This window comes from Neovison vison, chromosome 10, assembly GCF_020171115.1.
Source record: "Neovison vison isolate M4711 chromosome 10, ASM_NN_V1, whole genome shotgun sequence".
NCBI classification, from domain to species: domain Eukaryota; kingdom Metazoa; phylum Chordata; class Mammalia; order Carnivora; family Mustelidae; genus Neogale; species Neogale vison.
The window spans coordinates 61,234,917-61,458,416 of record NC_058100.1 but is presented as its reverse complement, the minus strand read 5'-3'; the positions used below and the strand labels follow the sequence as shown (position 1 = coordinate 61,458,416).

Genomic DNA, 223,500 nt, shown 5'->3' with positions numbered 1-223,500 from the left:
CGTGATAAAAGACTCAAAATTGGTGACTTTACAGGACAAACTCAGGGCTCTGAAGACATCTGTCTGTGCTGTGGGCTGTACCTCCATGTGGTTTGAGGAATTCCCTGCATCCCTGATAATGAGTGGTGTTCTTACCTCCTGTTGGCTGCTCTGTCCCCACCCTGGGCCTCCCCTCACTCACCCTGCCTGCCTTCTGGTCCCACCCTCGTCTGAAACTTGCCAGAGTCACTTTTATTTCACGGATGCCTAAACGTTTTCTCTCGTGGGAGCGATGCTTGTCCCCTCCCTCTCCCAATGCAATTGTCACTGGGCTTCAGGACGGAGCTCTCTGGGTTTCCCCCTCCTCCCCTCCCTGCCTCTTCTCCGTGTCCTTGAGCCTCATTTTCCCCACCAGCCCTGACGCGAGGCTCAGGTCTTACCCTTTCCTGCTTTCCTCATACATCCACAGTCCTAACTGTCACCAGCATACGGGGCCAAGGTCCACATTTCGGTCTGGTCTGCTCCTCTGGGCTCTAGAACCTCATTGCCAAATGCGGAAGCCGTGGGCCAAGTGTAGCGATGGAATGTGGCCAGAGCAAGTGAGAAGCTGAAGTTGTGATTTTTTATAAATTTGAATTCCAGTATAACTCACACATAGTACTGCATTCGTTTCAGTTGGATTGGACAGTCCCGGGGACCCTGTCCAGTCCCATCCAATGGCCAGCTTGACATCGCCGCACGGCTGCCTCGAAGTGTGGCCGCCACAGCTCATCGGAAAGCAAATGTATGGCCTTTCTCCCCAGTCCAGTCATCTTCCAGTACTTTCTGTCTCTGAGGATGGCACAGGTGCTCGTTCACTCTCTCAAACCAGAGCGCGAGGCATCAAGCTGGCCGTTCTCTCCGTCCCCTCTAACCTGTGCTCAGTCCTCTCTGGTTCCCAAATATATCTTCAGACTCCCGGTGTTTTGTCCCCACAAGTGCCCGTCCAAAGTCCCACACGTGCTAATGGACACCCCTGCTTCAAATCACCTTTACCACCACCCCCACACCCTCTGAGACTCCGCCTCACTGTCTGTGCCCTCTTTGCTCTCCCCAGGACATGCTCCCGCCAAGCCCCAAGGCCCTCCCCTCCGTGCCCCACGCCACCTCCACATGTTCACACTGGCCTGCGTTCCTAGTGATCCTGGTGTTACTCTGCAAACCACAGAGCAGGGACTTCTACCCATCCCTACTTCCCGCTGATTGTTGGCGGCCTACCATGGGGCCCAGGACATGGTAGCCGGGTGCACACGTGAATGAACACGGGAGGGAATTAAATGAACGACTTGTTCCTTTGTCTCTAACGCATGTGGTTCAAGCCAGTGTCTCTGTCAGTTTACGGCCGTACTAAATAGCACAGTCTAGGGGCCCCTGGGGGGCTGAGTTTGTGAAGCAGCTGCCTTCAGCTCAGGTCATGATCCCAGAGTCCTGAGATCCAGTTCCGCGTGGGACTCCCTGCTCAGCGAGGAGTCTGCTTCTCCCTCTGCCTCTGTCCACAACCCCCACCATGCTCTCTTTCTCTCTCTCAAATAAATAAATAAAATCTTTATATATATATATATATATATATATATATATATATATATATATCATAGCTGGGAAGTCTGAGATCAAGGTGCCTGCCCACCCTGTTCCCTGGTGAGGGCTGTTTCCCTCGCTGCAGACTGGCATCTCCGAAGTGTGTCCGCACACGCTGGGGCAGAAAGGAAAGTGAGCTCCCTAGTGTCTCTTCTTACAAAGGATTCATACAGGATCGCAGTATGGGCCCGCCCCTCGTGACCGCACATGAATGTGATTCTCTCAACGGCCCCACCTCCGAATACCACCACATTGAAGGGTAAGGCTTCAGCCTATGAATTTTGGGGGGATACCGCGAGGTCCATGGCACCCAGAGAGTTATCCTATCTTACAGCCTACTTATCACCCCAAAGAGCCGTCCCTTAAATGCCTACAAGAGGCTCAGGTTGAACGAGGGTAAAAGGACCTAGGGAACCCAAACCCATTGCTGATGGTTGGCCCCGGACGTGAGCGTGTGTGAACTGTACAATTCTAGCATAACCTGAAAATAAAGAAAATCTGTTGAATGAGTTGGATTCCAGAAGCCTGAATTGAGGCTTCGCTATGGGCAAGGAAGAGAAGTCTGGCCCAGCAGATCGCGATAGACACTATCAAGTGCCGAAACATCACAAAGGCCACTGGCCGTCATCACGGGCTATCATGCCGTGGCCTCTGTGGTCCCCGGCACAGAAAGGTGTTAATTCCACGGAGAGGAATGTGCACGCCTGCCTTCCAGGTCTCTAGTAACATACTAGGTTGGAATGAATTACGTTCTCGTCGCTTAAAAACCGTCTTAAACCATTTGTAAATGGGCTTTATTCAAATATCTTCAAGTGCCTGTGAACAACACACAGATAAATGTAGATAAATGGCATATGGCTCCTTTGGGGAAAGGACCAGTTCTTGGAGTTCTTGACAGTCCCTTTAACCAGCACACACTTTTACCAGCAGTTAATTATTAAACAAAGGCAATCATGCTGCTACTTTTTTTTTTTAAGATTTTTATTTATTTATTTGACAGAGAGAGATTACAAGTAGGCAGAGAGGCAGGCAGAGAGAGAGGGGGAAGCAGGCTCCCCGCTGAGCAGAAAGCCCGATGTGGGACTTGATCCCAGGACCCTGAGATCATGACCTGAGCCGAAGGCAGCGGCTTAACCCACTGAGCCACCCAGGCGCCCCATGCTGCTACTTTTAAAAATTTTTTTCCCAGTAGCCAAAGATAAACAATTAGAAAGGAAAAAATCTCATCAGAAGGTATCTATACCAACACTTAAACCCCATCACCATCCAGTAACAATTAGGCATGAGCTCACATTCGTTATCCTTCGGCAGGACCGTATCCCGCTGCACCCCTAGCGTTGCCCAATGTAACGGTGGGGAGTCTTTCTAGAAGTCCTGTCTGAGCTCGTGTGCCCTAGTTGAGGCCCAGAGAAATTTTTTAAAAAGGTCCACAGAGAAGGCAAACTTGAAAGAACTACAAAATTTGAAGCAGGAGGGGTGCCTGGGGGGCTCAGTCAGTTGAATGTCTGACTCTTGGTCTCAGCTCAGGTCTTGATCTCAGGGTCGTGTGTTCGAAACCCACATGGGGCCCCCTGCTGGGCATGGAGCCTACTTTTTAAAAAAGGGTGGCAGGGCGCCCAGGTGACTCAGATGATTGGGCAACTGCCTTCAGCTCAGGTCATGATCTCAGGGTTGTGGGATGGAGCTCAGCTGTCAGGCTCCGTGCTCCGTGAAGAGTCTGCTCGTCCCTCTCCCTTCCCTGCTTGCTCGCTCATACTCTCACTCAAATAAATCTTTAAACAAATAAAAAATAAAAAACAAATAAATAAAAATAAAAAATGAACCAACTTCCCTGAAGTTGGGTGTTTTCTATTCCATATACGTGAGGCCTTGATTTACTGGGAGGAAATTTTATTTCATTTAAGCAGTGTTTTATCGAGCGTCTACTACATGCGTAGTGATATGAAGCATATGGGTAAGACGCGATCCGTGCCCTAGATGGCAGACGCTCAACTGACTGAGCCCCCCAGGGCCCCCAAAGTTAGATTTAAATTTTAACATTATTGTTTTTGCAGGTGTGAATACAGTTTTTAACCACATGCCAAAGTGCTTTCCTAGGGAGCCTTGTTCACACTTATCACATGCACAGATTTGTCCCGTGTGCAATTTACAGGTGAAACTATATCCCCCTCTTCTGAATGTCTGATTTTTCTTTTTAAAAGGTCTTTTTATGTGAATCATCTCCCCCCCCCCAAAAAAAAACAGGCCATCTCCCCAAACAAACAAACAAAAAAAACAGGCCTGGGTAGCTTGGGTAGCTCAGCGGTTAATCATCTGCCTTCAGCTCAGGTCATGATCCCAGCTCCTGGGATCAAGCCCCGCATGAGGCTCCCTGCTCAGTGGGGAGCCTGTTTCTCCCTCTCCAGATCCCCTGTGCTTGTGGTCCCTCTCTCGCTATCTCTTTCTCTGTCATAAATAAATAAAGTCTTTTAAAAAAACAGAACAGGTCCTGTGACCAAACTGCCACTTGAGGATAAGTTTCTTTCTCCTCTTCCCACAACTGGCCAGATGTGATCTCTGAAAACCCCACAAAATCACGCAATTCAGGACGTTCTGGTCTTTGTGGTCACTTTGAGGACACTCATGACATCACCCGGGCGGCCGAGGGTATGCACGTCAGAGAACCAGCCAGCCCCGGGAGGTGTCGCTGTGTGAGGTGGCCTGCACCATCCATCCCCACGATGCCGCAGCTGGGACGGGCGTCTGGCCATGGACCCTCCCTCTTCCACAGAACCTCATTTATTTCACGGCTCTGTGCTTTTCCTTTCACGTTTTAAGCTCTTGACCCTGATGTGTCTTTCCATATTTAAATATAGTACATTACCCAGATACGTCCTGGCACAAGAGTAACTCAGAGACATTGAGGAACCAGTACTGGGGATGACTCATGGCAGGTCCACAAGGCCAGTGGCCCCTCTTCTGGGGGGACCAGAGGCACTCCCTGTAGGAAGGAGAGAGCTGGCTGGAAGGGGCCGAGGAAGGCCGTCTGGGAGAAGCGATGCAGTGGGCCAAATTCTGGGAATGACCCCAGTGCCCCCCAGCCTTATGTGACCTCATCCCCCCCCGAGCGTGAGTGGAATGAGTCCACGTGATGGTTTTGCCTTCTCTAACACAAGGGAGTTGTCCCGGTGGGCCCGGGCAAAACACCGAGTCTCCTGCAGCAAGAAACAGACTTGAAATGTGGCCCCACCATCTCACCGAGGTGGTCCTGCTGCTTCTGAAATGGGGTCATGCATGGGGGCCAGGGAGTGGCCTCCAGTAGCTGAGAGCCACCCTCACCGAGACAAGGGACAACAGCAAGGAAGTGAGGTTGGCAGGGAATCCAGATGAGCTGGGGAGCAGAGTGACCCCACAGCCTCCAGGGGAAAGACCCTCAGCGGCCCCCTGGGGCTCCCGCCTGCTCAGCCAGTCTCCTGTGCGGTGTATGGTAACTTGTATGCAGCAGTGGAAGCCTGACACCGGCGACACATGAGCTGCGCCCGGACGGACAGGTAGGCTTTTCAGTTGGTGAGAAGAAGCAAGGGGAGAGCAGGACCACATGGGGGAGTGGGAAGGTCTGGGTGCCAGCAAGGGCAGCTCAAGGGGTCCGGAGAGCCCCCCTGAGCTTCTAACCTCTTCTCAGGGATATCATGGAGACTTTCAAGCACAGGAGTCTGTGCAAAGAGCTGTTCCTTTGAAGGCCACACTGACCATATCATCGTGGTGGGTGGGGAGACAGGATGTGGAGCCAGATGCAGAGGCAGGAAGACAATTAGGAACCTGTCACCACTGCCCAGGGGACAGGCAGGGTCTTTCAGCGCTCACCAGGCCCCGGGCAAGTGCAGGGTCCCGCTCCCTCAGTGACGGGGGACAGAAACACTGAGTAAAGTTCTCTCTTCTGGAGAATCTTCAGGCTTCCTGAAAGGTCCCGGTGGAATGACACTGCATTGTTCAAAGTCGTGTGGACCCTCGGTAATGCTTTTCCTCCTCCGCCGTCCCTCTGACCCCTCCCTGCAGGTCCTTATTGCAGGCTCTGCTTCAGGGAAAATCCACATTGATAATCCAAGCAAAGCACTCCCAAGCCAGGCTGGTGGTGCGGATGAAAGAGGGACACGAACACGCGTGTGCTGCGGAGAGAAGCTTTGGGATGTGAAGGGCAGGGAAGGAAGAGCCCAGGAGTGTGCCAGGGTTCCGCGAGTCATGGCAGGAAGAGGCAAGCATGGGGTGGCAATGTGTAACGTGTGAGGTCCTTGCACCAACATCAACAACATTGTCATCAACACCATCAATAACTTCACATTCTCTGTCCTATACCCATTGTCCTTTGTCATAAAACAGAAGTCAGAAATGCAGGTTGTTACATCTGTAAAGGGGTGGCAGCTGCAGACAAACCCTGTTGCTACCAGCAGCTCCTGAAATGTCACACATCTGCACGTGCCCCATTGGTGGCTTTGCCTGTGGCCATCACACCACCTCAGGGCCTCAGCCCTGTGGGATTCTGCCTGACGGATGTTCCCGGCACCTGACCGTTCACAACCTTCTAGAACCTATGCAACCTTCTAGAACCTACACACAGCTCACCTCCCTGGGCAGAAGGCTGCAAGATCTTGTCTCATGCTCTCCCGCAAACAAACAATAAGAACAAGCAGTGTGTCGATTCTGAGCTTCTAGCAAAGCTGTGGTTTTATAACTTAACCTCAAATATGCGGAAAGAGAAATGACTCCTGGGACCCCAGATGCCAAGAGGACTGAAGAGGGAGCTCTGAGTCTCGTCAGGTGTCTTTCTTCTTAGCTGTCTCAAAAACCAAAGTGACATTTTAGGTCGAATACTGAGGACCGTCTCCTTTTTTGAGTGCTTACAATTTTTTTTTTTGAGTGCTTACAATTTTTGAGCCCTCGAACCACATTATTTTATTAAATTATCGCAACGACTCTGTCTACTAGTTGTTAGAACTTCATTCTGCAGAGGGAAACACCGACCCCTCGACAAGGGACAGCTGTCTGTCCCAGTAACCCGGAGTGTCATTGAAACCCTGGCATCCTCGCTTCCCAACCCCACTTTTCCTATTCATCATCTAGACTCCCTGTGGTCATGCTAGCGGAGGAGTGGCATACCACAAAGGAGAGAACAGGCCGGCATTATCTCCCCTGGGTCAATGACCCTTAACCTCATCCTGTGATCACATGGGGTGTCCCTTGTTTATCTTTCAGAAGAACAGAAGTAAACAGAAAAAACAGAAAAGACCCACAGGGATTTAGCAAAACTTCTGTTTTTTCTAAAACAGAAGTTTTGCTAAATCCCTGTGGGTCGTTACCAATAGGTCAACCCTAACATGAGTGTGCGCAGTATTCCATTTCCCAAGATGATTCACCCTATCTGGTCCTCACCCACGTATCGGCCCACCAGTCACCTGTTCCCCTGAGCTGTGCCTCCTTCCAGCCTCCAGGATGATCCCCAGTGCCCCCTGTGGACTCCCTCCCTGCTGCCTGGGAGGTGATCCCCACCACGTGATTTCTAACGTTCTCTTGGGGAAGACATTCACACATTTGCACAGACCTGCAACAGGGTGGGCCAGAGGTCGTTCAAGGTTAGGGGTTCATCAGGAGATAAAGATTCACAGTGGGAGCCGTGCTCCAGAGAAGCGTCCAGGCCCACACTTCCTGACAGATAAAGACATCGCACATCAGTGGAGGGGCACACGGGTGTGCTGTAGGAGTTAGGGTAGCCTCTAGAATGCTCCATCTGTCTGGCTTGTGCCCTCTTACTGGAGCTGCAGAGAGGGAACAGCCAAAGCTGCTGGAAAGCAGGTCATGTTGATTTCCCAACACAAATAACACATTCGTCAGCGTGGGAAAAATTCAGAGAAGCTTGAAATCCTTCCCAAACTCCTGGTTTAATCAACACTGTGGGCTGAAACAGAATTCCAGTCCTCTAATTCTGGGAAGTGGGACCTGCATCGTCCGGCAGCCAACAGAAATAGCCCTTGACTATGGCTTGTGTTGGCGATACTAAAGCCATTGAAAGATCCAAGTGTCAGAGAGGAGGGGGGTTGGGAAGAACGCATGGGTCCAGGGAGACAATGAAGCCAATAGCATCTATCTCCATCCAAGACCCCGCATGTCCGTGGAGAAGTAGCCTCTGTTGAGAAGGGACTGTTCCTCAGGCTTCCAGAACATGGGACACATGCCCACCGCCATGTTTTCTTGTCTGTGTTCTATGCTCTGGAAACAGCCTTCTGGCACACGATGCCATCACTGAGAGTCCTTCTAGCACGGGTCACAGTAGCTTCCCTCCCACAGGCATAGATCAGAGACTCAGGCATTCTGTCACTGGAAAGGTAAACAAACCCCTCTTACAAATCATTCTGCTGGAATTCTAATGAACATGCATCTGTCCCCATGAGGACAGAGAAAATCCAGGTGCTGGACCAAAAAAATCCAAGGATTGAGCTGAGCCCGGAGCTTAGGGACCCCTCGGTCCCTAAGGTCCCTAAGTGGCAGAGGTGCCACTGGGCTGTGTGTGACCCACTGGATTCCCATCAGTGACAACCCTTGCCCCCCACTAAAAAAAAACCTTTACATATCAGGATGCTTTGAAGTCACAGCTATGTCATAACAAACAGTTTATGAAGGCCTTGCTAAGAAATCATTTTTTTACATTATTTATTTGACAGAGAGCAAGAGAACACAAGCAGGGAGAGCAGCAGCAGGAGAGGGAGAAGCAAACTCCCCACTGAGCAGGGGGCCCAATGTTGGACAAAATCCCAGGACTCCAGGATCATGACCTGAACCAAAGACTCAGGAAATCCAGTCCCTAGGAAATCATTTTTATGTATTTGGCTGCCTACAAAAATAATCTGATTGTTTCCCTCCCGCCCACCATGGACTAGGTACATAACATATACTTACACTGTGTGTATAATGACATGTGCGTATATGACATGTGTGTCCATGATCATTCTGTCCTCCTCCTCCTTTACCACCTTATTTACATATCTCTGCATCACGAGCCAAAATCAGGTGCTCAAAACGTCACCCACAGTCTCGGCCACAACTCCCACCCGCAGGCATAAGTTGCAGACGCGTCTCTGGATGATTCGAGGCAGACCTGATTACCTGGTTCTCCCCTGCTTTCAACCCTTGAGGCAGTGCATGTCCAGCTGTCCCATCCCATCACCTCTCCCTCGTAAGTGACAGTCCTCCTGGCTCGGCTGTGTCCTCCAGCCCGTGGACTCCTCCTGATGCCTTCTGCTCAGCCAGGATGTGGCTCCAACCCCCTCGCCTGCCCCCCTGGAAAGCACCCAGCCAGTTGGTCCTCCTCCCCAGTTGGGCCCTGGTCTGGAGACACAGACAGTGAGGAACCACGAAGCAGGACTGTGTCCCTCCCAGGGGATGACGGCAGAAAGAGACAGCTAAGGAGCACTTCTGGCTGCAAGAACCTTCCGAACAGCCACAGGCGGGGCCAGGAACAGTCTTCCCAGCACATGCCAGATTTGCCTTTCAAGGAATCTAGTGCCTTCAGAAAAAAAAATGTCCTAAGTCCTCTTCTTGGTGATCAAGGTCCTGCGGGGTCTCACCCTACAACGCTATCCACATGGCTGCCTCTTGGTTCCCTCCGCATCGTTGCTAGTGCATGGAGGTGCTCACGATCTCCCACTGGGTCCCAAGCAGCCCCATTTCAGACCCTGGCTCATATGCTGGGACATGAAAGCCCCAACATCCTCCTGTCTCGCAGGCAGGTGGTCACGTCTAGGACCCTGCAACCTTGTCACCTTTTGACACACACACCTGACTGTCTCCTGGTTCACAGTCGTCCTCTTGCTTCCCATTTCTGAAAGTTTTGATTCTCACAGACTTTTCCATCTCAGCTGAGGCTGAAAGACGCCTCCAGCTCCCTCTGACGCCAGGAGCCCCTTCCCCCCCATCCCACATGTCGAAGCCCCCCCCACTACTGGTGCACACACCACTTCCTCCAGGAATGCTTTCAAGCAAGAAGAAGCCCCCACCTGGACCCCACAGCCTTGAATCATCTCCCTGCCACCACCCAAGACATCTGCCACTATAACTTTACAGGTGTCCATGGACTTGGCTTAAAGCCTTTCCACATATGAGAAGTGAAGTCTGCTAGCCTAGGTTTTATTTTAAATTTATCTTTGGGTCCCTCCCAGCCTGGAAGCATGGTCCACTGGCCACAATATTCTTTTTTTTTTTTTTTAAGATTTTATTTATTTATTTGACAGAGAGAGATCACAAGTAGGCAGAGAGGCAGGCAGAGAGAGAGAGAGTGGAGGAAGCAGGCTCCCCGCCGAGCAGAGAGCCCGATGCAGGACTCGATCCCAGGATCCTGAGATCACGACCGGAGCCGAAGGCAGCGGCTCAACCCACTGAGCCACCCAGGCGCCCTGGCCACAATATTCTAAGCATTTTGTGAAATAGATGAATGATCTCACTCCAGAGGTGGTTTCTGAGTCTGAATGTCCTGCTGGTCAGAGAAGGAAGGGCATCCCAGCCATTCAGGGGAGAAGTCCCTGGACCGTCAGCCATTTACTGAGCTCCAATTTTAGGCCTGAAAAAACAAGTGAGGTGAGACTTCAGAATGCTGTTTTGTAGTCTTTCTGGTAATTACGCAAACCAGAATGTTTATCTAGAACTTCCCTTTTAACAGATAGCAGTTGTATCGGTAAACACTCTACAGACCAAGTAAAATGCATCGTTCACATTTTATGGGCGCCTGCCTGGCCCAGTTGGTTGAGTGTCTGATTCTTGATTTTGGCTTAGGTCATGATCTCAGCGTCCTAGGATCGAGCCCCACATAGGGCTCTGTGCTCGGGGTAGAGTCCTCTTGTCTCTCCCTCCCTCTGCCCCTCCCCCTGCTTGCGCATGCACACGTGCTCTTTCTCTCTCAAGTAAACAAGTCCTTAAATATATATATATATATATTACAAAGTGTATATGTTTTTATATTTATATATGCGCTTTATTTAAAAGCACTGAGGATAGCCACAGACATACATTATATAAATACGTATATATTAAAATATATATATTATATATGTATATATATATTTATATATAATGCATGCTAAATGTAGACCTCTTTATGATAAAAATGCTTGGTCAGTAGGTAGAGCATACGACTCTGGTCTCAAGGTTGTGGGTTCAAGTCCCATGTTGGGTGTAGAGATTACTTAAAAAAAATGTTTAAAAACCTTTAAAATTTTTTTTTTGGTCTGACTAATGAACCAGTGGCCCTGGACCAGGCTCAGTGGATACCAGTGTAATCTGCAAAAAGACACTAAAAGTGATTTTTAAAATAAGGTTTGTGTGCAAAGGGCAGAGCGTGGGAGACCCCTACACCACCTCCAAGGCCCCTCCTAGCCTGGAGTCGGGAGGCCAGGGTTGAGCGCTTTTCATGACCGTGACAGTTCCAGGATGGAAGAGCATATCTGATCTCCTTTCTCTCCCACAGCTGCGCCTCCCTTCTGTTCGACGTGGTCACTTCTCATCACAAATATCCTTCTACTGAAAATCATTCATCCCTTTCTGTTTATGTAACAGGTTGATCTGAGATCGCTACTTAGACTTTCACTGAACCCAGAAACAGAAAGAGCAAATCCCTTTCAGTGGGCTCCCTGCTCAGTGGGGAGCCTGCTTCTCCCTCTCCCTCTGCTGTTTCCCCCGCTCATGCTCTCCATCTCTCTCTCAAATAAATCAAAATCTTAAAAAGAAAGAAAGAAAGAAACTGCTCTAATACTAGGTTATGTAGCCTATGATATTCTCTATTTCTTGCATCAGTTGGATGTCAGATAAAAAATTACAAGTACTTCAAGAAACATGGAGAAAGTTCTATATAATCTTAGTGGGAGAAGCTATCCTAAGTATGACACAAAGTCCAGACAGAATTTTTGTTAAAAAGATTTTATAAATGAAATTATATTTAAAATGTTAATTCCACACCACACAGAAATTAATTCAAATAAATTACACACCAATTAGTGGGACATATTCAAAGGACAAAAAGAACTAGAAAGAAATCTTGAACCTTACCTGGTGGGTTAATCTTCAGTAGGTGCAGTGGTATTATAGGGATAAGACTGTTTTGTGTGTGTTGTAAGGAAGCATCCTGAGTAAACTAACCAGTGTTTTGGGAAGAGGGTTTTCTTCAGGAAGAGGACAGTCAGGAAGGTGAGGAAACACTCGTGACATCAGATGTGGATAATAACACAAACTTGTGACACACTGAAGATACACGTGCATGTGTTTTAGTTGCACATTTAATTTTACATCTTAAAAAGTTCTGCAGGAAAATAAGGTGTCCAAACGGCCAACAGGCACATGATAAAGTGTTCAACATCACTTGGCATCAGGGAAATCCAAATCAAAACCACAATGAGATACCACCTCACACCAGTCATAATGACTAAAATTAACCAGTCAGGAAATGACAGATGTTGGCAAAGATGCGGAGAAAGGGGAACCCTCCTACATTGTTGGTGGGAATGCAAGCTGATGCAGCCACTCTGGAAAACAGCATGGAAGTTCCTCAAAAAGTTGAAAATAGAGCTACCCTATGACCCAGCAATTGCACTCCTGGGTATTTATCCTAAAGATACAGATGTAGTAATCTGGAGGGGCACGTGCACCCCAATGTTTATAGCAGCAACATCCACAATAGCCAAACTATGGGAGGAGCCTGGATGTCCATCAACAGATGAATGGATAAAGAATGTGGTATATAGGGGCTCCTGGGTGGCTCAGTGGGCTAAAGCCTCTGCCTTCGGCTCAGGTCATGATCCCAGGGTCCTGGGATCGAGCCCCGCATCGGGCTCTCTGCTCAGCAGGGAGCCTGCTTCCTCCTTCTCTCTCTCTGCCTGCCTCTCAGCCTACTTGTAATCTCTGCCTGTCAAATAAATAAATAAAATCTTTAAAAAAAAAAAAAGAATGTGGTATATATATACAATGGAATATTATGCAGCCATCAAAAAACAAAATCTTGCCATTTGCAATGACGTGGATGGAACTAGAGGGTTTTATGCTCAGTGAAATAAGTCAAACAGAGAAAGACAATTATATGATTCCACTGATATGAGGAATTTGAGAAACAAGACAGAAGATCACGGGGAGGTTTGTGGGGGGAAGGGAGAGGAAAATGAAACAAGATAAAACCAGAGAGGGAGATAAACCATAAGGGTTAATCTCAGGAAACAACCTGAGGGTTGCTGGAGGGAGGAAGGCGGGAGGGAAGGGATGGTTGGGTGATGGACATTGGGGAGGGTATGTGCTATGGAAAGTGCTGTGAATTGTGTAAGATGATGAATCACAGACCTGTACCCCTGAAACAAATAATACACTATATTTTAATTTTTTTATAAGAAAGCTCTATAGGAAAATATAACAGAAAAAAACAAAAAGCAATCGAAAAAACAAAGACAAAAGGCAAGTGAAAAACTGAAGAAAGTATTAATAACACAGAGACTAAGAGCCAATTCCTTTAATATATAAAGAACTCCTATATCAATTGTCTAAACCAATAAAACATAAGGATAAGAATAGATATTTCTCAGAAAAGAAAAGATAGATGGCTTCTTAATTTATCAAAAGGGGCATCTGGCTGGCTCAGTCCATGCAGCATGGGACTCTTGATTTGGGGCTTGTGAGTTCAAGCCCCACATTGGGCATAAGAACTTATTTAAAAAACAAACAAACAAAAAATAAAATGAAAAAATGTTGACCTCTCTTATAATGTTAAACATATAAATTAAAAGCTGTAGGGAAAATCACAAGTAGCTACCAAATTTCAAATTCAGATACTCTGACTCAGCAATTCCTCTTTTAAACATCGATGTTACAGACACGCCCACAAGTGGACGCGAAACCAGGATTTCACCAAGCTGATGCTTGTAGCAACCTGAGTTTGGAAATAACCGGAATGACTACACAAAGCAGGCCATTCACCCAGCGGTGACAGATCCATGCACGAGATGCTATGCACCTGTGACAAGGACACAGAGTATATATCGCAATGTGGAAACCTTTCCAAGGTACCTTGTGAAGATTAAAAACAGGCAAGGTACTAACGTGGTGTGTCTGTGGCTATCCTCAGTGCTTTTAAATAAAGCGCATATATAAATATAAAAATATATACACTTTGTACAATGAACCCATCTGGGAAGTAATAAAAAGTGACTAATAAATGACTAAAAGAAACCAAAACAAAAAAACGAGGCTGCTTTTGGAAAGGAAACTAGGAGACTAGATGGAAGTGGTCACTTTTCATTTGTGCTCTATTGAGCTTTGCACATTTTATTAAGCTACTTAAAAGTATTTAATTTCAAAACAGCTTCTTCACAAGAAAAATGCAACTTAAAACTTTTTTTTTTAAAGGTTTATATATTTTAGAGAAAGAAAGAACACAAGAGGGAGGGCCAGAGGGAGAGGGAGAAGGAGACTCTGCACTGAGCATGGAGCCAGACTCAGGGCTCAATCCCAGAACCCCCGGATCATGACCCTGAGATCACAACCTGAGCCAAAACCAAGAGTCAGATGCTCAACGGACTGTACCACCCAGGCACCCCACAATTTAAAATGTTTAAGTGAAGATTAAAAATTGGGAACACCAGAATGAAAAATATGACATCCAACAAAATATTAAAAATGGATAAAGTTGGGGCTCATTTTTCCCTTGACGAGCTGGGTCATCTTCAGACACGTAAGCACAGGCGGGTCACAATGCAGGGGACGACTGACCCCATCACTAATGGAAGAGATATAGGCTTGGGCAGCACTGAAAAACATGACACTCTCCAAGATGAAAATGGATAAAACTGGAGTTTATGAGATGTTCTGCTCGTTCAGATGGCGTCTGAGCACTTTCCCCAAACAACATTGATGCGCACCTGGCAAGAGACTCTGAGGTTCCCAACCTCAGAGTTGAGGTCCTCAACCTCCCTGCTGTTCGCTCCCCAGCCCCTAGCAGAGAAGGAAGCAAGGGGCACCTGCCGGTGCCAGGGAGAGAGGGGGCACGCAGGGAAGGTTTCAGCTTAGCAAGATTCCAGCACCAGCAATTTATTTTTTATTGGGAGTTAGAGGCTTTTAGGGAAAGTGGAAATCAGGGGCGGGAGGTAATGTGGGGTTTTTTTTTTTTTTTTCTCCTATAAAGCTATCTGGGAATATAACAAGAATTTAAAATCATTCTTGATCCTTCTACTTTGGTGTCAAAAACTCCCGTGGTTCATATAAATGCTATTTATAATAATGGGAATGTGAGAAATAGGTTGAAACTTTATTTTGCTTTCTTTTTTTAACGATTTTATTTATTTGACACAGAGAGAGAGAGAGAGAGAGACATCACCAGTAGGTAGGCAGAGAGAGAGGGGGAAGCAGCTCCCTGCTGAGCAGAGAGCCCAATGCAAGTCTCGATCCCAGGACTCCAAGATCATGACTGGAGCCAAAGGCAAACGCTTAACCCACAGAGCCACTCAGGTGCCCCTTGCCTTCTAAAATATACAGATGGAGAGGGGCACCTGGGTGACTCAGTCGTTAAGCATCTGCCTCAGCTCAGGTCAGGATCCCAGGGTCCTGGGATCAAGTCCCACATCCGGCTCCTTGCTCCGCAAGAAGGCTGCTTCTCCCTCTCCCACTCCCCCTGCTTGTGTTCCCTCTTCACTGTCTCTGTCTCTAATAAATAAATAAAATCTTTAAAAAATAAAATAAAAAATTTCAGGTGAGAAAACACTGAATGAAAAGTAGAATACCCAATAGTAGATGCACACTTGTTACAACTATAGAAAATCTACATGGAGACATTATCTCAAGTAGAAAAGGAATTTGGGGGAGCGGACGTGTTTTGTCATGAAGTGTGCATTGGTCTTTGGGTGATCGGCTGCTCCCTTGTAATGGAAACCTTACAGTGTCCGCCAGGCGCTGTAACAGAGCACGGAGGAGCAGATGGGCACAGTAGCAGGTCAGCACTGGCGGAGGAAAGATCACGGGCAAGAGGATCACTGACGTCCCACCTTGAGGACCCGGAGACCAGCTGGCCTAGCCCTAGACTTGCCCGTGCCAGGTGCTCGCGAGGGAGTTGAGGCCACCTGCTGGCTACGCTGAGAAGTGCAGCCTCAATCCAGGAAGTCAGGGGCGCGAGGACTGGCCAAGACTTGCAGTGACCCCCACTTCTCATCTGTTAGCTTTGCAGGCGCACAAAAGCATCTTCACCGGCTCCTGGTTCATCTCACTGCTTCCTGTGAGACCTGTTCCTCTCGGTCTTGGCCAAGGCTCTCGGTCGTGCCTTCAATCAGCCCCAGGCAACAGAATTATCACCATCTTGCCTCTGAGAATGCCACTTGCAGGGGCGTCAGCATCGCCCGCGGGTGACCACGCTCCAGCGCCTGGAGCCTGGAAGACCGCCCCTGCGCCTCGCCACATCCCCTGCCGCTTTTCCGGGAACACAGCGATGTGTTTGTATTATTAATAAGAAATAAAGGAGTGCTTGATTCACAAACACCCACCATGTCTCACTCTCCCTTTTTTTTTTTTTTTAATGTCTTGTTCATTCCATTATTCAGTCAACTCTTGATTGTCCTTTGGGGGAGTTTGGGGGAGTCAGATCATTCTGTTTCATGTCTGTGTTTGCTAGTGTTTCTAGTAGCACCCTGTGCAGCGGGCCCTGGCTGCCTGAAGGAAGAGCCCCAGGTGACATGTCACTGCAAAGGTGAGAAACATGTCTCCAGAGAGGGCCTGGTGTGCTGACACCTGCCTCCCCTAGCTTCCCTCTGACCAGCTTCCTGCAGGCCTCTGCCTCCCGGTTACTCAGCTGAGCACTGCTCTTTTTTTTTTTTTTTTTTTAAGATTTTATTTATTTATTTGACAGAGAGAGATTACAAGTAGGCAGAGAGGCAGGCAGAGAGAGAGGAGGAAGCAGGCTCCCCACTGAGCAGAGAGCCCGATGCGGGACTCGATCCCAGGACCCTGAGATCATGACCCGAGCCAAAGGCAGCGGCTTAACCCACTGAGACACCCAGGCGCCCCGAGCACTGCTCTTCTATTTGCCATGGCCGTAAGTGGGTCATAGCAGGGCCCAAACTGATGCTCTTCCTTCTAGTGGGTTTAGACCAGCAGACTTGTGTAAAGCCCAGAAGTCTAGAACAGAATGGCAGGGACCGGTCACACCAGACAGGAAGCTGTTAGGTCCATCTCTGGCTTTGAGGAGTCCCAGGATCAGAGTACCCCTCAGCCACCCCAACTACCTTAACATTATGCACTGCATGAGGATCCCCATCCATCCATCAGCCCATCTTCTCCAACCTGGGCCTGTGTGTGCCAGGTCAGGAAATGTTCTAAATTATTTTTCCCAGAACCCACTTGTGGCAGCATGACAATGGCCTGATTTTTCCAGACTCACTGAAAATTAGAAGATGTGCTACCCACCCCCAAAAAACTTGAGAACAGAGACACAAAACACTTAGGAACATGTTTGGCATTTGTCTAAAAGAGGTCTTAACTGGATTCCAAAGTAAGTGTTGTTCTCTGTTCCCTCCATCCTTACTGTGCTCTTCAGGGATCAAAGCACTGGCCAACAGTTACCATCACCAACACTGCCCCGAACGGAGAGCACGAGTTTGTGGAGAGAACGCACCAGGTAGGACACACAATCGCTTCTGCGTTCTTGCCAAACGCGCACAACGTCAATCTAGTCATGAGGAAACATAAACCACAAGCAAAGTGAGTGACGTTCTCCAAATCTACTGACCTCTACTCTGAGAAATGACAAGGTCATGGGAGTCAGCAAAGGCGGAGCTTTTGTTCCAGATTCAAGGACACCGAAGAGTCATTGCAAGGACGCTATTGAGGGAAGAGGCAGAATTTTATATAAGGAGATAATGGGAGATAACAAGATCATGGGAAAGTTAAATTTCCTGGATTTCAGAATTGACCTCGTAGACAAGAGAACGTCCTTGCTCTAGGTGATCATTGCTATAGTATTTTGAAGTAAGGCGGCACAAATAGTTTAGAGGAAAAGTAATATGAATATAGAGAGGAAAGGGAGTGATAAAGCAGATGTGCAAAAGCATGAAAAGTGGGGTCAAAAAATGTGCAGCTTCAGCACGCTATTTCTTTTTTTTTTTTTTTTTAAAGTAGAAATACAGTCATTGTGGGGCTTGAACCCACGACCCCGAGATGAAGAGTCACACACTCCACCGACCGAGCCAGCCGGGTGCCCCTCTGTGCACTATTCCTGTGCCTCTTCTGTAGGTTTGAAATTATTTCTAAAAAAAAAAAAAGAAAGAAAGAAAGAAAGGAAAGAGAGAGCACAAAAATAGAACATTCAAGACTCAGGTCTTCCCCTTCCATGTTTCGTGGGTTTTTCACATAAGTGAGAAAAGAGGCTGAGGCTCTCACAGGAGCTGCACTTTTAAATGGAGTGGTCATACTCGCTGTCGGGATTCGATTCTTTGTCTGTGTGGACCTGGCATGGCTATACTCTTCTGAGAACGAGGCGCAGATGTGCCTCGGGGTTCCCCCAGGTCAGTCCAGGCTCCAGCCCTACAGGCCCAGGGAGGCTTTGCTGGTCTTGCCCCCAGACAACAGCCAATGAGAAGCTGGTGCTTCCATGTAAGGCATCAAGCGAAGACTCAACACCATTACAACACAATTCTTACAACAATCCTAGGAGACACGTGTTGTTGTGACAGCCACAGTTTCACAAATGAAGGAACCGAGATACAGAAGGGAAATTTCATGAGGACTCCAAACTTGTCCATGGCAGGGCTGGGAGCTAAACCTGGGTGCGTCGGGGCCCCTGGCCGGCTCCATCCGTGGAGCGCATGACTCTCGATCTCAGGTTTTGAAGGCGGAGGAAGGGCTGCGAGCCGGGGAGTTCCAACAGCATCGGGAAGCTGGGCAAGGCTCTTCCCAGAAGAGCCTTCCCTGGGAAGGACATGGCCCTGCGGACACCTTGATGGCAGCTCACTTGGCCTTCTGTCGGGCTGCTGGCCCACAGAGCGGTAAGATCATGAACTGGGGTTGTTTGAAGCCACCAAACTTGTGCTAATAGGAATGGGAGATGGGGCCACATTTTGTGAAGCTAAAAAGACTGGACCGGGCGCCTGGGTGGCTTGGTGGGTTGGGCCGCTGCCTTCGGCTCAGGTCATGATCTCGGGGTCCTGGGATCGAGTCCCACATCGGGCTCTCTGCTCGGCGGGGAGCCTGCTTCCCTCTCTCTCTCTCTGCCTGCCTCTCCGTCTACTTGTGATTTCTCTCTGTCAAATAAATAAATAAAATCTTTAAAAAAAAAGACTGGACCCTCTTTCTATTTCCATTTCCTATATTCGCTAACCTTCATGCATCATCCCAGGAGATTCTCAGAAGAGGTCCAAAATCAATAAACCAAAACCTAACAGTTCAAGCATGCTCATTTTATACAGAGGTGAATCTCAGAAGAACCGCCTAACAGAAGTGAGCGTGGGTGCAGTGGGGAGGGAGCCTAAGACGGGGCAGCAGTCCGCAGTTTTTAGTGCTCCTCGTGCTCATTTTTAAATCTAGGGGCAATGGAAGCTTGATGGAACCAAACGCTAAAGCAGGAGGCGCCGGGCTGGCTCAGTTGGTAACACCTGGACACTTGGTCTCAGGGTCGTGAGTTCAAGCCCCATGCTGGGTGTGGAGCCTACTTTAAATAAAAAATTTAAAATGCTGAATGTTAATCAGGTGGCGCCCACCTTCCTCTGCTGTGTCCAGTCTGTCACCACCTCCCAGACACTGGGCTCATCTTCGTGGCTGACGCTCCAACGGATACCCATGCTGCACCTGTTATGGAGGACCCTGCAGGGGAGGCCGGCTGAATGTGAGGATGAAGGTGGGTAAACAGCAGACCCGCTGAGAGGCTCAGTCGGAATTGTTCAGCACCTGGCGGTCACAGCCCAAGGGAGAGAGGAGGGAAGGCTGTTTCCCCAGCTCCTGTGTGTGGGACTGGAGGCCTTGCTGTTCAAACCATCTCATCCAGGGTGTTAGGTATCTGATTCCAGAGGCAAATTCCTTGACATTCATGAAGAATCAATAGACTCACGTCCACGAACATTCGTTGGCTGTTCCAGAACTTTCTCTGCAGCGTCTAAGCGTTTCTCTGCTGGGAGCCATTTGGATTTCACACTTTCGTTTTTTAAAATAGTGGGTTTGGGTTTTTTTTTTTTTTTTTTTTAAAGATTTTATTTATTTATTTGACAGACAGAGGTCACAAGTAGGCAGAGAGGCAGACAGAGAGAGAGAGGAGGAAGCAGGCTCCCTGCTGAGCAGAGAGCCCCATGTGGGACTCGATCCCAGGACCCTGAGATCATGACCTGAGCCGAAGGCAGCGGCTTAACCCACTGAGCCACCCAGGCGCCCGTGGGTTTGGTTTTTAACCTAATTTCGTTTTTGCAAGAATTATGGGAAATCATCTGGGTGCTTGTGCTAAGGGAGAGAGTCCTTGCAGGCTTTCAAAGCCAACTGTTTGCAGTAAGCACAGGAGCCAAGGAACCGAGGCGAGGGGCTTGGGACGAATGAGACCCGACGTGAGGTTTGGCCAAGGCAGGCATCCCATCGCAGCATAGAGCCTCTGACGGTCCATCTCCCAAGGCAACGAGAGCGGCTTCCTTGGCTTTGTTTGCAAAAGCTTGCTGGACGTGTCTTTGAGCAGTGACAAGAAAGTCTACCTCATGTTCTGACTGTTCATCTTACTTTTGGGACAAGACTTTTAGAGCTTGATTTTTTCCTGACCTTCAGTAATGTGCTATACAGAATACAGACTAAGACAAAAGGAGAGAGACATTTCGGCAAATCTAATTTTTAAGGTTTTGACTCCGAAAATACAAAATTATACCGGTCAAGCAAACCCCCATCGGAGAAAAAGCCCTTTGCTCAAGAGATGAAAAAAGTAATATGTGGCAATTACTTTGGAAATCCAAAAGGGAGAGTCTGAGCATCCTATGGGAGAGGCAGACAGCCGGGAGCAAACGGTGGGCCCATCCTCACTGCCCAGAGAGCCCACCCTGCCATCTTTTCCGGTGGGTGTCGAAAAAGAAGTAGGAGGCAAAGGAACAAAGCAGGGGGGCACCTGGGTGGCTCAATGGCCTTCGGCTCAGGTCATGATCTCAGGGTCCTGGGATTGAGCCCCACATCAGGCTCTCTGCTCAGCAAGGAGCCTGTAGCCCCCTCTCTCTCTGCCTACTTGTGATCTCTCTCTCTGTCAAATAAATAAATAAAAATCTTAAAAACAAAAAGGTACAGAGCAGGAAGTTAGGGCTGAGGCAAAACACGGGCAGTGTGCATGTGAAAATTCCACTGCTACTGGATCATTTCTTTAAAGACTCTATTTATTCAACAGAGCGATAGAGAGAGCACAAATAGGCTGAGTGGCAGGCAGAGAGAGAGGGAGAAACCGGCTCTCTGCTGAGCAGGAGCCAGACATGGGGCTCGATCCGGGACACTGGGATCATGACCGGAGCCAAAGGCAGCTGCCCAATTAACTAAGCCACCCAGGCACCCCTACTGGATCATTTTTAAGGGTAACTTCCTTTCTCACTCTTTCCTTTCTCTTTTTTTTTACTTAATTTTTTCAAGGTGAGTCACAAGCCTTTCTTACCAAAAACTCTGCCATGCATCAAAAACTAACAATGTACTATATGTTAACTAACTGAACATTTAAAAAAAAAAACAAACAAACAACACCTCCCCGCAATAGACATGTTTCCCAGGCAGCAGCCCACACCAAGCCTCCCCAGTCCCCCCAGGCCCACACCTTCCTTTCTCACCCCAGGGAGCCCAGCACTGAAAACCATTGTCTAGACAACTCATCACCCAGACAGAAGTCCCATCCTTGCTGCAAAAGCAAGACGGTCTGCCAGTGTACTCTGTGCCTCAGTCTCTTCCTCTGCACCTGCCATCCGCAGTTGGTTTGAAAAGTGTCCTGCAAATGTAGTACGGTTGAGTGGGACAACCTGTAGCCGCCTCCCCGCATAGGAATCCATGTCCCTGTGATCATTTCAGACCAAGAGACACTGCAGATGACCCCTGGGCTTCCCCTCTCCAGAAGCAGCCCCTGGGGACAAACTGCTGAAGCCCAGTCCTGGAGTCCTGGCCTCGCACGATTACAAGACGTTCTTCCCTGAGAGTCTTCAAGAAAACAAAGCCAGTTTCCTGAAACAGGCTCCAAGAGAGGCCATTGCTCCTCACAGTTAGGTAACCTCCGACAGTTTTTTCCAATTGTGTTCTGTTTGTTTTCTAACTCAAGGAAGCTCCCAGGATAAGGCGATTATATATTCAAGTCTGGCCAAAAAAAACATAAGGGACGGACTCCTGTGTGCTCGGATCAAGAGGGACAATCTTCCTGAAATAATATCTGAAAACGAATCTGAGTGAAGGGGATGGAAAGGTTTAGAGGAGCGAGGTCAGCGCTTCTGTTCTGGTCCCCTTTCATCACCAAGCAATTAAGTGTAAGAGCTACAGCCATTTCCAGCCACGGGACTTGTCCTGGCCACGGGTCACCGGTCCCACCATGCGACACCAAACAGTAGCTGACTGCGGTTACGCACTGAACATATTGCCCCTGAGTCTTACTCACCCCGGTAGACTCCTGGCCCTCGCCCGGCCGCCGAGATTGGTGCTCATCTCCTCTTACCTACGGAGAAAGAACGGGAAGCTACCAACGGGGCGAGGCGTAGGGGGTGGAGAGGTTGTTTCCAATGGTCGGATGTGAGAGGCTATTTTGAATTTTGCCCATCACTTCGTAAAAGTGTAGGGTGTGACTCTGTAACCATACCTGCCTCTTCTCTATTCCCCCCCTCCAGCTGTTCTCCTCAGCTGGATTTTAAGGGATGAATAGATTGGTTCTTTGGCCAGAGTGCTCTGTGATTGCAAAGTATCGTGTTATCATCACATGCTTTTCCCCTTAGGTGGTCAGTTAGGAGAAGTATGACCTTCCGGAAGCTCTCTCCAGGTTAGCAGAACCCACCGTCTCTGGAGTCTGACCTCCTGTCTGAGCAGGTGTAATCACAGCGACAAGTGACCTTCAAGCTTATGCCCACGCACTCTCAGATTTCTGATTTGCCCCCCCAAGGAAGACGTCAGGAAGAGTAATACTCGTACTAGCCTTCGGCCTGAGTTCTCTGTCTGCTTGAGTCTGGGGACCTCACTGCCCCTTCGCTGGTGACCTGCCACCCTGAATTCCTGACCCGTTCTTGACCTCTGATAATACCTGCTCCTTAACACAGCTCTACTGGCATAGATCCTTGCCTTCCACCCGATCCATAATTCTGACTCTTGGGCTTCTGGACTAGGCCAGTCCTCACAGTATGGCAAGGGTAGGGACGGTCTTAGATAGAAATGCCCAAGCCCAGGTTTCACGATTAATGAGGACAGACAAATCAAAGACTCGGGGTCCTGAATGAGATCAGGCGACCCCAGGGCACAGAAGGCTGCAGAGGGGACAGGGAGGGTTCCACTTCCCTTCATGCAGCCCAAGTGTGGATTAGCGTCTGAAGGACAGTAGTGGCTCCTCATCACATTGCTCTCAGTCTTCTTCCCCGTAAGGGGGCATGAAACACTTCCTCTTATGTTCTGGTTTAATTGGAATTTGCATTTCAAGTACAGGACATGAGAGTTTGCCCTTGTTGGATTTCCGCTTGTTGATGTTGGAAGAGCCTATAAGAAAAGCGGGAGGCAGAAAGGGATCCCTAGCAGGGCTCCCGAGCCCCTGCCCCACCCCATTAGTAGGGGGTACACTGTCTGGACAAATGCTCTGTTGGAGGGCTGCTGTGTTGTTCTCATGGATATACGGAAGCACTTTGAGCTCAGCCCCTTTCCTAGTGGGAAAATACCACCGAATCCTTCTGTACAGAGTCCAACCAGTCCGAAGAGACCTAAGAACCTAGCTGAAGGGTTGCCACTCCTCCACCTCCATCATTTGGCAAAGCCCATGAACAAGCCCCACCCACACACTCAGAGTCTCCAGACAGCCTCTGAGGGTGACTCTCTTCAATACAAGCAGAAAACAATACATCTAAGACCCACCAGGCAGCCTAGGAAAATCTCCAGCATGAAAAACAGATCATAATAAATACACAGGGAAAAAAAAAAAAGGAAAGAAAACAACTCAAAGAAGACAGAGACTACAGAGATAGTGAGACAGCACAAAACTTAACTAATAACCTCAGAAAGAAGAGAAGACAGTCACTGCATTCAAGAAATAAGAATATTTAGAGACCAGAGCACCTGGCTGGCTTAGTCAGAAGAATGTGCAAATCTTGATCTTCAGGTCGTGAGTTCGAGTCCCATGTTGGGTGTTAGGATTACTTTTTAAAAAGAGAGAGAGAGAAAAAAACTGACAAAAACAAAACAATCCAACTAAAAATTGGGCAGAAGACATGAACAGACTAGACACTTCTCCAAAAAAGACATCCAAATGGCCAACAGATACATGAAAAGATGCTTCACATCACTCGTTATCAGGGAGACACAAATCAAAACTACAATGAGATCCCACCTCACACCCATCAGGATGCCTAAAATCAACAATATAAGAAAGGGCAGGGGTTGGCGAGGATGCAGAGAAAGGGGAATCCTAGAGCACCGTGGGTGGGAATGCAAGCTGGTGCAGCCACTCTGGAAATCAGTATAGAGTTTCCTCAAAAAGTTACAAATAGAACTACCCTAGGACCCAGCAATCTCACTGCTGGGTATTTACCCAAAGAATACAAAAATACTAATTCAAGAAATACACGTACCTGAATGTTTGTAGCAGTCTTATTTACAATAGCCGAGATAGAGGAGCAGCCCAAGTATGCATGGATAGATGAATGAGTAAAGAATATGTAATACACAGGGCGCCTGGGTGGCTCAGTGGGTTAAAGCCTCTGCCTTTGGATCAGGTCATGATCCCAGGGTCCTGGGATCAAGCCCCACGGCTCTCTGCTCAGCAGGGAGCCTGCTTCCTCCTCTCTCTCTGCCTGCCTCTCTGCCTACTTGTGATCTCTGTTAAATAAATAAAATCTTAAAAAAAATAAAAATAAAAAAATTTTAAAAATATGTAATACACACACACATTCACACATATAATATACATAAATGGAATATTATTCAGTCATTAAAAAAGGAGTGAAATCTTGCCATTTGCAGCAACATGAATGGATCTTGAGGGTATATGACTAAGGTATAAAGGTACACTAGGGTATAATACTAAGGGAAATAAGTCCATCAGAGAAAGACAAATACCAAATGACCTCACTCTGGAATTTAAGAAACAAAACGGAGACAAAAACAAAACAAAACAAAACAAAAAAAGAGCCCAGACTCTTAACTCTAGAGAACAAACGGGTGGTTCCACAGGGGAGGTAGGGGGAGTGAGTGAACTAGGAGATGGGGATGGACAGCACACTTAACATGATAAGCCCTGAGTAATGTAGAGAACTGTTGAATCACCAGGACTCAGTTGGTTAAGCATCCAACTCTTGGTTTCAGTGAGGTCCTGATCTCAGTGTCTTGAGATCAAGCCCCAGGTCAGTCTCTATGCTCAGTGGGGAGTCTGCTTGAGGTTCTCTCTCTATCCCCCTCCAACCCTCTCTCCCATTCATGCTCTCTAAATAAATAAATAAAATCTTAAAAAAAAAAGAATTGTTGAATCACTTTATTGTACACCTGAAACTAATATAACACTATGTTAACTACACTACGATTAAAATAGAAAAACTTGGGCACCTGGGTGGCTCAGTGGGTTAAGCTTCTGCCTTCAGCTCAAGTCATGATCCCAGGGTCCCAGAATCGAGCCCCCATCAGGCTCTCTGCTCAGCGGGGAGCCTGCTTCCCTCTCCCCCTCTGCCTGCCTCTCTGCCTATTTGTGATCTCTCTCTCTCTGTCAAATAAATAAATAAAATCTTAAAATAAAATAAAATAGAAAAACTTAAGTGTCTGCTTCCCCTCCCCTCCACGCAATCCCCTTGCCCTGCAATGCAGGCCGAGCCCAGGGCCTTACTTGTGACCCACAGAGTAAAGCAAGGTGGGGGACTGTCCCTGCACGATTAGGTGCAGACTGACGTCAGGCACCCACAGGGAGCTCAGGCTTCGGGCACCTAAGGGCACAGGCCAGTGGGTCGCCCCCCTTCTGAGCAAGTGGCTCCACATCTGGGGAATTCTCACTACCTCTCAGGTTTAATCATTCCCTAGAGTGACTCACAGAACTACGGAAAGTACACACAATTACTGTTTCACTGTAACAGATACAGATCAGGACAGCACAAAGCTGGAGCGGGTCCCAGAGGCAGGCTTCCCGCACCCTTTCCCTGGGGAATCAGGACAACTAGACCTGCCGGCACTTGGCTGGGCTCACCAGCCAGGAAGCTCCCCTGAGCTTGTGTCTAGAGTTCTTACTGGGGTTTCCTTGGGTGCGTGGTTGCTCTACCATCAGTTACTGGTGTGGCTGGACTCCATCTCCAGCCTTTCCCTCACAGGAGGTCCTGCTAAAGTCCCAACCTACCCCCCCTCCACCCCCATGTCACATGGTTGGTCTTCCAGACTGGTCACCCTGGGTCACCTCATCAACAGAAATGCAACAGGGTAGAAGGGCCTCCTTGAGTAACAAGACATGCCTGCAGCTCGGGGAAATCTCAGGATTTAGACGTTCTCTCCTGCAAACAGGAGCCAGGACCAGAAGATTCTTCACTGTGCAGTATCAGGGTAGGAGAGAGCGTGGCTTCCGTGTTGCTCTTAGCATGTCTCTCTTGCCAGTTTTGATGAAGCGAATGGCAAGGTGCTGAGGGAGGCCTGGGTCCAACAACCGCTGAAGCAAGGGATCGTGTCAACAGCCATGTAACTTCAACAGCTGACTCCTCCCCAGCTGAGCCTTCAGATAACACCCTTTACTGTACTCTTCTCAGAAATCCTGAAGCAGAGGACTCAGCTAAGCCCTTCCCAGATTCCTGACTCATGGGGAACAACCAACTATGAAATAATATGTGCGCTGTATTAATTTGCTGAATTTAGGGGATAATTTGTTACACAGAAATACACATAATACAGCAATACACTGACTGTACTGGGACTAAAATTCAGGGATGTCCGGAATATAGCAAACCCAGAAGTTGCAATCAAATCAATGGACTTCCTGGAGTTTTGCTAAATAAATGAAAAAAAAAGGGGGGGGGCTGGATTATCAAGCAGCAAACTACCAGGGCAGACAGATCAAGTGACTGACTTTAGCTCAAACAGGAGGTAAGTAACAAAGTGAAGACCTGAACCCCCCAGTGGCCAGACTCCAGAACCTGTGAATTAAAACACTACCTTACACGCCCGCTGGAAAAAACCAAACAGCAAAACCACAGGATAGTTGCCCAAGACCCCTACAATCAAAGACTTCTCCCCTCAAGTTTCTAACTACAATTTATTTATATGCCACTGCTTCTAAAGAGGATATCAGGAATCTCAATAATTCTACACAACAGTGTAATGACAATTACAAATGAAAAGAATATGGGCAGGAGAAACAGCAGGAAGCGGGGCAGGCCTGTTCCTGGGTAGAGACGGAAGCCGTGGGTTCCGAGCTCTGAGTGCAAAAGACTCCAGGACAGAGGCAAGCAGATTTGACCACGGGATGCACGGCGTGTTTCGGGAAGTTGACACAACTCTTCCTGGTGGAGACCAGGGAAAATGTTTTTCTGCAGGTGCTCACAAAGGAAATCCTGTGTAGTCATCAACGTCCCCAGAAACATCTGTAGGGTGCCAAACTTGGTGATTTAGCTTCCTGTTGGTAGCTCAACGCACACACAGAGTCTAAAGGAATAAGAAAGATGGACACAATGCCTAGCTTCTCTCTCTCTCTCTCTCTCAAAATTTTTCCTTCGCAACATTTTCAAATTTTTCCTGCTCTTTGGTATTTCGAGCATTAGCGGAGAAGCTATGAGGTCTTGGGCTGAAAACAGAGACTAAGGGCAAAATCACTATGGCAGTCACCATTGCCATAAAGAGGAGTGGGGGAACAAAAGGAGGATGCCACTCCCTAAATAAATCAACTAGTCCTTCATGTTGACAAACCAACCCCCTTCCATAGACGTGTGCCCCACATTCCGCCATCCCGCAGGTCAAATGTTGAATGTGCCATTAGGACACATAGATTCCAACATTGACATCTCCCGTTGCGGTGACAATACGATAGTTCTTCACATCTCTGCTGTGAGATCCTGGCCCCGTTATGCTACCCTCAGCAGCCCCCCTGGGGATGTCCTGCCTGGAGCAGCTCTTTCCTGCCTCTGCCAGACCTGTCTGATGCTCCCTGTTTCCTGGATCCCGGTGACCTCTGACATGCTGCTCTTTATTATATGATCATGGGCAGAACCATTAAAAATAATGTCAGGAAGCCGAGGGATATAAAAAAGGGTCAGGAGCGACTGCCCTGGGTTGTGTGACTGCTCTGTGCTTGGTGTCCAGAGTAGGCCGAGCACCGGAAACGAGGTGGCATGAGGCACGAGTTACAGGATGTCCTCCCCGGATGTCGCCTAGCAGGTCAGTGCCACTGGCTAGCATCCGACGCCCATGTGCTTGCTAGAACAGGCAGGTGATTGTGGGGAGCAAGGGCTCTCCCCCCCCCACAAGGCGGACCTCTCAGAATCCCGAGACAAGAACAACGGAAGCTGGAATCACACTGTAATGTGATGTTATTTTTTTACATTAGGAAAGAGGAAATGAATATTTTCATTGTAAACACTTCTGAAAGTCATGCTCAACAAGATCTTCCTGGCTGCAGAGAATACAGAGAAGTCGTGAGTCTCACAGTCATGATCAGAAAGTAGGGTCCCAGCCTACATACCTAGTCTGGCAGGACAGGACCCGAGACCGCCCCCCCAACTATCAGAGAGGATGTGCACTTAGCCCGTGGGAAACACTGCCAGACAGTGGACGTGTCGGATTCCTCCTGCTCTCCCCAGCGCTTATGGCTCCATATGCACAGAAACTTCACAGAAAGTTCGCTCCAGGACAGTGCAATGCATGACACTGGTCCCCCGCAACGAGGAATGCATGAGGTGGGGGGCCGAGAAGGGGTCCAGGGAGCCCCTCAGAGTGAGGAAGACGTCCTGCACCTCACCTACAGTGGTGGCTTCGTGGAACTCACCAACCACACCATGTCATACCTGCATGAAGCTGGGGGTTTTGAGTTCATTTAAGTCATCTCTACACCCATCGTGGGACTCGAACTAAACCCCGAGACCAAGAGCCACATGTTCCACTGACTGAGCCAGCCAGGTGCCTCCATAAAACTGGCTTTTAAAGGGAAGTTGAACACATTCAAAGCAAAGCTCGTGATCCCCTCACCTGGACCAGGCTCCTCTGTCTCAGAAAATGTCTGCTCTCTTCCTCCTTTGCTCAGATCCTGCATCACTGACTCCTCTCCGCACCCCACTCTGATGTCTCTCACCGCCTTCCCCTCCTCTGGCTCGCTGCCAGCCACTGTCCTTGCTTGCCTGACGCGGGAGCCTCCGATTGGCCTCCCTGCCCCCATCCTCAGCCACCCTACTATTTTCCCTGGTGTCCCATGACATACATGTGACTCCCTTGCCTGCACAGTATGTCCTCCAGTGTGCTTGCTAGGCCTGCAGGACCCCGAGATCTGCGCCCCCCACCTCCAAGACCTGCCCCCCCCTTCATCCCCCACATTCCCGCATTCTCAAGCACACACCCACCTCAGGACAGTTGAGCTGTTCCTTTGTCTTCAGTGACGGTGACATTCCGGAGACTTCATCAGAGAGGTCATCACTGTATAAACAACATTCCCACTAAACCATTGTGATGCAAATAAAGGCAATGGACTTTTAAATATGAAGAAGTGAAGGAAATGTACTACAGATTCACAAGCATTTGAAACATAAATCTAGTTAATCAATTTCTACCAATGAGGAAATACTGTATATTCCAGTATTAATCACTTTGGCCTTAAAATATGCAAACTCTTTAATTCACTAATATCATTCCTGAAGAACTATTCTAAAAAATTTTTAAGGTAAAGCCTTTATACACAAAATTTTTACTATATCATCTGTGCTATAAACAGAAAATTAGAAACAATCAAAACACCCAGTACTTGGTAAATAGGTAAATTATAGATGTTTAACATTATAATCACCAAACTTGTGGCACACCAAGGAAAAAGTGTTTCTGACATGTTTCGTAAGCAAAAAAGAGGCAGAACCCAACTTTTTGTATTTTTACATTTATAAGTACGTAAAATGTGAGTATAGCTTGTAAGGAACTGCAAAAACATGGAATCCCTATATTCAGACGGCAGGAATAAAGATAGTTTGTTTTGAACTTTAATGTTTTTAAGTTTTTCTTCCTTTTTTTAAAGATTTTATTTATTTGAGAGAGAGAGAGAGCACAAGCAGAGGGAGCGGGAGCAGAGGGAGAGGGAGAAGCTGAGCAGGGAGCCTAATGCAGGGCTCCATCCTAGGACCCTGGGATCATGACCTGAACTGAAGGCAGATGCTTAACTGAGCTCCCCAGGTGACCCTCAGTAAGTTTTTCTAAGAAGATCTGGATACAGAGCAAAATAACATCTACACCCTTGGATCCTGTGGACACTATTTGGCTTCCAAACATTCTGGACCTGAGAAATCTGTCGAGTTCTTGGGTTTTTTGTTGTTGTTGTTTTGGTTAGTTTTGTTTAAATTCAATTAATTAACATACAATGTATTATTAGATTTAGAGGTAGAGAGGGGTTTGAAGTGGCGGAGGGGTGGGAGGTTGGGGTACCAGGTGGTGGGTATTATAGAGGGCACAGCTTGCATGGAGCACTGGGTGTGGTGAAAAAATAATGAATACTGTTTTTCTGAAAATAAATAAATTGGAAAAAAAAAAAAACACACCCAGATTTAGAGGTAGAGATCAGTGATTCATCAGTCTTATAGGACACCTAGCGCTCACTACATCACACGCCCTCCTTAATGTCTGTCTCCCAGTTACCCAACCCTCTACTTGCTCCCCCCAGCAACCCTCTGTCTGTTCCCTATGATTAAGAGTATCTTACAGTCGTCTCCCTCTCTGATTTCATCTTGCTTTATTTCTTCTTTTCTTCCCATATGATCCTGTTTCGTTTCTTAAATTCCACATATGAATGAAATCCTATGATGATTGTCTTTCTCTGATTGACTTATTTCATTTAGCATAATACACTCTAGTTCCACCCATGCTGTTGCAAATGGCAAGATTTCATTTTTTGATGGCTGCATAATAATATTCCATTGTATATCCACCACCTTTTTTAGCCATTCACCTGTCAACAGACACCTGGGCTCTTTTCCCTAGTTTGGCTACTATGGCCATTGCTGCTATAAATGTAGGGTTCACGTGCCCCTTTGGATCACTACATCTCTATCTTTGGGGTAAATTCCTAGCAGTGCAATTGCTGGTTCGTAGGGTAGCTCTATTTTCAACTTCTTGAGGAACGTGGAGTTCTTGTTAATGCCCCATGCCCTCCTCAGGTCCACTGAGTCCACGTCCCCAGAGGAGTTGCCCAGGGAGCTGTATTTTTAAAACTGATGATCAGGAAACCACTAATTTGGGGCAGAGAATAGCATCATTGTGACATAAAAGATTCCAGGGTCGTTTGTGGGCCACTAACTGATTTGTCCCATCCATAAGTACATGTTGCTTACTCTTCCCCAACCCCTCTCATTAAGGAGCCTCAGAGAACCATGTCAACAAGCCTGTTAAGCTACTTGCTCCGTGAGCTCATGAGGCAGCAACGTCTCAGGCCACACATGGTAACAGAAAAGAAACAGGAGGGCTGGCTTGAATCACTCAGTGAATCACAGGTAGAGAGTAGACCAAGGTGTCATTTATGAGATCCAGAGACTGAGGAAAGGAAGCTATGGGACTTTTGGTTTTGTTTTTTAAAGATTTGTTTATTTATTTTGAAGGGATGTGCAGAGGCAGAGAATCTTTCAAGTAGACCCCTGGCTGAGTGAGGAGCCTGATGCAGGACTGGATCCCACAGCCTGTGAGACCAAAACCCCAGCTGAAACCAAGAGTCGGATGCCCAACCGACTGAGCCACCCAAGCACTCTGTTTTGTAGGGTTTGGGGAGGTTTTTTGCCTTGTTCTGTTTTTAAGATATAATGGCTTTTAAGTTTCTGTTTAAATTCCAGTTAGTGATCATACAGTGTAGTATTAGGTTTAGGTGTACAATACAGTGATTCCAGGTTTCCATAAGACACGTGGTGCTCACAACAGGCACACGCCTTTATCCCCATCCCCTCATCCCCCATTCCTCTAGTAGCCATCCAGGTGTTCTCTAGAGTTAAGAATCTGTTTTTTTGCCTTGCCTCTCTGTTTCTTTTTTCCCCTTTTGGTCATTGTTTTGTTTCTTAAATTCCACTTACAAGTGAAATCATTCGGTATTTGTCTCTCTCTAACTGACTGATTTTGCAACAACCATGTTGTTCCTAAGTGGCAAGATTTGCTTCTTTATGGCCAAGTAATATTCCATTGTGTATGTGTGTGTGTATGCTGTATTTTCCCTAGTATGTATGTACACACACACACATATACAACTTCTGTATCTATTCATCTGTCGATGGGACACTTGGGCTGATTGCATATCATTGCAATTGTAGATGATGCTGCCATAAACACTGGGATGAGGAAGGCATGATTTTCAGGAGCATTAGCATGATTTGGATGACAGTTTAGAGGATGATAATGGAAGAAGGAACTGCATAGGAACAGCTTTGTTCCTCAGCTCCCTGCATGTCCTCACCTGGTTATGTTGCCCTCCTGCTACACCTGCTTCCACAACCAATGCCCTAGAACATGCCCCTCCTGTGCCTCCAGGACAATGACTGGGGAGGACAACAGAGATGCTCTAAAGGCCATACGTCATTTCCATACAAAGTTTGCAGGCCTTTCTTCCCTTGAAAGCTGCAGACTCATTCTGACTTGTTTATGGCTTGGGACTCCAAACCAGGGCTCCATGTTCTGAGGAAGCCTGCAGAACTATGAAGCAGTTACTAATGAGTCACATCATCTGCATAATTTCTGCCAGAGACCCTGCAGGCAGGAGTCTCTTACTGATCTTGAACCAGTACCCCAGGTGACCCTGAAACTATGTAGATCAGGATTGGATTTGGAGGACAATTCCCCTCAGACTGTGGACCAGCTATGAATCATAGCACACTGCTGCTGGCCACCCCCACAGAGAAGGGTGATACTGAGCCCTCCATGGTTAAAGAGCTCCATGGCTAAAGAGCTGCCCCCATTCCAATGACAAATAACTATTAACACCCCTCACTCTGCATCATTATCACATAACTGAATCCCTTAGGTACTTGTTAGCATCTACTATGCCAATGCACCATGCTAGGTACTCAAGGCACATGGAGGTAAATGAGACAAGATTTGTCTTGTAAAGAATCACAGATGCAAATTTAGAAAGAAAAAAAAAAAAGAAGTATTTACTCAAAACAAAAAGTTGGATGGCCTATTCCCCAAAAAGCTGTATGAAAATCACAAAAATAGAAGCCAGTGCCTCAAAGTCAGAGGAAAATAAGGAAAAGGAGTTTTAAAATAGTGAACTGAGCAGAAAATCTGAGTTCCAGCGCACCCTGAATTTGAGTCACAGTCACACAGATTGGTGTGGGGGAAGGAACAAATCCAGACAATCAAATCCTATAACATGCCCAAGAAATGGGTGTGGATAAAAACAATAAGATACCTAGGAATAAACCTAGCCAAAGAGGTGAAAGACTTATACATGGAAAACAGAGAAAAGAAATTGAAGAGGACACAAAGAAACGGAAAGACATTCCATGCTCATGGACTGGGAGAATAAATGTTGTTAAAATGTCTCTACCACCCAAACCAATCCATAGATTTAATGAAATCCTTATCAAAATACCAATGGCATTTTCACAGAGCAAGAATAAAAAAAAAAAAAAAACCCTAAATTTGTATGGAAACACAAAAGACCCTGAATAGTCAAAACAACCTTGAAAAGGAAAAGCAAAGCTGAAGGCATCACCATTCTAGACCTCAAATTATACTACAAAGCTGTAGTAATCAAGACAGCATGGTACTGGCACAAAAACAGACACATAGATCGTTAGAACAGAATAGGAAAACCCAGAGATGAACCCAAACTAATGGTTATTTAATCTTTGGCAAAGCAGGAAAGAATATCCAGTGGGGAAAAGACAGTCTTTTCCACGAATGGTGTTGGGAAAATAGGACATCAACATGCCAAAGAATGAAACTGGACCACTTTCTTACACCATACACAAAAATAAACTCAAAATGGATGAGGGACCTAAATGTGAGCCCTGAAACCATAAAAATCCTAGAGGAGAAAACAAACAGTAACCTCTTTGACCTGGCCATAACAATTTCTTTCTAGATATATCTCCTGAGGCAAGGGAAACAAAAGCAAAAATAAACTATTGGGACTTCATCAGAACAAAAAGCTCTGCCCAGTGAAGGAAACCACAAACAAATCTGAAAGGCAGCCTATGAATGGGAGATGTTTGCAAATGACATATCTGACAAAGGATTAGTATCCAAAATATATAAAGAACTTATACAACTCAACACCCAAAAACCAAATCATCCAATTAAAAATGGGCAAAAATGTAAACAGACATTTTTCCAAAAAAGACATACAGATGGTCAATAGACAGATAAATAGACAGATAAAAAGATACTCAGCATCACTCATCATCAGGGAAATGCAAATCGAAACTGCAATGAGATGTCACCTCACACTGTCAGAATGGCTAAAATCAACAACATAAGAAATAACAGGTGTTGGAGAGGATGTGGAGAAAGAGGAGCCCCTGTACACTGTTGGTGGGAATGCAAGCTGGTACAGCCACTGTGGAAAACAGTATGGAGGTCCTTCAGAATATTACAGATAGAACTACCCTATGGTCCAGCAATTACACCAGTGGATATTTACCTAAAGAATACGAAAATACTAATTCAAAGGGATACATGCACCCTGATGTTTATAGCATCATTATCTACAATAGCCAAGATATGGAAGCACCCCAAAGTGACAATTCACACCCCATTGAGTGACGAATGGATAAAGAACATGTGGTATATTGGGGCACCTGGCTTCATCAGTTAAGCGTCCAATCTGGATTTCAGGTCTGGTCATGATCTCAGGGTTGTGAGATTGAGCCCTGTGTTCAGCTCTGTGCTGCGCATGGAGCCTGCTTGGGATGCTCTCTCCCTCTCCCTTTACCTCCCTGAATAAATAAAATAATTAAAAAAGAAGTGTATGTGAATGTAAATATGTAAATGGAACATTACTCAACCATGAAAAAGAATGAAATCTTGCCACTTGCTGCAACAAGGATGGAGCTAGAGAATATAATGAATGCTAAGTGAAATAAGTCAGTCAGAGAAAGACAAATACCATATGTTTTCACTTATATGTGGAATTTAAGAAACAAAACAAATGAACAAAGTCAGGGGGGAGAGAGAAAGACAAACCCAGAAACAGTCTCTTAACTATAGAGAAACAAATTGTTGGTCACCAGAGGGGAGCTGGATGGAGGATGGGTGGAACAGGTGATGGGGATGAAGGGTCGTGTCTGTCCTGATGAGCACTGGGTGATGTAGGGAAGTGTTGAATTGTCATATTGTACACCTCAAACTAATATTACACTGTATGTTAACTAACTAGAATTAAAATTAAAACATAAACAAGCAAGAAAAGAAATCAGTGTGGAGTATACTGACAATAAAGATTATTTCAGAAGCAAATAAATGCTTTTGATCTGGTAGATCTTGTGTAGGGTCTAGGAACTATCATTTTTATCCAAAGCTCCAGATTTTTCGGAGCCAGGATTCTGATCAGTTGGGAGACATGCTGACCCATTGACAGGTGCCAAGGCAGGCCATGCCTAGTTGTCCCAAGATTTACCTGGAATGTTGAGATTCAAATATCCAGCTTCCCTTCTGTCCACCCATCCTCCCCCATCCCCCTTCACTAGAAGCTTCTCTGAATGTGAGAGAAGCAGCAAGTGAAGTCTGAGGTTTGAGCTTTCCGGTAAGCCCACTGTGTGAGGAAGTGAACCACGGGAGTGCCTAGGCGAGGGATTTTGAAGACAGAGAGAATGACCATGAGAGGTGAGTACTGGCTCCCTGATGGTGGGGGGAGGCCAGAGTGACAGAAGCCCAAGAAGAACAGTGACGTCAGAGCTGTCATGCCCCGTTGCGAGGACTCTGGCTTTCCTGAGTGGGATGGAAATCATCCTGCAGCGGGATGCGGTCTGCCTTGGGACGTTGCTGTGGCTGCTGGTTAGAACATTCTGAAGAGGTGCCACAGAGGGCACAGGGACCCCAGCAAAGAAGCTGTCATGACAACCCAAACAAGAGGTGATGGGGCTTGGGTGCTCACCGGAGGTGGTGAGAGGTGGAATATTCAGAATGATCGAAGGCAGAGTCCTGATGGATTCCAGGTGGGCCTTGAGAGCAGAGTCAAGAATGGCCTCCGTGAAAGGTACAGGGTCTCTTTTTGGGGTGACGAAGTGCTCTGAATTGACTGGTGTCAGTGGCACAACTCTGCGAATACACTAAAAGTCACTGAGTTGTATACTTTAAGTGGGTGATTTGTATGATATTCAAATTATATCTCAATAAAATTGTTATTATTTTTAATGAATGACTTCAAGTTTTGGGGCCTGAGCAATGGGAAGGGTGAAGTCTTCCAGAGATGAGGAAGTCTGTGGAAAGAGCAGGTCTGACGGGGCTCAGCTGGAAATATGGCGATGTGGGGACTCACTAAGTTTGAGATGCATGTCCAGATAGAGACATTCCTTAGGCTGTTGGATATTTGAATCTCAGACTCACAATGTGGACTGGGCTGGAGATACTTTGATTTTAAAGGCGCTGGGTGAGAACAATGAGTGTAGACCATAAAGAGAGGAAGTCCAAGGATCAAGCTCTGAGGACTCCAACGTTAAGGAGTCAGGGCAGGAACTAGTGGGTAGACAGGACACCTGGGCAGCAGGACACCTGAAGATAGGTGCACAGAGTGTCCTCAAGAGGGTAAAGCAATCAGTGTGTGAAATGCTCCTGACAAGTCAAATAAGATGAGAACTGAAAATTGACCATTCGACTTGGCGATGCATCGCCCCAGAGACCTTAGTAAGAGCAATTTTGGAAGTGTGTGGTCGGAGTAAAAGCCTATTAGAATAAGATCAAGAGAGAACATGAGAAGTTAAGGGCAGAATCATAGCCAACTCTTTCAAGAAGTTTTGCAGGGAGGGGAAGGAGGGATGGAACAGTGGCTGGAAGGGCAGCTGAGGTGGAAAGATTCTTTTCTTTTTTTTTTAATAATTTTTTTATTATGTTATGTTAGTCACCATACAGTATGTCATTAGCTTTTGATGTAGTTTCCATGATTCATTGTTTGCATATAACACCCAGTGCTCCATGCAATGCCTGCCCTCCTTAATACCCAACCCCAGGCTCACCCATTCCCAACCCCCTCTTCTAAAACCCTCAGTTTGTTTCCCGGAGTCCATAATCTCTAATGATTTGCCTCTCCCTCCAATCCCCTTTTAATTTCCCCCTTTCTTCTACTCGTGTCCTCCATGCTATTCCTTACGTTCCACAAATAAGTGAAACCATATAATTGTCTTTCTCTGCTTATTTTACTCAGCATAATCTCCTCCTGTTCTGTCCATGTTGATACAAATATTAGGTATTCATCCTTTCTGATAGCTGAGTAATATTCCGTTGTGCATATGGACCATATCTTCTTTATCCATACGTCCGTTAAAGGACATCTCAGCTCCTTCCACAGTTTGGCGATTGTGGCCATTGCTGCTATGAACATTGGGGTACTTATGGCCCTTCTTTTCACTACATCTGTATCATTGGGTAAATACCCAGTAGTACGATTGCTGGGTCACAAGGTAGCTCTATTTTTATTTTTTTGAGGAACCTCTACACTGTTTATTTTGGGTTTTGCTTTTTTTTTTTAGATTTTATTTTTTATTTGACAGAGAGAGAAATCACAAGAAGGCAAAAAGGCAGGCGGGGGCAAGGGAGGAGACTCCCTGCTGAGCAGAAAGCCCTGAGATCATGACCTGAGCCGAAGGCAGAGGCTTAACCCACTGAACCACCCGGGGAACCCCTGTTTTGTTTTGTTTTTTTTTTAAGATTTTATTTATTAATTTGACAGACAGAGACACAGCAAAAGAGGAAACACAAGCAAGGGGAGAGGGAGAGGGAGAAGCAGGCTTCCCACTGAGCAGGGAGCCCCATGCGGGGCACCATTCCAGGACCCTGGGATCACAGCCTGAGCTAACGGCAGACACTTAACGACTGAACCACCCAGGTGCCCCTCCACACTGTTTTTCAAAGTGGCTGTACCAACTTGCATTCCCACTAACAGTGTAAAAGGGTTTCCCTTTCAGGTGGAGAGATTCTTCTTCCAAGATGGGAAACCAGTGGTGTGGGTGTACCCGAACAGAAATGTCAGGTAAAGAGAGATATTGTAAAAGCGAGAAAGGAGGATTGCGGGAAGGAGTCCTGGAGCAGCAGAGAGAAGGTGGGAGGTGGCCTGTGGGAGGTGACCCCAGGGAAGGTCAGCCAGGCTGGGAGCTAGCCAAGTGCGTCAAAAGAACAAAGGAGAAGGCGGAGCATCTGGGCAGGCAGCAGTCTGCTCATCAGGAACTGGTGGAGGTTCTCCTGACTCCGTCTGGTTTGTCAATGATGTAAGAAGCCAGGTCACCATTGAATGGAGTCGGGAGCTGGGTAAGAAGTACGGCAGATCTGAGCACAGAAGGGAGGGTATGAAACAATCACTTACGAAAATGGCGGGCGGCGTGAACTGGGGAAACGTACAATGACTGCAGAGCAGCAGTGAGGCTCACTTGGGGGAGGTGACTGTGAGGTTAAAGGGATAATGGTCAGCACAGGTACATATCCACAGGCAGCCACGCTCAGCCCACTAGTGCAGGCAGGGGTGAGCAGAGTGTGTGCTAACCACGTCAGAGCTAGAAGGATGACAAAGCAAAGAGGCTCCCCTGCCTGGAGAAGGGGTAACAAGTCCACGAGGCTCGAAGCATCAGGCAGGAAGGTGCCATGAGCCAGACTAGGGGCAGTAAACAAGCCAGTGGGAGCAACGGGGGCAGGTGCGGGGTTCAGAGGACGATTAGCATGAAGGTGAGAGAATGAAGCACAAAGACAGGAGGCCAGAGTCAGATGCTTGGAACACTGCGAAGAAGATACAGAAAGTTGCGGCCACAGAAAGTGACCATGGGTGTGAGCAGCTAAGACTGAAACGAGAGGATCCTGGAGAGCAGGGGACATGAGGTCATGTGCTCTGTTTCTAGATTTATGATGCTTTGGTGTCAGGGGCTACTCTGATCTGGGGGAGAGGCTGCCCCTCAAGCATTCCTTAGGGTCAGCGCATTCCTAGAGAGAGCAAATAACCTGCCTTTGAACTCATCCTTGAGATGCAGACCAACCCATCCAGACTCCACCCCCTCCTTTTATCAGCCTCTGGCAGTTTGGAAGACTGTCCCCTGTCTCTAAATCACTCCAGGGCCCGGTACTGGAGAACTAGACCCTCCTGTAACGCAGGCCACCAAAATTATTCAAACTAGGCACCCCTACATTTGGTCAGCTTGCCCATCCTGCTTCACCTGTTCCTCCCTGTGAAAGTCTCATGAAGGCTCTGGGCCAAACTTCCCGTTCCCCCTGCTCCCCCACATGGCCTGAGCTCGGGGACTACAGAAGGAAAAAGCTTCTTTCAAGGGGCTGTCTCTGTGTCTGTTGTCTTTCCCGATTAACACAAAATCCTGGGTGCATTTAAAAACAGAGGATAAGGAGAGATTCAGGGAATCATAGTAACCATTTGATAAATTCGAGCTAGGGTTATCATTCCCTGGACTCATTTTACCTCTCCTCCCATCCCAACCTGAGCCTCTTCCCGTCACCCTTGCCTCCCTCCATGGCATATCAGGCATCCTGATGTGAGAAATAAAGGCAAAAGAAAAAATTAAATTTTCTTACTGCTTCCAGCCCACGGACAAGTCCCTGAAACAGGCAGAGTGACCTTCCTCTGGGAACTCAACTACCTTGATTAATACTTGGCAAAGGCCAAGAGGTAATCTTACCCCAACTCCCCACCCCACCCCACCCCCACCCAAGATCCTGTAAGTCTACTTTAACATATAAAAATTCCTTTGGAAACGTCCTTTATCTCGACCCCCCCCCAAGATACATGTTGGCAATCATCCTCCAAGCATATGGCCCACACTATGTGTCTCATGAGTAGGGTTTTACCAGGCAGTAATAACAACAGCTAGCCCCACAAGATCCTGGAAACCTTGCTTTCAAATTCCTTAGAGACGTGCGGTCTCCCTAACCCTCTCCCAGTTTGAAAATATAGAATCACCCACAAGGCAGAACCACAGACCAGCTCTTTCTGCCCACCGGTCCCATCCCATGCTTTAATTTAATAAAAAGACCTTTTTGCACCAAAAACATCTCAAGAATTATTTCTTGGCTGATAGCTCTGGACTCCAACAATTTCCTACAACAATCCTATTGCTGAATTTGTAGGACAGTGTTTTCTTTAACTTCTCCAGCACCATATTTCTAGCACCTGGTCATTAAGTACTGTTACAGACCTATCCATTTTAACAATTTTTAACTCTGTGTGTATTTCTTTTCCACTCTAAAAGTCACTGCTCTGTTTCAAATCCAAAGTCTTCTTTGTCCTTGACCATCCTCCTAACTGGCTTCCCTCCACACCAACTTTCTGCCTTCCAGTCCAGTCTCCTTATCACCAGAATTACCCCCCAAACACACAACCGACCCCATCTCTCCTCTACCTCCACACGGCTTCCAACTGCTCACAGCAAAGGCTGTTCAATGTTTGCAGACTGTTTTAGAGAAGCTGCCTCAGGGAACAAGAGGGAGATCAGATGGGCGAGTCTCTACCGTCCCCCCACCCCCCACCTCCCCAGGCTTTACCAGAAAAGGTCTGTATTAGGGTTCTTAAAAGATTTTTCATGGTAAAAACTTCACTACTATTATCAGCCAGAGTCCAATAAAGAGAGAAACCAGACAGTAATTGAACAGGGAGAGTTTAATATCATTTGGTGGAAGGGAGTGTAGGTGGGAAAAGATCTCCAGTGGCCAAAGGAGCCATAAGACAGAAACCAAAGGCCAACAAGTCCAGCTTGACCAGAAATGGCTTATTAAAGGGCCTTAGGGAAGAAGTGAGTCTTGGGCGGCCACCAGTTAAGGTCTCCAAACCCCAGCTCCCTCAGGACCTGCTTTCACAGCCCTAGAAGCTGGGACAACTGGGACAGACCCTTAACAATCAGTGTATGTCACAGTCAGACCTCCCAGCAGGTCAGGGATTGTGCCTCAAGGGCATAGGGAGGGGAAGAATGCGGTGGGGGCTGCCCTTTGGAAGGTTTCTGGTCAGAGGGGCCACTATGGGGGATTTGTTCAAGATGGGGGCAGTTCGGTTCACACCCAAGCTTTCATAACCCTAGCAGGGGATGAGAACGAGATACTGGCTAGTAAGCTGGAAGGACTCCAATGCAGGCACGGCAAACAGGGGAGCAGCCACAGGCTCCTTGGGAGCTGAGACACACAGCCTCCACGGTAGAGGACCCAGACTTGTTGGGAGGGCACAGCAGGGGCTGGGAGGAGGGCGGAGCATCGCTGTGCAGCGGTGCTGATAGGACAGGATGGGAATCTGCCTCTGGGGTGGGGGGGTGAGAGGGGGAGCTGGTGGCCACTGGGTGCCACTGACCACCCAGCATCACGGGAGTTGGTGCCCCAAGGAACCCATGAGCAACTCCTTACTGTTGCAGGGTCCATGCTACTTGCTATTACTGTTCCTTTTCTTTGAGATGCCCTCTCTTCCTCCTCAGCTTGTTCATGAAGAAAGCCTCCAGAAGGACCCCAACACGACCATCCTTCTAGGCCAGGCTGACCTGTAACCTCTACTGTGACGAGTAACCTCTACGAGTGACCTGTAACCTCTATCTGACACTTGTATTTGGAAGTAATGACTCCTACTTAGATGTTTGCTTCAGTTTGGTTTGCAGACTTTGCAAACGATGGGAGGGCACAGCTCGCTGAATCACTTGGTCTGAAGATCAGTCCAGGAAATTCAGTTTACCTTCCCAAATGTGCACCTCTAGGAAGAGTGTGTACAGGAAATGCGGAGGGACCCAGCCAGCCTGCCAGGTCAGTGGAGTCAGATCAGCGAGTCCCTGGGACGACCAATACTGTGGCCAAATCCCCATCCTTTTGAGGGTGGTAAACACTGTTATCTTGTTGTCTTCCCAGCACCCTATCTGGTTAGCAACCAATCAACATGTGCTGAGTTGAAGGTTAATGGGCTATATTCCATAGAGTCAAAGCTTTAAACTAAAAAGAACGCATCTAATGATAGCATTTCAGGCATTGGCCATGACGGGGAACTTCTCATCTGGTCACAGGGATGGGTCTTTAAAAAGATAATTAAAAAAAAAAAATTAAAAAAAAAAGATAATTAAAGAAGAATGAAGTTGGAGGCCTCATGCTTCTCGATTTCAAAATGTATTACAAGGGCGCCTGGGTGGCTCAGTGGGTTAAGCCGCTGCCTTCGGCTCAGGTCATGATCTCAGGGTCCTGGGATCGAGTCCCACATCGGGCTCTCTGCTCAGCAGGGAGCCTGCTTCCTCCTCTCTCTCTGCCTGCCTCTCTGCCTACTTGTGATCTCTCTGTCAAATAAATAAATAAAATCTAAAAAAAAAAAAATGTATTACAAAACTATACTAATCAAAACATTGTGGACTGTGGTCCTAGTGCAAGAACAGACCATACAGGTGCCTGGGTGGCTCAGTCAGTTAAGTCTCTGCCTTTGGTTCAGGTCATATCAAGGTCCTGGGATCGAGTCCCTCGTTGGGCTCCCCACTCAGCAGGAAGTAAGTCTGCTTCTCCCTCTCCTTCTGCCCCTTGCCCCGCTCACATGCTCTCTAGTAAATTTTTTTTTTAAATTTTAATCTTAAAAAAAAAAAAAAAAAAGGACAGACAGACCAAAGGAATAGAGTAGAGTGCCCAGAAATTAACTCTCAACTACATGGTCAAATGATTTCTGCCAAGGTCACCAAGACCAATCAATGGGGAAAGGTGCCTGCCCTCCAACAAACAGCGCTGGGAAAACTGGGCAAACGCATGTGGACAACTAAAGTAGGACCCCCGTCTCACTTCATATACAAAAATTAACTCACAATGGATCAAAAACCTAAATGAAAGACCTAAAACTATAACTCTCCTTAAAAAAAAATAATAGAGAAAAGCTTTTATGACACTGGATTTGGCAACGATTTCTTGCATATGAGCCCAGAGTACAGGAGACAAAATAGACAAATGGGACATCTGTGATGAAAACTTAAAAACTTCTATTTTCAAGATCTTCTGTGCATCTAAGGACACAATCAGCAGAACACAAAGACGACCTATAGAATGAGAGAAACTACTTGTAAATCATGTATCTGATAAGGGGTTAATATCCAGAATATATAAAGAAGTCAGACAACTCAACAACAACAAAACAAATACCCCAGTTAAAAACTGGGCAGGGGTGCCTGGGTGGCTCAATCGGTTAAACGTTAGACTCTTGGTTTCGGCTCAGGCTGTGACATGGCTATTGAAGGATCGAGTCCCACCTTGGGCTCTATGCTCAGCAGGAAGTCTGCTTGAGATTCTCTCTCCCTCTCAAATCAATAAAATTATTTTTAAAAGCTGGGCAAAGGACTTGAACAGACATTTTTAAAGAGATGACACAGATGAACAACAAACACATGAGAAAATGCTCAACATCACTAACAATCTGGAAAATGCAAATCAAAACTGATGTGGAGAACAAAGGTAAAAGTAATATAGGAAAAAAAATTAAATCTCCTTGCAACTTACAATCCACTGATAAATCCTTGAGACAGGCAGTGACCTTCCTCTGGGAGCTCAGCTGCCTCGATGCTGATACTTGGCTAAGGGCAAGGAGGCAATCTTAGCCTGACCCCCAGGATCCTAGGAGTCTACTTTAACATATAAAAATTCGTTTGGAGACTCCCTTTATCTCTGCCCCACAAAGTACATGTTAGTATTCATCCCCAAGCCCATGATCCACCAATACAGATCTGTGAAGGGTCTCATGACTGAGGTTTTACTAAACAGTAACAAATGACTTTTTTCCTAACAGCTAGCCCCTCAAGGTCCTGGAAACCTTGCTTCCAGATTCCTTAGAGACTTTCGCTATCTCTAACCCTCTCCCAATTTGAAAGTATATAATCAGTCATTCTTCATAACCACAGAGCAGCTGTTTCTACCCATGGGTCCCGTCTCTGTGCTTTAATAAAACCACCTTTCTGCACCAAAGATGTCTTGAGAATTCTTTGTTTTTAAGATTTTATTTATTTATTTGACAGAGATCATAAGTAGGCAGAGAGGCGGGCAGAGAGGGGGAAGCAGGCTCCCTGCTGAGCAGAGAGCCCGATGTGGGGCTTGATCCCAGATCCCTGAGATCATGACCTAAGTCGAAGGCAGAGACTTTAACCCACTGAGCCACCCAGGCACCACTCAAGAATTCTTTCTTGATCATTTGCTCTGAACCCCAACATTTTCACATTAACAACCACAGGCTACTCTCCAAAAACCAGAAAATTATAAGTGTTGTCAAAAGACGACAGATGGACAGAAATTGGAACTCCCACACAGTTGGTGGGAGTATAAAACTAGTGTAGGTGCTCTGGGAAACAGTATGGCAGTTCCTCAAAAAATTAAAAATAGTACCACCGTATGATCCAGGAATCCCACTGCTGTACATGGCTCCAGCGGAATATTATACAGCCCTTAAAAGGAAGGAGAGGCTGACACACACTACAACTCGGATGAACCTGGAAGACATTATGCTCAGTGAAATAAGCCAGTCACCAAAACCCCCCCAAATATAGTTAAGATTTAGATGAGTATCTAGAGTAGTCGAATCTGTAGCAACAGAAAGTAGAAATGTGGCTGCCAAGGGTGGGGGGTGCGGCAGACAATGGGGGGTTGGTTTAATGGGTGTAGAGTTTCAGTTTTGCAAGACGAAAGAGTTCTGAACTGGTTGCACAACAGTGTGAATATACTTAATACTATTGAGTTGAATGCTTAGAAATGGTTAAGATGGTAATTTTTTTTTCTAAGATGGTAAATTTTGTTATTTCTTTTACTATCATTAAAAAGAAAAACATAGGGACGCCTGGGTGGCTCAGTTGGTTAAGCAGCTGCCTTCGGCTCAGGTCGTGATCCCTGCGTCCTGGGATCGAGTCCCGCATCGGGCTCCTTGCTCGGCAGGGAGCCTGCTTCTCCCTCTGCCTCTGCCTGCCATTCTGTCTACCTGTGCTTGCTCTCTCTCTGACAAATAAATAAAATCTTAAAAAAAAAAAAAAACATAGCTAGTTCCAATCTGTAGAAACACTCTAATCTTTTTTTTTTTTTTTAAGATTTTATTTATTTGAGAGAGAGAACAAGCAGAGAGGAGGGGCAGCGGGAGAGAGAGAAGCTGACTCCCCACTGAGCAGGGAGCCTCACTCAGGGTTTGATCCCAGGACCCAGAGATCATGACCTGAACAGAAGGCAGACGCTTAACCATTGAGCCACCCAGGTGCCCCCCAAACTTCTTTTTAGTCTATGAGCTCATCCTTCTTTCTCTGTATGTTATAAACCTTCTAACAAATAGGAAAACCAATGTCTGGTTTGGGTTTCCTCTTTTTTTTTTTTTAAAGATTTTATTAATATTTATTTGACAGAGATCACAAGTAGGCAGAGAGGCAGGCAGAGAGAGAGAGAGGAGGAAGCAGGCTCACTGCTGAGCAGAGAGCCTGATGCGGGGCTCGATCCCAGGACCCTGGGATCATGACCTGAGCTGAAGGCAGAGGCTTTAACCCACTGAGCCACCCAGGCGCCCCTGGGTTTCCTCTTTTTCATATACAAAGCTCTTCTTCCTGTAGAGGTGCCATTGCTCAGATCATCCTTCCCTACACCTGACTGCACCCAAGCCAACACACCCTGACCGGGAAGGTTGATGGATAAGGCAGAACAAAATAACATACGTGAGATACAGTGTCCGCTGGTAGTAAATTAATCAGAGGCATTCAAAACTCCACTCAATTGCTGAATCAACTCATCCTCATATTTGGGAGATTTAAGGAGGAAGGTAATGTTGTTCTCTCATGTAAATATGAAACTAGAAATAAAGAGTTCCTGAGATGCATACTTCCATCCTATACTACAATAGGTACTATAAGACAAAGGTCTTATAGTACTTGACTGGTATTTAGAACCCAGAACTCCTGAAAGTTCAAATATTCGTTTTAGTTACAACTATTTGTTTTGATGGAAAGCATCTTCAAAGCAACACTGATTTCAGTAATTGAAAAAAACTATATGCTTTGAAATTTTTTCTATTAAGAAAATGTATAGGGAACATAAGGACACCGGTCCAATATTCATAAACAGAAGATAGTTTGAATGAGCTTACTGGCAGGAAATGGCTTAAGTCATTTCCAAAGTTGTATTCTGTTGTGCAGATCTGTGGTCAGCCTGCCCTAGGTTAACTAGTTGAACACAGATGGAGAGAGAAGGGAGTAGGAAGGCTTTTCACACACCCATTTCAAGAATGACAAAACTGGATGTAATTAGTGGATTTATAGAACAGATAAGTTCAGGAGTGATTAAGTTCGGGAGTGATGATTCACTTTTTCAAAAATTTCCAATGGCTTTTCTTTATTATGAAAGTTGCTGGGATGCCTGGGAGGCTCAGTCAGTTAAGGGACAGCCTTCAGCTCAGATCATGATCCTGGAGTCCCAGGATGGAGTCCCACATCGGGCTCCTTGCCCAGTGGGGAGTCTGCTTCTCCTTCTGACCATCCTTCCTCTCATGCTCTCTCTCTCCCTCTCATTCTGTGTCTCAAATAAATAAATCTTTAAAAAAAAGAGTTGCCATAATGTATTTAAAACATAGTTCCATTTACAGATATCTGATTTCAATTTTGACTATTAAGAAAGTATCAAACTTGGGGGCACCTGGGTGGCTCAGTCGGTTGAGTGTTGGACTCTTCAGTTTTGGCCCAGGTCATGACCTCAGGGTGGTGGGATCAACCCCAGTTACGGGCTCCATGTTCAGTGGGGAGTCTGCTTGAAGATTCTTTCCCTCTACCCCACTCCCCCCAGCTTGCATGCAAGCACACAGTCTCTCAAATAAACAAATAAATCTTAAAAAAAAAAAAAAGGCATCAAACTTGAATAAAATGAAGTTTCACTTCAGCTCAAACTGTAATTGGTTTTATAGAGAGCAATACCTTAAGTAAAAAAGTGAACTTACAATCTACTAGTGTCAATGAAACAAACATTTCATAAATTTTCAAGTGTATCAGGAACATTTAGGCAAAAAGCATTTATGGAATGCTAGACATGCGAGGGGGGAACTAAAGAACTAAAGAAGTAACTTCAAAGGGTTTCTCAGGTGCAACAAGGTAGATGAAGTGACCAGTTGTTTAAGAGCCTGTGAATGGGTAAAGTGTGCCAATCCTTTTTAAAAATTTTTTTATTTAAACTCAGTTAGTTAACTTATAGTGTACTATTCTTTTCAAGGTCAGGATTTAGCGATTCAGCAGTTACATGTAACACCCATTGCTCATTACACCCCATGCCCTCCTTAACGCCTGTCACCAGAAAGTGTGCGCATTCTGGCCAGCACACCCCTACCCCCAGTTAATCTCCTTGTGTTCGTTGCCCCCTTGCCCACAGCCCTTACGCATAGCTTTTCCTGTGGTTTCTGCATCTACATTGCAACCTTCAGATTCCAAACCAGAGTGGCAAAAGAAGGGTCACACTGGAGACTGAGATTAAGACTCAGGACTAAGAAGACAAAGCGTCAAAATTTAGTCACCTGTGCATCCTCACCTTTGTTATAGGAGATTATGAGAATACAAAAATATGGAAATATTAACTATTAACCTTAAAAAAAAAGTTGTTACTTTCCCCACGAAAGTGGATTCAGGAATAACAGAGAATTGCAGTTTGGGACACGCAAGCTGCGGCAAGACCACAGGCAAGTCCAACATACAAAGGAGAGGAACGTGGTTTTGTGGACAAGGAGGAAGTTAGGAGGGTTGTTCTGAAGCAAAATCCACTGGAGAAACACAGGAGTTCAGGGTGGCAGTGGTTTGTCCCCGGCGGCACTGCCAGGGAGCTCACTTCTGTAGGAGATGCAATGTCCACCCTTCCCCGTGGGGGCCTGGAATTTGGGATCTTTCCCTGGGGAGGGTTCTTCTGTTGGGTCTGTGATTGACCTTGAGTGGCGCAGAAGTGGCTCCCCTTCCCCTTCTGCACCCAGAATCCACTCTGGTGGGGTTTCCCTTTACTGATTTTAACAAGCACGACCTTTAAAAAGTTTTTATTTTGAAATAATTACAAGATAGTACAAGGAACTCTTGTATATTCTTCATCCAGATTCACAATTTGTTAACATTTATATTTGCTTTATTAATCTCATTCTCCAATGAACCATTTGAGATCAAATTGAGATCTGCCCCTTGACCTCTAAATACTTCAATGTGTATTTCCTAAGAATAAGGACAAGAGCACAATAAAATTAACCAAATCAAAAAAATGTATTGATTACAATACTATCTAATATATAACCCATATTCAAATTTTGCCTATTGTCACAATGTTCTTTTTAGCTATTTTTCCTAACCCAGGATCCAATTCAAGATCACCTATGAATGTAGCTGTCTTATCTCCTTAGCCTCTTTTAATCTGACACAAATCCTTAGTCTTTGTCTTTCATGACAGTAATGTTTTTGAAGAGCATGGAAACATTAATCAGATCTGCCTGCCTCAAATAAAGGTTATGCTTGCTTTTTTCTTTTTTTCAGGAGTACTATCTTGTGTCACGTTCTTTTCAGGATATCCTATCAGAAGGTACATGATGTTCATCCCTCTCAAAACGCCTGATATTAGTGTTAGTGACTTGATCACGGCAGTTGTCCACCAAACTTCTCTACTGCAAACTTATTTATCTTTGTAATTAACATGTAATTTATGGGGAGTTATTTTGAGACTACCTAAATTTTACGTTCCACGTTATACCTTTACTTTCTCCTTGTACCATTTTTTTATGACTCTTGCCTAAATCAACGTTTATATTGAGATACAATTCACATGGTGTACAACCACTTTAACATACTGGTTTTAGGGTACTCAAAAGTGCACCCACGCTATCTAACCCGGAAGCATCTTCACCCCGGCAGGATGCCTCTCCCTCCACTCTGCAGGTGCCTCCGCCCTAATCACTCCTTCCGCCCTCCGCTTCACCACCCCAGGAGGACCCCAGCCCCAGAACAGGACACCACTCCCTCTTTCCACCCCACCCCCCAGCAGGACTCCTCTCCCTCCCCTCCATCTCCAGCAGGACTCCTCTCCTTGCCCCACCTCCCTCCCCCAGCAGGACCCTGGCCGCCCAGCTCCCCTCCTTACTCTCCACCCCCCAGCAGGACCCTGGGGCCGCAGCAGGACGCCCCTCCCTCCCTCCAGCCCCGGAGCCCAAAAACCGCCCCTCGGCCCTCCGCGCACTTGACGGCTGCAGACGTCCCCAGACCAATGTTGTCCTCTGGGTCTGGCTTCTTTCTTTTAGCAAGAAGTTTTCAAGGTCCCTGTACACGGTGGCTTTAGTCAGTACTTCACTCCTCGTCCTTCACTTAAAAGGATCATTACCTCATTCTCCACAAACGACGATGAGTCCACACCCGCGAGGCAACACTACTCTCCCCGCCCCGTGTCAGGAGGCGCGCCAAGAAAATCGCGCTGGCGGACTGCACTCTAACCGACAGGGCTCCCTCGCCTTCCGGTCCCTGCCGGCCTCGGGTCAGAGGGCCTCCAAAGGCCGCCTTCACGGGAAAGACACCCCCCGGCCGCACCGCCCCGGGGACCAACCGCAACTCAAGCGGATCCCGCCGCCCGCCACCGCGCAGGCTCCACCCCGCCGGGGCCCCGCCCCGCGGCCCGAGGCGGAAGTGACGCACCGGAAGCGCCCTAGTCCCCTTTCAGCGGGGGGGGGGAAGGAATCAAACCCCCAAGATGGCGGCGGCGTCGGAGGAGCGGATGGCTGAGGAAGGAGGCGGCGGCCACGGCGACGGCGGCCCCTCTTCGGCCATCGGCTCTACCCAGCGACTGCCCCCCCCGCCCCCGCCCCCGGCCCCGCAGCCGGGCTCCCAGGCTCCCCCAGCCCAGGCGCTGGCTCCCGACCAGCTGCCTCAAAACAACACGCTGGTGGCGCTGCCCATCGTAGCCATCGAGAACATCCTCAGCTTTATGTCCTACGACGAAATTAGTCAGCTCCGCCTGGTGAGGCCCCCGCGGGACCCCCGCCGCCCCCTCCGCCGGCCGAGGTCTGGGGAGGGGCGGAGAGGGGAGCGCGTCCCCCGGGGAGGGAGCCGCAGCCGGCTCCAGGACGCGGAGTCCCGGCGCCGGGCGGCGGGGTCATCTCCCCTCCCCTTCCTGCCGCGGAGCTAGGGGGCTCGCTGCCCCGGCCCGGAAGCGGGGCGGCGGCGGGAGTTGGGCGTCCCAGCGCCGCCGGGCCCGAGCGCCGGCTCCGCGGCTCGGGTCGCCGCCTTTTGTGCACCAGCGTCCAGCCCCCGGCCGGGCCCAGCCAGGTTTGGTCGGTCCGCAGGAATCACGCACTGTGTCCCCACTTCCCCCCCAACCCCGACCCAGGTTTCCCGGTTGGAGAAGATGAAGTAGGGTCGGGGAGGCCTCCACAAACCCGGTGGGGGCACCGAGGGGCGTGAACGCCATTTGGTGGCCCCAGCTCCCCAGGTGACCAGTAAAGTAGAGCCCACCGAGAGCGCGTCCGGCTCGGCCTCGCCCAGACACTTCCCACCCTCGGGGAGCACCTCGCCCCTGGACAGGGTTGGTTTCTCTTGCAGTTCATTTTCTAACTAGTGACTTACGCCCACCCGCCAGCTTCAAATCACAGTAGTTCAAGTGATTTATAGAAAGGAGGAATTTACCTCGCTCCACACCGTGGACTGAAGGTTTGATGAATGTCTTAGTTCAGTTAAGATCTTTGGCTTCCTGTCGGGGAATTTATCTTTAAGAGGGAAGGAAATTGAAGGAGGTGGACATTTTGAAGGGACTCTGTGCCGACTCTGTGTAGGAGCTCAATCTGTGCTTGGGATTGTTTTTAAGAGGACAAAGACATATTTCTGAATGTAGTGTGTACAGCATTTTCTCGTTCGTGTGCCACATTTTAGGTTTACACCTCCAGTTTAAATTTGATTCTAATTGCGTTTTGGAAGGGAAATCATACTTTTTAAAGAAAGTTTATTAATTTTTATTCAAACTGATGACCAGGTTTCTCTTTTCTAGTCAGCCCAGCAGTTCTACCACGCCAGTCTGCAGAATGGAAGATTCTTCAGTTGAAAAGTCGTTTGTCAAAATTGATTGTCCCTGTATTCCCCAAACATGTCATCCTAGAATTCCGTGTAGAATCTTAAATAGTCCTTCCGATTTTTATGAAGGGTGGTGTTTGCTCAAGATTCATGCTGTATGTTCACAGTGTCTGGAAACTAGGCATAACATTTGATTGAATTGAGCCTCTCAGCCAGACAATGGCTTTGTAAAGCTTGGAATATTCACAGTTCTGTTTTGTAAGTGTTGGGGAACACTGGTTTGTTTGTTCTTTTGTCAGTCGTTTACCTTTTTAAAAATTAGAAACAATTTTTGGGGGGAAAACTAGCTTCTTAGGACATCCCACTGTTTTTTAATGAATGGACATCTCTTTCAAGTGAAATACTCAGTTGCGTTCTTAATTTTAAAGCAGTCATCTCTTCTAGGCTTTTAGGGTACAGATTTGTGGTTTCAAACAGATTTTTCATAAGGAGCCCTTTACCATCCCCTGTGCCCGCCCCCCCAAAGATTTCTGCATTCAATTTTATGTCCCAGAGAGGGTCTTTCCCCTCTGGTTTAGTAATGAGGAACTATTTTCTTATTCTTTTGTTTGCTTAAGGTTAATAGATAATTTGTAGATTAAGTGGATAATCTTTTGTGGGTATTTGGAAATGTCTTTGGTTTCAGATTGATCGGTTTGTGGTCATAAGGTACAATTCAGGTAACATTATAAAAGAAAGATTTTTTTTCTTGCCACTAGATGTCAGCATTAATTTAATTGTGGTCTCTTAATGACATTGGCAGGGTAGAAACAGTGCCTGCTTCGCGCTTTCCTTATATCTAAAGGGCTCTTTGCCAGAAAAAAATCAAGGAACATTAGTATGTATGCTGCTATCTGGAGTACACGTTACTCCAGCTCCTCTCATTTTAACTATTTTTTTTTTTTTTAGTGGGATTAGGCTGGATATGCTTAGAAGAGAGTGATACTAATTAAGAATAGAATTAGTTTCCATAACGCTAAATGTCAGCAGCTCAGTGGTTGATGAACTAGTGTATGTATTGTTTGGATGTTTCAGGGGGTTTTTTTCTCTCCGGTTTACTTGACTTATTAGGGACTCAGTTGTAACTGTGGTTAGCACCTAAATTAGAAGACAGACACATAAGCCATGTACTCATTACTCTGTATTTTCTTTAAAAGATGTGCTCTTGGTTGAGATTGCTAAAATAACATTTTTCAGTTCTTTGTGCAGTTTAGTTGATGACAGTCTTTGCTTCCTGTTGCCATGAATAATTGAAATTTGACTCTCCAGTTCTTTCCAAGGGATTATCCAAATGCCTTATTGAATTGTTGGTTTGTTTGTTCATTTTTCCTGCCATTGATGCTCCAAAAATGTATCCAGAGCCTAGAAATCTTGATTACACAGAAATAGTGCTTTAAATACTTAATTCTTCCAATGTATTTAAAATTATTTGATGGAACACAGCTTTTGAAGTTTTAAAACTTGTACTTTAAGGTTTTTTTTCAGTAAATCAGATAAATTTGTGCTGATACAGCGTTAGACTGTCACCTAGGCCCTCTTGATGGGGTGAGAGTTTTTGAAACATGTGGCAAAGGTTAAGAAGTGAGGTCCTACCCCCAGTTCAGGAGTGTATCTAAGCCAAGTTTGAGCGTTTGACTTTGATTTGTGAGCATAGGGTTCTCACTCACTGAAATATGAATATGGAAGGCTTTTTAAAAGCTGTTTTAGAGGGATCCTATGAAATTTTTTCCTGTATGGTTTGAGCTTCTATAAATTTAATGGAATCCTATTAGTAGTTCAGGACATAAATATGACTAAAGGTTAAATTCAGAAGTCTTGCTCATTATGTGGAATGAAATTTTCTGGTAGGTAACAAAATACCTATATACTTTAATCCTGAGATACTTCTCAGAGCACTATAGCTAGTTAAATCTGTTACCCATTTATAGTTCCTTTTATATCTTTTGTTCAAACATGTTAGAAAATTTTACAGAACGTTGATTGGTAGGAAAATGAGAAACCATTAACTCTTTTTTTAATAGGCATGCTATCTTCCTTACATCTCTTGCTGTGTGCCAGTAGTTTTCAATTTAATTTTTTTTTTAAACCTCGGGACATCGTTATACTCTTAAGTTACTGAAGACCCTAAGAGCTTACCTTATAAAATTCTAGAAGATGCAGGAAGAGACAGTATATTCTTCATTAGTTGCCAGAAAAATGTTGTCATGTGTTGTGTTGCTACTGGAAAAGTCCATTGTATATTATGGAGGAATGAGAGTAGAAGTGGCAAATAACGTCTTCGTATTATGAAACTAGTTTGGCCCCACAGACTCTCAAAAGGATCTTGGGAATCCCAGGGGTCCCTAAACCACACTTTGAGAACCACTGCTCTTTCTTTCTTTTTTTTTTTTTTTATGATTTTATGTATTTATTTGACAGACAGAGATCACAAGCAGGTTCCCCTCAGAGCAGAGAGCCCGATGTGGAGCTCCATCCCAGGACCGTGGGAACATGACCTGAGCTGGAGGCAGAGGCTTAACCCACTGAGCCACCCAGGCGCCCCAAGAACCATAGCTCTTTGCTGCATTGTTATGGAGAATATAGTCTCTGCATTGATGATTTGTGTTTTTTCCCCCACCATCTCCTCATTGGGTTATTTTTACTAACAGGTACTTGAGTACAGGTTGGAGAGTATAATATTTAGGAGATAGTTCATTTTTTCCTGCAGATTCTATCCAAAAATAAGGGGTTCAACCAGTAACCCTGCCCAGTATGTTATGAGGACAGAATGGACACACCTTCCTTGAGCACACTTAGAAAGTACCAGGATAACAAATGCAAAGATAAGAAATACGGGACGGGGGCGCCCGGGTGGCTCAGTGGGTTAAGCCGCTGCCTTCGGCTCAGGTCATGATCTCGGGGTTCTGGGATCGAGTCCTGCATCGAGCTCTCTGCTCAGCAGGGAGCCTGCTTCCCTCTCTCTCTCTCTGCCTGCCTCTCCATCTGCTTGTGATTTCTCTCTGTCAAATAAATAAATAAAATCTTTTAAAAAAAGAAGAAATAAAGGACGGTTGAGGTTAATCAGGAGCATTTAATCAGAGAGACTTCCTCAAGATAATGAGTTTTTATCCAGTTTAGTAAAGGTGAGAGAACATTCCCAGCAGAAAAGAAATGAAGTATACGTAGTGAAGTGATTGGAGCCATGAGGTGATTGCCTGAAGTGTCAGATGTCCTAGATTGGTGCTCAGCTCCCCCCTTTTCCACTTTTTTTTTTTTTTAGTGCTCAGACTGCCCAGGTTTAAGAAACTTTTGAGGACCTACAGCTTTGATACCTTTTGCTGTGGGAAGTAAGTAAGGATGTTAGAAAACAACTTCCACCTCTTTATACCATCATCGCCTCCTAACAAGCCAGAGGCACTTGCATACCCTGGTCAGTAGAGCAGTGGAATGGCCTGTGCTCATGATGTTTGAGACTAGGAGCTAAAGATAGCCCCTAACCGAGGTTTCTCCCAACCACCGAGCATCTTGGACTTAAGCTTGCTGGAAACAGGCATCATCAAGTTGTCGTGTTTCCAGACACGCTAGGCCTCTCACAGCTGGGGCTGCCCCTGCCTGCAGCCTCTTCTTGGTCTCCCTTCCTAGAACCTATCTGTACCTGCAGAATACACCTGAAGTGTCAGGGCCTCAGTAAAGCCTCTGTGACTCTTCCATGAACCTCACCGGGTGGTACTTCTGAGTTCCCAGGCAACGTTGTACTTATGGATTCTACTGGAATTGTCTTTGGAGGGGCCGGTTCCGCGGTGAATTTAGGCTCCTCGTTCCCTTTTATCAGGAATCCCAATGACCTTCCGAAGTCTGTGATTCAATGTGAGTACTCAGCATTCGTTGAGTAAGTGAAGTAGTTCTTTAAAACACTGCACTGGGGGCACCTGGGTGGCTCAGTGGGTTAAAGCCTCTGCCTTCAGCTCAGGTCATGATCCCAGGGTTCTGGGATCGAGCCCTGCATCTGGCTCTCTGCGTAGCGGGGAGCCTGCTTCCCCTCTCTCTCTCTGCCTGCCTCTCTGCCTACTTGTGATCTCTGTCAAATATATAAATAAAATCTTAAAAACAAAAACAAAAAATACCACTTCACTGCTCCAAGTAAAGGATAGAAAATAAATGTCATTGTGAAATAAATGTGTTTTCTGTATATGGAAAATGTGCTGCTTCGTATTTACCTCAAACAGAGGAGAGTAGAATTTTTTTTAAATTTAAGACCATTTTTTTTTTTTTTAAAGATTTTATTTTATTTATTTGAGAGAGAGAGACAGTGAGAGAGAGAATGAGCGAGGAGAAGGTCAGAGAGCGAAGCAGACTCCCCATGGAGCTGGGAGCCTGATGTGGGACTCGATCCCGGGACTCCAGGATCACGCCCTGAGCCAGAGGCAGTCGTTTAACCAACTGCGCCACCCAGGCATCCCTAAATTTAAGACCATTTTAAGAAGCTGGGGTCACTAGAAAAATTCTCATAATGAAAATGAAAATTGATAAGGTGATGGGAAAGTCCTGTGGAATTAGTAAGTAGCGATTTGCATTAATGTGTCAGGCTGCATTGTTGTGTTTTGTTTTAATTTTATTTACGTATTTGACAGAGAAAGAGATCACAAGTAGAGAGGCAGGCAGAGAGAGAGGGAGAAGCAGGCTCCCCACTGAGCAGAGAGCCTGACGTAGGGCTCGATCCCAGGACCTTGAATTCATGACCTGCCGAAGGCAGAGGCTTAACCCACTGAGCCACCCATGCGTCCTGCATCAGGCTGCGTTGTAAGCAACCCTCCATTCCTGTATTAATGAGGAGAATGACACTGCAGATAGTCAAAACCAGAATAATCAGAAAAGCGGTTCTATTTGGCTTCTAGGCTGTATTGTAGAAATCCTGGAAACAGGCTTTTTTTCCTAATTGTTTTGCTCACACCAATATTAAAATAAATTTTTAGGGACACCTGGGTGGCTCAGTCAGTTAAGGTCTGCTTTTGGGTCAGGTCCTGATCTCAGGGTCCTGGGATCAAGCATCAGTCTGTCTGCTAAGTGACGAGTCTGCTTCTCCCTCTCCCTCTGTGATCTCTCTCACTCTGCCTCTCTCTCAAATAAATAATTAAAAACCTTTAAAAATAAAATAAATTTACATTTTCTTTACAAATGAACATCTAGGGAGGATACCCAGATAACTTAAAATTTGTTGTAATTCTTTTTTTTTTTAATTTTTTAATTTAAATTCTATTGAGTTAACATACTATTAGTTTCAGGAGTAGAATTTAGTGATTGATCAGTTTGCATATAACACCCAGTGCTCATTCCATAAAGTGACTTCCTTAATTCCATCACCCAGTTACCGCATCCCCCCCACATTCCCTCCCGCAACTCTTGGTTTGTTTTCTATAGTTCAGAGTCCTAAAATTTGTTGTAATTCTACCTACAGATAATTAATTCTGTGGCTCTCTGTATATGGTATTATATATATTAGACAATCCATACCATGTAGACAGAATTTTAAGTGATTTTATCACTCATCATTAACTTTTTGCCACATCTGCTCTGTTTCACTTATTTGCTCATTTTTTCCCTCTCTAAATGTGTGTGTTGTATGTCCGTCACAAAGATTATTTCATTAAACCATTTGAAAATAAAATGCAAATATAATGACATTTTGTCCCTTGTATAATCATGATATTATCACTTGCCAGGGATTTAACATTACATTTTATATTCTCATTTCTCAGTTATTCCCAAAATGTCCTTAGAACTTGTTTTTGGTGGGGGATAAGGCTTTTGAATCTTGTAACACATGTGTCTTTTTAATCTAGAACATTCTCCCTACTTTTTTCATTCTTGACTTTTCGAAGAATCAGGGCAGATGGCTTATAAATGTTCTACAGTGCAGATTTGTCTCATTGCTTCCTCATAATTGACTTCTGATTTTTGAACTTTGGAAGAATTCTAGAAAGATATAGACTAGCACCTTCTCTCTAAACTTAGCAGTGTGATGAGAACACCCCCTAATGTCCTTAAAATCTCATACTGCCTCAGGAAGTCCTACTTGAGACTTGTGCCAACATTTTCTGTAGCAGCAGAGTGTTAGTTGAGACCAATCAGTTGAGAATTGTTAGGGTAATTGTTTCACTCTGTAGAGCTGCAGATCACTAAATTTAAAAAGATACTAATTAGAAGCCTGAATTCTTAATTTCATTTTTGCCACTGCGTAGTTTGACTTTGTACACGTTACATAATTTCTTAAGGCCTCCATGTTCTCACTGTAAAAAGAAAGGAAAGGTTCTGGTGTCTTAAGTTCTTTCCAGTTTGAGGGCTATTGGTAAGTGGCCCAATCTTTGATAATAGCTTCTCGATTAATCGGAGAAAAGCATCAAGTATTCAATTCATTTGAGAACTGTAAAGCACTAAATAAGGACATGAAAAATCCGAACCTATTACAACATTTCCTGGATTCTAAGATACAGTTTCGTGTTTTAGGATTTTTGAAATCAGAATGCATCTTGATCAATTTGTATGTATATTCTGGCAGTGCTTCCCCACCCCTCCGAAGAGCTTTTATTGACTCCTTAAAGTCTCTGCAGCATCTTAAACAAAATCAAAGAAGTCCACCCTTTTATATTTCGTAGCCTGTGAGCCCTCTGAAAAAGAAATGCTGCCAATTATTGTAAGACCATTCCAATGTCAAATGTTAAAATCTGGAAAGATATGGATCTTAGAATCAACCGAGATTTGACACTAAGATTAGGTTTCATAGGAAAATTACAGGTTTCACGAATTTATGGCATATGTGTCTTGCGTTGTTAAGTAGGACCATGGTGGCACAAGAAATCAAAAAAGATTCCTAGACAAGGTGAACAAAATATTTCATTACTACTTAGGTTAGAAAATGATGGAAGAGGATAAACATGGCAGTTTAACTCTTCAAATAATTAAAGAAAAACCACATCTCTTCTAATTAGAACAGCAGTAATGGAGGAGCCCAAACTGAATGTCTCTGCTGGAGACTAGGATTCCGTGAGCTCCCTGCTATGTTGATAAGTATCTATTTGTGCTGATCTCTGAATGCCATGATAGTTTTTGACATAGTCATCATCTTGATATATTAGACTCCAGAATTTTATTTTACTGTCTTGGGTAAATGACCAGATTGCTAGGATTTTTGTTGTATTTTAATAACAAGTAAGGTAAAATTTCTTCCCGTCAGTTTTAGAAAAACAGGAGGTCACAAAGACAGACAAATGAGAACAGAACCACAAAAGCTGAGGTCAAAAATATTTTAAGCATTAATCAATATTGTAAGAAAAGAACAGCATTTAATTTGGTATTCTTTCTTTCCTGGATGTTCAGTAAGCAATGACCAATAGCACAAAAACAACGATAAAGTAAAAGTAGATCATATATATATATATATATATGTATGTATGTATGTATATTTTACCTAAAGTCTCAGTACCAGTACTCGTGACAATGTTCATTTAGGAGTGGGACAGTGGTTCTTAAAGTTTAGTCTTGGGCTCCCAGAGCGGTCCCCAAGGCCCTTTCAGGGAGGGAGTCTGTTAAGATCTGAAGTCTTTTCATTATAGTTTTAAGTTGTTATTTCTGCCTTTCACAAATAGACAGTGGAGCTTTCCAGGAGCTCTGTGACATGTGATGATGTCAGCATACAGATAACTCGTGAAATGTGTGCTTGTGTGCTTTCTCGAACTGTCTAAGGTAATACTTCAGTAGACTGGATACAGAAGCAGATATGGCAGTTTATTTCTGTTCTATAAAACTACATATCAAAGAGATCTGCAAAAATGTAACTCGAAATACTTTTTTTCTGAAGAGTTATTTTTCCTTTAAAAATTATTTATACTGGGACACCTGGCTGGCTCAGGCAGAGGAGTGTGCAACTCTTGGTCTCAGGGTCATGGGTTTGAGCCCCAGGATGGGTGTGGAGATTACTAAAAAACATAAATAAACTTTAACATGTATTTATGTTTATATTTATTAGTTTTATTAATGTCTTTTTTTTAAGATTTATTTATTTATTTGACAGACAGAGATTACAAGTAGGCAGAGAGGCAGGGAGAGAGAGAGGAGGAAGCAGGCTCCCTGCTGAGCAGAGAGCCTGATGCGGGGCTCGATCCCAGGACCCCGGGATCATGACCTGAGCCGAAGGCAGAGGCTTTAACCAACTGAGCCACCTAGGCGCTCCTATTAATGTTATTTTTTAATAGACACTGACCATATGTTGACTGTTGACAGCTGGTTTGGTTTAGTTAGAAATAGATCCCACCATATTCTAAAATATAACTAGGAATTACTCTTAGTTTCATTACTTAAAATTTGTTGTTTTTATTTATTTTCAAATGGAAAAGAAGTGTTTTCCTTAACAGCTTTCATTTAGTGTGCTTTGATTTCGGAACTACATAGTGTTTAATACTCTAGTATTAAAGCTTTCGTTAATAAGTAATAAGTATTACAGCTTTTGTTAGCTTCAATCCAGTTTGCCAGAATTTTTGTCTGTGTATTCTCAGAGAAAACAAACATTTCAATTTCAGCAAGTATTTGTCAAGCATTTGTGCCGGGTGCTATGAGAGAGACCAGCATAGGACAGCACCCGCCTAACCGCCTTGGCCTTGATCTAGATTTATTTCACTGTCTTGCATTTTAAATATCCACACCTATACAGTGGGAACTGACATTCAAGTTGATGCCTCCGAGTCACTGCAAAATCCTCAGGAATCGAAGAAAAAAAGGATTTTGTGCACCAGGTTTTATTAAGATAACAAAGATGCTGCATTTCTCAGAAATACGGCATCTTTGGAACAACATCTTCCAGTTAGTACTAAGTTAAACAATTTAACATAATTTTTACATGGCACTTTAGAGTTTATCAAAGTGATTTTAGTGTGTATTGTTTCATTTAATCCTAATGCTACCTCTCTGAGTTAGGTACTATCCAAGGCTGGCTCCAGCTTTATTGAGCTGACTTGCTCAAGAACACATAAAAGTTACGTTGAAATTCAGGTGTTTTGGACTTCCAATCCTGTGCTTTTACTGTATAAAAACATAGTTTTCCTTAAGGATTCAAAATAGTCGAGGTTCTGCTACATATGTTAAAATATTTGGTATTATGGAAGACAGGACAGTATTTAGTAACTCTCCATAGTTAACCCTGGCTTGTAGAAATAAGTAAGAATTCTCATTCTGGTTATAGCTCACATAAACTTTATGAGCGGCTGGGCTTCAGTTTGGATACACATTTTGAGCTACCAGAGAACTTTCTTTTTTCAAACCATTAAAAACTTTTTGAATATGTTGTTTTATTGATCTTCAGGACTACATTTTCTGACCGTAGTAGTGGGGATACATTCAGAACATGCAACCAGTACCTAAAATAAAAGTAAAATTCCTTGCCTACACATAGTATTAATTTCTTAAAATAATGCCACGAGAGTTATAAAGCAGGAGGGGTTCACCTCACTATACACCACACATGTTACCATGTGTACTGATTTAGAGATTCAGACCGCAAACTGTGGAACAGTACTGGCACAGAGAACTTTCAGCTAACAGGAGTCTAAGTTAATTGTCTGTTATAGATTTGGGTTTTATCTGTTAAAATTCTACCTTTTCTTTCTTTCTCCCTGTAGGTTTGTAAAAGAATGGACTTGGTCTGCCAGAGAATGTTGAATCAGGGATTTCTAAAAGTGGAGAGATACCACAATCTATGTCAGAAACAAGTTAAAGCACAACTTCCAAGGTACGTTGTGCCTAGTGCTGGCAATAATTTACAAGTGGGAATTTTCTTTCCCTTTCTTGGTTGGGGTTTTTTTGGATTTTTGTTTTTAAAGTAATGGCTATACCCGACATGGGGCACCCCTGTTGTTTTTGGGTTTGTTTTTTTTAATTTGGGTAAGTTTACATACTAAATGGTTTCCAAGTTTTTATAGGGAAGGGTACCTAAATCACAGTAAGTGATTTTGACTATGGTTCGCCCACTCTAACCATTTCTGTTGAACATTATACTGGAGGTTCTAGTCAGGGCAGTTAGGCAAGAAAATGAAATTAAAAGCTTCCAGATTGGAGAGGAGGAAGTTGTTTTCTCTCTTCAGAGGTGACAAGATCTCCTATATATGTGATCCTATGCATAAGGAGTCCTGTAATTGTTAGAGCTCATAAAAACTCAGCAGGGATATAGGGTGCAAGATCATTGCGCGAAAAGGAGTTGCATAATTGTATGTGTTAGCAACCAGTGATCCAAAAACAAGTTAACTGCAGGATGCAGGGATCGGCAGGGTGGGTGAATCGGAGTGGAATCTGTGCAGGCTTCCAGTGATGGAATGAAAAAGTCACGGGGATAAAAAGTACAACACAGGATATAGTCCATGGCAGAATAATAGCATTGTCTGCTACACTTGGGATGAGCATGGCATAAGTTAGAGAGATGCTGAAGCACCATGTTGTACCCCCTAAAACTAGTGTAGCACTGTGTGTCAACTAGACTCAGAAAAGAGGGGCAGGGGCCTGGCTGGCTCAGCCACAAGAACATGGAACTCTTGATCACTGGGTTGTTGAACATAGATCTTACTTTAAAAAAAAAAATTCCGGGACGCCTGGGTGGCTCAGTTGGTTGGACGACTGCCTTCCGCTCAGGGCGTGATCCTGGAGTCCCGGGATCGAGTCCCACATCGGGCTCCCAGCTCCATGGGAAGTCTGCTTCGCTCTCTGACCTTCTCCTCGCTCATGCTCTCTCTCACTGTCTCTCTCTCTCAAATAAATAAATAAAAAATAAAAAAAAAATAAAAATAAAAATAAAAATAAAAAAAAAAATTCCATTTACAGTACCATCAAGGAGAATAAGATACTTAGTAATTACTATAACAAAAGAAGACTAGTGCTAAAAACCACAAAACATTGGTAAAATAAATAGAAAGAGACTTAAATGGTGTTGAATGGGAAGACTTTTTGTTCTGAAGGTGGCGGTTCTCCCCAAGTGGTTGTGCACATGCAGTGTAAGCCCTGTCAAAATCCTAGCAGTGGTTTGTGCGGAAAATGACAGGCTCATCCTACAGTTCTGTAGAAATACAGATGTAATCAAACTAGTCTTTTTTTTTTTTTTTTTTTAAGATTTTATTTATTCATTTGACAGAGATAGAGATCACAAGTAGGCAGCGAAGGCCAGCAGATGGAGAGGAGGAAGCAGGCTCCTGACACGGGCCTCTATCCCAGGACCCTGAGATCATGACCTGAGCCTAAGGCAGAGGCTTTAACCCACTGAGCCACCCAGGCGCCCCTAATCAAAACAGTCTTAAAAAAGATCAACAAAGGTGACAGAGTCCTGCACCTTTCCAATATCAAAACTTACTGCAAAGCTGCCGTAATCAAACCAGTGTGGTGCGGGCATAAAGACAGACGGTTACACAGGTGGAGTGGAACCAGGAGGATGCACAAGAAATCCTTACATATGTAGTGAGCTGATTTTCAAGCCAGATGCCAAGACTCAATGGGGGAAAGTATAATGCTTTCCCCAAATGATGCTAGGATAGCTGGGTGTCTGTATGCAAAAGAATGGAGTTGGGCCCCTTCCTCATACCATCTATAAAAACTAACTCCAAGTAGACTATAGTCGAAGTGTGAGTGTCAGGGCTCCACTGTAAACCCTCACGTGGAAACAGTACTGACCTCCACGGACTTGGATTTGGCAGTGGTTTCTTTGCTATGACACCAAAAGCACGAGTAACAAAAGAGTAGGCAGACTGGACCTTCTCAGAATTTAAACTTGTGCCGCAGAGGATGACATCAAGATGGTGAAGGGACAGCCCACACCAGGGGAGAAAATCGTTAACAGCTCAAATAACCCAGTGAGGGACCTTGATCCACATAGTATGCGGAACTCATAGAGCTCAACAATAAAAAAGACACGGAACCCAGTTTAAAAGTGGGCAAAGGATTTGAAGAGACATTTCTCCAAAGAAGAGAAGCTGAAGGCTAAGCATATGCAGGGTGCTCAACATCAGCAGTCCCCAGCCGGTGGCACTGCGGATCAAACCACAGATAGCACACAACACCCACTTGGATGGCCAGAGTAAAGAAGACAAAAAAAATCTTGGAAAGGATGTGGCCAAATCAGAACCATCATAAATTACTTGTGGGATTGTAAAGTGGTTCCGCCCTTTAGAAAACACTTTGTTCCTCGAAAGACTAAACATGGAATTAACAAATGACCCAACGTATATTCTATATACATAGAATATATGTATTTCCAGGGCACCTGAGTGGCTCAGTGGGTTAAAGCCTCTGCCTTTGGCTCAGGTCATGATCCCAGGGTCGTGGGATTGAGCCCCACATCGGGCTCTCTGCTCAGCGGGGAGCCTGCTTCCCCCTATCTCTCTCTCTGCTGCCTCGCTGCCTACTTGTGATCTCTGTCTGTGAAATAAATAAATAAAATCTTTTTTTTTTTTTTTTTAAGATTTTATTTATTTGACAGAGATCACAAGTACGCAGAGAGGCAGGCAGAGAGGCGGGGGGAAGCAGGCTCCTCGCCAAGCAGAGAGCCCGATGTGGGGCTCGATCCCAGGATGCTGGGATCATGACCTGAGCCGAAAGCAGAGGCTTTAACCCACTGAGCCACCCAGGTGCCCCTAAATAAAATCTTTAAAAAAAAAAAAAAAAAAGAATATATGTATTTCCATTTCCGTACATATTTTCATTTCTTTTGCTATATACCTACACTCCTAGGTATATAGCAAAAGAGATGGAAATATAGTCACGCCAAAAACGTACGTGAGTGTTCTGTGTCACATTATTCATAATAGCCAGAGAATGGAAACAGCCCAGAAGTCATCACCTGATGATCAGGTCCTCAGAATGATGCCATGTCTGTATGACAGAACTGTCAGCAGGCCGCGGAGAGGAGTGGAGTCCCGGATATGCACTCCAACATAGATAAGCCCTGAGAGCCGTTCTACGTGACCAAGGACAGACCCGAAATGCCACATATCCTACGACTCCAGTTACCTGCCATGTCCACAACAGGCAGATCCGTAGAAGCAGAAAGTACACCATGGTTGCCAAGGGCTAGGGAATGGGAGTGACTGGTAATAGTTACGGGCTTTCATTTTGTGGTCACGAAACGTTGAGAAATTAAATGGTGGTGGTGGGTGCACAACTCTGAATATACCAGAAATCATGAAGTCACACGCCTCCAAAGTGAATTTTGTATGTGAAGTATTTTTCAGTAACACTTGAAAAGTGTAAGTGAGCTAGGGGTGCCTAGCTCAGTGTGGCTCAGTCAGTAAAGCCACCAGCTCTTGGTTTTGGGTCAGATCGTGATCTCAGGGTCATGAGATCGAGTCACATATTAGGCTCCCCGCTTAGCACAGAGTCTGCTTGAAATTTCTCTCTGCCCCTACCCCCATTCTCTATCTCTCTTTCTCTCTCTAAAATAAATAAACAGTTTTAAAAAAATTTATATAGAAGTTTAAGTGAGCTGATTTTATGGGTAAAAACATATGTCCCTTGTTCACATGTCCCTGTGTAATTCTTCCATTTCTCTGATTTTTTTTTATTCTAATGGCCATTAGGCTTGATACACAAAACACAAAATTAAAAAAAAAAAATGGACTCCCCTCTCCCCTATAATTTATCAGTGAGTACTAGTCCTTGGCAGGGATTTCTGGACATAGCGATTCATTGATGATTTCGGTTAAATCATGACCCAATTGTAGGTATCAAATTCACAGGTAAATGTTAGACTGCTAGAAATCTCAGGAAGGGAGTGCCTGGGTGACCCAGTGAGTTAAGCCTCTGCTTTCCGCTTAGGTCATGATCCCAGGGTCCCGGGATCCAGCCCCACATCAGGCTTTCTGCTCAGTGGGGAGCCTGCTTCCTCCTCTCTCTTTGCCTGCCCCTCCGTCTACTTTTGATCTCTGTCTGTCAAATAAATAAAATCTTTTAAAAAAGAAAAAAGAGGTCCCAGGAAGTCATTTTTTCTGCTTGCCATTTCGTTCACAATATTACTTTCATGCTTGCTTTTTTTTCTTACTCTAGGAGGGAGTCAGAAAGAAGAAACCACTCGTTAGCTCGTCACGCAGACATCCTTGCTGCTGTAGAAACAAGGCTCTCACTGTTAAACATGACTTTCATGAAGTATGTGGATTCCAATCTCTGTTGCTTCATCCCAGGAAAGGTAAAATAGAACTGCTTTCCCAAAACAGCTAGAGTGCACTACTTAAAGTTCTATTATTGTTAAGCGATTGTTTAAATGTCAGAATTGTACCCATCTTTCTGGAATGAGTTTCTGTGAATGGATTTGTTTAGTTTCTGTGCAATAACTGATAATAAGTCCATACCATACATGACTTTCATGTTTAAAAGTCTCATTGTGAAACACACAGTAGATGCTCTGCTGTTCTTTTTAGAAAAGCTTATTAGGAATTCGTCCTCAACTCCAGTTAACAAACTCTTTCCATAAATAGGAAGAGAAAACAGAGTTCCTGCTGAAAAACACATTTGTGGGCTTTTACTCTTTGTTTAAGACCAACAGCAAATAAGTCAGGTACTGTCCCTGCCTTCAGGATTGTTCTAATTTGGATTTGGGGGAGGTGGAGTAGGAGGGACAAGCTGGTTTTTGTTTTGTGTGAGAAGCATTTCATGGAGACAATTTAAATACTTCTAGATTCAGCGAGAATAGACAGTTACTGGATAGCAGCACAGGAGTAGTGCTACTGAACCCAGAAGTCAGTCTGTCGTGGCTTATTTACCATCCCCAAGTTCACAACGTGCTACTTAAGATACTGCCTCAGTGCTTGTGGTATCTTGCTTCCTGAATGGAGAATAAATTCAGATGAAGTCTCTTCGTATCGTATGTGGAAGAGGCAGAGGTGGATTGAAAGGTCCTTTTGGTACTTAGTTGATGTTAGCAAAAGATTCCCTTATGGCCGGAGCTAATCAGTTCCTAGAAAAACTGGAATGTTCTCTTTTGGTTATTTCCGTAGGTACTTAACAATATTCTGTATTTCCTCCATTTTCAGTTTTCTGTGATGTTTATGGAGGGGGATCCTGTTTCTTATTTTATTTGAAATATTCTTCAGTATATCTCACTTGCTTCCTGTTAGCTACAAATTCTTCTATGGAGTACTTAACTTTAAAAATTGATTCTGATTCTTACTTCATATTGCATCCAGATCTCATGTACAGGCCTCATCTCTCAAGTGATCTGAGAAGTTCATGGAACTAGTGTAGGTTGTCCCCTGCTGCCTCGTGGTTTTTGTTGCTTATCTCATTGTTAGGAATGTCAATATTTGAGAAACATCTTAGAGTTTTCATAACCTCAGAAACACTTCAGCCAGTTATTACGAACGAGAGTGGAGTAGGTGTGCTCAGTCCACACGGGCCGCAGAGATGAGATGCCTAGTACTTGACCTTTACAGACGGGACGGGTCTTTCTGGGTGATCAGGATCATGTGATTGGAATGCTGGTCTTGACTGTCTGAACAAATAAATCCAGTTGAGTCCTGCTGTTTTTTTGCAAGTTTCTGTTGACTCTTCACGTTAATTTTAGGATCAAAATAACAAAACCACGGCGCCATGGAGAATATGTTAAGGTGTCAAGGCTCGGCAGTCCTCTCCGGACATCACCTCGGGCCTGCTCCTCACTGCAGCCCTTCCTGGGCCCTCAGCGGCACAGCGGTCAAGAAGGAGTTTTGTGCCCTGGCCCACCTTTAACCCAGACCCTTCCCTCTCCCTCTCCCTCTCCCTCGTCACTGCTCTCATGCTAGATGCGGGAAACACTTCTGTCCTCAGAGCACATTCATGTGCGCGGCCTTTCCTTTCCACACAGCAGTGGAGGGTCTGTCCCTGCACCCTTGGTAAGAACACCAGGGCTCAGCTGGCAGATGGGGTTGACAGAAGGTTCGCGCCAGCCTGCTGATTTCTTCCTGAATAGGACCTGTGTCTTCACAAAAACTCATCCAAAGTTTTCTCCTGTAAACCTGAAAAATCCACCCCCCCCAAAAAAACAAATGATTTCTGTTGGATTCATCTTGAATAACTTTATTTCTTAAAAGTGACATCATCATAGCTTATATTTTACCTAAAACAACAAACACTGTGTATCCTTAGAATATTACTTTTTTTTCTTTTTCTTTTTTTTTTTTAATTAAGTAATCTCTGAGCCCAACATGAGGCTCAGACTCATGACCCCAAGAGCAAGAGTTGTCTGCTTTACCGACGGACCAAGCCAGCCAGGCACCACCCAAAATGTTATTTTTTATTTTCATGTAGCTGGTACTTTTTAGCTTGCTTAGACAAAAACGAAACTGCCAACCTAACACACTTTGTAATTTGGGGTTGTTTTTCTATTTCTCCCCTTTTGCACTTCTCAGCCTAAAAGTCCTCACATTCTGTCTTCAGAACCGAAGGACGTGGCATTTAATCCTCACATGCCTAAATGAGTAAATGCTCTAAAATAGTTCTCGGGGACACTTGGTGGCTCTCTTGGTTATGCATCTGCCTTCAGCTAAGGTCATGACCCCAGGGTCCTGGGATTGAACCTTGCATTCGGCTCCCTGCTGTGCGGGGAGTCTGCTTCACCCTCTCTCTCTGCCTGCTGCTCCCTCTTTCTCTGACAGATAAATAAGATGTTTAAAAAATAATAATTCTTTCTCAGTGTAACCTGTAATTGTGATCTGGTACAAGGTTTCTATATTAGGTTATTCTTGTGTTCCCCCAGATCCTGCTTCTGGATTTTACTTAAAACTTCAGGAACTTTTGGGTTATCTGGGTGTCTCAGTAGGTAAAGCGTCTGCCTTCAGTTCAGGTCATGGCCCTGGGGTGCTGGGATCGAGTCCCGCATTAGGCTCCCTGCTCAGTGGGGAGCCTGCTTCTCTCTCTGCCCGCCCCTCCCCCTGCTTGTGCTCTTTTTCTCTCACTTGCTCTCTGACAAATGGGTAAACCTTTAAAATAAAAACTTTTAAAAATTCAGGAATTTTCGTACTTCATAAAAGAACTCGTTTTCATGTCTGTAGTAAATATTTCATTCACAGATTACTCTTTTACAAGGTACTTAAGTGAACCTGGGTAATATCAACATTATAGTTTAAATTAGAATGCCCAATACATACAGAATTTTGGAATTTTAAACTAACACTTGGGCAAAAAGCATTTTTAAAGTTGTTTTCTGGGGTGCCTGGGTGGCTCAGTCACTTAAGTGACCAACTCTTGATATCAGCTCTGGTCGTGATCTCAGGGTCACGGGATCGAGCCCCACGTCAGGCTCCATTCTCAGCCTAGAGCCTTTTTAAGATTCCCTCCGCCTCTCAGAATTAAATATTCTCTGAAAGAGCAATCAAATTTACTCTTAAAAGCAAATGGTAGGTTAAAGATGACAGATTAAATGCATGTTTACCTCAAATTCCTCCCAGAGCTTGTTCTTACAGTAAAGGAGCTAGTTTTAAAAAGGAAAAAAAGACCGAGACCCATGAGAGTGAAGTCAGGAGAGCAGCAGCAACAAAATTCTGGAAGCTGGAAAGTACATGAGAAGTGGTAGCAGATTCAGCAGAGCTGAGGAGGTTAAAGCCTAGTCGGGCCGTGGGAGAGCTGGGTGGCAGCGTGGTCTGCACAGCTGGCCTCTAGAAAGCTCCAAGTGCGAGTGGGACTAACAAGGGAGGGTGGGTCGCGTCTCTGTATTTAAAAATGATTTAAACCTACAGGTCCCCTCTCCAACTCCAAACAGCTAGGTCACTGCCCTCCTCCTGAGTGAAAAACCAGGTCTTATTCGCGGAAGGGGTTTAAAATGGGGTCTCTGGACAGGGAGACCGTATGGATCGCAAGAGCATTAAAAGAGAGTCACACTGATTGGTAGTTTGCCACTGTCGATCATGGAACGGGATCAGGAAACTCCTTCTATAACGGGCCAGGTAGTAAGCATCTCTGACTTTGCAGGCCACGTGGTCTCTCTCAGCTCCATGAAACAGCCGTGGACAGCATGCAGGAAATAGAGGCATGTACGTGTGTTCCAGTAAAACATTGGAACAGAAACATCTGCAGGTCAGTAGGGCCCCAGCTGCTGACCCTGACCACTGTATTGGTATTTTTCAACTCTTCTGACAGAAGTCACACTGTACAAAAAATTCAGCGTCCTTGTTGGCAGTTCACACGTACTGAAGCACACAAGTGAACAGAGGCCAACTGACCGTTCTGGGAAATAGAATAGTAAAGAAAAACATGGGTAAGATCCTGTTAATTAAGGCCTTACCAGTGGCTCTGCTAACGCTTCTGTGCTCACTGAAACCCAGTGGTTCCCAAAAGTCAGGATGTTCAGTGTGAATGATTATGCAGGGTCACAAGGCAGGATTTCCCTGAACAAACTAAAAATCCGAGAATTGGGTTTTGTTAGTTGGTTTTTCATGTTTGGGCCAGGAGGCGGCGGGAGGACAGCGTTGTGGCATTTTGCAGTCTCTTCTTTTTTTCTGGTAACTACATGTCTTGATGCAATTTCACATTTGCACAGAAATTGCAAGAATAGTACAAGGATCTCCCATACGTCTGTTATCCAGATCCTGCATTATTACCTTCTGTCCCGTTTGCTTTTATTCTCTGTTTTATTTCTTCTGAACCATTTCAAAATAGTGGAGATACCATGACCCTTTATTCTTTTTTTTTTTTTTTAAAGATTTTATTTATTTATTTGAGAGAGAGAGAGACAGTGAGAGAGAGCACGAGCGAGGAGAAGGTCAGAGAGCGAAGCAGACTCCCCATGGAGCTGGGAGCCCGATGCGGGACTCGATCCCGGGACTCCAGGATCACGCCCTGAGCCGAAGGCAGTCGTCCAACCAACTGAGCCACCCAGGCGTCCCTGACCCTTTATTCTTAAATATCCTGATGTTTCCGAGATAAGGGCATTCTCGAACTGAGCTGCAGCACAGTTACCAAATCAGGAAATGCAAGTTTGCTACTACGGCCTCTGTTACTGACAGCCCACATCACATTTCACCGCTGATAGTGATACTCGTCCTAGAGACTTTTTTCTCAGTCCAGAACCCAGTCTGGGTCACGCTGGACTCTATAACCTCCTTAATGTGGAATAGTTCCTGGGCTTCCTTTGCTTTTGAAGAACATGGGTCCCTTATTTTGAGAAATACTCTTTGAGTTTATTGAATGTTTCCAGAATGTTGTGTTTTTTATCTCTTTTAAAATTGATTTTAATATGAAGACATTCTTAGAATCAGTACTGTTTGGGCACATTGCTTCTTTTTACTGTGCTGAAAATATATACAGTCCCTGAACCTTTAAAATGAAAGAAGAAAAATCAATCTGTTCTTGCGTTGACTTTTGTAGCCACCCCCCTTCCCAGTGTCCCCACCCCACCCTCCTTGTCATCAGCCCCCCTGCTCCCCCCTTCCCCTCCCTGCTTTCTTGGCACACTGCCCCTCCCCTCCCCTCCCCTCGTCTCCACCTCTCCCTTCTCCTCTACCCCCCACCCCACCTGCCCTCTGGGTTAAGCACAGGGGTTCTGGTGATCTGTCTGTGTGTTGTTTGGGGTTTTTTTAAATGATTGATTGATTTGACAGAGACACACACACACACACACACACACACACACGCACGCACACACACAGCAAGAGAGGGAACACAAGCGGGGGAGTGGAAGAGGGAGAATCAACCTTCCGAGCAGGCTGAGCAGGAAACCTGATACGGGGCTTGATCCCAGGACTCTGGGATCGTGACCTGAGCCAAAGGCAGATGCTTAACGACTGAGGCACCCAGGCACCCCAGGTGTGCTGGGTTCTTAAATATGAGCAGAGCACAGAGAATCATTAGAGATAGAGTTAAACACGTGCCATATAGAAATAATCAGAAATTTTTTTAAGTGCATTTAAATTTTTTAAATATAGAAAAATCATTTAATTAAATAAAAGGGGTAGAGGGGAAAGTTAAGAAAATTTCAAGTAGAACAAAAAGATGGAATGTGAGAAAAAGTGAGGACATCAAAGTTCTGTTTTCTAGTAGGAACTTTGCTCAACATTAGATTACATAAGATAGAAATTCTCTTAATAGTCCACATACTTCAGTCGTGTTTATGGTATGTCATTTATTATAGTGCTGGTTTTTTGTTGGCTTTTTTTTTAAGATTTTATTTATCTTTGACAGAGATCACAAGTAGGCAGAGAGGCAGGCAGAGAAAGAGGGGGAAGCAGGCTCCCCACTGAGCAGAGAGTCCAATGCGAGGCTCGATCCCAGGATCCAGAGACCATGATCTGAGCCTAAGCTTAAGGCAGAGGCTTAACCCACTGAGCCACCCAGGCACCCCAGTGGTGCCAGTTTTAACATGAGCTTAGAGCATTAGAGAAGCATCATATTTGGTCGGTACCGTACTTTGAAAAATATTATCATCTCAGGTTCAGGAGGGGTTCAGCATGCAGCATATTTGAAAGCTGTAAAAACTTTGAGTGACCAGGGGCTCCCGGCTGGCTCAGTCAGTGGAGTGTGCAATCCCTGGGTTTGAGGCCCATGTTGGGTATAGACATTATTAAAAAGATTGAAGGAATGATCTACTGAGAAGTAGAAAAATCACGAACTGTTAGAAATACTTTAAGTGACCAGCCTAAGGCCCGTGATCTCTTTAGTAGACCTCCAGACTCATCATGCCCTTACATTCTTGCTGCTAAAGTAATTTTCAGAAAGTAATTAAAACCCTTGCAGGGTGAAATAATTTTGAAAATTGGGTCAATACCATGTTTTCCTAACATGTGACATTGTGGCCACCAGTCCCTCTGAATGGTAGAAGCTGTGCAGGTCATCTCCTTCATCTTGTCCTTGGTGCATAACTTTGGGACAGAATTAAGAGAATGGTTTTAATTTTATTGAAAACATGGATTATTCCACTTGACTAACGTAATCTCTCTGTAACATGTTATCTTTCCTAATGGAAGACTTGAGCAAATGGAGAGAGACCTTGCTTTCACACTATTACCTCAAAGACCAAAAACGGTAAAGATAAGGTACAAGTCAGTTTACAGGAGCACAGTGTATCAGTTGTAGGGATTAGAGCTGAGGCAGGTTCAGCTACCATTCCAGCAAGAGGACTAGGAACCAGGGTGGTCAGAGCTTTCTCTCCCCACGTATGTTACACCTGTGTTTCCCATTGCAGTTACCCTTAAAGTGAAAAGGGGCCTCTCACTACCCTTTGCTGATAGTGGGAGAGGGGAATCCGAGGAGACCTCATCCTAGTCCATAGCAGGTCTGAAGAGAAATGAAATCTCCGAGGACAGAGTGCCTGGTCCCAGAGCAAGAAGTCTGTTTGGGTTCCTGGGGCTTCAAGAAACCCTCCGGCTGGAGTGAAGTGGATTTGGGTCAATTCCTCTAGCCCTCTCCGCAGACAGGATTCAGCGTCATAGTTCAGTCCTCCGGTTTCTCTAGCGGCTTGTATGTCCCTCTTCCTACCACTTATTTCCATGTCTGTTGCCCTCTGGTTTCCTTTGGAGCAAGAGCTGTATTTTATTCATCCTGATTCCTTAGCCTCAGCACCTGATGCAGAAAATCTTAATAAATGTGCCTATGAAACACATGAAGGCTTATGACAAGCCCACAGCCATGCGGTACAGACGGCATCGTCCCCTCTCTCCCTGTTGAGCCATTTTCTTTTAAAGACAAAATTGAAAGTGCTAATGAGACCTCCTTATTGTAGGTGATTGATGAGATTTATCGAGTGTTGAGATACGTCAATTCCACCAGAGCCCCTCAGCGAGCTCATGAAGTACTTCAAGAGCTAAGGGACATCTCCTCCATGGCGATGGAGTACTTTGATGAGAAGATCGTGCCCATTCTGAAGAGGAAGTTACCAGGATCAGACGTGTCCGGAAGGCTCATGGGCTCTCCTCCAGGTAGCTCGTGTGGATATGTTCAGTGTAAAGGAACATTCCTACAACAGTTCCTAACTTGCTTCCCCGCACCCACACTTAGTCATATATTGTGACCTTTCCTATGTCTGTGAATAGTGTCTGCAACGTGATTTTTAATGACGTCACTCGTGTAACCGATCCATCGCTGTTGAGCACGTTTGTCTGTCGTTTTGCAGTATTTAAACACACTTTGAAGAACAGTCTAGTGGCTGCATCTTTGTACATATCCGTGACTATTGACATACAATAACTTAGAATTTTGGATAAAAAGCTATATATATGTTTGGGGGGGATTTTTTTGTTTTGTTTTGATGTTTCTGACTAGTTAACATCCATGGTGCTAAAACAGAATGAAATATACCAGATAAAACCCCCAAAATTCTTCACTTAATTATTTCAACCCCTAGAGTGGCCACTGCTTGAAAAGACAGGCCACGTAAGGCTGCTTTGAGCCCTGCCGCTACTTCTTTAGCAGCTCTTTTGCAGAAGTATATCCCTTATCTACTGAAAGACAAAATTGTTCAAAATATCTTCAACTCTCTCAAATCGTTTCAATCAGGAAAATCTTTTTTTAGTAAGACGTCACGTTCTGTTCAGATGAGTTATCTCCCTGGAGTGCTCAGTGGGGTGACTGAGCGGCTGGCTGTAATTGAATCATAATGCCTGTGGCATCTCAGTGTTAATCAGTTATTTATTGAGTACAGCACAGCACTGTACTGTGTCCTGTGGAGACTAAAAGGAAGTGTAATACTTGGTGTCTGCTCTCAAGGATCTTACTATATCAAAAGGTAAGACATATCCAGACTCGAAATTAAATTATCACTGGTAAGAGAAACATTTTAAAGAAGGGTCCATTGAAATGCCAAATGAGTAGCAGAGACAGGATCTTAAGAAGCTAGAACCATTTTTGACTGAGAGTTCACAAGAGGTAGGAATTGATCTAAGCCTTGCTGTATTTGTGGAAATTAGATAAAGGTAAGCAGAGAGAGAAGGAACAATGCATCTGTCTAGGAAGATACTATTTATATATATGTCTTGGCGGGTTTAGGGTAGGAATGGATCCATCCAGTCCTTTCAGAAAACCTTTAAGAGATAACATTTTTTTAAAGGGAGGTTATTTATGATAGTGATTTTTATGTCGATGTTACCTTTGTAGTCCTTGTCCATTTCCCGGCAATCCATACTTTGCCACGTGAACCCAACCATCAGAATTCAAACTCATTTACTGTTAAGACGGGTGTAGATTGCCAAGAGGAAATGACCAGAAGTGATATTATAAGGCTGTTCCATTTCAAAAGAAGTTTAATGAAGTATTACCAGTAGTGGGAGACATTTTAAGTGATTAATTGACCATTTAAAACCATTTCTCTGCAGTTCCAGGACCTTCTGCAGCCCTCACAACCATGCAGCTCTTCTCCAAGCAAAACCCTTCAAGACAAGAGGTTACCAAACTCCAGCAGCAGGTTAAAACAAATGGTGCCGGCGTGACTGTTCTCAGGCGTGAAATTTCTGAGCTTCGCACCAAAGTGCAGGAGCAGCAGAAGCAGCTTCAGGACCAGGACCAGAAGCTGCTAGAGCAGACCCAGATCATAGGCGAACAGAACGCACGCTTGGCGGAGCTGGAGCGCAAACTGCGGGAGGTCATGGAGAGCGCGGTGGGGAACTCCTCAGGGGCCGGGCAGAACGAGGAGTCCCCTCGGAAACGGAAGAAGGCACCAGAAGCCATAGACTCCCTTAGGAAATCGAAGCGTCTTCGGAATAGAAAGTAAAGTTGGGGGTGGGGGGCTTTCAAGCTCCAAAGGAAGACGCGGTTGAGCAGCCGAAGCAGTGATGCCCATCAGGATGCCCCAGAGGCTTCTGGGCTTTCAGACAGAACACAACTTCAACTTGAACTCTCACGGTTGGGACAGTCTTCTCCCGCTTCTCCTGGTTGAACTGATGCACAGAGTCTTTTTACTTTGCAATAGATTTGTACTAACCAGACCTGTCCTATCATGTTTTGAGGAGTTAACTTTTTTCTGTGCAGATAACGTTTAAAAGTAAGTTTATTTGTTTCTGCATATATGCACATTACAGAAGGATCTGAAACAAACCAGTCTGGACAGACTAGAAGTTAAGTTGAATACAGAAAGTGTCCTGTTTCACTTGAAAGAAAAGACCTACTTTTTAAATGGACAGTATCTTGTTCTAAAAAAAAAAAAAAAAAGTTGACTTTTTGTTATAAGTGACCTTTGTCTGGAATGTCTGAAAAGTAGTAAATGCTTTTTGGTATCGAAGTAATGGGTAACTAAAACAGACTTCCATAGTGTTGACTGTAAGAGGGGCCTCTACAGGATTGACCATATATTTTTATAAACTACTGGCAAGGGACTTATCCAGTTGTTCTACACGTTTTCAGTTCTCTTATGGGGCCACGCCCTGCATTTGCATGGATGCATGCCCGCATCGCCTAGTCAGCTCACAGAAAAAGCTCTTGGCACTGGCACCTTGAACTTCTCTACTTCTCCACCTTCTAGAGCAGCGTTAGCTTATTTGAGCGCCTAACACCTTCCACTGCCACAGCAGCTTGCCTCCAGGGAGGAATTAGTCCATTTGTCCTCCAGTTTTAGGAGAACAAGGGAACATTAAAGCCCATCGCTTTCTCTGTTCTCTGTAGGGTTCAGGTACAGTAGCCAAGGCAAGAACCCCAAACTCCAGGCTCTGTCATTGTCGGACCTCTGGGGACTGGTCATGTCCCTTCTTCACCACCGTGTGTGTTCATGGATCAGCACATGATCACCATGGGTGTGAGCAGGGGACCCAACTTGTAGGATGCAGTTTTACCACTGAAAGAAAACTCACTGAAGAAAATCCAACTATGAAAAAGCATTTTGATCATTTCATTTCTGGGGGATGACCTGAGGGAAGCTTTTAAATACTAATTTCAAGCTTTCCTTTTCCTACAACTTTAAACAGAAGCTTTAATTTTGTTTGCACTCCTGTTCTGAGCGTATAACTGGAAAAGCATGTCTTGCACTGTTCACCCTTCTAAGCGGTCACTTTAACAACCTCCAAATTGTGTACAGTGGTTACTTTCCCCAGTTGTATATTTTTGAGACCTTCAGCTATTACTGTCCTCGTTTTATTTTATGTACTAAATTATGTAGTTATTATTTGACTGATAAGTTCTTTTATCAACTCGTAACAGCTGTTGCCGTGGGCTTCAGTTATTTAAAATAGGTTTAGGTGTATTATAGAAAATTACCCCTGTCCAGTGGAAGTTGGACACCTGCAAAAAACCTAAGGTTTGGTAAGTACCTTAGTTGAATAAAAGCACAAGGTTACCACCCTTTCTGCCTGTCCACCATGACACGGTTATGCATCCTTTAATCTCACCAAACGAAGCTTTTTCTTACCCATTTTTAATATTGTCCTTCCATAATACTGTCCTTAGATTTTGATCAATTTTCTGTCTGACTTGGAAACTCCATTTACAATGTAGTATGTTTTCAATGAAGAAAAAAAAAAAAACATCTAACATCCAAGTGTTTTCATGGTTTGTTGGGAAGGTAATTTTAAAATAAACAATTTCCAAAAAACATTTGTCAGCCAAGGTCATCCATAAAAGTCCCCGTCTGGAACTCGTTTTCTCGGCAGGTGTCATTTTTGTAATCCTAGGATTTAGCCATATTGTTCTAACTCTGAAGCAGGCCTGCTGGGATACTCATGGCCATGAATAGTCTGCCTTCCCAGTAAAAGGAAGACTCTTGAGTAACCAGGTAACATGTTTACAGGTTTATAAAGTAGGATCCTTACACATTAAAGGGGTACAACCTCAGATGATTAGCAGTTGTTCTTGAATTATTTCAAGTTTCCTAGGTTTCTTTTTAAACTGCACCTACATACCCTAAATGTATGTAGAGCCTTCTGTTAGTTAGCATGAGTATTTGGCTTTCGTAGGAAGCATCCACACTATCGGAAGGTATTTTCTGTCTCAAAGTCCAAATTTCTACAAGATTCACTTGTAACTGTCCTAAGGCGCGTGAGTTGTACCTGTGAATGCACGAATGTTCATAAGAGTAGGAGAAGAAAGCACTACGGTTCAGTTATCTGTTTAAGTCTTCGATCTTACAGAAGACATCTTGCTTAAAAAAAAGTCAGGCGCTTGCTTTTGGATAGCTCAGTGGCATTGAGGGTTCGACAGATCACAAAGGATTTTCATCAGCTAAAACCGACAGGTCCCAGCAACACCGCAGATGAGCCTCCCGGATGGGAACCATCTTGCCCGGGGTCAGACACCTGTGGCTTCGCGGCATCTGTGAGTGTCATGTTGTGCTGGAGCGAGATGCCATGAGTTATTTGGGTCCTCGTCCTTGGCTGTTTCAGAGGAGACTTCTCTGTGTTAGCGGGTCACTCGCGCTTGTCAGTCGATGATGGCGCAGTGCCCACAACACAGACCCTTGGGAACAGGCGTCAGTCAGTTCCATGGGGACTTGCCCCCACCTCACCCATCCAGAGCCCTCTGCGTCTCTCCCGCACGGACTCGGCTCGGTTTTCCCCTAATCCCAAACACAAAGTCTTTCAAGACCTGAGGTTACTCAGCCTCCTGCTTTTTCAGCTCCTTTCTGGCTCTTCAGAGCCTGGAAATAATGGGGCAGACGCAAACGCAGTCCCCGTAACGAATCACACTGTATTAAAAAACCGTTGGGGTGCCATCTGGTCTAAAGCCACTGGTCTTAGAAGCAGCTTTTTGGGTTGGTTTGGGTTTTTTTGTTTTGGGGTTTGTTTTTTTTTAAACTTTTGGTAAAACGTGTTTTCTGGAGTACTGAACTTTACAGGGGCTTGCCTTAATCTCTATTTAGTAGTTTAAAGGTGTATGCACTATTACTCTACTTGTTAAAATGTTGCAATATTCTATGTAGCCCAGAAGGTGGGTAAAACAGTATGAGTCATGCCTAAATAAATAAGCTAAAGGTGTCATGATAGCTGGATTTTTTTTTGTTTTGTTTTTTAAGAAAAGATGGACATAGGAACAGAGGCTGTGTTTAAGAAGCAGACACCACGGCACCTTGAAATTGCACTATTTTATGCATTGTTTTCTATGCCATTTCGTAGCCTGCACTTTAATCTCCAAAGAAACGATGTGTGATGTCCCACTTCCTGATCAGTAGTGAACTGTTCACTGAGACAGGGCACTTAATTCTGTTTTACTGAAAGTTTCTTGGAGGTGGATCCCTTCCCTGAGTTCTCTATTTCCTTAGCCATAATATTTTCTAGGATCTAGGAACTCCTGGTCTTGTCTGTTCCCGACTGTGAGAATTTTAATTTAATGTAACATAAAATCTCATCCTTGGTGATCAGCACATTCTTACCTCCCGCCCTAGCTGTGAGTACCCATTTGTTAGCACTTATCCAGCCCTCTCAAAATATCATGGAAGTACGATCTCAAGTCAGGAATAGAGGCATTCTGAAAAGCAATCAGCCCGTATGATGCAGCCTCTCTTGGAACCGGCTATTTCTAATACGTAACGCATAAAGTCTGATCTGACAATGCCACCAATTTCTTGAGACATGAGACTCCATAACTAGTAGTCCAGGAAGGTTACGAAGTTAAAACTCCTCGGAAATAACAAGTTTCTATAGCCCACCATCTGAGGTCAATTCTTTTCAAAAAATACTAAAGCAATCTAAAAAAATGAAACCAGCAATCGGTTGACTGCTGCCCACCGTTTTCTTTCTAATAGCACTAAATTGTATTCACGGTAAGTAGAGGCTTAAGTAATGTTGGCCTTTTCCAGCTTCCTGAGAATCTCTGATCCTCAAGATTCCAAAGTTAAATCCAAATTTCTCCTGTTGTGTCTGAAAGAACTGTGGGATTTCGAAGCATATTGGAAATCTATCAGGTCCACTGCCAAAGTATACCGGTCCATATTCAAAGCTATACCAAAAGTTTAGAAGTGTTTAAAATTCCTTTATGTGGTACCATGTCTGTTTACTTATGCTCATGAGCACCAATAAATTACTAGTTTGGCTTCTGGAATTTTAACTGTTACAACCTAATTCAATTACTGGGAGTGAGAAGCACCTCCCGATCACACAACAGGGTACGTGAATAAATGTGTTGTAACCAGTGCTACTTGTTTTCTTTGTATTTCCTGCTCAAAAGATGGCAGAGTCCGCTTCTAACGGGCGCTGTGTTGCTAGTGCCCACCGGGGAAGCACAGCTCTGTGTGTGTTTTCCATGTGTTCTTTCGGTCTTCGCAGCCGCCTGATGAAGCAGGTGCACCCCACTTAGGGAACTTAACCACAGGCTGAGCAGCGTATCTCTAATATTAGACACAAGTGCCTCAGTGGGATTTGAACACAGACCTGCACACCTCCAACTCGGGTGCTTCCTGCTACGCTGTTCCACGTTCTAAACCAGCTAGAAGCTTTGAGACTCTAGATGGCCTTCATTCTAAGCTGAGCAATAACTACAGATGAACATTCCATACATCAAGAAGCAGTCAATGTCATGTAGAACTTAGCACAGAAGGGCAGCGCTTAGAGAAGGCAACTTTTGTCCTCAAGTTTTTTGGCCATGGATTCACCCTAGCAGGCAGATAAAACATTTTTAAGGCTTCTAGGACCTGTAATCCCATATGAGGCAGACCTCACAGACGGGATCCGAGGCCACTAACCCAAGTCTATAACTGCCTTACTATAATGTTTCCAATAATTCAGAGGAGTGGTCACCGCTGGTTCTTTCGCCCTGTCGGGGATGAAAACCAGTTAATTTTCCCAAATACCCTCCAGCTTGAAAACTAGAGGTTGAGAATTTCAGTGGAATTAAAACACCAGTCATTCTCACAAATTGGACTTCATGAAAGTTAAAAGTCTTGTGCCTTGGAAGACATGATCACACAGTTAAAAGGCACCCCACAACAGGGAGTGATTGCAACTCCCGCATCTGATTAGTGCTTAATAGCCACAACGTAGAGATCTCCTAAATCTCAGCCATGAAAAAAAAAAAAAAACCCAGTTTATTTATTTTTTTTAAAAGATTTTATTTATTTATTTGAGAGAGACAGTGAGAGAGAGCATGAGCGAGGAGAAGGTCAGAGAGCGAAGCAGACTCCCCATGGAGCTGGGAGCCTGATGTGGGACTCGATCCCGGGACTCCAGGATCACGCCCTGAGCCGAAGGCAGTCGTCCAACCAACTGCGCCACCCAGGCGTCCCAAAAAACCCAGTTTAAAAATGTGTGAGAACTTAGACATTTCTCCAAAGCGTACAGTCAAATGGCCAGGAAGCACATGTAGGATGTTTACCGGCACCCATCAGGATAATGCAAATCAAAGCTACAACAAGCTACCAGCTCATGTCCATTGTGATGGCTACTATATTTAAAAAACAAAACAAAAAAACCTGAAACTAACAGTATTGGCAAGGATGTAGAGATATCAGAACTATCCTGCCCTGTTGGTGGTCAGCTAAAGTGGTACAGCTGCTGTGGAAAAGAGAGTCCTCAAAAAATTAAAAATTGGAGCTTCTAGGTGGGTGAACCTGTGTCACGCGCATGGAGGGGACACGAAGTTCCAAACCCTTCTCCACTATCTCACCCCATGCATCAATTCCATCTGGCTGTTGATTCCCATCCTTCATCATATCCTTTCATAACACCAAAAAAGTGATAGAATTACCACATGATCCTGCAGTTCCAATTCTGGGTATGTAAAAGGACTGGGCAGCAGGGTCTTGAAGAAAGAAGTGCACGCCATGTTCCCAGAAGCTATTCACCATGGCCCAAATGCAGAAACCACCCGTGTCCACTGACATGAGTGCAGAAGCAAAACGCGGTGTGTTTTGCCTATCACAGAATATACTCAGCCTTCAAAAACAAGGAGACTCTGACCCCAGCTTCAACATGGGTGAACCTCAAGGGCAGCCTACTCAGTAAAATAAGCCAGTCACACAAAGAAAAGTACTGCAACTTCACTTACATGACATTCTTGGATTAGTCATACTCACAGGTGCAGAAGGGAGAATGATGGCTCCCAAGGGCTGGGGTTAGAGGGGTGAGGGGTAGAGAGTTTCAGTTTTGCAAGGGGAAAATGGTTCAGAAAATGGCTGGTGGTGATGGCGGACAGCTACAGATTTCCCTCTAAGTACTGATTGGCTGTGTCCCACCACTTTTGGTGTAGTGTGTTTTCATTTCCATTCATCTCAAAGTATTTTCTGACTTTCTTTGTGACTTTATCTTTGACCCTTTGGTTATTCAGGACTGTGTTGGTCAATTCCTACATATATGTGAGTTTCCCAAATTGCTTTCCATTTTTTACTTCAATTCTCATTCCACTGTGATCAGGAAACATACCTTGTATTATTGCAATCCTTTTTACTTTTCAAAGCTAAGTTTCCATCTGAAAGTATGTTCCATGTGCACCTGAGAGGAATATGTCTTCTGCTGTTTCTGTGTAGAGTGTTCTATACATAGTCTTTAGGTCCACGGGGTTCACAGTGTTTCCAAGTCTTCTATTCTCGGTGGATCACATACAATTGTTCTCTCCATTACTGGAAGTGGGATATTCAAGTCTCCAGCTATGACAGTTGAAATGTCTACTGGTCCCTGCAGTTCGATCAGTTTTTCTATCATCATAAAACGAACCTCATCATCGCTACGTTTCAAGTCTCTTGTGTCCAATACTTGCAAAACCACTCCAGCTTTCTTATCATTGCTGCTTGCATGACATATCTTTTCCCATTATTTTATTTTCAAGTTATTTGCATCTCTGAATATGAAGTGTCTTTCCTGTAGTCCCTATATACAGACAGTCCCCAACTTTACAATGGTTCAACTAAAAATTTTTGAACATTACAATGCTGCGAAAGCAATATGCATTCAGTAGAAACCATACTTCAAATGATTATTTTTTTCCTGTGTGAAACAATACTGTCTTGCGATGCTGGGTGGCAGCAAGTCACAGCATCCTGTCAGCCATGTGATCATGGGGGTAAACAACTGATACAACCATTCTACTTTTCACTTTCATTACAGTATAGCCAATAAACTACATGACCTATTCAACACTTTATTATAAAACAGGCCTTAGGGGACGCCTGGGTGGCTCAGTTGGTTAAAACAGGCCTTGTGTTAAGTGGTTTTGCCCAACTATAGGCCAATGTAAGTGTTCTGAGCACATTTAAAGGACGCATGGCAGAGCTATGATGGTATATAAGTTTGGTGTGTTAAATGTATTTTTTTTAAGATTTTTTATTTTATTTATTTGACAGAGAGAGATCACAAGTAGGCAGAGAGGCAGGCAGAGAGAGAGAGGAGGAAGCAGGCTCCCTGCTGAGCAGAGAGCCCGATGTGCGACTCGATCCCAGGACCCTGAGATCATGACCTGAGCCGAAGGCAGAGGTCTTAACCCACTGAGCCACCCAGGCGCCCTATTTTTTTTTTTTTTTGACAGAGAGAGATCACAAGTAGGCAGAGAGGCAGGCAGAGAGAGAGGAAGGGAAGCAGGCTCCCCACCAAGCAGAGAGCCCGATGCGGGGCTCGATCCCAGGACCCTGAGATCATGACCTGAGCCGAAGGCAGTGGCCCAACCCACTGAGCCACCCAGGCGCCCCTGTTAAATGTATTTTTTTAAGGTTTTTTTGTTTTTGTTTTTGTTTTTTAGTAATCTCTACACACAATGGAGGGCTCGAATTTGCAACCCTGAGATCAAGAGTTGCACACTCCACCAACTGAGCCAGCCAGATGTCCCTAAATGTATTTCAACTTATGGTTCATATTTTTAACTTACCAGGGTTTATCAGGACATAACCCTGTCCAAAGTTAAGGAAGATCTGTATTTAGAGCTTATATTTTTATCTAGTCTGTCAATCTCTGCCTTTTGATTGGATTCCTTAATCCATTTACATTTAATATTATGACAAAGTTGGATTTATCATCGCTATTTTACTTGTTTCTTATATGTCTCAAGTCTTGTTCCCCTTCTATTCCTCTGTGCTGATTTCTTTCATATTTAGTGAATATTTTCTTTTGCAAAATTTTAATTCCTTTAATGATTTTTTGTACTATGTGTTTTTGTTATGTTCACAGTGGTTGCTCTATGTGCTTACCATATACATCTTAACTTATCAGGATATTTCAATTCCAATGACATATAGAAATGTTACACCTACAGGCACCTGGGTGCCTCAGTGGGTTAAGCCTTTGCCTTTGGTTCAGGTCATGATCTCGGGGTCCTGAGATCATGCTCTCTCCTCAGTGAGGAGCCTGCTTCCCCCCTCTCTCTGCCTGCCTCTACTTGTGATCTCTGTCTGTCAAATAAATAACTTTAAAATCTTAAAAAAAAAAAAAAGAAATGTTACATCTATGTAGTTTCATTTCCTTTTCCTCTGCTTTGTGCTATTATCATTAAACATATTATATCTGTGTATGGTACAAATCCCAAATACACTGTTATAATTGTTACTTTATATGACCTTGTGCTTCAGAAAGAAACTGAGGGACTATATATGGAGTTGGTTTTACTCGCCTTATTTACCATTTTCATTTCTCTTAATTTCTTTCTGCAGATTTGAGTTACCATCTGGTATCATTTCCTTGATCTAAGGCAGCTTTGCTCCCATCGCATGTGCCATTATTGTTATTTATATTTGCATATTCTATCAGGCCAGTGATACAATTATATACGTATTGCTTTCTACAGTTGCTTTTTTTTTTCTACAGTTGCTTTTTAAATAAGTAGAAGAAATAAGTGTTTATTCTAGCTGTTATAATTACTTACCTTTGTGGGTGCTCTTTATTTTTTCATGTGGACCAAGTTACATTCTGGGGTCACTTTCTCTCAGCCTGAAGAACTTCCTGTAGTATTTCTTATCAAATGGCTGCTTGAGCAACAAATTCTCTCAGTTTATGTTTATTTGGAAATGCTTACCTTCATATTTGAAAGATAGTTTCTCATGGGGCACCTAGGTGGCTCAGTTGGTTAAGAGTCTGCCTTTGGCTCAGGTCATGATCTCCAGGTCCTGGGATCAAGCCTCATGTTGGGGTCACTCATCAGCACAGAGTCTGGTTCTCCCTCTCCCTCTCCCCCTGCTTGGGCACTCTCCATCTCTCTTTCAGATTAATGAATGAATAAAATCTTAAAAAAAAAAAAGATAGTTTTGCTGGATATAAGATCCTTAGTTGCCAGGATGTTTTCCCCCCAGCACTTGGACTATGCCATCCCTCTGCCTTCTGGTCTCCACTGCTTCCAATGAGGAGTTATTGGAAGTTTATGATGTGGGGTTTCCTTATATGTGATGAGTCATATTTCTCTTGCTCCTTCAAGATTTTCTCCTTGTGTTTCAGCATTTTGTAATGATGTGCCTGGGTGTTGATCTCTCATTTTGTCCATTGAGTCCATGAGCTTGGAGTCCATTGAGTTTCTTGGATGTATAGAAAAATGTTCTTCAATAAATGTGGGTAGTTTTCAACTATTTTTTTCTTTGAAAAATTTGCCTACATTCCCATTACACATATATTGATAATCTTAATGGTGTCTCACATTACTCTGAACTCTCTATTGTTTGCGTACATATATGTATGGTAAAATACACATAAGATAGTTTGCCATTTTAACCATTTTTAAGTGTACAATTAAGTGGCATTCAGTATATTCACAATGTGGTACAGCCACTATCCAATTCCAGAACTTTTTCATCATCCCAAACAGAAACTCTATACCCATTAAACAATAGCTTTCCATTCTCCACTTCCTCCAATCTCTGCTAGTGTCTGTAAATTTTGTCTATGTCTGGCCAACCTTTATACTTTAACCATAGCAACTTCCTTTTTATTGGGCTTTCATGGGAGGGAGGCAATTCTTTGGCTTAAAGGTATAAGTTGAAGAAAATTACTATCTGAGAAAAAATAAAAAATATAACCCAGATGGGGATGGGAATGTGGTGAGTTTCATTTGAAAGGATTTTTTTTAATACAGAGAGAGAGAACACATGTGCACGAGTAGGGGGTAAAGGAGAGAGAATCCCAAACAGGGTCCACACTCTGCATGGAGCCTGATGCAGGGCTCGCTCTTACGACCCTGAGATCATGACCCATGCTGAAATCAAGAGTCAAACGCCTAACTTACTTAGCCACCCAGGTGCTCCCATTTGAAAGGATTTTTTGAGTAGCTCTGGGGTCAGATTGTCCAATATGAAGTTGATATTCAGAGCCTGATAGGAAAAAGGAAACATACATAATGACCAAAAGACACATGAAAAGATGCTCAGTATCACTAATCATCAAAGAAAGGCAGTTGAATCCACAATGAGATATCATGTTATACCTGTTAGAATGGCAATTATTAAAAAGCAATCTTGTTGTTTAACTCTGATACTATCGTTAAAGTGTTTCTGCAAAATGCTTCATCTTCAAAGAGATTCATGGAGGGGCACCTGGGTGGCTCAGTGCGTTAAAGCCACTGCCTTCTGCTCAGGTCATGATCCCGGAGTCCTGGGATCGAGCCTCACATCGGACTCTCTGCTCAGCAGGGAGCCTGCTTCCTCCTCTCTTTCTGCCTGCCTCTCTGCCTACTTGTGATCTCTGTCTATCAAATGAATAAAATAAAATCTTTTTAAAAATTTTTAAAAAAGAGATTCATGGAAAGGACTTTACAAGCACAATTTTTTTGATAACTTTAAAATCATAAACTTAAACGGGGTACAAATTTCCAGAATTAATAGAAAAACTGGATTCAAGCAGAACAAATACTGAGTATATGCAACTGAATGAAATCACAACAATGATTATGACTTTTTATTACTTTTTGTTTGAATTACCACTGTTTCCCTAATGTTTTGTTTTTCCAGACCTGAGGCAATGCCTTCTCTTAAATTATCTATGACTTATAGCAATTTGGTAAAGGGTAGTTTTGTAAACAAAGATGAAATGTTTACCTTTCCTCTGTAATTATTCCCTCCAGAATTCAGAAACTCAAGAGTATTTTCATAAGTTCAATAAGAATCTGTTTTCTTCATAACGGGACACAACTGGAAACACTGCCCATATGACCAAGGGTTTGATTAGAATGTCATGTTTGAGAGAGACGAGCACTGGCTCAGATATGACCACACAGTTTTCAGGAACTGCTTGGATAAATCAGTCTGTAATCTTGCTCATGGGTAAGGAAGGAAGGTCACTTCCTTTTGCTAATTGGGCCAACCTTTCAGATGGCTGGATTTGTTGTCAAAACCCCCTACCCATCCACGATGGTAGAGACCTCTGGTCCTCCCTGTGATCCATCTTTCTTCTATTTCCAACTACTCCCCACTCCGCCTTCGAAGTCATCTAAAGGAATCTGCCTTTCACGGCCAGAGCATCCGTGCCTCATGTTTACCTTTCTCCAATTACAGCTGTACCTGCCCAATCAGACACAAATGCCCATGCAAATCATGGCACGTTCGCACCCCTGTGCTCTTATGATTACAAACCAGATGTGCCCACAATCGCCATCTCACCAGTGGCAGCCGTCCTTGCAGAGCCAAAGTTGTTCCTGATCATAGAATTGCCCTTGAACATCTTGTAGCTGGACAAGGTGTCCGCACTGTGGCCGATGCCACATGCCCCACACTTCCAGGGAAGCTGAAACTCAGCGACATAAAGTCACCAAAGAGGCTACTTGGCTTACAAAAGCAATTACTTCAATAGGGTCTTTCTCTGACTTGATTTTGATCAGTGTAGGTCTTGGGACCATGGCTCCAAAGTGCACCCAGACAGTGGGAATGGTTCTGCTTATAATAAGCAGAGCTGTCTCCCCAGTATACTGTATGCCCTCAAAAGCTTCAGATGCATGTTCACGGCCACTAAGAACCCAGCCCACGAGCTCCCCAGGAATGGAGAGTCAGAAACCGGACTAAGGCAATGACCCTCTAAGCAGCTGTGAGCCTGAAGTCATGACCTCTGCTTACCACAGAGCATCGGCAAACACTGAGACCTTCAGGGACCAAGTAGGGAGGGGCGCCAGGGCCGTACATTTTTCTTTTTAAAATATTTTATTTATTCATCTGACACACACTGAGAGAGAGTGCACAGGTAGGGAGAGCGGGAGAGGGAGAAGCAGGCTCCCCGCTGAGCAGAGACCTGACATGAGGCTCAATCCCAGGACCCTGGGATCATGACCTGAGCTTAAGGCAGAAGCTTCACCTACTGAGTTATTCAGGTGGCGTCCCACCAGGGCCTTAAATTTTGATCTTGTCCTCAGGGGAGCAAAACGTTGGATTAAAAGTGTGAGAATTGTTTAAAAAAAAAAAAAATGACAAGGCCACAGAAGGAATCAATTGTGTTCCGTCCCAGTCAGCAAACTGAGACCTAACACACAACCCAGCTTTGCACTTGGCTGCTCCCAGGTCACCGGACCTTCAGTCCCTGAGTCTGAACTGTTCTGTACCAGCTGGTGGAGGGCGGGAGGGGGCACAGCCCCTGGCATGAGAAGAGATCATTCAGCCCCGGGCCGCCACCAGCAGGGGGACCTCTTGACTCAGGAAAGGGACTTTCAGCCCCAGGTCCCAACTTGCAGGAGACCCCTGATATGGGCAGGGAAACTTCAGTCCTGGGTCCCCCCAGCGAGGGACCCCTGATGCTGGGAAGGACCTTCAGCCCCAGGACCCCACCAGGGACGGGAACTTTCTGTCGCGGGAGGGATCCTTCAGTCCTGGCTCCCCACCAGCGAGGGGACCCCTGATGCGGGCAGGGATCCTTCAGCCCAGGTCCCTACCAGGGAGGTGAACCCCTGACATGAAGAGGGGACCTTCAGCCCCAGGTCCCTACCAAGGAGGGAACCCCTGATGCCGGGAGGGATCCTTCAGCCCTGGCTCCCCACCAGCATGGGGACTGCCTGAGGTGGGGAGGGGGCTTTCAGCCCCAGGTCCCCACCAGCAGGGAGGACTACCTGACCCAGGGGACAGGGGACCTGGCTGGATCCCACCCAATTCTCACTAGAAGCCCACACACCGCACCCCAGGCTCTGAGGCCATAGTGTGTGACACTCAGAGCAACTCTGCTGGGTGGGATGCTGGAAGAAATTGTAGGGTTTTTTTTTTTCTTTTTGGCAAAATAATAAATTATGTGAGATTGGCAGATAGTTGTTGCTGATATATTTGTCTCTCAATGTTTACAGAACTTTTCAAAATAAAATTTTTTTTAAAAAAAGAGTTTATTTGTGAAAGAGAGCACATGAGTGGGGTGAGAGAAAGGAACAGTGAGAGGCAGAGGGAGAAGCAGACTCCCTGCCAGTCAGGGAGCCTGATGCAGGGCTCTATCCCAGGTCCCTGAGATCATGCCCTGAGCCGAAGGCAGACACTTAACCTGAGCCACTCAGGCCGAGAAAAAAACATTTTATACACCACACAATCACTGGGGTCCTTGAGGATCTGCACACATTTTGGGGGGCTAATTGGCTTTCAGTTTTGAGACCTGGTCCCCGCCTTAAAGCTGGCCGACATTCTGTCTGCCACCTGAGGTGGCTGGAATTTTCCTAGCAGTAAGGACGAGATTCCACTTCAGAGAAGGCAGGCCTTCTGTAAAGGGACCGATAAAGCTCCTGAAGCAGAAAGGCAAGGGCAGAGGGGAGTGGGGCTGAGCAGATGCCCTCTGCCGGGAGGACCAAGAACCCCTCCAGGTCCAGCATTCCTCCGTGCTCACCAAGGGGAGGACGGCCCTGTAACAGCAGTACGTAGCTCTGACGGAAGAACTCTCTTCTAGTAGTTTGCAGAACCTGAAGACGGTGCCCAGCGGCCCCTCGATCCCAGGATCCCAGGGAGGTGATATCCATCCTTGGTTCATGAGAAGTCCTGGTCAGCGGTCCCAGGTCCCGGAAGGCACCGCTGAGGTTGTTTTTCAAGGGTAGCTCTCCACTAAGACAGTCAGGCCCGCACGACCACACTGGAGTTGGTGACACGGGCTCCATAGTGACCAGCCCAGAACTGCATGTCCTGGCTCCAGTGTTTGAAAGACACAAAGCGCATGCCCGTCTTGATGTTGGAGAACACGTGGGTGACCTGAAAGCAGAAGTGGTTGTTCCCCTGCTGGACGGGTTCGAGGGAGGAAGAAAATTCATCCAGGACGTTCAGCCTGGCATCTAGAAGCTGGACAAGGAGTCGGTACACACAACCACAGTCGTCTCGGGCTCCCCACCAAAGACACAGATCTCAATCTTGCCACTATCTAGAAGCTCTGGCCACAAACCCTCCTCCACCAGATCCAAGACCTGCTTTTTGCGACACCACTTGTAGGAAGACACGAAGCAGTTCTGCGAGGGGGCCCCGGGCACCTGTGTCAGGTTTACCTCCACCACCCAGCCGTCCCCACCGTGCTGCACCGTCCAACCCTGGAGACCTTCCTGGCCGCAGGGATTGAGGAGAAGGTTGCGCCCGAACTGTAGGAGCTTGCAGAAGCGGCTCAGGAGGACGCGCGGCTCAGGAGGACCGGCCTGGAGGCATCTCAGGAGGCCGGGCCTGATGTCGAGGCGCGCCGGCAGGCAGCTGCGGACAAGCGGCAGCAGGGCGCCCTGCTCCCGGGCCAGGATGCGCATCCACAAGCCTGGCTGTCCACCAGGGCACGCCAGTCCCCGCACTCCCGGCGGCAGGAGGTCCGCAGCGTGCGCGGGGGCACGTGGCTCAGCACCAGCAGAAGCAGCTCCGGGGAGAGCCGGCTCAGGTCCAGCACCTCCTCGGGTTCCGGCTCCCGCGCGGAGACCCGGGCGCGCGGGCGTCGGGAGGCCCCGGCGTCCATGGTCCACTCCAAGAGCAGGGGCGGCGGTGACCTGGATCAGAGCCCGGGCTCCTCGCCGGTGGCTCTCTCCTGTCCTAACAGTATCTTCCTCTTTGTGGTTTCAGCCCAAGTCTCTTTTGTAAAGGAGAAGTCGTGACTAATTTTGGAACAGAAAGCCCTCGCAGAAGAGGCTGTGGCCGCGACTGTCCCCGAGCGGCCGCGCGCCCGCGCCCTCCTGAGGTTCCGCTTCCCGCCGCAGCCGAGAAGCGCCGCCAGTGACGGGCACGCCCCACACCGCTCAGCTGCGGCAGCCCGCCGCGGTTACAGCCGGTGGAGGGCAGCCTGCCTAGTCTAGCGACCGCCGCTGACGTCACGGGGCGCGGCCAGTGGGGTGGGGCCAGAACGCGGAGAGAACCAATGGGATGTAGGGGCGGGGGCCGGAGGGACGGGGACTTGGAGGCAGGACCAATGGGCCGGCGGGCTGGGGGCGGGGCGGGCGAGGAGACCCCCCCCTCCGGCGGCGCAGGACCAATGGGCTGGCGGGGCGGGGCGGGGCGGGGCCGCGGGGTTCCGCCCCGGCCTCTGTCTTCACCCGGAGCTGCAGCGCCGCTGCCTCGGAGGAACCGGGCCGGAAGCGAGAGCCGGTGCGGGTCCGCCAGCTGCCGCCATGGGGAACCGCGTCGCGCGAGAAGACTTCGAGTGGGTCTACACGGACCAGCCCCACGCCAGCCGGCGCCAGGAGATCCTGGGTGAGGCCGGGCTCGCGCTCCGTTATGTGCGCGCGGCCTCCCGCCGCCGGGGCGCGCTCTCCGCGTCGGCCTGGCGCCCGGGCGCCCGCGGCCCGTTAAAGAGCCTGTGGGGGCTCGCGGCGGGCCGGGTCTCGGGAGCCCCGGTGGGGAGGTCCGGGTGTTTCCGGTAGGGAGGGGGCGCTCGGGGGATCGGGGGTCCCGGCGGGGGCGTCCAGGGGGCTTCCGGCGGGCGAGGGGCTTCCCGGCAGGCCCAACCACGTCCTTGGCTCGGAGAGCCTCCGGCGCCGGCCCCGGGAGCGCGGGCGCCGGCGGGTGCAGGGCAGGGCGTGGTCCTGGGCCTGCGAGCCCCGTGCCGCCGAGCTCCCGGGGGCTGACGCCGGCAAGCGGTCCTGGCCCGGGGAGGGGGCGGTGGGCTGCGAGCGGGGGCACGCCTTGAGGCCGCGAAGACCCGCGCAGGGAAGATCGGCAGAGCTTAACCGGCTGCTCCCGCACTGGGCATCCAGGGCCCCTCGCTCCTGGCTCGCTAGGCCTCGGCGGGCCCTGCAGGTGGAGGGCGCGCTCAGCTGCCACGAGCTGCTCCCAGGCCGCTCCTGACGCCGGGGCCGGGCACTGTGCTGAGTGGGTTACAGACACCACCCCGCTGGGCGCTCGCAGGAGCTAGTCCCTGGTACCCCCACTCTAACGACGACGAGTAGGTAAAGAGTGAGGAGGGGTGCAGGGGTTCCGATCGAGGCAGATGCTCTCCACCTCTTCGAAAAAATCAGGAAGCCAGCGGGTGCCAAGTCGAATAGGAGGAATGATTTCTCACAAAGCCCCTACGTGGCTTTTCTTCTCAACATCCATTTGCCCAGTGAGCAGAGAAAGCCAGCCCAAATTTTGCTGGGGTGTCTAGAGTTAGGAATTTCATGCTTTTAGAAATTGGAGTTAGTAGGTCCAGTTAAAATGGATTTTTGAAAAAATGGAATCAGTAAATTGGTAGCTTGAATCTTTACAGTTGCTATTCAGGATAGCCTTTTAAGAGACTTCAGTTATTGGGTGTGTGCTTTCTTTTTATTTTTAATTAAAACGTATAGTTTGCATGATTACACAGGAGAGACAGTGTCTGATACATTTGATCTATGCCTTAGACAGTCAACACACCTGGTAAGAACAGTGCGACGTCTACCTTGTAAAAGACCCAGTGCCTCAGTACTGGAACTTAGCCATGGATTTAATATTCAGATAATCAAGGAAGTGAAAAGGTGCCTATTGATGCTTATCTTGACAATGAGCCTTTTCCCACATACTTAACATCACCGAACCATTTCACTGGGAAAGTAAAAGGATGACAGATTCCTCAATAAAAATATAGCCCTTTTCCCTGCGGGTGCAAATACTGCTCAGTATCCCATTTCAGGAGTGGAGATGGAATAACCCCAGGAAAGATGAGAATACTTAAATGATAAAGAGATAATTCTGGAATTGGCTGGGTTTTGGCAGGGAAGAGAGAGCCTTGAGAGAACATGGATGTTTTTTAATAACTGACATCTGTATGCTAAATGTGTGTTTGGAGTTATATTTAAAGTTCATTTGAAAGGTGGCTTAGTTGGTTGAGCATCTGACTCTTGATTTCAGGTCAGGTTCAGGGTCATAAGACTGACCCCCCCACCCCCGCCCAAGCTGGATTCCAGGCTGGTGTGAAGTCTGCTTAAGATTCTATGTCTCTTTTTTTTTTAAAGAAAAAAAATGACCTCCTTAATGAAGGTTAGGAACGAGACCGTTATTAGTGGGTTAAGTAATACAGCACAAGAAATGCTCCTTTTACTGCCCATCCACAGGGAAACCGTGTTTTTTAACAGCTTCATTAAGAGACAATGCACGAACTATAAAATTCTTCCATTTAAAGCATACAATTCAGTGTTCTTTAGTGTGTTCACACAGTTGTGTAACTACCAGTACAGTCTAAGTTTTAGAACATTTTTGTCTTCCCAGAAAGAAACCCCATACTCAAAAGCAGTTCCTGTGTTCCCCGGTCACACTCCTCAGCGCTAGGCCACCACTAATCTACTTTCTGTCTCTGGAGATATTACCTATTCTGGACTTTTTTTTTTAAGATTTTATTTTATTTGAGAAAGAGAGAGCATGAGCAGGGGGACAGGCAGAGGCACAGCCAGACATCTTGCTGCATAGGGAGCACAGCGTAGGGCTCGATCCCAAGACCCTGGAACCATGACCTGAGCAGAAGGCAGACGCTTAACTGACTGAGCCAACCAGGGGCCCCTGTTCTGGACATTTCTTATAAATGAAGTTACACAGTCCTTGGTCTTTTGTGACTGGCTTCTTTCCTTTATCATTTTGTTTTCAAGGTTCTTCTATGTTGTACTAGGTCAGTATTTTATTCCTTTTATCCACCAAGGAAAAGTCGACTGTTTGGCTATTTGACACTTCATTTATTCGTTCTTCAGTTGCTAGACTGTGGGGTTGTTTTCACCTTATGACTACTACGAATAATGCTGCTGTGACCCCTCACCAGGAAGTTATTAGATGGATATGTTTTCATTCCCCTTGGATAGCTGCCGAGGAGTGGAATTGCTGGGTCATTGGTAGCTCTGTGTTTAGCATTTTGAGAAACAGCTAGATTCTTCCAAACCAGCTGACCGTTTTACTGGTTGCTGTCACCAGCAACTTGTATGGGCTCCGGTTTCTTTATATCTTGATTACTGCCTGTCTTTGTCATTGTAACCATTTTAGCATGTGTGAACCAGCATCTCATTTTGGTTTCAGTTTGCGTCTTCCTAACAACTGATAATGTCAAGCATTTCTCATGTGCTCATTGGTCACTTGTGATTTTGGTATAGTATCTAAGAAATCACAAAGGTTATGGAGATTTACTTCTGTTTTCTTATGAGAGTGTTATAGTTTTCTTGTATTGAGGTCTGTGATCTGTCTTGAGTTACTTTTTGTGTATGGTGTGAGGAAGGGGTCCATCTTCATCTTTTTGGATGTTGATAACCAGCACCATTTGTTGCAAAAAGTCTTCTTTCCCTATTTAATTATAGCGGTACCCTTGTAGTATTGATTTTTATGTACTAAAATAAGCTTTGCCAACATTTGGTACGGAATTACTTGGAGCAACTTGATTTGTCTGAGAACGAGGCAGATGAATTTCGTCATTTTAGACTATCTGAAATGTGTATTGCCTTCTATCCTTTGTCAGATGTGTCAGTTTAGCCAAGTTTTAAATAAGGTAAAGATGCTGGAGCAGAAACACATAATACTACTTACTGAATGAATTCTTCAAGGAATTCTTTATTCTCCACCAATTAACTGAACAGTTGTTATTCTATTGTTGGAGAATTGCTCCTCAGATGCTCATATTTTACTGAATGACATGGAAGGAAAATTAGTTTTAGACAAATTCACTTCTAGGCCTCTAGGGTTACTTTTTCTTTGTCTCTTGCCTCCAAAATTATTCATTGTTGATAAAATGAACTAAACCAATGACGATTAAAGTTTAGGGAGCAGAGAGAGAAAATGGGGAGTTATCCACTTGGGTTAGTTCTACCCTCATGTCGTATATATAAAACCGGACTTCGGTAGTCTGCCTTGCAGTATAAGCTCTCCTTGAATTCCTTGGTTCACATGTAGGGGAATGAGGATGAAGCTGCTCCTTTCCCTTCTTTATCTGAATGACCGAGCTCAAGAAGGTCCTTTCCCCTCATGCTGTCCTGGGTCATACCTGCTCAGCAACACATAAAACCAAAGACCCTGGGGCTCCCTCTTGTTGTGGGAGGAGGGGGTGGGTAAGATCCAGAGAAGAGTGTGCATTTGCCCTTAGAGGACACTTGCCTAAAATGCAGAGATTCTGTTACTGGCCTTTTTGGTCATACTTGGATATTTGCATGTAGATTCAACAGTGCAAATAAGAATCTGACAAATTAGCACCGTGCAGTTCTCACACATTATCCTGATTTCCTGATGCCTGTCAGGAGACCACACAGGCAAAAATCTTAGCTATCTGAATGTCTAAAAATAGGGAAGTGGGTAGAAGTTACAACTGGCAACTAGAAGTAATTCCATCATTATAAAGGAAATTATAAGATCTAAGTATGTGTGTTTTACAACAAATATATATCGTATGTAAGTACATTGCATATACATGATACGTAAGTATATACATATGTTGTACCTTCTGTCAGACACTGGAATAGATTTATCAGACTATGATTGCAACTTTGCAAAACTTACCATTTTATATACAAAGAACTGTTAGGGGTGAAAAGGGAATTGGGCACCATGAAATCTTTACTCATTTGTGATTTCCTTTCTGTTCTGTGTGGAGTGTAGAATTTGAGGCTAATTTTTCCTGCACAGATTTGTTGTGACACGGTATTTGGTAACTTTACTATTGGAATATACTCCTCCTGTAGTGGATAAAGCCTCTAGTGGAGGGCATATGATTGGGAAGAAGAAAAAAATTAATTAATGCATTAATTTAATGGGTGTTGATTTAATCATAATTGCAGAACGAGTGTGTGCTCTTCTCAGTTCCTGGTTTGTTTGTTTTTCTTTACAGCAAAGTATCCAGAGATAAAGTCCCTGATGAAGCCCGATCCCAACTTGATCTGGATTATAACCATGATGGTTCTCACCCAGCTGGTTGCGTTCTACTTAGTGAAGGACCTGGACTGGAAGTGGGTCATATTTTGGGCGTACGCCTTCGGCAGCTGCATTAACCACTCTGTGACTCTGGCTATTCATGAGGTCTCCCACAATAGTGCCTTTGGCCACTACAGAGCTATGTGGAATCGCTGGTTTGGCATATTTGCCAATCTTCCCATTGGCGTTCCCTACTCAATCTCCTTTAAGAGGTATCACATGGACCATCATCGTTACCTTGGGGGTGATGGCATCGATGTGGATATTCCCACCGATTTTGAAGGCTGGTTTTTCTGCACCACTTTCAGAAAGTTTATATGGGTGGTCCTTCAGCCTCTCTTTTATGCTTTCCGACCTCTGTTCATCAACCCCAAGCCCATTTCTTACCTGGAAATTATTAATACTGTGATCCAGGTCACTTTTGACATTATAATTTACTACGTTTTGGGAGTTAAATCTTTGGTCTACATGTTGGCAGCATCCTTACTGGGGCTAGGTTTGCACCCGATTTCTGGACATTTCATAGCCGAACATTACATGTTCCTCAAGGGACATGAAACCTACTCGTATTACGGGCCCCTGAATCTGCTCACCTTCAATGTGGGTTACCATAATGAGCACCATGACTTCCCCAACATTCCTGGAAAAAGCCTTCCACTGGTAAGTAAAGAGATTTGACACAAACTCTTAATTTCTGGGGGCTTTATGGCCAAAATCAGCCTCAGCTTTCCCATTTTAAAAGGAATCTAGTAGGGACACGTGGATGACTCAGTCAGTTACATGTCTGCCTTTGGCTCAGGTCATGATCCCCTGGGTCCTGGGATCGAGCCTCCCCCCTCCCCCCTCAGGCTCCCTGCCCAGCAAGGAGCCTGTTTCTCCCTCACTCTCAAATAAATAAAACCTTAAAAAATAATAAAAGGTTCTGGTGTATTTTGCCCATCTAAACTCATCAAAGCAAACGACAGGTGTGCGTCCTTTGTGTGCCCTCCTTAGAGTCATCCACATTCCCTCTGAGTCCCAAAGCCTAGCAGTGGCCCTTGGGTCCGGAGTGCTGGAGGATTTGCCAACTTATAAACTATGTCAGAGACTGAGAAAGGAGTTCTGTGCGAAGTGAGCTCAAGTTCACCTTGCTTTCATCGCTGTTACATTGATGGGCTAAGATTTATGTGTTGGCTTGTTGGGAAATGCAGACGTCCCACGCAGTTGGCCCGTGCATTAATAAACAGTTTCCAGGGTGGCAAACTTTCTGCAGGCAGGACCTGCCTGTTCCCCACGCGGCAGTGTATTGTTTGTGGAGGACGTGAAAGAACACAGCTTGACCCCCTCATCGCTCCGTCCTCTGCAAAGGCCCACCTTTGTAACTTCGCTTATCTTTTTGGTGAATTCTTTTATTAGAGTTCCCTTCCTCAAAATCGGTGGCTTTTACAGTTTATTACCAAAAAGTGTTTCCATAATTCTAAAAAGGGGAATATGTATGAAATGTAATACTAGTTTTTTAAAATTTTTTAAGCTCGGATATAAGGGAGTTAACTTTTTTTTTTTTTTTTTTTTAGATTTTATTTATTTATTTGACAGCACAAATGAGCACAAGTGGGGGTGGGTGGAGGGAGGGAGAAGCAGATTCCCCGCTGAGCATGGAGCCCAATGTGAGACTCAATCTGAGGACCTTGGGATCATGACCCAAGCTGAAGGGGATGGTTAACGACCGAGCCATCCCAGGTGCCCCATGGGCGCTATTGACAAATATTTTATGCCATCATATCTACCCAATTGAATTTAATGGATTTCTTCATAACAGTTTAACTATTGACATGATTATAAACACGTGAGAACTAAGTCTGACGTCTGATTACGAATGGATTCCCACTCGAGGAAAAGAGAGGTCTAGAGAGGACATTGGGTCAGTGGGGAAGCTTTAAATCTATAGCGTATCGCAGAGAATATTGTGTTGCTGTTAACTTTCTTGGGTGTGAAAATAGCTAGCATGGTGGCTTTGTAGGAGAATGTCTTTGTTCTTAGGAGGTCCATATTGAGTATTGGGCTGGCATGTTAGGGGTGAGTTGTCACATGTCTGTGGCTTGCTCTCCAGAGGCTTAGTGGAGAGAGCATATTAGATGGTGTATGTCCATGCAGACAGGAAGCGACTTAGGGTGGTGGTGGGCCCGGGTAAAGGGCGTTGAGGTGTCTGTTCTCTCTTTCAACTTTTCTGCAGGTGTCACATTTTTCAAAATAAAATGTTTGGGGGAAAAACCATGCAACTGGAGCCAAGTTTGAAAGCAGGTGTAATGTGTCTTGTGTCGCCTGACCTGTGCACACGCCTGACAGCAGGGGAGGCCTCGTTCGCCTCTTTACTAAAGAAGTGAATTTCCCTTTACTTTTCAAAGAGGGTACAAAGCTGGTTGCCCTTTAAACAACATCAACATTAACCACAGAGTTGATCCTTGAACAACACAAGGAGCGGGGGCACCAAGTCCCCACAGGGTTGAAAATCCACATATGACTTTTGATGCCCCCGAAACATAACTGCTAGCCCACTGTTGACAGCAAGCTGAACCCTGATATAAGCAGTCGGTTAACATGTATTTTGTACGTTATACGTGTCATATACAGTGTTCTTGCAGTGAGGTAAGCTCGAGAAGAGAAAGTGTTAAGAAAATGGCAAAGAAGAGAAGTCACATTTACAGGACTGCACTGTGTTTAGTGAAAACACGTCTGTGTATACATGGACCCATGTGGCTCAGACTGTGGTTCAACTGTGTGGTCAGCTGTACCTTAACTTAAGGGTTTCTTTCTTTCTTTTTTATTTTTTTAATCTTCTTTTAAAAGATTTTATTTATTTATTTATTTGAGAGAGAGACCGTATGGGGGAGGGGCAGGGGGAGAAGTAGACTCCCCGCTGAGTAGGGGGAGCCCATTGCGGGGCTCGATCTCACGACCCCGGGATCACAACCTGAGCTGAAGGCAGACCCTTCACAGACTGAACCACCCAGGCGCCCCCATCTTACTGGGTTTCTTGAACATTCCCCAACCTGAGAATTTGCTTGCTTCAGACATCACTTGCCGCAAGGCCCACGGTGAGCAGTGTCTGTTCCCTTCCTGCCGGCTGCCTGCTATCACAGTCCTGAGCTGCCGTGACAGGTGTCCTCAGAGCTCTGCGCCTGGTCTTCCCTTAGCGGCTCTTCCTGTCAGGTGTGTTTCAGGGAGCATTCTGTGCTGTGTCCTCAGCAAGTCACTGCTGTTTATTGGATCCTTATATTACGGTGGTTACAGTGCATGATGTTAACAGGTGTGTGTGACAAGGTTTCTTGTAACAGATTTAGTAAGATATGACTTACATCTGTAGCTCAGCCCTCACCATTCGGGGCCACGCGGGCAGCTTAGTCAGTGAAGTGTCTACCTTCAGCCCAGATCGTGACTGCAGGGTCCTGGGATTGAGCCCTACATCGGGCTCCCTGCTCAGGGGGGAGCCTGCTTCTCCCTCTGCCTCTGCTGCTCGCTCTCTCAAATAAATAAATAAATAAATCTTAAAAAAATAAATAAATAAAATCAGGCCGCCGTTCAGAGCTTGATGGGACAGTCTGTGATCCTAGAGGGTCGAGTATATGTCACTGTCGAACTGCTCTGTGCTGGAGTCCGGCCGCGGCTCTTACATATGAGCGTTTGGGGAGGGAGGCGGCCCGAGGGTGGTTCCTCTTCTTGGTGCTGGTGTCCGGAGTTGGCCGTCACGTCTGGCCAGCCTGACTCCGCCAGCACTCACTTGCATGTCTGCCCTCGCAGGTGAGGAAGATCGCCGCTGAGTACTACGACAACCTGCCCCACTACAACTCGTGGATTAGAGTACTGTATGACTTCGTGACGGATGACACCATAAGTCCCTACTCGAGAATGAAGCGGCATCAGAAAGGCAAGGTGGTCCTGGAGTGAAGGTCCTTTGGACTCAAGGAATTCTCTGTGGAGCTTCACGAGGGCTGCAAAGTGGGCTTTTATGCGCTATTAATCGAAGCCCAGTGAGGCGGAGACGCTCCTCGTGCGGGTCCCAAGCGTGAGCCCCGCGGTCCCCGGAGCTTCCCTGGCTTCCCACTGTCAGCCTGTCCAGCCCGCGCTCAGCTTGGCTCCCACGGAGCGTGTGTGTCGCATCATCGTTGTTGAGGACAGTTTCCCTGATGCCTGACATTTTGTAAGCGTATCGTAAAGAAGCTTTAAAAAAAGCTATTTCTAGTACATTATTTTCACTATAAAGTTGTACTTTATTAAAACAGCTAATAAACTGAGCTATTAATCACAGTAGTATTTATCACATTTTCATACTTTACTGTCTTTATATAATACAGTACTGGGGTGAGTTTACTTTAAAATGCTGCCACCCCCACCCCCAAAATCTGGAAAGATCTTTCCCTATAAGCTGAATTTTTAACTTTTACTATTGTAAGTGGAACTGAGAACACACACTCCTGAATCCTGCAGAGCCTTGTAAATAAATAAAGGACTTACTGTGATCGATCACATCCAACACTGAACTTCCTTTTCCAGATGCAGCGACCCTCAGATTAGAAGCTGCTCCCCCTGTATTGCAGCAGGATGGGGGTGCGGTCTGAGCAGACAGCTGGCTTTACGGGGCCAGTACCCCGGGCCGAACTCTGTCAACGGGGGTAAACGGAGTGTGACGTGGTGAAGTGTTTTATTTTTTCATCTTCATTTTTCTTTCTTGTTTTTTTTATTAGAGGGAGAGGCAGAGGGGGAGAGAGAATGTCAAGCAGCCTCCACACCCAGCAGGGAACTTGACTAGGGGGGAGCTTTCGTGACCCTAAGGTCATGACCTGAGCCAAAATCGAGTCCGTCGCCCTAACTGACTGAGTCATCCAGGCACCCCATGTTGATGTATTTTAAAAATAATAACGTGGTATTCATCAGGCTCTCTGCTTCTCGGGGAGCCTGCTTCTCCCTCTCCCTCTGCTGCTCCCCCTGATGGTGCTCCCTGTCAAATAAATAAATAAAACATTTTTTTAAAAAAGGGAAGCCTGGGTGGCTCAATTGGTCAAGCTAAGCCTTTGGCTTAGGTTGTGATCCCCGGGTCCTGGGATTGAGTTCTGAGTCACGCTCTCTGCTCCTCAGGGAGCCTGCTTCTCCCTTTCCCTATGCTGCTCCCCCCACTTGTGCTCTCTGTCAAATAAATAAATAAAATATTTAAAAAAATAAAATGTGGTATCAGAAAAATCAAGTAGTCTGCAATTTGTACACAACAGCAATCCTCAAGCACCCTTTTTTTAAAATAAAGATTTTATTTATTTATTTGCCAGCAAGCAAGAGAGAGAAGGAGCACCAGGCAGAAGGAGAGGGAGAAGCCAACTGCCTGCTGAGCAGGGAGCCCGATGTGGGACTTGATCCCAGGACCCTGGTATGTGACCTGAGCCGAAGGCAGATGCTTGACCGACTGAGCCACCCAGGCGTCCTTATGAGATTTTTCAAAGTCTGATTCCTGTAATCACCAGCTGCACTGTATCCTCGTTCTCAGAAGGCTAGGCAAACCTGCTCTACAGACCTCGTTTCATCCCCAGAGTACTTTGCTTTTCCTTCCTGGCCCTCTCACCTGGGAAAATTTCTAGGATCAAAACTATTGCTTCAAGAACCATTGAGTTCATGGTCGAGAGTGATAATAGCACCGACTCTACAATTCAAACACCCTCGCTCAGTGAAACAGCATCTGGGAAACGCACCCATGGATGTGATGCATAAAGTTGACTATGTTCTCTGGCAGGCAGGCCTCCCACTCTCCCTGCAGTTCTCTGGCAGGCAGGCCTCCCACTCTCCCTGCAGAACTTGAGCCACTGGTTTCACTCGGCTCCCCATCTGGCTCGGCCTTCTCTGAGCCCAGTTACCATGGGGCCATGGTGCGCACACTGTCCTCCCTCCCCAGACCTGCTGTTGGCTGTCACGTTACCAGTTCTCATTTGGGTGACAGGTCTCCTGACCAGTCTAGTGCCCAGCTGCCAATTCAGCCCATCGTTTCTGCCCCTGGCAGTGACTTTTCCAAAGAGAGATCTAGGACTCTTAGGGGGCGGTAGGAAGGCTGGACCTAACGCCTCTAGAGCACCAGGCTTGGGCATGAGAAATCCTTCTGTGGCTTTGCACAACTCTCCTCTGCCTGCATCTTTTCCTCCTGGTCTGCTTCGCTCATCTTTGGAGCTCATGCCAGGCCTCTGCAGTCCTTTCCCACTCCCTGGCAGGTCAGCCGCCACTCTTCTGACTCTCCAGAAGATTCTGTGGCCCCATATAGTGTTTAGAAATGTGCAGTTTGTTTCCCCATGAGGCAGTCACTCCTGAAGGGCAGGAAGATCTTTACTTCTGTTTGCCAGACCTCGCAGGGTCAACAAGTGGGGAACAAAAGGAGAGCCACGTGCAGAACAGCAGAAGCTGGAGGGCAGGTGGCTGACCTCGGAGGGGGGTGTACTGCGAACAGTGGACATTTGCCGAGATTCCCTGCCCTCTGCTGGGCCTGCACTAGCTTACCGATCCTGTTGGATAGAGCACTGTTCCTATCCTCTTCGTGGACAGGAGAAGACAGGCTAGCGGGACGGAGTCAAGGGGCGCAAGGCCACGCTGAGTGAGCTGCTGCTCCGACCGTGGGACTGGAGAGCCAGAAGCTTCGGAGCCCGGCGTGGATGGGTGTGGGAAAGAACGTGTTCCCTCTGCTGTCAGCCACCCTCCTCCGGTGGGCCTGCAGGTCAGGCTGCATCTCAGGGGTCTGACTTCTAACAAACTCAAAGTCTTTTTTTTTTTTTAGAGTTTGGTTTTTTACAGAACATGTTACAAAAGAGGTTTAGTGAAAAGGACCGAAGTCCACAGCCTCCTCGGCCTCCTAAGATTCTTCCTTCAGTGTGCCCGCTCTTCTGGAGACGCCAGTGTGGAGGGGGCAGGGCCCCCGAGGCAGGTGAGGATCCCGATGTTGACACTGGCTGGCGCCTTTGCCGACAAGCCTGGCCAGGAAGGCTCAGTATTTACGCCGGCCGCCTTCATGAGGGCATTGCTGTCACCTACGTGACTGTGCCCAGCCCATCATGGTGTGCAGCACCAGGCCCCAGCCCCTGAGCAGAAGCTGAGCAGAAGGCCCATCTAAACTTTGCTGTGGGACATTAACAGGTAAATTCATAGCAAAAGCGCATTTCCTATTCACTCCGGGGGCTCATGGCCAGCGTTGCATCAGGCAGTGAGGATGTGGACAAAATGGGGCCCCCAAAAAGGAGCCGATGCGCCAGCCCTGGGATTGCGTGTGGAATCCAAAATCAGTGCCTGAAACGGGAGCCCGCGTGGCCGTGGCTGGGGCGAGGGGACTCAGGGCAAGCCACCAATGCCACACCCGCCCTGCAAGTCACTGTCGCGTGTACCCTGTGCGGGGCTGGCCAGGGAGGGACCCCGCGCGCCGGCTCAGGAAGAAACGGCCAGAGAGACACGTGCCCGCCCCTCCACCTGCCCGGCTGACTTGGAGACTCCATGTTCAGACAAGGAAATGTGTCGCTTCTTGTCTGGCTGGGAAAGTCTTCCAGGAGCTAAGCTGAGTCACGTGGAATGAAGCAGGGAAGCGAGGACGGGCCGGCAAGCCCTGAACACCCCTCAGAAACCCCAGGGTAGGAGAAGCAAAGACCCTCTTGGAGGCCCGTGTGGAGGGGGGAGGGGGAGGGCAGCGCACCCCTCGGGGCCGAGGCTCCGGTTGAGGAGGGCACAGTGCCTGGGGGCCGCCCCCGAGGGGGAGAAGGGGCGGGACGTGCGGGGCAGGGCAGGCTGGCACGCTTCCTGCGAAGTTAATGACAGGGCTGAGGGAAGAGGAGAATGGGCGCGGTGTCTGACAAAAACGGGCTCTGTGCTTGCCAAGCCCGCTCTGGAGGAGCTGATGACCCAGCGGAGGGAAGCTTCCCGACGCCCACATGTAAAAGCACCAGTGCCGTTGGGCAAGTGGCCACGAGCACAGGCTGGGGTGATTCGGTGCTCAAGACCCAGAGCAAGGGGTGGGGCCCCGGCCTGAGCTGCTGTCCGGCAGGGCCCCTTCCTGGATCTGGGGCACAAGCCTGGCCTTTTCTCCTCAGGGTTGGACCTGCACAAACACCCAACGGTGTGTGCACAGTTTCCTTGTGTCGGAAATCCTCTGTGGGAAAGGCCTAGAAGAACTGCATGGCCCTCGGTGCTGGGTTCTAAATCCCCATAGATCAGCAGTGTGCAAATCCAGGGAGGGCTCTGCGGTCTCCCTCCCACGGCAGCTGGAACAGGCCGTCAGGAAGGCCTGAAGGAGACCCAGGGGAATGAACCATCTGTCACAGAGGGAACAGGACAGTCCTGCATTGGGTTAGTGTCTGAGGCCCCACATTTCCCTCCCAGGTAGCAGCCGAGAGATGTGGGTGCAAGGGGGTGTCTCCCCTCCCAGCCTGACAGGTGCTATGTGCTTCCACGGGATGGGCCAAAACCCAAAACCAAATATCCATGGTCCCTTGGTTCCTGGCATACTGGGCAGCCTCACGTATCCCTCTGTTGACGGAGCAGAGAAGCAGGATCACGCACTAGGAAAATCTCTGCGCTCTTGGAATGCAGCCATCATTGTCCTTTTAACTCAATGTCAAGTACGTGATCTTTTATCCTTGGTTAATGGAGGAGGATGAGAGCCAAAGTCCGGCACCCTGCATCAGGTTGGCCAGCCAGTGTACTCTCCGAGGCATGTTCCCAGCTCCGGTCCTCCTGCCCCTACCGTACTGCCTGAGGCGCCTCTCCCTGTTCCTGGGCAGATGGAGGGCACTGGGCCATCCAGCCTGGAACCCTGGGTCTGGTCAGGAGGATGTTCTTCCTGGGCTGAGGGCCGAGGGCCCATCCCACCCCCTCGCCAGGCTTCCCACCTTCTTCCAGGGAGAGAGCTCAGACTCCTGGCTGAGCTGCTCCAGGAAGTCAGTGGCATTGCTCCAGACCATGGCGCTCCTGGCTCTGTGCAAGCTGGCTGAGCACATGAACGTGAGCGGGTGTAGGGCGGTCTTCACCACCTCACAGAACCACATGTTGCAAGCCAAACTACTTTTCTGAGTAAAGGTCACTGGGGGCGCCGGTGCTGCTAATTCCCAGGGAATCCTGCTTGGGGATGGGGGTGGGGGGCCAGGCACAGGCTGCACCCCGCACGTGCTGTCAGCCCTCACACTGGTATCGTTCTCATTTTCCAATCAACAAAACAAATTCAAGGTCCGTGACATTTTTCTTGAATTTGGAGCCCTCTCCCTAGTGAGTCTGACACCTGTAATTTCCAAGGACAGAATAGGCGGGCCACTCGAGGGAGCACACGGGCTGGGCGGGAGTGGCCTGAGAAGTCCCCCACGTGTTCTCCGAGGAGTGTTCCTATGGCCGGCGGGGCACATGTCATCAGTTTTCAGAGCAGGCTCCGAAGCACATGGCTTTCCGAGCAACGCCGCTCTGCAGGGGACGTCACACAGCCAATCTGGGAAAAGCTGGCAGGACCTGGGCCCAGATTGCAAAACAAGAAAGGTGGGTGGACACGGGGATGCAGGGACACCAGACCCCCAGTCCGCTTGACCAGGTTTATAAGCCTTGGCTGCAGACCCAGCTGCAGGGCCCAGGGCAGAGACCTGGGAAGGGACCACGGCCAGGTCACCGGTGTCTGGGGACACTGCGAGGACACCGTGTCACCTCTTCACATCTCAGAGAGCAACGGGGAGGAAAAACAGGCCCTCGGAGCCTGTGTGCCTGTGGCAGGTTATAACGCCTCCGAGCAGCTTCCCCATCCTCAGTCTACCTCCCAGCACTGCTGGGATGGTTTGTGGGATCGTCGGGTAAAGGCACGGTCACTGCCCGGGTTCCACTGGGATGGCTCCTGCTGCCACTGGGAACGCCAAGGTGTTGAAACTGGTTGTCAGGATTGTTCCAAACCACAGTGGTTATTGCGTGCTGCCCAAACTCTTATAGGAGCTTTAGGAGCTGCTTTTTTTTTTTTTTTTTTTTTTTTTAAGAATTTAAAAGAATTGGGGTAAAAACACGTAACATAAAGCTTACCCTCATACCCGTTTCTAAGTGGGCAGGTCGTGCAGGTCAGTGGTGTTAGGAATGTTCGCGTTGCTATTCAGCCCAGCCCCAGAACAGCCCCAGCCCCAAAACGGAGCACGCACACCCGACAAACAGCTCCCCAATGCCCCCTCCTGCCACCCCAGTGCCCCTGCTCCACTTTCTGTGAACGTGGCTGGGTGTTTCCTCTCTAAAGCAAGCCCGGCTCTTCACGGCCCATCGATACCCACAACAGACACTGCATGGGAGGCCTGGTTTTGGCAGGAGTGGCCAGGCACTGGTCAGGGGTCAGAGGGGAGACACAGGGGACAGTCCTGGCTGTGCCGTGTCTGCTGGTCTGTCCGCCGCCAGGGCTCCGGGGCTTGGGCTGTGCACTGAGGCTATGCATCCGTGACTGGGCGCCTCCCGGAGACCTCGGAGCGAGATCCTGGTAATTCACAGGTTTTCAGTGTACCCGATTTGAATAGACACTTGTCCTCGGACTGGAATGGCCCCATGAGACTGGGTTTTCCAGCCACAGCTGGCCACGAACGTGTGCGGTAAGTGCAGACGTGCCAGTGGCCACGGGGTGGGGTGGGTGGGGCCATGGGAGGACCGGCCTTTCACCATGCCCTCGCTGCCACACCACCCCCACACACGTGGGCAAGCACAGCCACACATGCGCGCGCGCACACACAAACACAGACGTGCATGCACAGGCTCTTGAGGCCCCGTGGGAGGCGGCCTCAGGTCCCCCACGCACAGGCGTGTTCTAGCCACAGTGTCTGCTTTCTGCCCTGCACATGCTCAGGACTCCGAGACTGCAGGGCCTCTGGGCGCTGCGGCCAGGAGCCTGGATCTCGGCCAGGCCCCTTCCTTCCCTGCCCTTGGGGCTCGCACGATGCCTTTCCTCACCCACTGCCTGACGTGGGGTTTCTCCTGAGGCAGACCTGAGGCAGGAATGTGGGTATACACAGCTGTGTTTGGAGGATGATCCCTGGGGGACATGGAATGGTGTCAGCAAAGGACAGAGGTAGTCCCAGGAGCCTGGGTAGACGTGTCTCTAGAGCCCTGCTGCGGGAGCAATTCACACAGCCTTCCATTTGTTCTGTCTTCTGGGTCCACGTTTACAAGAACAGTCTTTGAAAGGTCCCCGTGCAGGGTGAGGGAGTGAAGTGTACGTCTGCCGACTCCCGTGCATCTCCCATTGACAGTGTCTGCTGGGGACACCACCCATCTGCTGCGGGGGAGGGGACAGAGGAGACCCTGAGGCAGACCAAGGAAGGTCCCGACGTGACGGGGACCCAGGCCCCCAGAGCGGGCAGGAGCCAGGCACTGAAGGCTGGCGATGTTCCCTGTGTTTTCACGGAGCCACACATGTCCTTCTAGAAGAGCGCCCCACAAACTCGGGTCTGCTTTATCTTCTTCACATGCACATCGCTCTCTGAGGCCATCCGACTCATACCTGCTTCTCGGTTACAGCCCCGCATGGCCCCCATGCTCCGGCTGAAGTTCAGCAAGCTCGTGAGGTCAGACCTTTGCTCCCTCCCCTTTGCCAGGCTGCCAAGGGGCTGGGGGAAGCCGGGAGCATGGCTTGAGGCGGACTGTCCCCAAATGGGGTCCCGAGAAGCTGGTTGCCACCCCTCGCCCTTTATTGATGCAGAGGGCTGTCATGAAATTGTTCAGGGTCAGAGACCCAATGTGTGTGTTCCCAGTGTTCAGGGCCGGAGCCCCGACACCATCGTGATGGTATCAGGGTCCCAAGCTGGACCTGTGCCCGAATTGCAGGGGAGCTGCCAGAGCATGGAGAGGAGGCCGTGGGCCCTGTGGAAAGAATGCAACTGCATCCAGTATCAACATGAAGCCTGCCCTGCCGCCACCTTGGTCCCGGATTCCCAGAGACCAACACAGCAACCAGCAGCCTTTGTTGTTCAAGCCGTGCCGCGGCCGAAGCAGACGCAGACAGACCACATGGAGCACCGCATGCCCGGGAAAGTCCTGGGTGTTTTCACCAACAGCAAAGATGAGGATTTAAAAAACAAAACAGGGGCGCTGGGGGCTCAGTAGGTTAAGTGTCTGCCTTGGGCTCAGGTCATGATCTCAGGGTCCTGAGATCAAGCTCTGCAACAGGCTCACTGCTCAGCGGGGAGTCTGCTTCTCCCTCTCCCTCTGCCTGCCCCCACTCGTGCTCTCTCTCCCAAATAAATAAGTAAAATCTTTAAAAAATAAAAAAATAAAAAACAAAACAGACAAAAAGAAACTCCACGGACCTTGAGTGACCTGCCCAGCGTGCTCTGCTTCTCATCAGCCTCCCGTGGCGTTGGGTGTCGAGCTTCAGGAAGGGGATGTCCCAACAATCGGAATGGCCTGACAGGCCGAGTTGGCCTGCGGAGCTGGGGGCAACCTTCCTGCTAGTGTCCCTGCCGGCAGGTGCCTCTGGGGAAGGGGCGAGGCAGACGGATTTGTCCCAAGGCCCCTCTGACTGCTGGACTGATGGTAGGAAAGGAGGCAGGTGACCGGCCAGGCAGAAACACAAGACCAACTTCACGGGAAGCGACGGTAACCTTGGATCAGGGACAAGACCACTCAATCCATCTGACCAGAGGCAAAGTTGGGGAAAAACGTTCAAAAAATGGTAACAGTGGTGGTGTTTGAAAATGGGATTATGGATGGCTTGTATACCCTTTTGCCACTTTCCCATCAATTTCTAGGAGTTCCTGTAGCCACAGAAAAATAAATGGCAGAGTCGTCCGCACGTATATGACAGACGTTTTCCGGCTCCTGAGCTGGTCACTCCACCCGGGCCCTGGACTTCCCCTTCGTTCAGCTGACCCGCAGCCAGCACTTCGGAGGACTGGAGCCTCTCTCCTTGGATGAGTCACTGCTCTGCCTTGTGACTACACTTGAGGCATTATTTAAACCTTAGACCTTTAAACTTCCCATAATTGTGCTTTGTTTCCTCGAAGAAAGGGATTTTCAGCGGGGGAGACTTGCCTGGTTGCCCTCTGGCTGCGGCCAGCTCCTTGCGTGCTCTAGGGTCACTTTCCTCCTCTGCTGAGGGAGGACAGAGCAACACCTCCCACCCAGGGGGCCTGGGAGAACCAAATGGGTTAAAATTCAGCCCCAAGGCTGCGCATCACTATTTTTCACACTTTTTTTTTTTAGATTTTATTTATTTATTTGACAGACAGAGATCACAAGTAGGCAGAGAGGCAGGCAGAGAGGAGGAGGAAGCAGACTCCCCGCTGAGCAGAGAGCCCGATGTGGGGCTCCATCCCAGGACCCTGGGATCATGACCTGAGCCGAAGGCAGAGGCTTTAACCCACTGAGCCACCCAGGCACCCCTATTTTTTACACTTCTGATGAAAAAGCTGGTGGAACGCTGGGACTAAGTGGACAGCCTTTCCTCCCTTGACTGGGGGGCCCCTGGTCTCTGAGGTGGTGTGAGGCCAGGTCGGAGGTCACACTCAGAGCCCGCACAGAGGCTGCCCCGTGGTTCCTGCTGCCCAGCACATTCCCTCGCATGACCCGTCTGCACACCGCAGTGCACTAGCCCCCGGTGGCCCCTGTCCGCTCAGCACCTGCCCCCGCTCTGTGCGCTGTGTTCTCGGCTCACCGACCTTGCCCCCCACCCCCGGGAGAGATCATGAGACAGGCTGGGGTTCTGCTCAGAGCAGTACCGCCAGGGACCGGCATGGAGCCCGGCTCGGCTCACGGCACGTGCCTGTCCATAAATATCTGTTGAGCAGATGAGTGAAACCTCTCCTCCCAGTTACGTTTCTGCCCTTCAGACGGTGGCCGCCAGACTCAATTAGGAGTCTGTGAACTTGGCTGATTTCCATTTGCTGTGGGAACCTGGGACAGGCTCTCATGGTTGGAGACCCGACATGATTCCCAAAGCATCTCCTTCCTTTGAGACCTGGCGGGCCCCATGAGGCCCACGGCAACAGAGCGAGAAGGTGTGTGAGCTCCACAAACACCTGGTGGCTGCAGGGGAAGGAAAAGCAGACAGCGAGGAGACAAAGGCATTGTCTGTCTGCTCCGAAACCACTCTCGCACAGATCTCGTCTTGTGCAGCGGGCACACGCATGCATCCGCACCCGCTGACCCCTGCAGGCGAGCGCGTCTGCTCGGTGACTCAGGGCTGGCCGCCGCCCAGCTCTGCCCATCCTGCGGTTGCTGTCTGCTGGGCTGAACACACAGAAAGTTGGCTCCGTGACTTAGAGCCTGATAATCACCATCCCTCTGCCCACCCGGCTGGCTTGCTTTTTCTAAAAGCAATCCCTGAATCTCTGTTTTCACTGGGAAATACGTCATAAATACAGGAAAGCACAGAAAATGTATACATACACCTTAGAGAATTATTAACAGAAACAAAGGGTGAGGGGGCACAGGGGACGCCAGTCGGGGGTACAAAGTCTGCGTCGCACCATGAGAATAACGATGGTGTTGTGCAGTGCCCGTGCTTATTAACTATACAAGTTATAAGTTTTATAGTTACAAGTAACTATACTACTTAGAAGTTCAGAAGGACAGTCCATCCTGTGTCAACTGTTCTTATCACAAATAAGGAAATTAATTAAGAGGGCGGGAGGTGCTGACAGATTTATGGCACAGGCTGTTGCAATGGTTTCACAGGTGGGTCCTTATCTCCAACCTCATCAAGTCGTAAACAAGGCTGCATAGCTTTCTGGATGCATCTGCGCCTCAGTAAAGTGGACAAAGAAAGAATGAACCAGAACACACATCACAGAGGACCCCTGGGCAGCCCTCCCAGAGGGGACCATTATATTGACGTTTGTGCATCTTTGTTTTTATGAAGTTTTTTTTTTTTAAGATTTTATTTATTTATTTGACAGAGAGGGACACAGCGAGAAAGAGAACACAAGAAGGGGGAGTGGGAGAGGGAGAAGCAGGCTTCTGGCCGCGCAGGGAACCCAACGAGGGGCTCTACCTCACGACCCTGAGATCATGACCTGAGCCGAAACCAAGAGTCAGATGCCACCCAGGTGCCCCCCAAGTCTTTTAATTAGAAAATGCTTTTAAAATTGGAGTTAACATACAATGTTATATTCATTTCAGGTGCAGAACATAACATTCAACAATTCTATATGTTCCGCAGTGCTCGCCCTGGGCAACCACATGATGTTGTTAGGATGCTACTGACTGGTTTCCCCATGCTGTGCTTGCATTTCCGCGACTTATTGGTAACTGGAAGTTTGTGCTCTTGATCCCCTTCACCCAAACCATCAGTCCTCTGCATTCAGGCGTCTGCGTCAGTTTGGTTTTTAGATTCCCCATACAAGTGAGATAAGGCAGTAGCTCTTTGACTCACTGCTTGGTCTTACCCATGTGTGGATGTGCAACAGACCTACAGTTGTTCCGAAAAGCTGAGCAGGTCCGAGCCTCACTTTGTAGGACCCTGATGCCCCACTGGATGTCGGTCCCCACAGGCAGCTGGAGCAGAGCCTGGCTTCATTCTCCATGGGGTGCCCTGAGGGTTCCCCGGAGCACATGCAGGGCACCATGTGATCTAGATCCTACCCGTCCAGCAGCGAGATGCTCAGAACAGAGCGGGCTGCTCTGGCCTTTCTGCCTCCAGACTCGCGCTGGCTGCCAGAGGCTGAAGTCTGTGTGCTCAGGTGCTTGGGAAGCAAGGTGCTCAGTACTCCAGGGAATGGACAGAAGAGGACAGAGAAGAGAGCCAAGCACATGGTGGGTGTTCCGTCTTCATGTTTAAAACACTGCTCTGTGGTCATGACCTGTGATGACCATGTGCTCAGGCTGCCCTAGACCCATCATCCCTCCCCAGAAGCTCCCGGAAGAGGGCCTGCCACTGGGCTCGGGGTTGCAGAAGCCTAGGGAAGGTCAAGTCCATGCCTGGAAGAACTCAGGTTCGCACTGACCTGCTCGTGGAAAACCTGCCACAAGAGGAGAATGGCAACCCCAGGCCCTCTGCACGATGGGGGAGTGCATCCAGAGTCTTACTGCCTGGAACCTGGACATGAGGCCTGGGTGCCTGGCTCCCTCCACAGGGGACTGCAGCCTGAGAGGGTGTGCGAGCTATTTGTGGGTGCTGAGGAGGCCGGGCAGGGAGTCCCTGGTCCTGCTGCCCTCTCTGGGGCCAAGGGATATGCACTCAGAGCTCTGTGACCTGGAGGAGAGGCACCGGGGCCACAGCCCATTTGAGTCAGCTCTCTGTCCCCGCCACAGCCCATGCACTGCTGGAGGTAAACCATGGCGAGAGCAATCTAAAAGGGGGCCAGATCATCACCTCCCCCATCTCAAGGCTGGCGAGCCCCTGTGGTTGCAGAACACACTGGGCACGCATTTCCACCCTGGGCGTCACTAACGTGTGTTCCCGCACAATTCCTTCCTGGGGCTCCCCACCTTTAAACGGCGAGAGTGGGGTTCTGGGGGTCCTCCTCGGGGTGGGGGTTTGGGAATCAGAATCGCCTGGGAGAGTGTGTGAGCGAGATTCCCTGCTCCCCACCCAGCGACTCTGATTCAGCCCGTCCACGGTGAGGCCCAGGTGGCATGTTTTTGAAAAGCCTTGGGTGATTCTTGTGTAACCCTGAGTTGAGTAACACCGACAGATGATTCAAATGCCTGCTGTGGCATTACAACTCGGGAAGCTGCTGGTAATAGTTTCCAAGACAAAATCCACAGAGCCGTGGAGCCAGATGTGCTCAGACCCCTGGAGGCGACCTTGTGGGGACATGGTCACTGTCTTCCAGAGCCTGGAAGACACAAGCTGGCCTCTGACACTGCCGCAGAGAGGTGGGCGCCTTCTGTTGTCCCGGGAGTTCCCCATTTGCCTGATTCCTTCCATCTTTCACTGCAGAGGAGGAACAATAAAGGCGCTGTTTCTTCGCCTCCACCCTCTGTACTTAAAAATCACTTAATTAAAATACCTATGGAGTAAATGATACATTGTCTCAGATTCCCTTCCAAGTAATCCATGGCGGGAGGCGTGGGGGCGGACAGGTGGAGGGAGGCTGGCCACGTGGGTGGAGAATCCAAGCAAGGGGTGCTCAGGGAGTCCTTCTGCGTGGACGAGGTTACCCACAAAAACAGCAACTTGCTCATGGTTATCCAAGCGCTGTTCTTCTACACATAGAGTTGACAGCTTCCACTCTAAGCAGGCAAACCACGCATTCCACTGTATCGTCACGGTTCCCACGTTCACCTTTGGGGTTCCCTGTTGCCCTAGGAGCCCATTGACAATGAGCGCCTCGGAAAGACCCGACAGCCATTTAAACACTCGACCGTTCTGCACAAGCTCAGCGTCCACTGAGTGGCTGCTGCCTGAGGCCTCTGATACTAGCCGCTTGAATTCAAAGACAGGTCATCCACTACTTTATCGTTTATTTATTTATTTATTTATTAAACGATTTTATATATTTATCTGACAGAGAGAGATCACAGCAGGCAGAGAGGGGGGAAGGGAAGCAGGCCCCCTGCTGAGCAGAGAGCCCGATGCGGGACTCGATCCCAGGACCCTGAGATCATGACCTGAGCCGAAGGCAGCGGCTTAACCCACTGAGCCACCCAGGCGCCCCTATCATTTATTTATTTTTAAAGACTCACTTATTTATTTGAGAGCGAGAGCGCGCGCGTGCACGAGCAGGGGGAGCAGCAGCAGGACCTGGAGAAGTGGACTCCCCGTTGAGCAGGGAGCCCAATGCGAGACTCAGTCTCACGACACCGGGATCACGATCTGGGCTAAAGGCACACGCCGAACTGACTGAGCCACCCAGGCGCCCTAATTGCATTTCCAATAAGGGAATCTAAGCTGGACCATGAACTGAGTGTGGCAATCGAGGGCTGGAAAATCTGACTGTAAGTTCTTCGTGAGCTGGGAAAAATCAAGGAGGCAACTGAAAACCAGAAGACATGAAGCAGGTGCCCCCAAAGTGCTTATCGAGTTAATTTGTTGATCCTCTTTCTAGACAGCACCTTGTACCTTGAAACATGATTTCCTTGGGTGCCAAAGCTGCTTCCTTCACTCAGTGTCTGCACTTCTCAAGCCCCCGGTGATCGTGACACTCACTTTGCAGTCTACATGGTTAATTCTGACAAAGTTCAAGCCAGCAAAATTTCCTGGAGTCTCCAGAGAACCCAGACTCCGCTCACCAGGCTCCCTCACAGCCCGCCAGAGTGGGGCAGCCGGTGCACCTGTCTGCGCAAAACAAGGTAATTAGAATTTTGGTGTAAAACATACACACATCATCTCTTTTTAAAGCCTTCTGTTTTAGGGGCGCCTGGGTGGCTCAGTGGGTTAAAGCCTCTGCCTTTGGCTCAGGTCACGGTCCCAGAGTCCTGGGATCGAGCCCCACATCGGGCTCTCTGCCCAGCACGGAGCCTGCTTCCTCCACTTTCTCTGCCTGCCTCTCTGCCTACTTTTGATCTCTGTCTGTCAAATAAATAAAATATTTTTAAAAAAATCTTTAAAGCCTTCTGTTTTAGAGAATGCTCGTGTAGGCCCACCTCCCACAACAGTGTCTTCTGAGAGTCTTGGGCACCCTCAGGCTGCTAGGCGGGGACAAGTGCTTTTTTGGGAATCCTTCTGAGCAATAACCCAGCAGCAGACGACGCGCTTCCAAGAGTCCCACGGGCTCCTCTTCGGAGCTACCAGGTCCCACCTGGGTAGACACCTTGGTGGAAACATCAGATCTCCCCAGTGTTAATGCAGCTTCCTGTGGGGAAGAGATTGGCTATGCAACGGCTACTTTGTTCTTTTTTTTTTTTTTTTAAGATTTTATTTATTTGTTAGAGTGTGAGAGAGCGCACAGGCAGGCAGAGTGGCAGGCAGAGGCAGAGGCAGAGGCAGAAGCAGGCTCCCCGTGGAGCGAGGAGCCCGACATGGGACTTGATCCCAAGACCCTGGGATCATGACCTGAGCCAAAGGCAGCCGCTTAACCGACTGAGCCACTCAGGAGTCCCAACAGTTACTTTGTTCTTATTCCGAGTGCCGCGGAGGCAGGAAGGGGTCTGGGCGCTGCGTGGAGAATGTGGGTCTCACGCTTGGGGCGATCCCATGTGGGCGCCACCGGCCACGTCAGCACGAAACTCGGCCCACGCACAAGCAGAGGGAGGGATGAGGCAAAGCTTCTCAGGAAGTGGTATTTCAGGCCCTGGACGCCCTGCGCTGGGTGGGTCGGGACACAGAAGGTGCTCCAGGGGGTGGGGGCCTCCCCAGCAGGGGCTCTGAGAACAAAGAGCTTCCCTGGAAGGAGTGCACATCAGTCAGGGCTGGGGTGGGGAGACAGGCCAGGCGCCGAGGGTGGGCTGATGTCCCAGCACGAAGGTCCGTGTAGAATTAGACTAATGAGTTCGGGCTGAGAACCGAACCCCAGGAGAACCGACTAGAGGCTGACAGGAGCTCGAGGGGAGGCTGCTGGGGTTAAGGTCCAGCTGGAGGGAGCTGTGCAGAGGAAAGGGGCCTCTGGCGGGGAGGTCAGTCACAGCAAAGCTTGTCTGGGCCGGGTTTATGGGTTTATTAGCACCTGCGAACCCAAACATCATGCTTCTTCACAAGTGGCGTGTCTGTGAACATGCTCAAGAGTTAGTACATGGTCATGAGGAGGAAAGCCGGTGAGGGGTCAACGCTGGGGCCCACGGTGGTGCAGACTGGTTGGGTCCAGTCTCTGCTGGCTGCAACCCCTGCCCCCCACAGCCCTGCAAGACTCCTCAAGGCCCAGAGTCTTAGCCCTTTGCTCTTCCTCATGGAGGCTGGATCTCGAGGTCAGGCCTGAGGGACCCGACCCTCTGTCTCCATGTCATTAAGGAGTGTTTTGGAAAGGCCGCCATGGTTTCAGTGTCTGCGAGACTGGAACGGGAGGCGCAGCGCAGACCCCGGTAAATAAGGAAAGGCAATGGCAGCGCCAGGCCGAGCCCTTGAGGACAAGGGAAGGGGAGTTTGCAGAAACACGTCTGTGTAACAGAGGCCTGACCGCCGCTCAGGACTGAACACCCTTCCAGGCTTGAGCTTGGGTGACCAGGAGGAAGAGCAAGTGCTGGGACGGAGGGAAGAGAAGCTAATGATCTCTGCTGGAAACTTCATCTGTTGGAGCTTCTCCATTTTGGGCGGCGGCGGTGGGGGGATTTTATTTATTTAAGAGAGAGAGAGAGAGCAAGCAGGGGCAGGGAGAGGGAGAAGCAGACTCCCCGCCGAGCAGGGAGCATGATGTGGGGCTCGATCCCAGGATCCTGGGATCACCACCTGAGCTGAAGCCAAGAGTCACCCAGGCGTCCCCACTGATTCTTCTTCAAAGTAGCACAAACATTTCCTTAGGGTGAGGTGGAGTGCAGAATGGAAGGAAAAGAAGGCAGGTGCCCCATGTCTGCAGTGACATCACGCCGCACGCAGCACAGCGAATGAGTGATGATAGTGAACACAGACGTGGCCCTTGCGAACGCAGCAGGGACTTGTCACAGGCAAGGGAGGGGCTCCCAACCGGCCAGACCCAGGGCAACCTGAGAGTCGCATGTTCCCCAAGGAAGGGAGTCGCTCATGGTTTCCAGCACTGCCCTCCTCAGAAGAGCCACGTGTGAGCAGCCCAGCAGGACCACCCTCCCACGGGATCACAGGGACTGCGTCAGGAGCGGGACAAACCCCGACGGCACCACCAGACAGGATGGTGAGAACACGGCACCCTTCGTCAAAGTCCTGCCACAGTCGCGTAACTCGGGTGGGTCTATGAGGATACCACTGACAAACTGCTGATGGCTTTCTACAAAGTAACTGGCCTGGAACCTTCCAGAGAGTCAGAAGTCAGGAGATGGGAAGTGTTTCAACTTTGAGGGAACGGGAGCGAAACAGTAACAGACTGAACAGCTCACTCCTGGCCCTTCTGTCAAAAGGACGACCTGGGGCAGCTGGAGAGAGAGGCCTGGCAGAGCTGGGGGGCCACGGGATGGCCACGTCTCACAGCTGGTTTCCTGAGTGTGACGGCTGGCTATCGGGGGAGCCTGGGGCGCGGGAGATGTACATCATAGTGTTTGGGGGTGGCCGGGCCTCGAGCAGGCAACTTACACTCAGATGGCTTAGGGCAAAGTTCTTTTTACCGTGATCCCAACTCTGCTGAAGTACACTCGAGACTGTTTTCAAAATTTTATTTTAAAAAAGTCATCAGTTATTTAGTTCAACAGTTAAACATCTTTCTTGTTGTTAAAGAGAAGGGAGGGTGTTCCCGAGCCCAGCTAGCCAGACGGAAAGTCTTCGGCTCCAACAGGCCACATCACTCTGGGAGTAACACGCTCACAAGGGACGCCCTCCGCGTCAGGTGGCAAGCGGGCAGCTCGGCCGGCTGGACACACTGACCTGCTCCAGGGCCCGCTGCTGCTGGGGTCACCGGCTGAGGGACCGCTGCAGAGCTTCATACATCACCTGGTCCTGAGAACAGGGGACAAGACAGAGAGCTTGTGAGCGTTGACAGGGGCCGATATGCATCCCCCAAATGCGCACACTGACATCCCACCCCCAGGACCGCACAGTAACCGTGACTGGAGGTCCGGTGTTCAGAGAGGCCGTGAATTTGTAAGGAACCCCCCCACGATGGGCTCTAAGCCGGCGGGACCAGTGTTTCTGCAGGAAGACGGATAAAGAACAGACAGGCCCGGGGAGGCCTTGGGAGTGGCCTCGGGAGAAGCCAGTCCTGCAGACACTGTGATGAGGGACGACACCGTGATGAGGGACACCCCCCAGTCCCCCCACCTGCAGCTCTGTGGAGTGTGCCCAGCCTGCCAAGGGACCTGGGAGGCCGACTCCCCCAGCTGCCCCCACATCAGTGCCCGCCTTTCTGTCACTGGTGTGGGGACCAGCATGATCGACTGTTTGTAGAAGTTATGTATTAGGGTCAGGTCATGGCCCATTATCACAGCGTTTTAGTTACTGAAGCTTCTGGAAAATAGATCAGTGTTGTTAGCCGCCCCCACTCCCAGCTCGGTCTTCCTGCAGTTTTCCTGCTGCTGCAGTCTGCTTGGTTTTCCACAGCAACTTTCAGGCGCACCATCTGGTCCCCAGCACAAATTAAGCAGGAATTAAAAAGACCACGGAGTAGAGCCATTTAAAGGATTTCGAACAGCAACAAATGGCCTTAGCATGGCATGTGCCGACCAGCCCGGGGCCCCGTGCTAGAGGCACAGCCGCGTTCCCGACGTCCGGCGGACACCGAGACACTCGCACAAGCGGCCACGATGAGGTCTGTCCCGCACGTATGAGGTCTGTCCGGTGTTCAGAGGGGACTTTATGACCACTAGCTTTTATCCTGGCCACAATCCTGGGGTCAGGCAGAGAAAGGCAAACTCTTCTGTTTGTTCTCTCTGCGAGAAGTCAGACCCTGACTAGAGGGCGTTTCCCATTCACGAGGGAAACCCATTTCCTGGACTGTACTTAATGTTCACCTCCGGTCTGAAAGACGGATTAGAAAAAAAAATCTATGTAACTTGTTTTAGTGATTTTTCAAGTACCTGTCAAACAGTTTCAAAGGTGAACATAAAGTAGGAATTAGTGAAATGATGAATTAACTCTGAAGTAGGGTAAAACAGTCCCTCTGTACATCAGTTTCAGTGCCGAATAATCTACAGTAAAGACATTTTAGGCACCCCTACATTATAACCAGGTTAGAGCAATCCCTTTCTTTCCTTTTTTTTTTTTTTTTTAAAAAAAAGATTTTATTTATTTATTTGAAAGGGGGGAATCACAAGTAGGCAGAGAGGCAGGCAGAGAGAGAAGGGGAAGCAGGCTCCCTGCTGAGCAGAGAGCCCGATGGGAGCGATCCCAGGACCCTGAGATCATGACCTGAGCTGAAGGCAGACCCTTAACCAACTGAGCCACCCAGATGCCCTGAGCAATCCCTTTCTTAGAGTAAAATAACTTTTAAAATTATAAAATAAGATCTATTGCAAAATGTTAGAAAATACAGATCAGAAAAAATCCTTATTTCTAGAGATAACTATTATTACTATTTTGGTCTTCTGGAACTTTTAAATTACTTTTTCAATATTTTTTTTTTTTTCAAAAGATTTTATATATTTATTTGACAGAGAGAGAGACACACACACACACAACAAGAGAGGGAACACAAGCAAGGGGAGTGGGAGAGGGAGAAGCAGGCTGAGCAGGGAGCCCGACATGGGGCTTGATCCCAGGACCCCGGGATCATGACCTGAGCTGAAGGCAGACGCTTAATGACTGAGCCACCCAGGAACCTGTTTAGTTTTTAATTTTTTAAAACTTTTTGTTTTTTAAGTAATCTCTACATCCAGCGTGGGGCTGGAACTCACAGCCCAAAGATCAAGAGTAACACGTTCCACCAACTGAACCAGCTGTGCTCCCCTCAGTATTTACTTTTTTTGACTAGGAAAGACCTTCATATAGTGCAAAGTTCAATAAAGACAAAAAGGCCCCAAGGGAAGCTAGTCTCCACCCCCCCCAACAGCTGTCACTAGTTTTGTAATTGTTTCATGAGAACCAGGGGAGTGTGGGGCTTCACCTTGATGCCCTGCCTTATTTTTAAAAGATCAAATTAATAATCAGCTTGGTCGTCTGCTTTATTTAATATTTATTCAAAATTCATATGATGCCTATTTCCCAAAGGGAAGTTATAGCTTCTTATTCGCTAAGTTTTTCAGAAATCAAATATTTAGAGATTTACGATCTCCCAAACTATGAAGACTACACTAATACTAAGTCTCACTAGGACATCCATAGAGTCTTTGATAACGTCTGGCATGACAGGTGCAGATGTTTTTAATAAAATCAGTCACACTGCCTCTGTCATGTAGTTGGTCCCTTGCGTGTAGCAAAAGCTACATGGAAGCCACATTCTAACACCGACAGGATCGAGTGCCCAGGTCAATACGTGTTCTATGTGTAGTAGCCTGTCCCCTGCAATTTTTCTGTGAGTCTAGCACAGAGCCTGGCATGCATACAGCAAGGACTCGACACACGTAAAGAGTCGGATCGTAGGTAACCCATTGAAACACAGCTGGGGGGCACCTGGGTGGCTCAGTGGGTTAAACCTGTGCCTTCGGCTCAGGTCATGATCTCAGGGTTCTGGGATCGAGCCCCACATTGGGCTCTCTGCTCAGCAGGAAGCCTGCTTCCTCTTCTCTCTTTGCCTGCCTCTCTGCCTACTTGTGATCTCTCTCAGTCAAATAAATTAAAAACAAAACAAAACAAAACAACACAGCTGAAACTCTGACTTGAGGAGCTGTTCTCCTGGGACTGTCCATGGGGTGGGAAATGAACCATCTACTCCTGCGTGTGGAGAAGAAAAAGGAAGAGGTGGGTGCAGCGGGTGTGAAAAACACGCCGCCAGTGAGCAAATGAACAGGAGGGTTGCTCTGGGGTGGTTTAACAGAGGAAGTCAGGAACAAAATCCGGCTTGTCCGTCTGAGTGAGGTTTCCTTCCTGACGGTGGAACGATCCCAGAGCGAGCAGCATGACGAGACTGTACTGGGAGATAATAAATATCTGGGAAAGTAGCCTCAAGGTCTCAACATGGACAGTTGAGGGGGGCCTCAGGTCTCCGGTGCGCAGGGAACCGGCACAGGGAACGACGCTGCTCTGTGATGCACGCGCGGCCGGGACGCTCGCCTCTGGATTTGGAGAAGCCGCTGGCAGAGGGTCCTGGCTTTTGTGTCAGGGATCTGTCCTCACAGATCGCAGCCTGTCAGGTGTTCTTGGGACCAAACAGGACACAGCCACTCACTAGCAGTGAGGACGGGCAGGGATCTTCAGTGGAGCCTGAGGGCCTTGCCCTGCCCGAGTGAGAGCCGGCCGAGGATGGACAGCTGGTGAGGACAGACAGCCGCAGAGGACAGCCGGAGAGGAGTGTCTGCTCGCTGCCGACACCACCACCCTGAACCAGTTACCAACGGTTTACTGGGCCAGGTGACACATTTCTGCATTGGGTCTCTAAGCGAAGAGTGTGCTGAGTATTTGAGAACTATGAAGGCCAACTCTGTAGACCTCGAGACAGGACTTCTGTCTTCTTAGACGTCTCATTAATCCCATGTTAACTCACTTCAAAGCAATTGCCATTTTGGTAAGTAGGTCCGAGAGGCTAAAATGTGTGTTCCTTTCACAATAAACAAAATCTAGTGATTTTCTTTCAGCAGGAAGACCCCAAACCCCAATCCCACCACTACCATGTCAGTTAACCTGAGTCACCAGCATCTTATTTACAGATTTTCATTCTAAGCCTTGGAGGCGTGACCAAACTCCATGGCCCCTCACAGCCCAGCCTGGCCAGAGCATCTAATTTCCTAATTGGCCACACTGACTCGTTCTGGCACGGGATCCTAACCTGGGCTGGATCGACCCCAGGGTTCCCTGAGACTCTCCCGTTAGAGCCTGTGGGAAACTCTCTTGCTGGGAGGTGTCTGAGTCTCCCACCTTCCCCCAGGAAAGGAAGCAATGAGGTTTGGCAGCCAGCATGCCTAGAGCCATCTGTGCTCTCAAGATCCTTGTTAAGTGGAACAATGAACTGTTGTTGTTTTTTAAACTCAAGATGCATCATTTTATTTTATTTATTTGAGAGAGAGAGACCACGTGAGCACATGGGCACGAGGAGGGGGAGAGGCGAGTCCCACTTCTGGGGCTTCGATCTCAGGACCCCGGGATCATGACCTGAGATGAAGGCAGATGCTTAACCAACTGAGCCACCCAGGTACCTCCAAACAACTCTGTTTTCCCCTACTCACATGAGTTGGAGTTGGGTTTCTGTCCTTTACAACTAAAAGAGCCCTAATTACAAAAGCATAAAGAAGTGGCTTATCAATGAGCTGCTCAGATTCACATCCAAAAAAGTGCCACACCTTTCAACCCTGCCTGTGCCTCTAATTTCAACTGCACTATCCTCATCCAGAAGGAAGAGGTTCTTTACCACAGTTCTCAACTGGGAAGGACCAGGAAAAAAAGGAATAAGAAGGATCCGAGAACCCCCCCCCAAAAAAAACCCCACAATATACATTGGTGTCAAATTCACCTGCAAAAGTGTGCAAAGGAGATAAAGCAAAGGTTTAATCCTTAATTGTCGTAGCTGCTTGGATGAAAACATAGCCAAATTTAGAAATCAGGTCAAGTGATTTTTGAACTTTGTATGACACATTTGTAGCCTCTGTAATAAAGTCACTCAAGCAACAAACATGAGAACTTTTCAAAATACAGCAGTTTCTAGAAAACTGATCTTTTTGGAGATAAAGAAAGAGTGATAAATGAGCTATCCAAGGTCAACAGATAAAAACTAACTGAATTTCTATATATTAGCAACAGTTAGAAAACAAGATGTAAAAAAAAAATCCATAAATAACAAAAAAGTATAAATTACTTGGGAATAAATTTGATGAAAGATGGTAAGATATTTACCATGAAAGTTCACATTACTGGGTAAATCCTGTGGATCTAAGAAGTGAAATGAATTAAAAAGTGAATAAATCTGGGGCGCCTGGGTGGCTCAGTGGGTTAAGCCACTGCCTTCAGTTCAGGTCATGATCTCAGGGTCCTGGGATCGAGTCCTGCATCGGGCTCTCTGCTCAGCAGGGAGCCTGCTTCCCTTCCTCTCTCTCTGCCTGCCTCTCTGCCTACTTGTGATCTCTGTCAAATAAATAAATAAAATCTTTTTTAAAAAAGTGAATAAATTTATCTAAGAGAAATTAAACAAATCTAATTAAATGGACAGATGTACAAAGTTCATGAAGTGAAAAACTTTCAAGCGCTGTTCTCATAACTGATCTAGATTCAGTCCAATTCCAAATTGCAGCAGGCTTCTTGTGTAAGAATCCATAAGCTGATTATAAACTTTATATGGACATGAAAAGGGTTTAAGATATTTTTAAAAATTGAGGGGAGATAAAGAGGACAAATTTGGAGAGCTTATACCTGATCCCACAACTTACAGATCTATGGTCATCAAGACAGTGGCAAAAAAGATAACCGTGGCATTAAGCTGGACGTAGTCAGAGCCCAGAAACGGATCCACGCCTCTACGAACAACTGGTTTTCAGAGAGGGGGTGGGGACTCCATAGAGAAGTCTTCTCGACAGAGTCACAGCAAGTAGGAGCCACATGGAAACATGTAACCATGACCCCCACCTCCCCTCCCATCAAACTAAAATAGTAATTTGAGATGGATCACAAGGCTCCATGTAAAAGCTAAAACGTTTGACATGTCTAGAAAAAAGCAAAGGTGAGAATCTTTGTGAACTTGAAATTGCCAAGATTTCTTCCGACAGGACGCACAAGCCATACACACAGGAGCCAGGTTGGCCTCCGTCTGGATTCAAGGATCCTGCTCTCCAGAAGGTGCTTTTAGATGACAGAAAGGTGAGCAGCAGATTTGGAGAGAATGTCCTCCGCATGCACATCTGAATAAGTAAGAATCTGTGCAAGTTTATAGCAAGGAGAGATACAAGTCTAGTGTTTTTAAGATCGAAGCACGAGGACAGGACAGCAGAACTCCAAACGGCTCACAGGTACGTGAAACTTTGCTGGCTGTCCTACCATTCGGAGATGCTCATGGAGAGCACATGAGATACCAGTTCCTATGCCGCTGAATGCTGTGAAAGGACTACGACACTGGGGGACTCAGCCGCTCCCCAAGGAAGGGTCTGGAGCCCTGGCCATGGCGCCCCAGCTGCACACCAGGGAGAAGTGCAAGCCAGCATGCTACTACTCTCTCACACACATTACTCATGAAAGCCACACGTACCCCAGAGCACCAAGTGTCCCCCAGCAGAGGAAACGAGAAGGAGCCATGCTATATTCTTATCCTGGAAAACTGCTCAGGTAGAAATGGGCCACACATAACAGGGATGGGACCCAGAAGCCTCCACTGAGCAGAGCAGCCGGACCAGGGAGCTCACGCCATGGGCTTCTGTGCGGATGCAGCCCACAGACAGGTCAGATCTGCGATCACGGGCAGTGCTGTCAGCATTGGCCACAGAGGGGCCACAAGGAACTTCGGAAGGGATGGAATGTTCTAGACACTGATGGAGATCACAGAACTGTGTGTGTGCGGGTGCTTGGGTAGCTCAGATGATTAAGTGTCTGCCTTTGGCTCAGGTCATGATCCTGTGGTCCTGGGATTGAGTCCCACATCAGGCTCCCTGCTCAGTGGGGAGCCTGCTTCTCCCTCTGCCTCTACCTCTCTGTCTCTCATGAATACATAAATAATACCTTAAGAAAAAAACCTGTGTGTGTGCACTACCGTGTGGATACATTTGTACTAAGCACAGCGAGGCCAGAGGAGGAGCCGCATCCACACGTCCTCTCAGTCCTGACAAGCCCGGGGCTCCAGCTGCGGGTGAGGAACAATTTCAACTAAAACCATGGTTTTGATGACGAAGCCTTCTGGAGGACACTAACATCATGAATCTCTTGTCCATCAAGACAAGCACCAGTCTGCCAAACTATTATCGATTTTAATTAGTAAGACAGTGTTTTGTTTTTTTTTTAAATTTTCTAATTTTTAAAAAAAGATTCTTATTTATTTATTTATTTTTAAGATTTTATTTATTTATTTGACAGAGAGAGATCACAAGTAGGCCGAGAGGCAGGCAGAGAGAGAGGAAGGCAGCGAGAGAGAGGGGAAGGAAAGCAGGCTCCCTGCTGAGCAGAGATCCCAGAACCCTGAGATCATGACCTGAGCCGAAGGCAGAGGCTTTAACCCACTGAGCCACCCAGGCGCCTCTCAAGACTGGGTTTTACTCGAAGATGCTCAGCAGAACAGACCGGTTTCCTCTGGGATACAAAAACACCTGAGAGGTAAAGGCAGACCACTGCTTCCAGCTACGGTGGAGAACTGAGTCTGCGACAGCAGACTCTTCTCAGGCCGAATCAGAACCACCACCAGCCCCGACCAATTAACCAGCTTCTGTGGTTAGCATGATAGGGGGGAGGGTGCCTGGCCGGCTCACTCAGTACAGCCTGCGATTCTTATCTCAGGGTTGTGAATTCGAACCCCGTATTGGGAGCAGAGATTAACTAAAAATAAAATCTTTAAAAAAAAAAAAAAAAAGTGGTACAGCAGTCACCTCACTTAGAAGGTTCAGAGCAAATCTTGAGACACCAAACAGGGCAACCCACCTCCCGTAACTCCTTGGACTTTGAACCCAAGGTTTTCAATCAGTAATTATTGTCAGAAATACCAGGCCTGGGGTAATAAATGCCTAATGATTTAAAGGGAGTTTTAGTCCATCAGGAAGCAGGTTCTGGCGGCTAACGTGCATTACATTTCCAGGAGCCCCGAAACAAGGCAGCCAGGTGAACGAGCTTTATCACAGCGGTGCCCAAGTCAGGCGTTTCAGAGGGCTGGACGCACCCCTGCAGCTCTGTGTGGCACTGGCTGTCCTTGTTACCACCAACGGACTTCTTGTGTTTAACCCTTCTCTGACCTTACCGGGAGGACATCTGTACCCGCCTGAAATGTGTGGGCGAGTCCCGGGTGCCGACGAGGAAGTCTGGCTCCAGGCAGATAAGAGTCTTGGGAAGGGTGGAGCAAGTCAGGGGATACGTGGACCAAAGAGACTAAAAATCCTCAGATGGCGGGGGCGCCTGGGTGGCTCAGTGGGTTAAGCCGCTGCCTTCGGCTCAGGTCATGATCCCAGGGTCCGGGGATCGAGTCCCGCATCGGGCTCTCTGCTCAGCAGGGAGCCTGCTTCCCTCTCTCTCTCTCTCTCTGCCTGCCTCTCCATCTACTTATGATTTCTCCCTATCAAATAAATAAATAAAATCTTAAAAAAAAAAAAAAATCCTCAGATGGCGGACAGACCCACATGCGTCACCCTCTCTCTGGCTTCAGTCTTTCAAGAAACACACAAAACTACAGTCTCAAGAATGCTCCCATAAAGACAATTATTTTCCTTGTTTCCATAAGCTCACAATCTACTGGTCTCCATTCTAGTTCTTCTCTACACATATTAAGAGCATTTCTTACCTTTTTTGATATAGAAGATTTCACTTTCTTGAAAGCTTCTTCAAAGTGCTTCTGACTGACCTTGAGTTCACCTGGGGAGCAAATCACAGACACATCTGGGTGGGGGGGCACTAACAGCAACTGACAGGTAGATTCTCCTGAGACACTGACTGGTCAAGGGAACAGGGAGGAGACAGTGATCACACTGGATCTGTTCTGAATGACAGTCAAGACCGGGACACCCTGCTTATCAGATGTTTTGGGACATATTTTCAATTTCATTTAATTTACACACACCTAACCATATTTAATTTTAAATAAATGCTTAAGTTTTATATCAGTGTCCATTGTAGTGTAAATTTTTTTTCCCTCAGCAATGGAAACAGTTTACTTTGGGACACATTATATAAAAAAGTACTTTGTTCATTTTTAATTAGAGTCCCTGTTTTCATTACCCGCCCCCTTTATTGAGAGATCACTAACATATAACATGGAAGTTTAAGGTGACCATTGTGACGATTTCAGACGTTGTTATAAAGTGATCATCACAAATGTTAGCTGGCACCTACATCCCTCACACGACTGTGTGTGTGTGTGTGTGTGTGTGTATAACTTCTAAGATCTACTCTTTCAAGATCTATCTTTCTAAGATCTTTCTAAGATCTATCGTTCAAGTATATAATCCTTACTGTTAATTATAGGCCTCATGCAATACATCTGAGCCCCGGAATGTGTTCATTTTATGTCAGGAAGTCTTCTCCTCTAACCAGCATCTCCCCATGCTTACCAGGTTCCAATGCAGGACACCCCGGAGAGACCATCACTCTTAAACTATGACCCTTGGAAGGCCCCTCTTGGCACTGTTTACGCCTTAACTTAATGACAATGTTTGATGAAGAAGAGACAAAATTGTTCCTTTTTAAGATAATACAAATAATTTAACTGGGAGTGGAAAGTAATATTCTATAGCTATTTAAGAGTGCATATGCATTAGTAGATGTTACAGCGTTATATCATATTATCTATTAAATGCAGAGATACTGTCCCAACACTGATCAGAAGGGGCTCTCCTTCTTTATAAGGTTGCGCCATTATGTAAGTAAGGGAAATCAAATAACTACATTTTGAACAAGACTTGGTTTAGAATGTTCCTGAAACAGCTTGCACGATGACGATTAAAACTGAATATAAGGGCGCCTGGGTGGCTCAGTGGGTTAAGCTGCTGCCTTCGGCTCAGGTCATGATCTCAGGGTCCTGGGATTGAGTCCTGCGTGGGCTCTCTGCTCAGCAGGGAGCCTGCTTCCTCCTCTCTCTCTCTCTGCCTGCCTCTCTGCCTACTTGTGATCTCTGTCTGTCAAATAAAATAAAATTTTTAAAAATCTTTAAAAAAAACACAAAAAACTGAATATAAAATATTAGGATACCGTATTTACCTAAAAAAAAAAAAAGAATAAAATGTGTAGTTAAACACGTCAAGTGGAAGGTGAACAGCATAAGGATTTCTGTGAGGAAGATATCAACACTGAGTCCCTAGAGGACAGGTAACTAGTAATACAAACTGCAGCAGAGCACAGATGTCAGAATTTGCTGCATGATACACATGATATCTAAACAGCCAACATGTGTAGAGAGGTCCAAATATCCTGAAACACCATCAGACTCTGATTTCAAGGAGCACTTACACAATGTTTCTTACAAGATAGTCTAGGTTTGCGAATTTTATCTGTTACTTCCAAGAGATTTTTAAATTTTGTTTAAAAAAAAACTTTTTAAGTTTTTATTGTTTTATTTTAATTCTTAACTTTAATGCAGAATTACAAAGCTCTCCATGGGTGAACTTTCTTTTTTTTTTTTAAATCATGTAATATAATCTGAATGCCATGGCAACTTGTATTTTTTTTTTCCTGATTCTAAGTCCAGTGGTCTTTCCTTTTTTTTTCCATCTCCAAATTTTTATTTAAATTCTAGTTAACAGTGTAATGTTGGTTTCAGGAGTAGCATTTAGTGATTCATCACTTACATCCTCCAAGGGGAATCTAAAATAGCTTATAAAATAAAAGCGATTTGGATAACTGAATCATAACAAAAACACGGGGACCTCATCATGAAGGGACGTGTGCTGACAGATCTCGGCGGCACAGATGCCGCTGAGAACTAAACCAAAGTTCACCCTGGGATTCTCAGGAACCAAAGACAGAAGGAAGAGGGAGAAGAGAAAGCCAGTGGGAATAAAAACAGACGTGTGGACTCTGAGGGGGAAGAAGAGGCCGAGAAGCCCCCAGCTGGCTGCCAGACACCACGTGAGGCGAAGCCTACTGGAATGGTCTTGTCAGAGACATGTCAGCTTTCACATCACAGACATGAGACAACGGTCACTTTGTGGGTCAGCAGTGGTGTGAGGTGTCCAGAGTGACAACGACAGGGAACAGAGACATTCCAGAAAGCACCATACCTGTCTCACCTCCACCCTTCGGTCTTGTCATTTCCTGTCTCAGGGCGCAGACGGACGCTTCCCGAACCAAGGCAGAGAGATCTGCACCCCTGCAGGAGAAGAACTGCTCTCAGTTATTCTACGACAGCACAAACAATGGAGCCTGACTGCAGTTTCTAGTCACAAACCACACAGCTCGGGAACAGACTGACCACTAGGGTCAGCAGCAAAAAATCTTTTCAATTTTACTTCAAATATTTCTAGCTTTTAGAAGAAGGGTAATTATGATGGAAACAATGCAAGGAATCATAAACATTCCTGTGCTAACATAGGATACTGAAGTTAATGTAAAAAGTCTACATGAGTTGCCCAGTTGATAGAAAGTGACACATTCATCATAAAATCTCCATCCACGGGGCCTGTGCTGCCAGTGTGCTGCCTGTGCACACGCGACCCACCGCCTAGAGTAAGCTTACACGAGTCATTTATGGCACCTACTTCAAAAAGGGGAAGCACGAAGGCTAGCAAGTCTTTAATGTCCTGACTCAAGTCCGAGCTGAGTGGACCTGTCATAAATGAATTAAAGCAGGACAGCTAACAAGCCTCTAATTACTTTGTGCTACACTATGCTGACTCAGCACAGTTCCTGAGTTCACCGAGCAACACTGCTCACTGGCATTTCACTACATCACTTCTTCAACAGAATTGTGCAGCTCTTTGGGAGAGAGTTTGGACCTGGGCACAAAAACCTAATTTCTAGACATTAAAACTTACTTCATGTATATAATGTTGCCCATCCAATACAATGTAAAACATTAAATGCCCACAGAGCTTAAATTATTAGCTAAATGCAACGTTTCTGTGGTTAGGTATCCAATGTTACCCCTGACCCCTTTGTAAACCTGCACCCTCCTCTGAAGAATCCAGAAGGTGTGGCCTAGGCTAAGTTCTGCCATTAAACTGCCTCTGTGTTTTAGCTCTTCAAGCTGTAAACTACTCACATAAGCCATCCCCCCTGCGTAATAGTTCCTGTAGTTGTACAAGTTTGATCCCAATCAAAGTGGGGGAAGGAATGCACTGTCCTTAGAGGGAGGGAGGGGCTTCTACTGACCACCACCATCTGTGACTCCAAGTATGTCCTGTCGTCAAGACAATCCCTGCCTTCATGCCTGAGCCAAGATAGCTGGACAGAGAAAGAGGGTCATGGCCCCGATGCTCATATGTGAAGAAACGAGATAAAATGATGCATCCTGACCACACTCCCTGAGAATGATCATGTGGTTTCCAGTGTAATCCTCTTTACAAGAAATGAAGGTCTTCGACTAGAATGGACGTAACCAGATGCCAATATGGTTCCCTGTCAGTCTGGCTGTTGGGATGTAAGTTTACACTGTGGCGTAACCGAGTCCTGAATGTCTCCAACATGAAAACGCTGTCTCGGGGCATCTGGGAGGCACAGTTGGCTGAATTCTGGACTCTTGGTTTCAGCTCAGGCGACAGTCTCAGAGTTGTAGGATCGAGCCCATGTCAGGCTCTGCACTAAGTGTGGAGTCCGCTTGAGATTCTTTCTCCCTCTGCCCCTTCCCCCCATCACACACTCTTTCTTTCTCTCACTGAAATAAATTAATTTAAAAAGAGAGAGATAAAGAAAGAAAACATCACCTTATTCGCTTGGCTTTGGAAAGCACATTATTTGGCTCTGATCTAGAGGAATATCACGAGCACCAAATATATTAAGGACAACCAAGTAGTAAGGCTTTCAAAGCCAGAGAGGCAGACGTCTCCCTGTTAGTGAAATGTGAGTTTCGTTTTCTTCTCTGTGTACCCAAAGTGGGACAGTTAACAACCTTACTGAACGTAAAGAAAATAACAAAAGCCATGACCACACAAACACACGTGCTGCCGGCAGAAACGCCTGGTTTCTGGCTGTCACTATGGGTTGTACAGGTTAGCAGGTGTGCTGTGAAAATGCGTTCTGAGCCGTGGAGAACAAAACACTCACAGATGACCCTCTTCAGGGCTGAAGCAGGAACACTGAAATGTCTGCTCAGGTCTTCTGGAAGAAGGGACGGACAACAGGCGAAGGCAGCCACAGTAGTCAGGGAAGCTGGGAACCAAGAGTCGATGTGGGAGCACATGCGCCCCAGCGCCGGAGCTCCTCAGAGCCTCAAGACGCGTAGTCCCTTCTCTCCGAAGGAAGAGCCAGGCCCGAGCCAGCCACTAACCACCTTGGGCACTCAACAGACACCAAGCTCAACCCTCCCCACAGGACTGCTGTCCCCTATCCTGCCCACAAGATCGAGAGATCAGGACTTGAGACTGAGGTACTCACGAGTAGCAATCACAGCGCAGGTCAGCAGCGAGGGCTTCCAAACTCACGTCTGCACCCAGGGGCGGTCTGGTGCCATTCTAAGAGAGAAAAATCAGTTTTCATGGAGACTTTAAAGATCTGGGCTTTTTCACAGAACAGGTTCTTCATGAAGAGTAATAACCGCTTGACTAAATGAATTATCTTTGACTCCTAGACCAGTATTGTGAGATTTCTATAGATTTCCAATTTTGAGGGGTGCCTGGGTGGCTCAGTGGGTTAAGCCTCTGCCTTCAGCTTGGGGAGTGATCTGAGGGTCCTGGGATCGAGCCCCATATCGGGCTCTCTGCTCGGCGGGGAGCCTGCTTCCCCCTCTCTCCCTGCTTCTCTGCCTACTTGTGATCTCTGTCAAATAAATAAATAAATAAAATCTTTAAAAAAATTCCAATTTTGAGAAACAAGGTTAGGAAGCGGACTCCAATATTCAGAAAGCTAAAGGCAAATGACTGACTGATCTTGTGGAGCTGAGAATCTGTGCAGTTGCAGCAAGAACAGAAAGCACCACTTCAACCTTTCTAAAGGGAAGAAACACTTCCTCTGGCCACTTAAATAAGGCAAGTACTTCGATGCAAGGCTGGCAGGTGAGATGGGAATAACCGTGAACTTGACCAGGGGAGGATGCCACACACCCTCTGGGTTCCGTGTGTTCCTAGCCCTTGTCTGCAACTCGATCCAGGCCTTGGTGCCACCTCCCCAATGGCTCATATACCAACAGATGCCAGAAAGGACAGACATCAGGACATGCTCGGAATTCCAGCAACATATAGGCATTCGCTTACGCTACAGATGTAATGACATTTTAGTGACTTAAAATCATGACCGAGATAAATGGCAGGTCTGTGAGTTTTTGCTTTATTATTCTTTTTTATAATGTACACATATATTGCATACACTCCTTCCTTTGTAACAAGTACCACTTTAGGAAACAGTTGAAGAAACACACAGAAAGTGAGTGAGTCAAAGGGCTCTTAAACCTCAAGGTTAGGTATTACGCATCAGCATGGTGGGCGCCGCGAGCTGGACCAGACAGCCAGGCGCCACACGCAGACACACAGTGTCCTATCTCTTCCTTCCGGCTGTGCATATTTAACAGCTTCATAAACTCTGCATCTGCTATGACCTGATAAAACGTAAATGTTCATCCAACACGTAGTCAAGAAACAGTTACAGTTCCCACTCAATCCACATTGACCTGGGAAGGCATCATGAGGAATAAACTCTGTGGGACCTCAGGCAAACAATCTTGGTGCTCGTTTCTTTTTTCCCTCCCAAGTGTGTAAAACTAAATGGCCAGACTGCATGGACCCTTATAATGTATAATGTTTCCATTTAGTCAGTTAATGTGGGGCACGGGGAGGGGAGGGGCTTGGGGGGGCTCGGGAGTGGCAGGAAGGAAGAACAGCTTCTGAGGCTCTGGTGATGATCTCTCTTTTCTTACTGCAGTAAAATTTGCTTAACAAAACTTATTAGTTTAACCATTTTTAACTGCACAATTTAGTAGCATTAAGAACATTCACAGTGTTGTACAGCCGTTCATGTCTAGAGCTTCTTCCACCTTCCCCAAATGAAATGCTAGACGCAGAGCCACTGGCCTGCCCATTCCCACTGCCTCCAGCCCTGGCAACTAACGCTCCATGACCATAACTGATAACGTTCTCTTCCTTCATCTGGAGGTTTTGTTTATAGAAACTCAGGCAGCTGCGTATTTAATGACATCTCCACTTCTCTGTATGTGCATTGTACTTCAGTAAAAAGTCTAAAAAGAAGAAATAACATTGGGCCAGGAATTAGGAATTCTGAGTTCTAAAATTCAAATTTACAACTAAATGGACTTTGGGAAGTTCCTAGAACTTTATAATTTATTTTGGTAATAAAACACAGTAAGTATCTATTTCAAAAACTACAAGAGGAAGGAAAGTTTCCAAATTCATTCTGTGAGGCCAGTGTGATCCTGATACCAAAACCAGATAAAGATACCACAAAAAAAGAGAACTATAGGCCAATAGACATAAAAATTTTCAACAAAATATGAGCAAACTGAATCCAATAGTACATTAAAAAAGACATTCGCCACCATCAAGTGGGATTTATTCCTGGGATATGAAGGTGATCCAATCTTTGCAAATCAATCACTGTGATACATCACATCAACAAGAGAAAGGATAAAAACCATATGATCCTTTCAATAGACGCAGGAAAAGCATTTGACAAAGTCCAACATCCATTCATGGTAAAAACCCTCAACAAAGTAGGTTTAGAGGGAACATACCTCAACATAATAAAGGCCATATATGAAAAACCCATGGCTAATATCATCCTAAATGGGGAAAAACTGACCTCTGTGGTCAGGAACAAGACAAGGATGTTCAATCTCACTACTTTTATTCAACATATTATTTTAAGTCCCAGCTGCAGCAGTCAGAAAACAGAAAGGTATAAAAGGCATCTAAATTGGAAAGAAGAGGCAAAACTCAGTATTTGCAGATGACATGATATTCTATGTAGAAAACCCTAAAGACTCCACCAAAAAACTGCTAGAACTGATAAATGAATTCAGTAAAATCAAAGGATACAAAAATCGATGTACAGAAATCTGTTGCATTTCTATACACCAATAGTGAAGCAGCAGAAAGAGAATTAAGAAAACAATCCCATTTATAATTGCACCAAAAAACAGTAAACTACCTAGGAATAAATCTAACCAAAGAGTTGAAAGACTGATACTCTGAAAAAAAACACTCATAAAAGAAATTGAAGATGGGGATGCCTGGGTGGTTCATTATTAAGCGTCTGCCTTCAGCTCAGGTCATGATCCCAGGGTCCTGGGATGGAGTCCCCCATCAGGCACCCTGCTCAGCAGGGAGCCTGCTTCTCCCTCTCCCACTCCCCATGCTTGTGTTCCTTCTTTGGCTGTCTCTCTCTGTCAAATAAATAGATAAAAATCTTAAAAAAAAAAGTTGAAGACACAAAAAAATGGAGACACTCCATTCTTATGGATCGGGAGAACAATTTTTTTTTAAATTTATTTTTATTTGACAGAGACATAGAGAGAAAGCACAAGTAGGCACAGCAGCAGGCAGAGGGAGAAGCAGGCTCTCTGCTGAGCAGGGAGCCCGATGTGCAGCTTGATCACAGGACTCCAGGATCATGACCTGAGCTGAAGGCAGTCACCCAACCAACTGAGCCACCCAGGCGCCCCTGGGAGAACAAATACTGTTAAAATGTCTCTACAACCCAACGTAATCTACACATATATTGCAATCCCTATCAAAATACCAATAGCATTTTTCATAGAACTAGGACAAACAATCCTAAAATTTGTGTGGAACCACAAAAGACCCCAAAGAGTGAAGCAATCTTGGAAAAGCAAAGCTGGAGGCATCATGATTCTGGACTTCACGTTATATTACAGAGCTGTAGTGATCAAGACAGTATGGTATGGGCACAAAAACAGACACAGAGAGCTGTGCAACAGAACAGAAAATCCAGGGATGGACCCACAACTCTATGGTCAACTAATCTTCGACAAAGCAGGAAAGAACATCCAATGGGGAAAAGACAATCTCTTCAGTCAATGGTGCTGGGAAAACTGGGTAGCTGCATGCAGAAGAATGAGTCTAGACCATTTTCCTATACCATACACACACAAAGACTCAAAATGGATTCAAGACCTAATTGTGAGACCTGAAACCATAAAACTGCTAGAAGAGAACATAGGCAGTAATGTCTCTGATATTGGCCATAGCGATGGTCTTCTAGATAGGTTTCCAGAGGCAAGGAAAATACAAGCAAAATAAATTACTAGGGCTCCATCAAAATAAAAAGCTTCTGCAGAAAAAGGAAATGATCAACCAAAGTACCTGTTTTGTTCATGTTCACGTTCAGCTACTTGTTGATCATGGTAAACTACTAAACAGCATAAGGTATTTGCTTATGACAGATCTGATAAAGGGTTAGTATCCAAATTATACAAAGAACTGATACAACTCAATACCCAAAAACCAAATAATCAAATTAAAAAATGGGCAGAAGAGATGAATAGACATTTCCCCAAAGACAACCTCCAGATGGCCCACAATGGAAAAGATGCTCAACATCACCCATCATCAGCGAAATACAAATCAAAACCATGATGAGATACTACCTCAAACCTGTCAGATGGCTAAAATGAGTAACACAAGAAAAAACAGATGTTGGTGAGGATGTGGAGAAAGGAGGACTGCTGGGGGGAATGCAAACTGGTGCGCCCATTCCGGAAAACAGTATGCAGTCTCCTCAAAAAATTAAAACTATAACTACCCTATGACCCCAAACAGAAAAATACTTTCAAAGGGATACACGCACCTGATGTTTACAGCAGCATTACCTACAACAGCCAAGATGGGAGCAGCCTAAGGGTCCATCACCAGATGAGTGGATAAAGAGGAGGTGGTATAAATGCATGCACACACAATGGAATATTACTCAGCCATAAAAATAATGGAATCTTGCCAATTTGCAATGACATGGATGGAACTAGAGGGTATAATGCTGAGCAAAATAAGTCAGAAAAATACAATTATCATGATTTCACTCATATGTGGAATTTTTCTTAAAGATTTTTTTTTATTTATTTGACAGAGAGATCACAAGTAGGCAGAGAGGCAGAGCAGAGAGAGAGGGGGAAGCAGGCTCCCTGCTGAGCAGAGAACCCGATGTGGGGCTCCATCCCAGGACCCTGAGATCATGACCTGAGCCGAAGGCAGAGGCTTAACCCACTGAACCACCCAGGTGCCCCTCACATGTGGAATTTAAGAAACAATTGAGGAAAGGGAGAAAAAGAGAAACAGATTTTTTAAAAAAAGATTTTATTTATTTGAGAGAGAGAGAGAGTGTAGAGGCAGAGGGAGCAGCAGACTTCCTACTAAGCAGGGAGCCCACTTGGGGCTGACCCCAGGACCCCAAGATCATGACCCAAGCCAAAAGCAGTCACCCGACTGAGCGACCCAGGTGCCCCGAAACCAACTCTTAACTAGAGACCACACTAACGGTTACTAGAGGTACGTGTATTTATCATGAGCTGGGTGATGTATGGAAGTGTTGAGTCACTACACTGTACACCCAAAACAAATATTACACTATGTAGTAACTAACTGGAATTAAAATAATTTAAAAAACCAGTATCTGATCTCCAGATAAGCATATAATTTTGTACTACATTTGGGGTGGGGAAGCCGTGGAGGTGGGTGTGGAACAGTGATTTATTATGATGGAGAGCAGGAATGCTGGGGCTTTCCAGGCTCCCCCAAAGCAGGAAGGCCTGATGGAAAGGGCTTGCTGAGTCCCTCCAGCATCACTAGAAGCAAGAGGCGAGGCAGGGGAGAGGCTGCCTCATCAGGCACAAGACCTCATTAGATTCCTAAACATTTGTAAGAAACCACCAGCATTACCTTCAGTCCCATAGCACACAGACGCTCTCCCACCATACTCCACATGCCGTCTGTCCTGTTTTAATCGAAGGTTCGATCTAAGAATAAATTCATGGAGGACTGCTAAAGGATAACTCTTTTGGACTTCTCAGCATCTGAATTCAACTGCTGGGTCAAGGTGGACTCTCCCAATGGCTTGTGTACCGCAGAGTGCATTTCTCTGACCTTACACAAAGTTGTTTTCAATGAATGGCTTTGAGTTAGGTCTTCAGCTAACAGATGAGAAGCTGCTTCTCATGAAGAGAAGCAGTGTCACAGGGACACTGCTGAAAACACTGTCCGTCAAAATTCAGCGTTCTGTTTATGAGGGACAAGAGGAGAACTTGTCCTCACATCTGCACACTGTGGGCAGCTAGCAGCTTTCTAGATATAGGACAACCTTTCAGTGAAATCTTTTGTGATTTCAGAAAAATATTTCAGAAAAATAATTCTTAGAATCTGGATTTCAGAAATTTTCTAATTCTTAGGAAATTTATTTTTCTTAGAAATATAAGTAAACCCTGGGGCACCTGGGTGGCTCAGTGGGTTAAGCCTCTGCCTTCGGCTCAGGTCATGATCTCAGGGTCCTGGGATCAAGCCCCGCATTAGGCTGTCTGCTCAGCAGGGAGCCTGCTTCCTCCTCTCTCTCTGCTTGCTTCTCTGCCCACGTGTGACCTCTGTCTATCAAATAAATAAATAAAATCTTAAAAAAAAAAAAAGAAAAATAAGTAAGCTTTTATATACTGTCATGTGAAAGAAAGTAATCAGCTGCCTTTTGTTGACAGTGTGGGGTGTGGTCTACATCGGACACCTCCAAATGTACCAACATTACTTTCCAGCTAATAGAAATAAGGGCTGAGGAATCTTTGGATCATTAAAATCTTAATTATTCTTGGGGTGCAGGCGGCTCAGTTGGTTAAGCATCTGCCCTCAGCTCAGGTCATGATCTCAGGGTCCCATGATGGTGCCCCGCTTTGGCCTCCCTGCTCAGCAGGGAGCCTGCTTCTCCCTCTCTCTCTGCCTGCTGCTCCACCTGCTTGCGCTCTCTAACAAATACATAACTAAAATCCCTTAAAAAAAAAAAAAAAAGTGTCCTTAAAAACAAAGGTTCCCAAACCAAATAAAGAGAATGGGACTCCGATTTTAACTGGTGTGCAGAAGCCTCCAAAATGCTTCAAAATTCCAAAATAGCTATCCTCAAAGACCTGTGCCAAAGGTTAATGGAAACTGAAAAGGAGAGGCAACTAATACAAAAGACTGTACGATGTCACTATTCTGCTCGGCACTCCTCCTTCCAGCACTCCTCCTTCCAGCACCCTCAGCGTCAACCCCTTTTCACTCAGAGGTCACTATCAAATGGGCTTCTTTTCAAACAAGGCCACGCACAGCCATAGCCACAGCCGTCCTCCTGGGGCAGCTTTCAATCCTTGGTCAAAAGTCAAATTCAAGGTCACAGCTAAAAAATTTCCTAAGCTCTGGGAGGATCCTGGAAGGCTTCTACACTTGAGTTCTGTGCTAAGATTAATGGGTTGATAAGAAGTAGAAAACAGGATAAGAGGCCACAGACGTGACTTTGAAAGACTATGGAACAAAAGCCAACAAGACCTGCCAAAGTAGTGCCTGCACACACACCCTGTCATCCCCTCTCCCCACCCCGCCAAGAGAGAAGGCTCCCACCCGGCAGTCCCAGAGCTGGCAAGGCTCCCAGAGATGGCCCAGTGGGCTGTGACCTCACTCCAGAAACAGCCAGGAAATCAGAATTAAAATTAATGGAAAACCTTATCAAAGTCTGGGGGATAACAGAGCCACACCTCTGCCTGAAGCTGTATGGAGCCTGCAGACGGGATCCTGGGAAACAGAACAGCCACCAGAGGCAAACACTCCCACGAGAGTCTGCCCTCCCAGACCTCTGTCTGAATCATCCAGCAGAAAGAGATAGAACTTTTGCACCCTCTCTGGTGACATCACTTAAGTCCAAGGGGTGGTTCAATATTGCCAGAAATATTTACTGTTTGTCCCAGCTACAAACAAACTACAAACTGACAAAATATTTAAAAAGATTGTTTCAGTACTTGGTCACACTGGAAGCTGATACTCAGAGCCTGATAGGAATGTTTTTTTCAGCCCTCCCCTCTGAGCTAAACTAAGCCAATGTCACCAGACGGAAGGAAAGGCCTTCTGTAGGGTTTGGGGAAGGATTCCCAAAACCCTTAAAAAATATAAAAATTAACCCAAATATTTGGAGCTTTTACCCCCTCCAGTTCACATGATCTAGGATAATCTTTGGTGACTAAAAGCTACTTCCGGTTTGTTGGTTTAATTAAAACAGCCACGTCTTTGGAGTTATTAACACTAAATATAATGAAACTTCTTTTCCACTCAGGCTTACTAATCAAGTAAGTTCCTGTTACCTATTACAAAATTGGTTGCCCCCAAAACTAACTTGAAATGACTTTGTGTCCAAAGTCAGTGAAATTTTCCTAAGGAATCAAAGCACAACTGTTAAGAACAAATGATTTAAATAGATGTAAATGCGAAGAATCTCTAGGTGAAATTTTTAGCAAATAGTTCCCAAAGATCTTCTGGTTACGCAAAACCTTAAAGTTTTATTAATTAAGTTAAATGATGAGTTCAGTGAAATTCACTGTCTAGATCATCCGCAAACGAAATACTGAAACATTATTTACACCAGGTTCATCTACATTTGGTTTCCTTTCCAGAGTAGCAAAAGATATTTGGATCTGTTAGAAAACATGTTTTGTGTCACCCAAAAGTTTACTGCGAGAAAACATACATTCCTAGAAAATATGAACAGTATTTGTAAATTTGCCAAGGCACAGAACGGACAGTCCACAATTGCTTACTTCTTTTTTTTTTAATTTTTTATTTTTTACAAACATATATTTTTATCCCCAGGGGTACAGGTCTGTGAATCGCCAGGTTTACACACTTCACAGCACTCACCAAAGCACATACCCTCCCCAATGTCCATAACCCTACCCCCTTTCTCCCAAACCCCCTCCCCCCAGCAAGCCCCAGTTTGTTTTGTGAGATTAAGAGTCACTTATGGTTTGTCTCCCTCCCAATCCCATCTTGTTTCATTTATTCTTCTACCCACTTAAGCCCCCATGTTGCATCACCACTTCCTCATATCAGGGAGATCATATGATAGTTGTCTTTCTCTGATTGACTTATTTCGCTAAGCATGATACACTCTAGTTCCATCCATGTTGTCGCAAATGGCAAGATTTCGTTTCTTTTGATGGCTGCATAGTATTCCATTGTGTATATATACCACATCTTCTTGATCCATTCATCTGTTGATGGACATCTAGATTCTTTCCATAGTTTGGCTATTGTGGACATTGCTGCTATAAACATTCGGGTGCACGTGCCACTTCGGATCACTACGTTTGTATCTTTAGGGTAAATACCCAGTAGTGCAATTGCTGGGTCATTTGGCAGTTCTATTTTCAACATTTTGAGGAACCTCCATGCTGTTTTCCAGAGTGGTTGCACCAGTTTGCATTCCCACCAACAGTGTAGGAGGGTTCCCCTTTCTCCGCATCCTTGCCAGCATCTGTCATTTCCTGACTTGTTAATTTTAGCCATTCTGACTGGTGTGAGGTGATATCTCATTGTGGTTTTGATTTGTATTTCCCTGATGCCGAGTGATACGGAGCACTTTTTCATGTGTCTGTTGGCCATCTGGATGTCTTCTTTGCAGAAATGTCTGTTCATGTCCTCTGCCCATTTCTTGATTGGATTGTTTGTTCTTTGGGTGTTGAGTTTGCTAACTTCTTTATAGATTTTGGACACTAGTCCTTTATCTGATATGTTGTTTGCAAATATCTTCTCCCATTCTGTCAGTTGTCTTTTGGTTTTGTTAACTGTTTCCTTTGCTGTGCAAAAGCTTTTGATCTTGATAAAATCCCAATAGTTCATTTTTGCCCTTGCTTCCCTTGCCTTTGGCGATGCTCCTAGGAAGATGTTGCTGTGGCTGAGGTCGAAGAGGTTGCTGCCTGTGTTCTCCTCAAGGATTTTTATGGATTCCTTTCTCACATTGAGGTCCTTCATCCATTTTGAGTCTATTTTTGTGTGTGGTGTAAGGAAATGGTCCAATTTCATTTTTCTGCATGTGGCTGTCCAATTTTCCCAACACCATTTATTGAAGAGGCTGTCTTTTTTCCATTGGACATTCTTTCCTGCTTTGTCGAAGATTAGTTGACCATAGAGTTGAGGGTCTATTTCTGGGCTCTCTATTCTGTTCCATTGATCTATGTGTCTGTTTTTGTGCCAGTACCATGCTGTCTTGATGATGACAGCTTTGTAATAGAGCTTGAAGTCCAGAATTGTGATGCCACCAATTTTGGCTTTCTTTTTCAATATCCCTTTGGCTATTCGAGGTCTTTTCTAGTTCCATATAAATTTTAGAATTATTTGTTCCATTTCTTTGAAAAAGATGGATGGTACTTTGATAGGAATTGCATTAAATGTGTAGATTGCTTTAGGTAGCATAGACATTTTCACAATATTTATTCTTCCAATCCAGGAGCATGGAACATTTTCCATTTCTTTGTGTCTTCCTCAATTTCTTTCATGAGTACTTTATAGTTTTCTGAGTATAGATTCTTAGCCTCTTTGGTTAGGTTTATTCCAAGGTATCTTATGGTTTGGGGTGCAATTGTAAATGGGATTGACTCCTTAATTTCTCTTTCTTCTGTCCTGTTGTTGGTGTAGAGAAATGCAACTGATTTCTGTGCATTGATTTTATATCCTGACACTTTACTGAATTCCTGTACAAGTTCTAGCAGTTTTGGAGTGGAGTCTTGGGTTTTCCACATATAGTATCATATCATCTGCGAAGAGTGATAGTTTGACTTCTTCTTTGCCGATTTGGATGCCTTTAATTTCCTTTTGTTGTCTGATTGCTGAGGCTAGGACTTCTAGTACTATGTTGAATAGCAGTGGTGATAATGGACATTCCTGCTGTGTTCCTGACCTTAGTGGAAAAGCTTTCAGTTTTTCTCCATTGAGAATGATATTTGCGGGGGGGTTTTCATAAATGGCTTTGATGATATTGAGGTATGTGCCCTCTATCCCTACACTTTGAAGAGTTTTGATCAGGAAGGGATCCTGTACTTTGTCAAATGCTTTTTCAGCATCTATTGAGAGTATCATATGGTTCTTGTTCTTTCTTTTATTGATGTGTTGTATCACATTGACTGATTTGCGGATGTTGAACCAAACTTGCAGCCCTGGAATAAATCCCACTTGGTTGTGGTGAATAATCCTTTTAATGTACTGTTGAATCCTATTGGCTAGTATTTTGGTGAGAATTTTCGCATCTGTGTTCATCAAGGATATTGGTCTATAGCTCTCTTTTTTGATGGGATCCTTGTCTGGTTTTGGGATCAAGGTGATGCTGGCCTCATAAAATGAGTTTGGAAGTTTTCCTTCCATTTCTATTTTTTGGAACAGTTTCAGGAGAATAGGAATTAGTTCTTCTTTAAATGTTTGGTAGAATTCCCCCGGGAAGCCGTCTGGCCCTGGGCTTTTGTTTGTTTGCAGATTTTTAATGACTGTTTCAATCTCCTTACTGGTTATGGGTCTGTTCAGGCTTTCTATTTCTTCCTGGTTCAGTTGTGGTAGTTTATATGTTTCTAGGAATGCATCCATTTCTTCCAGATTATCAAATTTGTTGGCGTAGAGTTGCTCATAGTATGTTCTTATAATAGTTTGTATTTCTTTGGTGTTAGTTGTGATCTCTCCTCTTTCATTCATGATTTTATTTATTTGGGTCCTTTCTCTTTTCTTTTTGATAAGTCTGGCCAGGGGTTTATCAATTTTATTAATTCTTTCAAAGAACCAGCTCCTAGTTTCGTTGATTTGTTCTACTGTTTTTTTTTGGTTTCTATTTCATGGATTTCTGCTCTGATCTTTATGATTTCTCTTCTCCTGCTGGGCTTAGGGTTTCTTTCTTGTTCTTTCTCCAGCTTCTTTAGATATAGGGTTAGGTTGTGTACCTGAGACCTTTCTTGTTTCTTGAGAAAGGCTTGTACCGCTATATATTTTTCCTCTCAGGACTGCCTTTGTTGTATCCCACAGATTTTGAACCGTTATATTTTCATTATCATTTGTTTCCATGATTTTTTTCAATTCCTCTTTTTTTTTTTCCAATTTATTTATTTTCAGAAAAACAGTATTTATTATTTTTTCACCACACCCAGTGCTCCATGCAAGCTGTGCCCTCTATAATACCCACCACCTGGTACCCCAACCTCCCACCCCCCCGCCACTTCAAACCCCTCAGATTCAATTCCTCTTTAATTTCCTGGTTGACCCATTCATTCTTTAGAAGGATGCTGTTTAGTCTCCATGTATTTGGGTTCTTTCCAAACTTCCTCTTGTGGTTGAGTTCTTTTTTTTTTTTTTTTTTTTCTCTTGTGGTTGAGTTCTAGCTTCAGAGCATTGTGGTCTGAAAATATGCAGGGAATGATCCCAATCTTTTGATACCAGTTGAGTCCTGATTTAGGACCGAGGATGTGATCTATTCTGGAGAATGTTCCATGTGCACTAGAGAAGAATGTGTATTCTGTTGCTTTGGGATGAAATGTTTTGAATATATCTGTGATGTCCATCTGGTCCAGTGTGTCATTTAAGGCCTTTATTTCCTCGTTGATCTTTTGCTTGGATGATCTGTCCATTTCAGTGAGGGGAGTGTTAAAGTCCCCTACTATTATTGTATTATTGTTGATGTGTTTCTTTGATTTTGTTATTAATTGGTTTATATAATTGGCTGCTCCCACGTTGGGGGCATAGATATTTAAAATTGTTAGATCTTCTTGTTGGACAGACCCTTTGAGTATGATATAGTGTCCTTCCTCATCTCTTATTATAGTCTTTGGCTTAAAATCTAATTGATCTGATATAAGGATTGCCACTCCTGCTTTCTTCTGATGTCCATTAGCATGGTAAATTCTTTTCCACCCTCTCACTTTAAATCTGGAGGTGTCTTCGGGCTTAAAATGAGTGTCTTGTAGGCAACATATAGATGGGTTTTGTTTTTTTATCCATTCTGATACCCTGTGTCTTTTGATTGGGGCATTTAGCCCATTAACATTCGTCTTCCCAGTTGTCATTTGAAAATTCTGTTACAGAATCAACCAAATCTCCTGTCAATCCCATCATAATGGACTCTAATTGATCTTTAACAATGGAGGTTTTTTTAAGTTGTCTGTCATTTACAGAGTTATTGTGTTAGTTGGATGCTTTTGCGATAATGTTCCTGCCAAAGTGGGTCACCTTCAAGGAGTTTCATGGAAAACCCTCGGGCAAATATAGGTTTCCAGTAACTTCATAAAAATGAATGGCGCAATTGCTTCTCGGCCTTTTGGCTAAGATCAAGTGTAAAAATTAATTGTGCAAGAATTTCTGGAACTGAAGGCAAAAACCTGGATTCATACAGAACAAGAATTAATAACACGGGGCTGAATAAACTAAGGATTACAGTTTTTACAACTCTTGCCAGAAGCTCTGCTGGTTCTTTAATATTTTATTTTTCCTCATCTGAGGAACCATAGATGACTTAACAGCAGTTTGGAAAAGCCTTTATAAACAAAGGTGAAACATTTACTTTTCTCCCAGCCTGATCCCCCTAAAATTAAAAAATGAAGGTAACTGTAAAGAGACGCTCATTCGTACCTTTGTCCATATTCCGTTCTAGCCTTGTTAACTGCCGCTGAGGCTTTGTGACTAGACCTGTGACTAGACCGGGTCCTGAACTGTTTCCTCAATCATCTGCCCATGACTCTCCACGGTAACATTTCTGGTTTCCCCACCACTATGGATGAGAATCACTACGAACAAAGATTGCCTTCCAGTCCCCGTGGACAGCCCCATGCCAGGTGGCCCTCCCAGGCAGGTAGCCCTCCTGAGGCAGGAGGCCTTCAGAGTTCAGGATTTTGACTCTGCATAAGCAGCACACAGCTGAAGGTCACCTGACATCTGGTCTGCCGCAGCTGGAGACCTCAAGTCAAAGTGATGGGCAGAGAAGCAGGCCACATCGAGGTGGACTGCTTCCTCCTAAGTCCCCAGAGGAAACCTTCACACTTCAACTAACCACAAAACCCTTTCTTCTTTTCCCTCTGCCCTGGCATTGGCCAAAAAGATAGTGGGGGAGGGGCGGGTAATCCAACTTCCAATTGATTGTTGGACCTGCCATGATACTCCTGCCTCAGTTTCTCTTGAACAAATTCAGCCCCTCTCTACTGTGCCTGATTCTCTGAGCCCTGGGTGCATTCTCCTGTCTCTGATTAACAGCCCTATGATCCAGCAATTGTAGTGGTGTAGTTACCTACAGAATACAAAAATACTAATTCCAAGGGATAAACACAGCAGGCATAACCTGAATAAAACAGTCCATGTGGTCTATAGACCCTTAAATTTCACTGGACTCTGTGGCTGTAGCAGAAAGCCTTCATTATTCAAACTTAGCTCCCTCTGGCAGGTCCCAGGTTCCCTGAAATGGGTAGGAATAAAAGTAAATGCAGCTAAGATCAGGAACCTCTCCTTAACTCTTGAAAATATTACCAAATCTGCTCCTACAGCAGAGCTATTCAACAAAAACCCATAGACTCTGGCCAAAGTTGACTTTGACAGTAGCATCACACTTGATTTTATAAAAAGAGGAGGTGTCCACACTGTGGCCAAGACCACGTGCCCCACACTTCCGGGGAAGCTGAAACTCAGCAACATAAAGTCACCGAACAGGCCACTTGACTTACAAAAAGTAATTCCTTCAACAGGGTCTTTCTCTAACTAGATTTTGATTGGTGTGGGTCTTGGAACCATGGCTCCAAAGTGCACCTAAAGTGCACTGGGAACTGTTCTGCTTATAATAACCAGAGCTGGCTCCCTAGCATGCTGTATGCCCTCAAAAGCTTCAGATGCATGTTCACGGCCACTAAGAACCCAGCCCACAAGCTCCCCAGGAACAGAGTCAGAAATGGGACTAAGGCAATGACCCACTAAGCAGCAGTGAGCCTGAATTCATGACCTGTCCTTACCATAGAGCATCAGCAAACACTGAGACCTTCGAAGACCAAGCGGGGAGGGGCGCCAGGGCCGTACTTTTTTATCACATCCTCAGGTAGGCTGAAGATAGGACCAAAAGTGGGAGAATTGTTAAAAAGGAGACAAGGCCACGAACAGAATCAGTTGTGCCAAGTCCCAGTCAGCAAACCGAGACTGAACACCCAACCCAACTGCAGGTGTAGCCTCTCCCAGAAGGTCACAACACCTTCAGTCCCTGGGTCTGGAACTCCTGGTCTACACCAACGAGGAAACCCGACAAAGGGAGGGATCCTTCAGCCCCAGGTCTCCACCAGTGAGGAGACCCTGACTGCAGGTAGGGGACCTTCAGCCCCGGGTCCTCACCAGCAAGGGAACCTTCTGACGCAAGAAGGATATCAGCTGCGGGTCTCTGTCAGTGAGGGAATCCTCTGACCAGCAGGTCCAAACTAGTGAGACAATCCTCCCACACTCTGCAACAGACCCTTCTGACCCCTTAGGGAGGTAACTTGGTGTGAAATGACATATTCCTTCCTAATACACTTCCTTGTCCCACCTCCTTTCTGCCTTAAAAAAATATTTCTTTTCCTTCAACTCTTCGGAGCTCCTTTCTACCTGCTGGATGGTATGCTGCTGATTCATGAACTGAAGAATTATGCCAATTTGAATTACTCGGTTCAACTGTACTGTTCAAGAAGAACACTGTAAAAGTACTAATGGCAAAGAACCATACACTTCACAATGGTTAAAATGTAGCCAGTAATGTCTCTGACACTGGCTGTAGAAACATTTCTAGATCTGTCTCCTCTGGCAAGGGAAAGTCAAGGGAAATTACATTACTACATGAAAATAAAATCGTCTGTACAGCAAAGGAACCATCAACAAAATGACAAGATAACCTACCGAATGGGAGGTAACTGCAAATGATGTATCTGATATGTCAAAATACATAAATACATAAAGAACTTTATACAACTTAACACCAAAAAACCCCTAATAATCCTATTAAAATGGGCAGAAGACATGAACAGACACTTCTCCAAAGAAGACAAAAGAGATGGCCAAAAACACATGAAAAGATGTTCATCGTCACTGATCACCAGGTTAGTGCAGATCAAAACCGCAGTGAGGGGGTGCCTGGGTGGCTCAGTGGATTAAGCCACTGCCTTCGGCTCAGGTCATGATCTCAGTGTCCTGGGATCGAGCCCCGCATTGGGCTCTTTGCTTGGCGGGAGCCTGCTTCTCTCTCTCTCTCTCTGCCTGACTCTCCGCCTACTTGTGATCTCTCTCTCTGTCAAATAAATAAATAAAATCTTTAAAAAAAAAAAAACCGCAGTGAGATCCCACCTCACACCTGTCAAAGTGGCTAAAATCAACAACACACGACACAACAGGTGTTGGGGAGGTCATGGAGAAAGGGAAACCTTGAGCACTGTTGGTGGGAACGTAAACTGGTGCAGCTGCTCTGGAAAACAGTAGGGAAGGTTCTCAAAAAATTACAAATAAAACTACCCTACAATCCAGCAACTGCACTACTGGGTATTTACCTAAGAATAGAAAAACACTAATTCAAAGAGACACGTGCACCCAGATGTTTATAGCAGCATTATCTATAATAGCCAAGATAATGGCAGCCGCCCTGCTGTCCACTGAGTGAGGAAGGGATAAAGATGTGGTATAATGAAATACTACTCAGCCATAAAAAAGAATGAAATCTTGCCATTTGAAATAACATGGGTGGGTGTTACAGAGTATAACATGGGTGGAGCTACAGAGTATAATGGTAAATGAAATAAATCCATCAGAGAAAGACAAATACCATATGATTTCACTCGTATATGGAATTTAAGAAAGAAAACAAATGAAAAAAGTGGAAAAAAGGAAAGAGAGAGAGAGAGGCAAACCAAGAAACAAACTCTTCACTGTGGAGAACACACTGATGGTCACCAGAGGGGGTGGGTGGGTAGGGGAGTGGGTGATGTAACAGATGGGAATTGAAGAGCGCACCTGTCCTGATGAGCACCGGCTGTCACATGGAAGTGTTGAATCACTATAGTGTGCACTGGGATCTAATATTACATTATGTTAATTATACTTCAATTAAAAAGATGGTTAAAATGGTAAATTTAAGTTAAACATATTTTATCACAAGTAAGAAAAAGAAGTTAGGACCCCTTTACAATTATTCCTAGAATTCTGAATAAGCACAGATGTTACAGAACACGGGTTCAAAAGTATTTTGTCTTATACTCTTACTTTTCTTTCTTTTTTTACTTACTTTCAAGACTATTATTTATTTATTAGAGAGAGCGAGTGCATGCCTGCATGAGTCGGGGGTAGGCAAAAGAAGAGGGAGAAGCACACTCCCCACTGAGCAGGGAGCCTGATGTGGGACTCGATCCCAGCATTCCGGGATAGTGACCTGAGCCGAAGATAGATGCCTAACCCGCTGACTGAGCCACCCAGGTGCCCCCCGCTTTTTTTGTTTTTTAAAAGATCTATTTATTTGAGAGAGAGAGAGAGCAAGCACACACAGAGGGAAAGGAAGAGGGAGAGAATCCCAAGCAGACTCCTGCTGAACACAGAGCGTGATGCGGAGCTCAACTGAGATCACAACCTGAACTGCGACAAGAGTTGGATGCGCAACTGAATGAGCCACACAGGCGCCCCTATAACTTTTATTTCAATGATGACATCTATATTTAATCACAGAAACCTGTCCTTTGTCATAGAATAAACTCTGGAATCAGAATGTTATCTATTTACATAGTTGATCGTAAAGAAATAAAGGAAGGGAAATTAGTATCATCTTACCACGATAACATGGTAATTGTTAGTTTGGAGTTTCTTGCCAATCTCTGGACTTACCCATGGAAGTGTACCCCTCTGTATCCTGCTCATCACTAAACTGGAAACAACAGCTAAACATTTCAAATGCCTGGAACACTGTTACGAGGTTCACAGACATTGCCTATTATACCTGATATTCTTAGTTCATGAAAATTTAATGTTTCTAGATGAGAGTTTAAGATATATTTTAGTCTTCTGGGACACACTGTAAAAAAACAAAAAACAAAAAACAAATGGGGAATTTGAGTCTTTTAGTGGGATTTACTGCTATTTTAAAGACTATGTATTATCTCAAAGCACTTGGCAGACATTTTGTTTTAATTACATTTATTAAGGAAGAAATAGAAGTTTAAAAAAATTCCCTTTGTCCAAGGGGCTTTTGGTGATAAACATCTTTTTATCACATTATTACCAAACATACCAAGTAAGTAATTTGTTATTGCTAAATTTCTCTTAAGAAACAGACTCCAAGGGCACCTGGGTGGCTCAGTGGGTTAAGCCGCTGCCTTCGGCTCAGGTCATGATCTCTCAGGGTCGTGGGATCGAGTCCCGCATCGGGCTCTCTGCTCTGCAGGGAGCCTGCTTCCTCCTCTCTCTCTCTCTGCCTGCCTCTCTGGCTACTTGTAATCTCTCTCTGTCAAATAAATAAATAAAATCTTTAAAAAAAAAAAAATAAAGCCTCTGCCTTTGGCTCAGGTCATGATTCCAGGGTCCTGGGATTAAGCCCCGCATCGGGCTTTCTGTTTAGCAGGGAGCCTGCTTCCCCCCCGACCCACTGCCTACTTGTGATCGGTCTGTCAAATAAATAAATAAAATCTTAAAAAAAGAAAGAGAGAAAGAAAGAGACTCCAAGGGAAGCCTGGGTGGCTCAGTTGGTTGAGCTTCTGCCTTGGGCTCAGGTCATGATCCCAGGGTCCTGGGATCGAATTTCCCATCGGGCTCCTTGCTCGGCAGGGAGCCTGCCTCTCCCTCTGCCTGTGCTCTCTCTCTCTGACAAATAAATAAATAAAATCTTAAAAAAGAAAGAAAGAAACAGACTAAAAGATACTGAGAAGTTGCTTTCACCTATGAGTCTTTTCAGACTTCTAGGATCAAGATGAGAGAATTTTACTGTCCTCTCCCCCTACAATTTCACATATCAGTAAGAGAAGAGGAAACTGTATATATAACAATCTGGGGAACTGGAGTAAAAGTCTAGCAAACTTGAGCAACAAAAGGGTAAACACTGAAAATGCCACTTTTCCTCAGTCCAGGCAGGCGGTCTGACTGTGTTCTCTTCTGGCAATCGGAGGTTCTGCATCCTGTCCCTCTGCCAGCTCTGGCTCTAGCTATCAACAAAGACCGTGAACAGAACATCCGAGGAGGAGGGGACACTGGGGAGGAGAGTGGGGAGAAGAGAGGAAGGGGAGAGGAGGGTGGAGGCGGGAGGGTGGGTGCCGCAGGATGATCAGCCCTCTGCCCTGCAGGCAGGTGCCCAGGCACTGACTGAGAACTTTCCCTCTGTGGTTCTGTGTGTGAGGCTCCAAGGCTCCCGTGGAAGCACACAGCACACGCTTAACTGAAGCAAAAATACCCACTAGGGTCAAAGAGGATACCACCGAAAGCCCTCTTTTGCCTTTATCACTGACAGATGCTGAGAAATGACCACAAACAGCCCAAACCACAGTGCTACAGAAAGCTGCTTTTAAAGTCACAGATTTTCCTATTAAAATGTCTTTCTCTGTCTTTTCATTCCATATTCCCAGCTTGTGTGTATAAGTTGCCCAAAGGACGGCTGTCTCTAATTCTACACTCTTCGTCCTAAATCTCCATATTTACGCCAGTTAAATGGTTCTTTAACCACCCCCCACTATATGCTCGCAAGAGAACGTCTGGAAATACAAGGCTGGGATCGACACAGGATGGGGCCTGAGACTGTTGAGGGGTTCACCGCCACCTGAGAACGTCCACACTCACAGCCAGCTGGTGGTGTTCCCCTGCTGAACACACACGACGTCACAGAACATGGACATCAACAAACACAGTGACCTGCATCATGATGTCTGCGCACCGACAGTGCAGCGTCCAAGCAACCAGACCCCTGTCCCGCTGACACACGTGAGTGACAGCTGCTTCTTCAGCAATCTCTGTCCCCGTGGCCCAGCCTTCCTTCCAGGTGAGACTGAAGACACCCAATCACAGCAGTATGGCCACCTTAAAGTGACCTGGAACAAAGGCCCCTGCACCCTCCCCAAACCTGAGACCACAAACCACTAAACCCAAATGCCCACAGCTCTCCCCGTGCAGCTGGTCCAACGACGCGTGGGGCTGGTGGATGCACCAAACCTGACCACACGGACGAAGCCCTGTAACGCCACCCCTGGGTCGCCCAGTGCCCATATGTCAGTGGACTTTCTTCTTCACATAGCTGGAACCCCTGGGCGGTTCAGCCCCTCTACTGCCTCCATGCCACAGGAATGAATGGGCCTGTGTTGCTTTGTAAGCATGCGTGTCACCCTCTGGTCTAGGAGACGTGCTCCTCAGAGGAGAGGAGGGTTTCCTGTCCTCAGCAAGCCCACACCATCAGGAGCACATACTTCCCACACACAGCATTCTATTACCTTCTTTTCTCAATAACTTTGCCTCTGAGGTGGGGTGCTTTTACCCAAGTCTGAGGGCTAATAACTGCGGCAAATGGCACTGGGATTATAGCTAAAGGACGTGTCAGGCTGTCCCATGGTGCTGAGCAGCCCACAGAGGAGAACACGAGGGAAACAGCCATCGGTCATCACTGTGGGTCCAAATGTGTGCGGCCCTGAGCACCCACAGCTCCCGTCAGGCAGGCCTCCTCCGCTCTGTGCCTGTATTTAGTGCTCGCCCAGGGGCAAGAGGGGAAGGATTTTCCAGCCACCAAAACTACCGGGAGCTCATGGAAACAAATTAGGAGCACGTGCACATGCTTGTCTGTCTGTGTTTGTACACACACACTTTAACCAGAGCAAACAATGCCTGAGAGACAGCTCCGGGAAGGAGCCCAGGACAGGGACAAAATGCTGCGTGCACTTGTCACAGAACCCGCTGGCCACAGAGGCCCAAGGACGCATGTGACAGCAGAGCTATGTGGCTGTGGCTCTGCGGACGTCCTGGGTCGGGTACCTCGTGCTGTGGGGCTGCTTGGCATACCATCACCCCCACCTGGGCCCCAAACCAGTGTCCCCAGATGCTGCCCGGGAGGTGGGCTGTTGGGAGTCAGATTGCCCTGAGTCAAAATCCCTGGACCAAAGCCATGTGTCTTCACGTCTCTGACAGGAAGCCATGCTGGTGGCGGCTAGAGGGCTCTCCTGACCTCCCAGGCTCGAGCTGACTCTCGCCAGGAGACTGACCAAGCTACCAGAACCTCCTCCTTCCCAGACTCTCACCCACTCAATGGCCCAAACAGAGAGTTTCTCCTGCTCTGTCTTTGCCCCTCAATTCTACAGTCATCCAGCATCCTATTTGTTCACACCAGACCCAGTTCTCACACGTGTTCTTTTTGCCGTGCCGGACATGGCTTTGCGTCTGGCACACCTCCCTTCACAGCTTCTGGCTTCACTTCCTCCAAGCAGTCTTCCAGACATCTCTCACTGGGGCCTCCACCCAGAAGGCTGGTCCCCCTTGCACCCCTCCTGTCCCCTCGTACCCCCTCCTTTGGAAGGTAGCAGCAGACACTCACTGCTTTATGCAGTTTTAGGTAATGAAAGCCTGGAATCTTCCTCTGCCATTACAGAAAGAGGAATTTTAAATGGAATATCCTACACATGTGTAAGGTTTAACGTTTACTAGTGGCAACCAAATAAAGGCATGAACCATTTTGTCCCACTCTTGGTTTCAGCTCAGCTTGTGATCTCAGGGTCGTGAGACTGAGTCCTGCTCAGCATGAAGTCTGTTTAAGACTCTCCCTCTCCATCTGCTCCCTCACCCCTACTCTCTCTCAAACAAACAAAAAATCTTAAAACAAAAATGAGAGTTGGGGAAAAAAAAGAATGGTTCTGCTGCTTACTGGTTTTCCTGATCTTTTTACATTTTTAACACTTAGGGTGCTATTTTAGGAAATAATATCATTTATGGAGAAAAACATTTACTGGAGGTCTGATAATTGTTTTAGCTTTGCCTTTTTTTAAATTAAAGAAAGTTGGGGCACCTGGGTGTCTCAGTTGTTAAGCATCAGCCTTCGGCTCAGGTCATAACCCCGGGTCCTGGGATCCAGCCCCACATTGGACTCCCTGCTCAGTGAGAAGTCTGCTTCCCCCTCTCTCATTCCCCCCTTGTATTCCCTCTCTTGCTGTCTTTCGCTTTGTCAAATAAATAAAATCGTAAAAAAAAGATTAAAAAAATGTCAATGCACATTATTTTTGTAGCCATACAATTTAGGGTGATTTGCTTTCTTCTTTGTATTTTGTCCATGTTGTTTATTATTTTTATAACAATAGCAACATGAATACTATACAGGTATCATAAAGCTGGCGTGCACCAGACTGGCTGGCTCAGCTGATAGAGTGTTGACCCTTCATCTTGGGGTCAGGAGTTCAAGGCTCATGTCAGGTGTAGTTTACTTAAAATAAAGGAGAGGGAACCTGGGTGGTGCAGCTGATTGAGCGCCCGATTCTTGGTTTCAGCTCAGGTCATGATCTCAGGGTTATGGGTCTCAGCCCTATATCAGGCTCTGCGCTCAGTGCAATTGGCCTGAGATTCTCTCCCTCTAGCCCTCCCCCAAAGCACTCACATTCTCTCTCTCAAATAAATAAAATCTTAAAAAAAAAAGTTGGCCTATACAAACATGGAGGACAGATTCAACACTGTGATTGAGACTCAGTTTCCGTGGATATTTATAACAGGCCTGTATCTATTCACTTCTCAGCTACAAAAGTTTCTATTCCATTTAAAATTCCTGTAAGGGCAATTTCTCTAAAGTAACAATCAAAGATTCAAAAGAACAAAAAAGTATGATTAGAATAAAATCTCAAATACATCAGTCAAGCATTTAACTCTAAATATCCCTTTTATTTTAAGCAAATAAAATGAATGGACAGTCTCTTCAATTATCTAAACCATTCACCTTTTCTTTGGGAGACACAGGCTGAACAAATATTTAAAGCTACAGATACCTGTGTGTATCTAAAAGGACAGAAACACATAAAACCATGCCATTTCCTTTACTCACTTTTGTAATGGTTTTTAGGATGGCCAGACGGTCTGCGGGAGGTGGCAAACCCACAAACAGTGTTTTGTCCAGGCGTCCAGGGCGCAGGATCGCAGGGTCAATGATGTCTAGAGAAGATGGGAGGGTGAAGTCTTCAATAAATTAAATATAATCTTTACAAAAATATAATTAACATGAGATGTGGGAAGACGACTTTTTAAAAAGAAAAAATTGATAAATTAGACTTTATTAAAATTAAAATTCCTCCTCATGAAAGTATATCCTTCAAAAAAGTCCAGTCCATGTTTCTGCCCAAACCCGTGAGCCACCAGGGTTCTCTGGCTCAGATGAGGACTCGCCACGGGAGCCTGGGGAGCCTGGGATTCCGGCGGGGGGGGGACCTCCCATTACCCTATCCTCAGGGGCCAAATGTCACAACCTCTGACTGGCCTCATCTCTGAACTTCCCCTCTCTGGGACCCACTGCAATGCCCCTAGGGTTATCTTCTAAAACACCTGCCGACCACTTGCTGTGGCAGAACCAAGCCCGTATCTCTCACCACAGGAGGAAGGCCCTAAAGAACCCGATCCTCCCATCCTAGTTCCCTCTCTCCTCAGTCTCCCCAACTCCCACACCCCACTGACCAGACCTCTCTCTCTCTCCATTCCCTAAACCACCTAGAAGCCTCAAGCCTTCTTCTCTTTGCTCTCAGTGGTTCCTTTCTCCGAAATACTTTCTTCCTCAGACAAATTGTGGGATTCTCAAACAATGCTTCCTCCAGGAAGCCTTCCCAGAGTCCCCCAGAAGAAACTCTTGCCCTGTTTGTCCTCACTAGACTCTTGGTAGCAGGAGCAGAGAGCAAGCTCCAAACTCTGCCTGACACTGAAGTTCATTAGGTACATTCCTGATTCCTCCGTGAAGAGGCCCTCAACCACTCCAGAGAGGCTTCACGTAGCTCACTATGATAAGACCCTTGTTCACGCACAAGTGCACCTACAAATAATGGGTCTCGTGTTTTCTAATGAACACACTCAGACTTAACCAATAATTTATTCCAAAAAGAGGTAGAGTTCTTTCTAGCTGAAATTCTGATTCTGTTAATTTTGTTCTTCAGTTCCCTTGGGGAAGCTAAATACTTAATTCAGTGATCTTTTGATGTTCAACACAATATTGGACTTTCTCTTGAGATGCTAGGATATACTACTTGGAAGTAAGGAAGAAAAGGAAAGTTCATTGCATAATCCCTGCAGCATGATGATAGAGTGCTATCCCACAGGCCTGAGCGCCCTCTTACCCTGTAGGGTGAAGGACCCCACACACTCAGGTCTCAGGAAACCTCTGCAGTTTAAAAACTTACCGAGGACTGCATTGTGGCCTTTCCCTGCTGCTCTTCCCTGACACCCTCAGTCCCCAGGCAGCCACTCATTGGTTCTATCACTACAGGTTAGTTCATATTTTCTAGAATTTTATAGATGTGTAAGCACGCTCTATGTACTCTGCTTTCTTTTACTCAACAGATCTGTTTTCAGGTTCCCCTAAGTTCTTGCGTGCCTTAGTACTTGATTCTTCCTTTATGGTTGGGGAGTACTGCCCTGTGCAGATATGCCTCGATTTATTCTTCCATTGCTCTGCTGATCACCGTTTGGTTTCCAGTTCTGGAGCACTCATGTACCAGTCTTGGTGTGTTTCCCTTGCTAAGTGGGGGATGCAAAGCAGTATGGCTACATCCCACCACAGCGGTAGCCTGAAATTTAAAAACACCAACAAACTGTTTTCCACACTAGCTGTGCCAGTTGACATTCCCCTCCTTGCCAATACTTGGTATAGTCGTTTTCATTTTAGATAGTTATTCTAAGGTTTGTAGTGGGATCTCACTAGCATCTCCCTGAGGGCTAATGAGGCCGAGCACATTTTCAGGTCTATCTGCTACCTGTATACCCATGACAGGGAAGGGTCTGTGCAGTGTTCAGCCAATTTTTAATGTTCTTCAGTTGTTGAGTTTTGAGAATCCATTCTACGTTCCAAATATAAATCCTTGACCACATATACACTTTGTAAGTATTTTTTCCTAGTCAGTGTAGTTTTGGCCTTGTGTTCACTCAGTGGCATCTTGTGAAGAGCAGTTCAATTTATCTTTTTGCTCTAAAAGATTGTGCTTTTGGGGTCACACCTAAGCAATCTTCACTTAATCCATGGTAGGAAACATTTCTCTCCTGTTTTCTTCTTGGAATTTTACAGCTGTGAGTTGTCACTGATCTTTGATCCATTTTGAGTTAATTTTTACTTGTGGTAAGAGGTGTATGTATTAAAGGTGATTTTTCTTGCATATGGCTTTCTTTTTTTTCTTTTTTTAAGATTTTATTTATTATTTGACACAGAGAAAGAGACAGTGAGAGAGGGAATACAAGCAGGGGAAGTGGGAGAGGGAGAAGCAGGCTTCCCGTAGAGTAGGGAGCCCGATGTGGAGCTCAATCCCAGGGCGCTGGGATCATGACCTGAGCTGAAGGCCAACGCTTAACGAATAAGCCACCCAGGCGCCCCATCTTTTCTTTATTAAAGATTTTATTAACAGGACACCTGGGTGGTTCAGTGGGTTAAAGCCTCTGCCTTCGGCTCAGGTCATGATCCCAGTTCTGGAATCAAGCCCCGCATCAGCCTCTCTGCCCAGGAGGGAGCCTGCTACCCACCCACCAACCACCGATCTCTGCCACTTGTGATCTGTCTGTCAAATAAATAAATGAGATCTTTAAAGAAAAAAAAATTTTTTACTTACTTGAGAGACAGAGAGCACACAAGTGGGGTGGGTGAGGGGCAGAGGGGAGAAGCAGACTCCCCGCTGAGCAGGGACAACCTCCCCTACCCCAGCCAAAGCAGGGCTTGATCCCAAGACCCTGGGATCATGTCCTAAGCCGAAGGCAGATGCTTAACTGACTAAGCCACCTAGGCACCCCTTGCACACGGATATCTGATTATTCCAGCATTTTGTTGAAAAGATTATTCTTTGTCCACTGCGTGGCCTTTGTGTATGAGTTTTTCAAAGATTTTTATTTATTTATTTATTTGAGAGAGAGAGAGAGAGATAAGAGCAAGCACGCGTGCTCATGGTGGGGGGGGGTGGTGAGGAGCAGAAGGAAAGAGACAAGCAGACCCACTACTGACCACAAAGCCGGACATGAGACTCAATTTCATGACCCCAAGATAATGACCTGAGCTGAAACCAAGAGTCAGACATGTAACCAAATGAGACACCCAGGAGCCCTTGCATGGCCTTTATGTTTTTAAGAACTCAATTATTCCAATACATAGAGCAATATTTTTAGATCCTACCATGTTTCAGTGATGTGTAAATCTGTGGTTATGCCAGTATCACGTGGTAAAACATGTTTTAACTTAAGAATACAAGTGGATCTTAAAGCCAGATCTGCAAGCTCAAAAGTAATCCTGGTGTAATAATCCCAATTATGATTAGCAAACATTCGTAGGGGGCGCCTGGGTGGCTTAGTCAGTGAAGCATCTGTCTTTGGCTCAGGTCATGATCACAGGGCCCGGGATCGAGTCCCACACTGGGCTCCCTGCTCAGTGAGGAGTTTGCTTCTCCCTCTGCCTGCCTGTGACCTTGTGCTAGGCAGTGATTTTTAAAGATATGGCATGACAACAAAAGTGCATGTGCTTTAAAAAAATTAAATAAATTGGACTTCACCAAAATTTAAAATGAAAAGACAACCCACAGACTGGGAGAAAACATATGCAAGTCACATATCTGGCATAGGCTCCTATCTAAAATAATTAAGTCTTACCACTCCATGACAATGCATAACCCAGTTGAAAAGAAGATACACTACAGGGAAATACTACCTCATACCCACTAGAATGGCTATACCCAGAAAGAAAGACATAAGAAGTGTTGGCGAGGATGTGGAGAAATCGTAATGCTCACACACTGCTTTGTTACTATTGCTAGCAGGAATGTAAAATACTGCGGACAAGTGTGGCTGTTTCTTGAAATGGTAAACACAGTCACCACGTGGCCCAGCAATCCCACTCCTGGGTATCTACCCCACAGAAACTTTAATATATATCCACACAAAAATTTGTACCTGGATGTCTACAGCAGTATTATCACAAGCCCCCAAGTGGAAACAACCTAAATGTCCACTGTCTGGCGAATGAATCAAATGTTGTATACCCACACAAGGGACCATTATCCAGCACGAGGGACGAAGTATTGCTTCGTGCTAGCTATGGTCTGTAAAGGCAGGTGGACTTGACAGCTCCATCACATAAGTGAGCCAGGACAGGGAAGCCTACATAGGCAGAAGTGCTGGAGGTGGGGGAAGGATGGCGAGTAATGGCCAATGACAGATTGCTTTTTAGGGTGATAGAAATGTTCTAAAATCAGACGGTTGGGATGGCCGTAGGAGTTTATAAATACACTCAATACCACTGAATCTTGTAAAGTTATCTGAATCTGGTAAAGTTAACGCTATGTCACCTCTCAATCAAGCGGATTTCCTTACAAACTGGATCCATCCTCAGGCTAATGAGACCATGAATAATGTGTTGAGTGAAAATTATTACAAGGTGGGTCAGCCTTCATGAAAGAAAAGTAGGCCTCTTCTTACAATTCACTAAACAAATACTTCCTGGGTTCTCTCATGTACCAGGTTCCTGTGACGCAGCAGAAGTGAGGCTGGGGCCTAAGTCTTCTTTAAAAGGGAAGTACTGGGGCACCTGGGTCGCTCAGTGGGTTAACCCTCTGCCTTCGGTTCAGGTCATGATCTCAGGGTGCTGGGATCAAGTCCCGCACTGGGCTCTCTGCTCAGCAGGGAGCCTGCTTCCCCCTCTCTCTTTGCCTGCCTCTCTGCCTCCTGTGATCTCTCTCTCTCTGTGTCAAATAAAATATTATATATATATATAAAGTACTGTGCCAAAGGGCAAGACACACGGGTCTGACCATGGCCCCAAGGCACCGCCATGACCCAAGGCCATGACAAGGCAGTTTACTTGGAACTCAAAGTGGCTGAATATCCTATGAGGTGAAGTGAATCTCTTCCATGTAAGCCATCCCCCTGTCACCCAAGAGTTACGAAGGGCTTACAGCAGACGGAGACCCTCAACTAGAAGCTTTCTGTCAAAATGTGAAACTTCAGACCTAATTCTTGTCCAGAAACTTATCCATCATAAAGGACGTGTTTCTTCACCTGAGCTGTACACTGGGGGCAGAAACTTTCTGGATTGTGTGTGGCTACAGTAGGACACAGATCCCTGCCGAGCGGAAGAATGAGTAATAAGCCGTCAGGGCTCTTCCGGTCTCACGCATCTGCGTGCCAGGCACCTGCGTTTCTAACCAGCCAGACGGGGGATGAAGTGGGAACGGACAGTCCCTTGGAGCCAGTATGGAAGACGGGAGGTGAGTCAGGATGTCTGTGGTCTAGCTGTACTACTCTGTGGGGACAGCATGGGAAGCAGGGTATCTCCAGGGCAGGGTGTGGACTCTGGCAGACCACACAACACAGGAGAGCTGTGGCCAGGCCACAGGGCAGCCACAGGTGGAAGGGTGATGCAGCAATCTTTCACTTACTTTCTAAAAACCAGTAGCTCAAAAAGTAGGGGAAAAATTAAGACAGAAATAGAAACTAGGAGAAAAGAAGACATTTCAAAGTCCAATCCAGGGTGCCTGGGTGGCTCAGTGGGTTAAAGCCTCTGCCTTCGGCTCAGGTCATGATCCCAGGGTCCTGGGATCGAGACTCGCATCGGGCTCTCTGCTCAGCAGGGAGCCTGCTTCCTCCCCTCTCTCTGCCTGCCTCTCTGCCTACTTGTGATGTCTGTCTGTGAAATAAATAAATAAAATCTTAAAAAAAAAAAAAAATAAAAGTCCAATCCAGAGGGTTAAGACTCGCCCAAGTGCTAAGCATACATATGAAACAAATTAACAAAATGTCACATGAGGCATGCCTGGCTGGCTGAAATGGTAAAATGTGCAACTCTTGACCTCTAGGTTGTGGGTTTCAGCCCTACACTGGGTGTAGAGAGCACTTAAAAATAAGATTTTTTTTTTTAATGTCACATAAAAAGGATCAGTATGATACAAAACTTTTAAGAGAAAAAAAAGCAAGGCCTATAAATCATGAAAAAAAATTTTCAACTCAAAATCCTGTACTCAGCCAGGCTATCAATCAGTAATGAGGAGGGAACAGAGATACCCTCAAATATACCAAACTCAAAAAGCCCAGACTGCAGCCAGAGCAGAGAATGCTCTGGAAACAAAGGCAAAATAAATCATGGACACAAATAATATTGACCACTGTCTGCGTATCTGATGAAAAACAGAAACAAAACAAAGCAAGAGAAAGAAAACTAGAGTTTCTACATCTAAGAATGAGAAGGTTATGTGAAAACAGAACTCTGATCACAGTGTAACCCCTGGGTCCACATAGAGAAAGAGGTACACTATCCTGGTAATGTAAACACCGACTGCTGATGTGACCAAAAGTTGTGCAGAAACGGTATTATCATGTGGGGACGACGGGGTGGCAGTGACGGCAGCCGCATGTGGAGCAACAGTAAATATAACAAATCTTCATGTGCCTGAGAAAGTAGTGACAGCAGCATATGAAACTGAGAAGAAACAGCAATATGAGCATATTATTTGAAAATATGGAAAAAAAATACAAAAGAAACAGCTCATAACTTTACCAGTGGCTGCCTCTGGGCAGGGACAGAGAGGGTAATTTTATCTTTTGCTTTTCAGTGTCATTTGAATTTTAACAGCTACCTCCCCATCTTGGGTTTCTCTTTTCATGCTAGGCAGTGTCAGAGAAGGCCCAGTGGAGAGCTGACACTTCCACCTCTGCTTTCCCGGGGTTCTTGGAGGTTGTGGGGAAGAGTATGAGGTGCCCCTACCCAGGCTGAGGGGATGTTAATGGATGCCCAGCAGGAACAACACATCTCCCCACCCAGTGAGTGTGAACGGAGGTAGAGCAAGGAGCCTGGGCTTCTGTCTCAGCTCATGGCCAAGAGGCGGCTTCCCCTTCCCCTGCACAGTCAGAGAAGGCCTCCAACGAAGAAAATGTAAGTTAATACTCAACATTTCAAAACACTCAAATGTCCAGAACACAACTGAAAATTACTTGTTGAAACAAGACCCAGAAAAAATCTCAACTTTCATGAGAAAAGAAACACAGAAGGTGGACCAGACATGACCCAGGTATTGGAGTCAGTCACCTGGCAAGGGTTTTACTACAGCCTAAAAGTACTTATGGGAAAATCATGAACAGGCTCGAAACAAATGGAAAAAAAAAAAAAAAAATGAAGTCTTAGCAAAGAAAGAGAAGACGTAAAGAAGTAAACAAAATTTTCAATGGCAAAACTGAGCAAACAAAAGGAAAACCTCACTGGACAGGCTCACCGGAACCATGAAGACAACAGAGAACCAGTGAACCTGAAGAACAGAAATTACCAAATATGAACCACACGGAGAAAACAGGATGGAAAGAACCAGCAACAAAGCCTCAGGGACCTATGGGACTATAACAAAAGATCTAACATGTGTGTCACAGGAGTCCCAGGAGGAAAAGAGAAAGAGCTAAAAAAAGTATTTGAGGGGCACCTGAGTGGGCTCAGTCTTGGTTTTAGCTCAGGTTGTGATCTCAGGGTCATGGCATTGAGCCCCGCATCAGGCTCACATGGAGCCTACTTGGATTCTCTCTCCCTCTCTCTGTCTCCAATAAATAACTAAAATGTTTAAAAAACAGAAATAAAAAGTTAAAAACAAAAGCAGAGAACAGTGACACCACCCTCCCTGTGCAGTTAGAACATTCAAAGGGGAGCTAGCGCTGGCAGGACGTGGCACAATTTTCAGGTACTGGTAGAGAGAACAATCAACCCAGAACTGCCTATCTAGCATAGACAGACTTCAAGAAAGAAACTGAAATCAAGACATTCACAGGTAAATGAAAACCAAGAAAATTTGCTACAAGCTGAACATACCTAAAAGAATAGCTCAAGGAAGTTCCTAAAACAAAAAGGAAATGATAGAAAAAAATTAGGAACAACAGAAAAAAAAAACTATGGGAAGAGTAAAAATGTATACTAAATATAAACGCTCTAAATACACCAATTAAAAGGCAGAGATTGGCAGAGTGGATTTTAAAAAGGACCTTGGGGTGCCTGGGTGGCTCAGTGGGTTAAAGCCTCTGCCTTCGGCTCAGGTCATGATCCCGGGGTCCTGGGATCGAGCCCCACATCAGGCTCTCTGCTCAGCGGGGAGCCTGCTTCCTCCTCTCTCTCTGCCTACTTGTGATCTTTGTCTGTCAAATAAATAAAATCTTAAAAAATAAATAAATAAAAAGGACCTTATCTGCCGTTTATAAGAAACTCACTTCACATGTAATGACATCAATAGGGTGACAGTAAATGGATAGAAAAGATACACCACGGAAACATCAATCAAAAGAAATCAGAGGGACGCCTGGGTGGCTCAGTTGGTTAAGCAGCTGTCTTCGGCTCAGGTCATGATCCCAGGGTCCTGGATCGAGTCCCACATCGGGCTCCTTGCTCGGCAGGGAGCCTGCTTCTCCCTCTGCCTCTGCCTGCCTCTCTGTTTGCCTATGCTCGCTCTCTCTCTGACAAATAAATAAATAAAATCTTAAAAAAAAAAAAATCAGAAATGGCTATATTAATAGCAGATAAAATACACTTCAAAAGAAACCTGTCAGGGGCCTGAGAAGGACTTAATGTAATGACAGAACAGACATATCAGCCCACCAAAAGACAGTTCTAAATGAATATGCACAACACAACCGCAAAGATGTGCAGCCAACAGGACTGAGAGGAGCATCGAAACACCTACAATTACAAGTTAGGCACTTTATGGTAAGGATGTTTCTTTAATAAAGATTTTATCTTTAAGTAAACTCTACAGCCAGTGTGGGGATCAAACTCACAACTCTGAGATCCAGAGTCACATGCTCCACCAACTGAGCCAGTTGTCTCTGTTTCATTTTTAAAGAAGCTGCCAGACTGTCTTTCAGGTGGCTGTACCATTTTACGTTCCTGCCATCAACAAGTGAGAACTCCTATTGCTCCATATTGTCACCATTTAGTGTTGTCAGTGTTTGGATTTCAGCCATTCCAGCAGATGCGCAATGGTATCTCTACTGTTTAAATTTTTAAAATTTTTAAATATTTAATTTATTTATTTGACAGAGAGAGATCACAAGGCAAAGGCAGAGAGAGAGCGAGGAGGAAGCAGGCTCCCTGCTGAGCAGAGAGCCCGATGCGGGGCTCGATCCCAGGACCCCGAGATCATGAACTGAGCCAAGGGCAGAGGCTTAAGTCACCGAGCCACCCAGGCTCCCATATCTCTACTGTCTTAATTTTCATTTCTCTAATAACATACGATGCTATTGAACATTTTTTCATGTCTTTATCTGCCATTTGTACATCTTCTCTGGTAAGGAGTCTGCTTAGATCTTTACCATATTTGTTTGTTTTCTCATTATTGAGTTTTTAAGAGTTCTTTGTATATTTTGGATATCAGTCTTAGTCAATTTAGGCTCTTACAACAAACTATCACACATTGGGTGGCATGATACACAACAGAAATTTGTTTCTCACAGTTCTGGAAGCTGAAGTCTGAGGTCAGGGTGCCCCCGTAGCTGGTTTCCAGGAAGAGCCTTCTTATGGGCTGCAGCCTATGCCATCTTCTCATTGTGTCATTTTATAAGGGTGCTAATCCCCCTGATGAAGGCCCAGCCACAGACCTCATTACCAAAGGCCCCATCTTTTATATCCTGACATCTGGGGTAAAGATTTCCACATAATAAATTTGGGGTAGGGACACGACATTCAGTCCACCGCACAGTCCTTTATCAGGTATGTGTTCCACAAATATTTTCTTCCAGTTTGTGTCTTGTCTTTTTATTCTCTCTTTTTAAAAAAAAAAATTTATTATTTATTTGACAGAGAGAGAGAGATATCACAAGTAGACAGAGAGAGGGGAGGAAGTAAGCTCCCTGCTAAGCAGAGAGCCTGATACAGGGCTTGATCCCAGGACCCTGAGATCATGACCTGAGCCAAAGGCAGAGGCTTAACCCACTGAGCCACCCAGGCACGCCTCTTTTTATCCTCTTAACCATGTCTTTCTTTTTTTTTTTTTTTAATTTTCTTTATTTGACAGACAGAGATCACAAGTAGGCAGAGAGGCAGGCAGAGAGAGAGGAAGGGAAGCAGGCTCCTTGCTAAGCAGAGAGCCTGATGTGGGGCTTGATCCCAGGACCCTGGGATCATGACCTGAGCTGAAGGCAGAGGCTTTATCCCACTGAGCCACCCAGGTGCACCGCTGTTTTGTTTTTTTTTTTAAGATTTTATTTTTATTTATTTGACACAGAGAGAGAGATCACAAGTAGGCAGCAGAGAGACAGGCAGAGAGAGAAGGAAAAGCAGGCTCCCAGGGAGCCTGAAGACTTTTTAAAAGATTTTATATATTTACTTGGCAGAGAGAGAGACCATGAGAGCAGGAACACAAGTGGGGGAGTGGGAGAGGGAAAAGCGAGCCTCCTGCCGAGCTGGGAGTCTGAGGCTGGGCTCGATCTCAGGATCCTGGGATCATGACCTTAGATGAAACCAAGAGTCAGAGGCTTAGCCAACTGGGCCACCCAGAAGCCCCTCCTCATATAGATCTTGTACATATTTTGTACGATTTACATCTAGACCTATTTACTTTCCTTCCTTCCAGCGGTAATGTAAATGGTATTGTGTGTCATTTTAAGAAAAGATTTATTCATTTTTATTTGAGAGGGAGACAGAGAGAGAACATGAGCAGGGGGAGGAGCAGAGGAAAAGAGAAGCAGACTTCCCACTGAGTGTGGAGCCCCATGTGGGGCTCAATCTCAGGAACCTGAGATTCCCGACCTGAGCCGAAACCAAGAGTCAGATGCTTACCTGACTGAGACACCCAGGCACCCCAATGGTATTGTGTTTTTAATTTCAAATTCCAATTGTCCACTGCTGATATATGCCAACTGATTTTTGACAAAGGTGCAAAACTGATTCAATGCAGGAACAATAGTCTTCAAAAACGATGGAAGAACTGGATATTCATAGGGGAAAAATTACACCTAGACTTAAGTTTTCTACCTCAAATAAAAGTTAACTAAAAACAGATTACAGATTTTAAGTTGTAAAAACATAAGACTACAAAGCTTTTAGAAGAAAACACTGAAGAAAATTTTGGGGACATAAGACTGAAAAAGGTTCTTAAAAATGCTCCCCAAATCAGAATATATAAAGGTAAATATTAATATACTGAAGGGGTGCCTGACTGGCTCAGTCTTCTGAACATGCAACTCTTGATCTTGGGGTCATAGTTCAAGCATCACCTGGGGTGTAGAGATTAGGAAATAAATAAAAACTTAAAAAAATACACGGAGTCTCTTCAATTAAGAGGATGAAAGGAAAAGCTGCAGAATGAGAAAAAATACTGCAAATCATGTATCTGACAAAGACTCATATCTAGAATATATAAAGAACTCTCAAAACTCAATAGTTTAAAAAAGAAAAGAAGTGTAGTCTAGGGGCACCTGGCTGGCTCAGTCAGTGGAGTAGGACTCCTGGTCTCAGGGTTCTAAGTTTGAGACCCACACTGGCTGTAGAGATTACTTTATTTTAAAAATAAAATCTTGAAAAAAATACAATCCAATTTTAGAAAATGGGTGTAAGATACAAGAGATACTTCAATGAAGAATATACAGGATGGTAAGTAAACACACAAAAAGATGTTCTAATGGCTGATGAGCCATTAGAGAAATATAAATTACAAATTACAACCATGATGAGATACCACTATACATCCCTTAGGATAAAATATAGTGACAACACAAAATACTGGAAGGAAGCAAACCAACTGGATTTCTCATGTCATTACAGAGATGTCACATGGTACAGTCACTCTGGAAAAAGGTTCGACAAGCCCTTTAAAAAAGTGAACATTGGGGCACCTGAGTGGTTCAGTCCTTAAGCGTCTGCCTGCCTTTAGCTCAGGTTATGAACCTGGGATCATGGGATTGAGCACCGCAACTGACACTCTGCTTGGTAGGGAGCCTGCTTCTCCCTCTCCCTCTGCCTGCTGCTCCCCCTGCTTGTTCTCACTCTCTATCAAATAAATTTAAAAAAAAAAATCTTTTAAAAAAATCAATAAAAAACTGAACATATTCTTCCCATATGATCCAGCCACTGTGCTCCTAAACATTTATTCCTGAGAAATCAATTCTTAGGTCCACGCAAGAACCTGTTCACACAGAGGTTCATGTTATGTGTAACAGAGTGGAAAAACCACAATGTTGCCCTGGAAGATAAAGGTCAAACCAACTGTGCCCTCCCCGACTCAGCACTAAAAAGGAGCAAACTGCAGAGCCATACTTGCATCTGAACCCACCTTAAAGGCATTATGCGAGGAGCACACAGCCAACCTAAAAAGCCACATTTCTATGATCCCTTTTATAGTAAACTCTTGACGTGACACATGTAGGTAAGAGAGCAGGTTGGCAGTGGTGTGGAGTTATGGGAAGACACAGAGGCGGGTGTTACCATTTAGGGCAGCGCAAGGGGGATCTCGGAGCTGATGCCATAGTTCCTATGTTGACCGCTGTGGTCACTACAGGAATCTACTGCACAGAAACACATACATATTATACAAATGTCTGTTATTATACAAATGTCTGTTTCCTGGTTTTGACCTGGCACATGCTGCCAGTTACATAAAATGTAACAATTAAGATAAACTGGGTATATGGAACCCCTGTGCACTCTTTTTATAATTTCCTGTGAATTTATAAATGCTTCCAAATACAAAATTAAAAAATCAAGAGTAGAACCATAGTTTATAAAAACAGAAGTAGGAAAGAAAATGGGATGGTACCACTTCCTCCCTCAAAACCCCCCAGGGCCTCCCATCTCAGCAAAGCACATGAGACCCTTCCGCGGCCTTCAAGGCCCTGTACTCTCCTCCAGGCCCATCGTCTCACTGTAGGCACCCCGCCTTCCAGCATGTTCTGCAACATGGCACACATGCCGACCTGGGCCTTTACACTGACTGCCCGCCCTCTATCTGGAGCGCTCTGCACAGACTCTGCATGTCTCATCCTTCATGTCCTTTGGGTCGCTGTGAAAGAGGTTGTCAGCAGCCCCCATCTGGACCACAGTCCGTACTTTCTAACTGATTAGCTCTTCTTTCTCTTTTTTAAATTTTTGTCTCTCTTTTTAAATTTTTTTCCAGCTTATCTCTTAACCCAGGCAAAAAACCCAGCAGGCAGAGCATCTCCTGGCAGGATCTGACACTCCCCCATCAAGCAATAAGGACTGCCCTGCCTCCAGGGAGACCCCACCCAGGACTGACCCCAAGACAAGCCTGACCTCCACTGCCCACCAGCACCCACCCACCAACCTTTGCCCCACACCTATCATCTGCAAACCTGGAGGTATTTGCAGCACTTTGGAGACTGTCTTAGTCTACTAGTACACTGTCTTCCTGGTGTTGGCATCACTGAAATGAACTCCTTTCCTGTTTTACCACCATCTGCGCCTCTGCCTTCAGTCATGTGACTGGTGAGCTGCTGAACGTGGTCTGTCTGCAATCCCCGGAACCAGGTGCTCTCGCTCCCCTGTGCCACAGCTACACGTGTTCACAGACCACTTTGGAAGAAGCCTTCCCGGACCATGGTATCTAAATTAGCATTCTCCCTCCAACTACCCATCATCCTCTACCCTCCCATCCTGGTTGTCTATCATTTACTCCAGGTGTCCCAGCTTCAGAGCGGGATAGATACAACTTTTCTGAATTGCTAGTCTTTACACAGTAAAAACCCAAGAAATATTTCATGAATGAAACAGTAAATCTGCTGAGAAATTAAACAGCAGGACACTGATTGATGGATCTTCAGCACTAGATGGAAAGAGGGAGCTACAATGTGCTCGATGAAAAAGAATGGGACAGAAACGTATGTCTATAGAGTTAAGTGACCCCAGTTGTTCACATTCTCCCTCTGCTGCTCTTGTATCTGAGTCTCCCTGTCACCCTCCCCACTTGTGCCTTCAGGACCCATGGTGGCTTCCACCCTCCTCTCTTGGGACCCAGTGGTCACTTGGGAATGAGGACCCCAGGGGAAGCCACATGGAGGCCCAGAAAGAGGACAATGAGTGGAGGAGAGGAGACAGAGATGCCAGAGCACGGCCATGGAAGGGGATCCTCTGTCCCAGCCACGCCAGCTGATGGTGTGTGGATCACAGAGGAACCTCCCAGACAAGCTCTTGCTGAATCCCTGACCCACAAAATTGTGGACAAGCAAGAACGGCAATTTTCAGCCTCTAAGTATTGTAGTAATTTCTCACGTGGCAAAGGTCACCAGGCAAGAAGAGATTTCTGAAAGCTGGGGAGAAAGCAAGTCATAAACAATCAAACATTGTCACAGGACAGCACACAAGGGAACAGAACTGCCACAGGCAGGCAAACAGATGAAAGGTCTAGAACAACTATTGGATTTCTGTAGGCACCAAGGCAGTGGGATCTACTCTGGGGACAGAAGTACAGAAAAGGGGCAGAGTGAGGAAAACAATGTCAGGGATGCTGGAGGGGACAAAATGCAGGCACCACCTTCCTGTCATTCTTACCGTAACTGGCTAAACTCAGCACAGACAGCTCTACTCAGTCCTGGGTTTTACAACCAAGAATTTGGAGAACTGTCAAGAATTCAGAGGTACTAGAGATCAGGAAACACGACCCAGAGAAAAGGAAATGCTCCTGCACCATCTGGAAGGAGAAGATTCGAATAAAACCCAAGGACACTGAGGACCTGCTATTCCCTAGACTACAGATTAAGCTAAAGTGTTTACAGTAACCAAACATGAAAACAGCGAGGGCCACTGAAGACAGAGTGGGTTATCACAGACCAGAGTCTGTCTTCTGGAAATCTGTATCTACTTAGAAAGGGTAGGCTGTGATTCTGTGCAAATCTGAGAGAGTTTCCAGGTTTCTTCCAGGACTGCTGGGAGTGTGTGACCTCAAGACCGCTCCACGCAGTCACCCAAAGTGCTCTTGGCAATGATGAAAGTCACCGAGCAGCTACTTCCCACATCTGCTGGGAGACAGGCTGGTGGCATCATATAACATGTGCGACAGTCCTGCCAAGTAGGTATTGCTCTCCTCATCTCCCAGACAAAGGACAAAGGATGAAGAAAGGTGTGCCATGGCTGATGCATGATGAATACATGTGCTCTTCCTTCCTGCTTCCTGTCAGAAAACTTCAACTCCCCAGAATCTCCTGAGGGATGGGAGTCTTCGTTACACTAATGAGATGACCCAAGGTTGGCCCCAAGCCAATGCCAGGATGGGCCAGGTAGCAAAAAGCCCAGCCCTGCAATTAGAGTGGTGGGATCTGGAGCCAGACCTCTGCAGAGAAAGGGCGGCATGACTATGTAATAAAACCCCCCAGAAACTCTCTCTGGAAGCAAAGCTCAGGACAGCTTCCCGGCTGATGAGCACACTGGGGCCAGGAGGGGGCTGTGAGGTAGGTGATCCTCTAACCCAGCTCCACGGGAAGAGGGCACCAAGGGTCTGCACTGCCCCTGGACCTGGGCCAATGTTTTCCTTTACAACAACCCGCAACTTCTGACCCTCGAACAATGCAGGGTTAGGGGTGCTGACTACCCACCTCGCCCCTGCCTCTAAAGTCTGAGTGTAACCTTTGATTCCCCCAAAACCTAGTAGCTACTGCTGACTGGGCGCTGTGCCAATAACATCAAGTCAATCAGCACACATTCTGAATATTCTCTGTATGATGTCCCAAATTCTTTTAATAAAGTAGAGAAAATATTAAGCAAATCATTAGGAAGAGAAAATGTGGGGACACCTGGGTGGCTCAGTCATTAAGCATCTGCCTTTGGCTCAGGTCATGATTCCAGGGTCCTGGGATCAAGCCCCACATTGGGCTCCCTGCTCAGCAGGAAGCTTGCTTCTCCCTCCTACACTCCCCCTGCTTGCATTCCCTCTCGCTGTGTCTTGTCAAATAAAAAAATGAAATCTTTAAAAAAAAATTTTTTTAAAGGAAGAGAAAATGCGTTTACAGGACTGCACTGTATTCATCGAGAAAAACCTGCGTACAAGTAGACCCACATCATTCAAAACCACGCTATTTAAGGGCCAAGTGTATGGCGCTTTCCTGCATTCCATCTGTTGTTCAACTGCAGCTGGTCAGAAGTGTGGGTGTCCCGGAGACACCACTGGAGCAGGTGTGGGGAGCAGGGGACCTGGGGACTCACAGAATGTGCCAGCTCTGTGTGTGGTCGGTGACAGAGCTGAACCAGTCATCCCGCGGCAATCAGATCGCCGGGGGCTGGAACAGAACAGCCAGAGACGAAGCCATAGCCAGGACTCAAACCCCGTGCAATCAGACTCCAAAGACAGCACTGGACTCTCATCAAAGTATAAACCTTAACATCTGTCAATTTTCCATCTGAAAATGGAGTGGTATATAATTCAGGAGGGTTTCACCTTCCAAAGGAACTTACAAGACCTGAAAGGACAATTTCATCAGCTGGACTGCTGGCCAACACAGTTACGCCTGGATGGATGCAGAGGTCACTATGGCAGCCAGAAGCTCACATGACAGCAGAGGACTGAACGACATGAAGAGAATTCGGGAAACGTGGAGCCTTTTCTAAACCCATCGTGGCTCTGAAGCTTACAAACAACTTTAAGTACGAGTTAAATGCAGGTACAGGGACGAAGCTGATATAAATCCTTGAAAACCCATCCTCCACCTTCAGATACAGTAAAAGGACTCTGGCTCTTTTTCCTGTGAGCTTGATAGAAACTACAGGACATATATGCTGATAATACTTGTATGATCACGAGCGTACATTCTGAATTTTCTGCCAACCAGACTACCTTCTGAGCACCAACACAGAGAAAAATCTCATTAAATCTAGCCAGTAATGCTATGTTTTTTTACTCTAGCTTACAAGGAAGCTTCCTAAGGTTTTATTTCAACTGAGGAGCCAAAAAGCGATTTCCTAAACGTAATCTTCCATTACTAGGCTGTATGTAAATCCCACAGTTTTCAAATGCTGAAGATTTGAGAGCCGTTTCCTCACCTGGCCTGTTGGTGGCCGCCAGAATGAAAACCTGCTGCCGAGCTTCCAGACCGTCCATCTCAGTAAGTAGCTGATTCACCACCCGGACACTTGCTCCCGTCTAAAAATAAATAAATACACTCCATCAGTTCCCGATATAAAGAAAAACACATCACCATGTTTTTGCACATGAAATGGGGTATTTGCAAACTTGAATGAAATCTTTGATCAAGAGGTAACAGTAATCACTTTTCTGAGAGGTGCTGTGCAAAACATATTCCCATCAGGAACTCCCCCAAGTCCTGCTATCCCCTGTTCCAGAAGGAGGAATTGAGGCTCAGAGAGGCCACCTGTCCAGGCCTCTCAGCTAAACACAGGCAAGCCTGGCTGACCCGAGTCTCCTGCCTCCAAGTTATTCAAAGACCTGCTGGCTGCAATGGATTTCCTGTGGGTCATGTGTACACTGAGCGCAAAGGGATCCCCTAGGATGTGAGATGCTCCAGATCCTTGGACTGGGGCATGGTGGCTTTTCCTCTTTTCCTGAAAGCCAACAGTACAAAACAGATCTCCTCCAGGGCAACATCAAAGAGAAAGATCTTGGGGAGGTGGTGGACAGAGGGGTAACTCACTTGGACACAGAAATGTACTAAATGCACAATGGAGATGAGAAAAGTGGGGTGTCTGTTCACGCATCTGTGTGTGTCTGTGTCTCTATGTGTCTGTATGTCCGTGTGTCTGTGTATCTGTGCATGCATTTGTGTCTGTGTCTCTGTCTCTGTCTCTCTCTGTGTCTGTGCATGTCTGTCATGACTGCCCTTCTTCAACACAAAGTCCACGGGCAGAGGTGGTCATGAGTTTACAGGCGGATTTCTCCAGAAAGTAGCTGGTGCACATTACCACCCCTGAGACACACAACACCAACATCTCAGAGGATGGAAGATAATTATAATCCAGGCGCAAAACAGTCCAGCAGCACAGATTAACAACAAACCCTGTCCCACCTCAACAAGACGAAACTCTCAGAATCTGTAGGAACAGGATGACAGGTTTTACTATATTAAAATGATAACATTGTACGTAATAAGCAGATTAAAGGTAACTAAAAAGACTGGGGAAAAAAGCACCAACACACATAACTGGACAATGGACTCATTTCTGGAGCACACAAAAGCTCCTAAAATCAGAACAAAATTTTAAGAGCAAAAAGGTCAACATATCTGATCAAGCAAATTATAGAAGATGAAATACACATTCAGTGAAGACAATCAATCTTACTGACAAGCGTGGACATGACTACTAAGATTTAATATCATGTTTTGCCAAAAAAAAATTGACAAAAATTGTTAGATGGGTGTTACCCGATGCTGACAAAGGCACAGGAGATGGTTATTTTCACAAAGTGTTGGCGGATACGCATAACTGGCAGTTTTTGTGAAGGATAATTCAGTGTTAGCTTTCAGAACATAATACATACACATCTACGCTGAGATCCCACTTCTGAAACTCCCCCACATGCACAGAAATATGTGATGATAATGTTACTTCAGTTCTGTTTGTAAGAGAAACAACTGGAAACAGTGTGATTTAAGAAATACTTGTTTCCAGACTGTGGAATATTTAAGCAATCGTTAAAAAATTAAGTTATTAAGTACATGGGAAAATTGTCAGGATGAATGACCATGTTTGTGTAAAAAAACAAGTCTAGGGCGCCTGGGTGGCTCAGTGGGTTAAAGCCTCTGCCTTCGGCTCAGGTCATGATCTCAGGGTCCTGGGATCGAGCCCCACATCAGGCTCTCTGCTCAGCAGGGAACCTGCCTCCCCTTCTCTCCGCCTGCCTCTCTGCCTACTTGTGAACTCTCTCTATTTCTGTCAAATAAAATCTTAAAAAAAAAAAAAAAGTCTAAGTCATACATGTTTTTAAGTTTACAGAGAAAGTTTTAGAATAACAAATACCACATATGAAAGGGTTGGCAGCAGTAAACTCCAAGGAGAATAACAGGGAAAAAAAATGAGACTACTCTATCTCTTAGCACTTGTATTTTATTTGAATTTTCTCACAAGTACATGTTCATGTATAACCTGTATAATAAGAGAACACATTCAAATTTAACTTATTTTCAGAATCCCCCTCATTTGAAGAAGTCAAAAAAGCAGAACACGTATACTGGAACATGGAAACATGTGTTCATACACACCCAAGAGAGAGCAAGAGAAGCCAGATGTTAGGAGCGAGGTTCCCAGGCTGCAGACCCCTCTGAGGCAGGCGACAGAGTGGATGTATCTCGGTGAACCCCCACAAATTAGATTCCCAGTCGATGACAGATAGCTGAAAACCCATGAAAGGGGCTCCTAACAAATGAAGGGCGTATGTGGAGCCACAGAAGAATTAAAAAGCAGTCAGACCCAGAGTGTACCATGCCCCAACCAGCAGGACAGAAAGGGCAGTGCTTTGCTCTGGATCCCACATGGGATTTAGAATATCACAGCAGGCAGGGCGACCCCTGGCCACCCACGCTGCCATCAGAGACAAGACTGTGGAAGGATTTTCTGGGACTCCTGAATGAGGAAACAATCTCCCTATGACATGAATCACTCGGACATTAGTCAAGTTTTGTTCTTGGGCCTCTGGAAGGTTTCCGGAATTTGTGAGCAAAGTGAGGTATTTAGTAACAGTTTTTACAACCTTAGGGGCATGCACAGAACAACTATCTGAAGATAACTGAACAACTATCTAAAGATAAATCACAAAGGAAATAAAACCACCTGCTTAGTCATCGTGCCAGGAATGTCCTTATCAGATAGTCTCCACTACCTTTTGCAGGCTGTCTGTTGCTTATAAGAGGCTTCGCTCTGCTGGGGACTTTAAGACAAGCATCCCTATGACAAGAGCACTTCCAGGCACTCACTATACTGAAATTCCTACCAACCGTGAATCAGCCCAGGGATGCAGGGGGAGTCTGGGGTAGACAAGGAGCAGGGCTGAGTCAAAGCTCAGCTCTGTTTCAAGGGAATCTTAAATTACACTTTCTCCTGTCTCCAGAACCCATTTGCCTGAAGAGAGTCACGATCATGAGGCCACGTCATTCCCGTTCCCAACCACTTGCCCGCCTGAACCAGACCAGTTTAAGCAGTATCATGTAGCGACAAAATGGACACAGATGCCAAGAAAAACCAACTGTCACCCGGGGGGCCTTCACTTTGAATTACTAGGTTTCTTCACTGCAAGAATCTTAGTGTTCTTAGGGAGTGACTTTGTCAGAACTCACAAAAGGTTTAGGGCTTTACACCTACCTCCCGGTCTGACCTCCGAGGGCACAGGGCGTCTACTTCATCAAAGAAGATGACGCAGGGCGCGGAGCTCCTGGCTCGCTGGAACACCTGGCGGACGGCACGCTCGCTCTCACCGACGTACTGACACAGCAGAAACAGCACAGAGACCAGTCAGCTTTGGGGTTGGGGCCAAATCATGGTAAACTAGTTCTAAATGGCGGTTAGATATCAAGAGTCCAAAAAGCATGAGGTGGGAATCACATGCAATTGTGGATAGGTACCCATTTCTGATGCATAAAAATAGCCAATATGTGGGTCAACTTAAAAAAACTAGCTATTGTCCACGTTTACAAATTTCCTCATTTGCAAAACAAAGGCAAAGTGAGTGTAAGGTCTCCTCCAGGTCACAATTAATCCCGTAATTCTGCTGTATTTTAGAACGGATCTCCTAAACTTCATCGCGTAGGATACCCAGCCGTAACTCTCCGGAATTCAGCAGGGTTCTAACTACCATCCACTGCTCTGCCGTGTTACCCACACGGTCATGTTGCTGATGGGAGAGCTATGTCATCACATGGCTTCAGAGATGGTAGGTGAGCCAGCGAGGCCTCCCACGGCTTTGTGGGACATACGACATGTTAAAATCTAAATCAGGGTGCCTGACTGGCTCCTTTGGAGAAGTGTGCGACTCTCAGTTTCGGGGCCATGAGTTCAAGCCCCACGTTGGGTATAGAGATGACTTTAAGAAATAAAAATTTAAAAAGAAATCTAAATCAAGGGGTGCCTGGGTGGCTCATTCGTTGAGCGTCTGCCTTCAGCTCGGGTCATGATCCCAGGGTCCTAGGATCGAGTCCCACATCAGGCTCCCTGCTTGGCGAGCCCTCTCCTACTCCCCCTGCTTGTGTTCCCTCTGTCAAATAAGTAAGTAAAATCTTTAAAAAATCTAAATCAAAATATAAAATAAGATCAGTCAAGAAATACAGGCTTCTCCCTCTCCTACTCCCCCTGCTTGTGTTGCCTCTCTGTCACGTAAGTAAATAAAATCTTAAAAAAAGAAATCTAGGGGCACCTGGGTGGCTCAGTGGGTTAAGCCTCACCTTCAGCTCAAGTCATGATCCAGAGTCTTGGGATCCAGCCCCACTTTGGGCTCTCTGCTTCCCTCTCTCTCTTTGCCTGCCTCTCTGCCTACTTGTGATCTCTGTCAAATAAATAAATAAAATCTTTAAAAAAATTCTTTAAAAAAACTAAATCAAAATAAAAAAGATCCGTCAAGGAATACAGCAATTCACAAGCAGCTATAACAGTAGGACTAATCCATACAGAAAGTCACATCTGAGAATATAGTCTCGCTGCTGGCGAAGCATTAGAAATTCTTCTTGTAAAATTTCGAACTGATTGACTAAGAAGAGCAGGTTTTGGGGCACCTGGGTTGCTTAGTCGTTAGGCACCTGCCTTCAGCTCGAGTCATGATCCCAGGGTCCTGGGATGGAGCCCTACATCAGGCCCTCTGCTCAGTGGGGAGCCTGCTTCCCACTCTCTCTCTGCCTGCCTCTCTGCTACTTGTGATCTCTCTCTGTCAGATAAATGAATAAATAATTTTAAAATAAATAAATAAAATTAAATAAAAAGAAAAGTAGATTTTTCATAATACAATGCCTAAAACAATCTGAAAGCCATATCATGCAGGCACATGGTACTTCACAGTGGTGATGAAGGTGTAAGGCTCCTGTGAGCAGAACTGTCCTTCCCTCACAGCTGCCCTGTCCTTTCTTGGTACTTCTGCTCATTGTGCTCCTCCCGCCTGCATTGTCTCACAGCCTGCCACCCAACTGTCTGCTGATTCCTCTAACTCATAGTGTCTCTACTACTGTGACCTGCAGCTCATCCACCTTCACCGCGTCCTGGTGGATGTCCTCGAAAGCCTGCGTCACTTTCACATTTGCCTCGATCATCACACCCTGAGCCCTGTACAAATACAGTTGACTAGTTCGGGGTCCTAAAGAATCTAAAATTTTCAACCTTGAAAATCTGGCTTTTGCAAACACAATTACTGAAAATATTTGCCCTAAAGTCACTAATGATCTTCTAGTTGCCAAACCCAAGGTCCTACCTACTTCCAGTTCCTGGTACTCGGTCTGGTTATACCAACGAGGTTCAAGTTAGCCTCCTCCCGGTTTTTAGGCTTAAAAAGTCCTGGGCATCCTCTCCTTAGAGAGACCAGCCCGCTTTGCCAGTTTTTCCTTCCTTGCCCCAGTGCCATCAGGGGACCTGGTGAATGCACCCCCTCCACCGGCAGACCTAGCCCATTCCCAGGGTTTCAGGGGCCACCCCAAATCTCAGAGCTCCAAACTCATATCTGCATGTCTGCTGGATGTCTCCAGACCTCTTGTTCCTGAAATTCCCCAGAGCAAATGCATTTTCCAACCCCAAAAAGTCGATCTTCAACAGACCACCTCATCTCTGCCCATCACTCCATACTCTGCCACAGACCTCTTCCTACACCTTTCCCTACAGAACAAGTCAGATCACAGTGAGATGACCGTTCGCACTCCTCAGAGCTGACCCCGCCGGCACTGCTGAGGACGTGGGGACCCCCTTCACAGCCGGGGAAGGTGTAACTCAGCAACAACCGCCTTGGGAAAAAAGCAGGCAAAACTTTCTATTTTTGCAAGTGCACACACTCTAGAAGAGACAGCAATTCTCCTCTGAGTACATACCCTTGGGACAAACAGCTCCCAAATGTATGAAAGGATATGTGTATATAATGTTCAACCTAAACATCCATCACTGATTTTTTAAAAGTGTGTTTATATTCAATCAGTGGAATACCACACATAAGACTAATGAGCTCGAAGTAAACATATCAACAAAAATAATACCTGTGATAGAATGATTTAGATGATCTATTTATTTGGTCACTAAGATATATCTAATCTTCACCCATAGTTTCTGAGAAACGTCAGAACTACAAAAGTGAAAGGACATCTTGCTAATCAAGGTGAATTTGGACCCCACCTGAGGGCAAAGCTGGCTGCCAGGAGGACAGGGTGGTCAGAGGAATGGAATTTTCAGTCTTCCTCACCCCCACATCCCCATATAGGACGGAGCTGGGGAATGAATCAGCCAATGGTCAGTGACTCAGCCAATTATGGCTATGTAATCACACCTCCATAAAAACCCAGGAGGACAGTTTTTCCATCCTTCTATGCCAGGGAGCCAGTTTGCTACCGTGTGCCCTGCAGCCAGGCATCAAGCCTCGCAAGACTCCTGTTTGGGACTTTGCCCCATATATCTCTTCTTATCCTTTATCAGCTCCTTCAATAAACACAAGTGTATTTCTGAGTTCTGTGAGCTGGTCTAGCAAATCAACAGCAACTAAGGAGGAGGCTGTGTGCAGTGGAGGGTGTGGGACCCTCCTGTAGGACTAAGCTCTAGCCTCTGGAGTCCAATGCTGTGTCCCAGCAAACTGTGCCAGAACTGATCTGAACTGAGTCGTGCGTGTTCTTAGATACCCTGCCGGTGTCTGAAATTGCTCAATGTTTTTGAGGGAGAATCCCCTCCTCACCAGAATTGAGACCAGAAACGCTAAAAGAATGATAAAAATGTTCAACAAAAATAACAATAAAATCAAGTTAAAGGGGTGCCTAGGTGGCTCAGTCATTAAGTGTCTGACTTAGGCTCAGATCACAATCCCAGGGTTCTGGGATTGAGCCCCTATTCAGGCTCCCTGTTGGGCGGGAAACCTGCTTCTCCCTCTCCCAAATCCCCCTGCTTGGGTTCCCTCTCTTGCTGTGTCTCTCTCTGTCAAATAAATTTTAAAAATCTTAAAAAAAAAAAAAAGTTACAAAAAACCCACATACCACTTATGTAAGGTGGGTTTTCTTTTGTTTTTCCTTTATTGTTTATAAAAGCATTCCACACATGTAACAAAGTGGGCATTATAGTATATGGAACCCCAAATATCCCATCACCCCGCTTCACTCATCATCTGCTCCTCCTGCCTTACTCAGCACTGGTCAGGACAAGCGCACTCTGCACTCTGTCACCAAATCCACCCTTTCCTTCCAAGTTATTCTCTAAACATCATCTATCTGGCAAGTGTTCACATTACTAATTGTCCCCTAAACATTCCTGAAACATTTACAATAATACTGAGTATTGCTGAGGGCTAAGTACATATAGACTAAATGTAGAAATTACACAGGATAAATGAACACCAAATTTAAGATTATGATAAATTCTATGGGAGAGAAAACAGGGTCATGGTTAGGGAAGGTCTGGAGGGGGCTTTTTTTTTTAAAGTTGGGTGACAAAGGGGCACCTGGGTGGCTCAGTGGGTTAAGCCTCTGCCTTCGGCTCAGGTCATGATCTCGGGGTCCTGGGATCGAGCCCCACATCAGGCTCTCTGCTCAGCGAGGAGCCTGCTTCCCCCTCTCTCTGCCTGCCTCTCTGTGCCTACTTTGTGATCTCTCCCTCTCTGTCAAAAAATTAATAAAATCTTAAAAAAAAAAAAAAGTTGGGTGACAAATACAAGAAGGATTCATTCCATTACTCTCCACAAGTTCTTCTGTGCTTGGGATGCTTTCTAATCAAGTTAACACAACAACACATGCTGAATTTATAGCCTCTGTTGGATCTCTGTGATTCTGGAGGAAATCCCAGCTCTAACAAGGTAGGACAGCCCTTCACTGTCTCTTCTTTTCCAGTCTCATCCCTGACAAATCCTCTCCCTCCAAGGTTCATTTCTAACACCTCTGCCAGAACGCCGAAATGAAGCACAAGGGAAGTAAAGACGTATATAGAAAGCCCACAGGAAACACTTAAATATGAATCCTTATTTTAGGAGCAAGGTATCACATACAATAGGAAACACATAAAAACCAGTAGGGGGATAAATGTAAAAAGCCTTTTATTTAATTTTTTTTAAAGATTTTAAATCATCTCTACACCCAACGTGGGGCTCAAACTCATAAGCCCAAGATCAAGAGTCACATGCTCCACCGACTGAGCTGGCGGGCACCCCAAAAGGCCTTTAAAAATAAACACTACTACTTTCACTTCTTCGTCTGAATACATGACAGAATAGCATTTTTACTTCTCACGGGGATGAAGAGATAATAAGGTATTCAAACTCTCTTAAATTTGAGACACTACATAAACTGCTAAATATGGAAAGAAGTTACTATATACTATGGTAATATTTTTCTCCTTAGTACTTTTTTTTTTTTTTTAAAGACTTTATTTATTTATTTGAGAGAGAGACAGTGAGAGAGAGCATGAGCAAGGAGAAGGTCAGAGGGAGAAGCAGACTCCCCATGGAGCTGGGAGTCCGACGTGGGACTCGATCCCGGGACTCTAGGATCATGACCTGAGCCGAAAGCAGTCGTCCAACCAACTGAGCCACCCAGGCGCCCCTCTCCTTAGTACTTTTATTTATTAAAACTTAAGTCATCTGGGGGTACTGGGGTGGCTCAGTCGGTTGAGTGTCTAACTCTTGATCTTGGCTCAGGTCATGATCTTATGGTCATGAGTTCAAGCCTCGTGTTGGGCTCCATGCTGGGTGTGGAGCATACTTTAAAGAAAAAAACCTCCTCAGTCATTTGAGCCACAGGACACTAGAGCAAGGCAAGCAGACCAGGAGTCACGTAACCAAGACTCAAATCTCAGCTCTCCTCCCTCAGCTCTCGGACTTTGGCCAAGGTGCACGCTGCCTGAAGACTTCAGTTTCCTTGTTTGGAAATCAGGAATCAGAGGAAACAGTAAGTCATCTCTCACTGGGCTGCTGAAGAAGAATACAGCTGACCCTTGAACAGTGCACAGGGTTAGGGGCACCAACCCCCCCCCAACTGCTGTCGAAAATCCATGTGTAACTTTTGACTCCCCCAAAACCACCAATAGCCTGTTGACTTTCAGAAGCCTAACAGTCGACAACATAAACAGTCGACTGACATCTAATTTGTATGTTCTGTGTATCATAAGCTGACTTCTTACAATAAATTTACTAGCATCAGAGAAGAAAATATGATGAGGAAAACACATGGCGAGGACCATATTTGCTGAGCAGTCTCTGCATGTTTACGTGGGCCTGCGCGGCTCACACCCAGGCTGCTTGAGGGACGACTGTGTGTGTACGGTGTGTGATGATGCAAGGAGCACACACTTTGAATGTTATTTCCATTTTGCAGGTGGGAACATGGAGGCTCCAAGCTGATGAGACTTAACTGGGAGAGCAGCTACACATATTCGGTACCATAGAGCAAAGCTATCATCACGCCCGCAGTGGAGATTTTACCCAAATGCCACATCCATCCCCAGGACTGAGGACACGCCAGCCCGTGACTGAAGGGGCCCCGAGTCTCCCAACCTATACTCATGGCTGACGCCACATGACTTACCATGTTGAGCAATTCAGGTCCCTTGACCGATATAAAGTTCAGTCCAGACTCATTTGCAACAGCCTAGGGAGAGGAAACCAAAGGACACAAGTCAGACAAGTACAGCAGAAAGTGACAGCAATTCGTGACAGAGCAGGGGCTTTTGCAGCTTATGCGGTTTCCCTTCTCTCACAGCCATTTTTTTCCTTATTAGACGCAACTCACATATGGGAAAAGGAGAAACGGGTTAAAAAAAAAAAAAATCAAGGAATGTTCACTTTCTAAGAATCACTTAGACTGCAAGTCAGATGGAGACAACAGGAACATCTATGTCAGTGTTCTGTTTCTGTAAACTTGTTCACACACGTACATCTGCACACTCATAGCCCCAGCCTGGAATCCCAGTAAGACCGTAACCTCCACATCCTAGCACGTTGTTGCCCAGTGAAAAAAATCATTAGCTCATGACCCCAAATTCAAAAACATCAGTATCGAAAAAAGGCCAGTGTTTCCTGCTTATTTTTAATAACGATTAAACCTCATGGCTCAAAGCCAAAGAGAAGCACGAAGGAGACACATGTGCTCATACATGTGGCAGAATCCAACAGGGTTCACCTGAAGGTCACCTGAATGCAGAGGTCACCTGAACCCTGAGCAAATCACCCAGAGCTTCACGAGGACCAGGGAAGGGATCTCTCTCCTCTCCTCATAGCCTGACCTTGGAGCTCCAGATCTAGACCCAGCAGACTGCTCGATATCTCCCTCCCGATTGGACACACATCTCAAATCCATCATTGACAGAGCAGGATGTGTGGATCTGTCCAACTCCCTCCACACCCCACACTTCCAACTCCCAAAGCTTTTAGCCCCACACCCTGGGGCCCCCGCCTTGACCCTGTCTTGTGACATCATCCAATCTGCCTGCAAGTCCTGTCAGCTCTGATGCCAAAATGCAGGAGTCCACCGCTCTCTGCTTCTCCACCACTTAAAGAAACCAAACCCAAGACTCTGAAAAGTTTCATCTCCCTCTTGCTCTCCTCCCCACCATTCTCACAGCGCCCCCAGCACGTCAGTCCTATCATTTCCCTAGGATTCGCATTCATCTTTGAGCACAATATGAAAACATTAACCACAGCTCACAAGCCTGTAGTTTGGCACAGGACAGTTTCTCCATAGTCCAGACACTGGCTTTCTCTGGATCTCGAACTCACCAAGCCCTTCCCCACGTCAGGGATTCTGCCACTGCTGTTCCCTCTGCCTGGAGGAGACTTCCCCTTCTGTCCCTGCTGCCTCACATGGCCAGCCCATCCCTCAGCAGAACACTGCCAACTGAGCATCCCCAAACATCACTACCTCAAACAGCCACCTCCTAGCCAATGTATCAGCACATCTGCTGATTTCCAGCCTAACCTTGCTGCATCTCCAGTGTTACTGTATTACCATTTCCTGCCTGTCTCCCCAGACAGACAGTAAATGCCACCACAGGAAGTGCCTGGTTTGCCTCAAACAGGGGCTGGCACAGAGTAAGGAAGTGGCCAAGTAGGTGCCTAACACACGAAAGCACGCGTGCTCTGCCTCGGAGGGAGCACTTGGTCTCGGTCTCAGCTTTCATTCAACATGACACAAACAGGAGAACCAGGGAGCACATATAACGAGGGCTGATGCCCCTGCATCAGCTTTTCAGCTTCTACCTGCCAGACTACCAAAATTTAACCACAAACACCCCCAAAGGTTCCTGAAGTTGTTGGCAATCTTGTCTCCTAGGGGAAGCACAGTGAGTACAATTTTTAAAAAGTGAGCACTTTTTCTTCACAGCCTGAGCCTCCTGCACAAGGTCAGGAGCTGTCTGCTTCAGGCCAGAGTTCTAGGCACTGGTTGATCTCACTCCTCTCTCTGCAGTTTCCTCATCAGCCATCAGTGTGCAAGGTGTTGGCTCTGGCAATCATATGCCTTGACCTTATGCTACTCATATACTTTCTTTGCGTCAGTGTTCAGAAAAATGGTATTATCTTATAGTGACTGTGAGTAAACAAAACAAGCAAGATTAGCCCAAATCTTCATTTATGGTCCACACTAAGGTGCCAGGTTCTGACTTATAAGTAGTTCCACAACTTTCCTACAGTAACATTTCCTTCTGCCATTCAAGGACATTTTCTACTATTTCAAGATTTTTGGGCATCTACCTCCCAGATCATCTAAAGAAAGTGGTGAACCCTTTCCCAGGAAAAAGTACACAGCTGCAGAAATACCACCTGGGCTCAAGGACCCAGTGATCCTGAAGACCACCCATCCTTGGTCAGATTCCCCCTCATCAGGGGCTGGTGCTAGAATGTGGGTGCACAGACAGGTATCAAGTTGTTGGCAGTCGGGGGAGGCAGGAATACGGAGAAGAGGAAAATCCAGTCTATGGATTTCAAATAACCCACACTGTCTCCTTTCTGCCAAGGAAGGGCTACTCAAAGGCAAATGTAAGTAAATAAATAAACTCTGGCAAGGCATCCAGGCCCAGGACCTGCATCTGCCTGTTGCATTTACATATTCACAGGCAGGCCCTTCTTTCCTGCTCTGTCCTTTTAGAGCGATGCCCAGGAAACTGCTGTCCCCGACCCCGTGGTGCCCTCTGTCCCTGCACAGCCAGGGCCTGGAAGGGGCGCCTGGGTGGCTCAGTGGGTTGAGCCGCTGCCTTCGGCTCAGGTCATGATCTTGGGGTCCTGGGATCGAGTCCCGCGTCGGGCTCTCTGCTCAGCGGGGGGCCTGCTTCCCTTCCCCTCTCTCTGCCTGCCTCTCTGCCTACTGTGATCTCTCTCTGTCAAATAAATAAATAAAAATCTTTTAAAAAAATAAATAAAATAAAATCTTTAAAAAAGAAAAAAAAAGCAAGCACGGAGCAAGGAAATGTAGTCGTATTAGCAACAGTAAGTTTGGAAAACTTCACGTGTGCTATATGATATTGGATATTTGGTATTTACTGTTGCTAGTGGATATTTACGGAGCAGTCACAAATTGGCTGCTGTGGTACCTACTAAAAGTGCTATTAGTTTTCATTCTGTTTAAAAGTAATCTGAATAATTTAAAAAGCTGATAAGGGCTAAGTAAAAGATGAAACATTAAAACAGACATTAAAAATGACAGCCCCCCCAAAAAAATGACAGCCCACATAACTTACAGATAAGGAAGAGGGGTCTAATATGCATGACTCCAAAGGAAAAAAAAAGACACAAACTGAGAAATTTGCCCACATAAATATGAAAAAAAAAAATTTTAATATATGAAGAATCATTATAGAACCACACACGTCAATGGAAAAACAGGGAAAGGATATGAACAGTTTCATTAAGAAAAATAGCCAATAAATACATAGTTTGATAAGCCCACTGGTAATTTTTAAAATGTGAATTAGAAAGTGTACGATACCATTTTTGCCTCCCCGACCATCAGACACTGAAAGCATCATTGGTTCTTGCTAACTTGGGGTGTGCGGGACAATACCCACACTGCCAGGGCTGAATCTGCACAAAGCGTCTTGAAGGCACTTTGGTGATGGGAGCAGATATAACCTGGTAATGGTTCACTCTGATCAAGTGGTAATGGGTCAAAAGTTTTAGAAACATGCATTCCTTTTATTGAAAAATTATTTAGGAATGCATTTTAATAAAACAATCAGCTAAGATACAAAAAATCTAAGTACGGGACTATTAGACATAGTGTTGTTTCAATGGGGCATCATTTCTGTAAGTTACAGAGTATCTTCATGACAGGATACTAGACAGATGTTAAAATACTGAGATGTATATATGTTGGCATGTTCAAGACATACTGCTATGCTGGGAAAGCGTCATTAAAAACCTTACACTTGTCAAAACACGTGCAAAGTTATGCACACATATCATTGGGATGTGCATGTATGGAGATGTCTGGAAGGACTGAACACAGAATGAACCAGTTAGCCGCCATGAGAGGATTCTAAGTAGTGTGACCCCTTTGGCTTCTGTATATTTTCTATTGCAAGGAAAGGGTTTTTTTTAAAATAACAATTATTAAGAAACACAGAAGAAAATACTTATAAAGAACTACACGAAAGCAGGAAACAAGGTCAGCTACAAACCACAGTTACGTGACAGTGCTCACTAAAAAGCCAGAATAACAGAAAATATGGTAAATTGCTGTTAAAATTGACGGGGTGATGGCTGATGTAAAAATCTTTTTCTTGTGCAAATTCCCAATGATGCATTTTTTGTAATTAAAATAAAAATGGGAAACCTTCCTGAAGAAAGGCCAGTCTTGAAAGTTAGAAAGAGTTAGAAAGTTAGAAAAAGTCTGTAATAGAGACTATGTAAAACCCACTTGCTGTAAGACAGAAGTTAAATTCCTACTCTCCTCCCCATTGTAAGAAGGAAAACACGGGCAGCTACACTCACCCCTGCGCTCACCCCATACCTTTGCCAGCAGCGTTTTCCCACAGCCGGGGGGGCCAGCCAGGAGGACCCCAGCGGGAGTCACCAATCCAAGAGCTCGGAACTGATCGGGGTTGCGCACCGGTGCCTGTGAAGACAACAGCCACGTGTGTTGTTACAAATGTTCGTCCTATACTGTGTGCCCGAATGATCTCGATGCATGCTGCCAAGAGGAGTGTGGGGCACATGTGATAAATACGGGAATCCCTGCTCTTGGGGAATTCAAACGTTTTAAGCATAAAGATACAATACTTCAACATCTTAAAATCAAGAGTTTTTTTACGCTACCTAAATTCCCAGGTTATAAAGCATCAGGTGGAGCCATCCTGTGAGGCTCAGAAGCAGGAGTGCCCTGCGTGGTCAGGAGCCAGAGACACATGCTAGACCCTGCTCTTTGCTTTCAGAAACTCCACACCTCGAAGTGGATCATCCTTCATTAATGAACCACAGAATGCTCAGGAAAGTGGAAAAGTAAGCGTAAAGAAAATTAATCCAAGGGGCTCCTGCATGGCTCAGTTGTTAAGTATCTGCCTTCGGCTCAGGTCATGAACCCGGGGTCCTGGGATTGAGCCCCACATCGGGCTCCCTGCTCAGTGGGAAGCCTGCTTCTCCCTTTCCCACTCCCCCTGCTTGGGTTCCCTCTTTCTCTCTCTCTGTCAAATAAATAAATAAAATTTTAAAAAATATTAATTTAAAGTTTCACAGGCACTAAACTGCTTTGACCCATAGGAGTGTGAGCGAGTTGAGAAAATATTTCTCAAATAGTCGGCTCTTGGTTGAAATCTTTTTTTTTTTTTTTTTTTTAATGTTCACTGCCAAGAATTCAAGCACAACCATGAGAATGGGTCTAAAAGAAATCTCAGAAGAATGAGAAACAGCTGTTGGAAGCTTAATTAGAATCCAACAGGACCCACAGGAGAAAGTTACAGCGGAGCCTGTGTTGACACACAGCCTTGTGCACATGCTGGGCACTCAGCCGCAGACACACCTACCAGTATTGCCATGGTGAGCTCCTCCCGGATATCTTCCAGGGCACCAATATCTGCCCAAGTCACATTGGGGACGGTGACAAAGCCTTCCCTTTTGGCAGAGGGCTGGACTGAGGCGAGGGCAGCAGTGAAATCATCCCACTCGATGCACAGTCCCTGCAGCTGCTCCTCGGACAGGGGGTCTTGGCTTCTTAGCAGCTCCAGCAGCCACTTCAACTCATCCTGACAGGGAGCGATTGAGGGGGAAGATGAACAAACACGAAGTCTGTTGAAAAAGTTATTTTGTACTTTTAAAAATTGTTACTGCAGTATTTCTTTAAGCTGTAAGAGCTTTCCTGTGTTTAAACAATTTTCCCCATTGACACAGTGGTTTATTTTGGTCTGCAGGGCTCATGCGACTTGGCCGGGGGCAGGTCCACTGACTGGAATGGAACACAGGAGGATGGTGTCTGTAGGCGACGCCAGGGCTGGCTGGGACCCGCACTAGCAGTTGACCGTGTTCATTTCTACAACCACCATTTCCCAGGTTTCATTTATAAAAATTGAACAGCAGGTGAACTTTGATGAAATTAAACCCAAATTACACCAGTAAGAGTGTCATTCACAGTATGGCTCCCCGGAGGCTTGCCCCTACACAGACAGCTGGCATCCTAGGACTACACCGAGCCTTGAGCTTCAGAGGCAGACTTCTTGCTTTGTAAAGAAATGAAAGGATGGGTGAAGAGTAACTGAGTAATTCAATTCATAAAATTCTAACTTATGTACAGCATTATATAAGGACTATGCTTGCTGTGAATTTTAACAGATGTATCTGTGGTTCCAAATCAGTAAGGAGGGAAAAGACATCTGCAACCACACACCAGGATGTCTGCTCTGGAGAGCAGAGGCTGCATGGCCGGGGCAGGCCATGATCTCTCATGCTCAGCTCCTCTGATCACGAAGCCACGATGCCTCTGTGCAAACCATCAAGTGCTACATAAATGTTGTGCTGAGTCTTCACGACTCATAGAGCTCCCAACTAGAGCAGGACCATCCTCCAGAGCCACGTGTAGCAAGCTCACCGTAGACTATGCCAGTCCACATGAGCAGACGGTAACCAGGAAACAGAACTAAATGTCTGGTGCTCTTAAAACAGCTGGAGAACTTTCTCTAGATAGACTTGCAGGGTCAACACTATAGGCTTTGGGGACCTCCTGTGTGAACTGTGCTGTGAAGTGGGACAGCAGGGAGGTGATGTAGGAAACATGGGAACATAGCTATGTCCCAAGAAGAGGCAGCAGGTGGGCAGCCCATGGTTTGCCAATCCCTGCTCTACAATTTTATAATCCATGTTGTAAAAGGATCTCACTCAGGATTGGCTAAAAACGTAAAATTACTTGTACTTTGGAAACCAGAGGCATTCTGGGTGTAACTGATCATCATGCAGTGGATAAAATGCCGATAAAACCAAAAATCATACACCTCAAATCCACGGACGCCTGCTGCATGGCTGACATCAGGATAGGGGAAGGTACCTGCACAGAACACGCCGGTGGTTCAGGAGTGGGCTCGGCTCCCATTGGGTATTCCCGGCCTCGTCCAGGGGGCGAAACTGCAGTCTTGGGATCCATGGTCTGCTGTTCCTGCCAGGCCATCAGGACCCTGCTGACCGCGCTCATGGCTGCTTCTCGGCACAGCGCCATCAGGTCAGCACCAACAAAGCCTGGTGTCAGGTGTGCTAAGTGACAAAAAGGGAAACTTTCCGGAAGTCTAAGTTTTCTGCACAAAGTTCGAAGTATTCTGTAGGGAAGACAGGGGCAAAAAGAAATTCAGATTCCTGGGGCACCTGGGTGGCTCAGTGGGTTGTGCCTCTGCCTTCGGCTAATGTGATGACCTTGGGGTCCTGGGATTGGGCCCTGCAACAGGCTCTCTGCTCAGCGGGGAACCTCTCTCTGCCTGCTGTTTTGCCTACTTATGATCTCTCTGTTAAATGAATAAATAAATTATTTTTTTAAAAAATTCGGATTCCTGACTCACCAGTCAAAACAAGTCACTACTGGGGCACCTGGGTGACTTAGTCATTAAGCATCTGCCTTTAGCTCAGGTCATGATCCCAGGGTCCTGGAATTAAGCCCCACTTCGGGATCCCCGCTCAGTGGGAAGCCTGCTTCTCCCTCTCCCACTCCCTCAGCTTATGTTCCCTCTCTCACTGTCTCTCTCTGTCAAATAAGTAAATAAAATTCTTAAAAAACAAAATAAAACAACTTGCTGTTTATCTGAAGTAAATTCTGCTTTGAGAGTAGATTAAATGGACATCTTGCAGAAATAAAAGCCACCAAACTCAAGTAAACCATCAGTTCTATTTGTCACAAAAAGCTAGGCTGCTGCCTACCTTAACCCCTAGCTTCATGTTAGGACAGTTACTTCCCCAACTTTACCGTACTACGTGGGAGAGAAAGCCCGCTCGCTGGAAGCACCACCAGGTAGGGCCAGAGAATGTGGGTCTCCAGGTAATGGCCATCAAAAGAGGACCCCAGACAGTTTGTGGTAAGAGCTTGTGAAGAAACAAGCCAGCCGGGAGTTCTGCAGCAGGCCCTGCCACTCCCTGCCTAGGCCTGTTGCTGCCCTGTGCACTTGGGTTTTGTCACTTGTTAGCTATGGATCATAGTAGCACTCGCTCGCAGGGGGGTCAGCGTGAACATCTGCTGAACCCTCCGAACAACGTCTGAGCTACAGCAAGCGCCCAAGTGTTAGTTATTACGATTCACATATTTGATATTATGGATGAACTTGGACAGGGAAATACAGTCTGGAATTTCCAAAGTTGTAGGGCAGAGGAGCATTGATGGAGAGTAAGTTCCAGAAAAGTCCCTTGAGGTCATGTAAGTGAACAGAAAAGCAGCAGATAAACACTACTGACCAATGAAAAATCACTCAGACACTCTACTCAACAGAAAGCCAAAAAAGCTTCCACTATAAAACTGTTTTCATGAGAACACTAAGATACTCAGAATGTCAGAAGAAACTGCTAACATAAAATAAGTATCATCCTTTTCTCAGTTACAACTTATATTTCTGAAAAAAAAATGTAGGTATTTCCAGTCACCACACTCTGGAAACTCCAGAGGAGGAGAAAAGACCCAGGAAGAGATTTCCAGTTTCAAAACGGCAGAGTGACTACGGCAGCAACAGTCCTCTGCCTGGAAAAATAAGAATCGGAAGCATGAAATCCATAGTCCACAGAACCAGGAGGCTGTATGGACCCTTACCACCCAGACCCCGGCCTGTTCTGGAAGGGAGCCACAGAAAGGGAAACAAGAGGTTCAGTCTTTATTTGTATGAGGTCTTTCAAAAGCCGTCAACGTTAGTCTCCAGCTACAGGCTCCAGCGGGGCTCCATGTAGAGAGAGGTATTTATACCGCTAGGACACCAAAGGGACGGGTGTTTAGAGGGTTCTGATGTGTACACGTCTTACTACCTGAGAAAGGCATCCCGACACGGGTTTCTGCATCAGCTCTAGCTGATGCCTTAAGGCCGATAAACCCCCAGAAAAGATTAAAATATTAGGGGTTTCCGGAATAAATGATAAAGGTTTAATGTCGTTATTTGCCTATAAATAGGATGAATTTTAACTCATTTTTTAAAAATTCACCTTTTATTTTTGAAGTTTTAAATGTACAGAATTATTGCAAAGACAGTACAGAGTTCACTATACCTCACACTGCTATCCTACTACTACCGGTAATGTTGAGGATTACTGGTCCAGAATTTTGTAGAGGACCCCTCGGTGGGATTAGTCTGATATTTTTATGGTGATCAGACTAAGTTAATGTATTGTCGGGAAGAAGAGCACAGAGGTGGAGTGTCATCCACACCCCTCCCCACTGGGATGTGAACCCTGAGCAGGCTGGGTGCTGTTTGGCAGGGTCTCTGCCATGAGGTTAGCCCTTCCCTCTTCCACACTGTACTACGCCCAGCTCCCGTTTGAGGTGCAGGGAGTCAGACTCCACTCCTTCTCAGTACATCCAAATAAATCATCTGGAATTCTGCACCAGAGGCTTGCCTTTTATTTCTTTATTCAGTCATTTATTTTTATCAGCACAGGCCAAGTGAACAGCCACTTATAAAGAAATGAAGTGGATAGATAAATGATAAATGAAGTGGATGATAAATGACCTAGGAGAGGGGACAAAGTCAGACTGACCTTCCTCAGAGAGGTGCACTAATGAGAAGGGAAGAGATTTGTCTGGCGAGCCCCAGAAAGCAGGAAATGGAGGCTCCCAAGGGCTGGGCGGCAGAAACGGGGGCCATAACAGAAAACCAAACCAGCAAGTTCTGGACAGCCCATGTGAGAAGCACTAAGACCCCATACCGTGTGGATGCCTGCAGCCAGCAGGAATCCCCCGAGTGTGCTCTCCACCGAGCCTGAAGCAGGAGAGGAGAGGTGTGAGTGTGCGGACGACCGCAAGCCCCATCCACCAGGAACATGGGGTGTGCAATCCCTCGCTCCTTCCCCTGCTCGTGTCAGGAGTCCAGCAGCTACAACCGCAAGACCTGCAGCCCAGCCTGTTTCTGAAAAAACCTGAAGCGACTCAACAAAAAAGCATCTAGGGAAGTGGACGTGTGGCATTATCTAGCTGAAATGACAGCTGGCCACCTGACTGCTTTATAGTGATACTCGGGCTTCAACAAAACTGCTACCACTTGGGCACCTGCGTGGCTCAGTTGGTTGGGCAACTGCCTTCGGCTCAGGTCATGATCCTCGAGTCCCAGGATCAAGTCCTGTATCAGGCTCCTTGCTTCGCAGGGAGTCTGCTTCTCCCTCTGATTCTCCCCTGTCTCATTCTGGCTCTCTCTCTCATTCTCTCTCAAATAAATAAATAAAATTTTAAAAACAAACAAACAAACAAAAAACCTCCCATCACAGGTGTCCCATCAGCCTCACTCTTAGAACAGAATGGTCAGCCCCAGTCTGCCACTCGAGCAAAGCACCCACAGGAAATGATACTAATCCATCACCGGTCAGGACTCCCAACACAGCAGGTACAGTTGCTTGGACTTTACCCATGTGTCTCACTGCCTCTCCCTGTGATATAAGGCACAGGACAGACCGAAACACACAGGCACACATACAGAGATGCCTGGAGGAAACAGAGAATGTGAAAAAGTTGCAAGAGGGTTAGCAAATGAAAAAAATACAATTATGAATTCCAGAAAAGTTAAAATGGTAAAGAAAGGTTGTATGATCCTGATACAGGACTTAGGTTAGCAGGGAATAATATTTATACAGAGGAGAAATGAAAATGCTAAAAACAGTTATACTCAGAATTTGTAATGCAATTACACACTTCAAACCTGTGGCTATGGTTTGGATATCAGATACATTAAAGAATTACTTGTGATGTTTATAACACCACTGCATGGAAGTTAAATAAAAAGTCTTTATCCATGAGACACTGAAGTATTTACAGATGGAACGACACACTGCCTGGATTTTGCTTTTAAAACGCTCCAGGAAAAAAAGTGGGGGCTAGATAGAACAAGACTGAAACGATCATAATATGACAAGACATAGGGCTCACTGTCCTGAGAGTTTTAAAGAATGTCTGTTAAGTTCTTGAGCCTCCTCTCACTGGGAGGTGGGCACTCTGGCCCCTCTCCCCGAGTCTGGGCTTAGCCCTGTGGCTGTTCAACAGCACAAGGCAGTGGAACGGAGGCTGTGGAACTGCCCAGCAAGAATCCTACCACCCCGAGTCCTCCTGGCTCCAAGGAAGCCCACAGGGTCCCATGATGGGTGCCACACGGACGGGGAAGAGGGGACAGACACATAGACAGGTAGCAGGTGCACTAATAAGCTCAACCCTGTGGCTCGGAGCTCCAGCTACCGTCTCTGCAACCACATGACATCCTGAGACAGAACCTAAATTCTTTACCCATGGGACTTGTGAGAGACAATGACTATTGTTGAAAGCCATGAAATTTTGCAGTGGTTTGTTCTGCAGCAACAGAAACTGAACAGTTCTACCAGACTGTTTCAAGTACACTGGAATTTTCTGTAACAAAATGCTTTTAAAGTCCAAGAAAACATCAACAGCTACCTTAGGCTTCCTACATGTTGGAGGCTGTGGTAGGTACGTTAATGCAGTCCTTACAAGAAGCCTTTCAAAGTTAAGGTCCCATTACCGTCTTATAGATAAAACGAGGCACTGTTACCATTTTTCCTTTATTACAAGTAAACAACGAAAGCTAGAAAACGTCAGCTCTCTAGGGAAAGGTACAGGGACACACAGCAGAGCTGTCTCAACCTCTGAGATCACATGCTCAAGCCTCTCGCACTCAGTCCCCCGTCTCCCCCAAATCTGCTCTGGACCTTGACAGGTCCCTGAGCTCGCCCCTCCTCAGCAGGTGCTCCTCTTTCTACAACTTAGACCCCAGGTCCTCTATTTCCCTTCTTAAATTCTAAATCTCGGCTCCCTCCTGGCCTGTACCTAGACTGGGGAGCACTCCTGGGGAGGAAAAAACTCCAAGACGAGGCTTAGGTACCATTCTACACCCCAATCCTAAACACCACCAAAAAATCCCATTATTCTAGCTGGCTCATTTAGAATCATCCAAGAACATAACTGCAGGGCTTCACCCTCCTTCAGCCTCTACAGGTCACCTGCCTGACTTCCATCAGATGATCTCACTGCTGGATTCATGGAGAAAACACCATTTTCCAAGTACCACAGCCACAAGCTCTGTGGCCTGCACCCCCCTTCCCTCTGCAACTGCTCCACCAGAAGAGCCCTTGCACCGCAGCCAGCACCTCCCTGGGCTCCCATTCCCCATTCCTCCTACTTGCTCCTTTCCAAAGCATTCCAAGGTACTCTGGTTTCTCCTATCCTACCCCCAACACCCAATACCCCTTGCATGGCCACTACCTCCCTCTCCCCCTTCATGTCCACACCTCCCTTTGCGGAATCATGAAAGTCTGCTCACTTATTCCTTCTCTTTCCACCACTCTACTTAACCACTCAACCAGGATGCTGCCTGATTAGCCTATTCACGAGCTCTCAGATAGCTCATTTGAGCTAGGTGCTCCAGCCCTGCCCTCCTGAGCTCTCATTAGTCCCTCCTGCAGGGAACACTCACATCCCCTCACTCCCATGACGCACATTCTCCTCTCTCCAGCACTCCAGCGGCTCCCTCTGGATCCTAACCCTGCCCCAGGACCTCTGACCTCTGGTCCTCGAACTCCAGCTAATCTGCTCTACTCACAGAACTTCAGCTGCCTTCAGTATGCTGATAATTCTCCAATTTGTACCTCCTTAGAGCTCCTGACTCATTCAGTTGCCAAGCTAACATCTCCACTTGGACAGCCTGCAAGCACATCTAGCCCAGCTGCCCGGATCAGCTCCAGCTCTCCCCAAATCCTCCTCTAACACCTCCACTACTTCTTACCCCTCAGAGAAAATCACAGCAACCTGGGAATCTTCCCTCCTGCTCCATCACAGCCCCCACCTTCCACGCATTCCTTCTGCCAAGAAATGCAACACACTGGCTCTACTTGCTAAATGTCTCGGATTATCGCAGTTGTGCCCCATCCACACTCCAACCACCAAGCACCCCCCAGCTGTGCCCCCAGGAACTCCCCCAATCAGTGCCCCATCCATGCTCTGATCACCAGGCAACTCCCAGCTGTGCCCTATTTACACTCCCCCTACCAGACAACCCCCCAGCTGTGCAGTATCCACGCTCCCCACACCAGGCAATGCCCTCCCCCCAGCTGTGCTCTATCCATGCTCCAGTTATCTTGACCTACCCTCCCACCTCCTTAAGCCCAATGCCATCTCATCTGGATCTTACAACAGGCCCCTCCCTGGACCACCAGAACCCATTCTCTCTCTTCTTTCATTCATTCTTCACATTGTAGCTACAGTGTTCTTTTCAAAATAAAAAATCTCTTTCCATCACTGTCCTACATAATTGAACTGCTTTAATTCCTTCTCACCACTCACAGAGAAATCCAAAATCCTTAACAAGGGTATGTAAAGTGCCTTCTGCATTCCTTGACAGCCTTTCTACACCTTATCTCTTCTACAGTCTCAGTGTTCTTCCAGGTCCCCGGACTCACTGAGTTCAGTCACCTCAGGGCCTACCTGGAATAATCTATCCTTACGTGATCTGTTCATCGCTATTATCCTTAACGTCTCAGCTTCCTCGGAGAAGCCTTTAAGAACCCCCAGACCGGCATGCTTTGCTTGATACATCCCCCCTATTTTTTCCTTTTTGTACACATTGTTCTTCTAATCACTCACACTAGTGACTGAAATGCCAACCACTCTGCCTCCCTTCTTTGTTTTTTTTTTTTTTAATTTTTTTTAAGATTTTATTCATTTATTTGACAGACAGAGATCACAAGTAGGCAGAGAGGCAGGCAGAGAGAGAGAGAGAGAGAGAGAGAGGAGGAAGCAGGCTCCCCGCCAAGCAGGGAGCCCGATGCGGGACTCGATCCCAGGACCCAGAGATCATGACCTGAGCTGAAGGCAGCGGCTTAACCCACTGAGCCACCCAGGCGCAGGCGCCCCCCCCCTTTTTTTTTTTAAGATTTTATTTATTTATTTGACAGGCAGAGATCACAAGTAGGCAGAGAGGCAGGCAGAGAGAGAGGAAGAAGCAGGCTCCCCGCTGAGCAGAGAGCCCGATGCGGGGCTCGATCCCAGAACCCCGGGATCATGACCTGAGCCGAAGGCAGCGGCTTTAACCCACTGAGTCACCCAGGTGCCCCTGCCTCCCTCCTTTGTACACAAAAGGTGCTAAGCTAAAGTATTTCCTCAATCAATGACCTTCTAAGAACTAGTGATACAAACACTGACATACCTCAATTCTTTTTTTTTTTTTTTAAAGATTTTTATTTATTTGACAGAGAGAGATCACAAGTAGGCAAAGAGGCAGGCAGAGAGAGAAGGAGGAGGAAGCAGGCTCCCCGCTGAGCAGAGAGCCCGATGCGGGACTCGATCCCAGGACCCCGAGATCATGACCTGAGCCGAAGGCAGCGGCTTAACCCACTGAGCCACCCAGGCGCCCCATACCTCAATTCTACTTATATATTTTCCCCACCTTAGAATTTAAGGTATTAGCACCTGCATATGATAATATAACTGATTTGTTTTTGCACTCAGAGCTAGGCACAAATATAAAAATAAGAAAACTGCATTCTGCCTTTGTCAAAGACTCAAATCAGAAATACTCTTTCTTGGGGCGCCTGGGTGGCTCAGTGGGTTGAAGCCTCTGCCTTCGGCTCAGGTCATGATCCCGGGGTCCTGGGATCGAGTCCCACATCGGGCTCTCTACTCAGTAGGGAGCCTGCTTCCCTTCCTCTCTCTCTCTGCCTGCCTCTCTGCCTACTTGTGATCTTCGTCTGTCAAATAAATAAAAAATCTTAAAAAAAAAAAGAAAGCAATACTCTTTCTTGGGGCACCTGGCTGGCTCAGTTGGTGGAGCGTCTGACTCTTGATCGCAGGGTTTTGAGTTTGAGCCCCATGAAGGGTGTAGAGATTGCTAAAAAATAATAAAATCTTAGGGGAGGGGCGCCTGGGTGGCTCAGTGGGTTAAGCCGCTGCCTTCGGCTCAGGTCATGATCTCAGGGTCCTGAAATCAAGTCATGCATCGGGCTCTCTGCTCAGCGGGGAGCCTGCTTCCCTCTCTCTCTCTCTGCCTGCCTCTCCATCTACTTGTGATTTCTCTCTGTCAAATAAATAAATAAAATCTTAAAAAAAAAAAAAAAAATCTTAGGAGAGCCCTGGGTGGCTCATTCAGTTGAGCGTTTGACTCTTGATTTCAGTTCAGCTCATGATCTCAGGGTTGTGGTCTCTATCTCTCTCTCTAATCAATCAAACTTTAAGTACTAATAATGATAAAATCACAGGAAAAAAAAAAGAAATACTCTTTCATAGGAGGAGTAATGGGTGTGTAACGGGCACTGAATGTTAATTTTCCACAGTGAAACTGCAAGATGCAAAGTTCTAGAAATTTGCTACAAACTGGATCAAGTTAGTATTACTAAACTGTACTGTTAAAACTAGTTCAGATGGTAAATTTTATGTTTTTTTTTTAACCAGAATAAAAATGATATTTCTAAATACACTGCCTTATAAGAGTCTCACTCATGATTCTACTCAAGAGCTACCGTCTTTCAGGCTTTGAACCCCAGTCTCCCCAGCTGGCTTTAAGCACAGCAGACACTTAAGCCCGGGACTAAGCCAGAGCGCCTGGCCTACGTGAAACACTGCCGTGAATACCACAGCACTGAGTAGGAGTCTACAGTGGAGTTTGGACAAACTGACAAAGCTAGCCATAGTTACTGCAGATACCAGAAATGTCAGGTTTCCATTTATTAAGTGGACAAGAAAAAGGCAACTTTACAGGAGGAAACACTGACAAACTTCCTAACGGAGCAATCGGACCTAACACGACCAATGATGGCACGAAGTGACACTGTGAGCCTCCTGACATGATGCTGAGAACACCTCACCGCCCAGGCAGTATTCCTGCCCAAAGTGTCTAACCTGAGTGTCATCAGGAGGAAATAACTGGGAATGTTCAAATTTCGCAGCACCCAGAAAACGCCAATGTTATGAAAAGACTTCCTCCCCGAGGAGGCAGGCTAAGGTTATAGGGTCATATGGACTCAGCCGGGCTTGATCCCGGAGTGGAGTCCAGATGAAACACAAACAACTAAAAAGGGACATCCTTGGGGCAACTGGAAAATCAGAACGGATTATACAGTGGGATATTATCATTGTGTCAATATCAAATTTCCTGGAATGATGTGAAATGGTGAGACACAGAATGACAGTCCCATCGGAGGACTTATAGCTGAAGTGTCATCATGTCTCCAACTATCCTTCAAATGGCTTGGCAAATTAAAAAAAAGAAAAGGTACACACACAAATATACGTGTTTTTTCTCGAGGCTAAAGATAAGAGTGGACAGTTCTAGCGAGGGGTGAATTCAGCTGAAGGGCATACAGACCCTAATCATACTATTCTTTCAACTTTTCTGTGGCTTCAAATTTTTCAAAATACGGCCATCAACGAAAGTGTTTAAGGATTCTGTTGATCAGGGACACTGGGCAGAGAACAGACATTTTATCCAGCAGCGAAGATAGGCCCCACTGTGTCTATGTCTCTATGTAGGTTGGGCCATGGGCGAAACTAAGGCTAGAGGCAGAACACAGGCCTGACTTCTAGAACTCTTACTGGATTGGATGCGTCCTGAAAGCAAGGACTCGTACTTCTCTGCATTGGTCATCTCGCCCTCCACAGTGGTATCTGCATACGCCATATGCTCAGCATGTTTGCCAAATAAGTAAGAACCACTGAAATCTTAAATATCACCATGCTGTGGGCTTAAACACGAGCAGATGAACCTGAACGCCTGAGTGGCTATGGAAGACCACATGTGTGGGAACGTAATCAGCATGTGCCTGACTGGGACTACAGCTACTGAGGACGGACCTGGTCGACAATCTAAGGCTGAAGGATTGAGGAGCTGGGAAGAAGGGGTGATGCATTCCTCCCCACCCTCTCTCCCACCCACATGCCTTATGAGCACTTCCTTGCCTTGCATCCCCTGAGCTTCCTGCCCTCCTGTGACAGTCCCCTCTCCCTACACACCACTCTTCCCGAAAGCTGCTGGGGACCACGGCACCAACATCAGTGTCACTAACCCGGAGCCAAAAGCCACGAGGAATCCGCTCTTACAGAAGACCTCTCTGCTAGATTCCTGCTCCCTGGCCTCATCGGTGCCTCCTGTGTGGCCTCTGCTTACTGAGATGCTGCTGGAGCTTTCTTTGCTCCAAGAACACTCACATTCCCCACCCCCCACCCCCCCAACTAGGACAGGCTGGTCTTCGAATGAACACACATGGCTTTCAGCTCTCTGGCTAACTTCTGTTGCAAAACCTGTGTCTTAAGCAGGTTAGCGCAAGAGGTGAGAGTGTGGTGCTTGATGTAACCTCCGCATGGGACAGCGAGCACAGCTCTGCTCCACGGCTCCCCATGTTGTTCCTCTGCTGATCGCCCGACTAAGTGACACCAGCCATGGATTCCAAATCAATGTTACTGGCACAGAAACGAAGAGAGAAAGAAAAGGCTATGTGGTACTTCTCAGCCCTTGTTTCTAAACGACTCCATTCAGACGACACAGCGACACATAAACTTCATCTTCCAAGAGTGTACCTTTCCCTGGAGGCTTCATCTGGGATCCCTAGGCATATCTCTCGGTCGAACCTTCCTGCACGTCTCAAAGCAGGGTCTAAAGCGTCTGGTCGGTTGGTGGCTCCAATGACGAGGACCCGGGCCGTCATGGCCATGGTGTTCAGATCTGGTAAGAAGCAGACACAGGGTGAGCAGCGAACAAGACACTGGGGATGGCGGACAACGGCACTTCCGTAAGTCACCTGAGTACTCAGAGAGCAGTACATGTTTTGACGGCAATATACATACAAAGCTAACATTTACTAATTGTCTGTTACGTGGAAGACAAGAGGAGGATAAATACACATCGTCCTCAAGCAGCTCACAGTGTATTGAGAAACCCATAGGACAAATCTTGTGACGCATGGTGACAGGTAGAAACAGCGTCGCAGTGAGACAATGGAAGACAGCACAGTTTCACAGAAGAGGCCACATTCAGGGAAAGAGGATATTCATAAGCAGACCAAGTGACTGAAGTTCTGCCTGAACAGAGTGTGTGAGTGACAGCAGAGGCACAGGCACACGTGCTGAGCTCAGAGGGGGGCTGCCCGGCAGCGGGCAGACTGGGCGAGAATGCACAGTGCAGGTCTCCAAACAGCCGTGTGGCGTGGATACCTGGGTGTGGGGGGAGGGGTACACACTACAGTCTTCAGTTGCTCTGGCATCATCTAGAGACAGTTTCAGGAATGGCAGAGTGCAGTGTCCAGCGCGTGTCCTTCCTGAGTGTTATTTCTCTCTCATTCTTCTCCACCAAGCCAGGGTAGACCAGCAGAGGTCTGACCTGAGGTCTGAGGTCGCACTCCTCACAGGTAACAAGGCAGGAAGATGCTAATTCAGTACCTTCATGGCTGAGTCATGAGGAATCTGTAGAATATTTCTTAGCCCACAGGAAGCCAGAGAAAGTTTTTCTGAGAAGGTGTGTGTGTTGGAAAGACAATTCTTTTTTTTTTTTTTTTAAAGATTTTATTTATTTATTTGACAGAGAGAGAGATCACAAGTAGGCAGAGAGGCAGGCAGAGAGAGAGAGAGAGAGAGAGAGAGGAGGAGGAAGCAGGCTCCCCGCTGAGCAGAGAGCCTGATGCGGGACTCGATCCTAGGACCCCGAGATCATGACCTGAGCCGAAGGCAGCGGCTCAACCCACTGAGCCACCCAGGCGCCCGGAAAGACAATTCTAAGAGTAGAGAGGAAGAGAGCAGAGGAGAGCTCAACGTTATCTGATGGTAGCCCTCAGGGGACAGAGGAGACAATGAGGCAGGAACACAGGGGAGAAGTGGGAGAGGCCCCTCGCAGGGTGAGGCTGCACAGGCAGCCTAAGGCACTAAGTGATTCCCCTCCAAGGGCATGAAGGGCGAGGGCAGGAGGACAGAGAAGGGAAGCGGGTCTGGCCCGAGCGCACGGAGCATGGGGTATCCGGCGGGGGAAGAGGAGTCGATGCTGATTAGAAATTGAGATTACAGATACGTTTTTGTTTGCTGAAGTGCTGCTCATCAGACAGCTAGGAAACAGGCAGAAGGCAGAGGAGGAGTCCGAGTGGGAAGCCTTACAGACCACCTCTGTCTGAGGGACAGGGGACAGAGGCAGGCACAGCAGGGAATGGCTAAGGAGCAGCCGGACAGACAGGGAAAGGACAGAAAAGACAGCGCCCGTGCTCAAGCCATGTGTGCCAACAATGCCCAGGGCGAGGTAGCCGACAGGCGCAAAGGCTCTGGAGAACCACTGTACGGACGCTTGCTGGGGGCTCACTGTGTGCCAGGCGCTAGGGTGTAGTCGGCCCCTTGGGCAACACGTGCCACCCCTGGAACAGGTAGTTTTTAGACAAGGAAACTACTGAACAGAAGTTCAGACAGATGAGCACTCTGGCTCTGTTGACCAAATGTGGCCAACAGAGGTTCCCCCCAAGACTGTCCCAGGAGTAGCCTCAGTAAAACGTCAGGGACAGACATGTAGTGAAGGGAGTGTAGTGTAGACTGCTAACACAAGCCTGTACTTAGCAGACAGCAACTACTCCTTTGACAGATTTTGGGTTGAGAAGAGAGCACAAGGTGGTCAGTTTGAGTGAGACAGGAAAGCTCTTAAAAACTTTCAGAATACTGGGACACCTGGGTGGTTCAGAGGGTTAAGCCTCTGCCTTCAGCTCAGGTCATGGTCTCAGGGTCCTGGGATCAAGCCCCACATCAGGCTTTCTGCTCAGCAGGGAGCCTGCTTCCCCCCTCTCTGCCTGCCTCTTTGCCTACTTGTGATTTCTCTGTGTCAAATAAATAAATAAATTCTTTTTTTTTTTTAAGATTTTATTTATTCATTTGACAGAGAGAGATCACAAGTAAGCAGAGGCAGGCAGAGAGAGAGGAAGGGAAGCAAGCTCCCTGCTGAGCAGAGAGCCCGATGCGGGACTCGATCCCAGGACCCTGAGATCATGACCTGAGCCGAAGGCAGCGGCTTAACCCACTGAGCCACCCAGGCGCCCCAATAAATAAATTCTTAAAAAAAAAACAACTTTCTGAAAACTGCATAAAAGCTCAAGGAAGAGATTCACACTGTGAGAGTCACTAAACAAGCAAGAAAAACTTGAAGGAAACGAGACGGTACATTATAATCATGAGCAGCACATGTGCTTCCCATGGAGACGTGCCTACGCTGAGCCCCCAGCACTGAGGCTGGCATGGAGCCAAAGCCGCTCCCTGGCTGGTTAAATGGGTCTAATGCCCACGGCTACGACAACGACCTAGGAATTCCCTTCCTTCTTCCAGGTCGGGTCACTCAGACACTGGGGTCTCAGGGATGAAAGCTGAGTGTATCAGGGGTCAGTAACAGAACTCAATGAGAAGAGCTGTGGGAATCTGAAAGCCTCCGTCATGAAAAGTACCCTTCCACAGGTAATCAACAGGCAGTAATGGAAGCACGAATGTCAAAATGCTATTTTTTCCTGTTGCATGAAAGATAAAAAATCAGACCTCAGAGAGGACTGGCCACCCCCTCCTGCCAATAACTTCAAGATAAATCCCATTCTTCTTCTCCCTTTTCACCAGTATGATGTGATCATGATAAACTGACGTTACGTTAGCCACAAGTTTGAATTTTGGAATACTGTGGAAAAAGCAAAGTCTTACTTCTTTCCACGCAAAGTAAAACCTGTTTATGAGGCATCAGCTCTCCTAAACAAAGCACACATTTGTGGGTAGCCTATTAGCTGTACATGTGTATGCAGAATTCTGGAGCCTAGCCCAGGCTTTGCTGATGACCCACTGTATACACTGGGCCCTGGCTCCCTGTGCATCACTTTCCTCACAGACAAGATCATATTTTAAGATAGTTTCCAGCTCCTAATAATTAAAATTATGCCTGAGTTTTAAGTTTTTTTGAAATTAGGTAAAATTAGCTCTTAGGTGGCCTCATTATTACCTAATTCAAAACAATTTACTTAAAAGTTTTAAATTTGTAAACTCTGAATTAGTATTTCATAAAATTCTCAAACTGCAGGGGGAAAACCACCACCTGGGACAGACTACTTGTGGCACGACTGTGTCCATCGAACCATTGACTGCTTTCTCTACTCTGTTCACAGAGAAGACCCTAAAACACACACAGAGACACACCAGAAACTCCAACTAACCCTAACTGTCAGTACAGTTCTAGTAATGGGTAATCTGCTTTGGCCCGGTACTTGTTCCCTTCTTCCAGATTGTAAAATCTCTGAAATCAGAAAGCCTCTACCATCATGGGATAAGCATTGTGCCTCGGTATGCCTCCTGGGGTCTCTCCCCTTCTCAGGGAACCACCTATCTTATAACTGGTAACAATATACCTTTAATACGGCAATTCAGAACAGAGGCCTCAAAACATGGCAAGAAAATTTTACCCGAAAATAAAACAGCAAACTAAGCAACCTGCAACCAGCACCACAAGGAGCCCCAAATCCGTACTACTTCAAAGTATCTTGTGAATGTAAACCCCAGGCTATTTCACGGTGGACAGGATCTAGTTCCAAAAGTGTATTTACCTTCCCTCCAAATTTCTATCTAAAAACAATTTAACAAAACTGAAAAACAAGTTACAGACTGGGAGAAAGTAACTATACTGTATTTAACAAAGAATTTGCTTCCTTAACAAATTAAAATAAAGTACTCCTTCAAATTGATTTTTAAAAATTCAGTTATAGAAGAAGCACAGGATGAGAAAGGGACTGGGGTAATACAAAGAGCCAAGAAATACAGAAAAATGATCCACCTCTTGCAAAAACAGGGAAATGTAAAAGAACAAGGTAAGATCTCTATCATCACCACCAGCCTATCAAACATAAGAACATGGTAACAGTCGGGGTTGTGGAGGGACATGGACACAGGGCGTCTCAGAGGACGGGGAAGTGTACAATGCAAACCCTTCTGAAGGCAGTTTGCCAGTTCGTATAAAGCTGAAAGCATATAGCCTTTAACCATTACCTTAATTTTTAGTATTTACCCTCGAAAAGTATGTGTTCACCAAAAAGGACCACTTAGATTCCCTACAGCTTCTGGTAAAGCAAAAAACCAAACAACTTAAACATCAATCAAAACGGGAATGCTTACATGCAATATAGTAAGTCCATCCTAAAGAGCACCATGCAGGAGTTAAAAGGTAAATTTAAATGCATTAAACTAGCCACATTTCTCGGGAGCGCTAAGATATACACAGCAAGTCCTAGAACAATGTGAGTGGTGCGATCGCAGCACTGTACAAAGCAAAACAATGTCAGAATGCATAAACACATTAAAATAACCGTAAGATGTACTCCAAAAAATTAACAATACAATCCTTTAGGAAAAGGATTTTTTACTCGGTGTTATTCCACCCAAACGTCTTATATCCTCGTGTTTACTCACACTATTAAAAGAACCCACAACGTATTATCTGAAAATGATTATTTTAAACTGACCATCCATGCAGGTGAGGAGCTGGGCTACAATTCTTCGTTCCATGTCTTTTGAAGCAACTTCCCTCTTGGGGGTAATAGCGTCAATTTCATCAATAAAAAGGACACAGGGTGCATTTGACTAGAAATAAAAATATCACAGAAGACAATCACAAAGACATTTCCCACACTGCAGCATAGTTTAGTATGTAATGTTTTAAAAAATTCTGGAGTTCTCAGGCCATTCAGCCAACGAGCAGCACTGAAGAAGGCAGGTCCCAGCATGATCCTGTCTGCTTTGATATGACTTAAGTCACTGCAGAGAGGACAATGAGAGACTGCACACAGGCTATCAAGCTTCCAACCCTCTCATCCACCCATGCTTTGCGGTGACCAAGTTACTGAAATTCTGTCATCAGCGAGCAGTATCTGCAATGCTATGAGGTACAACCCAGGAGGGAGCACAAGCCAAGCCGGAGAACCAGCAGCAGCCAGCCGTGAAGAACGCACTGAGGAAAGAAGGGAAGGGAGTCCCCAGTACTGCTGTGTGGATGACCAGAACCTTCCCCGTGTGTTCTTCAAAGCTCAAAGTGGACAGAGGAGATTCCGACAGAAGCACCGACTGCCTGGAGCAAAGCCACAACCACGGGGAACAGAGTGGCAGCGGGGGGCTGGGGAGAGAGGGCGTGGGCCAATGGCCAGTGAGCATGAGGTCAGGCTGGGGAGACGTTAAGGATGATGGTCACAAAACATGTGAGTGGATATACTTATTAACACCACAGAACTGTACACTTAAAAAATGTTTAAAATGGCAAGTTTAACTTATTTTACCACAATAAAAACAAATAAAAAGAGAGGAGGATCGGTTAATATGAAAAATTCAAATAAAATTATCGAGATATGCAATCTCCAGCATGCTCATTACTAATTCCTCAGGGACACTGATCATGCTAAGGGTCAGACTCTCAGCCTGGCTAAGGCATCTCAACACCATGGGGACCACAGCAACTAAAGGGAAGATCTGGCCAGCTCGCTTCCAATCCTCCCAGTGACAACATGAGCCAAGGGGCAGCAAGGACTGTAGGCAGCACCCAGTCAGTCAGCTCACAGACAGTGGTCTCGGGGGCTAGCACAACAGCATCTGCCCATGACCAGGAAACCCAGTGAGAAAAAGAGGAAGGAGGAGCAAGTGATGGTCATCAGAGTTCAGCTGGACAGAAGCACCAAGTGATCTGCTTGGACCATTTTATCCTTTGACCCACGCCCCGTAGTGCTGCTTCATTAGGTAACAGGGACTGGGAACATTGGCCATCAACCATGTTTTAACAAAAGGAATTACAGCTGGGATAAAATCCAATCTGTAATTTCTCTGGTAACAGGATTTTCTTTTCACTGATTCAATGAGGCAAGGATAGAAGAGTTTATCCTGGATTTCTATGGCTGCTTTTATAATGAGATAATCCTAAAGGGGAACAATTTTCACACTGCTTACAAACTGTTTGCTAAACTTAACTTGGGGAAAGTGAAAAGAAAGGAAACAAGACCAGGATAATCTATTTTCAACACACAATCACTGGCTACGACAGCCTCAAACTCCTCACCAGTTACACTTATGCCTGACTTTACATTAAACAGATGAGTTTAGCCAACAGTTGGTACCCGTGAATAGTTGGAAGTATTTAGCCATCGCAGGCTCTCGGTCATAACCATGGGCGACCTGATGACCCAGCGTGTGTCGGACTCACCACGGCTTGCTCAAACAGCTCCCTCAGCTTCTGCTCCGACTCCCCAGACACTCCGGACACAATCTCCGTGGCAGCTACCTTCAGAATTGGGAGGTCCAGTTCCTGGGTAGAAACACATTAAAGAATGATCACGTTGTCAGAATTTATCTTTCCTACCTGTTCCTTATTCAGTCCCTCTCTCAAAATTTCCTGGTTTGAGTACCTGATTTTCTGAGCAACTTCATCTTTTTGTGTTGGGCTGATTATTTAAAAATCTACAGTTTGCTCAAACATAGCACCTGGACACCTGCCACTTGTGTTCACTTTACTAAAGGCACTCTGCAACCCTGCTGTCACCTCTTCTGAGTAAAGGGACTTGACTCTCCAGAGACAGTTTCCCCCTCCTTAGAGCTGAGCCAGAAAGTTCCAGTTATTTATCTGCTGGAAAAGAGAAGCAGGGTCACGACACAGTTGTGTCCCACTGGCACAACTGGCTTGTCTCACCTGGCCTATGGGGCAGGTGCCCGTTACCAGTCAGAGGACAGGCTCCCAACATGAAGGAGGGGCAAGTGCAGGACTGCAGCCCCTGCTGGCAACACACAATAACCAGCCTGACTGCACGTTCCTACTCGTTCTGAAAATCACGGTCTCAGCCATGGGCATCCCACAGAGATGCCACCCATGTGCCGTACCCCGAGTCTCCCATTCATGACTGCTGTTGGCTGTGGACATTTACTTGTGTGATGGTGGCCTCATGCAACCTCTCCTAAGAGACTGGGTTTGCTATATGCCTCACTATATTTCAATGTCTGCCACGTGGTGGTCACACAATAGTTTCGTCAAAACAGAGGAACGAATGAGCCAAATCCATCAGTTCTCCTGTACGAACGAGCTCCCTGTGCAGAGCACTCACCTACTAGTCACAGGTATAAATGCTATTCTTTAAACTGCAGTCACTTGGATGCTGTGCATTTTACCACCCAACACAGTTTCTGAAAAATCTGATGGGATGAAAGATTGCTATCTCTGTATTTTGCCACCTCAGATCACCAGTTAGAAATGCTATTTTCATATTAAAAAGTACAAGAACATGGGGTGCCTGGCCAGCTCAGTCGATGGAGCGTTTGACTCTTGATCTCTTGATTATTTAAAAATTAAGAAAGAAAACCTTAAAAAAAAAGTGTAGGAATATGACTCTGAATGGAAATTTTGAGTAAATTTAGTTCTGTGAAAAACAATACGATCCTTCATTTTCTTATTTACTGCTTTTAAGAAGCACTGGCTTAAAGGGAAAGAAAGTAGCCAAAACATAAATTGTGTGTTTAAAAAAAAAGGCTGTTTATAGCCACATCACTTTGCTTCCCACCCAACCCTTGCCATCTAAGTAACTGGCTGCATTAAAGCACACAACAGCAGGAAAGAGGGAAAAATGGAGAGGAATCAGGACACCTGGGTGGCTCAGGTGGTTAGATGTCTGCCTTCGGTTCAGGTCATGATCTCAGGGTCCTGGGATAGAGCCCCGAACCCTGCTCCCTGCTCAGCGGGGAGTCTCCCTCTCCTTCTACCTGCCCCAGATGCCCCTGCCTGTGCCCCTTCTCTGTGTGTCAAATAAATAAATAAAATCTTAAAAAAAAAAACAATGGAGAGGGGCACCTGGGTGGCTCAGTGGGTTAAAGCCTCTGCCTTCGGCTCAGGTCATGATCCCAAGGTCCTGGGATGGAGACCCACATCGGGCTCTCTGCTCAGCGGGGAGCCTGCTTCCCTTCCTCTCTCTCTGCCTGCCTCTCTGCCTACTTGTGTCTACTACTACTGTCTGTCCAATGGATAAATAAAATCTTTAAAAAAAAAACAAAAAATAAAAAACAATGGAGAAGGATTGATCCTCCAGAGAAGATGCCGAGTCTGGTTCAGGTTGACCGAAGAGGAACAACAAGGACACAAGGACCAAAAGCCACAGAGTCAAAGACCAAGCTCACCCCAGCAATGGCGTGCGCCAGCAAGGTCTTCCCACAGCCCGGCGGCCCGTGCAGCAGGACTCCGCGTGGCGGGGTGGCGCCCAGGTGGCAGTACACCTCAGGGTGACGCATGTGGATGAGCATCTTGCAGACTTCCTGGCAGGGAACAGACAGGAAAGACATCTTTCTCGGCCCAAGAGGAGAGTGAACCCCATGGAAGCAATCAGCCTGTCCTCCAACTAGCCTGAAGCCAAGGCTGCAGCCCAGCTCTGGTGCCTGGTGGAGGACCCTCTCCATGCCCTCCGCCCCCAGCTGTCAGAGCACCCACCTCGCGGCATCACGGACATGACGCATGGGAAGTGGAACAGAGTACCACTCACAAAACACGTATCTTCCATACACTATAATTCCAGTCGTGGTGAAGTGGAAGGTACTATACTTCTTTCCCCCTCAGCACCCTGAAGGTACAAGCCGGGTTTGCCCTTCTCCCCTCCCTAGACTCCTTTCCACCCCCAGTTCTTACTAGAAACAAAGAGGCAGACTTTGTTGGAGTAACAGATTGGCAATAAGCCCATCTCAGTAAAATTCTGCACTCGAACTAACCTTTAATGTCGTATCATTGCCTCCGACGTCTTCAAACTTCACCTTGGAGACTTGTAACTCTAGCTCCTTGGCTTTAGCTTGTACACAAAAGAGATGAAAAGATTAGTGATTCAGTAGTAACTCAGAATTCTACTGAATAATGTCTAAGGAAACCAAGGTCCATGAAACAGTGAAGATTTTTCTCACAGACATCGCTGCACACGGCAGGTCCAGGCACGAGGGCTAGGACTGAGGACGCCACTCCCTGAGCCCACTGGTCAGCCCCCCACCTACCCCCCAGGACTCGCAGCGCACCTTTCCGCTTCAGGACAGCTTCTATTTCTCCATCTGCTTCCTGAAGGTCTTTCTTCCTTTTGCTTCCTTTGCTCTTCAGCCTACCTTTCCTTTTTTCACTACTCTCCAGAAGAGAAGCATCCTTGGAATCCTGGAAAGAAAAGAAGTTTTGATATGCCCTACTGGAAATCATAGCACCAATATTTCTTTCTTTCCTTTTTTTTTTTTTAAAGATTTTATTTATTTGACAGAGAGACAGCAAGAGAGGGAACACAAGCAGGGGGAGATGGAGTGGGAGAAGCAGGTTTCCCGCTGAGCAGGGAGCCTGATGTGGGACTCAATTCCAGGACCCTGGATCCCTGGGTGGAACTTAGAAAGGTTTTTTTTTGAAAAAAAAAAAAAAAAAAAAAAAAAAAAAAAGGGTATCTACTTACACTGCTTACACTGTATTTTCATGGTGTACTATTTGGGCAGGCTCCCTCAAGTTATTACCCTAGGCTCAAAGTGAGTCACACACTGGTTTAGCACTAACTTCCCTTCCTCCCAGAACAACCAACTTTCTCTAACACATGCCCAAAGTACCTATTTTTTAACCCGCACTGGTAAATGCACCTTGGAAGGCTCATTAGGCACTAATTCAACAAAGTGACAACTATATGTCAGATGCATTTTTTTTTGAGATTTTAGTTATTTATTTTAGAGAGAATGAGACAGAGACAGAGAGAGAGAGAGAGAGCATGCACACGTGTGCATGAGTAGGGGAGGGGCAGAGAGAGAGAGAGAGACTCTCAAGCAGGCTCCTTGCCCAGAGCAGAGCCCTATGTTGTGCTCGATCCCAGGACCCTGAGACTATGACCAGAACCAAAGTCAAGGTTCAGACCTCAACTGAGCCACCCGGGTGCCCCCATTAGCTGCATTTTAGCCAGGGAGACACTATTAAATAAACCAAAGGTCCTATTCCCCTGAAGCTGATGTTCTAGTGAGGAAAGTCAAAGAAAAAACCCAACTAGAGAATTACTCAGTAAGTTTAAGTGGTCCTAAGTGCTTGACAAAAAGGAGATGAAGGGGAGTCAGAAAAACAGTATCCAACTACGGGATATTTTACACATCAGAAAAGGACACTGACAAGATTACAGGGAAAGAAGATATGAGTCACAGAAATCTGAGGACAGTTCCAGATAGAAGCACAAGTGCACAGGCCCCAGGTTAGCATGCATGGGATATTCAAGGCCACAGTGGCTGAGATGACTGAAGAGCCAGTAGGGCAGCCGTGTGCACAATTTTCCTGGCTACTGTAAGGCCCTGGATTAGACTGAACAAAGCCATTTTTAATACATGAATGGGAACAATCTGACTTGTAAAAACAACAACTGTGGGGTGCCTGGATGGCTCAGTCAGTTAAGTGTCTGACATCAGCTAAGGCATGATCTCGGGGTCCTGGGATCTAGTCCTGCAATGGGCTCCCTGCTCTGCATATGGAGAATAAACTGGGGGGAGGTTATTTCAGTAGTTAAGGCTTAGACCTGAACAGAAATGGTGGCGACATGACCTCATTCTCTGTATGCTTCCAAATCCCCATGCCCTTCAAGAAACACAAGAATCTGCTGATGTTACATAAAGTGAAAAGGTGGTAATGTGCTCCAACTACTTAGGGCTAAAATTCCACTACAAAAATACCTCTATCTCAGATCCTGGCTTCTTGTGATTACTCTTCTCATCTGTCAGGTCCATCTTTCCACCAGTTCTGTCGATAAACCACCCTCCCTCAGAACCTCTGACCGGGGTCTTTAATGGGATGGAGCCTGTTCCTGAAGGTGTCCATGGGGTCGAACCAGTGGTTTCTCTGGGCTCCATCTCGGGAGTACTTGAAACAGAATCAGAATGTCCTTTCCGATATAAGGAGAGTAGGGAGCTGTTCATGTGATTTGCTGCCTGGCAGAAACATGACATCAGCATGAATTACTTGAAGGTACTCATGGGAAGCTGGTTACCTGTAAATTCCACTACCCACCTTCTCTCACAGCATTTCAGCCAGAAAACACAGGGGTTCACAATAAGATGCTTCACAAACAAACATTTACTGTTCACAAATGATGTCCCCCCACTTCACCTCAAGTTAATGCACCAATTCACAAATGTTAAATAAAAAGTTAAATAAAATCAAGCAAGTAAACTCCTTTTTAAAAAATACAACAGTGGGAGCGCCTGGGTGCCTCAGGCCACCTCTGCCTTCAGCTTGGGTCATGGTCCCAGGGTCCTGGGATCGAGCCCCGCATCAGGCTATCTGCTCAGCGGGGAGTCTGCTTCCCCCCACCTCTCTCTGCCTGCCTCTCTGCCTACTTGTGATCTCTGTCAAATAAATAAATAAAATCTTAAAAAAAAAAAAAAAACAACAGTGGGACACCTGGGTGGTTCAGTGGGTTGAGCCTCTACCTTCGGCTCAGGTCATAGTCTCAGGGTCCTAGGATTGAACCCCACATCGGGCTCTCTGCTCGGTGGGGAGCCTGCTTCCCCTCTCTCTCTGCCCGTCTCTGCCTACTTGTGATCTCTCTCTCTGTCAAATAAATAAACAAAAATATTCTTAAAAAAATAAAACAATTAATTAAAAATAAAAAAAAAATACAACAGAATCAGGTGTAAAAATAAGCTGGTTGTCAAGGAGAGTCACTACTATCCCATCAATTCAATACAGAATCAGATAGAACTCACTATCATTCTAACTTTGTTAATAAATTTAAGAACTGAATTACCATTAGGGAAAAAATACAGTAAATTACAAATCATCTGGCATATTATTTCTACATCTCCCTTCAATCAAAGCCTACTTCTTGGAAATTCAGCTCTTTGACAGAAAATGTATCCTTTTCTCAATTTTTACTGATAATTCCCCTTTCTCTTCCCATATGCCCTTATTTCTGGCCACTCTCTTCCCCTTTCCTCCTTATAAAATAAGCCATAAACACAAATACTGAAAGGATGGCCATCTGGAGAATTCTTCAACACTATACATAGAAAGTTTTCAATTATTTACTGACGGAGGTGTTCAAAGTCTCTTATTCTATTCCACACTGATTTTTTAAAGAAGTGTTCATAATGATTTTTTAAAAAAATCAAAATGGGTCCATTAAATGTCTGACTTACCTGTGGATCTGGGTAGTCTTCCATATTTGAATCATCATCTGAATAGCTTTCAGTATACCTCAGTGAGAAGAGGAAAAGAAACATTTTTTTAAATTTTTTTTAAAGATTTAATTAATTTATTTGACAGACAGAGATCACAAGTAGGCAGAGAGGCAGGCAGAGAGAGAGGAGGAAGCAGGTTCCCTGCTGAGCAGAAAGCCCGATGCGGGGCTCGATCCCAGGACCCCGGGATCATGACCCGAGCCAAAGGCAGAGGCTTTAACCCACTGAGCCACCCAGGCACCCCGAAAAGAAACATTTTAAAGGCTTTTCTCCCACATCCTAAAAAATTTACTACCCAAACAAAAAAATATACTAAGACACTACTGGGTATTTACCCCAAAGATAGAGATGTAGTGAAAAGAAGGGCCATCTGTACCCCATCTGTACCCCATAGCAGCAATGGCCATAATCGCCAAACTATGCAAAGAACCAAGATGCCCTTCAATGGACAATGGATAAAGAAGATATGGTCCATATATACTATGTAATATTATGCCTCCATCAGAAAGGATGAATACCCAACTTTTGTATCAACATGGACAGGACTGGAAGAGATTATGCTAAATGAAATAAGTCAAGCAGAGAGAATCAATTATCATACGGTTTCACTTACTTGTGGAGCATAAGAAATAACACGGAGGACATGGGGAGACGGAGAGAAGGGAGTTGGGAGAAATCGGAGGGGGAAACGAACCAGGAGAGACTATGGACTCTGAGAAACAAACCGAGGGTTTTGGAGGGGAGGGGAGTGGAGTGGGAGGTTGGGTGAGCCTGGTGCTGGGTGTTATGGAGGGCACATATTGCATGGAGCACTGGGTGTGGTTCATAAACAATGAATTCTGGAACACGGAAAAGAAATTAAAAAATAAATAAAAATTTAAAAATATATATACACTAAGGCAAAATATGGTGGTTAACAGTCCAGGCTTTGGAGTTAAGAGAAATCTGGATTCAACATTCAACAGTGTGGTTACTAGCTTCTACTTAATCTCTATGAGGACCTGCTTCCCTAACTATAAAGAGGGAGAATAAATAATATCCACCTCACTGGCTTATTAGAAGATTCAACAGAAGCTCACCAAGTCCTTAGAGTACATAATAAATGCTTAATAAATTGTGGTTATCTTAATCCTAGCAATTAATAAAAGTGAAATACAAATTCCTATCTGACCCAAGGGTCTCATTAGGAATATCAGATGCCAAAAAATGGGAAATATTCCAGCAAGCCATAATTAAATAACTAAGTAACAAATTAACAAATTCTATATGACCCAGCCACGTGATGAAGTGCAGCTTTCCCAAGTCTGTCCATGAGTAATGAACATACACAGAGGTTTTCATATCCTACAGTAAGGAACAGGCATAAATCCTAACAAGTACAAACTGAAAATGCAGTCTCAGTTCATCACAACCCAGAGTTGATACTTAATAGCTTCAGGAAACTATAGGACCCTGCTACTATTTAATCAAATGTCTTTAGAAAATAATTAGTAAGTAAAGGACTCTTTTTAAGCAAAAAGGCTTACATGAATGTTATGACCCACTTTTATAATTAAGACATGAATTCTCTTGTTATTCATTAAATTCTAATAATATAAGTTTGGGCATTTCTAATCAATGTAAAGAAGGTGAATTATTCAACTATTTAGGAAAAAAAATCCATTTTGCCTATGAGTCACACCCTACAAATACAAGCAGACTAAAGAGTTAAATATAAAGCTGTAAATAAATAAGCAAAAGTACAGTAATTATCCCATATACTCCTGTGACAGATCTTTCTAAGTATATCAGCATCAACCATAAAGACTGACAGATTGGACTAGGTAATGATGCAGGAGTTCTCTAATCAAAAGACACTTTTTAAAAAAGATTTTATTTATTTATTTATTTATTTGAGACAGGGGAGGGAGAGAGAACATGAGCAGGGCATTAAGGGCAGAGGCAGAGGGAGAGGGAGAGGGAGAAGCAGGCTCCCTGCTGAGCAGGCAGCCCGATACAAGACTTGAACCCAGGAGCCTAAGATCATGACCTGAGCCGAAGGCAGCTGCTTAACCAACTGAACCATCCAGGTGCCCCAAAAGACACTTTAAACAAAAATAAAAAACAAATGGCAGAATGGAACAAGCATGTGCGATACCTATAAAAGGTAGTATTATTTTATACAAATATATCTGACAACTAAGATGGAAAATTCAAATACCTCTCAAATGAAGAGACAAAACCCATAAGCAAGCAACTAACAGAAAAAAGATTTAACAGTCAAAAAAAAATTGAACTTCACAAGTTATCAAAAAACTACAAATAAAAATATATCAATTTTCACCTAGGAAGCTGGCAAAGATTAAAGAATAGTACTACTAGGACCACAGGGGTGCATAGAAATGCACTCTTTAGGGACACCTGGGTGGCTCAGTCGGTTATACATCTGCCTTCGGCTCATGATCCCAGCGTCCTGGGATCGAGTTCTGCATCAGGCTGCTCCTCAGCAGGAAGTCTATTTCTCTCTCTGCCTGCTGTTCCCTCTGCTTGTGCTCACTCTTTCCCTGTCTCTCTCAATCCAAGAAATAAATAAAATCTTAAAAAAAAAGAAGAAAAGAAAAGAAATGCACTTTTTATACAAAGCTGCTGGGAGTATGAACCCAGACAACTGTTTGGAAGACAACTCCAAATGTATCAGAAATCTCAAAAATGTATCTTTGACCCTAGAAAAACCACTTCAAGAATTTAACATTAAAAAAACACAAAGAAATGGGGGTGCCTGGGTGGCTCAGTTGGTGTCTGCCTTTGGCTCGGGTCCTGATCCCAAGTTCCTGGGATCAAGCCCCACATAGGGCTCCCTGCTTAGTACAAAGCCTGCTTCTCCCTCTCTCTGCCTGCCACTCTCCTTGCTTGTGCTCTCTGTCAAATAAATAAGTAAAATCTTTAAAAAAATGTATATAAAGATATGTCCTAAAGGATTATTTACTATGTGCACGATAGTGCAAAACTGGAAAGAACCAAATGTTGAACTAGTTAAGAAAATGATGGTAAATCCAAATGAAAAGGCAGCAAAGTGAAAAGGAGCTACCAACACAATACTATAGACATTAAAAGGAAAATGAGAGGGTTATCTTGAACTTTATGCCAACAAATTCCACACCCTAGCTGAAATGGAAATGTTCCCTTAAAAGCACAATTTACCAACACTGAAAAAAGAAAAAAAAGATAGGAAGAGCCCTAGATCTAGCAAAAATAAATGTTATCTAAACCCCTTCCAAAAAGAAGCCTCTAGGTCAACATGAATTCTAGGTGAATTCTAACAAACTAAGAGAGAACAACAATACTACGCTAACTTTTTCATCAAATAGAGACAAAAAAACATTTTCCAGCTAATATTATGAAGTCAGTATAACCCTAATACCAAAACTTGATGAAGACACTGCAAAAGAGGAAAGAAATGGGGGTGCCTGGTGGTAGTCATTAAGCATCTGCCTTCAGCTTAGGTCATGATCCCAGGATCCTGAGACAGACCCTTGCAAAGGGCTCCCTCTTCCACTCCTCCTGCTCGTGTTCCTTCTCTTGCTGTCTCTCTGTTAAATAAACAAAATCTTTAAAAGAAAAAAATGCACACCAGTATGAATAGAGACATAACCACATACAAAAAAAGATTAGCAAACAGAATTTTCCAATATCTAAGAAGGATAATACATCAGGACCAAGTAGGGTGTTTCCCAGGATGTAAGACCCGCTTAACACTCAAAAAAATCAACATAATTCACCAAATTAATAGAACAAAGGGAAAAAACATAGCAAAATCCTTCATTAAGTGCATAAAGAGCATTTGAAAATGTAATACCCATTCATGATAAAAACTCTCAATATTATTACTTAAATGACAAAATTAGTTGGTACCTTTTTACATATCTGTATTGTATTAGGGCAGAGGAAAACACAGATAATGAGATGGGTCTGTTGCAGATACATACATAACAATCTCAACACCATATAACAAGCAACATCACAAATTATATCTATAAATAGGAGTTAAGGAAATCTACAGAAAGGCATCTAAGATGGCCCAACAAAGGCACTAATGTGGCGTCTTGAAGGCTGGGTGGGAGTTACAGAAAGCCAATCATACAAAGGCACAAAAATGTGTCCTCTTTGGGCAACTGTGAGTATTCAGCAGGCCTGAAGCAAAGAACTGGAGACAGATTAAGCATTATAAGTAGCCAACGCTGGCGATGAAGAGCCACTGAAAATTTTGCAAATAGAAATGCAATGTGACTGGGCTCCTGCTTAAGAAAAACAGTTCCTTTTCTGTAATCCTTACTCATTATCGTCTTCGCCTTGTCTTGCTCTTTTTGCCAGATGTTCATCTTCCAATTCTGTTAGATCCTTAAGTTCTTTCTCACTAGTAATTATATTAAATACTGAAACAAAGAGAAAAATGTCATGACCTAAAACAATTCTTTAACTTCATTAATAATTCAGTTCTAACACTAAAAGACTCACCTTTTTCTACCTGAATCCTAAAAGCATTTCTTTTTCTTCGACCGTAGTCTATACTGAAAAACATAAAAAGAATCTTAGTACAGTGGTCTCCACCAACGTTTTCCCATTAGACTCAATCTAAATTGATCACATTAATTTGCACAAGTATGTAAGTATGTCACTGTATTCATCCTGACCGTAAGCTTATTTTCACTCTCTCTCTCTGACAAATAAAAATCCTTAAAAAAAAAAAAAAGCTTATTTTCAAGGAAATTATGAGTTTACATTTCACTACTATAAATTTTTTTCTTTTAAAATTTTATGTATTTCAGAGAGACAGAGAAAGAGAGAGATAACATGAGCAGGGGAAGAAGCAGAGGCAGAGGAAGGAGACTCCCCACTGAGCAAGGAGCTCAACACAGGGCCTGAGCCGAAGGTTAGACACTTAACCAACTGATCCACCCAGGGACCCCATAAATTTTTCTTGATTAGAAATGGGGTTACAGGGGCACCTGGGTGGCTCAGTGGGTTAAGCCTCTGCCTTCGGCTCAGGTTGTGGTCTCAGGGTCCTGAGATTGAGCCCTACATCGGGCTCTCTGCTCAGTGGGGAGCCTGCTTCCTCCTCTCTCTGCCTGCCTCTCTGCCTACATGTGAAATAAATAAATAAAATCTTTAAAAAAAAAAAAAGAAAAAGAAAAAGAAAAAAGAAATGGGGTTACAGTGGCATCTGGGTGGCTCAGTGGGTTAGGCCTCAGCCTTCGGGTCAGGTCATGATCTCAGGGTCCTGGGATCGAGCCCCACATGGGGTTCTCTGCTCAGCGGGGAGTCTGCTTCCCCCTCTCTCTCTGCCTGCCTCTCTGCCTACTTGTGATCTCTCTCTCTCTCTGTCAAGTAAATAAAATCTTTAAAAAAAAAAAAAAAGAAAGAAATGGGATTATGGGGCGCCTGGGTGGCTCAGTGGGTTAAAGCTTCTGCCTTTGGCTCAGGTCATGATCCCAGGGTCCTGGGATGGATCGAGCCCCACATCAGGCTCTATGCTCAGCCAGTAGCCTGCTTCCTCCTCTCTCTCTCTCTGCCTGCCTCTCTGCCTACTTGTGATTTCGGTCAAATAAATAAATAATCTATTAAAAAAAAAAGAAATGGGGTTACAGCATCAGAACTACTGGCAGCTTGTACTGGAAGAGACAGGAAAGATGAAGTGAAGGGATGCGACTGAAGTTCTAAGATTATACAGGAGGGGTCATCAGCTGTGGACACGCATGACCCTTCAAGGAAAGGTATGAATGACTCTAAAGGAGGCTCAGAGGTTGGAGGGCTGCCACCACTGCCTTTGGCCCAGGAGTCCAGATCTGGCAAGTGGCACTGTCCCTCTTAAGGGCAGGGCGGCCATCCTAGTGGGCCCACAGGACAAAGCAATGAAGCAAACTAATCCAATACAACTGGTGTTTTTATAAGAGTAAGAGGGGCACCTGATTGGCTCAGTCGGTGGAGCACGTGATTGCTAATCTCACGGTTCTGAGTTTGAGCCCCACACTGGGTATAGAGAACACTTAGAAATAAAATCTTAAAAGAGAAAGAGACTAGGATACAGGTCTACATGCACAGAGGAAAGAGTAGGTGAGGACACAGGAAGAAGACAGTCACCTGCAAGGCCAGGAGAGACCTCAGGAGAAACCAACCCTGGCAGAGCCTTGAATGATCCCTGACTTCCTGCCCCACAACTGTGAGACTTTAAGCTTCTGTAGTTTAAGGTCCCCTACCTCAGATTCATTTTTTTCTTTCTTTTTTTTTTTTTTTTAAAGATTTTACTTATTTATTTGACAGAAAGAGACACAGCAAGAGAGGGAACACAAGCAAGGGTAGTGGCAGAGAGAGAAGCAGGCTCTGAGGGAAGCCTGATGCCGGGCTTGATCCCAGGACCCTGGGATCATGACCTGAGCCAAAGGCAGATGCTTAACGAATGAACCACCAAGGCGCCCTGTCCGATACTTTTTTATGGCAGTCCTAGCAAACTAGTATACCGAGAAAAAGAAAACAGAGGGTCTGAAATATACAAAGTGATGATAATTCATGGAGTGAGGTATCAGGAAAGGTGAAGTTAGAGACAGAAGAAAAAAACTGAATCTTTAGGGGGAAGCCTAGAGATGTTTCAAGGTAGTCAGGAAGCTCAGGGAGATCATACCTGATGGTTTTAATTCTTTAATGAGACAGGAAAAAAGGCAATACTCCTGACCAGACTGTAAGGTACTGAAAGGGAAGCAGCAGCCATTTCCCTTAGTAACAAGGACGGCATCTTGCATACAATAGGTAATTGATAAATCTTTGTATACCTAGACTGAATTCTAAACTTTTGGACTGGTGAATAAATGCCAGCAGTGATTAATATCAACTGGATTGTTGGATGGAAACTAAAAATAAAGGCATGAATCTGGAGATTACATCTCTTTACCTGTACATTCTTTGTAAATCAGATGCTAAGACTTCAATGTCCACATATTTGTCACATTTGTTACTGGTGAGGTACTAGAACAGAAAATAAGACAAATGTTCAACACTATTCTAAACTCAGTGATTTTAATCAGAGATTGAGGTATTCAAACATTTATGCTTTAATGTAAACTCTTCATTATTAAGCGTATCAGAAATATAAAAAAATCACTACATAATTATCAAGCCTGGAATCAGAGAATTTAACATTATTAATCACTATGATAGCATGGTACCAATAACTAGAATAGCTATAAGGTAGTAAGTGAAGGCTTATAACACTCGAAATTCCCAAATACCCCAGAACAAAGCACTAAGCTCACAAGGGCATGAAGGGCTATTTAAGTCTGAGGGAGCATCATAATATCTGCCACCTGTCCAATACTGCAGGAACTGCTAGCCAGAGACAACTCATGGTTTCAATATTAAATCATTTTTTGATGATGTCAGATCTTTGCAAAACTGGATTTTCAGCAGTTGCTGTAAGTAAATTCCTTGCAAAATTTAATGTGGAATCAGATATGAGAACATCAGAGTCAATCTGACCCAAAGGGCATACAAACCCCACTCATGTATGATTATTTAAGAATGAAACACAATATTAATTTTCCCATTTTTATAAATCACTTATTTCAAAAAGCTACTAAGTTACTTGGATTAAATAGTCAGGAAGTGGCTTTAATCTAACTGTTTAATAAACAGACCCAGCAGGTATTACTTGGCCTAGAGGCACCAGGAAAAACTCCCAAGAAACTGAGGGCTCTGGGCACCTGCTGCAGGCCTCTAACTCATTCTTCTAGCAGCACTCACAGTCCCATGAGGGAAGTTGGTCTCCCCCACTTTATAGACAGGAAAGTCTCAGAGACTTTAAAAGGCTACTTACTTACTTGGCAGCATGTAAATTACAGGGCCAGATTTTAAACCCAGAATGTCTGCCCACTTCCAAGTTTCAATGCCTGCTGCTCATCCAATCAAGGCATGCCTGACTTCAGACAGCAGTTTCTTCTCAAGAATCCCTAACACAGGATAATGGTCTCGGCATAAATGCCTCCAGTGACAAGAGACCAGGTGATCCTCTATGTGTGAATAAATATATATACATATACACACACACGAATATATAGACACAAGTGTGTACACATGTACAAAACTAAGATACAACAGAAACTCGCCATGGTTACCCCTACAGAAATGAAGATGAAGGGATTCTTTCTTCCTTTTTATGCATTTCTGACCCTTCTATTTTAAAGCATAAGAACCTATTGCTTTCATAATGAGCCAAAGCAAAAGCAAGAGAGAAAAATGGATAACGTGAAATGGTGAAGGGCTGCGTAAGGGCCACTGGATTCAGCCATTAGGAATCACTGTTGAGACATCGGTTGAACGCAGCAAAGCAGCCAGTGGTGGGAACATTCAGAGGCAGCTGTGAGTTGCGGGAATGAAGGTCATGTGCCTGGCAGGTCTGAGGTCAGTGTGGTGACGACAGTGAAAGTAAGGGGGATGGCAGAAGGAAACAGGACAAAAAAGTAGACAGGGGCCAGACTACATCACATTCTTCACAATGAGTTTTTCTCTAGATAACTCTGGGAGTCCATCGGAGGGGTTTTCTGAGCAGGCCTCTGCCAAGCTCCTTTTGAAAGAACCTCCCTGGCTGCCCTGCAAAGAACAGACCTTAGGTAGAACTAGGAGAGATCAAACCAGTTTAGGCTATGACGGCTGGAGGTACAGTGGGGTAGGAGTGTCCGGGTTTGCAGTATCTTTTGATGGTAAAGCCGAATAAATTGCTGATTAATTGGTTACAGAAAGCAAAACAAAGAAGTGGTAATGGTTGTTAAGGGTTTTGGCCCTTACAACTGGATGGATGGTAGTGTCATTTACTGAAACAGAAAACAATAGGAAAAAAACAGGTTTGGAGGCAAATATCAAAATATTCAGTATGGATCTGATGTGGGAGATACCCATCAGACATTCAAGAGGAAATGTTGAGTAGGCAGACGGTTATTCAAAATAAAATCCACACTAGACACATGAGTCTTGGGACTATACAGACAGTACTTAACGTGAATATATGGGGCATCTGGGTGGCTCAGTCAGTGAGGCGTCTCCCTTAGGCTCGGGTCATGATCCCCAAGTTCCAGGATCCATCCCCAAATCGGGATCTCTGCTATCAGGAGGTCTGCTGCTCCCTCTCCCTCTGTCCCCTGCCCCCACAACTCATGCTCTCTCTCTCTCAAATAAATATTAAAAAATAAAAATTAAAAATTAAATGTACATATACTTTCATTGAATCTGTTTATATACTCATATATTTATATTTAATTTTATGTTTATAGTAATTTTAGTGAATGTATAGAAAACATATAGATAGTACTTAAAGATTTTACACTGGAGGAGACCACCTAGGAAGTAGGTGAGAGGAATATGAGTCTAGAGAAACAGCGCAGGAGCTCAGGGCACTTCCAACACTTAAGAGTTTGGAAGGAAGAGACCCATCCGAAAAGGGGACTACAGCACTAGCGAAGCAAAAGGGAAAGAAAATATAGCTCCCAGAGTACGGAGTGCTGAGAAATTTCTCCCTCCTCCTAAGACTGCTGGCAGACAGTGCCACTCACTGCAAAAAACATTTACTACACACCGCTTTCTACAGATGAGTATGAAAATGAAAAACTCGTAGGCAAGAGCCTATTACAACGTCTGATCCATGCCAAGCACCCACCCCCGTCCCGGCTCCTCCTGGACTGCACCTGTCCCCTTGCCAGCTACTCCCGGGCTGCACCCGCCGCCGTCCTCGCTCCTTCCAGGCTACACTCGCCTCCATCCTGGCTCCTCCCGGGCTGCACACGCCCCTTCCCTGTCTCCTCCCGGCCTGGACCCGCTCCTTCTCCGTTTCCACAGGCGCTGCACTTAGCCCCGTCCCGTCTCTCCCGCGCTGCGCCCGCTCCTTCTCCGTCTCCACAGGTGCTGAACCGACCCCGTTCCGGCTCCTCCCGAGCTGCACCCGCTCCTTCTCTATCTCCTCTCGGGCTGCACCCGCTCCTTCTCGGTCTCCACAGGCGCTACACCCACCCCCTTCCCGTCTCCTCCGGGGCTGCACCAGTCCCCGTCCCAGCTCCTCCGGGGCTGTACGCGCCCTTTCCCCGACTCCGTGGGCGCTGCATCCGCCCCCGTCCAGTCCTGTCGCCTCCGGAGTGCACCAGTCCCCTCGCTGGCTGCACTCGCCCCTTCCCCGTCTCCTCAGGCGCCGCACCCGCCCGGACCCCGGCTCCCAGCAGTTCCGCGGGGCGGAAGGGCGGCCGACGCACCGCCCAGGACCCGGGCCGTGACAGGCGGCCGGTCCAGCCTGTCCTGGAAGCCGCCGAGAAGGGGCCGCGCACAGTATCTACCTGCACGACTCGCTGCTTCAGCCTGTTGTCCACGAACCTCGCGGGTCGTGGCTTCATCGCACGCGTCAGTGTAGCCCCAACTAGGCGGCCCGCCCCACGGGGACCGGGGTCCTCGCAGGGCTGCCCACGACGATCGCCGGGCCGCCCTCTCCTGCCTGCGCCCGCCCGCGCCCGCCCGCCCGCCGTTCGCGCCGCCCCGCAGGTCCTGTCCCACTGCCAGTGAGGAAGACGCCCCCGAGAACAACGACACCTGCCAACCCCAGGGACTTTCAGGGAGTCTTATTTTGCAGGCTTGTCCAGAGGGCCCTGGATGACAAGGACCCCTTTTGAACACGCTCAACTTTATTGTTCCCCGCTGAGCGGACACGCCTGCGCGCGGTCACGGCCAGCACCTTTCCGGCTGCGTGGCTCGGCTTGGGTTCTGGGTCAAGTTCCAGTCACCCCCTGCTCCGTGCAAAGTTAGTGTGGGCCGGAATCGTAATGAACCCCAAACCTAGAGAATTCCAGGACGATGAAGGAGGGGTAAAAGCACAGCGCCACCTAGCTCCGCAGGGAGACCGCACCTGGGCGCGGGGTGGGCAGGCAGGTGCACGCAGATGTGCGCAGGTGACCACACCGTCTGCAACGTTCGGAAAGCTTGTCATCTTGAGTGATTTTCCGCCGCTGGTTTGTGGAGCGCGTCCAGCGCAGGACCACAGCTAGACCTAGAAGCTGCCCAGAATTCTGGTAAAGGTCCGTATTTGCAAGTGAGGCGTTAAGACATAAATAACGGGACAGTTAACACAGTTACTGGCTTTCCTTTCAGTGTGCTTGCTTGGTTCACAGTGTTTTAAAAGATTCCCATTTGAGGTCGTCCTGGCTTGTGACTGATGAGGGAACAGAAGGCTGACTGAGGACAAAGCAAAAGCTGACACCCTGCAGCCTTCCCCCACCCCCACACCTAGGTGGCACCTATCATTCTTTAGGAATCTTCCAACATCTTAATAGCTTGCTGAAAAGGGAAAAAACGACCTTGGCAATGGCCAGGCCTCTGGTATCCAGTATCTTGTAGGTCCTCTTTAGCATATGAAAGTTCTATTGAAATCTCCCTTTCCTTACGTCCCCCAATCCCGTGGTACCTAACCTGCCACCTCTCATAACCCCAGGGCAACAGCGCTCTCTGCGCAGGGTCCTGTCCCCCTGTTTTGATAAGCCACTATTTTGCACCAAAAATGTCTCAAGAATTCTTTCTTGGTCATTGGCTCTGGACTTCACTCCACTGAACCTCACCTACGTTCTAAAACTTCATCATGACAACAGTGTTTATTAAGGTTGGGGGTGGAGGGAGGTGGAATTAGACGCATTAACTTCCTTATTCGGGATGATGTGATGAGGGAACAGAAGGCTTGCTGAGGACAAAGGACAAGCTGACACCCTGCAAAGTCCACCCCCGCCCCAACACAAACTCCTGGGTGGGATCTGTGGGACATTACCCCAGGAGGTTCCCAACTGTCTTCATGTTAATGCCCTGGAAGAGGGAAAAACAACCTTACATAGACAGTGGTTAAGGTCTCTGGTAACCTGTGAGTCTTTAACATATGAAAATCCTTTTGAAACCTCCCTTTGTCTTAGTTACCTCCCCCAACTCCCAAGTATATGAACAGTCACCCTTCACAACTCTGCAGCAGCTTTTTCTACCCTTGTCCCCATGATGAAGTTTTAGAATGTAAGAAAGAATTCTTAGGACGTCTCTGGTGCAAAAAACTGACTTATTAAAGCACGGAGACAGGGCCCATGGACAGGAAGAGTTGCTGCCCTGGGATTGTGAGGGTGGCAGGTTGTAAACAATGGGGCTGGAGGAGGTAAGGAAAAAGGGAGGCCGTTCTATTTTGTAGGACTGCTTTGCACATTTGTGTGACTTCGATATTAAGTAAGGGGATGCTATTTAGGGAATCATTGTTAAGTGATCATACCATTTAAAAACAGATCGTGTCCATCTTTGCTTTAAATTGGGAGGTTAGGGGCGCCTGGGTGGGTCAGTGGGTTAAAGCCTCTGCTTTCGGCTGGAGTCATGATCCCAGTGTCCTAGGATTGAACCCTGCATCGGGGTCTCTCTGCTTGCTGGGGTGCCTGCTTCCTCCTTTCTCTCTCTCTCTGTCGCTCTGCTTATTTGTGATCTCTCTCTGTCAAATAAATAAAATCTTTAAAAAAATAAAAATAAAAATAGGGGCCCCTGGATGGCTCAGTGCGTTAAAGCCTCTGCTTTCAGCTCAGGTCATGGTCTTGGGGTCCTGGGATCCAGCCCCGCATCAGGTTCTCTGCTCAGCAGGGAGCCTGCTTTCTTCTCTCTCTGCCCACCTCTCTGCCTACTTGTGATCTCTCTCTGTCAAATAAATAAATAAATCTTTTTTAAAAATAATAAATAAATAAATAAATAAATAAATAAAATCTTAAAAAAAAATAGCCCACCAGTCTAGCTTCATTTCCTAATTTTTGGGTGAGAACTCCCAAGGCTTGGCTGTGCTTTTCTGCTTCGTATAGAGTGAAAGGTTTTTCTAAATTTGGTAACACCACAGCTGGAGCTGACAGGAGTTTAGCTTTTAAGGTTTGAAAGGCCATCTGCTTGAGCTTTAGTCCAGAGCAAAGATTCCTCATCAGGATCTTTAACAAAATCATACAACGGTTTGGCTAAGAGTGCAAATCCAGTAATCCATAGGCGGCAAAAACCTGCCATACCTAGAAAAGTACAGAGTTGGTTTTTTTTTAAGATTTTATTTATTTATTTGACAGACAGAGATTACAAGTAGGCAGAGAGGCAGGCAGAGAGAGGAGGAAACAGGCTCCCCACTGAGCAGAGAGAGCCCAAGACGGGGCTCAATCCCAGGACCCTGGGATCACTACCCGAGCTGAAAACAGAGGCTTTAACCCACTGAGCCACCCAAGCGCCCCCGGAGTTGTTTTTTGTAGTTGGAGGCTTAAGATCCAATATAGCCTTTTTTTCTATCAGTAGATAGAATACAGTGACCTGGTGTCAGTTCATATCCTAAATAGTGTACTTTTTGTTGAGCTAGTTGTGCCTTTTTAGGGGATACACGATACCCTCTATCTGCCAAAAAATTAAGTAAAGTTATAGAATTTTTATCAGATGTCTCCTTCATGGGACTACAGATTAGAATGTCATCTACATATTGAATTATTGTCCCCTCAGACAAGGATATATCACGGAGCTCTTTGGTAAGTGAAGCTCCAAATAGGTGAGGAGTGTTTTTAAATCCTTATAGCAAGACTGTCCAGGTTCACTGAGCAGCCTGTGGGCTTGAAGGTGAGGTCCATTCAAAAGCAAATAGTGGCTGCCTTTCCTCACTTAGTGGGATGCAAAAACAGGCATCTTTTAAGTCAAGTGCTATAAACCAGTTGGTGTTACCAGGGACGTGGGTGAGAATAGTGTAAGGGTTGAATAGGCATTACTGCCTCATTTATAGCTCTTAAGTCTTGTACTATCCGATATTCCCCATTTGGCTTTTTTACTGGTAAAACTGGGGTGTTATGAGGAGATTGATAAGGCTTTAAAATACCCTGTCTCAGAAACTTATCAATAAGTGGTAGCAACCCAGCTTTGGCCTCAGGTTTTAGAGGATGTTGTTTTTTAGAGGTATATTGGTTGGGTCTTTTAAGGTCACCTTGACGGGTCAGGCTGTAAGAGCCTATCCTG

General features: G+C 46.0%; 4 protein-coding genes across 6 annotated transcripts; 2 read left to right on the top strand and 2 right to left on the bottom strand.

The window, feature by feature from the left end:
• Window positions 1-49,770: 49,770 nt before the first annotated feature.
• FBXO28 (F-box protein 28) lies at window positions 49,771-79,133 on the top strand. The gene is made up of 5 exons (XM_044267434.1): window positions 49,771-50,037; window positions 60,770-60,879; window positions 65,169-65,307; window positions 72,808-73,003; window positions 74,396-79,133. The coding sequence occupies exons 1-5, from the start codon at window positions 49,771-49,773 to the stop codon at window positions 74,788-74,790; spliced, it is 1,107 nt and encodes a 368-aa protein (XP_044123369.1). The 3' UTR covers window positions 74,791-79,133.
• A 9,175-nt stretch (window positions 79,134-88,308) lies between these two features.
• Window positions 88,309-90,055, bottom strand: LOC122918155 (F-box only protein 27-like). Its single transcript, XM_044266303.1, is given in 3 exon segments — window positions 88,309-89,174; window positions 89,177-89,575; window positions 89,578-90,055. Coding segments are annotated over 3 exon segments (864 nt in total). The 5' UTR covers window positions 89,768-90,055; the 3' UTR covers window positions 88,309-88,899.
• A 287-nt stretch (window positions 90,056-90,342) lies between these two features.
• DEGS1 (delta 4-desaturase, sphingolipid 1) lies at window positions 90,343-99,417 on the top strand. The gene is made up of 3 exons (XM_044267432.1): window positions 90,343-90,495; window positions 95,051-95,793; window positions 98,911-99,417. The coding sequence occupies exons 1-3, from the start codon at window positions 90,414-90,416 to the stop codon at window positions 99,055-99,057; spliced, it is 972 nt and encodes a 323-aa protein (XP_044123367.1). The 5' UTR covers window positions 90,343-90,413; the 3' UTR covers window positions 99,058-99,417.
• A 16,841-nt stretch (window positions 99,418-116,258) lies between these two features.
• Window positions 116,259-219,907, bottom strand: NVL (nuclear VCP like). Of its 3 annotated transcripts, XM_044267429.1 has the most exons (23): window positions 219,810-219,907; window positions 216,389-216,462; window positions 213,961-214,013; window positions 213,779-213,878; window positions 209,425-209,482; window positions 207,961-208,215; window positions 206,305-206,434; window positions 206,011-206,087; window positions 205,429-205,563; window positions 203,474-203,575; window positions 201,753-201,870; window positions 196,825-196,969; window positions 186,136-186,400; window positions 184,625-184,843; window positions 183,616-183,720; window positions 179,200-179,262; window positions 172,826-172,945; window positions 169,556-169,655; window positions 152,429-152,535; window positions 129,845-129,921; window positions 127,534-127,622; window positions 125,103-125,173; window positions 116,259-116,554 (listed from the first exon to the last, which is right to left on the bottom strand). In XM_044267429.1, the coding sequence occupies exons 1-23, from the start codon at window positions 219,864-219,866 to the stop codon at window positions 116,510-116,512; spliced, it is 2,565 nt and encodes an 854-aa protein (XP_044123364.1). In that variant the 5' UTR covers window positions 219,867-219,907; the 3' UTR covers window positions 116,259-116,509. The 3 variants fall into 3 exon arrangements, with proteins under 3 accessions (XP_044123364.1, XP_044123366.1, XP_044123365.1); XM_044267431.1 differs by lacking the exon at window positions 207,961-208,215; XM_044267430.1 differs by lacking the exons at window positions 116,259-116,554; window positions 125,103-125,173; window positions 127,534-127,622 and adding an exon at window positions 129,453-129,619.
• Between the last annotated feature and the right edge of the window lie 3,593 nt (window positions 219,908-223,500).

Coding starts and splice junctions, on each gene's coding strand:
- NVL (XM_044267429.1), bottom strand. CDS start 219,866: ATGAAGCCACGACCCGCGAGGTTCGTGGACAACAGGCTGAAGCAGCGA. Junction 183,721..184,624: donor AGCTCACCATGGCAATACTG/GTAGGTGTGTCT, acceptor TTGTCTTCACAG/GCACCGGTGCGCAACCCCGA. Junction 116,555..125,102: donor AATCTTCTATATCAAAAAAG/GTAAGAAATGCT, acceptor CCCTGTTCTCAG/GACCAGGTGATGTATGAAGC.
- FBXO28 (XM_044267434.1), top strand. CDS start 49,771: ATGGCGGCGGCGTCGGAGGAGCGGATGGCTGAGGAAGGAGGCGGCGGC. Junction 50,038..60,769: donor AAATTAGTCAGCTCCGCCTG/GTGAGGCCCCCG, acceptor TTCTCCCTGTAG/GTTTGTAAAAGAATGGACTT. Junction 73,004..74,395: donor GCTCATGGGCTCTCCTCCAG/GTAGCTCGTGTG, acceptor ATTTCTCTGCAG/TTCCAGGACCTTCTGCAGCC.
- DEGS1 (XM_044267432.1), top strand. CDS start 90,414: ATGGGGAACCGCGTCGCGCGAGAAGACTTCGAGTGGGTCTACACGGAC. Junction 90,496..95,050: donor CCGGCGCCAGGAGATCCTGG/GTGAGGCCGGGC, acceptor TTTTCTTTACAG/CAAAGTATCCAGAGATAAAG. Junction 95,794..98,910: donor CTGGAAAAAGCCTTCCACTG/GTAAGTAAAGAG, acceptor CTGCCCTCGCAG/GTGAGGAAGATCGCCGCTGA.